The 224,957-nt window shown below is 41.7% G+C and overlaps 9 protein-coding genes and 1 non-coding gene across 13 annotated transcripts; 6 read left to right on the plus strand and 4 right to left on the minus strand.

Moving 5' to 3' along the window:
- Positions 1-68,888: 68,888 nt before the first annotated feature.
- On the plus strand, positions 68,889-79,132 carry LOC146373245 (rhomboid-related protein 4-like). 3 transcript variants are annotated; one of them, XM_084951813.1, is made up of 8 exons: positions 68,889-68,954; positions 70,722-70,889; positions 72,342-72,654; positions 75,185-75,317; positions 75,461-75,549; positions 75,780-75,836; positions 77,011-77,154; positions 77,283-79,132. In XM_084951813.1, exons 2-8 carry the CDS (start codon positions 70,746-70,748, stop codon positions 77,393-77,395), a joined length of 993 nt encoding a protein of 330 aa, XP_084807939.1. In that variant the 5' UTR covers positions 68,889-68,954; positions 70,722-70,745; the 3' UTR covers positions 77,396-79,132. The 3 variants fall into 3 exon arrangements, with proteins under 3 accessions (XP_084807939.1, XP_084807938.1, XP_084807937.1); XM_084951812.1 differs by lacking the exon at positions 68,889-68,954 and having other exon boundaries at positions 70,711-70,889; XM_084951811.1 differs by lacking the exons at positions 68,889-68,954; positions 70,722-70,889 and having other exon boundaries at positions 71,096-72,654.
- Positions 79,133-79,193: 61 nt separating this feature from the next.
- LOC146373246 (queuine/queuosine transporter SLC35F2-like) lies at positions 79,194-86,751 on the minus strand. Its single transcript, XM_084951652.1, has 8 exons — positions 86,654-86,751; positions 84,935-85,110; positions 84,319-84,446; positions 83,636-83,795; positions 82,456-82,612; positions 82,320-82,372; positions 81,260-81,414; positions 79,194-79,442 (listed from the first exon to the last, which is right to left on the minus strand). The coding sequence occupies exons 1-8, from the start codon at positions 86,716-86,718 to the stop codon at positions 79,194-79,196; spliced, it is 1,143 nt and encodes a 380-aa protein (XP_084807778.1). The 5' UTR covers positions 86,719-86,751.
- A 1,551-nt stretch (positions 86,752-88,302) lies between these two features.
- Positions 88,303-113,091, plus strand: LOC146373247 (cullin-5-like). Its single transcript, XM_084950788.1, has 19 exons — positions 88,303-88,402; positions 91,183-91,292; positions 94,697-94,796; positions 95,401-95,577; positions 96,120-96,261; positions 96,569-96,714; positions 96,896-96,976; positions 98,561-98,654; positions 99,065-99,195; positions 99,611-99,718; positions 100,371-100,435; positions 100,546-100,678; positions 100,771-100,902; positions 101,730-101,853; positions 102,063-102,238; positions 102,993-103,154; positions 104,073-104,191; positions 104,295-104,418; positions 105,384-113,091. Exons 1-19 carry the CDS (start codon positions 88,379-88,381, stop codon positions 105,576-105,578), a joined length of 2,343 nt encoding a protein of 780 aa, XP_084806914.1. The 5' UTR covers positions 88,303-88,378; the 3' UTR covers positions 105,579-113,091.
- Positions 113,092-114,586: 1,495 nt separating this feature from the next.
- On the plus strand, positions 114,587-122,569 carry dcun1d5 (DCN1, defective in cullin neddylation 1, domain containing 5 (S. cerevisiae)). The gene is made up of 10 exons (XM_084951425.1): positions 114,587-114,710; positions 117,416-117,473; positions 117,635-117,677; positions 118,264-118,360; positions 119,218-119,383; positions 119,613-119,704; positions 119,782-119,890; positions 120,445-120,549; positions 120,666-120,768; positions 121,323-122,569. Exons 4-10 carry the CDS (start codon positions 118,296-118,298, stop codon positions 121,376-121,378), a joined length of 696 nt encoding a protein of 231 aa, XP_084807551.1. The 5' UTR covers positions 114,587-114,710; positions 117,416-117,473; positions 117,635-117,677; positions 118,264-118,295; the 3' UTR covers positions 121,379-122,569.
- A 1,586-nt stretch (positions 122,570-124,155) lies between these two features.
- Positions 124,156-126,811, minus strand: LOC146373249 (uncharacterized). The gene is made up of 3 exons (XM_084950349.1): positions 126,649-126,811; positions 125,190-125,595; positions 124,156-124,981 (listed from the first exon to the last, which is right to left on the minus strand). Exons 1-3 carry the CDS (start codon positions 126,809-126,811, stop codon positions 124,156-124,158), a joined length of 1,395 nt encoding a protein of 464 aa, XP_084806475.1.
- A 3,117-nt stretch (positions 126,812-129,928) lies between these two features.
- capn5a (calpain 5a) lies at positions 129,929-171,428 on the plus strand. The gene is made up of 13 exons (XM_084951820.1): positions 129,929-130,149; positions 142,102-142,261; positions 156,484-156,615; positions 165,526-165,734; positions 166,763-166,955; positions 167,027-167,220; positions 167,315-167,392; positions 167,485-167,680; positions 167,764-167,886; positions 168,016-168,212; positions 168,532-168,653; positions 169,001-169,137; positions 169,228-171,428. The coding sequence occupies exons 2-13, from the start codon at positions 142,106-142,108 to the stop codon at positions 169,402-169,404; spliced, it is 1,914 nt and encodes a 637-aa protein (XP_084807946.1). The 5' UTR covers positions 129,929-130,149; positions 142,102-142,105; the 3' UTR covers positions 169,405-171,428.
- Positions 161,149-164,011, minus strand: ompa (olfactory marker protein a). The gene is made up of 2 exons (XM_084951823.1): positions 163,904-164,011; positions 161,149-162,831 (listed from the first exon to the last, which is right to left on the minus strand). Exons 1-2 carry the CDS (start codon positions 163,976-163,978, stop codon positions 162,400-162,402), a joined length of 507 nt encoding a protein of 168 aa, XP_084807949.1. The 5' UTR covers positions 163,979-164,011; the 3' UTR covers positions 161,149-162,399.
- Positions 171,429-172,214: 786 nt separating the features above from the next.
- Positions 172,215-190,058, minus strand: rsf1a (remodeling and spacing factor 1a). 2 transcript variants are annotated; one of them, XM_084951819.1, is made up of 18 exons: positions 189,818-190,058; positions 185,915-186,006; positions 185,706-185,798; positions 185,415-185,620; positions 185,203-185,327; positions 184,652-184,759; positions 183,002-184,325; positions 182,667-182,844; positions 182,361-182,573; positions 181,532-181,636; positions 180,444-180,523; positions 180,290-180,338; positions 179,835-179,941; positions 179,357-179,421; positions 178,794-178,968; positions 178,482-178,714; positions 177,620-177,817; positions 172,215-177,371 (listed from the first exon to the last, which is right to left on the minus strand). In XM_084951819.1, the coding sequence occupies exons 1-18, from the start codon at positions 189,969-189,971 to the stop codon at positions 176,608-176,610; spliced, it is 4,269 nt and encodes a 1,422-aa protein (XP_084807945.1). In that variant the 5' UTR covers positions 189,972-190,058; the 3' UTR covers positions 172,215-176,607. The 2 variants fall into 2 exon arrangements, with proteins under 2 accessions (XP_084807945.1, XP_084807944.1); XM_084951818.1 differs by having other exon boundaries at positions 182,667-182,868.
- Positions 190,059-192,229: 2,171 nt separating this feature from the next.
- Positions 192,230-210,959, plus strand: LOC146373253 (pannexin-1-like). The gene is made up of 8 exons (XM_084951821.1): positions 192,230-195,889; positions 200,645-200,844; positions 201,964-202,079; positions 203,679-203,866; positions 204,052-204,330; positions 204,712-204,934; positions 205,928-206,126; positions 206,667-210,959. Exons 2-8 carry the CDS (start codon positions 200,664-200,666, stop codon positions 206,744-206,746), a joined length of 1,266 nt encoding a protein of 421 aa, XP_084807947.1. The 5' UTR covers positions 192,230-195,889; positions 200,645-200,663; the 3' UTR covers positions 206,747-210,959.
- Positions 210,960-215,105: 4,146 nt separating this feature from the next.
- On the plus strand, positions 215,106-215,269 carry LOC146373254 (U1 spliceosomal RNA). Its single transcript, XR_014802343.1, has one exon. It is a non-coding gene; the product is annotated as a U1 spliceosomal RNA (small nuclear RNA).
- The last annotated feature ends 9,688 nt before the right edge of the window (positions 215,270-224,957 follow it).

Consider the following 224,957-nt stretch of genomic DNA (forward strand, 5'->3'; position numbering starts at 1 on the left):
TTTCTTGTGTATCAGTCCCCAAAAAGGTTCGCTCTTTGTTTAACTTCAGTTCAGTTCTCCCGTGTCCGCATTTGGGTCTGTGCCTTTAACACACTGGCTGCTCAGCCGTGACAACTGCATCTTTAATTATTTTTTTTAACAGTCTAATTATTTACATAGCACTTAAAAGTGGGAGAAATACATTTTAGTTATGAAGATAGCTGTTAGTTTCTTGAGTTTTTCAGCTTATCTGGAAGAAGTTTAAAACATCAATCTCTGTGTCTAAAAAAAGACTAATAACTGACTTTCCACAGCAGCTGTTTGGTCAGATACTATGAGAGATGTAATCTATTACTCTTCATGTGACTTCCTGAGAAAGCAAGTATCTCTGAGATGTACTAATAATGTACTGATGCTTTCTTTGTGGGTAAAAGATGAGGCGCATGAAACCGGTCCAAGTAGTTTCTGGTCCTGTTTCTCTTTTCATGTCACAAACTGGATGGTAGATTAGTGAATGTACTCTAGGACAGTTTGGTTCATGTGTTCAGTGTCAGACATCCCGATCCCTCGCAGCACAGACAGAGTCACAGTCTGTGACTCTGAAAATCAAATGGATTAGAAAGAAGATGGATGTTTTTTTTCCTCAGTTGATTATTTTCCATCAAGTCAAACCAACAAAAATATTTTTCTGTTTTCAGATTTTTTTTTGTTTGTCCTGTTGGTATTTTTGTCAAGTGAGAGAGACAAAAATATTACAAATCAGTTTGATCCTCACTATATCAGCTTCTTGAAAAATAGTTTGGAAACAGAATAAAGAAAGAGTTTGTAAGGACTGTAAGGTCCATAAGAACTGAGGCAGTTGGCATATAGGAGGAAAGCACAGCTGATCCTAATTCACAAGATGAAAGGGAAATACAAGCTGAACACAGTTAAGTCACACACAGATCTCCAAAGTAAAACAGGAAGTTCCCAGACAGAATACAAAATCAGAATAAAACTAGAACATGAGAAAATAATCAAAACAACAGCACTGAGTCCACAGACTCAAGACCATGACAATTATATAAGTTTACATGTATACATTATATACATCAAATGCATTAAGTATACAAATGTTTCATATAAATAGTCTATAACTTAAATATTTTCTTTAGCTTAGATAATTAAAGATTTCAGTTACATAAAAAATGAGAATTTTGATTTTATGTTTTCTATTCTTTATATAATAAATCAGTATGTAGCTCAATAAGTATAAAATCAAGAAAGCTACACAACATGGGGTGGTTCATTTACAAACACTAGTCTAACTTAACTTTCACTCTGTTTTTGTTAGTAATAATCAAATTGTTACCTGCTTTAATTTACACAAAATGCCAGAAATCTGCACTGTCATGAATACATTTTTACCAAAAATTTAAACCTAACTTCTCATGATTTATTGGATTAAGCCTCTGGGGTCCAGGGTATAATTGGCCATTTTTGGCTACTTTTGATTTTACCTTTGTATTTCATCACCTTTAAATTGTTTTTACATTTTTTATTCTTGCCTTGTTTGGTATCAACCTTTTCAGCACAATCTCACATGTCTGAATTTAAAGTTATTTATTTATTGACATACCATACTAACACAACTGATCTGAAATCACACAAAAACATAAAAAATGAGTAAGAAAAGGCTGTCTTTGTTTTTTTTTGTAATGTAAAAACCACAAACATATCTATAGAATTATTTTCACAGCTTGAAATGCAAAAATGAATTGTAAATTTAAAAAAAAAAAATCTAGGCACAAATGTTATAAACAATAAAGTTCATACAACTATTTACCTAAAAATGTTGTCAATGCCTCAGGTGTTTTTTGAACAACCACTTGAAACTACTAAAATTAAAATGAACGAACAAAGGAGTAATCTGATGGAAAAATATAAATCATATTTGGAGATGAAACAGAAGTCTGAACAAGTAACAACGAAGCAAACAGTAAACGAAACATGAAAGTTGTACAAATATCAGCTTTTACATTCACATCTGCTTGTGGGCTTAGAGTATGAGGACGTTTTTTTATCAATGGTTGTCTTTTTCCATTTATTTATTTAATTAATAATTTACTTTAATTAATAATTGGTTTAAATTAAAATGAAGGAATGTTTTCCAGAAATACTTTTAGTGCTGTGAAAAATGTCTGAAAAGTCAAGCTGAGTGTAAAGTTTGGTCTATTTGACATTTTCAGTTTTTGTGAAGGAAGCGCCACCTCTTGGTGCCACTCTGTAACTGAATGAAAGGGGAGTGTAGAAAGCCCAAACACCCCAGGAGGAGGAGGAACGGCCAACAGGTGGAAACTGGCTGGCAGTTCGCTGGTAGCTATCTGGGGGTGGTCATTCTATGTGGGTGTATCTGTACACTTAGACGCACAACCAGACGACTGGGGTAGTGCACAGGAACATCTGTGTCACATGTGGATTACAAGTCCTCAACTCCAGCTGTGCTTCACTGTTGGAGGTGGTAGAGAACAACTGGAATTAGATCCTGTGGGACACACATCAGCCCCCCAGGTGTGTGAGGGGAAGATAAATGTGACCGCAGCAACATCCAGGAGAGAACTAATCAGATTAACATTCGCTTTAGAGTAACAAGTTCTTTAGGGTCCTGAACCCAGATCGGTGACATCATGGAGCCATGATCCTCGCTGTTCTTGCTCTGGCGAGGATAAGAAAGGACAAAAGTGATGTTAAATCCATTGGCACAAGCCACACTTTAGTCTTATTTCGGTATTATCAGTGAAACTCTGAATGTTTTGCTGTTTGCCACTGTGTCAAAAACACCTTAGCAGTGTATATAAATGCACGTGGCTGTTATGATGTTATTGTTGGTGTGTGAAGCGACCAGTGCAGTGGGTGTAATGGTTCTCTTAGCCTGAACTGTTTTTGATGACTGGAGAAATTGGAGCTCCTTAAGAAAACATGCAAACCCCTCACAGAGTTCTGACCAGGTTTGATCCCAGGACCCTCTTAGTGTGAGACCACAGAGCTACCCACTAAGGACAATAACACCTGATTTACATAGCACTTACAAATTGGAGAAAATGTTTAAATTGTGAAAAAAAATTAGATTTCTTGAGTTTTTCTGAGTTTGAGAGAGTACAAAGATTAGTGTGACAGTTTTAATGAGACTATCTGGAACAAGTTTAAAACATTTCCTTCTAAATTCTCAGTATTCACTTATCAGCATTCAGTGTGCGCGATGCAATCTATTACTGTTCATGTGACTTTCTGAGAATGTATGAAAAGTGATCGGCTCTACCGCAATGCTCTTGTTTTGAACACCCACAGCAGGACTGAGGCCACGATTACAGTTTCACCTCAACTTTTATCCTAAAATCAGTCAGGCTCGTTCTTCAGTGTAAATGATTTTCACTGATTGATGTTGGTGATATTATGTGATCTACTGTGCATTTTATTTTCATGTCCTTCATCATTCTTTTATCTGCCATTGTGAGTTAAGTGCATGATTTACACTAAACTATCAGTGCACATTAAAGAAAAGCAGGACGACGTTCCTTAAAACCTTTTGTTTGATCATTTCTCAAAAATAAGGTGAAATGAACACAGTCAGACAGACATTTCTCTGTCAAACAATCACCACGTTAATAAATGATATAACAGCTCTGTAACATGTTTCACTCTACATCAGAGACATGTTAAAGTGTGTTGGCTGCATATTAACTCAAAATCCTGAAAACAAAGTTTGGGAGCTGTGATCCAGTTTACTAAATCCTGCACTGAAATATGGGGATTGTGTGTTTATTAAAATTAAAAATCATTATGGAGTCATTTACAGAAGAGCATCAACATTCAGCCTGTTAAATTAGATTTAGATATTTTTATTTCAGAAATGATTCCTAATAAAAATGGAGAATATAAAAACACAATCAAAGCAGTAAAGTCCATATTATGAAGTGTTTGCTGTATCAGACAATCATGTTTCCAGTCTGCTGCATCACAACAATTTCAAATGCAAATATAAATGATTCACAACAATGAAAACAATATAGTGCAGATAAACATGGTGCTGTAATGAATCTGCTCTTAAACACAATAACAAAATACATTTTCCAAGAGAGATGATAATGATTCACATCAGAGTGAAGAACGAATACATTTACAACTGGTTTCTGACATTTCTTATAGATCGAACTGATCACTGATAGAAACAGAAGAATATTCAAAATGATACTCTGAGAGATACATGAATGAGATATGGATAAACATCAAATTACATAAAACAAAAAAACACATAATCATTATAACTGAAATAAAAAATGAGTACAAAAAAATAAGAATTAAGTCGAAAGATAAAAAAGGCAAAATGTTTAAAATATATAATCATATAAGAGAGCGAACCGTCCAGTCAGGTCACAGATTCATATCTACAATAATATTTTTTGTTTGTTTTTGTTTTGATTCCATCAATCCTAGGTCCCTGTATTAATATTAACACTATTATTATTACTTATAATAATAATGTTGTTATTATTATTATCATTATTATTATCATTATTATTATTATTATAAGCATATTAAGTGTGTGTCTGAGCTGAAAGCCGCTCTCCTCTCCTGGTTTTCTGTATCACACAGACCACAACAACACAAAGCATCACCTGCAGACCACTGAGCAGTATCCACCTGACTCTGTAGAAGGTCGAGTAAACCCCAAAGGGCTCTCTGTGGATCAGAACAAATTTTTCTGCTGACACACACTTAGTCTCTGACTCTAAAACTGTACACCAATACTCTCCTGAATCTTCCAGCGAGACATTAGACATTATCAGGCTTTTATTGGAAAGAAGGATTCTGATTTGATTTTCAATAATCTCAGTAAATTCAATGATTTTTCCTTCTCTTTTGATCGAATTCATAAACCACCAGAGTTTCATACCCAGTTTTCTCTCAGCAGTACATGTGAGAGTGACTTCATCTCCCTCTGAGAAGACCTCTACTGCAGGTGGACCAAATTTGGGGCACACCAAAAGTTTGTACCATTGTTTTATGGTTTGACCTCCACAGGTGTACCAACCGGAATCATTTAACATTAGCAATGGAAGCACCAGCGAGTAGTTTTGACCGACTTCTTCATAAGTCTTCGAGCCCATTTCCCACTTCCTCCAAACCGGGTGTTGGTCATGAATGAAGGGACACTGCAGCACAGCTGTCTCTCCCACTGAGCCATGGACTATCTTTGCTGCTTTGGTCAAACGTACTGAGTGAGTGCTCACACACTGCTGTTGGTTCATCACCAGGCAGATGTACAATGTTTGTAATGTGTTGAAGACATGAAGAAATGACGTTTTTTTTGCCTCCAGGAAACTTTCTTTTAAACTGTTCACCTTCAAAGCTGTGCCATCATCTAAAACTGTTAGCTTTAAGTCTTTGTCATACGTAAAGTCATGTTTGATCCACTTCACCGTCAGATCCTCACCTGCGCCTTCACATCGTACGTCCACTATGGCTTTGTGTGTTACACTACGCGTTGTTTCCTTACTTACTGTCTTGCACACAGTCAGGCTGATGTTTCTCTCATATGTCACGCTGCCCTGAGTCCAGCACACATCTTGGTACAGTCCAGAGTCTGAGTGGGTCAGGTTGTTGAGAGTAAATGAAGGAGAACCATGAAATGTCTCAGGAAATGAGAGTCGTCCTGTCAGGTCTTCATGTACTGTGAAGTTTCTGTTCCAGGGGTCAGAGATGTTCCACAGGACCAGAGTATCTTCACCAACACGTCTGGAGGTGATGCAGGAGCTGTTTTGATCTGGGAGCTTGAATTCAAGAGAGCCTCCTTCTTCAATAGTGAGAATAAGTTCATCTGCATGAATGTTGCTGATGAGAGTGAACAGCAGGGAGAAGCAGAGCTGTGCGACTGCAGCCATCCTGCTCAGAGGTCTCCTGGTGAGTGTCGTACAAACACTGACACTGCTCGCTTCATGAGCTTCCTGTTTGTGGTTGGAGGAGGAACGCCACTTCTTTATCACATCATCAGATTTATGCATGAAACATTTGACTGGTTATCCAGTGGTCTGTCTGCTTAATGTTCACTTCACTATATGTCTATTTTTTCATCATCTCTTTCTCATTATTTCTCTCTCCTCCTTCATCACTGCTCCCGCTCCTTCCTCATTTCCACCTCATCCAAAACACAAAAACATGCATAAACACTCTTATTTATTCCTAATATCATCAAGTTATTTATTAGATTAGATAAACAAAACTCTCATCTCCCAACAACTGACAGGAGCAGACTAAACAACAACAGCTGGTTAAATGCTAATATTAAGCCAACATTTTGCCAGATACTTTTACGTCCGAGTGTCCTAAAAATCACATTTTCCGTCTAACTGAGAATCAGTTTCCCTCATTTTGACAGATTCAAGTGGAAATTCTAAGTGATTCTAAGTGTTGAACTCATTATTATTTGTATTAGAGGATCAGAGATGGAAATCAATACATTTTGAAGTTTGAAAAATGGACTCAGATGCCTCGGTGTGGTGTGATCCACTGCCTTCCATTACCTTTGTTTATGTTACTCAGAATGTAACGAAGAAGTACCTTATCAGCCAATCTCATGGAAGCACCAAATTTTTTGCAATGGTCTGAAAAAAGTTGAGTGCCAACAAACTACGCTTCACATTTGATAAACATTGTCATGAATTCCATCTTACCTTTGCTGCTTTGCTTCCACCACGATAAAAATCACACTTCATGCACAGCTCTCTCTCTCTCTCTCTCTGTACTTCAAGAACAGTTTTCCATCTCAAATCTCTGTTTTCTGCATTATTCATTCGATTATTACCCAACAGTCTGCCGTTGTTTACAGCGCTGTCGGCCGCTGGCTTTTGTTGTTTACTTAAATGACCTCGGACAAGAAAGCGTAATTTCTGCTGTTCAATACAGAAGAAATTTAGACAAATTATGTAAAATTGCAGAATATTGCAGAATGTTTTTAAGGTTATCTGCTATAAAAACTCAGGCCTGTTTTCTGTTTTGATCTATATATCTATAGATATAGATATATATATATATCTATATATATATATATCTATATATCTATATATATAGAGAGAGATATATAGATATATCTATAGATATATAGATATATCTATATAGATATATCTATATATCTATAGCATGGAGTCTCCTCTTCAATTTGCCAGTTTACTCACAATACAGTACTGTGCTTAGGTTTTGAGCCACCCTTCATTTCTTAATACTTTGGTACAAATACTTTGGAAATAGGAAATATGTACATTTGTAAAAAGCTTAAAATTCAGTATTTGGTGTTAACACCTTTAACCTGCAACACAGACCGAACTCTCACTGAACTCTACTTAAGGAAATTAGAAGAAAGGTGTCTTCAAGAACAGTTCTCTGGACTTTGGGGAGGCCAATCCCTGACTGTTTTTATATCTTGGTATGCTTTTACTGCATTGGCAGTATGTCATACTGAAAAATGAAGCCATGTCAAATGAGATGTCTTATTTAGTATAAATGGCTGTGTGATTATGTCACACACATTTCCCTTAGCCTGAAATGTATTTTTTGGCTGGAGAAATTTAAGCTCCTGAAGAAAACATGTTACTGTGAGGTCACAGAGCTAACCACTGAGGAAAATAACACTTTGCCATGAATTATTTACACATAGCATAAAAATAAGAGCAAAAAATGCAAATGATGAAAAAGAGTTGTTAGTTTCTTGTTTGCAGGGTTTCAAAAAAGTATAAAGATTAGTGTGACAGTTTTAATCAGATTCTCAGATGAAAACATTTCCTTCTAAATTCTCAGTATTCACCGATCAGCATTTAACCAAACATTTTTTATCTCTGTGCCTAAAGAGACTCAAAGCTGACTTTCCACGGCAGCTGGTTAACCAGATACTGTAGAGATGTAATCTATTACTCTTCCGAGAAAGAAGGTGTCTCTGAGATGTACTTACAGTGATCGTGTATCTAGCAATGATTTTTTTTTCACAGCTAGAATGAGACCGTGATTATAGCTCCTCCCAAATCATATTCAAAAACAGCCAGGCGTTTAATTTTTATTTTTTAAACGAAGCAGAAGCGAGCTTGCAGAGTTGGAGTTATGGTAAGACTACTGAGACAGCCTCACAAACCACCTACCTCCCAGCCTTTTCCTCACTAATACCAGATCCCTCCTTAACTAAATGCAGTCATGGAGCAGCTGAAGTTCACATCTAACTAGCGGAGAAGTTGAACTGCTTTTTTGCTTGTTGTCCTCAGAATTAAGAGTCACTATAAAGGCATCAGCCTCCTGCTTCAGTACAAACTGCTCTCCCTCCTGGCTGCAGCACAGTTCCTCCTCCTCCTCTTTACTCTGTGGAGGCTCTGGCTCCTCCTGGTCATCCAGACCCTCCTCTTGCATTAATGCACCAGAGAAATGGGCAGTGGTTTCTCAGAGTGACCCAAAAAATTTATTTTGTTTGAATGAAAATTATCTTACATTTTTAAGGAGGACCTGAACAATATTTTGTTCTAACCAGTTTCCAAATCCATGCTGCACTTTTTCAGAAAGCAACTTAAAGTCTCCAGAGCTCAGAAACCAAATTAAAGGTGCAATTTAATTACGCCATATTCTTCATTTTTACTTCTCAGAACATAAACAGCAAATTTATAAAGAAAAACTAAATGCCTGTTTTTTATTCCCTTATTTGGACTCTCAGTCCTCAAGAAGCGACTCATTCTCACCACTAGGAGGCGCCATCTCCCCATTCTCCTCCTCCTTTAGTGGCTGAAAGCGGCAGTGACGTGGATTATTTAACTCAGTGTGTTATTTTGCAAAAAGTAAAACCATAAAAAGTGTTTATTTCTGTATTTTGATTTCAGTTTTTTCTGTTTATATTTTTCGACAGTGTGAACAACAAGAGAGGAATAATAATATTAAGCAAGTTTGATCCCAAAAAGTTGATTCTGCTCATCTGGACGTAGCGTTTTCTGTGGGAGAAACGTTTCGTCACTCATCCAGGTGACTTCTTCAGTCTCAGCTGACTGCAGGTTTCCCCAATCTTATAAACAGTACATTTGCACAATGACTGAAACCAGCCCACTGAAGGAACAATGGGCTGGGAGGTCAGTTCCTTGATCATTTAAGGTTTGACTCTCATCATCAACTGGAGCACAAACTGGGTGTCATCAGGACGCTACAACACAGACCGAATAACATCCCCACAGACACAGCGGCCAGGGAAGCAGAAGAACATCGTATCAAGAAGGCCCTGAATAAATGTGGTTATCACAGCAGCAACATCCAGTTTGTTTTTTCTCATCTTACATTAGACGTTTTTCTTGAACCAGGAGCAAAATAACCAGATTAACAATCGCTTTAGAGTAACAATTTCTTTGGGGTCTTGGAAAGTTAGTTATTAGTCTATTTTTAGACACAGCATGAACGTTCACCTGAATCCTGATAAGTGAATACTGAGAATGTTGCAGGAAATGTTTTTAAGTTTTCCTCCATTAGTGCTGTCACACTTATCTTTATTCTTATTTTCACAGGTGTGCAGAGACATTCTTTGGGCATGTGGTCAAGCCAAAAAAGGGCAAATTATTTTTTTATAAATATTTCTAATAATATTTGGGTGGCATTCAGAGGCACTATCCATCCTCTTATCCTTGTCAGGATCACAGCTGGGCTGGAGTCTATCCCGGCTGTCATAGGGCCAGAAGCAGGATACACTCTGGACAGGTTCCTAGCATGTTACAGGGCTAACACATAGAGACAGACAACAATTCAAACTCACATTTACATCTATCGGCAATTTAGACAATCAATTACCCTAACCCCACTAACCGCATGTCTCAGACTGTGGGAGGAAGCCGAAGTACCCAGAGAGAACCCATGCAAACACGGGGAAAACATGCAAACTCCACACAGAAAGATCCCGGCTGAGTGGTGGAGTTGAACTCAGGAACTTCACCTTAGAAAGAGACTGAAGTCCCCCCAGCTGCGTTTACATCACAGCTAAGAGAGGATAAAAGGTCTTAATATCCAACCTTATGTGATTAAAAATGATCAAAGTGCTAAAACAGAGCTTTTCTCTAATGCCTATTAATAAATTAATAAATTAGAATGACACTGATTCTAATAACAAGCATCACTGTAGCCTGTACAGGGTCTGATCTTGGTGTGTAAATGTGTGGTGCAGGATGGAGCTGGGCTACTCATCGTCAGTTCGTTCAGTCACCCACTGGGGTAACGAGGCCTTGTCTGTGCTCCACTCTTCCTTCATGTTAAGCCGTGTGATTAACTCTGTTTCTTTGTGCTCCGGTCCGCATTCACTGCTCACTTTCACCATTGCCATTCCTCATTAAGGAAATCCTCTATCAGTCGCTTCGCCTGCCTAAAGGAACCATACCACCCCCCCCCCCAATTGATCATCAATCAGTGATCAATGGTTTTTGATAATTGGGATTTGATCAGTGGTTTTTGATTAATAGTCATGACAGTTTGCATATTAATGATCAAGGAACTGACCTCACAGCCCATTGTTCCTTCAGTGGGCTGTGAGGTCATTGTTTCTCCCACTGAAAATGCTACATCCAGATGACCAGAATCAATTTTTGGGGATATCAGATTTCAGTTTAAAAAGGGAAACTGTATGCTTAATTTAACTAAAAACACTAGTTTTGCAAGAAAACCTGATGAGATGGAATTTTAAAATAATTTTTCCCAGTTTCACTGAGTCAAAATCTATAAGAAACAGTAAAAAAAAAAAAAAAAAAATCCTATGCAGTTTTTTTGGTTACAAACCTATCTAATCCACATCAATGTTATTTTCAGCCATTAACTCTGGTTGTGTGCACCCCCACCCCCTCACTTTAGTGTTCCAGTCACAATTGACCAGTCTGTTTTAGCAGCTCTTAAATTAACATAAAAAATATTTTTCCCCACCAAATTCAGTTCAGTGGGCCATTCAGGTGGGCTGACGCCAAAGGGTGGGTGCTGGGTGGATTCCCATTCATTTCCTATGGCGGTCACTCTTGACCAGGAACACCACACAATGTTTTAACAACATTGATTAAAACACTCAAAATTTAAAGAAAAGGGTGCCCATCATTTTTATATGTTCAAGTGCATAGTGCAAAGGATGTAATAACGCCTTGAGGCAATCGGGTGTAAAACACAACATTTATTTATGAGTTTTTAATTTGTAAATCGGTCAGATTTGACCCGAAAGCAACAGAAAGAAGGCGAAAGGCAAAAGATGGCGCCATCTAGTGGTGAGGGTGAGTGGGCTGGTGAAGACTGTGGGTAAAATAAACGTTATTATATTGCAACCATTAAAGGAGGAAAGTTCCACCACAGCAGACCCTGTCATGAACTTTAGATTTAGAAACACAGAGCTGAAAGCAGACAGGAAAACAAGACCTTACCTTATATGATGTTGTAATCATCACTCTGTGTGCGTCTTATTTGTGTGATCAGTGTTTTCTGTTGTTGATACAGATATTAAACTGCAGCGAGGCAAAAAGAAATGAAACCAGAAACACACATCTCATCTTTTACCCATAAAGAAAGCACTCCACTGTTGGTACATCTCTGACACGCCTTCTTTCACATGAAGTCACAATGAGACTTTTTACTTAAAAAATAAATTCTGCAAAATTATCACCTCACACAGAGGTTGTTTCTTTTGCATTCACTATTTTTCCATAGGCTGTTTGAGGTCAGATATGAATAAACAGTGTTGAACATGATAATCAAAACCGACCACAGTAGGATGCAAAAGTTTGGGTAACCTTGTTAATAGTCATTATTCTCCTGTATAAATCGTTGGTTGTTACAATAACAAAAAGTCAGTTAAATATATCATATAAGAGACACACACAGTGATATTTGAGAAGTGAAATGAAGTTTATTGGATTTACAGAAAGTGTGCAATAATTGTTTAAACAAAATCAGGCAGGTGCATGAATTTGGGCACCACAAAAAAGAAATGAAATCAATATTTAGTAGATCCGCCTTTTGCAGAAATTACAGCCTCTAAACGCTTCCTGTAGGTTCCAATGAGAGTCTGGATTGTGGTTGAAGGCATTTTGGACCATTCCTCTTTACAAAACATCTCTCGTTCATTCAGGTTTGATGGCTTCCGAGCATGGACAGCTCTCTTTAACTCACACCACAGGTTTTCAATAATATTCAGGTCTGGGGACTGAGATGGCCGTTCCACAACGTTGTACTTGTTCCTCTGCATGAATGCCTTAGTGGATTTTGAGCAGTGTTTCGGGTCGTTGTCTTGTTGAAAGATCCAGCCCCGGCGCAGCTTCAGCTCTGTCACTGATTCCTGGACATCGGTCTCCAGAACCTGCTGATACTGAGTGGAATCCATGTGTCCCCCAACTTTGACAGGATTCCCAGTCCCTGCACTGGCCCCACAGCCCCACAGCATGATGGAACCACCACCATATTTTACTGTAGGTAGCAGGTGTTTTTCTTGGAATGCCGTGTTCTTTTTCCTCCGTGCATAACGCCCCTTGTTATGCCCAAATAACTCAATCTTAGTTTCATCAGTCCACAGCACCTTATTCCAGAATGAAGCTGGGTTGTCCAAATGTGCTTTAGCGGCTCTGTTTGTGCTGTGGGCGGAGAAAAGGCTTCCTCTGCATCACTCTCAAATACAGCATCTCCTTGTGTAAAATGCGCCAAATGGTTGAACGATGCACAGCGACTCCATCTGCTGCAAGATGATGTTGTAGGTCTTTGGTGCTGGTCTGTGGGTCGACTCTGACTGTTCTCACCATTCGTTGTTTCTGTCTATCCGAGATTTTTCTTGGTCTGACACTTCGAGCCTTAACTTGAACTGAGCCTGTGGTCTTCCATTTTCTCAATATGTTCCTAACTGTGGAAACAGACAGCTTAAATCTCTGAGACAGCTTTCTGTATCCTTCCCCTAAACCATGATGGTGAACAATCTTTGTCTTCAGGTCATTTGAGAGTTGTTTTGAGAGTTGCTACTCTTCAGAGAAAATTAAAAGAGGAGGGAAACTTACAGTTGACCCCCTTAAATACTCTTTCTCATTATTGGATTCACCTGTGCATGTAGGTCAGGGGTCACTGAGTTTACCAAGCCAATTTGAGTTCCAATAATAAAGTCTAAAGGTTTTGGAATCAATAAAATGACAACAGTGCCCAAATTTATGCACCTGCCTGATTTTGTTTAACAATTATTGCACACTTTCTGTAAATGCAATAAACTTCATTTCACTTCTCAAATATCACTGTGTGTGTCTCCTATATCATATATTTACTGACATTTTTTATTGTAACAACCAACGATTTATACAGGAAAATAATGACTATTAACAAGGCTGCCCAAACTTTTGCATCCCACTGTATCACATTTAAGCAAAAAATACCGAACATAACTAAGTGACAGGAACTGACTTCCAGAGCACTCTTGGGTTCTGGACTTGCATTTTTGCACCTGTCTCTGTGACTGTTTCTAATATTTCAGCCACGTGGTGAAAACCATTCCACACTAGTCAGGACATCATCATCTTTTACTGCTGCCTCATTCTTAATTATTTATTTATTTATTTATGTTGTCTGCATTGATCTCTAAACTTTTGGGAATAATTTATCATCTTAAACTGGGCCGGATTATCCAATGGGCATCCTGGGCACCTGGTCAGTGGTCCATGTGCAGTTGGAGGCCCATCCAAGAGGCAAATATTAGTTCTTGAAACTATATCAAAGCATATAGCTTTTTGTTTCTTTTTTTTTTCTTGGTATCATAACAGTGACATAATTGGTAATTTGCCCTTTCTTTCCTGCACTGCTGAGGCTAGTGGTCTCTCCCAAAGTCAGCTAGCTAGTAGATACGGTACTGCTACGGTACAAAATAAAGGAAACAGGCCTGATGGGAAAACTTAAAATCACTATTTGCTGTTTAACCAGTTCAGGATGGATCTTCATTCAGCAGATGTTGTGTGTTTAGTCTCGCCTCACAGAAGAGGCAGGAGAGCCATGTTTGTCTTCATGGTCAGCCAACATCGGGGAGATGAAAGCAGGAGGGAACTGAAGTGCACACGGATGCATTTCAACACTATTTTTCATAGTTAACTTCCTAACTAAAAGACGTGACCTGGAGAAATAGCGACCTTGCTGCCGTAAACAGAGCCGTTCCAATTCTTACCCTCGCCCTCTTAATAGTGTCTCTGTGTTTCATTTCCCTTACCCGTTCATGTGTGGCTCTCATTGTTTCTTCTCAGCTCTGCTATATGTTCATTGTTTTACTTGTTTATTCCCTGATGTTGTGTCAAGTCTGTGTGTCTTAGGTCTGCGTCTCTGTGCTCTGCACAATCATGATGGATTTATGTCCTCAAAGTCTGCCTGGATCTAAATGAAGGAGCCAGGCGGCCCTCACCAGTACAGGGCCTGCTGCAGCACACAAAGACATATGCATGCAGAAATATCCCTACTTTACCTGATTATTATTATTAGTAGTAGTAGTAAGATAGAAAAAAGTTGTATTTTTCCCTGTTGTCACATCCAAAAAGTTGTTTTCCTGATGAAAGCTCTCCAACCTACACTTCATTATTGATTCAACACTCATTCTGGAGCAGGACCGTGTTACTGTCAGGAGGTGCTGAAGGGAGGTGGTGGTTACTTCTCTCTCTATCCTCCTCTCTGTCTTCATGCTGTCACCCAAAAGATAAATGTAACAGTGAAATTTCTTACAACCCAATGAAGTTTATAACAACACTCTGACTGAATGTAAAAGACATTTCCATTAAGTCAGGCTGTGTGTCCTTACTTTAATTCACTTTCCATAAACGTCCCAAAAACTTGATTCTGTTCATCTGGACGTAGTGTTTTCATTAAAGTGACTTCTTCAGTCTCGGCTGACTGCAGGTTTCCCCTAACTTTCAAACAGTACATTTGCATAATGACTGAAACCAGCCCACTGAAGGAACAATGTTGCTGTGAGGTCAGTTTCTTGCAAGCAATTTGCACGTTTACTGCCTATTCTTTGAAGTAAAGTGTGTTTTAAATCTAAACCTCTGATTTGTTCCATGAAATTACCTCTTCATCTGCTTTCAGCTGCACAAACTCAAGTCTCAAATATCAGTGACAAACCACACTTGTGCTGTTGGAGCATCCACAGCCTCTGTGTGAGTGCACTGCATCATCATGAAGAACACTGGACACTTAAACCCGCTTTCAGTCTAAAATTTACTTTTTATCGCCAACAGACAAGTTGGCAAAATGTAACACTCAGAACATGGAGTCAGAAAATAATGCTAAAATGTATTATTATTACTACAATTACCTTTGACTAAAACTCTACTTTGCAAGCAGCATGTTGATCTTGATAAGGACGTGCTGCTTACTTGTGTAAAAACAGTGAAACATAAAAAGTGTTTACTAATTTGTACCAACGTGAGAGAAAAATGGATCTGAAACCACTGAAACCAGAGTGTTTGCAGACACACAGATAATGAAGAGATGCTGCTTGGAAATATTAGATACAGATTAACACGGAGTGTCTGTGTGTATCTGTGTTTGCGTGTGTGTACCGAGCCAAGATTACATGATTACATAACTGCCTCAGCACTTATAAGTCCTTACAAACTCTGTCTTTACTCGGTTTTCATTCACTTCTGTGAGGATCATACGTACATACATCACGACAAACTGCTGCAGTGGAGCTCACGTACAGCTTTGTGGTTCAGACTGTTTTCACACACACACAATCAGTGCAGGAGAAATGACATGTACATGAGGTGGCTGTGGTCATCACCACAGCGCTTCATGACTGTCTGGACTGATATATTGTAGGAAATGACTTAGAGTGCAGAGGGGTAACTGCAAACACGCTTGCACACATAGATTATGATTAGAATAAGTCTCTGGGTCAGAGGGTTCCGAATATGATATTCTAAACCAGGGGTGTCGAACTCCAGGCCTCGAGGGCCGGTGTTCTGCAGGTTTTAGATCTCACTCTGGGTCAACACACCTGAATCAAGTGATCAGTTCATTACCAGGCCTCTGGAGAACTTCAAGACATGTTGAGGAGGTAATTTAGCCATTTAAATCAGCTGTGATGGATCAAGGACACATCTAAAACCTGCAGGACACGGCCCTCGAGGCCTGGAGTTCGACACCTGTGTTCTAAACCAACTTTGAATCACTAGAAAATTGATGGATAATAGCATTAGATTATCAAGGCTAGGCAGGGAAGTGTTTTCCTTTTCTGTCTCTTACAGAGGGGGGAGCGGATACCAGACGGGGTCACGGAAATACGAGGATGCTTCGCAGCAGACACCAAGACTGCCATGTCCATGTGGGTGAAAGATAGCTGCTATAATCTCTGTTTTTGTCTCACTATATAATGTTGTACAGCCCATTTGAGGGTCATCCTTTTTGCGAAACATGCTGCTGGTTCACATAGAGGTCCGCAGCGCTGTGTAAACTTGTAATTTCAACGGCCAAAAGCAAAGTAAATCCTTTTTTAAAAAGACAAACTTTTCTCCTGAGATTCCTTCCAAAAATTGTGAACACAACAATAATTAATAAATCTGCTTGTTACAGATTTCTGACTTCATTTTAAAAGAGTGCTCACCTGTTTGCAGGAACACTTAAATATGCTTCAATCTGTTTGTTGTGTCCCAGTTCACTACTGATTTATTTTCATATGAAATCAACATGAAACAAAGATAACCATGAGGTAGGGAGGGGGGTGAAGCCCACTTTAAGGTCTGATGTGTTACGTACTTCCTGTCAGCTCAAAGCAGTCTGACCGTTCTCCTCTGACCTCTGACATCAACTAGGTGTTTTCACCCTAAGCAGTAATGCTCACTGGATGTTTTCTCTTTTTCAGGTCATTGATAAAATCAACTGTTCCAGATGTTTAACCAGCTAAATCTGTCAAAATGAGGGAACAAGCCTCACCTGGACTTGAAACTGATGCTGAGTCAGGTGTTCAGTTAATTCAGAGCCTCTGAAAATGAGAAACTGTATAAAGATGTCTGTAATTCCTGAACAGTTAACACAAACCTGTTAAACTCCTTGAATTAAAGTTTAAAATCCCCTGTGGTTGAGTGCAGTACACTACTTGTGTGTCTGTTTGTGTGATCAGTGCAAGAAGCACAGCCACATGAAGCTGACGTCACCTGTCTGACACTGAACACATGAACCAAACTGTCCTAGAGTACATTCACTAATCTACCATCCAGTTTGTGACATGAAAAGAGAAACAGGACCAGAAACTACTTGGACTGGTTTCATGCGCCTCACCTTTTACCCACAAAGAAAGCATCAGTACATTATTAGTACATCTCAGAGACAACTTCTTTCTCAGGAAGTCACAGGAAGAGTAATAGATTACATCTCTCACAGTATCTGACCAACCAGCTGCTGTGGAAAGTCTTTTTTTGACACAGAGATGAAAGATGTTTGACTGAATGCTGATAAGTGAATACTGAGAATTTAGAAGGAAATGTTTTCATCTGAGGTTCTGATTAAAACTGTCACACTAATCTTTATATTTTTATTTTTGGACACTCTCAAGCAAACGGATCAGATATTCTCTTAAATATGAAGATTTGCTGCTTTATTTTTAAATCTTTATTTTTTTTAATCTTTAGCAAAAAACAGGCACAAAGATGATGTTAAAAATCATCATGACATATGAGTATATTGGAAAATAATTCTGACCCTGAGTTTGAAGATGATCCTGGGATCCAAATGTAGGTTAAAATGAGTCCTTTCATAAACTATAACTAATACGACCCTTGAAAGTTTACTTAATGTTTTTTTTTAAAAAAATACACTACAGTAATTGCACACAAAGAAATCAGCTGTTTCTGAGGTGGGAACTTTGTTTTTATAGATTTCATTGAGTTTATATGGAATGACCCTCCCTGGTTTCTTGCTGGTTTGGGGTCCAAGGAAGTTCAGCTTTAGGATCAGTGTCTCTTTTTGAAGTTTTCTCCAGTAAATTATCAGAAAACAGATCAAAAATCCAAAGTACCAATGCTGGTTTCTGTTACTGTACGTCACAGACATGAACCTAGTGCAGCTGTGCTAAATATGAAAAATAATGCAAATTCAAAATTTGAAAAATTTAAACCAATATTCTTAGTATTAAGATGCGAATTTAGTGGCTTTTAAAAAAACACACACAATAGTTATTGCACAAAAAGAAATCAGCTGATTCTGAGGTGGGAACTTTGTTTTTTCAAATTTAAATCAGTTTATATGGAATGACCCTCCCTGGTTGGAGATTTAGAAGCTCTTAATAAAATTTCAGTTTTTCTTGTTTGAGATATAAATTTTTTTTGTAACATCCACACATTAAGCAGACAGAGCGCTTGATACTGAGCCAAATGGTTCAAAGTGTTCCTTGATGATGTGATAAAGAAGTGGCGTTCCTCCTCCAACCACAAACAGGAAGCTGATGAAGCGAGCAGAGTCAGTGTTTGTACGACACTCACCAGGAGACCTCTGAGCAGGATGGCTGCAGTCGCACAGCTCTGCTTCTCCCTGCTGTTCACTCTCATCAGCAACATTCATGCAGATGAATTTATCGCCATAAGAGAAGAAGGAGAGTCTTTTGAATTCAATCTCCCAGGTGAGGGTGAGTTCTGCATAACCTCCAAACTTATTGGTGAAGATACTCTGGTCCTGTGGAACATTTCTCACTTCAGGAAGAGAGTCCCCACATTACATGAAGATGTGACAGGACGAGTCTTATATTCAGCATTAAATGGTTCTTCTTCATTTATTCTCTATAAGCTGACCCACTCGGACTCTGGACTGTACCAAGATGTGTGCTGGACTGAGGGCAACGTGACATATGAGAGAAACATCAACTTGACTGTGTGCAGCACAGTAAGTAAACAAACAACGTATATTGAAAGTCTTGAGGCAACAGTGGACGTACGATGTGAGGGAGCAGGTGAGAATCTGGCCGTCCACTGGATCAAATATGAAAAGATGCTTGGGGAACGTTTACCGTTTGGAGGTTTCGCGTCACTTTTGGTGAAAGATGATGGAAGAGCACATTTCCTGAAGGAGACAAACATGTCAACACTTCATGTGTCGAACATAAAAATGAACACATTGTACATCTGCCTGGTGATGAACCAACAGCAGTGTGTCAGAGGTCATTCTGTACATTTGACCAAACAAACAAACACAAAGACAATCTATCACTCAGTGGGAGAGACAGCTGTGCTTCAGTGTCCCTTCAGTCATGACCAGCCCCCAGTTTGGAAGAAGGGGGACAAACTTTCCCAAGAAGTCAGTCAAAACTACTCGCTGGTGCTTCCATCCCTGATGTTAAATGATTCAGGTTTCTACAGCTGTGAAGGTCAAACCATAATACAAAGGTACGATCTGCTGGTGTGCCCCAAATTTGGGCCTCCTGCAGTAGAGGTCTTCTCAGAGGGAGATGATGTCACTGTCAGATGTTCAGCAAAAAGTCCATTATTGACAACGTGGATCATGAAGTCGATCCAAACACAAGGAATAATTATGTCTTTTGATATTTATTCTCATTGGTTTTTTAAACAACAAGTCAGGATAATTCCTTCTAAAGACAGACTGATCATCTCTAATGTCTCACTGGAAGATGCAGGAGAGTATGTGTGTGCAGGGTTTGAGTCAGAGACTAAGTGTGTGTCAGCAGAAACATTTGTTCTGATCCACAGAGAGCCCTTTGGGGTTTACTCGACCTTCTACACAGTCAGGTGGATACTGCTCAGCGGTCTGCAGGTGATGCTTTGTGTTGTTGTGGTCTGTGTGACACAGAAAACCAGGAGAGGAGAGCGGCTTTCAGCTCAGACACACACTTAATTTGCTTATCAGCATTTATAATGATAATAATACCATCATTATTATTATTATACATAAACGCAACAAGATGAAAACAAACAAAAACAAAAATATTATTGTAGATGTGAATCTGTACTCTGACCTGATTGGACGCCTCGGTCTCCTATGTGATTATGATTTTATCTTTTCAGTTATATCTTGATTATGTGCTTTTTTGTTTTATGTGATTTGATGTTTATCCATATCTCATTCATGTATCTCTCAGAGTATCATTTTGAATATTCTTCTGTTTCTATCAGTGATCAGTTCGATCTATAAGAAATGTTAGAAACCAGTTGTAAATGTATTCGTTCTCCACGCTGATATGAATCATTATCATCTCTCTTGGAAAATGTATTTTGTTATTGTGTTTAAGAGCAGATTCATTACAGCACCATGTTTATCTGCACTATATTGTTTTCAATGTTGTGAATCATTTATATTTGCATTTCAATTGTTGTGATGCAGCAGACTGGAAACATGATTGTCTGATACAGCAAACACTTCATAATATGGACTTTACTGCTTTGATTGTGTTTTTATATTCTCCATTTTTGTTAGGAATCATTTCTGAAATAAAAAATATCAAAATCTAATTTAACAGGCTGAATGTTGTGAATTGAGGTTGTGCTGCATCATGTTACAGAGAGCCAGGAGAGCCATGTTTGACTTCATGGTCAGCCAACATCAGGGAACTGAAGTGCACACGGGTGCGTTTCAACAGTTTATTTTTCATAGTCACGTTCCTAACTGAGCGACGTGACTCAGAGAAATAGCTACCTGGCGGCCATAAACAGAGCCGTTGAATTCTCTGAATACTGAGGAAAGGAGCTTCAGTGCTTCCTTTGTTGCCTCCTTTAGCACAGGAAACACTGGAGCATCCTTTATGAAAGGAGACGAGAAAATGCTGTTCCATAATTCACTGCAGCGGACCTCCATTCATAAAAATGATCAATACAATAAATAAAGTGGCACAGATCATGGAAATGTTCATTCTAACTGTATTTTCCTATTCATGCCAAAACCTGCTGTCATATTTGGAGTTTTAACAGTTTCTAAGCTCACTGTTGAACTCTGAACATCACACTGCTGGAATAAAAACTGCTTCTTGTTGAGTTGTTGCTTTACATGAAGAACACAGATCTATATAACAGCTAGCTAGTAGATACGGTACTACTACGGTTCCAAATGAAATAAAGAGGCATGAGAGGAAAACTTAAAATCATCATTTGCTGTTTAAGTCCAGCAGATGTCGCGTGTTTAGCCTCATGTTACAGAGAGGCAGGAGAGCCATGTTTGTCTTCATGTTCAGCCAACATCAGAGAGATGAAAGCAGGACAGAACTGAAGTGCACACATGTGCATTTCAACACTTTATTTTTCTTAGTTATGTTCCTAACTGAGTGACCTGGAGAAATAGCTACCTTGCTGCCATAAACAGAGCCGTGAGAAGAAAGAAAGAAAGAATATTCCTTATGGTTGGGGTGAAGGGAGCGCCATGCATCACAAAACCCAAAGTCGCTCATGTACCGTTTAATTATGCCAACTGCGCTGAGTTCCTGCTCTGTTTTATCTGTTATGACATCACATTGAATTAGCAAATTAATATAATGTATTGTTAATCAATTGCAAATCTTAGTAAGAGAGTGTGAAAGCGAGAGAGAGAAAAAGCAAAAAGAAAGTGAAGCGGATTCTTATCTGGAGTGAAGTCAATACAATAGTGGTGCCGGGGTCACGGTAAAGCTGTCCCTCCACGTAGAGCCGGTCCAGTACAGTTATTATTTAATTAAAATTTCATGTATTGCCGCTTACATACAGCTAATTTTGATTGTTTCAAATTAACCTTTTGATGATATGTTGTAGGGAACAAAGACCAAACGGCTCAATTTCTTTAAATGAGAGGAGAAAATGATCACCTCTTCACTGGGGTGAAGAATTCAGCCACTGTGGCACAGAGGTACAAGAATCAATTAATTTGCACATCATATTCATATGAGTATGGTTAATTTAACCCTCATGCTGTACACAACCTGTGATGTCCAGACGGTATTCCTCTTGTGTTCTGTTGTGAAAACGTTTGGATTTAGAGATTAACATAGTTGTCATGGTTTTCTCTCTTCTGTTATTTGTTGTGTGTGATCAGGACAGTTCTGGAGAAGATGGGCCTGCAGGGGAAAGTCACCCCCTTGCAAGCCAGAAAGAAATGGGATAACTTAAAAAAATACAAAGTATGTATGTGTATTATCAAGAAGATAATTCTTAAGAACACAAATTAATTAATGTATAATTACTAAGAGTTGTTGTGTTGTTTTTATTTGTCGACTGTCATTTTTGATTTCCTCTGCCTTTAGGATTGCAAGTATCCAGGATCAGGAGAGGGGGTCAGTGGGAAGCCCACTGCTACTACTTGGCCTACTTGATAGGACAGAGGCCTTCCATTAGGTCTCCTGTCCTAATTGTCTCTCTCCCTGAGGACACTCCAGGGCCAAGCGTAGCAGTAGGTGATCAAAACGAAAGCAGATCAGCCACCTGCAACAGGGAGAAAGGGATGATGAGCTGCTAGACCTCATCAGAGAGGACATGAGGCAGCAAAGAGAGGCTGAGGAGAGGAGAGCGCAGGAGAGCAAGGAAAGGCAAATTTTATCATCATCATCATCATCATCGTTTATTTATATAGCACTTTAAAAACACACAAGGCTGACCAAAGTGCTGAACAACAGAAACATAATAGATACCATATGAATAATAAATACCATAAAATAATAAACATAGCGAAAACAATAAAATACAAGTCAGTCAACCACTGAATCAAAAGCCAGTGAATAAAAATGCGTTTTCAATCTGGATTTAAAAACCATCACTGATGTCGTTTGCCTAATGTGAAGAGGAAGATTATTCCAAAGCTTAGGAGCCACAATAGAGAACGCTCGGTCTCCTCTCAGTTTCAACCGTGATTTGGGGACTGAGAGCAACAGCTGCTCAGCTGACCGGAGCGATCGAAATTTTATACACTTCATCTGTGTAACGAAGCTTTTTTGTGGTCTCACAAATAACCCTCTTTTCATCTTTCTGACATTTTGACAGCCCATCTAGGCACACAAATAAGTTACAGGATCAAATGACTAATAGAAAATAAATAGCAATAGAAAATGTTCTTCTATAACTTTCAAAGAGATTAAGTTTACATATTTTATATAATACTGTTATAGACAGTGTTGTTGTTAATGTATGTTTGGGGGCGTTGCACCCCGGAACCTTCACAGGTTTTTCAGGGTTCTCCCTGCCGGAATGTTATGTGTGGGACAGTTTCCTGTATGTGTGCGACTAGCTGTGGTTGTTTCAAAAAGTGGTCAGTAAACGTCCCAAAACTGGCACTTGAGTTTCCGAGCTTTTTTATCCTGAGGTTATAACACCTTTTCGGCAACGAGGATAAAAGCCGGATGCGGACAGTTTTGAGTTTTTGCTACGGATTTTGCAGTCGGACTACCACTTCGCATCTATGGCTACGATCGGATCGCTCATGGAGTTCGCCGAGGGAGACGGCGACTGGATTGAATATGTCGAGAGGCTAGAACACTTTTTCTTGGCAAACGACATTTCGGACGAAGGGAAAAAAAAGGTCAGTTCTTCTCAGTGCATGTGGAGCGAGGACCTACAAGTTGATACGTAACCTGACGACGCCTCGGAAACCCGGGGGCTTCAGTTTCAAAGAACTGGTGACGTTGGTGCAAAATCATCACTGCCCGAAACCCTCCGTGATTGTTCAGCGGTTCAAATTCCACACTCATTCACGCAAGCCGGGAGTTTCGGTGGCTGCGTACGTGACGGAGCTGAGACAGCTATCGGAGCACTGTGAGTTTGGAGGCGTGCTGGATGACATGCTCCGCGACAGGTTGGTGTGTGGTATAAATGATGATGGCATGCAGCGTCGGTTGTTAGGGGAGCCCACACTGGACTTTAAGAAAGCTTTGGAAATTGCTCAGGCAATAGAAACGGCAGCTAATAACACTAAAGACACTCGGAAAGCTAACAACAATATGCACTCAACCGAGGTGCATGATGTATCTCGGAGTGTGAGTGTGAGGAGCTTTGGGAGTGTTACCAGTGTGGGAGGGGCACACTTTGCCAAGGACTGTGTTTTCAAAGACAGTACCTGCCATAACTGCAAGAAAAAGGGGCACTTAGCCAAGAAATGCAGGGGCACTAAGGAGAAATCAAAGAAGGACTGGAAGACAAAACACAAACTAAACACGCATCACCTGCAGGGCCTGGCGCCTGAGGAGGATGAGGGTGTTTTCAATCTGGTTTAATCTGGTTGGCTTTAATAAGTGCCGTGCGGAGCCCATCTATGCCACTATCCAGGTAAATGGGAAGGAGCTACAAATGGAGTTGGATACAGGGGCTTCAGCTTCCGTGATCAGCCAAGCCACCTACCACAGCTTGTAGCACTCGGGCGGGGCACCAGTTCTCCAAGCGACTGAGATAAGCCTGAGACAGTACACGGGTGAATGCATTCCCCTGCTTGGTGCCATAGAGGTGCATGCAGCATATCAGGGTCAAGAAGCTGCAGCAACACTACTGGTGGTAAAAGGGGAGGGGCCTAGTCTGCTGGGTCGTGACCTTCTGCAGAAAATCCGCCTGAACTGGAGGGAAATCAGGTATGTAACTGTAATAGCAGAATTACTGGGAAAGTATGCAGATGTGTTCAAGAATGAATTGGGCACTCTCCGGGGCACCACTGTGAAGCTGTGTGTGGACCCTTTTGCCCGGCCACGCTTTTTCAAACCACGCACTGTACCATAAGCCATGAAGGCCAAGGTGGAAGCAGAGTTGGAGAGACTACAACAGATATGGGTCATTGAGCCAATAGAGTTCTCGGACTGGGCAGCCCCAATTGTACCAGTGTTGAAGGAGGATGGAGGGGTGCATATATGTGGTGATTACAAACTGACAGTAAACCAAGCCTCTCAGCTCGACGCCTACCCTCTGCCTCGAGTGGATGACCTGTTTGCCACACTGGCGGGTGGTCAGACATTCACAAAGTTGGATATGAGTCATGCTTACCAGCAGTTGCTGCTGGATGAGGAATCAAAAAAATATGTGACAATAAGCACACACAAGGGGCTGTTCAAGTACAACCGCCTGGTGTTTGGCGTTGCATCCAGTCCGGCTATCTTTCAGCGCACCATGGACAATCTTCTGCAAAACATTCCCGGTGTTCCTGTTTACTTGGATGACATTTTAGTTGCAGGTAAAACAGAAGAGGAGCATCTGCGTGACCTTGAGCAGGTGTTGAAGAAGCTCTCAGAAGCTGGGTTGCGTTTGAAGGGCAGTAAGTGTGTTTTCCAAGCCCCTAGCGTGACATACCTAGGTCATCGCATCTCTGCTCAGGGCCTGTCCCCGCTGGAAGAGAAAGTGAGGGCAGTAAAGGAAGCCCTGAGTCCAAAGAATGTAGCTGAACTAAGATCATTCTTGGGCTTAGTGAACTATTATGGGAAGTTTTTGCCTGACCTCTCCAGCATGCTTGTTCCCCTTTATGGGCTACTGCACAAAGACAGTCAGTGGAGGTGGTCCCGAGCACAGGAGAAGGCCTTCAGACAGGTAAAAGAACTGTTACAATCGGCACCGCTCCTGGTGCATTTTGATCCGGAGAAGGAGGTGGTCCTGTCCTGTGATGCCTCCCCGTATGGCATAGGAGCTGTTCTTTCCCATCGCATGGAAGAGGGGGAAGAGAAACCGGTCGGATATGCGTCACGCACGCTCACAGCAGCAGAAAAGGGCTATTCACAGCTTGAGAAGGAAGGCTTAGCAATAGTTTTTGCTGTGAAACGATTTCATCAGTACCTGTATGGCCGCCCATTTACTGTTGTTACAGACCATAAGCTCCTCCTGAGTCTCTTTAGTGAAACAAAAGGCATCCCACCCATGGCTTCAGCCCGGGTTCAGCTGTCGGCATACCAGTATCGCATTGTTTATAAGGCGGGACCTGAAAATGCGAATGCCGATGCTTTCAGCCGCCTCCCCCTCCCGGAGGTCCCCGACCAGTCGAACTTGCCCCCAGAAACTGTTTTTTTTTTTTGCTGGACAGGTTGGCGAACTCTCCGGTCTGTGCTAAAAACATCAAAGCATGGACTGAACGGGATCCAGAGTTATCTCAGGTTAAACAGTGGCTGTTGCAGGGCTGGCCAGCAACAGTGGAGCAGGATCAGCTCAAACCGTATGCCAAGCGTCAGCAGGAGCTCAGTGTTCAAGATGGCTGCATCCTGTGGGGTTCCCGAGTCATTGTTCCGCCTCCAGGTCGGTCACAGATCATTGAAGTGTTGCATGAGGCTCATCCAGGGATTTCTCGAATGAAAAGTCTGGGAAGGTCATGGACAGTGCCTTAGAAGACAAGGTAAAAGCCTGTTCTCAATGTCAGTCAAACCAAAAAATGCCACCACCTGCCCCACTCCACCCATGGGAGTGGCCTTGGCCGTCCATGGTCCAGGCTTCATCTAGATTTCGCCGGCCCCTTTTTGGGCCACATGTTCCTGGTGTTGGTGGATGCGCATTCAAAATGGCTGGATGCCCACATAATGCTGACCATCACAGCCCCGGTCGTCACAGACACACTCCGGAGAATCTTTGCAACACATGGATTACCTGAGGCAGTGGTCACGGACAATGGGCCCACATTCACAAGTGGGGTTTTCCAAGAATTTATGGAGAGAAATGGGATCCGACATATCCGCACAGCACCCTACCACCCTGCCTCCAATGGCTTAGCGGAGCGCGCCGTGGAGACACTGAAAGACCGTCTGAAAAAAATGCCAGGTCTTTCCATAGAAAAGAGGCTCTGCCGTTTCCTGTTTCAGTATCGCATCACGCCTCATACAACCACAGGCTTGTCCCCAGCGGAGTTGCTGATGGGGAGGAAGCCCAGATCTCATCTGGATCTTCTTCGCCCAGATGTGGGAGCCAGAGTCACCCAGTTACAAGGTGGGCAGAAGGTGAGACATGATCTACATGCCAGAGGCTGTGTTTTCAAGCAGGGAGACTGTGTGTATATCAAAAACTTTATGGGTGGCTCACAGTGGCTGCCTGGCGTCATTCACCACAGTTCGGGGCCAGTATCTTTTGTGGTGGAGCTGTTGGATGGCAGACGAGTTCGCAGGCACAAGGATCATGTGAAAGCCCGCACAGATGGAGCTGGGAAGAGGGCTCAGAGTGGTTCGCATGCACATGGTGGAGACAGGACTGTGGACATTGTGGGGCCTCAGAGTGGTTCACCCGAAGGGGAAGTCGTGTCAGCAGCCCCTGAGATCGGGATTGGTTCTTCAGTATCACCAGAAGGGCTGGTGGAGCGATCTAAGTCACCTGAGCCGAACCCGGCCACAGGAGCTCAGCAGGCTCCTGGCCTGGAGAACCCAGCAGCAGGACTGAGAAGGTCAAAGAGGCAGCACAAGACCCCTGATAGACTGAATTGTTAAAATAATGTGGTGTTGAATTCTCCCTCTCTTTTCGTACTTATGCATAATTGTTATGTTGTATGTTTTTGCTTAAGGGGGGGGAAGTGTTATAGGCAGTGTTGTTGTTAATATATGTTTGGGGGCGTTGCACCCCGGAACCTTCACAGGTTTTTCAGGGTTCTCCCTGCCGGAATGTTATGTGTGGGACAGTTTCCTGTCTGTGTTGCGACTAGCTGTGGTTGTTTCAAAAAGTGGTCAGTAAACGTCCCAAAACTGGCACTTGAGTTTCCAAGCATTTTTATCCTGACGTTATAACAAATACAGTAAATGTGTACAAATGACCGGCACAGCAATCATTCGGTCACTGAAATTATCCATGAAACTAGCTAGGTCATTCCTAAAATGCGTGTAGATTAAATAAAATTATTTTACCTGGATATGATTGTCTCTCATGAGCCTAAGGTACAATACATGCCGGCGACAATGATAACGTTTTTCTAGCTCCTCAAAAATTAAAAATGTACCAAAAAATGGAGCAACATTTCTGGGTCCATTTTAAAGTTTTTGCACTGTGGCGTTAGCGACCGGAAAAATGCAGAAGTAAGGGCGGACTTGAACGAAGGCTAGAAGACTGTCCGATTTCACAGCCGCTCCCTTCAGCCTGTCCGGCCTTGTTTAGTTTGGCCTAGGTTTGCCTTTACCATTTGTTTTGTACTTCTCCATCAGCCATAATAAACAGCTCGCTTTCTGTTAAAACTAAGATGTTCCACATTTCTGTTTGTCAGCTTTTGGGTCCACTGTCCTCACTCCACACAGTCTGGATCCACTGACTCTGGCATGTTCTTGACTTGTACCAGGGTAGCCGGCCGCTAGCGGTGTTGTGGGGCCTGCTTTCTTCTTCTGCTGGGATGCCATCACCGATGACACTGAAAGTGAAATAACACAAGTAGAAATGAATAAATGAACAGATTCACATGAACAAGTGGAGCCTACAGAGATTTTATACAGCTGTTCATGGAAAAGCATGTGTTTGGAACCACAGTGCATTCAGATCACAATTCTGACTGTAACAGCTACCACCTCTGTTGTTGAGACGTTCAGTGCAATGACATGCAAGCTAATCCAGAGGTTAGCAGCTCACAATCACGATGGATTTATGACCTCAAAGTCTGCCAGGCAGCCCTTACCAGTACAGGGCCTGCTGTACCACACAAACAAAGACACAAGCATGCAGAAATATCCCTGCTTTACCTGATTATTATTATTATTATCAAGAGAGAAAAAAAGTTTATTTTTCCATTTTGTCACATTAAAAACTGTTTTTCCTGATGAAAGCTGTCCGTGCTACACTTCATCATTATTTCATCAAACTTCCCGGAGTGGGACCGTGGTATTGTCAGGAGATGCTGAAGGGAGGAAAAAGGTGGTTACTTTTCTCTCTCTCTCTTTCTCTCCCTCTCCTCCTCTCTCAGTCTTTGTGCTGTCACCCAAAAGGTAAATGTAACAGTGAAACAAATTTCCAATAAATCAGGCTTTCTGTCTCTACTTTAATTCACTCGCCATAAACGTCCCAATAAGTTGATTCTGTTCATCTGGACGTAGCGTTTTCATTAAAGTGACTTCTTCAGTCTCAGACTGCAGGTTTCCCCAAACTTTAAACAGTACATTTGCATAATGACTGAAAGTAGCACCACTGGTGAACAACAGGCTGTGAGGTCAGTTTCTTGCAAGCATGTTACATTTTAACCTGCTAGTGTTTGAAGTAAAGTGTGTTTTAAATATACCTCTGCTTTGTGCCATGAAATTACCTCTTCATCTGCTTTCAGCTGCACAAACTCAAGTCTCACATATCAGTGACAAACCACACTGGTGCTGTTGGAGCATCCAACGAAAAAACCCTAAACTTCTGAGCAAGCACCGAGTAGGCTGCCGCTGGAATGTGAAATTCACAGAGAAACTCCCGGATCCTTCCACTGACCGCTGCGACACACCTGCCCCACTCCTGCTAAACAGGGGAAAATAGAGCAACAGGACAGCAACAGTCTTTGATTAATCAGTAATTAGATACTGATTACTTTTTTCAAGTAACTTGACCAACACTGCTTGTGTGTCTGTGTGAGTCTGTTTGTGTGATTAGTGTTTTCTGTTGTTGGTGCAGATACTAAACTGCAACAAGTAAAACAAGCTGACGTCACCTGTCTGACACTGAACACATGAATCAAACTGTCCTAGAGTACATTCACTAATCTACCATCCAGTTTGTGACATGAAAAGAGAAACAGGACCAGAAACTACTTGGACTGGTTTCATGTGCCTCACCTTTTACCCACAAAGAAAGCATCAGTACATTATTAGTACATCTCAGAGACAACTTCTTTCTCAGGAAGTCACATGAAGAGTAATAGATTACATCTCTCACAGTATCTGACCAACCAGCTGCTGTGGAAAGTCTTTTTTTGATACAGAGATGAAAGATGTTTGACTGAATGCTGATAAGTGAATACTGAGAATTTAGAAGGAAATGTTTTCATCTGAGGTTCTGATTAAAACTGTCACACTAATCTTTATATTTTTATTTTTGGACACTCTCAAGAAAAAGAATCAGATATTCTCTTAAATATGAAGATTTGCTGCTTTATTTTTAAATCTTTCATTTTTTTAATCTTTAGCAAAAAAACAGGCACAAAGATGATGTTAAAAGTCATCATGACATATGAGTATATTGGAAAATAATTCTGACCCTGAGGTTGAAGATGATCCTGGGATCCAAATGTAGGTTGAAATGAGACCTTTCATAAACTATAACTAATACGACCCTTGAAAGTTTACTTAAAATAATGTTGTTGTTTTTTTTAAAAAATACACTACAGTAATTGCACACAAAGAAATCAGCTGATTCTGAGGTGGGAACTTTGTTTTTATAGATTTCATTGAGTTTATATGGAATGACCCTCCCTGGTTTCTTGCTGGTTTGGGGTCCAAGGGAGTTCAGCTTTAGGATCAGTGTCTGTTTTTGAAGTTTTCTCCAGTAAATTATCAGAAAACAGATCAAAAATCCAAAGTACCAATGCTGGTTTCTGTTACTGTACGTCACAGACATGAACCTAGTGCAGCTGTGCTAAATATGAAAAATAATGCAAATTCAAAATTTGAAAAATTTAAACCAATATTCTTAATATTAAGATGCGAATTTAGTGGCTTTTAAAAAACACACACAATAGTTATTGCACAAAAAGAAATCAGCTGATTCTGAGGTGGGAACTTTGTTTTTTCAAATTTAAATCAGTTTATATGGAATGACCCTCCCTGGTTGGAGATTTAGAAGCTCTTAATAAAATTTCAGTTTTTCTTGTTTGAGATATAAATTTTTTTTGTAACATCCACACATTAAGCAGACAGAGCGCTTGATACTGAGCCAAATGGTTCAAAGTGTTCCTTGATGATGTGATAAAGAAGTGGCGTTCCTCCTCCAACCACAAACAGGAAGCTGATGAAGCGAGCAGAGTCAGTGTTTGTACGACACTCACCAGGAGACCTCTGAGCAGGATGGCTGCAGTCGCACAGCTCTGCTTCTCCCTGCTGTTCACTCTCATCAGCAACATTCATGCAGATGAATTTATCGCCATAAGAGAAGAAGGAGAGTCTTTTGAATTCAATCTCCCAGGTGAGGGTGAGTTCTGCATAACCTCCAAACTTATTGGTGAAGATACTCTGGTCCTGTGGAATATTTCTCACTTCAGGAAGAGAGTCCCCACATTACATGAAGATGTGATAGGACGAGTCTTATATTCAGTATTAAATGGTTCTTCTTCATTTACTCTCCATAAGCTGACCCACTCGGACTCTGGACTGTACCAAGATGTGTGCTGGACTGAGGGCAACGTGACATATGAGAGAAACATCAACTTGACTGTGTGCAGCACAGTAAGTAAACAAACAACGTATATTGAAAGTCTTGAGGCAACAGTGGACGTACGATGTGAGGGAGCAGGTGAGAATCTGGCCGTCCACTGGATCAAATATGAAGAGATGCTTGGGGAACGTTTACCGTTTGGAGTTTTCAGGTCACTTTTGGTGAAAGATGATGGAAGAGCACATTTCCTGAAGGAGACAAACATGTCAACACTTCATGTGTCGAACATAAAAATGAACACATTGTACATCTGCCTGGTGATGAACCAACAGCAGTGTGTCAGAGGTCATTCTGTACATTTGACCAAACAAACAAACACAAAGACAATCTATCACTCAGTGGGAGAGACAGCTGTGCTTCAGTGTCCCTTCAGTCATGACCAGCCCCCAGTTTGGAAGAAGGGGGACAAACTTTCCCAAGAAGTCAGTCAAAACTACTCGCTGGTGCTTCCATCACTGATGTTAAATGATTCAGGTTTGTACAGCTGTGAAGGTCAAACAATAAAGTACAGGCTTGTAGTGTGCCCCACATTTGGTCCACCTGCAGTAGAGGTCTTCTCAGAGGGAGATGATGTCACTGTCAGATGTTCAGCAAAAAGTCCATTATTCACAACGTGGATCATGAAGTCGATCCAAACACAAGGAATAATTGTACACTTTTATATGAATGTTCCTGGGTTTGTTAAACAACAAGGCAGGATAATTTATTCTAAAGACAGACTGATCATCTCTAATGTCTCACTGGAAGATGCTGGAGAATATTGGTGTGTAGGTTTGGAGTCAGGTTATAGTTGTGTTTCAGGACAAAAAACAGTTCTGATCCACAGAGAGCCCTTTGGGGTTTACTCGACCTTCTACACAGTCAGGTGGATACTGCTCAGCGGTCTGCAGGTGATGCTTTGTGTTGTTGTGGTCTGTGTGATACAGAAAACCAGGAGAGGAGAGCAGCTTTCAGCTCAGACACACTCTTAATATGCTTATCAGCATTTATTATGATAATAATAATGATAATAATACTACTACTAATAATAATACCATCATTATTATTATTATTATGAACATTATTGTAGATGTGAATCTGTACTCTGACCTGATTGGACGCCTCGGTCTCCTATGTGATTATGATTTTATCTTTTCAGTTATATCTTGATTATGTGCTTTTTTGTTTTATGTGATTTGATGTTTATCCATATCTCATTCATGTATCTCTCAGAGTATCATTTTGAATATTCTTCTGTTTCTATCAGTGATCAGTTCGATCTATAAGAAATGTTAGAAACCAGTTGTAAATGTATTCGTTCTTCACTCTGATGTGAATCATTATCATCTCTCTTGGAAAATGTATTTTGTTATTGTGTTTAAGAGCAGATTCATTACAGCACCATGTTTATCTGCACTATATTGTTTTCAATGTTGTGAATCATTTATATTTGCATTTCAATTGTTGTGATGCAGCAGACTGGAAACATGATTGTCTGATACAGCAAACACTTCATAATATGGACTTTACTGCTTTGATTGTGTTTTTATATTCTCCATTTTTGTTAGGAATCATTTCTGAAATAAAAAATATCAAAATCTAATTTAACAGGCTGAATGTTGTGAATTGAGGTTGTGCTGCATCATGTTACAGAGAGCCAGGAGAGCCATGTTTGACTTCATGGTCAGCCAACATCAGGGAACTGAAGTGCACACGGGTGCGTTTCAACAGTTTATTTTTCATAGTCACGTTCCTAACTGAGCGACGTGACTCAGAGAAATAGCTACCTGGCGGCCATAAACAGAGCCGTTGAATTCTCTGAATACTGAGGAAAGGAGCTTCAGTGCTTCCTTTGTTGCCTCCTTTAGCACAGGAAACACTGGAGCATCCTTTATGAAAGGAGACGAGAAAATGTTGTGAGAGTGTGAAAGCGAGAGAGAGAAAAAGCAAAAAGAAAGTGAAGCAGATTCTTATCTGGAGTGAAGTCAATACAATAGTGGTGCCGGGGTCACGGTAAAGCTGTCCCTCCACGTAGAGCCGGTCCAGTACAGTTATTATTTAATTAAAATTTCATGTATTGCCGCTTACATACAGCTAATTTTGATTGTTTCAAATTAACCTTTTGATGATATGTTGTAGGGAACAAAGACCAAACGGCTCAATTTCTTTAAATGAGAGGAGAAAATGATCACCTCTTCACTGGGGTGAAGAATTCAGCCACTGTGGCACGGAGGTACAAGAATCAATTAATTTGAACATCATATTCATATGAGTATGGTTAATTTAACCCTCATGCTGTACACAACCTGTGATGTCCAGACGGTATTCCTCTTGTGTTCTGTTGTGAAAACGTTTGGATTTAGAGATTAACATAGTTGTCATGGTTTTCTCTCTTCTGTTATTTGTTGTGTGTGATCAGGACAGTTCTGGAGAAGATGGGCCTGCAGGGGAAAGTCACCCCCTTGCAAGCCAGAAAGAAATGGGATAACTTAAAAAAATACAAAGTATGTATGTGTATTATCAAGAAGATAATTCTTAAGAACACAAATTAATTAATGTATAATTACTAAGAGTTGTTGTGTTGTTTTTATTTGTCGACTGTCATTTTTGATTTCCTCTGCCTTTAGGATTGCAAGTATCCAGGATCAGGAGAGGGGGTCAGTGGGAAGCCCACTGCTGCTACTTGGCCTACTTGATAGGACAGAGGCCTTCCATTAGGTCTCCTGTCCTAATTGTCTCTCTCCCTGAGGACACTCCAGGGCCAAGCGTAGCAGTAGGTGATCAAAACGAAAGCAGATCAGCCACCTGCAACAGGGAGAAAGGGATGATGAGCTGCTAGACCTCATCAGAGAGGACATGAGGCAGCAAAGAGAGGCTGAGGAGAGGAGAGCGCAGGAGAGCAAGGAAAGGCAAATTTTATCATCATCATCATCATCGTTTATTTATATAGCACTTTAAAAACACACAAGGCTGACCAAAGTGCTGAACAACAGAAACATAATAGATACCATATGAATAATAAATACCATAAAATAATAAACATAGCGAAAACAATAAAATACAAGTCAGTCAACCACTGAATCAAAAGCCAGTGAATAAAAATGCGTTTTCAATCTGGATTTAAAAACCATCACTGATGTCGTTTGCCTAATGTGAAGAGGAAGATTATTCCAAAGCTTAGGAGCCACAATAGAGAACGCTCGGTCTCCTCTCAGTTTCAACCGTGATTTGGGGACTGAGAGCAACAGCTGCTCAGCTGACCGGAGCGATCGAAATTTTATACACTTCATCTGTGTAACGAAGCTTTTTTGTGGTCTCACAAATAACCCTCTTTTCATCTTTCTGACATTTTGACAGCCCATCTAGGCACACAAATAAGTTACAGGATCAAATGACTAATAGAAAATAAATAGCAATAGAAAATGTTCTTCTATAACTTTCAAAGAGATTAAGTTTACATATTTTATATAATACTGTTATAGACAGTGTTGTTGTTAATGTATGTTTGGGGGCGTTGCACCCCGGAACCTTCACAGGTTTTTCAGGGTTCTCCCTGCCGGAATGTTATGTGTGGGACAGTTTCCTGTATGTGTGCGACTAGCTGTGGTTGTTTCAAAAAGTGGTCAGTAAACGTCCCAAAACTGGCACTTGAGTTTCCGAGCTTTTTTATCCTGAGGTTATAACACCTTTTCGGCGACGAGGATAAAAGCCGGATGCGGACAGTTTTGAGTTTTTGCTACGGATTTTGCAGTCAGACTACCACTTCGCATCTATGGCTACGATCGGATCGCTCACGGAGTTCGCCGAGGGAGACGGCGACTGGATTGAATATGTCGAGAGGCTAGAACACTTTTTCTTGGCAAACGACATTTCGGACGAAGGGAAAAAAAAGGTCAGTTCTTCTCAGTGCATGTGGAGCGAGGACCTACAAGTTGATACGTAACCTGACGACGCCTCGGAAACCCGGGGGCTTCAGTTTCAAAGAACTGGTGACGTTGGTGCAAAATCATCACTGCCCGAAACCCTCCGTGATTGTTCAGCGGTTCAAATTCCACACTCATTCACGCAAGCCGGGAGTTTCGGTGGCTGCGTACGTGACGGAGCTGAGACAGCTATCGGAGCACTGTGAGTTTGGAGGCGTGCTGGATGACATGCTCCGCGACAGGTTGGTGTGTGGTATAAATGATGATGGCATGCAGCGTCGGTTGTTAGGGGAGCCCACACTGGACTTTAAGAAAGCTTTGGAAATTGCTCAGGCAATAGAAACGGCAGCTAATAACACTAAAGACATTCGGAAAGCTAACAACAATATGCACTCAACCGAGGTGCATGATGTATCTCGGAGTGTGAGTGTGAGGAGCTTTGGGAGTGTTACCAGTGTGGGAGGGGCACACTTTGCCAAGGACTGTGTTTTCAAAGACAGTACCTGCCATAACTGCAAGAAAAAGGGGCACTTAGCCAAGAAATGCAGGGGCACTAAGGAGAAATCAAAGAAGGACTGGAAGACAAAACACAAACTAAACACGCATCACCTGCAGGGCCTGGCGCCTGAGGAGGATGAGGGTGTTTTCAATCTGGTTTAATCTGGTTGGCTTTAATAAGTGCCGTGCGGAGCCCATCTATGCCACTATCCAGGTAAATGGGAAGGAGCTACAAATGGAGTTGGATACAGGGGCTTCAGCTTCCGTGATCAGCCAAGCCACCTACCACAGCTTGTAGCACTCAGGCGGGGCACCAGTTCTCCAAGCGACTGAGATAAGCCTGAGACAGTACACGGGTGAATGCATTCCCCTGCTTGGTGCCATAGAGGTGCATGCAGCATATCAGGGTCAAGAAGCTGCAGCAACACTACTGGTGGTAAAAGGGGAAGGGCCTAGTCTGCTGGGTCGTGACCTTCTGCAGAAAATCCGCCTGAACTGGAGGGAAATCAGGTATGTAACTGTAATAGCAGAATTACTGGGAAAGTATGCAGATGTGTTCAAGAATGAATTGGGCACTCTCCGGGGCACCACTGTGAAGCTGTGTGTGGACCCTTTTGCCCGGCCACGCTTTTTCAAACCACGCACTGTACCATAAGCCATGAAGGCCAAGGTGGAAGCAGAGTTGGAGAGACTACAACAGATATGGGTCATTGAGCCAATAGAGTTCTCGGACTGGGCAGCCCCAATTGTACCAGTGTTGAAGGAGGATGGAGGGGTGCATATATGTGGTGATTACAAACTGACAGTAAACCAAGCCTCTCAGCTCGACGCCTACCCTCTGCCTCGAGTGGATGACCTGTTTGCCACACTGGCGGGTGGTCAGACATTCACAAAGTTGGATATGAGTCATGCTTACCAGCAGTTGCTGCTGGATGAGGAATCAAAAAAATATGTGACAATAAACACACACAAGGGGCTGTTCAAGTACAACCGCCTGGTGATTGGCGTTGCATCCAGTCCGGCTATCTTTCAGCGCACCATGGACAATCTTCTGCAAAACATTCCCGGTGTTCCTGTTTACTTGGATGACATTTTAGTTGCAGGTAAAACAGAAGAGGAGCATCTGCGTGACCTTGAGCAGGTGTTGAAGAAGCTCTCAGAAGCTGGGTTGCGTTTGAAGGGCAGTAAGTGTGTTTTCCAAGCCCCTAGCGTGACATACCTAGGTCATCGCATCTCTGCTCAGGGCCGGTCCCCGCTGGAAGAGAAAGTGAGGGCAGTAAAGGAAGCCCTGAGTCCAAAGAATGTAGCTGAACTAAGATCATTCTTGGGCTTAGTGAACTATTATTACCTCTCCAGCATGCTTGTTCCCCTTTATGGGCTACTGCACAAAGACAGTCAGTGGAGGTGGTCCCGAGCACAGGAGAAGGCCTTCAGACAGGTAAAAGAACTGTTACAATCGGCACCGCTCCTGGTGCATTTTGATCCGGAGAAGGAGGTGGTCCTGTCCTGTGATGCCTCCCCGTATGGCATAGGAGCTGTTCTTTCCCATCGCATGGAAGAGGGGGAAGAGAAACCGGTCGGATATGCGTCACGCACGCTCACAGCAGCAGAAAAGGGCTATTCACAGCTTGAGAAGGAAGGCTTAGCAATAGTTTTTGCTGTGAAACGATTTCATCAGTACCTGTATGGTCGCCCATTTACTGTTGTTACAGACCATAAGCTCCTCCTGAGTCTCTTTAGTGAAACAAAAGGCATCCCACCCATGGCTTCAGCCCGGGTTCAGCTGTCGGCATACCAGTATCGCATTGTTTATAAGGCGGGACCTGAAAATGCGAATGCCGATGCTTTCAGCCGCCTCCCCCTCCCGGAGGTCCCCGACCAGTCGAACTTGCCCCCAGAAACTGTTTTTTTTTTTTGCTGGACAGGTTGGCGAACTCTCCAGTCTGTGCTAAAAACATCAAAGCATGGACTGAACGGGATCCAGAGTTATCTCAGGTTAAACAGTGGCTGTTGCAGGGCTGGCCAGCAACAGTGGAGCAGGATCAGCTCAAACCGTATGCCAAGCGTCAGCAGGAGCTCAGTGTTCAAGATGGCTGCATCCTGTGGGGTTCCCGAGTCATTGTTCCGCCTCCAGGTCGGTCACAGATCATTGAAGTGTTGCATGAGGCTCATCCAGGGATTTCTCGAATGAAAAGTCTGGGAAGGTCATGGACAGTGCCTTAGAAGACAAGGTAAAAGCCTGTTCTCAATGTCAGTCAAACCAAAAAATGCCACCACCTGCCCCACTCCACCCATGGGAGTGGCCTTGGCCGTCCATGGTCCAGGCTTCATCTAGATTTCGCCGGCCCCTTTTTGGGCCACATGTTCCTGGTGTTGGTGGATGCGCATTCAAAATGGCTGGATGCCCACATAATGCTGACCATCACAGCCCCGGTCGTCACAGACACACTCCGGAGAATCTTTGCAACACATGGATTACCTGAGGCAGTGGTCACGGACAATGGGCCCACATTCACAAGTGGGGTTTTCCAAGAATTTATGGAGAGAAATGGGATCCGACATATCCGCACAGCACCCTACCACCCTGCCTCCAATGGCTTAGCGGAGCGCGCCGTGGAGACACTGAAAGACCGTCTGAAAAAAATGCCAGGTCTTTCCATAGAAAAGAGGCTCTGCCGTTTCCTGTTTCAGTATCGCATCACGCCTCATACAACCACAGGCTTGTCCCCAGCGGAGTTGCTGATGGGGAGGAAGCCCAGATCTCATCTGGATCTTCTTCGCCCAGATGTGGGAGCCAGAGTCACCCAGTTACAAGGTGGGCAGAAGGTGAGACATGATCTACATGCCAGAGGCTGTGTTTTCAAGCAGGGAGACTGTGTGTATATCAAAAACTTTATGGGTGGCTCACAGTGGCTGCCTGGCGTCATTCACCACAGTTCGGGGCCAGTATCTTTTGTGGTGGAGCTGTTGGATGGCAGACGAGTTCGCAGGCACAAGGATCATGTGAAAGCCCGCACAGATGGAGCTGGGAAGAGGGCTCAGAGTGGTTCGCATGCACATGGTGGAGACAGGACTGTGGACATTGTGGGGCCTCAGAGTGGTTCACCCGAAGGGGAAGTCGTGTCAGCAGCCCCTGAGATCGGGATTGGTTCTTCAGTATCACCAGAAGGGCTGGTGGAGCGATCTAAGTCACCTGAGCCGAACCCGGCCACAGGAGCTCAGCAGGCTCCTGGCCTGGAGAACCCAGCAGCAGGACTGAGAAGGTCAAAGAGGCAGCACAAGACCCCTGATAGACTGAATTGTTAAAATAATGTGGTGTTGAATTCTCCCTCTCTTTTCGTACTTATGCATAATTGTTATGTTGTATGTTTTTGCTTAAGGGGGGGAAGTGTTATAGGCAGTGTTGTTGTTAATGTATGTTTGGGGGCGTTGCACCCCGGAACCTTCACAGGTTTTTCAGGGTTCTCCCTGCTGGAATGTTATGTGTGGGACAGTTTCCTGTATGTGTTGCGACTAGCTGTGGTTGTTTCAAAAAGTGGTCAGTAAACGTCCCAAAACTGGCACTTGAGTTTCCGAGCTTTTTTATCCTGAGGTTATAACACCTTTTCGGCGACGAGGATAAAAGCCGGATGCGGACAGTTTTGAGTTTTTGCTACGGATTTTGCAGTCGGACTACCACTTCGCATCTATGGCTACGATCGGATCGCTCACGGAGTTCGCCGAGGGAGACGGCGACTGGATTGAATATGTCGAGAGGCTAGAACACTTTTTCTTGGCAAACGACATTTCGGACGAAGGGAAAAAAAAGGTCAGTTCTTCTCAGTGCATGTGGAGCGAGGACCTACAAGTTGATACGTAACCTGACGATGCCTCGGAAACCCGGGGGCTTCAGTTTCAAAGAACTGGTGACGTTGGTGCAAAATCATCACTGCCCGAAACCCTCCGTGATTGTTCAGCGGTTCAAATTCCACACTCATTCACGCAAGCCGGGAGTTTCGGTGGCTGCGTACGTGACGGAGCTGAGACAGCTATCGGAGCACTGTGAGTTTGGAGGCGTGCTGGATGACATGCTCCGCGACAGGTTGGTGTGTGGTATAAATGATGATGGCATGCAGCGTCGGTTGTTAGGGGAGCCCACACTGGACTTTAAGAAAGCTTTGGAAATTGCTCAGGCAATAGAAACGGCAGCTAATAACACTAAAGACATTCGGAAAGCTAACAACAATATGCACTCAACCGAGGTGCATGATGTGTCTCGGAGTGTGAGTGTGAGGAGCTTTGGGAGTGTTACCAGTGTGGGAGGGGCACACTTTGCCAAGGACTGTGTTTTCAAAGACAGTACCTGCCATAACTGCAAGAAAAAGGGGCACTTAGCCAAGAAATGCAGGGGCACTAAGGAGAAATCAAAGAAGGACTGGAAGACAAAACACAAACTAAACACGCATCACCTGCAGGGCCTGGCGCCTGAGGAGGATGAGGGTGTTTTCAATCTGGTTGGCTTTAATAAGTGCCGTGCGGAGCCCATCTATGCCACTATCCAGGTAAATGGGAAGGAGCTACAAATGGAGTTGGATACAGGGGCTTCAGCTTCCGTGATCAGCCAAGCCACCTACCACAGCTTGTAGCACTCGGGCGGGGCACCAGTTCTCCAAGCGACTGAGATAAGCCTGAGACAGTACACGGGTGAATGCATTCCCCTGCTTGGTGCCATAGAGGTGCATGCAGCATATCAGGGTCAAGAAGCTGCAGCAACACTACTGGTGGTAAAAGGGGAGGGGCCTAGTCTGCTGGGTCGTGACCTTCTGCAGAAAATCCGCCTGAACTGGAGGGAAATCAGGTATGTAACTGTAATAGCAGAATTACTGGGAAAGTATGCAGATGTGTTCAAGAATGAATTGGGCACTCTCCGGGGCACCACTGTGAAGCTGTGTGTGGACCCTTTTGCCCGGCCACGCTTTTTCAAACCACGCACTGTACCATAAGCCATGAAGGCCAAGGTGGAAGCAGAGTTGGAGAGACTACAACAGATATGGGTCATTGAGCCAATAGAGTTCTCGGACTGGGCAGCCCCAATTGTACCAGTGTTGAAGGAGGACGGAGGGGTGCATATATGTGGTGATTACAAACTGACAGTAAACCAAGCCTCTCAGCTCGACGCCTACCCTCTGCCTCGAGTGGATGACCTGTTTGCCACACTGGCGGGTGGTCAGACATTCACAAAGTTGGATATGAGTCATGCTTACCAGCAGTTGCTGCTGGATGAGGAATCAAAAAAATATGTGACAATAAACACACACAAGGGGCTGTTCAAGTACAACCGCCTGGTGATTGGCGTTGCATCCAGTCCGGCTATCTTTCAGCGCACCATGGACAATCTTCTGCAAAACATTCCCGGTGTTCCTGTTTACTTGGATGACATTTTAGTTGCAGGTAAAACAGAAGAGGAGCATCTGCGTGACCTTGAGCAGGTGTTGAAGAAGCTCTCAGAAGCTGGGTTGCGTTTGAAGGGCAGTAAGTGTGTTTTCCAAGCCCCTAGCGTGACATACCTAGGTCATCGCATCTCTGCTCAGGGCCGGTCCCCGCTGGAAGAGAAAGTGAGGGCAGTAAAGGAAGCCCTGAGTCCAAAGAATGTAGCTGAACTAAGATCATTCTTGGGCTTAGTGAACTATTATGGGAAGTTTTTGCCTGACCTCTCCAGCATGCTTGTTCCCCTTTATGGGCTACTGCACAAAGACAGTCAGTGGAGGTGGTCCCGAGCACAGGAGAAGGCCTTCAGACAGGTAAAAGAACTGTTACAATCGGCACCGCTCCTGGTGCATTTTGATCCGGAGAAGGAGGTGGTCCTGTCCTGTGATGCCTCCCCGTATGGCATAGGAGCTGTTCTTTCCCATCGCATGGAAGAGGGGGAAGAGAAACCGGCCGGATATGCGTCACGCACGCTCACAGCAGCAGAAAAGGGCTATTCACAGCTTGAGAAGGAAGGCTTAGCAATAGTTTTTGCTGTGAAACGATTTCATCAGTACCTGTATGGCCGCCCATTTACTGTTGTTACAGACCATAAGCTCCTCCTGAGTCTCTTTAGTGAAACAAAAGGCATCCCACCCATGGCTTCAGCCCGGGTTCAGCTGTCGGCATACCAGTATCGCATTGTTTATAAGGCGGGACCTGAAAATGCGAATGCCGATGCTTTCAGCCGCCTCCCCCTCCCGGAGGTCCCCGACCAGTCGAACTTGCCCCCAGAAACTGTTTTTTTTTTTGCTGGACAGGTTGGCGAACTCTCCAGTCTGTGCTAAAAACATCAAAGCATGGACTGAACGGGATCCAGAGTTATCTCAGGTTAAACAGTGGCTGTTGCAGGGCTGGCCAGCAACAGTGGAGCAGGATCAGCTCAAACCGTATGCCAAGCGTCAGCAGGAGCTCAGTGTTCAAGATGGCTGCATCCTGTGGGGTTCCCGAGTCATTGTTCCGCCTCCAGGTCGGTCACAGATCATTGAAGTGTTGCATGAGGCTCATCCAGGGATTTCTCGAATGAAAAGTCTGGGAAGGTCATGGACAGTGCCTTAGAAGACAAGGTAAAAGCCTGTTCTCAATGTCAGTCAAACCAAAAAATGCCACCACCTGCCCCACTCCACCCATGGGAGTGGCCTGGCCGTCCATGGTCCAGGCTTCATCTAGATTTCGCCGGCCCCTTTTTGGGCCAAATGTTCCTGGTGTTGGTGGATGCGCATTCAAAATGGCTGGATGCCCACATAATGCTGACCATCACAGCCCCGGTCGTCACAGACACACTCCGGAGAATCTTTGCAACACATGGATTACCTGAGGCAGTGGTCACGGACAATGGGCCCACATTCACAAGTGGGGTTTTCCAAGAATTTATGGAGAGAAATGGGATCCGACATATCCGCACAGCACCCTACCACCCTGCCTCCAATGGCTTAGCGGAGCGTGCCGTGGAGACACTGAAAGACCGTCTGAAAAAAATGCCAGGTCTTTCCATAGAAAAGAGGCTCTGCCGTTTCCTGTTTCAGTATCGCATCACGCCTCATACAACCACAGGCTTGTCCCCAGCGGAGTTGCTGATGGGGAGGAAGCCCAGATCTCATCTGGATCTTCTTCGCCCAGATGTGGGAGCCAGAGTCACCCAGTTACAAGGTGGGCAGAGGTGAGACATGATCTACATGCCAGAGGCTGTGTTTTCAAGCAGGGAGACTGTGTGTATATCAAAAACTTTATGGGTGGCTCACAGTGGCTGCCTGGCGTCATTCACCACAGTTCGGGGCCAGTATCTTTTGTGGTGGAGCTGTTGGATGGCAGACGAGTTCGCAGGCACAAGGATCATGTGAAAGCCCGCACAGATGGAGCTGGGAAGAGGGCTCAGAGTGGTTCGCATGCACATGGTGGAGACAGGGCTGTGGACATTGTGGGGCCTCAGAGTGGTTCACCCGAAGGGGAAGTCATGTCAGCAGCCCCTGAGATCGGGATTGGTTCTTCAGTATCACCAGAAGGGCTGGTGGAGCGATCTAAGTCACCTGAGCCGAACCCGGCCACAGGAGCTCAGCAGGCTCCTGGCCTGGAGAACCCAGCAGCAGGACTGAGAAGGTCAAAGAGGCAGCACAAGACCCCTGATAGACTGAATTGTTAAAATAATGTGGTGTTGAATTCTCCCTCTCTTTTCGTACTTATGCATAATTGTTATGTTGTATGTTTTTGCTTAAGGGGGGGGAAGTGTTATAGGCAGTGTTGTTGTTAATATATGTTTGGGGGCGTTGCACCCCGGAACCTTCAGAGGTTTTTCAGGGTTCTCCCTGCCAGAATGTTATGTGTGGGACAGTTTCCTGTATGTGTTGCGACTAGCTGTGGTTGTTTCAAAAAGTGGTCAGTAAACATCCCAAAACTGGCACTTGAGTTTCCAAGCATTTTTATCCTGACGTTATAACAAATACAGTAAATGTGTACAAATGACCGGCACAGCAATCATTCGGTCACTGAAATTATCCATGAAACTAGCTAGGTCATTCCTAAAATGCGTGTAGATTAAATAAAATTATTTTACCTGGATATGATTGTCTCTCATGAGCCTAAGGTACAATACATGCCGGCGACAATGATAACGTTTTTCTAGCTCCTCAAAAATTAAAAATGTACCAAAAAATGGAGCAACATTTCTGGGTCCATTTTAAAGTTTTTGCACTGTGGCGTTAGCGACCGGAAAAATGCAGAAGTAAGGGCGGACTTGAACGAAGGCTAGAAGACTGTCCGATTTCACAGCCGCTCCCTTCAGCCTGTCCGGCCTTGTTTAGTTTGGCCTAGGTTTGCCTTTACCATTTGTTTTGTACTTCTCCATCAGCCATAATAAACAGCTCGCTTTCTGTTAAAACTAAGATGTTCCACATTTCTGTTTGTCAGCTTTTGGGTCCACTGTCCTCACTCCACACAGTCTGGATCCACTGACTCTGGCATGTTCTTGACTTGTACCAGGGTAGCCGGCCGCTAGCGGTGTTGTGGGGCCTGCTTTCTTCTTCTGCTGGGATGCCATCACCGATGACACTGAAAGTGAAATAACACAAGTAGAAATGAATAAATGAACAGATTCACATGAACAAGTGGAGCCTACAGAGATTTTATACAGCTGTTCATGGAAAAGCATGTGTTTGGAACCACAGTGCATTCAGATCACAATTCTGACTGTAACAGCTACCACCTCTGTTGTTGAGACGTTCAGTGCAATGACATGCAAGCTAATCCAGAGGTTAGCAGCTCACAATCACGATGGATTTATGACCTCAAAGTCTGCCAGGCAGCCCTTACCAGTACAGGGCCTGCTGTACCACACAAACAAAGACACAAGCATGCAGAAATATCCCTGCTTTACCTGATTATTATTATTATTATCAAGAGAGAAAAAAAGTTTATTTTTCCATTTTGTCACATTAAAAACTGTTTTTCCTGATGAAAGCTGTCCGTGCTACACTTCATCATTATTTCATCAAACTTCCCGGAGTGGGACCGTGGTATTGTCAGGAGATGCTGAAGGGAGGAAAAAGGTGGTTACTTTTCTCTCTCTCTCTTTCTCTCCCTCTCCTCCTCTCTCAGTCTTTGTGCTGTCACCCAAAAGGTAAATGTAACAGTGAAACAAATTTCCAATAAATCAGGCTTTCTGTCTCTACTTTAATTCACTCGCCATAAACGTCCCAATAAGTTGATTCTGTTCATCTGGACGTAGCGTTTTCATTAAAGTGACTTCTTCAGTCTCAGACTGCAGGTTTCCCCAAACTTTAAACAGTACATTTGCATAATGACTGAAAGTAGCACCACTGGTGAACAACAGGCTGTGAGGTCAGTTTCTTGCAAGCATGTTACATTTTAACCTGCTAGTGTTTGAAGTAAAGTGTGTTTTAAATATACCTCTGCTTTGTGCCATGAAATTACCTCTTCATCTGCTTTCAGCTGCACAAACTCAAGTCTCACATATCAGTGACAAACCACACTGGTGCTGTTGGAGCATCCACAGCCTCTGTGTGAGTGCACTGCATCATCATGACATGAAGAACACTGGACACTTAAACCTGCTTTCAGTCTTAACTTTGTATCTCCAGTAGACATGTTGTCAAAATTTACCACTCAGAACATGGAGTCAGAAAATAATACTAAAACGTATTATTATTCCTACGATTACCTTTGACTAAAACTCTTGTTTGCAAGCAGCATGTTGAGCTTGATAAGGACGTGCTGCTTACTTGTGTGAAAACAGTGAAATATAAAAAGTGTTTACTAATTTGTACCAACGTGGAGCTAAAACCACTGAAACTAGCGTGTTAGCAGACACACAGATAATGAAGATAATGAAGGCTGCTCAGAAATATAAGATACAGATAAATATGGTGGAAGTACTGACCTTACTTTGAGTTTGATTCCGTAAAAAGTGACAAAAACATTAGCGTCCGCTGCTCACTGCATGGGAAGAAAACTTTTTACAGCGAAAAAAACCCTAAACTTCTGAGCAAGCACCGAGTAGGCTGCCGCTGGAATGTGAAATTCACAGAGAAACTCCCGGATCCTTCCACTGACCGCTGCGACACACCTGCCCCACTCCTGCTAAACAGGGGAAAATAGAGCAACAGGACAGCAACAGTCTTTGATTAATCAGTAATTAGATACTGATTACTTTTTTCAAGTAACTTGACCAACACTGCTTGTGTGTCTGTGTGAGTCTGTTTGTGTGATTAGTGTTTTCTGTTGTTGGTGCAGATACTAAACTGCAACAAGTAAAACAAGCTGACGTCACCTGTCTGACACTGAACACATGAATCAAACTGTCCTAGAGTACATTCACTAATCTACCATCCAGTTTGTGACATGAAAAGAGAAACAGGACCAGAAACTACTTGGACTGGTTTCATGTGCCTCACCTTTTACCCACAAAGAAAGCATCAGTACATTATTAGTACATCTCAGAGACAACTTCTTTCTCAGGAAGTCACATGAAGAGTAATAGATTACATCTCTCACAGTATCTGACCAACCAGCTGCTGTGGAAAGTCTTTTTTTGATACAGAGATGAAAGATGTTTGACTGAATGCTGATAAGTGAATACTGAGAATTTAGAAGGAAATGTTTTCATCTGAGGTTCTGATTAAAACTGTCACACTAATCTTTATATTTTTATTTTTGGACACTCTCAAGAAAAAGAATCAGATATTCTCTTAAATATGAAGATTTGCTGCTTTATTTTTAAATCTTTCATTTTTTTAATCTTTAGCAAAAAAACAGGCACAAAGATGATGTTAAAAGTCATCATGACATATGAGTATATTGGAAAATAATTCTGACCCTGAGGTTGAAGATGATCCTGGGATCCAAATGTAGGTTGAAATGAGACCTTTCATAAACTATAACTAATACGACCCTTGAAAGTTTACTTAAAATAATGTTGTTGTTTTTTTTAAAAAATACACTACAGTAATTGCACACAAAGAAATCAGCTGATTCTGAGGTGGGAACTTTGTTTTTATAGATTTCATTGAGTTTATATGGAATGACCCTCCCTGGTTTCTTGCTGGTTTGGGGTCCAAGGGAGTTCAGCTTTAGGATCAGTGTCTCTTTTTGAAGTTTTCTCCAGTAAATTATCAGAAAACAGATCAAAAATCCAAAGTACCAATGCTGGTTTCTGTTACTGTACGTCACAGACATGAACCTAGTGCAGCTGTGCTAAATATGAAAAATAATGCAAATTCAAAATTTGAAAAATTTAAACCAATATTCTTAATATTAAGATGCGAATTTAGTGGCTTTTAAAAAACACACACAATAGTTATTGCACAAAAAGAAATCAGCTGATTCTGAGGTGGGAACTTTATTTTTTCAAATTTAAATCAGTTTATATGGAATGACCCTCCCTGGTTGGAGATTTAGAAGCTCTTAATAAAATTTCAGTTTTTCTTGTTTGAGATATAAATTTTTTTTGTAACATCCACACATTAAGCAGACAGAGCGCTTGATACTGAGCCAAATGGTTCAAAGTGTTCCTTGATGATGTGATAAAGAAGTGGCGTTCCTCCTCCAACCACAAACAGGAAGCTGATGAAGCGAGCAGAGTCAGTGTTTGTACGACACTCACCAGGAGACCTCTGAGCAGGATGGCTGCAGTCGCACAGCTCTGCTTCTCCCTGCTGTTCACTCTCATCAGCAACATTCATGCAGATGAATTTATCGCCATAAGAGAAGAAGGAGAGTCTTTTGAATTCAATCTCCCAGGTGAGGGTGAGTTCTGCATAACCTCCAAACTTATTGGTGAAGATACTCTGGTCCTGTGGAATATTTCTCACTTCAGGAAGAGAGTCCCCACATTACATGAAGATGTGATAGGACGAGTCTTATATTCAGTATTAAATGGTTCTTCTTCATTTACTCTCCATAAGCTGACCCACTCGGACTCTGGACTGTACCAAGATGTGTGCTGGACTGAGGGCAACGTGACATATGAGAGAAACATCAACTTGACTGTGTGCAGCACAGTAAGTAAACAAACAACGTATATTGAAAGTCTTGAGGCAACAGTGGACGTACGATGTGAGGGAGCAGGTGAGAATCTGGCCGTCCACTGGATCAAATATGAAGAGATGCTTGGGGAACGTTTACCGTTTGGAGTTTTCAGGTCACTTTTGGTGAAAGATGATGGAAGAGCACATTTCCTGAAGGAGACAAACATGTCAACACTTCATGTGTCGAACATAAAAATGAACACATTGTACATCTGCCTGGTGATGAACCAACAGCAGTGTGTCAGAGGTCATTCTGTACATTTGACCAAACAAACAAACACAAAGACAATCTATCACTCAGTGGGAGAGACAGCTGTGCTTCAGTGTCCCTTCAGTCATGACCAGCCCCCAGTTTGGAAGAAGGGGGACAAACTTTCCCAAGAAGTCAGTCAAAACTACTCGCTGGTGCTTCCATCACTGATGTTAAATGATTCAGGTTTGTACAGCTGTGAAGGTCAAACAATAAAGTACAGGCTTGTAGTGTGCCCCACATTTGGTCCACCTGCAGTAGAGGTCTTCTCAGAGGGAGATGATGTCACTGTCAGATGTTCAGCAAAAAGTCCATTATTCACAACGTGGATCATGAAGTCGATCCAAACAAAAGGAATAATTGTACACTTTTATATGAATGTTCTTGGGTTTGTTAAACAACAAGGCAGGATAATTTATTCTAAAGACAGACTGATCATCTCTAATGTCTCACTGGAAGATGCTGGAGAATATTGGTGTGTAGGTTTGGAGTCAGGTTATAGTTGTGTTTCAGGACAAAAAACAGTTCTGATCCACAGAGAGCCCTTTGGGGTTTACTCGACCTTCTACACAGTCAGGTGGATACTGCTCAGCGGTCTGCAGGTGATGCTTTGTGTTGTTGTGGTCTGTGTGATACAGAAAACCAGGAGAGGAGAGCAGCTTTCAGCTCAGACACACTCTTAATATGCTTATCAGCATTTATTATGATAATAATAATGATAATAATACTACTACTAATAATAATACCATCATTATTATTATTATTATGAACATTATTGTAGATGTGAATCTGTACTCTGACCTGATTGGACGCCTCGGTCTCCTATGTGATTATGATTTTATCTTTTCAGTTATATCTTGATTATGTGCTTTTTTGTTTTATGTGATTTGATGTTTATCCATATCTCATTCATGTATCTCTCAGAGTATCATTTTGAATATTCTTCTGTTTCTATCAGTGATCAGTTCGATCTATAAGAAATGTTAGAAACCAGTTGTAAATGTATTCGTTCTTCACTCTGATGTGAATCATTATCATCTCTCTTGGAAAATGTATTTTGTTATTGTGTTTAAGAGCAGATTCATTACAGCACCATGTTTATCTGCACTATATTGTTTTCAATGTTGTGAATCATTTATATTTGCATTTCAATTGTTGTGATGCAGCAGACTGGAAACATGATTGTCTGATACAGCAAACACTTCATAATATGGACTTTACTGCTTTGATTGTGTTTTTATATTCTCCATTTTTGTTAGGAATCATTTCTGAAATAAAAAATATCAAAATCTAATTTAACAGGCTGAATGTTGTGAATTGAGGTTGTGCTGCATCATGTTACAGAGAGCCAGGAGAGCCATGTTTGACTTCATGGTCAGCCAACATCAGGGAACTGAAGTGCACACGGGTGCGTTTCAACAGTTTATTTTTCATAGTCACGTTCCTAACTGAGCGACGTGACTCAGAGAAATAGCTACCTGGCGGCCATAAACAGAGCCGTTGAATTCTCTGAATACTGAGGAAAGGAGCTTCAGTGCTTCCTTTGTTGCCTCCTTTAGCACAGGAAACACTGGAGCATCCTTTATGAAAGGAGACGAGAAAATGCTGTTCCATAATTCACTGCAGCGGACCTCCATTCATAAAAATGATCAATACAATAAATAAAGTGGCACAGATCATGGAAATGTTCATTCTAACTGTATTTTCCTATTCATGCCAAAACCTGCTGTCATATTTGGAGTTTTAACAGTTTCTAAGCTCACTGTTGAACTCTGAACATCACACTGCTGGAATAAAAACTGCTTCTTGTTGAGTTGTTGCTTTACATGAAGAACGCACATTTATATAAAGTCAGGTGTGTTTAAGGCTCGATATAATCAGTTTGCATTAATAATGCCCTTTTCTGAGGTCCAAACTTTAGGATTCATTTTTACTTCAGTACAGTTCAGCAGCTGGATTTAAGGAATTTTACTGCAGTCACATAAACTGTAAGAAGGGAGGAGGAAAGGAGCCTCACTGAATCACAGCAGGTAAATATAAGGAAATGTATTTAATGTTATATGCTTTGTGACAGTCTTATTAAGCATGACCTAACTATCAGGTATTTACATCTGGCTGCAGTCAGTTTACTTCAGTTCACTTAAGGGCGAATCAAACAGGCAAATATTAGTTCTTGAAACAGTATATTATCAAAACATATAGTTTTTTGTTTGTTTTGTTTCTTGTTATCATAACAGTGACATCATTGGTAACTGCCCCTTTCTAGCCTACACTGCTGAGGCTAGTGGTCTCTCCCATTGTCAGCTAGCTAGTAGATACGGTACTACTACGGTTCCAAATGAAATAAAGAGGCATGAGAGGAAAACTTAAAATCATCATTTGCTGTTTAAGCCCAGCAGATGTCACGTGTTTAGCCTCATGTTACAGAGAGGCAGGAGAGCCATGTTTGTCTTCATGTTCAGCCAACATCAGAGAGATGAAAGCAGGACAGAACTGAAGTGCACACATGTGCATTTCAACACTTTATTTTTCTTAGTTATGTTCCTAACTGAGTGACCTGGAGAAATAGCTACCTTGCTGCCATAAACAGAGCCGTGAGAAGAAAGAAAGAAAGAAAGAATATTCCTTATGGTTGGGGTGAAGGGAGCGCCATGCATCACAAAACCCAAAGAACTCTGAACATCACACTGCTGGAATAAAAACTGCTTCTTTGATGAGTTGTTGCTTTACATGAAGAACACAGATCTATATAAAGTCAGGTGTGTTTAAGGCTCGATATAATCAGTTTGCATTAATAATGCCCTTTTCTGAGTTCCAACCTTTAGGATTCATTTTTACTTCAGTAAAGTTCAGCAGCTGGATGGAAGGAATTTTACTGCAGTCACATAAACTGTAAGAAGGGAGGAGGAAAGGAGCCTCACTGAATCACAGCAGGTAAATATAAGGAAATAAGATGTATTTAATGTTATATGATGTGTGAAAGACTTATTAAGGGTGACCTAACGATCTTTTTTTACAGCCAGTTGCAGCCAGTTCACTTCAGCACAAATGAGAAACTCCAAAATCCCGAGGATGGAGCGTGAGGGAGAGCCTAACAGACCAAACCAAAATAATCTGAAAACAGTAAATGAAACTCAGAAAAATGAGGAGGCTGAAGAAAAATCAACATGCTGTTTATATCACAAATAACTCTTTGGGTAGAATTTGCTGAGCACTGTGCAAAGGGTCTGAGGATTAGGACTCAGGTGCAGATTCATCAAGAGGAGCGTGGCATTACTACAAACTGTTCCACCCTATAAACACTAAATGCATTTGAACAGCTGACCTGCACGATGAGCTGAAGAGCACAAAACATTATTTACCTTCAGATCACGAGCCGTCCCAGTCGAAATGTGCATAAAGGACATTTTTTTAAAAGCATATTGCAATACCCCGTTCATTTTATTTCTGCTCTGAGGAGCAACAAGTGGGACTGTAAATGGTCAGCATGAGGACTGAGTGAAGAGTTTTAGGACCAAGTTTTGACTCTGTACTCTGTGGGAATTAGATCATTTTTATATCATGTTTATTCTTCTATATCCTTTTTATTAAGCTTTGATTAGTGGCATTTGATGAGAACATTTATTCAATTCATTAAACATATAGTTTTAATTATGTTATTACACAAATTGCAAAATGTGCTCATAAAAGAGTTGGCATTCTGTCTTTTAAGGGGTTACAAGCTTCATCTGGCGAGGTGAAAGGTTATACAGAGTGCAGTAAGGCCAAGGCATGCACGCTTGCAGACACAGACATCATATAGACTCATTTCTAGGTTAGAGTTAAGACATATTTTGCTCGTAACTGCACCTTGTGGCTGCATAAGCAACAGTTTTTGCAGAATGTGCTCCTGATGTTCCAGAGATAAACGAGAAGAAGAAGATCAACAAGAAGCACCTGGCGTGGAGACGGTGAAAATGTCTCTTTGAGTGTGTTAAAGGTCGTCAACAAAAGAACTGTGGTGACTGTAATTTATGCATGTTATGTATCTGCTTGACGCAAGAGGGGGCGTAAAACCCTGACATATAAAAATCATTTGAAGTGTGCTTTTTAGCGGAGATTTATGCTGAGGATTGTGATGGTGTATTTCTCCCCACATGTGTCTTTAATAAAATTATTGTTTTGATGCACTTGGACCAGTGGTCGTTTGTCTCACACCTCAATCACAAATCGGGACAGTTTTTTGGTGCCGTTGACCCAGATTGAGGAAGGACGTTGTTTGGTGGATCGGACGAAGGAAGCCGAGGTCCAGTGGTGATCAAACGGACGGACAGGAGCCAGCAGGTCGACTGAGTGGCGGGCCCTTAATAGAAAGGTAAGGCACCGTCTGTTGATTAAAGTAAATATCTAAAAGGTGCTGAATTAGAAATCAAGCTAAATTAAATGTCCACTCAGTGGATTTTCTGGTGAAATGCCCGTGGTGATTTTGGGTCATTGGTGATAAAAGCAAAAGTTTGGGGAATATTTGATTGACAAAATTTATTGTGATTAATGCTGGGGTGAATTTCAAAAGTTGATGTGACGTGTGTTTGAAGTTGGTGTGTTATGTGTGTCGAGTGTGACGTCAGCCAAGAAAAGAGATTATATTAGGGCATTTGGTTACGGGATTTCATTCCCAAATTGATTAGCAGGGTTAGACTCGGGCACCAGATAATTAAACTGGCAGTTAGAGTCCATAGTGGTGCTTTTAAATGTATTTAAATTATCTAGGACAGGAGTTGGACTCCGAGGAGCGCAGTTGCTCAGCGGCCTGGCGACGTCCAGTTAGCCCGGGCAGTTCCCGCGGGATTTCGGGCACCCGAACCACTGGTTCACCACTGGTGAACAACAGGCTGTATGGTCAGTTTCTTACAAACACGTACTTCCTACAGTTTGTTTCACCACTGATTTGTGCTATGAAATTACATCTTCATTTTCTTTCAGCTGCAGAAATTGAAACCACACTGGTGCTGTTGGAGCATCCACAGCCTCTGTGTGAGTGCACGGCAACATCATGACATGAAGAACACTGGACACTTAACCACACTTAAACTTTTACTTTTTATCTCCAATAGACATGTTGTCAAAGTTTAACACTCAGAACATGGAGTCAGAAAATAATACTAAAATGTATTATTACTATGATTACCTTTGACTACAACTCTTGTTTGCAAGCAGCATATTGATCTTGAAGGACGTGCTGCTTACTTGTGTAAAAACAGGGAAATATAAAAAGTGTTTACTAATTTGTACCAACGTGAGAGAAAAATGGAGCTGAAACCAGAGTGTTTGCAGACACACAGATAATGAAGAGATTCTGCTTGGAAATATTAGATACAGACAAAAAATGGAGTGTGTGTGTGTGTGTGTGTGTGTGTGTGTGTGTGTGTGTGTGTGTGTGTGTGTGTGTACTAAGGCAAGATTAAAAGATTACATAACTGCCTCAGTACTTATGGACCTTATAAGTCCTTACAAACTCTGCCTTTACTCGGTTTTCACTCATTTCAGTAGTCATCATGCTTACATATGTCACAGCAGTATAATTAACTGTCTGTGGATGAATTGCTGCACTGGTGCTCACGAACAGCTTTGTTGTTCAGACTGTTATCACACACATGCAATCAGTGGAGGAGAAATACCATATGCATGAACCGCTGTGGTCATCGCCACAGCGGTTCATGCAGGTATGATGCAGAGTCTGCTGCAGAAAAAAAGATTTCTTTTTCTTTAAATTTCATTAAACACGACTTCATCTTGTTTATTCTTGGGCGTGCGGCTGGATGTTCTGGCTTCGACCTTTTCTTTGTCGGGGGTGGGGCTTCTGCCGGGTACCGGCTGGTTCTTGGGCACCTGGAGCACTGGGACCCTGATCTCAGGTGGGAACAATACAAAGCAAACACAGCCTATGTTTTACCTGATGGGGTACAATGTTGCTGTAGAGGGGTTGCTGCTGCTCCTGCTGCCGATAGTGCTGGAGGGCAGGGCTGTGTTGATCTGAGACTGCAGACATTAAAAAGTCCATAAGTCTGATTAAATTCTGACTAAACAAGTGGTATGAGATAACAATAAAATGCAAAGAAATGCAATGGTAGGCTAAGAATGTAACACAAAAATACATACACACACACACACACACACACACACATAAAGTGAGATACTTTCTCCAGAACACTGCAAATACAATGGCCACAAGTTTGGTTCATGGTGCTGATCCAGAATCCTTCCCTTATTATTTATTTCTAGTGCTATAATAATAAAGTAATAAGAATACAAAAATAAAGTCATAAATGTTTTTTTTTAAAAGTATTTATGATGATTTAAGGTGTTTGACTAATCACTCTGTGCAAAGAAAGATTATTAAATGTTTAAACTGTAGAAATATAATAATTTTGTTGCTTTAAAATCAGCACTTTGTCATATTTGAAATGTTGAATTTGAAATCTAGTATAATCTGTTTCTTAATGCATTTTCTTTAAAACACAGTGAATGTTTTTAATATAATAATTATAATAATCTATATTGAATGTGAATATGCATACAGTAGAGTTTTTAACTGTTTCTGGGGTTTTTTTTTCCTTTTTGTGTAATTTTAGATATTGTGTTGATGGTATTTTACCCTGCTGTCGTCTGTAAGGTTTCCTGGGAGCAGCTGGTGTGTTCACTGGGTGTAGTCAGGTTTTTGGTGGTACCTGGTGAGATTTTTGGCATATGATGGAGTTAGTGAGTTTAATGTAAGAGTGCTCCACACTGTGCTGCAACCTCTGTCTGTCCCATTGTCCACCTGAATTTTGGTTGGACCAATGTTTGTTTCATTTCTTTTTTGCTTGTTATGGTGCTTGAACAGGAGATTTCTGACTGCAGTGTTGTCTTCATTTTAAAAGAGTGGTCACGGGTTTGCAGGGACACTTAAATATGCTTTAACCTGTTTGTTGTGTCCCAGCTCACTACTGATTTATTTTCATATGAAATCAACATGAAACAAAGATAACCATGAGGTAGGGAGGGGGGTGAAGCCCACTTTAAGGTCTGATGTGTTGCGTATTTCCTGTCAGCTCAAAGCAGTCTGACCATTCTACTCTGACATCGACATTTTCACCCAAATAAGTAACACTGACTGGATGTTTTCTCTTTTACAGGTCATTGAAACAAACATTCCAGATGTTTTACCAGCTGAAATAAGGGAACAGGCCTCACCTGGACATGAAACTGATGCTCAGTCAGGTGATACTCACCCACGAGCCTCAACTCTTGCGGCCTGGTACCAAACGACTCACGGACTAGTACCGGTCCGTGGCCCGGGGGTTGGGGACCGCTGTCCTAGAGTACATTCAATAATCTTCCATCCAGTTTGTGACATGAAAAGAGAAACAGGACCAGAAACTACTTGGACTGGTTTCATGCGCCTCATCTTTTACCCACAAAGAAAGCATTAGTACACTATTAGTACATCTCAGAGACAACTTCTTTCTCAGGAAGTCACATGACGAGCAATAGATTACATCGCTCACAGTAGCTGACCAACCAGCTGCTGTGGAAAGTGAATGGGTTAAATGCAGAGAGGAATTTCCCCACGGGGATCAATAAAGTATACGTTATTACATTATTATTAATACCAAGAATTTAGAAGGAAATGTTTTAATCTGATTAAAACTGTCACACTAATCTTTGTATTTTTAAAATTTGGTCTCACTCAAGCAAACACATCAGATATTCTCTTAAACATGCAGATTTGTTTATTCCTTTTTTTTAAAAAAAAAATGTGTATGTTTGTCTGTAAAAACAGGCACAGAGATGATGTTACAAATCCTTTTTGAGACATTTTTTAAAATAATAAAATATGAGTACGTTTGAAATTAATTGAGAAAGAATCTCAGTTTGATGAGCCTCAGTTTAAAATGTAGCTCAAAAGGAGACCTTTCATATGCTATAACTTGTTTGGAGCAGCCATCTGTCGCACATCGTCATATGACCCTTAAAAGTTTACTGAAAATACACTTTTTGACAGATCATGATGTGAGTTCATGATGTGTTTGGGTTTTCAGAAAGGATTTATGTTTAGCTCTTTAGTTTTCTAATTAATCAGTTGTTCCTTTTTGGTTTTTCAGTTTTGTCATGGCTTAAGCTCTTGCCTAGCTCTTGTTTGTAGGTTTGTTAGTCGCTGTGGCATAGGAATAACAGACCTGACCACATACTTTTCTCCCAGTGAAAATGTTTCTTCCTGAATTTAAGGGGCCCGGGTGGAAGTACAAAGAGTCAGCATTGCAGGTAAAGGCGACATGGGAGGAGGGAGTCCAAGGGGTCCGGGTGAGAAGTGATCCAGAGAGTCCAGAATGTACTTGGTCCAACAGCTCTGGCAGGGAGGCAGGCAAGTGGAGCGCCACGATATGTAACCTGACAGCAGAAAACTTGCATCCAGACAGAGGTGAGTATTGTTCCGTCTGTGAAGCATGATGACCAGGCAGGTAAACGAGTTAGCTGAAGATCTGGCAGAGGTCTGTTGTGAGTGCTGGTGTTAAATGCTGGTGACTGCTTGATTGCTGTCAGGTGTGAAGGCTGATTGGAGTCTTCGCCCAAAAGTAGAACTCATCACAGTGTACTGTTATTTCTCAACAAATCAGCTGATCCTGAGGCTTCAGATTTCATGAGTTTATATGGAATGACCCTTCCTGGTTTATTGCCTTTTTGGGGTCCAAAGGAGTTCAGCTTTAGGATCAGTGTCCCTGAGATTTAGAAGCTTTTAATAAAATGTCAGTTTTTCTTGTTTGAGCTGTAAAAGGTTTTGTAACATCCACACATTAAGCAGACAGAGCGCTTGATACTGAGCCCAAATATTTCAGTGTTCCTTGATGATGTGATAAAGAAGTGGCGTTCCTCCTCCAACCACAAACAGGAAGCTGATGAAGCGAGCAGTGTCAGTGTTTGTACGACACTCACCACGAGACCTCTGAGCAGGATGGCTGCAGTCGCACAGCTCTGCTTCTCCCTGCTGTTCACTCTCATCAGCAACATTCATGCAGAAGAAATTATCGCCATAATCAAGGAAGGAAGCTTTTTTCAATCCAAGCTCCCAGATCACAACAGCTCCTGCAAAACCTCCAAACATGTTGGTGAAGATACTCTGGTCCTGTGGAACATTTCTCACTTTGGGAAGAGAGTCCCCACATTACATGAAGATGTGACAGGACGAGTCTTATATTCAGCATTAAATGGTTCTTCTTCATTTACTCTCCATAAGCTGACCCACTCGGACTCTGGACTGTACCAAGATGTGTGCTGGACTGAGGGCAACGTGACATATGAGAGAAACATCAGCCTGACTGTGTGTAAGACAGTAAGTAGAAAAATAAGTGATATTACAAGTCTTGAAGCAATACTGAATGAACAATGTAAGGGAGCAGGCAACAAACTAACGACCCAGTGGATCAATTATGAATTGACAAATTTGGATGACATATATACAGGAACATCCAGGATCAGTTTGACTTTGGGGAAGAATGCTGCAAGGCTACGTTTCCAGGAGCTGACCAACATGTCAACTCTTCATGTGTCAAACTTCATAGTCCACACATTTTACATCTGCCTGGTAATGAAGCAACAGCAGTGTGTGAGTGGTAACTCTGTACGAGTGACCACACAAACAAACACAATCTATCACTCGATGGGAGAGACAGTGGTGCTGCAGTGTCCCTTCATTCATGATCAGCCCCCGATTTGGCGGAAGTTTGACGTTCACACCAAAGCTTACAGAGAAATCAGTCGAAACTACTCGTTGGTGTTTCCATCACTGATGTTAAAGAATTCAGGGTGGTACACCTGTCGAACTCAAACCTTAAAAAAGCGGTACCAGCTTATAGTGTGCCCCAAATTTGGTCCACCTGCGGTAGGGGTCTTCTCAGAGGGAGATAATGTCACCATCAGATGTTCAGCGAAGAGTGGACAGTTTACGAATCTTTTGTGGTTTATGAAGTCGATCCAAACAGAAGGCAAAATTGTTCAAATTCCTCAAAACAGAATGAAACTGTCAGATAAAGGCATGATAATCTCTAATGTCTCACTGGAAGATGCAGGAGAGTATTGGTGTGCAGTTTTAGAGTCATGTGGTCCGTGTGTGTCAGCAGAAAAAACAGTTCTGATCCACAGAGAGCCCTTTGGGGTTTACTCGACCTTCTACAGAGTCAGGTGGATACTGCTCAGCGGTCTGCAGGTGATGCTTTGTGTTGTTGTGGTCTGTGTGACACAGAAAACCAGGAGAGGAGAGCAGCTTTCAGCTCAGACACACACTTAATATGCTTATTATTATTATTATTATTATTATTATTACATGTTATGTCTCTCACATGATTATATTTTTTTAAACATTTTGCCTTTTTTTAATCCTTTGACTTATAGCTAAGATAAATATTTTATTTGTGCTCATATTTCATTTAAAAGGTAATTCTAAAGTGTGGTTTTTTTGTTTGTTTTATATGATTTTAATTTATAATCTTATCCATTCTATCAGTCAGTGATCAGGTAGATCTAGGATAAATTTATTAGTTCTTCACTCTGATGTGAATCATTATCATATCTCCTGGAAAATGTATTTTGTTATTGTTTTGGTGCACGCTCAATCATCCAGTAAAGTACATCCCAAAAAGTTGATTCTGTTCATCTGTATGTAGCGTGTTCAGTGGGAGAAACGTTTCTTCACTCATCCAGGTGACTTCTTCAGTCTCAGCTAACTGCAGGTTTCCCCAAATCTTATAAACAGTACATTTGCACATGACTGAAACTAGCACCACTGAATGAACAATGGGCTATGAGGTCAGTTCCTTGATCATTAATATGCAAATTGTCATGATTATTGATTAACAACCACTAATTTGCTCAATGGCCATGAGTACCCTTCACAGAGTTGGGAAATTGCTGCAATTGTTGTGGATTTTATTATGATATATACATATACCTGTATACACTGGACATATAATCATAAATACTCACATATATACTTTGTATATAATATCTATATATACTCTGTAATATATCTATATTATTGCTAATATATATTTTGTAATATATCTATATTATGGCTAAAGCACTTCTGGATGGATGCAAACGCATTTCGTTGCCTTGTACTTGTGACATGTGCAATGACAATAAAGTTGAATTCTATTCTATTCTATTGTAATCATATATACTCATATACACTACATATACTTACACCACTTTATAAGTGTTTTAACCTACATGTTTAAATCACAAGATGCATATTTTTAGGTCCTATATTATCTACAATTATATTAATAAAGTCTGTGCCATTTGTTGCATGAGCTCCTGTTGATCCATAGTGTTTGAAATGTAATAATTGATTGATTGATTGATTGATTGATTGATTGAATCTTTATTTTGAACATGTTGAAAAAGTACAACAACATAGAATTAAAAGAGACAAATGAACAAAGCAAAACAAAAGGAAAACGAGCAACCACAACTCCAAATAACTTTCATGTTCAAAAAGGAGCAGGAAGAAGCATAAACTTATTTAATCCCACCCCTTTTCCACTATCTAGTAATCAATAGACTACAGAAATACCTCCTTGCAATTTCATTATATGTCATGTGTATTTTTTTTTAATTATTCTTTTTTTTTTTTTAATATATATACATATATGTTTCTATCTATCCATACATACGTATATACACATACGCACATATACATATTTTCAATAACCCCATTAACACCTCGAAGGATCAAATCTCTACCTCGTTTCTGTACCCTGTAAAAACCATATCCTTAAACCGCTTTTTAAACTGCGCCATGCTCGGACATTGCTTCATATCTTTACTTAGTCTGTTCCACAGCTTCACTCCACACACAGAGATGCAAAAACTTTTTAATGTTGTACGGATACGAGGATGTTTTAAATTTAATTCCCCCCTCAAATTGTATCCCCGTTCTCTTTTAGAAAACATTTTTAGAATATTGTCAGGAAGCAGGTTATTTATTGCTTTATATATAATTTGTGCAGTGAGAAAATGAACCAGATCTGTGAATTTTAGAATTTTTGATTTTAAGAATAGTGGATTTGTATGATCTCTGTAACCAGTTTTATGGATTATCCTTATGGCCCTTTTTTGTAATAGAAAGATTGATGATAGCGAACATTTGTAAGTATTGCCCCAAACCTCTGCACAGTAATTCAAATACGGTGCAATCAGGGAACAATAGAGAATGTGGAGTGATTTGTGGTCCAGAATGTGTTTTACTTTACTCAAGATTGAGACACTTCTTGAAATTTTGTTATGTATATGATTTATATGAGACTTCCAGTTTAATTTATCATCTATAATCACACCAAGAAACTTATGTTCAAGTACTCTTTCAATTTCCACACCATCTATATGAATCTGCACTTGTGCATTTCTAAGGGAATTCCCAAATAAGATTATTTTAGTTTTACTTAGATTTAGCGATAGTTTGTTCCTGTTAAACCATTTTTTAATTTTGCACATTTCTGAAGTAATTGTATCCAGCAGCTCCTTTAGATTCCCCCCAGAACAAAAAATATTTGTGTCATCTGCAAATAATACTAATTTTAATATATCAGATGCCTTACAAATATCATTTATATAAATAATAAATAATTTTGGACCCAGTACAGAGCCTTGTGGAACACCACAAGCAATGTCCAAGCATGATGAGGAATGGACATCCAGCTTCACAAATTGTTTCCTGTCACTTAAATAATTTTTCACCCATTGCAGTACAACCCCCCTGATCCCGTACCATTCCACCGTTGATTAGGATCAATGAGTAACCTTTGGTCATGTTATTGCCAACAGTGATAAGTCCAAACACAGGATTAAATAAACTTGGTCCTGCTAAAGATGAAACTGGGACTCTCTCATGTGTTGGTTTTGACATCATCCTCTTGTAAAAAGTTGCACATTTTCCAGCAAGTTTTTCTTGCTGGATTCTCTCCAAAAGAGGATTTAACATCATCTGTGTGCCTGTTTTTACTGACTAAATATAAAAAAAATAAAGGTTTGAAAAGAAAGCAGCAAGTCTTCATGTTTAAGAGAATATCTGATCTGTTTGTTTGAGAGTGTCCAAAAAACAAAAATATAAAGATTACTGTGACAGTTTTAATCAGATTCTCAGATGAAAACATTTCCTTCTAATTTCTCGGTATTCACTTATCAGCATTCAGTCAAACATCTTTCATCTCTGTGTCTAAAAAAGACTTTCCACAGCAGCTGGTTGGTCAGATACTGTGAGAGATGTAATCTATTACTCTTCATGTGACTTCCTGAGAAAGAAGTTGTCTCTGAGATGTACTAATAATGTACTGATGCTTTCTTTGTGGGTAAAAGATGAGGCGCATGAAACCAGTCCAAGTAGTTTCTGGTCCTGTTTCTCTTTTCATGTCACAAACTGGATGGTAGATTAGTGAATGTACTCTAGGACAGTTTGATTCATGTGTTCAGTGTCAGACAGGTGACGTCAGCTTGTTTTACTTGTTGCAGTTTAGTATCTGCACCAACAACAGAAAACACTAATCACACAAACAGACTCACACAGACACACAAGCAGTGTTGGTCAAGTTACTTGAAAAAAGTAATCAGTATCTAATTACTGATTAATCAAAGACTGTTGCTGTCCTGTTGCTCTATTTTCCCCTGTTTAGCAGGAGTGGGGCAGGTGTGTCGCAGCGGTCAGTGGAAGGATCCGGGAGTTTCTCTGTGAATTTCACATTCCAGCGGCAGCCTACTCGGTGCTTGCTCAGAAGTTTAGGGTTTTTTTCGCTGTAAAAAGTTTTCTTCCCATGCAGTGAGCAGCGGACGCTAATGTTTTTGTCACTTTTTACGGAATCAAACTCAAAGTAAGGTCAGTACTTCCACCATATTTATCTGTATCTTATATTTCTGAGCAGCCTTCATTATCTTCATTATCTGTGTGTCTGCTAACACGCTAGTTTCAGTGGTTTTAGCTCCACGTTGGTACAAATTAGTAAACACTTTTTATATTTCACTGTTTTCACACAAGTAAGCAGCACGTCCTTATCAAGCTCAACATGCTGCTTGCAAACAAGAGTTTTAGTCAAAGGTAATCGTAGGAATAATAATACGTTTTAGTATTATTTTCTGACTCCATGTTCTGAGTGGTAAATTTTGACAACATGTCTACTGGAGATACAAAGTTAAAGTTAGACTGAAAGCAGGTTTAAGTGTCCAGTGTTCTTCATGTCATGATGATGCAGTGCACTCACACAGAGGCTGTGGATGCTCCAACAGCACCAGTGTGGTTTGTCACTGATATGTGAGACTTGAGTTTGTGCAGCTGAAAGCAGATGAAGAGGTAATTTCATGGCACAAAGCAGAGGTATATTTAAAACACACTTTACTTCAAACACTAGCAGGTTAAAATGTAACATGCTTGCAAGAAACTGACCTCACAACCTGTTGTTCACCAGTGGTGCTACTTTCAGTCATTATGCAAATGTACTGTTTAAAGTTTGGGGAAACCTGCAGTCAGCTGAGACTGAAGAAGTCACTTTAATGAAAACGCTACGTCCAGATGAACAGAATCAACTTATTGGGACGTTTATGGCGAGTGAATTAAAGTAGAGACAGAAAGCCTGACGTCAGCTTCATGTGGTTCTTTTGCTTCTTGCAGTTTAGTATCTGCAGCAACAACAGAAAACACTAATCACACAAACAGACTCACACAGACACACAAGGACCGAGTCAGTCCAGTCATAGTGTTTTCAGATCGCTTCAGCCTTCATCTCCCTGATGTTCGCTGACCATGAACCCAAGCACGGCTCCCCTGCCGTGTAGCTCCTCCTGTCACGGTCCTGGATCTGTCACCCATCATTTTGAGTTTTTGAATTATTAATAATCTTTGATTTCATTGTTATTTAGTTTCCAGTCTCTTGATTTCTGTGTCTGTGCTTCCCCCATGTTCCTTACGTCACATTTAGTAAAGTTATGTTTTCATGTCTGTACTTCTCATTGTTTCAGTGTCAGGTTTGTGTCATGTTTCCTGTTTTACTTTGACAATCTCGTGTGCTATGTTTGTGTTTTCAGTTTTGCTTCCCCTGATTTTGTGTGATTTCTCCCAGCCCTCCTCCTGTGTCTCATCCCCTCATTATCCCTGTGTGTTTTAAGCCCTTTATCTGTGTGGATCATCTGTGTATCACCTGCTGCATTTCTCCGTGTTCCAGGTTTCATGGTTTGTGTTTCATGTCTCTGACTGTCAGGTTTTTAGTTCCTTTGTATTGCTTCTATAGTTGCTCCCAGTTTAGGTTTAGTTTAGTTCTTAGTCACTGTCTGCTTTTGTTTGCATTCTGTTCCTGCCACCATCAGAGATACACTTACTGTAAGTCCATTCATCAGTGTCTGCAGTTGGGTCCATACTCTCTGCTTTCCATGTGACACTTCCAGTCAAAGGCGGCACTAAAAACAACGACGGGTATCTGCTGGACTGAATGAAGATTTGAGCTTAAAGTGTTTCCTTTGAACAAGTTTCTATAAAATACAAAAGTATGTTTTTAATTAAATCACACTGCTCTGTTTTAATATTTGCATCATTGTTACACTTAGGGCTGTGCGATATGACCAAAATCTCATAAGACATCTATCGCCCGATAACAATATAAATCACAAAAACTTTACATTTTCCGTAAATTCTGTGAATCTCAGGCAGCTCCACTTGCGTGAAGTGTTTCCAGCTGGGCGTCGTGTACCTGGAGTCGAGTGTTTTAACCGATGCATGAAACTATACATTTTTAGACATAAGTTGTAATGGCCGCTGTTTTCTTTGTGAGTATTTATTACACGGTGTGCTGCGGGGAAAAGCCTGTTCTAACGTTTGAGACTAAGGTTTAATTTTTAGCAGTGTGGTTATATTAAATATAACAGAAAGAGAGAACTTTAACAAATTAATATAGCCACTACAGTGACCATCAAAACGGTGAAAAAATACTGCCGTAAACAGTTTATTTTGCGACACCACGAAACAAACAATAGCGTAAAATGAAACATCGACGTTTTTATATCGTCATCCGATATATATCGTTATATCTGTAGCGGTAGACTACTGTTCCCATAAGGCTGTGTGTGGGGGGAGCTTCCGGGTTACGAGTAAAGTTGGAAAACATCACCCGAACACGCTGCGTCCAGTGTCATCATTTATACGTGGTGTCAGAAGTGCGAACGGCGGTCTCCACTGTTTTTTTTTTTTTCCTTCTTTTTCAAGTACGGTGCAGTTAACTGCGAGAGAAGTTTTCGCATCGGTAACCCGAACAAGACCGGCATGCAGGTGAAGCGCGGCCGAGGCTGTGACCGGCGCTAGCAACAGGGCGCGTGCGCACGCGCGGTCGAGCACGAGCTTCACATGTCGGAAGGAGGAGACGAGGTCGGCGCACCGGAAAGCTTGGATTCTGAACGCGAGGAAGCCAGGGATCCACACGTCACGATGGCGACCACGGTACAAATAACACCCCCAGAAACATTTGACTTTTCTCATCGTGCCGAATGGCCAAAGTGGATCAGAAGGTTCGAAAGATTTCGCATTGCAACTGCTCTTGATAACAAATCAGACGAGTATCAAGTTAATGCACTCCTGTACGCTATGGGAGACGCTGCTGATGATGTTTTGGCAGTTTTACCACTGTGCGATGCAGATAAAAAGAAATATGCAACTGTCAAAGAGGCATTTGACAAACATTACGTAGGAAAACACAACGTAATTTTTGAAAGAGCACAGTTTAACTCCAGACGGCAACAGGAAGGGGAAAGTACAGAGTCGTTCATCACTGCTGTGCACAAACTTGCAGAAAATTGTGCATTTGGAGCACTCAAAGACGAACTCATAAGGGACAGAATTGTAGTTGGCATAAAAGACAAAAGACTGTCCGAGCTGCTGCAAATGGACTCAGAGTTGACTCTTGCTAAAGCCATTGAGAAAGTTAGGCAGAGCGAAACAGTAAAGAAACAACAATCAATACTTCACAGCAGCGCGGCAGTGGAGAAAACACTGAACATGGACACAATACGGACAAATACAACACGCGGGAAAACGCAGACGTGGCAGAAGAAAGAACAAAAGCCAATCAAGCAAAGCGGAATGTGGCCGCTGTGGTCGCAAGAACAAACACTCATGGAAAGAATTTCCAGCCAAAGAGGTACAGTGTCGAAAATGTCAGAAAAAAGGGCACTTTGCTGCGGTCTGTCGCAGTAGTGAAGCTTCAGCGCTACGCGAAGTGACAGAAAATCCGAAAGATACAGACAGCGAGGATTGTGTGTTCTTGGGTGAAGTAGAGACTGGGAGGTCACGGCCCTGGGTGCAAAAGGTCAAGTTAAATGGGGAAAATGTATATTTTAAACTTGACACAGGGGCGGATGTTACATCTATTCCAGAGGGTTTGTACAGTCCAGACAGGGATGGTAAGCTGCAGAGACCCAGAAAGAAGTTACTAGGGCCGGGCAGTAACCCACTCAATGTTAAAGGCTGCTTCGAGGCACAGCTAGCAGTGAAAGGGCGCAGTGTTTCTCAAGACGTCTACCTTGTGTCAGGTCTAGTACAGCCACTGCTAAGCAGGCCAGCGTGTGAGGCTCTGGGTCTTGTGTACAGAGTAAGCACAGTAACGGAATCGGTGACAGATTTCAGGGCAGCATACCCAGACGTTTTTAAAGCTTTAGGCGTGCTGAGGGAGCCTTATCACATTGAGATAGAGCAAGGAGCTGTACCAATAGCCCTATCTGCCCCAAGACGTGTTCCTCTTCCCCTCAGAGATGCAGTGAGAAATGAGCTGCACAGAATGGAAGAAATGGGTGTTATCCCCAAAGTCACTGAGCCTACAGAGTGGTGTTCTGGCATGGTAGTGGTCCCCAGACCAGCAGGAAAGCCCCCCAGAATATGTGTGGACCTCACACCCCTGAACACAGTAGTCAAAAGAGAAAGACACATCCTCCCAGCAGTAGATCAAACACTAGCGATGATGAAAGATGCTAAAGTGTTCACAAAGATCGACGCCCGGTCTGGATTCTGGCAAATTCCGCTCACGCCAGAGTCAAGGCCACTCACTACCTTCATCACGCCTTTTGGAAGGTTTCAGTTCAACCGCCTTCCTTTTGGCATTGCATCGGCGCCGGAACATTTCCAAAGGCGAATGTCACAGATGCTGGAAGATTTTGAAGGGGTGATTTGTCACGCCGATGATGTGCTTGTATATGGCAGAGACAGGCAGGAGCACGACCAGAGGTTGCACTGTGTGCTCCAAATGTTTCAGAAGGAGGGTCTCACTCTGAATGAGAAGTGTGAGTTTGCTAAAAGTCAAATAATCTTTGTGGGACACAAAGTGTCAGCAAAAGGCATTGAGGCTGATCCCAACAAGATAACAGCAATCCAGCAGCTGCCGCAGCCTCAGAGTGTGGAAGATGTGCGCCGTCTCATGGGCATGGCCAACTATCTTGCCAAGTTTATGCCACAACTAGCCACAATCACCACACCATTAAAGGAACTGCTAAAAGACAGAAACGAGTGGATATGGGCGGAGCCACAGGAAACAGCGTTTAGGAGACTAAAAGGGATATTAAGCTCTCCAGAAGTGCTCGCTCAGTACTCCAACTCAGCAGATACACGAGTCACTGCGGATGCATCGCCATACGGTATCGGGGCTGTTCTCACTCAGAAACAGTCTGACAACTCCTGGGGACCGATCACATATATCTCAAGAGGTCTCACAGACACAGAGAAACGCTACGCGCAGATAGAAAAGGAGGCGCTAGCTGTAACGTGGGCGTGTGAACGGCTGTCATCTTACCTCATGGGCCTACAGTTCACTCTGATCACAGATCACAAACCCCTGGTCCCTCTTCTGAGCACAAGAGGCCTGGACGACCTGCCTCCACGCATCCTGAGATTCCGCCTCAGGCTGCTGCGCTTTACTTTCACCATTGTCCATGTTCCAGGGAAGAACCTCGTCACTGCTGATGCTCTCTCACGAGCACCGCTGGCGGGGCCTCCTTCTGCTGGGGATCTTCAGCTGGAGAAAGAGGTGGAGGTTTTCGTGGACGGTGTAGTTTCCCATCTCCCAGCAACAGATAAAAGGCTGGAGGAGATTAAGTTGGCGCAGGAAATGGATGACCTGTGTAGAAAGGTGGTGTATCAATGTGGGACAGGCTGGCCAGAAAAAGGTAAACTAGATCCAGAGTTAAAGGGGTACTGGCAATACAGAATGGACTTCAATCTAGTCCATGGTCTTCTCATGAAAGGGGAGAGACTTGTGATACCACCTCAAATGAGAGCGGAGGTTTTGTCACGTTTGCATGAAGGCCACCAGGGCGTTTCAAAATGCAGGGCCAGAGCAAAAGAGTCGGTGTGGTGGCCGGGCATCTCAACCCAAATACGTCAAATGGTAGACAGGTGCGAAACATGTCAAAAACATAGGTTACAGTGCCGTGAACCAATGCTGGCAACTCCTGTTCCCAACCGCCCATGGCAAAAAGTCGGCATGGATCTGTTCGAGTGGTCAAAGAAACACTTCCTGCTGATTATTGATTTTTTCTCAAGGTACATTGAGATAGCTGAACTGAGACACACAACTGCAGAGGTCACTATTAATGCTGTAAAAGAAGCCTTTGCAAGACATGGTGTTGCCGAGACTGTGGTGTCGGATAACGGGCCGCAATTTTCATCAGAACAGTTCAAGCACTTTGCCAAAGAGTACCAGTTCACACATGAAACGAGCAGCCCTAGGTACCCCCAAGCCAACGGGGAGGCAGAACGCGCTGTTCGTACCATTAAAGACTTGTGGAAAAAGGACTGTGACTACACCAGAGCACTGCTAGCGTACAGGGCCACCCCACTGGAACATGGGCTCTCGCCGGCGCAGTTGCTTATGGGGAGACACCTGCGGACCACGCTGCCACAAGCTGTGGCAAAGCTGGTGCCAAAGTGGCCTGACCTACAGGCTTTTCGCAAAAAAGATGAGGAGGGGAGGCGTGAGCAGGCAAAACACTACAACCGCAGACATAGAGTCAGACCGCTTCCGGAACTATCGTCAGGACAGAAAGTGTGGATTACCACTGAAGGAACTACCGGAGCAGTAGTTGGACCTGCCAGTGCTCCCAGATCCTATGTGGTAGAAACAGACAGGGGTTTTCTGAGGAGAAATAGGAGCCACCTCAGACCAACAGGAACCATTACCAGATCTGGTCGAGTGGTGAGACCTCCTGAAAGACTGGATGTGTAATTCTCTGAAGTTATCCATTCATGCCCTATTCAAAGCTGGGTTAAGCTGTCAGAGATGTTTACAATAATGTGTTTTGTTTAAATGTAAGTGAACAAATGAGGGATGTGTATAATTTTCACGTTTCATGATGTTCCCCATTTCTGTTCTAGTGAGCTGTTTGAGACGTTATGAAGTATGTCTTTAGCTAAAAGGAGGAGGTGTAGCGGTAGACTACTGTTCCAATAAGGCTGTGTGTGGGGGGAGCTTCCGGGTTACGAGTAAAGTTGGAAAACATCACCCGAACACGCTGCGTCCAGTGTCATCATTTATACGATATCGAACAGCCCTAGTTACTCTATTGAGAAAACTGATATGAGACCAGGAAGTGAATTCCCATTTGGTCCTTTTAAATCCACGCATCTGCCAGATTGCTCTACATTAATGATATGACCTGATGTGATGTCCACAAGTCCACAAGGCTTGGCATGTTTGTTGGTATGGCCAAATTAAATTGATGAAATTGAGACTTGTCATCTATTTCCCCGAGTGCTGCCTGTGCCACATCGAGTCTGCAGCTCAGAGAGTAAAACGGCCTCCATTTAAAATGAATCCAGTTTAAAGCTTCAGAGCTGCAGTCACCTTAGAAATAAACAGAAGGGTGAAGTAAAGTGAAACGCCCACTTTAGATTGATCATGTGCCACAGTGCCACCCTTCCCCGTGAACGCGCAGGAGAAACCTGGGTTAACTTAGCAAGTTAACAACCAGCCTAGTGTGGTCGGTTATCCTGATCAGCGGTGTTAGGGTAAGTGAATCCACATCACAGAAACATAACCCGGGTGTGATTAACACACTTCGCCCTGGGCTCAGGGCGGTTAGTTATCACATGCTGCAGAGCTTTGTGTTTGTTAGCTGTTCTTTATAAACTCATATATTTTAATAGAAATGCAATTATGGAAGGATGGAATAGGATGTAAGCATCCACGGCGCAGGATTTACACGGATGCGTTTCAGATTGTCTCTAAAGCCCAGCTCCGTCCTCAGCCAATGAAATCTCGCTATGCAAACACACCGAGGGTGACGTGTTGCCCGCTGATGGATTTATTGCCCACCGGCAATCAAACTGTTTGTGCTGCTATTTGTTTATTAATTTATTGCGCGGGGTCGTTCCCCTCTGAAGTATCACTTTCGATTTTCGTCCCCCGGCGGGAGCGCGCAGACAGACGCGTGCCCACAGAAGAAGTGTGTGCCCGACCCAAAGTATGCATAAACAAACACATCGCCAGACGGCACTGAGTTGACCTGTAAGTTTGTTCAGATTCTGCTGATTCTTATTAAAAGAGAAATAATGAGGACGAGGAGCAGACACTGCTGAGTCTAAAGACTGCAGATTCATGTTTACATTATGTGAAAAAGTGAAGGTTTGGCTGTAACTGTGTGGGCACCGCTAATCTCGTGATGCACAGGTCTATACAAGCCTAGATGCTAAATATTTTTCTGTTTGTTTGTTTTTTTAGATATTATTAGATAGACCCCATCTTTGTCATTAATTCATGAAATAATGAAATAAAGTGACTCATTTGTGAAAAAGAAACATTAAAGGAGCAGTTCAACATTTAGGGAGCTAAAGGAGTGCAGATAAATGCTCAAGGGAATGTGTATTTGAGCGTTTTTCAGCACACAGTTATTATAATGTTATATCTGTTTGTTCCTGCACATCCACCTAAGGGTGCAGGGAGATCTTTGAGGCTGTGCGGGGCATGACCACTGGAGAGCTCTGCCTGCAGCACTGAGCTCTTTTAGAAGTCAGCTAAAGACATAAATAGTAATGTTATGGCGTGTATCATCCCCCAACTGAACCAACCCCACTCTGCATGTACGTGAGCGTGTGCATTTCCCCCAAGATATGGCTATGCTCACTCAGGTGATTTCATTGTTTAATGTTTAATTGCATTTAATTTTGTCAAACGCCAAAAGATGTTACTAGCATGTTTTCAATTAAAAAAAATTTGTCGATCTAAAAATGTCTCAGTGACAATAACAGCAAAAGAGTGGACATCTGTTAGGGGCATCTGTAATGGGATAAAATGTGTTTTTTCATCATAAAGACTGTGATGTGAATACATGAAATGGTCCCTTCAGTATTGCTGCTGTGAGAAAGAAGTTTTGACACATACTAGTTTTTAATAAAAGGTTTAAAACAAAAACTGTAATATTCTCTTTTGGCTGGATGGTTTTTGTTTGTTTGTGTTTATAAGTGTAAATTATATAGTCGGTGGTAATACAATCAATTTTACTTTTCATTGTCCATGTTTGTTTGATAGTCACACCTTCCGACAGAGTAGCCCTGTCATGGACCGCAGACACAGTGGCGCAGTGGTTAGTGCCACACAGTAAGGTTGAATCCACCGGCCTGCCGGTGCTGTCTGTGTAATCTCTGGCCTGTGTGGGTTCTCTCTGGGTACTCGGGCTTCCTCCCACAGTCCAAAGACATGCATGCATAGGTCTGGTTAATTGGTGATTCTAAATTGGCTGTGAATTGTTGTCTGTCTTTATCTGTCATGTCAAACAGTTCCTTTAAACCTCAGCTTTCAGCATGCAGAGGGGTTTCCAGGCAGGTCTCCTGCTCCTACTTGTCCAGCTGTTCCAGGAGGGTCCGGGAAACATCCCAGCCATCACCCTGGCTGTCCTGGGATTCATTGTGTACCTGTACGTGTTTCCTCCTGCTCCACCACTGAAGGTAACTCCCCACTGTAACATTATATGATATTATATAGATTTAATAAGAGTGGTATGATGAAATGATGGGATTTAAAGATGGGGTCGTATCTGTGTGTGCCTGATTGTTTGTGTCTATATGTCAGGTCGGGTATCAGACGCCACCTCTCTAGGGACATCTCAGGCCATTGGCGGCAATGTGAACCAAGCTCTTGCAACAGTTGTACAGGGATCTAATGGCCCGTAGCAATGGGCCAGACACCCCATACTCCCGTATCACCTCCCACAGGACACCCTGAGGGACACGGTTGAATGCCTTCTCCAAGTCCACAAAACACATGTAGACTGGTTGGGCAAACTCCCATGCACCCTCAAGTATCCTTGAGAGCATAAAGAGCTGGTCCAGTGTTCCACGACCAGGACGAAAACCACATTGTTCCTCCTGTATCTGAGGTTTGACTGGCGGACAAACTCTCCTTTCCAGCACCCTGGCATAGACTTATTGAGAATTTGATGTGTTTATTTACACACATCTCTCTAAAGGTCTCAGCCACAGCCTTTTATTTAGGATGAGGTCTAGACTTTGACTGGTTTATTGCAGCACCTTGATTCTTTTCTTTTGTTGCTTTGTTGTGTTGGGATCATTGTCCCGTTGCATGACCCAAAGCTTTAGACGTCTGACAGATGGCCTCACATATGACCCTAGAATACTTTAGTGTACAGAAAAGTTCATGGTCTCTAGTCAATGACTGTAAGGTGCCTGGGTCCTGTGGCTAAAACACAAGTCCAACTCTCACTTGCTGATGATCAGTTAACCAGTGACATTTGATAGCAGCACCTCTCTGCTACTTAAACTGTACCTGCTGGGACAGACATTAACCTGTAATTTTATATTTAGTTTATGAACAAAACGTTGAGTGCAGCGATTGCATCTTAGACTGACTTTCTTCAGAATCAGAAGTTGTTTTTATTTGTAATAAGCAGGAGAACCAGAAAATGGCAGACATTCGGATGACAGGCAAAAATACATAATTAAGTCATAAATATTGAAGATTATCTTCCCGGTTGAAGAGAATCATGTCTTTAATGATGACATAACGAGTCTGAGCAAAAAATGGAAAAACCCTGAGGTGAACCTTTAAACAGAGAGACAGGCGAGAATCTTGTTGAATAATTTAGCAACAGAAAGAGGAAACTGGGTTTTAAAAAAACAAACAGCCCACATGGCGGTGCTTCTGTGACAGCCAACACCTGCATGGCTGCAAACAGAACTGACGAACTGGTTTTTGTTCATGGTTTTTCTGCTGACGAATATAATAAAAGGTGTGCAGGAGCATTCTCCATAGTGAACCATCAGCTGAAACATCCTGCCTTCAAAGTCGCCTGTCAATGTTTTTGTATTCACATTATTGATGTATTAAAAAGAATCAAAAGCAGGTTTTGTCGCATACGACTGTTTTTACTTTGTGTCCAGGCTTGCATGAGCCTTGATCAGGTGTACCGAAATAAAGAGTGGCGACGCCTCTTCCTGTCCCCCCTGCATCACATCGATGATTGGCACCTTTACTTCAACATGGCGTCCTTCCTGTGGAAAGGCATCAGGCTGGAGCGACGTCTGGGTGGAAGCTGGTTCCTGTACCTGCTGTCAGTCTTCTTTCTGCTCACTGGATTGGTGTACCTGCTGCTGCAGGCGCTGATGATTAAGCTCATGGAGGCCCCGGATCCTTCTGATCCATTATTGGAATATGTGCAGGCTTTCAGCAGAGAGTGTGCTGTCGGCTTCTCAGGTACAAACTCCCAGCAGTAGTGGTGATTCAAAGGAAGAAAATTTAGATGTATGTAAAACAAGATAAAATAAAAAAAAAGTACTTTAAGTAACTGTTAAATAAAAAAAAGTGAAGGAGTGATCCATCAGCACCAAAATTATCAGCATTTATTTTTTTATACGTGATTAAATTGTAACTTTTGAAGTATTATGTAAAATTTGGTAGTTGAATGTGTTGATCTGTGGAACCAGCATCCCAATACAGGAAGTCTGGATCGGCTCTCTGTTCAAATAGACCAGTCACTGATCCTATGGGTTGTACCCAGTAGGCAGTGCAGAGCTTGGATGCAGCTGATGGGTGAGGGGACTAAATTCTGACTGCCCCTGTCCTCCAGATGTCCACCCTGCCCTGCAGCCCCGGGTAACCTTGCAGGCCCACTTTCAGGCCACCAACCACACCTGTTGGGGCAGCTCCCCTCTAGATCAGTGCTCTTGGAATATGACTGGGTTTAGTTTAGTGACCTTGTCCACAATAACATTTAAGTGGATACTGGTGAAACGTGAATAAACTCAAACACTAACAGAAACCAACTAAGACCAAGGATCCTAATGACCTCATACAAGTTAAAGATACAAAAACACAGATGAATAAAAGACAGCTAAAATACTTTAGAACAAAATGAATCAACTAGAAAAAAAAAACTAGAAACAAAAACAAAACGTAAATCTAAAAACAATAAAATATACAAAGGAGAAAAAAGGCCAAAGCCAAAAGAAAAACATTTTTTTTAAAAACTATAAGAAACTCATAGTACAGAAATAATAATATACTAAAATCCACTCACTAAGAATTCTAAACCAAAAAAACCCCCTGAAGAACCAGAATCTCCAAAAGTTCATATAGACCGACACATCAAATTCACCAGGGAGGATATGAAAAGTGGCAGGTTAGCCTTCTTAGACCATCAGTAATGGGGGACATCTAAAAGCTGACGTGTACCGTAAACCTACACATACGGCTCAGTATTTAAGGTTTGACTCTCATCATCCACTGGAGCACAAACTGGGTGTCATTAGGACGCTACAACACAGAGCGAACACCATCCCCACTGACACAGTGGCAAGGGAAGCAGAAGAACATCATATCAAGAAGGCCCTGAGTAAATGTGGTTATCCCAGCTGGACTTTTGTCAAAGCTGGGAAGGCACCTAAAGAAAGCTCCAGCCGATCCAGGAGAGAAGGACAACCGCTGCCCAAGTGAAAACCTGTAGTGATCCCGTACGTGTCAGGAGTATCGGAGCAGTTGAGACACATTTTTTCTAAACACCGGGTCTCTCTAGCTTTTAAACCCCAAAACACGCAGCGCCAAAAATTGGTCCACCCCAAGGATCGGGTCCCCCGACACAAACAGAGTAACATAGTGTTACTGTTAAGTGCAGGAGGATTGCCAGGATTTATAACCAAACAACCTCTGGCGAAGTGGATGGCACAACACAGAAGAGCTACCTCGTCAGGCCAGGACTCTGCAGTCTGTTTACACCTACAGGCCAGTGGACACTCTTTCAATGATGAGGATGTAACATCCTGGACAGGGAGGAACGCTGGTTTGAGGGCGGAGTCAAGGAGGCCATTCACGTGAAAAGGGAAAGACCATCTCTGAATCGAGGAGGGGGCCTAAGGCTACATCTGTCACCATCTTACAATGCTGCAGCCATTCCCCTGCTCTCTGTGAATGGGACTCATGGTCATTGATCGGTGGGTTTTGATCAGTGGTTGTTGATCAATAGTCATGAGAATTTGCATAATTAAGATTAAGGAACTGACCTCCCAGCCCATTGTTCCCTCAGTGGGCTGGTTTCAGTCATTATGCAAATGTACTGTTTATAAGATTGGGGAAACCTGCAGTCAGCTGAGACTGAAGAAGTCACCTGGATGAGTGACGAAACGTTTCTCCCACAAAACGCTGCATCCAGATGAACAGAATCAACTTTTGGAGATTTACTTTCCTGGATGATTGAGAATGCATCAAGACGTAAAGAACCTGAACTAAACATGAATTTAAAGTCCTGAACCCAGAACTATGACACCTGAGAAAATGACACTGAATTAATCAAAATCTAAACACAGCATAACTAAATGACTCTACATGAATATTTTGAAGTTGAATGTTTAAAATCCTGCAGCCACAATAAATCCAAGTTATAAAATCAAACAAATATATAAAATAAGTAAGTAAAAAATAGTCTATATTAAGCTAAATACACTAATTTAAACATAATAACTATAGTACGTTGCCAGAAGGTTAAACTTTCATCTTTTAAAATGAGAAGATTTGCTGTTTTTCTTCCTCTCACAGAAACTGAATTCTTTTCATTTTTGGACTAAATATATTTTTTTCACCTAAATGATTAATCAACTAATCATAATGAGATATTTATAACATTTTGTCAAAACCAAAAAACATGAAATGGAAAAGAACATAAGAATATAAGAATAGCTTCACACGGCCTCTTTGTTTCCTTCCTTAATTTTACAACCACATCTGTTTGCAGGGGTCTTGTTTGCGCTGAAGATCGTCAATAACCACTTCAACCCCGGTGGTGTGACGTACGTTATGAATATTCGGGTGTCCAATCACTTTGCTAGCTGGGTGGAGCTGGTGCTCATCTATCTAATCGCTCCTGGGTGAGAGACTGCTCCAGTCAAAGATGATCACTGAGAAAACAAAATCGATTTTGAAGCGTAGATTTGAAGGCAGCATCTTTTTTTATCTAAAACTGAGCAGATATTTTATCATCATGGTCTTTTTCCCTGCTGCTCTCCTTCAGGACCTCTCTGGTTGCCCACCTGGCAGGTGTCCTGGTGGGTCTGCTCTACACTGTGGGTCCACTGAAGACCATCATGGAGGCATGTGCAGGTCTGAATGCTGCTTTCTCTGTTTGTGTAGCGAATGAATTCTTCATTCTGCAAACAAATAAAACAAAATTGATAAAAATTATGGTTTTTACACAGTCATGATCAGTAAACATCACATTAGCAGTTACAGCATGTTGTATTTGTTAACTGTGTGAGGATGTGCCTGTGTGAAAGAAATCTTTAATACTTAAATATGAATCTGAAAATGCTTTTTTCTGTCTCTCCAATCAGATATGTTATCTTCTGATGGAGTTTCTTCACGCCAGCGTTCATACTACAGCTCTTCAGGTACAACAGCAATCTCCAAAAGTTGATTCTGTTCATCTGGACGAAACGTTTCTCCCACAAAACGCTACGTCCAGATGAACAGAATCAACTTTTGGAGATTTACTTTCCTGGATGATTGAGAATGCATCAAAATGTACAACAGCAATGTTATAGAAAACATAAAGGATCCACTGTTTTATAGAATATGCAATAATCCAGTGAGAAAAACTGTTTGTTCAGTTTTTTGGTACAGCTTTTAAAACCTGGGTGCCCACTTTCTGAAAGACGAACCACTTTAGGATCCATGATGAGGTTGCCTCAATTTATCTTCAACACTTTATTTATGGAGATAAATTATCTGAATTTCAGGAGTGGGACCATGCCTCCAAACACGCCCCTTCCAGGTCTTACCTATATATGACAAGCTGTTCGTTCTTGTTTTTGTACCCAACCTCCCCCTTTTTCAGTTCTTCTTTTCTGGTGAATTGATTGGTTAGTAGGCAGTGATTTCATACTTGTTGATCTCCAATCTGAATCTGCTCTGGAGCAGGTTAGGTTCACAGCATAAGTATCCATGGCAATTTATGGGGCAATTGGAATCGGAAGGTTGCCGGTTCGATTCCCGGCTCCGACAGTCTCGGTCGTTGTGTCCTTGGGCAAGACACTTCACCCGTTGCCTGCTGGTGGTGATCAGAGGGCCCGGTGGCGCCAGTGTCCGGCAGCCTCGCCTCTGTCAGTGCGCCCCAGGGTGGCTGTGGCTACAATGTAGCTGCCATCACCTGTGTGTGAATGGGTGGATGACTGGATGTGTAAAGCGCTTTGGGGTCCTTAGGGACTAGTAAAGCACTTTACAAATACAGGCCATTTTTTACCCCGGTAAGAAGTGAACCCTGAAGTTATCTGGATGAGCCAAAATCCTGCTTCATAGTGTTGGCCACTGGTGGGAAGGTAAATGAGAGAAATAATCAGGATGAGAGGATTTCTGACCGTTTGGTTTGTGAAAGTGCATTATGTAGGTTCCAACACTGCCACTGCAGCCTTGCTTTTGATTGAATCTGCTTTATAGACACTCGGTACTTTTATTTTTATTAACTTTCTGTGTTGTAACCTTTTCATTTTTACCCAGCGTTGCAAGATTTAAAAATTAAACTCAAGTTAGAAACTTTAATCTTGTAGTGCACATGTGTGCCTGCAGGCTACAGCGGGACCAGACGAGAATACTTTGAAGAGCCTCGACCTGCGGTGGATCACACGTCTGATTATTCTGAGAGCTACATCTCAGGACTGACGGAGGAGGAGCAGATAGAGCTGGCCATCAGAAACAGTCTGAAACATCGAGGCAAGAGGCAGAAGTGACAGTTTGCTTTCACTGCTAAAATTAATACTTAATTTTATAAAATAAATTAGATACATTTGAGCCAAATTATATTTAAAAATTAAACATTTAGCCACAACTTAATTTTTCAGAACAAACCAGGCGAAGAGAAACTGAACATCACCCAGGAGACTCTGAGGATCTCAGGAGGAGGCGGCTGAGGAGGTTTGAGCAGGAAGTTACCAACCAGAGAAGAAGATTGTAATGACGGATTTTTATTTTCCATTTTTGTTTTTTTCTCATTTTCACTGGTTTAACTGGGAAGATGCCTCCCATCACTCTCCCTTGTTGCTGCGGGTCACATAAGAGGATTGAGTCCAGTCTGATGTCTCATGAAGGTGCGGCCTGCAGCGGTCTTCGAACAAAGACCCCCTCCTAGTTTGGACTTCTTGTATTACTTGGTGACTTTGTTTTCTATTGCATGTCACCTTTGCTTTTACTTCCTGTCTTTATTTTCCTGCTGTCTGGTTTTCTGCCAGCATATCGGTTTTATCTGTGGTTAATTGTTTCCACTTGTGTCTCGTTATTCAGTCTCTTCTGTGTATATTTAGTGTTTTTGCTCCTTGTGTGCCACTGGTTTTCTCACCCTTACCTTTTTGAATTTCACTGTGGGTTTTGCCATTGGTGGTTTTTCATTACTCTGCCAGCTGCTGCAGCTTAGACCTGGGTCCTCTCCACCATGTTTAGGCTACTCAGCGTCATTCATGTAGACCTGCACATCTGAACCCAGTGAGCACAGCCCAGGTTCACCATCAGTTTAATATGTGCCTTAGATTCTGTGTATGTGGAACGCTCCTTTGTTGCCTTCGGTAAGCCATTCCAACATTTAGCTCCTGTATTGACTAAATGTTGTGCACCTATAGACTGCCCCACACTCCCCTCTAGCGGTGGCCCTTGTGCAACTTCACAATCTGACTTTTGATTAATAAATCCCTTTAAAGGATGTGGAGCAAGTCTATGTAGATCCTTATAAATAAAACAGGCATACTTATTTTTTTAAATTATGAAAACTCAGAAACATATTTTTCTAGAATTTTGCAGGTATAAAACAGCGATGAGTTTTTATCAAAAAGTTTATGTGTTTTTTTTTGTAATTTCAACTATTTATAACCACATAGTGAAACAATACTCAATATATGATAAAAGTCTTAAACTGTAGACACATCCTCTCTGCATTGATGGTCTGGAACAGTCTGATTTTCTTGAAACTCTGAAGGTTAAATTTTACAAGCTGGATAACTTTTTAGAATCATGTTTAGATGTTAAAGTCGGGTCCAAAGTGAGCACAGCATATTTATACTAATTTACAGCATCAAGCTCCTTCCCTTGAATCCTTGACTCCTCTCCTTGCCTCCTCCGATTTTGTATTAGTCCCTCCCACCAGAGATGAGGAGGAGGAGGCAAGGGGAAACATCCATCCAAAGGTGTCCTTTCTTAAACCGATGTCAGTAAAATTTGACATTTGATACACTGCATCATAGTTTTGTTAACGGTTTTACGATCTCAGGTGTGACACTGCAATGTGTTATATTTAGGAACCCTTTTAATTTAAGGATATCACACATTTTCTTGAATTACACACACAGAAATTGTGGAGGGTAAAAAATGTAATAATCTTAACTGAAACATCATCATAACAGATAAAAAGCACTCCCTGTGTGCAGGGCCTCTTTTATAAAAAAAAAAAAAAAAAAGAAGACATTTCCAGGAAAGACTCACCTGTGCACCTCTGATTATCACTCCTCCTGCAGCTTCACGATACATGTTAGGATTTGAGACAGCCTTCAGTATGGCTCAGTGAAACACAATGTGTTTAAAGAGGTAAATTCTGAAATTTAAATCACTCTTTTCTTTTGCATTTGCACTTTTATTTTCCTTTTTTACATGAACTTCTGTATTGTGCGTTTTTACATGTACCATATGTGTTATATAAGAAGCAAAACTCAATAAATAACTGGTTAAAAATACATATATGACATGTTTGGAGACTGTAAACCAGCTGATCACATTCTAGTGCCGAGCTCTGTGCTGCCGTAGCTCTGCTCTGGCCCTGAAGTGCTCCTCTTCCTCCTGTCTTCAGTCGGCTGCAGCTCTTGAGCATCCACAGGGTTTTCAGAGCAGCCTTCCTCGCAGGTAGCAGCAGGTGAAGACGAGGGGCTGGAGTCTGTGCCAGCGGTGGGAGTCGGAACAGCGTTGAAGGCGACAAAGCCAATGAGGATGACCACCAGCGAAACAATGTAGAGGCCGGAGAACTGAGCAGGAGCAGAAAGTGAATGGGGAATGTTCAAATTGCATGAAAAAAAATGAGTGCAGAAGGAAAACCAGTTCATTGGGTTCAAGTTATGAATGACATTTTACCTGAGCTGGGGTTTGTCCCAACTGCACACAGTATTCTTTTCCAATGACCAGCAGGGGGCGAGTCTGGATCCGAAACAACTTTTTATTTGACTTGGATTTCTGATCCTGAATGTGCAATATGATGTCCGTGTAAAGTCTGACACTGGACATCTGTGTTCACATTTTTTACATGTTTAACGTTTAATTGCAGGATTTAACTTCATGGTAAATAATAAGAACAGGTCTTTTTGGTAAATGAGACTTTAAGTCTCACCTGTATAAATAAAGGTTAAATTAAAGAAAAAACAATATGGGAGTTTAGATGTTGACACAAAGAATGTAATTATGCTTATTAATGAGAAAATATGAGTGTTTTATTAGGAGAATACTGTGCCACCTCTCATGTGGAACTGACTCATTTAAATTCACCGGCAGGTCAAAAGAGACAGATTCATATTCAGCAGATACACATGCACAAACTGCATACATGCATGGAGCTCTGCATGAGAACACACAGCACAGAGTTACATTTTAACTTTTATCATTATTATTCATTAACACTTATGAGCGTGCATAACACTCAGCAGGTCATTATGACCCAAAGACGGGGTGGGAAGAGACACTATCAGTGTTTATATGTGTGTGTGCTGGAAATAAGTCCTGTCATTAACTGACATTAAAGATTCTCATCTGACCCTGACTAGAAAACACATTAAAGCTCTGTTAAAAGGCAAATAAATCATTTTTGTATCTATTCAAAGTTTTACACTCTAAAGATTAAAAATCTAATGTGTGTTCAGTATTCTTATTGTCTGTGTGTTATTAACAATTTTGAGGACGTGCACATCCCCAGGCGTGTAACTTCACATCACTGTCAATGCAGCCTGCACAGGTATGAATGCTGGAAATGGCACTGACCACTTGTGTGTACAGTGTTCTAGACTCCTAATTGGATTCACTGCAGAAGCACAATTCAAGCATCATCTCAAAAGAGAATGTGGCAAACTAGCAACAAAGTAACAACTTGATGTTTCAGTGAGCCTTAAATGGCTGTGAGAGGAACTACAGTCGTTTCACTTTGTTTTGGCTTTATTTTTTTAGCCCCTGTTGGTTGCGTACCATTTCAGTGAAACATGTTGTTCAATCCAGAAACTACAGAAAATGTTGTTTTCTCATTTGAATGTTCTAAGCCTCTGTTCATACACCTACATACCTTACCCAGAGTTGACTGATTGCTGTTCATTGTGTTTTCTCAGTGTCTGTGCTGCTGACAAAGAAAGTATCCACGTCATGTGCAGTTAAGTCTTGTCAGAGCCTGTCTTCCATGGTAGGAAAAATGCATAACTTAGGGTAAAGGTAAAGATCATAATCAGTCCTCCTGTTGCATGATGCTGGTGCTGGATGTTCAGAGGGAAGACTTGAAGACTGATTAAACTGATAAAACTTCAGCTCCTGCTGATGGTGGGCTTTTCCCAATAACATAAATTGTGAAATTGTTCCCTCTAATGAGAAGGAATCACATACTGGAATACACTGGATAGATCCTGTAGTCATGACCTTGTAGGATCAACACATTGACAGAAGATGTGATGCTTTTTACTAAGATTAAAATTGTTTTTTACACTCCAACAGTGGGGAGGGTGTTAAAGTGCAGGTCAAGTTTCCTCTTGAGGCGGTTTGAAGGAAAGGACTGTCAGATATATAAAGTAAGAATAACCGAGTGTGCACTCACGTTGTAGTGGAAGAGGAAGATCCCACAGAAGAGGCCGAAGAGGTCAGCGGTGAGCAGGGAGAGGTTGACGGAGGTGGCGCTGCTTAGCTTTATCACTATAGGCATGAAGCTGTACAGAGCATACATACACAGTGCATAGGCAGCGAACAGCAGTCCTGAGAAGAGACATGACCACTGTTAGTTCATTTAAGTATTAAAGAAAACTCAAACATGAAAGAAAAAATCACTTTATTTCTCAGGTCGACTTCTCCAACATGGTGATCAAAAGTGTCTAATAAAACCTCTAAATTAGTCATCTTTATACACTCAAAGATAAGTTACTGAAATAAGGAATATGAGGGGTGATGCTGTGGCTTTGTGCCAGGTTTGTTAAAAACTGAATTTTGGCAAACAGGTTGTGTATTTTCTTTCCTCTGAAACAGACCGACTGTGATGCTCTGTTTTGGGTCTTTTAAAATTCACAGAAATTTTTAGAAAAGGTTTTTTCAAACTTTCACTGAGAAAATATGACAAACGAGACAAGAACTGTGTTTCTGTGAATTTGGGTTAGATTATTTCTGCCCCTTTGTCATGGTCCCTGCTGTAAACATCAGATTTTAGTTGCCTGTAGTTTCATTTTCTTCTCATTTCTTCTCTTTTTTTGTTACTTTTTGCTCTCCTTGAAGAATTATTGACCTTGTGTCTCCTGTTCTGTGCCTTTATGTTTTGAATTATTTTTTTAAGTTAGTTTTGTCGCATTAGTTGGTTGTGACACATTGGTTTTCCTACCAGCTTTGTTCTTTTCTTCTGGCTTTTATTAATAAAGTTTGTTATTTTTTTCACTGTGAAAATCTCAGTGTGCATAACCTTATGTTCTCATAGTTTAAAGCATTAGTTATTCTGACACATATTGTTTTTATTCAGGTCCCAAAGAGTATCCATTTAGGGGTATTTGTGTTGACTGTACCATAGCGCCTTTAAATATTTATAGTTTCATAATGTGTTAACATGCGTAACCATCTGGAGGCTTCGGCAGTCCTGTTTTGTCTTCAAAATGTTCCTGAGTCAGATCAGTACTCACCGACTTCCCAGCTCCACTGGATGGCAGGAATTTCATTACGCTCCAGGATCACCCTGAGTAAGAATAAAAACAGAAACACCAGATAAACCACAAAGTCCACTGAGTCCTAAAACTGATGCCAGTCACACACACTTACATCTGTATGGTGCTGATGATTGTGCCGAAAAGGCCGACCATGCCCAGGAACTCCACCCTGCTCAGGTTCTTCACGGTGTACTCCTGACACACGTTAGACACCGCATACAGCGAAGCACTGAGGAGCACCAGACCATCACCCAACAAGATGTTTGAGGCTGAGGAGAGAACAACAAGATCATTGCTAAGGTTCAACATCATCAGACGAACGCTAATGTTGCCACAGTGTTGGTTTCCCTGTATGTCATGCACAGGCTGGAAAACGCTTTTATCCCAGATTAGAGACCAAAAAGTCAGCAAAAGGTTGGAAAAGTGGTGGCGATGGGATGTATTGTTGGTTTTATAACCATAGAGAAAGTGGTTTTCTTTATTTCTTATATGTTTTGCATTGATTTTTTCCATCACTAAGTGTAAAACATGTATTTGGTTTATACTTTTTTGTCTATTACCTGGTTAGGTTTAGGCACTTACACTACTTGGTTTGTGTTACATGTTAGAAAACACTGTGGTTTGGATGAAAAACGCACCTTCACGACAGTATCTAAACTTTTTTCTGTAATAGAAGGTCTCAGGAGTTGAAAATATAAAACTGACACAGGTCTTTATACATAAAAATTACCTGATATGTGAAGGATTTTTTCTTTAGTCGTTCACTTAAATCCAAAACATCACATGTGTCATAATTTAGGATTCATACAAAGGTTAAGGTCACGTCCTGTTTTATTTTGCACTTCCTGGCCTCTTTACCATGTTTTCAGTTTTACTTCTTTTGTAATTATCACCTGTTTCCAATTAGCCACCTATGACCTGTGTAGCTCTTTCTATTTTCCAGATTGTCTTTGAACTCATCATAGTCAGTTTTCCAGCTTTCCAAGTGTTCCTTGTATTTTTCCATAAACAGAATAAAAGCTTATGATGAAGTCTCGAGTGTTTTCAGTGTAACCATCTTGGTGTTGTTCTGTGTCCTGTAGAGGTGGGTGGATTGATCCAAATAGTGATAGATACCAACACTGATAGTGATATCAGATCAATACTCACGTGTTAGGAATCATACTTTGTCTCTATTCTCTAAGTTAAGTTTTTTTTTCACTGGTGTCCTGCATTGACCTGATTTATTAAACAATTTATAGTCTTCCATCAGGGATTTAATTAGTGAGTAAACTCTTTGGAGAATTCCTTACTGGAGCCCTGGTCTCGTCCAGCCAGCAGGTCAGCTCCCACCATGGCCCCCACTCCGAGCAGACAGATGCAGACGGCGACGGAGTGGATCAGCCTGTAGCGAGCCTTCAGAATCCACCAGCTCAGACCCATCAGGACCGGGATCACGAAGCAGTCCAGCAGCTGGAGGCAGAAATGATAATTGTGCAATAACGTATGCGATGGATCGATTAATTTGTTTTGAACTAATTTTAATGACCACTAATTCACTCTGATTTTTTCTTTTACATAATAATTAGTTAAAATGACAAAACACCTTTCAGTTTCAACCTCAACGCAACTCATTTAACACAGTTTAGTGGGCTACATACTGAAGTGAACTGAACTCCAACACCAATACCGGCTGGTACTGATACGATCGATTCTTTGGATCAAACCCCACACTTCTAGTTTTTGTGGTGCCTTTTGGAGCAAATTGATGGAATTATTTGATTTGTATTATTTACCATGTGGAACGTCCAAAATGCAGCTGTGACTTTTGAGTTCAAATTTAGTGACATGTGTTTACGTTTCAGGAAAGATTGATAGTGATCGATTGATACGATTGAGCATATTATGTTACATTATGTACTGAAGGAGTGGTTGCACCCTTAGTAATCTTGGCACTTTCATAACACACTGAAATAAATTTTGAAAGTCTACTCACCTGTATGCTGGTGATGGTGGTGTATTGGTACGCTTTAACCACAGTGTAATTTGCTTCCACGTCCACCAGCCCGAGCAGCAAGTACTTCCACCCTCGTCTCTTCAAAATCTGTAAAAAATTGCCATCCCCTGCATTTTAAAGGGGAGCACCCCTGAACTTCAGTACTGATGTGTTTGTTTCAGCAACAAGCCTGAGGACACTCTGCCTCACTGCAAAGCAAAATATATTTGCATATTTACAAAAAAAATCCAAGACAAAATCTCACAAATTTCTGAAAAGGACAGTCCTAAACTTAGAAGAACAAATTAACAAATTTACAAAGAAAATTTTAGATTTTTAGTCAGAGAACCACATCGCTTTACTTTTCTAGTCCGTTTGCAAAGGGCAACACAAAACAATATTTCTATCATCACAATTACTTTACACATTCTGTTAATCACAATACAACACCCAGTTTGGAAAAACCTGCCTCTGAATATCCCAGTAAAGACTGATCAAGTGGTCTGTGTATTTATGTGTAATATGGCATATAAAGATTTAATTTTACTGCTATGAAGTGTTGCTATGCATGTCATAAATTTCAGCATTAATCTCAGGTGTTCAGCACGGGTGTCACCTGTTCTGCAGAGCAGCATGGTGGTGTAGGTGACAGTCAGCAGGAGGTAGTTCAGGAAACTCTGCAGCATGGGCGTGTTCACGTGAAAGTTTGAGGCCAGGAACTGGGAGGTGATAGCTGTGCCACAGATGAGGCCCGCCAGCCCCTGACCCATAGCCAACGTCTTGGCCAGCTGCCTGAGAGAGAGATGAGCAACAGTCACAACAGTCACAACAGGCAGCTTTGCTTTTTGAAGTCACTGTAAGCAGATTTAAGAGAAACCTCCTCCCTGCCTGGCAGATGATGCTGTTCAACATGTATATACAAAGTGTTTTTCACTTTTCTAAAGAGTTTGTGAGTAAAGCTTGCTTTACACAAGGTGTTTGGTTGATGATGTTTCTACATGGAGTTTTCCCAATATAACTAACACAACTCACTTTATGTTCCACATAAGCGTTTGGTATCAAACTACTTGTAAACTACCACATTATTCCTTTAAAGGCAAGTTTTTTTATGTTTTATAATTTGATGTTAAAAATGTATTTGACAAAAAAATGTAAGTACAAAAAAAAATTAGTTGTAGTCAACAATTTAACCTATGACTCTTTAAAATAAAACAGTAGAAATGTAAAGATGTGTGCTGAAACACTGGAAATAAAGTTTAAAATAGATGATATTTAAATATTCATAAATGCTGCGAATAACATTTTTAGAAGAGTCTTCATTATCCAGCCTGCAGCCCACTGCAACCATGGTGTCACAGGTTCACAAATATGGAGGCAAATGAAACACAACTTTAGCAAAAACACAAATTAAAATCAATAAATAAATAAAAAATGGCTGCTCTCTTAAGTTTTCCTGCTGCAGACCATCCATGCCACATTAGGGTTTGGGTTAACTCTGACATGGCACATACTAAATAAGTATAGAAATGTTATTTAAAAATAATCTGCTGTACTGAATGCTGCAGGATCTTAAAATATTTGTTTGTTTTTAAAATGTTGAGTTAAGACTTGTCATTTAGGTTCAGCATTTAGGTTTATGCCCCTCTGCAGAGGGGTACCGGCTTACAACAGTGACCTGGCTGTACACAGCAGTGGCCCAACCACAGACAATGGTTTGAAAACTGCTTGTGCATAACTAATGAAGTCGAGCTAAAGAATAACTTCTTTTTATCTTTCAGCCTCAATCTGTCATTTGCATTTAGTTTGAAAAAAATGTTGGACTTTGGTTTATTTTGCCATTTTGAAAATTGTTCAAGCATTGGCCCTTTGGTGAGGCTGTTGTTCACAGCTAATATTTACAGATGTTTCCTACATGAAGGCAAATCATAAAGTTGTCTGTTCAAAGCTTGACTGCAGCGATATCTGTGAAAACATTCACCTGATTTGGAATGTTTTAATTAATTTCATGTGAAATTTATATGTGAGACGCTGTAAATAAAATATCAGAAGCTGTGAGATCTGCATATGTTTAGGGACTACAAGCATCCATCAGTCTATGTAAACCGAGCTGCACACCTGAAGGACTTAGTTTCTAGATAATATGATCTTAAATGGCCCCTCAAAAAACTGCTAGAAAAATGTTTACTCGGCCTCCGTGCCATTCAGCAGCTTTTTAATTTAAAAAAAAAAAAAACCCAACTTGTGATTCACTTGAAAGCCTAAATAAAACACAAGTAACTGAACCACTTTGAATCAGACTGCTGATCTCCCCCTCTCGCCTCCTCTGTTCACTCACCAGGTGAAAACCTGTTTGGGGTTGAATTCTCGGATCCTCAGCAGGATTCTGCTCCTTTCGTTCATTTCGCTGGTGTTCCTGGACGAATCCTCGGACCGTTTAGCAACCGTGTCGTCTCACCAGTGATGGAGGAGTGAGTCCTCTCTTTAAGCTTTTAGCTCCTCCACCTTCACGCTATCAGAGCTGAATGATTAACAGCCTCAGAGGGCAAAGATTACTACTTCACTTATCTGTTTGTGTGTATGCGCCAAAGACTAAAAGATAAGAACCGATGATGAAGGATATATATTTTTAAAGTCATCACTGGGATTCTTTTCACCACTGATGAGATGAAAAAGTCCTTTATCCTTGTTTTTTGTATGCAAATGTCCATGGTGAAAAATATAGTTTAATCATGACATAGATTGTTACTTAAATCTAAGTTAATATTTCCCCACTTTAGACAATTGTGATTTACTGCTTTTAATATTAAGATAGAATTTTAAAAACGTATAAAACTGAAATTATTAAACACATTTAAAAATATATATATAAACCAGGACATCTTAACCTCCATGGTTAAAAGTCTTGGGGCACTTTTCAGTCAAATAAGGTTTGGGAACATAACATGATTATTTTATTTGTAAAATTTGACAGAGATATCCTGAAGTGCATGTGCAGGTTTAACACCTGCAATCCAGAACAGGCAGATAGCCCATGGCAAAACAAGCCTTCAGGGATATTTGGATAGTCTGTAGCCTTTTTACCCAAATACTCTCTCCATTGAACAGATTTGTGTGTGGATGAACAGTTGGTAGCTTTCAGGGGCAGGTGCAGTTTCAGCAACACATCCCTGCTAAACCGGCCAAGTGTGGCATAAAGATCTGTTGTAAATGTGATGCCAAAACTCCCTTTTTACACAAAAATGATTGAAAACTGTGAGCATGTGAATGTTTGTAATGAAAGCAAATCTCATAGTAAAACAAATGGTTTGCATATGAATCCAGATCATCCAGTAAAGCACTAGAAATTGTTTCTTTGTTCAGATACAGAAATCACTGCAATAAATAATATTTACTTTAAACCTCTCCACCCGTCAGCTGCAGGAAAAGCAAAAGAATCTCAACAGGGCTGAAAGACTATTTGTGAGTGAACATTCATCCCCACCATCCCAAATAACAGCAAATAAAAAAAAGAAACTCTACATCATACAACACATGTACAACATACCATCATATAAACAATACATAACAATTACATTTCAGATTAAGAATAAAACTCAATGTCAGTTTGGAACAAGATTTAAAATGAGATATAAAAAGCATTCTCCAATATTCAGCATGACACAAACAGTATAGCATATAAATATTTACCACCTCTAAACTATTTCAATAAAAGGTTATTAATACAATGTCACCCTAAAATAATAATCCTAATCCTTTTCAAAGTCTTTCCAAAAAGTTATACAGCAACCACAAAAGAGAAGAGTCAACATTATTATTAATGCTGTTGTTGTTGTTATAAGTCCATGTTATTACACAGTTTTATTGTTGCACTTGTTAGGACTAATTGTGACACGCGATCCACGAGAACAAGCCCTCCGCCCCTTCGTGTGTGTGTGAAATAAGGTTCCTGGGAAGATTTCACAGTAAAAACGCTCCTTTTGTGCCGGCTGACATTACCTAATGCTGAGCCGGCTCCAGCAGGAGTCTCGCGAGATTCTGCGAGGTGATAAGTTGAAGAAACATGGCGACGTCTAATTTGTTAAAGGTAAGAAGCTCTCGAATATATCGCATTTCCTATGCTTGTGCGCACATTCAGTCTCTCCGTTTCAGTGTGTGTTCACGCCTCTAACGGAGATATGTGCTGTCGGTGCCGTGTTTTGCATAAAAGCGCGCTAATTTTTAAATAAACGGATTAAATGTACAAATAGGTGCGCCTGAAGTCACAGTTGTCACCGCTGTCGTCTGTCCGGTGTTAATATCGGAGTCCGTTTGGGCCGGTATTCGTGTATGGCTCCAGCAGAGCAGAAGCAGAACTGAGCCCGTCTCCTGCGGTTCTTAACTCGAGCCAAACCGTAGCCGTTAGCCGGTCACCTCAAGCCGGCGACGACGAACCGACAGCCGGAGCCAGCTTGAAGCCAGGGAAACACGGTTCGGGGAGAAAATCAACCGACAGGGCATCGCGTCAACCCCGCAGCTCAACCGTAAATACGTTTCTTTTGGCCAGGTCTTTATTCTTAATTGGTTTTAGCGATCTAACAGCCGGTAAACCGACACCCTCCCTCTGCAACCGAAACCTGCTAAATCTACAAAAGCCTCCATTAAACATAATGTCTTCCAGCAGCAAACGTTAATAACACACCGGGCTACCTATGACAGAGGCGGTCAGGTCGGTGCTGAACATAATTATCGACAGGCGGCTCCCCTCCCATCTGACCCTTGACCCTAACTGCTGTCACACTGTTGGGAGACTTGATGAGCAAACACACGTGCTGTTTTTCAAGCAGACTTGATCTCTCCAGTGTGTCCCAGTGTGAAGGAGCAGGAGCTCTGCTTTGAGTGCCTCCTAAATCACAGAGCCCCTCACCTTATCCCTGTCCATAAGGCTGAGCTCATACACTCTTCAGGGGAAGCTCATTTCCGGCGTTTGTATCCACAATCTCATTCTTTCGTCACTACCCAGAGCTCATGGCTTTAGGTGGGGGTAGGAGCGTAAATTGGTCAGATCTGTGTCAGATTATGAGCTCCAGAGGATGAGCAGCATTCTCTCTGCACCACAATTCTCTGATTTTACGGTCCAGAGGTTGTTGAAAAGGCCAAGAGGAAAAATCTTGAGGTCGGGAGCTTTTCCCTCTTTCTAAAACAGCCTGACTTAAATACAGTGAGCATAGCCCTGCACATTTGAACAGAAATGTGACAAAGTGCTGAAATGTATCAAAGTCCATGAATGTCCTTAAACATTGCAGAGTGCTTAAAATCGAGTCATTGTTCCAAAAACCTTGCTTTGATTGCTTAAATGAAGTGTTAGATGGGCAGATATGAAGAAAGAGTATGAGAAGTGCTCCAGTACTCTAAATCTGTGGTTCCCAAATGATGTAAAACAACCAATATTTTATTATTACTGTGTAAGATTGCATATAAAGTAATGTAACAGTACACAGTCATTTCCCCTGGGGGGGGGGGAGATAAAACCTTTGTCATAGGTAGCTCGGTCTGTTTTCATAGTTACTGGATGATGGGGATTATGAGAGTGAGAGACAAACCAGGAAGTCAAAGTGGGTGTAACAGGATCATTTTGTTTTGGGGTTTGTTTTGCGTGTGGCTCAAACCACAGCTAACTACCAGCACCGATCACCCGTCAGCTAAAGAAAGAAAAAAAATGTTCACAGAGGGCTGGAAAACCATTTGATGGATGGTTTGAAACTGAGCAAAATGAAATAAATAAATTAGGTGATGACAACAGCCTGCATGCTAGTGGAGGTTCATGCTGTTTTCAAATGGCTAAATGTTACCTAATCTTACTAAGATCAAACTGCTGAAGGGAATTCAATTAAATTGATCACAACATACATGCATTAAGACATAATTATAGATCAGAATTTGTCTTTAAAACACACATTGAAGGTTTGTGTCCAAAATGAATGTTAAGTTTTTGGGGGGTTTTAACAAATAATTACTACTTTTGAAAAAAAAGCTTTTTTTTAATGTTATTAGATTAGAGTGGATCATCTGCTCCTAAAGAATAAGATGATGAAATTTATTAAAGGTTATAATTATTTATTCCGCTCAAATAAATGGAATGGTACATAGCTCTTTAAAAGAGAAGACAAAATGCAAGTACAGCTAAGTGGTTGTCTTTTCTCACACGCTTGGGTTGGTTTCCTCTTATCTGTGTACGTGTAAAAAGCGTAATCAGTGAAGCCTTTGTTTTCGTGATATTTAACACATATTTGTCCCCAAAGTCAGGACAGAGTTGGGGCTCAAAGCTTTTCAGTTTGTTAGAAATCCACACAAAGAGCTGAAAGAACTGGTGGCTGTGGTAGTCTTTAAGTTAAGAAATGAAACCGAACCTTTCTGTTTCAGTCAGTGGTTCTGTGTGGTTGTTGTTTTTGTGCCATTTTAAATCCCTCTCACCTGAATAAATAAAGGTTAAACCCTATATTGTTCTGATACAATAAGTCCTCCTTATAGTGTCTCTAAGTTTGCACAGATGTAAATACAAGTGTGTGTTCAAACACTGATTTGCACTTTGCTGTGACTTTATCACAAAAGTTTGAAAACCTCTGCTCTAAAGTCGTCTTTTCCTTCTTCCAGATCTTATATAAATGTGTGCAGCTGAACAGCAAATGTTACCACAGGTGTCACACGAGTGTTTAAAAGTCTTGCTTATGTAAAAATATTAAAAACTTCACTGCAGCCACTGGCCTGTGGTCGTTTGTCTGTATTTGTGTACGTCTGCCTAGTCTTGCTTTCTGTCTTCACGCCTCTGTTCTCATGGCTGTTTTTCTTCTTCCTCCCACTCCCACCCATCCCGTGTCTCTCCTGCAGAACAAGGGGTCCCTGCAGTTTGAGGACAAGTGGGATCTGATGCGGCCCATCGTCCTCAAGCTGCTCAGACAGGAAGCTGTCACCAAGCAACAGTGGTTCGACTTGTTCTCGTAAGTGATGCTGTTTTGCTTTGTCCGTTAGTTACACAGCAGCTGCTGACATTTCTGGAAACAGCTGCTTTATTAGTTCATTTTCATGCAGGTGTTCTTCAACAGGTGTTGTTATTGTTCTGCAATGCTTTCACAGGTCCTGCAGATCTTTCAAAACTCTCAAAGCTTCTGAGTCTATAGAGCACAACAGTGAGATTCTGGAAGTAAAAATCCAGTTCACGTCCTCCACAGGAATTTTGATAATGAGCCATAATGTTGTAACCACCTGAAGTGGACTGAAATATTGTGAAATGATGCTAGGCGCTCCTGTAGAAAGCACACGTTCATACGATATCAGCTGTGTTTTAACCAAAAAAAAGACATTTTATTTGCAATGTTATGAAGAAGAACTGTTTGACCCACAATTCTAAATTTAAATAACGACTGATTGGTGCAGGTTGCTGTTACCATGGAAATGTTTAAACCAGTGCACGTCGGGTCACTTAGTGAATGCAAAACTTCAGAAACTGCAAGAGCGGTGATTAGTCGGGAATGAAGCTCTGCAGCATATCGGTCCGACGCTATTTTTACTGCACACGCCACGATAATGAAAAGGAATAACCTCAAGAAGGGTGGAAGTCGTTCTCTGTGGAATCTGGGATTTGTAGTCCTTTATGTAATGAGTTGTTCCTTCACAGTTAAAAGTAATTATGCACATGGTTTTGTACAATTTTTTTTCCCCAAATCACAGCCTTAATGGTCATGATGCAAATCGGAGCAGGTTGGTTGGTTCAAACTTTAAAAATTTCTATTTAGGATTTTCCAAAAGGTCAGTGGAGAAAGTAAATGGGGAAATTCACTTCTACATACGGAGCCCTTGAGAAAGTGAGCAGTCATGTTGTTGCCCTCTGTTCACCTAAAACTAATGTATTAATATCAGTATTTTAAGATTCATTTATTAGAAATAGCTCAGTGGGTGGTAATCAGAAGGCCAGATCAATGTGGTATAAATGCCAGTCCCTTTAAATTCAGCCTTTCTGACATGCGTTAGCTCACCTTTTTTGTTATCTCTGTACACAAATCCTTGTGCTAGACTCCAGACTAACCAGTGTGTTGTGGAAACCTCAGAGAAAACTGTTATTCGTAGTTTAGTTACAGGTAACTCTGATATTTCCTCCCATAAAGCACGAGTGGACAGGCCCACGAACTCTGTCGGTTTCTTGAAGGAGGTACAAGTTCCTTTTGTGTAAACATGGGCATTATATGAATTTTTTTTCCTTTTGTGAATTAAACAGCTAATTGAGATCTTTACTTACTAATGTGTGCCTGTTTCATGTGTGCATGTGTGGTCATGTTGGTGTTACCCCCAATGGGAGGCAATAAAATAGACTTAACCCTATTTTTTGTTCTGCTAAGTCTGTTAGTCCAGAACATTTCTGACGAGACAGCAAGTTTGCAGCTGATGTAGCCCAAAACATCTCAGAGCAGTTTGTTGTTAGTAATAACAGGGACACCTAACAGCTCACAGACCTGAACATCTGGAGACTTGTTGTTGGTTTTTCTGTTTTGGTAACTATAAAACTGGTCCTGAATTTAATGCACAGTAGCATTAAACATGTCTTACAAAGGCTGAAGATGTGGGAATCCTCAAAGTAGTGTGGAGTTTGTGTTTCCATAACCGCTTCATAGAATAGAAAACAAGAAGCAGCTGCAAGTAAAACCCACAAGGGCATAAAGGCATATTTCCACCGGTGCTTTGACCTGTTTGCTCATGAAAATATGATGATTTTTGTCTTTAAAATTTGTGTTAAATCATAAAAGGATAAAAGGATTGTTGGAGAATTTCATTTATCTAGTCTTCAGTCTAATGTCAAAGATTGCAGAAGATCGTGTGATTCATAGGTTAAAAGCCCTGCAAGGCTTTTTTTTGTGATTTTTGCACTATTTAAACTTGAACTGTGTGGAGGCCAAAAGAGGTGAATAGGAAGTTGGTGACTTGTCATTTGGTATTGAGAAATATGATGAAAATAGCAGAACAGGAACGTGGAGAGTTTTACTGCGACTTCTTATCTTATCCAAAGATGTTTGAAGAGAGAGTGGTCCAACAGTTGATGGAAATTTTAGCAAGTTTATAACGTTTCATGTGGAGACAGGAGCTCACAGAGCATTCATATGTAAGGTTCTTAGTTATAGGTGAGAAGGATTAAATAAACGTGGCGAGCAGGAGAAAGTCCCCAAACTCAGTTATCCAAGAAAACAGCTCAACCCACCATTTGTTGGTGGATCAAACCAGCAAAATGTTGTTTGCTGGTTTGATCCACCAGCAAACAACATTTTCTCCACATCACGCTGGAGTTCCTGGATCCAGAATAATATCTGCATCTGGGCTTATTTGGACTATTCTCTTTTGAACATGAAGGAAACATCTCACAGTTGTTCTTATTTTAATGTGATATGTATTTGTAAAGATATGATGTCAAACCTCCAGATTTTCTTATCTAACCTCATTTCTTAGTGACACAGAGAGCAAAAAAAATCCTGGATCCAGATCAGGTTCAGGTTTATCACAGTGCAGCAAACTGGGAAGTGAGAAAAAAGAGAAAGCCGAAAAAATGGCCTGAACATTTCCAGAACAGCAGGTCCTGTGGTGTGGAGGTGGGGCTTCTTCTAATCAGTTATTATCATCAATGTTGTGATTGTAACGATTAAAGCCCAGCCTTGGGGGGGTGTCAGGGCAATCTAATGTACTCCTAGTGTCAGTCCAACGCTTGGACTGATGGGAGGGTTGCATCAGGAACAGAATCCAGTATAAAATCAGTGCCAAATGAAATATGCAGATCCATCTGCTGTGGTGACCTCGTGGGAAATAAGGGAACAGCCAGAAGTATTTTATTGAGATGTAACTCAATTAAGCACGTAAACAGATTTATTGAACTTAAAAATTATTTTGAAAGTGAATGTCTTTGTATTTTAATTATGATTTAATTGGAAAATAATTATTTGAGCTGAATACAAATGCAGTAGCATTGCAGGGAGTGAATGTTGCACTAAGTTTGAGTAATTTCACAGCCGTGAGCTGCAACACGAGCGTCCATGCACGGAGGAGCTTGGATGTTATTACAGAAAGTTATAATAGAAAGGTGTCTAAACACATGTGGACACAGATGTGGTTGCGAGGGTGGTTTTCCACTGTCATTAAGACCTGTGGGTATTTTGGGTTAAAGTTTTTAGACTCTTTTGGGGGGTTCGGTGTTTGTGTTAAGCACCTGTATTTGCTTTGTCTTTGCACTTTTTACTGTCAGGCAGCTGGTGACCTCTGACCTAGAAAGGAGCTTTATGAAGAAGCTTAGATTACTCTAAATTTAAGTTTACATTAAAAAATTTCAGGTCTAAAGCCTCACAGATGTGCTCTTTCTGTCCTCCAGAGATGTTCACGCTGTGTGTCTATGGGATGACAAAGGACCAGCCAAAATCCACCAAGCCCTCAAAGACGACATCCTCGACTTCATCAAACAAGCACAAGCTGTAAGCAGATAAACGCAGATCATGTCAGGAGGATTAGGCGGGGTCATTGTCCAAAGTTGCCCTTTTCCACATGTTGCATACTCGCTCCTGGCATCTTCTCAGAGCTACGAGTACTGTGATTGGTTTAGAGAAGGGACCTGCTTCAGTAGAGTGACCAGGAGCCTCTTTACACTCACTTGCTAACTGTGATTTCCCCACAACATGTCATGAAATCGGTGATGGGGAGCTGGAAGGTTAAATCCTGTTTCAATGTGACCTCATCAGACATTTGGCCTCTGACATCCAGGTCCATTATTTACAGTATAAAATGCCTCAAGATGACAGTTGTTGTGATTTAGTGCTATATAAATACATTTTGAGAGTTAGGTGGTTTGGTTAGCAAGCTGCATCCATATACTGTACAACTACAGACACCGATATCTGCTAATTAGTACAAAATAAGAGACTAATCAATTATTAGAAGCAAGCATGACCATAAAACGCATGAAAACCACCAGATGTGACCTTTAATTGTCATGCTTACTCTGGAAAGGGACAAACAGACATGTTGAGTGTGTTTGTTTGTTTGTTTTCTGGTTGATCCATATCACCTCCGTCTTCGCAGCGAGTGCTGAGCCACCAGGACGACACAGCTCTCCTCAAAGCCTACATTGTGGAGTGGAGGAAGTTCTTCACCCAGTGCGACATCCTGCCCAAACCCTTCTGTCAGCTGGAGATCACACTGATGGGAAAACAAGGCAGCAACAAGAAAACCAACATGGAGGACAGCATTGTACGCAAGGTGAGAGGTCAACGTATGAGCTGGGGAACCAGAAGCACAAAAGGAAGCAGAAGGGAAACACGGTGGCTGGTGTGGACGGCTGATTGTGAAGAAAAGCTAAAGAAGCAGGAGGGGATTAGATGAAAGAAGACAAAGCCTTTTATGAACTTTATAAAGTCATAAGTGGAAAAGGTTAGTAGGGAGGGCAGATATCAAAGTGGAAGAATAGTAAAAGGCAGAAAGGCTGCGAAAGAAGAGGCTCACGCAGAAGAAAACATTGAATTTTAACTGTTATATGTAGACGGTGGAGAGCAGTTAAGGGTCAGTTAGCCTCGAAATCTCGAATCAGTGAACAGCTTAAAACATGACTCATACGATATTTATTTGATCTCTGTGAGGTCTCTGTGGTCTCGGCAGTGAGGGGGATGTTGTGGGTGAGGGAGTGTGACTCAGCAAGCAGGAGGTTTTGTTAGAAGCGCTTCATAAATAAATTCGGCTTCACTATTCTCAGGTTGCAGGAAACTGATGGTATTATTGTTTAACTCCCTCCTTATTTTTCACAGCTGATGCTGGACACGTGGAACGAGTCGATCTTTTCAAACATTAAGAGTCGCCTGCAGGACAGCGCCATGAAGCTGGTGCACGCCGAGCGGCTGGGTGAGGCCTTTGACTCTCAGCTCGTGATAGGCGTACGAGAGTCATACGGTAAGACACGGGGGGGGCGCTCCATCACTGCTTATCCAATTTGTAAAACCCATGAATGGTGGATGTTCAAATCTGCCTCGGAAGAGAAGATAAAATAATGATAATAAGAGCCAAAAACAATATTTTTGAAATCAAAGTGATAAATTTAGGAAAGATAAAGGAAAAAAATGTAAAAAATATACAGTGAAAATGTCAAGTTATGAGGAAACAAACTGTGTTCAGCCTTCAGTAGCCCCAATATGTCATCATAGTTTATAAAAAATCTTGAAAAATATAAATAAACGCTTTCTTACTTCTCTCCCACCAGTCAACCTGTGCTCTAACCCGGAGGACAAGCTGCAGATCTACAGGGATAACTTTGAGAAAGCCTACCTGGACTCTACAGAGAGGTTCTACAGAACTCAGGCGCCATCCTACCTGCAGCAGAACGGTGTCCAGAACTACATGAAATATGTACGGCACAATAGTACTGATACATATAAATGATCGCACTAATGAATACGGAAGTCCACCTTAAAACATTCTGAGGACAGAGCGTAGAATAAAGTTGTGCTCCTGGCTTTGTGCATTAATAAAAGCTTTAGCTGTTTGAATCTAATCTTCATTTTCTGTGTTTCTGTGTGTTTCCTTACAGGCAGATGCGAAGCTGAGGGAGGAGGAGAAGAGAGCGCTTAGATATCTAGAAACACGTCGTGAATGTAACTCTGTTCAAGCAGTAAGTGTCCTTGAGAGGATCCGAAGTTCTTTTACTGTCCTGAACGTGTGTTTCCAAACTGTCCCATCATCTGCTCACGTTATATTCAGTGTACTGATGCAGAACATCATAACCGAGCCTGATTGTGCTGTACACATGACACCGAGGTAGGACAGATAAGATTATTGGCCTGTGGAGAAAGCTCATGTTAATTTCTTTGCCTTCATAATTTATGTATTTCTTGATGTATATAACCAACAAATTAGCAGATTTATATTTTTGATTCCATGATCTAATTCTGCACAATAATTAGTATCGATCCATCCAGCCATCCATTTTTCTAACAGCTTATCCATTTCACGGTCGAGGGAGGGCTTGAGCTCATCCCAGATGACTTTGGGCTAAAATTATTTCTACTAAGAGCTTCGCAAACTTTTGGGAGGCAGGGACTCCTCCTTAAAGGGGGTAAAAAGTTTTCCAAGGGCCGCCTTACGATCCTCATGGTGATAAAACTCTTTACGCTTTAGCTTGGCTGACTTCATTTGCTACCACTCGAAGACCCATTTTGGTCTTCCATCATCATTCTCGATAAAGCCAAACTCAAACATAACTGTCGTCATACTTTCTAATTTTAGCTGGTTTGGCTTGGACTTAAAAATGTGTCCATTGTGCTAATTAGCTCAGCCCCGGGTGATGCACATATATTTATGTGCCACGACATGTTTTCGCAGACCCCCAGTATATGGCTCGTGGAGCCCTTGGGGTCCAGGCACCCCAATTTGAGAGCCACTGTTATAATGAATAAATGAACATAGTGAATAAGCTAATTAAAGTTTATTCTGCTACCCGCCTGGATGCTGCAGGCATCGCTGCCAGAAAGAGAGACGGCTTTTTTATTTCTGGAGTTCACCTGAAATCAAACGGCTTTCATTTGATTTTAATTGAGTTGTGCTGTCGCTGTGTCGACACACCTGAAGGTAGAAGGAGATGCTTTTCTTCATGTTTAAGCTTGTTGAACAGGTGCTTTCATGAAGAAAGGGTTGCCATGGACCCTTTACCCCCTCAGGTTTAATTCTGACTGCAGTAAAAAGCACAGCTGGTGCTGACTCAGCTCCACCTGCTTTCACCATCTTGGTTGCCATGCTGGCTCTTTGCTTCAAACTTCTGTTTGTTGTCACATATTTTGTTGTGGAAAAATGGGGCCTGCTTGGGCTCCTAAATATGTTTTGCAGCCTGTGTATGCTTACTTTAACTCAAAACTTCTGACTGCAAGAAAAAAAACTTGTTATATCTTGTACACCTACGACTTCACCTGTGAAAGTAACAAGTAGTTGTAACAAGACGATGTAACAACAACTTCACCTGTGAAGTCGTGAGGAAACAACCTCAGGTCAGCAGCTCATCACTGAACTTTCTCTCAGTCATCCGTTGGTTGTGTTGAACCCTCCTGTGTGTGCTTTCCTTCATTTGGCCTTTCTTTTAGGGTCACTTCCTGTGTTGGTTTCAGTTTAAACTGAATTTCGGGAGTCTTGTTAAATGTACGTGCTGCCTGTTAATTTATATCTTGTCCTAACGGCAGTCTGTATGTTCTGTGTATCCTCACAGCTGATGGAGTGTTGCGTGAACGCTCTGGTGACCTCGTTCAAAGAGACAATCCTCGCCGAATGTCCAGGAATGATCAAACGCAACGAGACAGTCAGTGAGTACCTCAGCAACGTCACTGCTGAAGCTAACTCTGTTGATTCGCACTACAAAATATAACATCTGCTGAAAATAGTGGCTTTGAAATTCACTGCTGCATCAGTCAGGGTAGATTTAAAGGTAGAAACTGCTTCTGCTCTGGTTTCCTACATGTAGAGCTGTTTGTTCACCAACCACAGTCAGGGCTCGTGAGCATTTACGACACGAGTTTTTTTTTTTAGTAGAAGGATTTATAATTTCATGAACAAGTTCAGCTTACTCTTTAAGTTGGCAAAAATCATTTTGAGGACTTGGATTATGGCAGTCCTCAGCCATCTGGGCTTTCCATGAGCCAGAAAGAGCAGGAAGTTTTAGTTTCATCCCACGTGCTTCTTGTCCAGTGTGTGACGCTGCTTTTCTCTGGAGCAGAGCTGCACCTCATGTTTTCACTGATGGACAAGGTTCCCAACGGGATCGAGCCCATGCTGAAAGACCTGGAGGAGCATATCATCAGTGCTGGACTAGCGGACATGGTGGCTGCTGCAGAGACTATCACTACTGTACGTGCACAAACACACACTTCAGCAACCACGGTCACTCGAGGAAGAATCAGTCAGTTCCTGCAGCTGTTCCCCTCAAAGTCGGCTCAATGTTTTTTATTTAATGAAGCCATGCAAATACATTTAACATAGTTACAAGTGTACGGGTGAAATCTGGCACTTTTAAAGTTGCTCTTTTTCTTTAAGTGCAAGGTTTGGACTCCTTTGTTGTACTCGGGAAACATTCATAGTATGAATAAACCTTGCATGGCTTCATTTAAGTGGGAACCTTTTTGAGATTTGAAATCATTTTTTGTATTTTTTTATGGAATGAGCCGTTTGTTGGCATGTTTGAAAGATGAGAGGTGAAATTTAATATTCGAGGTCTGCTCTGACAGCATGCTCAGTCATTTTTAATGTGTGTGTGTTTGTCCAGGACTCTGAAAAGTATGTGGAGCAGTTGCTGACTTTGTTTAACCGCTTCAGTAAGCTGGTAAAGGAGGCTTTCCAGGACGACCCACGCTTCCTCACAGCAAGAGATAAGGTCTGTTTTATCTGACTTCCAAAGAAGTCACTCCTTTAAGTTTAAATATCCAGTGATATTTAAATGAGAATGTGCAGGCCTGTGTATTCCTCACAGGTCAGGGTCAGGTGCAGCGTTTGGGCTGGTATTTTGGTCAAAGTTCATATGAACAGGTTTCACTTTTACAGTGTCGGTGCTACAGCACAGCTTCAGAATAGCAGGAGGGTTCTACACGAATACTCCAGGTTCATAAGAACTTAACTGTAGCTTTATTTATCCAATGTAATCCACCGGGAAGAAAAGTGATCCGGTGTTCACACATGTGGATTCATCGTACTGTCACATCCTGATCTGTGCTGATTCGAGGAGGTTTCTGCTAAAATAAACAGAACGTCTTAACTCAGAACAGCATGGACTACTGGAGGTGGGGGCTGCTGGGATCTCTGTTAGGGTTACAGTAAAAAATCAAACATCATCACATGTTATTTTGTTCAGCTGTTAGCTGGTTTATCAAGGACTTCGGGAATCTTTAGTCTGCTGTGCTTTTGCTAAAACCACTAGTGAAAAAATCTAATTGTTTCAATTTATTGTCTGAAATTGAAAGGCTTTAGGGCTCTTTGGTATTTTAAGAATTGTTTTTCTCATTGCGGCGGTATTTTCTGTTACCTCGCAGGCTTACAAAGCGGTCGTCAATGATGCCACAATCTTCAAACTGGAGCTGCCGATGAAACAGAAAGGGTATGTTTGGCCACTGTGGGTCTTAAATCGCTCGTCGCTGGTTAAAACTGGTCACAGTGTGTGTGTGTGTGTGTGCATAAATGTGTGAATGCATTTCCTTGTTGAATCAGAGTGGGAATGAAGACTCAGCCGGAGTCGAAGTGTCCGGAGCTGCTGGCAAACTACTGTGACATGCTGCTAAGGAAAACCCCGCTCAGCAAGAAACTGACCTCAGAGGAAATTGAGCTCAAACTCAAAGAAGTGGTGAGTCTAATCTCAAAGCATATCAGTCCATTTATGACTTCCCCTTCTCTCGTTATCTCGCAGATTCATGCTTTTCTCTCCCATCCTTGCAGCTCTTGGTGCTGAAATACGTCCAGAACAAAGACGTGTTCATGCGTTACCACAAAGCTCATCTGACCAGGCGCCTGATCCTGGACATTTCGGCCGACAGCGAGATTGAAGAGAACATGGTGGAGTGGCTGAGAGTGAGTTCAGCTTTTCTTGAACTTTCAGCAGCAGAGTCATAAAATCACTACTGATTTCAGCGACATGTTAACATATGCATTAATATCGCATCAATATATTAATGCAGCAAAATTCAATTCAATTCAGTTTTATTTATACAGCACCAAATCACAACATTAGGCAGTTTATATTGTAAGATAGACCCTACAATAATACATACAGGCAAAACCCAACAATCACATGACCCCCTATGAGTGAGCACTTTGGCAACAGTGGGAAGGAAAAACTCCCTTTTAACAGGAAGAAACCTCAGACGGAACCAGGCTCAGGGAGGGGCGGGGCCATCTGCTGCGACCGGTTGGGGTGAGAGAAGGAAGACAGGATAAAGACATGCTGTGGAAGAGAGACAGAGATTAAAAACAAGTATGATTCAATGCAGAGAGGTCTATTAACACATAGTGAGTGAAAAGGGTGACTGAAGAAGAAATACTCAGAGCATCATGGGAATCTCCAGCAGCCTACACCTATTGCAGCATAACTAAGGAAGGATTCAGGGTCACCTGATCCAGCCCTAACTATATGCTTTAGTACAAATTAAAGTATCAAGCCAGTTTTAAGTGCTTTTATCATTTCTGGGTGTCCTGTAAGTGATTTATGTTTTTGTGCTTATGCAAAACATCTGCTCTTCCCGACGCAGAAAAACTGGTTACTTGATAGAGACGAAGACTTTGGTTCTTTTAAATATTTTATCACATCATGCCATGTGATGTAAATCTGATGTTTATCAATCAAATTACCCGTTTGTCTGATTTTATTGCTTCCTTTGTGTGTCTGTGTGTGGCTGTAGGAAGTCGGAATGCCTGCTGATTATGTGAACAAGCTTGCCAGGATGTTTCAGGACATCAAGGTGTCAGAGGACCTCAATCAGGTCTTCAAAGAGATGCACAAACACAACAAGCTGGCACTGCCAGGTAACACACACACGCACTGTAGCATACAGCGCAACTATTTTTATGCTAACGTGCGTTAGCTATGACATATGTCTGCGATATTATGTGTAGCATGGTGCCGCACATGTCTCAAGCAGTTAAAGCACAATTTGATTATGACGTGTCACGTATTAAACCGAGTGTAAACGGTTTCTCTTGGTTATTCACTTCATCTTTTCCTCTCCGTGCAGCGGACAGCGTGAACATTAAGATCCTGAACGCCGGCGCCTGGTCACGAAGCAGTGAGAAGGTTTTCGTCTCGCTGCCCACAGAGCTGGAGGACCTGATCCCCGAGGTAGAGGACTTCTACAAGAGGAATCACAGCGGTCGGAAGCTCCACTGGCATCACCTCATGTCCAACGGCATTGTGAGTGTGTGGAATAAAGCAGAGTTCCTGCTGCCATGAAGAGCGGAAAACACGAATCTCCTGGAAACTAAAATCTGAATACATTTTTCTGTTTTTCTCATCTCTTCTTTGTTTATCTGTCATCCATACAAATTTGTTCTAATTTTTTCTGCATGTGCAAAAAACAGGGCATCTTCCTGTCTATACATTTCAGAATAAAAGCCCTAGAAATATAGCAGTGTGGGAGATTCTGGGAATTTAAATTACATTGTATTTTTGATTTTTACAAATTAGGAAATAGAAGATTTTTGTTTCTTAACGCCTTCTGTTATGAAGAACGCCTGATATTTGGAGTTAAGGGAACTCTAAATCTTCAATTTTATTATCAAACAGGACTTTTATAAGAAACTTGGATGCAAGAATGTCCATAAACATAAATACATGAGAAAAGAACTGGATTAAATAAAAAGAACACAAGTTATTGACAATATCCTTTTTAAATGATACTCATGTGTGCACACCTGAGCATTTTCTCGCGCTCAGGTGATACTCTCTCAGTTTTACTCATATTTTCATGAACTTTTCTCCTTCAGACGTTTGTTATCTCTGTGATCTTTTTTCTGGTCACCTCTGTTTACACTTTCCAGTTTTCAAACAGGGATTCTTTGGGTCATGTGGAAAAGTTAGAAAAAGAGTTTAACTTGACAGTCTTTTGGAAGTGCTGGTTTAGACTACTCACCTTTCCTTCCTTGTCCTTTGGTTCTGCTCTGATCAGATCACCTTTAAAAATGAAGTGGGGCAGTACGACCTGGAGGTGACGACGTTCCAGCTCGCTGTGCTGTTTGCCTGGAATCAGAGACCCAGAGAGCGAATCAGCTTTGAGAACCTCAAACTGGCCACAGAGCTGCCCGACGCAGAGCTACGCCGAACACTCTGGGTCAGACCGAAATTCTCCACTTACAAGTTAGACCAGAAATACAGAGGATTTAAAAGTTACTGAGGTTACATCAATTCTTCGTAACTTGTAGTAGAGATAACGATGCCTGTATTGCAAAGCCATCCACCCAGTGGAGACGGTAGATGTTTAAACAACACTGTGATTTGGTTAAAACGTGAAAAGACTTCTAAAATAAAAGGGAAGATTGTGTCTAACTTTGTTTGAGAAGTGAAAGGACATCTATTCCTTCTCAACTTTTGGACAACAGGCAGGTTTGAACTCAGAATCAGCTGTGCTCAGCGCTGTTAGCACTGCCTGTACTACATTTTTATTTTAAGACTCTTAAGATTAAAAATGTCTTTTGCAGCAGTGCTCCGGCAAAGGCAGGCATCGGGTCAACCAGCAGCGGTTACATAGATTAATAATGCATGCAACAACGCGAAAGAAGTTTAAACATGTAAGATCATTAATGAAAATACTACATGACATAAAAACATAGTAACAGGTAACTGTCACAGTTATATCTGGCCACAAGGGGGCAGTAATGTTCCAGCAGCCATGAAGTAACTGTCTGCAGGTCAGTTAAAATGAGCTTAATGCTGTTTAACGTGAGCAGCTCTTTTAGGTTTGGTTTATTTTGCAGCTAATTCCACAGAGAAGGAGCCTGTGAACGCCGGTCTGTACGTCTGCAAGTAAGATGGGAACAGACCAAGAATGGACTTATTAAGCGTACACCAGTAACCGATTCTAGGGAAAGAAAAAAAACACCTAACATCCTGAAACTTAGCAACAGTTATGCCCACAGAAAATCAGTGGTGATTAAATAAGAGTCAAGCTGTCCTTTAACACGTGGTATTTGTGGCTGATAATGATGATAAAGTTTAACTTCAGGTCTCCTGCTCTCTCCTCACTGTGCAGTCTCTGGTCGCCTTCCCGAAGCTGAAGAGGCAGGTGTTGTCTTACGACCCCCCGGTGAGCTCACCCAAAGACTTCACAGACGGCACGCTCTTCTACGTCAACCAGGAGTTCTCTCTCATGTAGGTCTTGGCATTTATACAAATCTTAACCTCTGGAAATGATGTGGACATGTTCAAATGTTTCATTGTTATTATTGTGTCTAAATGTCGACATTTTTCTCAGTAAAAACTCCAAAGTTCAGAAGCGGGGAAAGATCAATTTGATTGGCCGTCTGCAGCTGACCACAGAGCGAATGAGAGAAGAGGAGAATGAAGGAATCGTTCAGCTCAGAATACTCAGAACTCAGGTACAGAAACACTCCACCCGCACAGACTGTGTGCAGCCTTGACGGCTGCAGGACAGAGATGCTTCAACTCTGCTGCTTCTGTTCAGCTCATCTGGGGCATGAGCAGGTTACGGCTCGACAACAGTGCTGAGTGTTGCCGTTATCACATCACATTTTTCATTAATGTAAAGCACAGTCAGGCTTTACTAAATTCACTAATTTCATTACAGTTATACTGACGTCATTACCTGCATTACAAAAGTTGTTCAGTTATCTGGAAGCTGGGCAAGAAAAAAATAAAACAATTTCTTTTTTTCTTCTTCATGTTTTTCACTTGCGCTACAATCAGCTGATTTCAGTTTGTATGTGGGAGGAAGAAAATTGTGACGTGGTACAGCTTTGAGGAGTGGAGATATAAACATTATTTTTATTGAACAAAACAAAAAAAAGACCACAACTTCAGCAAACATCTGCACAGCCAGCATACTAACGCCAAGCTAGCCAAGAACCCGTTAAGATGTCGTTAAGGTTGAGTGCACTCTGACCTCAGCACAGCAGCCACAGCCTCCGTTTCTACCTGTTTCTACCTACCTTTGTATTCACATGTAAATACTACAAGAAAGTTCGTATGTGTGTCCTCAGTAGTTATCTATGTGGGATTTGTGTTGGTTTATGTGACAGTGCGTTTCAGGACATTTTACAGAGTAATGATAAGGCAATGTAACGGTAAATGTAAATGACTTCATCAGACAGTTAGCACGAGGGTCCATGTGGACGTCTTCATGCCTGTGTGCAGACGCGTCCGTAGAGAATTTACGCCACAATTCACCAAATGCCCATGTGCCTAGGAGGCAGACTTCAAAGAGTTATAACAGGAACAGAGTATAATCCAGGCTTAAATCAGTACGACCCTCTAAATGAAATGTCGTCCATCCCTGGTCTACACAGCTGTAAAGTTCTAACATTTCCTTTTCTTTCCTCTCCAGGAGGCCATCATCCAAATCATGAAGATGAGGAAGCGGATCAGCAACGCCCAGCTGCAGACGGAGCTGGTGGAGATCCTGAAGAACATGTTTCTGCCTCAGAAAAAGATGATAAAAGAGCAGATCGAGTGGCTCATCGAGCACAAATACATAAAGAGGGACGAGGCGGACATCAACACCTTCATCTACATGGCCTAGGCAGCGAGGACGGAGTGTGTGTTTTGCTGTTTTTTACAACTGGCCTGCATCTGGCGCTTTAAAACCTACGAGATGAGACAAACAAGGACTTAAAGGATGTGTTTGAAGAAGGAGAAGAGGGCTGGGAGCGCGCTGAAGGACACGGAAAAGCCTTTTTAACAAAAGTGTGGCTATTGTTTGTGTTTGTGAGACACCAGTGTGTTACCGGAGTGTCATTTCAAGCCGTAGCGTTGAGTCATCTGGCCGTGTGTTTGTCCCTGCTGCCCTCTAGTGTCTGCTCAGAGGAGAGGAACGGCGGCGTGCGCCGTCCGCCAGCAGCTCAGAAGAAGAAAAAATAGTGATGTAATTGAATACTTCCTGCCTTACTTTCATCAGCAGTGGACTTCGGAGAAGGAGGTGGAGGAGGAGTGAGGGCAGAAAAGGAGAACAAAGCTGATATCAGTCCTTTGCTTTCACTTCATGCGACGGCTGCCATGTTAGCCGCAGCCATTTAGCATCCCTCCTGTCCTACTGATCTAATACTCGAAGAGGGAATGCAGAGTGAAAGCTGCCATCGAGGAGGAGAGAGACGAGTTCAAACTACCGAGGAGTATTTTGCCAAATCGTGTGTGTGTGTGTGTGTGTGTGTGTGTTTGAGTGCATGGTGTGTATCTGATCTTTTAGTTGTGCGTGTTTGTATGTGTGTGTGCACTTTCAACAGCATGCTGCTCTATGATTTTTTTTTCCCCCTTCAGTGGAGAATCTGTCACACTTTGGTTGTATCAGAAAGGGTTGGGAATTTAAATGCTGGTATTCATATTTTCTTTGTGATCCCCTGACCGGGCTGCAGGTGACGTCATCTTTGCAGAGCCTCAAGAACAAAACGAGAAAGTGTAACTGCCCCAGTGTGTGAGGTCTGGATTGTGCACGCACTCAGATGGAAGTTCAGTGTCTAAATTTTTACCTCATTCATTCTAAGAGTGTCTCTTTTTTTTTTTTTTTGCACAGTTAGAGAAAACCGCACAGCTGCTCGGTTGCTTTTACTTAAGGTTTGAATGAGCTGCTGGTGTTTGGACCTTTTTCCAAAGCAGAACACTGTCTGAGTTTGTGTGATGTGTGCGCACTGCCCTTTTGTTCTTCCTCTCTGCCTGAACTCTCAGAAACCTACAAATCACCTTCAGCCCATAAACCTTCATAGTGTTTGAAGCAAAGCAACAATTTAGTCCCTTTAAAGCAGCTCTCACGATTCTGCAGCCATAACTTTAGTTCCGTTATCACCGGGACATAAAAACTATTTAGAATTGTCAGTTTGTCTCTGAATCACAAAAGCCTTTAAAAGATTGGTGACTGCCTCAAAACAAGCTGAACTTATTCTACACACTTGGTCCAGAATAACAACACAATTGTTTCTCATCACACCAGAGCTCTGAATTTGCTCCATGCTAATGGAGTTGGAGTAAATGCTGAAAAAGTGAAAACTTTTCCCTTTTTATTACCATAATGAGGACCTAGAAACACCTGCCACCACACAGGTGAAGCTCCAAACGTTTAGGGGGAATTAAATAAAACAAAATCACAGGATGTGTCAGGGGGTCAAACCAAAACAATAATTTTTAGAGATGAAAGTTGTAAAATTACAAAGGAAAATATGCAGATGTGCTATACAGCACATCCATTACACTTTATATACTTGTCATAAATCTGGCACAGGACGACACCTTAAAGAAAAAAGACAACTATGAACTTCCTGTTCAGGCTAATGTGCTATTTCCCTATGTTAAAGAATTCAGAGACCTTTGGGAGGTGACCGCGCACTGCAGTAAACACCATGTTACATACAGTAAAGGCACAGAGGCTGTTTTATCATATTTAACCAAAATCTTAGCATTTTCCATACAATCTATAAACATTTGATAAGCTTATACTCACATAAGGCCAACTTAAATCGAGGAAATGTGTTGAGGATAAACAATAATCCAGTGTCTGATTGGTGCAGGGCACCAAAAATTCCACTAAACAGGAAACAACCTTCTAAAAGTAACGAGTTCTTCTTCTACTCTTTCTCACCTGATTGTAATTTGGTGCTGTAGCCTCTGCAACATCTTCAAAATGAGTGTGAAAATGTATTTTGTCAGCTGACCGGTCAGTGAATGCGAGATCAGCCACAGTGAATTATAGAGAATAAAAAGCTGCTGAGGTAAATATGGAGAACCAATCAGTGCCCCCCACCCCTCACAATCAGCAGATGTTGTTTCTGTAAAATTACTTTAGTGTATTTAATGAAGACATGTAAAACTTTACATCACACTATGTCTGCAACTCACTTAGGGGCGAGTTGCAGACCCTTAACGTACACAGGGTTGAGTGGAAGATTGAACTTTTTAATTTATTAATTTCCAGCATTTTCGAGCCCTCATAACTCCAGATTAACTTCACACCCACTCCATGTGTCATCATCTTAACAGAGTTTTAGTTTTTTCCATGGTTTTTGGACACGGCATAGTAATGCAATGTAAAAAATGTGTTAGTCCCCGCAGTGAAATTACTCCTCTGCATTTAACCCATTCACCCAGTGAAGCAGTGGGCAGCCACCAATGCAGCGCCCGGGGAGCAGTTTATAGGGACGGTACCTTCCTCAGGGGTACCTCAGGGTAGCTGTTCGGAGGAGTCGAAACCCCGACCTTCCGATCATGTGGCAACCACGCTACCTACTGAGCTATCCCTGTCCCATACTGTGTATCATACTTCCAGTGGTTACAAAACTATTTTTACTTTAATGTCTATAATTCCGAGTAACAGAACCAGGTTTTGGTATCCTGGAGAAAAAGTGCGTTTTGGGTAAACCTTCAGTAGTCATCTCACCATGAGGGATAGGTGGAGGATCAGACCATGTTATGGCATGAAAAGGTTTCATTTTTAGCTACGTTTTGATGCCAAGCTCACCTTCCGGAGGTGATCCCTTCATATTAAAAAAAACGTGGCTGATTTTTATCAGTTGCACTGGGAATCTTTTTGCTCTTGTTGAACTGAGAATCAAATCCTGTGAGCAGTGAGGAAAAAGAAAGACGACTGTGAATGTGTGGGGTTGTTTTTTGTTTGTTTGTTTTTTAATATTTATTCTGTATTTATGAGGAATGTTACTATTTTGTCCATTTTTTTTCTTGCCTTGTTTTTGCAAACACGTCTGTTGCCGTTGCAGTACTGACTTAAACAGTACTGACTTACTGACACTCTCTCCTCTGTTTCAGCCTGCAAAAAAAAAAAAACTGTTAGTCTAATTTATTTCACTTTCCACATAAAGATTTATCTGCAATTTTGTCAAAATGCTGAAGCCGCTTTAAGTTTGTTACTGCGACACATTGATGTTGAGAATAATCCATTTTACACACTGACGTGCAAAAAAAACCATTTTAAAAAACGCTGGAGTTTTCTGATTATTGTGAACTCTTCTGAATGCAGTGAGGCCGTCTGCCTCAGGTTTCACCTGAGATAAAACTAACTCCACATGTCAGTCGCATTATATGCAGTTTTATTCTCTATGCACAGGCCTGGCTCACTTAGTTTTTTTTTTGTTTGTTTGTTTGTTTTTTGTTTTTTGCAGATGATGCTCTGTTGTATTTTTAAACACATTTGAGGACACTGAGGGACTTTAATGAGTTCTTTCTTTGTGTGATCTGTGAGGAAAAACACTCATTTAATTATATTCAGTATCATCTGTCTCTGTGTTAGTCAGTAGGGGGTTTCTTCCTCTGGTTTTCTGAAGAGAAAAATCTATCCCAAAACTCTTAAGTCTCAGTGCTGGGCTGCTTTGTTCTTATTTTCTGTCAGAGTTGAGGAGTTAAACAGTTAAACCTGCAGTAATCTGTCACACAAAGCACAGAGACGTACAGCAGAACTGGCACAAAATCCCAAATATGGTGCACCATCTGACCTCTTATTCCGCTTGTTCCGGTGGTTTTAGAGGTTTGGTTTGCCTATAAAGATCTAAAAAAGAAGAATTGCTCCACGACTATCAGGTCAGCATGCATGATCCCCGTCTCTTAGGATAGTTAAAACCTCTGAGAATCTAATCTGTGTGTCTCGTACTGTGCATGTGTTAGGCTGCTTTACCCTGCTTACAGGTTATCTGCAACCTGCTTTGCAACCCACCAATACTCAATCTCCTTTTTTTGTTTTTAAACTGCTGTTTCAGATTTATTCAGTTTCAGATCCACAGTCATCGGTGACATCACTAGCTGGGTTTATTTATAGGCAGAAATCCTCAAATCCACATACAGCTAACTGGATGAAATGGATCAATAACTGGACCCAGCACACTAAATATTTTTGGGGTGGGTCCTTCTTTTGTTTATTGTTTCTGATAAGCATCTTTTTCTGGTTGAGTTTTAACTTCTGGCCTCAAGGTGTACTGTGTCGTTTTGATTGAAGAAGTTCCAAAAATCACAGAAACTTGGTCTGAAAATCATTTTTTTGATGGTGGGTACTCAGAAATGATAACTTGTGAAAAACTAAGAAATTCAAGTTTGTTAATCTGTAGTTGGAGGGGGGAAATGTCACCAGTGAGATTACAGAAGGGCATCAAGGTACAAAGCTGGATTTGTACTTACAAACCTCCAAAAATGTTTCAGGCACTGAAACAAAACGTTCAGCTTTGAATCTGCCATTTAATTATTGTTTTTCTCAGACTGTTGATAGAAATTATCCTACTGATGCTGAGCTCATAGCCGGGCTGGTGGTTGTCTTCAAAATTTAAGACTAAAATAACAACCATCCATCCATTTTCTTCTGTTTATCCTTGTCAGGGTCACAGGGTAGCGCACATAAGTGCTCTATCCTGTGACCCCAGCTTGATTCATTCATATAAGCACTTTTATTCTGTGCTTTCTTAAGCATAGTTTTCATTCATCATCCCATGGATGTGTTGGAGAGTAGCTTGGGGTTGGTATCCTGCCCAAGGATATTTGGTGTCTAGACTGGAGCAGCCAGGGAACCAACAACTTTACAATTATAAGATGACCTGCTCTACTTCCTGACATACAAATCTAAATCTTCTAAATTTAGCTCAGGCATTCATGAATCCAGATGATGTTTGTAATCTTCTCACTTGTTCTGAAGTTTATAAGTTTTAACTCATAATGAGAGGTATCTGCAACAACTTCATACCAATCCGTCAGATGTATTTGTGGCTTCCAGAGGGTGGGTTACTGTAACTGTGATGTCCTTTCTATTCAGCCCTCACAGAAAATTGTACAAATCCTTTTTGGTGTTTGTGGGTTTTTGTCTTGTTAATTTTTGGCATCAGCTTTATTTGTTAATGTTTGCAAGGTTTGCTGCTATAGTAACAACAACAGACGAGCTCAGTCTCACTCACTCTTTGCTTACTTGACAACTTTGGGTTTGAATTCAAAGAAAGTTAAGGCATCCTTCCCTGTGTGGCCACACTTTGAGAAATTTAGAATTCGTTTTCTAATCACTTTAATGTTTTTTGTTTAATATGTCAGTTATGTAGAACTGAACACCTCCAGTTTAACTGAATTTCCATCAGCTTCAGCTCTGCTTTGTATTAAGTGCTAGTTTTCAACTATTACCATGTAAACAGACTGAACTCAGAGGGTAAGCATACCTGTTGCCTGTCAGACTACGGGCTGAACCCGAGCCTCACTTGAATTGTTTATACAGGCTGACAAACTTGAATTTCTTCAGAGGTTTTTCAGTTTCACTGCATCATTTCACAAGCTGTCAGTCTTCAATAAAGGGAACCTTTTATTCTTCTCACTGTATGTCATATACATGTACTGTTAGAAGCTATTTTACTGGCTAAAATGACAGAGTAGTGTCATTTATGACCCCATTATTTAGCTTAAGGTTACTCTCCTGATCTTTTAGGAGACTATAAACTTTGCATCAGTACCAGATATTATAATAGAAACGCATGAAATGGACAGACTTGTTTTAAATGGCTCTATCTGTGTTTATCGTACCTATACTGTTTCCCTATCTATGACGTATTCTAAGATATGTCTTAGAACTGAAGAAGCTTCTCTGATGAGAGGTGGAACATCTTCAAGAAAATTAAAAAAAAAAAAATCCAAGCTCCTTAGAATACCATGACCTGGATGACTGGGAACCTACACAGACATTTTATAATATTCTTAGTCATTTGTTTATTCATTAGTTTTTGATCATTTTTGTGCAAAAAGGAGTCGACTGGACTCATTCCTACATCAGCTGAGCTGTCAGTTTGGGCATTAAATGTCTGTCTCAGGGCTTCTGCAGCAGTAAATCTTTGCATTATAGCTGTGTTAGCTGTGGTTCACTACAAAACATCACAATGATTCATTCCCACTTTTAAGCACAACACAGGGATTAGAAATGGGAATTTACCCGTAATGTCTAAAAACATAAATATATTTCCTCACAACTTTCCATGATCTTTACCACACACATGGGCAAATTATATTACAGAAAACTATGAAAGGTTTTCAAAGAAGGAAACTGACAAATTGTTGGGGAAACATTTTTAAGATTAAAAAAAACACAGCAGTAAATATAAGTATTTAGTTGAGGTCATAAAAATTGGATGAAAGCAGATTGTTTTGAGTATGAAGGGAAAGACTGAACAAAAAAAATAAGAATGATTTCGATCTTCGAGTCATGCAAAGCTACTCTATCAGAACCCAATCATCAAAATATGGAAATAAGCATAAGTGGACGCCTTTAAACTTCCGTAACTTCTTAAGCTAATTCACTCTCTCCAAAAACAAGCTGTTCAGAATGTGAAATTTAAATAAAGAGAATCCCATCATTTCAGTTTGTATCTTTATTTAAACGAAAACAATACAAAGACAACATATCAAATCGTTTTTTAATAAACCTTAGATTTTATTTCAGCAACATGTTCCACAAAAGTCAAACCCAACTGCAGAAACATCCCACAGCTCGTTAAATGTATTAATGACATGATTCCCAAAGAAAACGAGGGTTTAAAAAGTAAATATGAGGAAGCGTTCACCACTGTGAAAGGATGTGTGAGCAGAGTTTCAGAGTTTTTCTCAATGTAAAATTTCTTTTTCCAACTAAAAACAAGGGTGTCACCTCCTGTGTGATCTCATTTTATGCCCCTCCCCTTTTTTAAAGAGATATTGTCTGATTTTTGCATTTTACTCTGATTTGAAACATTTGGATTAACCACAGCTGAAGTTAAAAGACTGTGAGTGATTCTTTTCTTTTTCTTTTGGTTGTCTCATGTGAAAACCCGGCCTGCACTGCACAGAAGTCAGATTTTACTGTAGCCTTGTGTGATGACAACACTTGAACTAAACACAATCAGCCACAGCCTGAAAACCAGCTGAATGTTTGCTATGACATCAAGGAAGGACTTTAAAAGTGTGTGTTGGCAATAAAAGAAAAAAATCAAAGTGGGATGAGAGTGCTTCTTTTGAGTACTGCTTTGTTTTTGCTTGTTTTAAATATATTTTTTTTTAAGTTGAATAATTTATTTACTGGCAAAATAAAGACAAATGTTTTCTTCCTACTTCCAGTTGCTGTAAAATTTAATAAGTTGGATGCATTTAAAGAAATTACTTGAGCTTATTGCTTCAAAAAAAACAAATGACCTCAATTTAACACAAGTGGGTTATACTCGGGTGTTTATTTATCAAGAAGATAAATTACAAGGACTTGATGTAGTTTGCAGACTTATTCTGCAGTTCAATTTCCTGAATTTCCTGGAGGAACCCACCCGAGGGATTAATAAGGTTTCATCTAATCTAATCTTACTTCATATTAAGTTAATTAAGAAAATGGTAAATAAACAAATGCAATGTCACTGTGAATGACCTAGATTTTTTTATTTAAGTTTTTTTTTTTTTTTTTAAATAAATCTATGAGAATTTATGCTGAATATTTACATTTTAAGAGATGGTGTATGGGCCACAATCATGTGCTCCATACACCACACAGTTACAGGAACACTGGGTTTCTTAATGTTCCAACAACCCTCAGTATAAACACTAACTCTGAGTTAATAAACACTACACAAGTCTCAGGTCAAATGGTCTTTTGCTTACTAAACCTTTAAAAACAAAGACTAGAGACCAGCAGGGGGTCATATAATGACACCTGTTATATGCATATGTTTCTACTAAACTATATTTTGCATGTAGATTATACTTTTTATCCATAACATTTATTTTTAAACTTGTTATTTTGCAGATAAATTGTGTTATTAAAGGACAAGCTCTCACTGCAGGATTATCTGTGGATCAGCTGCCTCTATCCTGTCCATCCTGCTCACTCCCAACAAACATCATCTACTCCTCTGTCTTTGGCCTCACGTCCTGTCTCCAAACCATACATCACAGCAGGTTATGGAGAGCTTCTCTTTTACTCTCGCTATCACTACCTTTCTGTCATAAATCACGTCACCCCTGACACCCGTCTACACCCAGTGCATCTAGCCTGCATCTCCACTCCACCTCTCCTGTGCACTGTCCATGACAGAGATTTTTTTTTTTCCATTTTACTTTTTTATTTGTAATTTCACTAGAATTAACCTAACCTCAATGTTTCGTTTTAGTTAACTAGGATAACCTTGCTTGTCGTTAACTCAGAGTGATGGACGAGTTTTTGAACTGTGAACAGCTAAAATTAAATAAAAAGTTCAGAGGAAACTCTGTTTCAGAAAAATAGCTGACAGAGATTTTACAGTTTTGTATAAATGTTAAAAATATTTTAAACTTTATTACACCCTGCCTCTCGCCCTATGACAGCTGGGATGCATGGATGCATGGACATGAGTACATGTGAGCATGTGAGCCAAAAATAAGGGACTATTTCTTTAAGAACTAAAACGATATATTCGGCTCTTCGGGGTGTACATTACAACCATCAGATGTTGTCGTTTGGATAACTGTTGCCTAAGACCATATATCCTTCTTGTAAATGAGGTTAAATGTCGTGTTTTATAAACATCCATTCTTAAAAAAAGAGCGTTCGCGCACATTTCTCTGAAGAGGGAAACGCTAATTTTGTATTGCACCCCCACAAAGCGGTGGTATCGTCCACTCTCGCGGAAACGCCGGCTCCAGCCAAAACTCCGGCATAAGAGAAGCAGGTGGAACTGAGACAGTAGTGTGAGTGTGACTGAAAGTGGTAAGTGTTTAAAACAGTGCCCTATCAATTACCAGGTGTTGCCCCAGGCATCTGTCTTATATTTGCCTCTAATTATGATGCGAGTGATTTAAAGACTTTTGACGCGTGTTTGGACACATTAGCAGACGTTAGTAGAGCAGCTCTGAAACCCGCGGTGCGCCACTAATGTTAGCTAGCAAACAAAAGAGGTTCACTGTGAGTCAAGTCTGACTCTCTGAAGAAAATGAAGGAGATAAATGTGGAATTTGTAATACGAATCATGTTTTTGTAACATTTAAGTGGCGACAAAATGCGACATCCTGGCACGAAGTCTATTAGTCATTCTAGCCTGGTTAGCTAACGTTAGCATCAACGGCAGAGACCCGCAGCCGTTTGGATTTTAGCCCAAAGTTTAAAGTTTAACAGAGTCCAGACCCTTAACAGACTTTTTATTCAATATGTACCTGTGTCTTGTGCTTTAGGTGTGTGTGGTGGAGGAATGGTGACGTGTGTTTCCCACAGAGCTTTTTAAACTGCTTCTGCAGCAGTGCTGTCGTTACCATGTTTATTTTTAACAGTTCAAACGCTGGAAAAAGTTCGCGTTTAATGTCGCAGACACTGCAGCTGCGCGACAGTTACGTTTGGTGGTTTTTGTTGAAATGCAAACGTGACAACGCCTGTTTTCTTCCGAGCAGTGTCCTCGTTCTTCTGGTGAGCTTTTATATCAAGTTCAGACTTGATGAGGCAGTCCCTGTTTGCTCCTTCCTTTTAACCAGCTATGCAGGCCGAACCGAACAAAAACAGTGTTTCCGAACTGGCCCATTTCAATCTCCAACAATGGTGTCACCATTCATTTTAACAGTACTCAAGTGAATTTTGTGCATTTATGAATCGTACTTGTGACAGCTGCTGCGATGGCACACTCTGCCTCTCCACACATCATCTCCAGGAATCACTTGAATGATCCTAATGGGGAGTAAAGTCACAGAATTCATTGTTGTGTATGTGTCTGGGATCATGTCAACATGGGGTCATGTCTACATATGATCATAACTTCCAATGGGTCCTATACTTAAAGGCTGTGGTTCCCCAGTGCTGCCCTGAGGCAAGTCAAGGTGTCCCCTGAGATTTTTGCATCAACGAAACATTGTAACTGCACAAAGTACTAAATGTCATTTCAGTTGACCTCATTGGCCTGATTGATAGTGAGGAGATATAATTGAGCAGCTAGACTTGTGATGTCAGCAGCCTTCAGCCTGAGTTAATCTGTTAATGCTAATATAGTGAGCTAAAGAGGGCCTTGGAAACTAAACATCCTTTTATAGAGAGACTTCACCTGCTTTAAAAGGGTAGAAGAGAGCTGCGTCTGAACCAGAGGCAGCAGGAATCTACACTACATAAACAAAATTTCTAGGCTGCCCACATAATACACCCACAGGAGCTGCTCTGCCATAGAAACCCATGCCATGAAGCTCCCAGTGTACAGTTTACATGCTGATCTTAATGTCAGAGGTTTTGAGGTCTGCAGTTACTGAGTCAGGAGAGCATATGTGCTTTACACCTCAGCACGCAGCGATCGCACTCTAACTTTACATGATCTGCCACTTCGTGGATTAATGATTCCTGAACACGTCCACTTTACAATAATACAGCTGACTGTGGAATATCTAAAAGGGAAGAAATTTCACCCACTGACCTGTTGCAACAGTGGCATCCTGTTTCAGTGGTACTCAATTTCTGTTAATTCTTTAGAACGACCCATTCTTTCACAAGTCATTCTAAAGGCTGACTGCATGGCTGGGTGCTTGATTTTAGACACCTGTGGCTATGGAACTAAAAACACCTGAATTCAAAGACTAAGAGGTGTGTCCCCATATTTTTGACCATACAATGTATGTGTTCTTGTGTGATCAGAGGATGGATGCAAGTCATACTTTAGTGGTGCTCATTGTAGTTCTTAAAATCAGCTAACATTGCAATCAAAAGAAGTGATGATATTTGAAATGAGAGAGTATGACATGGCATTCTGCACATATGAAGACAGCCGAGTCTTAATTTTTGGTTTGCTGTTTGTTTTGCTTTGGCACGAAGGCTTAAAAATCACAGCTCTAAAGGCAGAAATCGGTTCTTTCCTTGAATTTCTGAACGTTCAGTTGACTGTAAGGCCAGGAGGGCAACTGCAATGAAACTTCAATTAACAACGACGCACAGATATGATCCAAATGCCTTTGCTTTGTAAATCTGCTGATACAAAGTACTCACCTCATACCAGTGTTAAATAAATTTTCTTCAATCTTCATTTAAATCTTGAAAGTAGTTGTAAAAAAATAATAATAATTCTAGTGTTGTTATTTTGATAATTTCATAAATATCTTGAAAATGACTCAAATTCATATTAGCAGAATGAGAGAACACCACACAAATCCAAATATTTTAGAGACTTCAAGCATCTATCATTCTGAATGAACCTGAGCTGCGCTCCTGAGACTCCACATTCATAGTCACAGTATCAGATATTTACCCTAAACCTTCCTGGTTTACAGAAACTATAAAAACATTTTGGATCTCATCTGAGGTCTTTGACCTATGATCAGATTTTTCCTCTTGGTTTCAAAGTGATGGTGGTGTTAGTAATGCCTCACATGTGTTTTGGCCGATGCCTTCGGTCTTCCTTGGCTGACGTTCCCTGAATGATGCTGAGTCAGTGCTTGTGTGCTTTCTCGTAGGAAAAGTCCTCACAGCCTGGCAAACATCAGCACGCTGTCAGAAACGCTGGACAAGCTTGTGAGTATTTGTGTTGATTTGTGTGTAGCAGACAACGCCGGTGTAGTCCGGCACATTTACAGTGATAATACTGCTGGACTTTAGCGTACAGCATCCATCAGCTTATCAGGTGCTGTGCAGAGACTTTTTTTTTTTTTAACCAGTTTTCTTTTTTATTCCAGCATTGCTTAGATTTGAATGGACAAGGCAGGCAGAAGTATACAGGTACAACCTCTCACACATCTTATATATATCTGTGTGCTGTTATTTTTTTTTTAATCGTAAAAATGTTTCACACCATGAATTTATCAGTTTACTTCTAATATTTTAACAGGGAAGGGTAATAGAAAGATGTGTAGAAATAGAAGTATGTTTTTAAAAAACACAGGCTTTGATTTTATTAAATTTTTTCACACCTGCCGCTGCAGAAGGCAGATGCTTAAAGCCCAAAGATGTACTGATTTGCTACTGACGTTAAACTAATAAAAGAACACAGAACTTAAAAGTCCAGATTTTTGACCCAAGATTAGATTAGCTGATTGTTACACTGCGTCAGCGCTCCTCCAATACTTGTTCCATAATTGGCCGTCTCATTTTGACAGTTACCCTTTCAGATAATCCAGTAATCAAAGTATTTTGAATGTTTTGAATGTTAGAATACCCATCATAGATGGAGGAAATGTTTTGGGTATGAAACATACAAAGTAAAGCATTTCTGTAAATGTACTTGAGTTGTTGTAGCTGCTAAGATGGCTCAGTCACTCCAGGGTCAAATGGATGTTTGACTGTTGTCTTTGCTCTGTAAATGTAGCCCAGCTAGTGAAGCCCAGTAAAGGTGCCGTGATGCCTGTGAAGAAGAGGAAGCTGCCTGATGCAGATGATCATGAGCAGAACTGTAAAATTACGAGGTAAACAGATATATCTGCTCACACTGAGGGTGTCCTGTGTCTGCACCGCTAACCTTTGTCTTCTATCCATCCTACGTGCTTCTTGAACCTTTATTGATTACCTTGTGAGTTCGATGCTCTCTCAGCCGGGTGTAGGCTTTCTGAGCCCTTCTCCTCTTCTTCTTCATTGTGTATTAAGAGTGTAGATGAATGCTCATGCTGCAGTCACAGTGAGGATGTAGCCAAAACGCATATCTTCACACATGTTGTGAGTTATGCTCCTTACTAATCGAGGCACTCAGCACATACTTGTCATCTTAATCAGCACTGCCTCAGTCTTCAGGACTGTAGGAGAGTATCTAAAGTGCCACTTTATTAGGTACCTTTGCTTTATTCTTGGATATAAATGAGGTGGATAATCCATCAGTGCCTCAGCACTGTACATCCTAAATGTCCGTGCAGACTTAATTTCAGGTTTTTAATGAAATATGGTGACAGTTTGAGTCTCATGTGAATAATCACCCGAGCCATTTGCATACAGCAGCATCTGATCTGACTTGGTAGTAGTTGATTCTAAACTGGCTGGCTGACTGGATACACCAATGTTCTTGGAGAACATCCAGCTGTGAGGCAGCTGTGGTAACCACTGAGCCACCGTGCTGCCATTAATCTGCAGGAAATACTGACAGGCTGTTTTCTGAGCCGCTTTACCCTGTTCAGAGTCAGGGGTGCTGGAGCCTATCCCAGCTCTCACAGGGTGAAATCCTTTGTTGTATTTTTGCTTTGACTGTAGTCCAGCTGTTGTATAGCTGCCATGTAACAACCTCCTGAAGTTATGACTGCACATTTATCTTTAAAATGTTTGGTCTGTGCCGAAGTTTTACCCGACCTCTGATCCGCGGTTCGAGGCCGATCAACACTGAGAAGCCTTTTTCCAGTAAGAAGTGCCTGGCCTGGTTCCACAAGTACGCTGCCCCCGACAAGGTGTTCGGCCCAGAGGCCATGGAGAAGTTCTGTGAGGACATCGGCGTGGAACCAGAGAATGTAAGTCAGCAGCTTGACTCCTAGTCACTCTGCATGTCCCTTACCTGATGAACTCCTGACCATCAGGAGTCATAGGGTAACACTCAGAAAAGAGACTGTGAGGCACTCATGATGTGAGAATGTTTTATGGAGCTTTATTTTAGCAACAAATAGTTTTTCTGTGAAAAATAAAGATGGTAGGAAACAAGCTTTCTTACACTTGTTTGAATCTCCTCTTTCTTTTCTGCAGATTATCATGTTAGTTTTAGCGTGGCATCTAGAAGCAGCAAACATGGGGTACTTCACAAAAGACGAGTGGCTCAGGGGAATGACGATATTACAGTAAGAAATCTTATTCTTTCAGTTTATTTGTGGTTGAGGTTACAAATACACTTAAATGTGTTTTCGTCTACATGCAGGTGTGACTGCACAGAGAGATTACAAAGTAAACTTGATTACCTGCGCAGTGAGCTCAATGATGCTGCAACCTTTAAAAATATCTACAGATACGCCTTTGACTTTGCCAGAGTGAGTCTATTTATTTTTTTATTGTTATTATTTGGAAGTTAAGCCTGTAAAAATCCTTGAACATCATTTTGTAATATGTCTGCAGTGTTTGTGCTCCTGACTTTGTGATTGTTATGAGGAAAAGTTGGAATAAAAATAATAATTTAAAAGCACCAAATTACCACAAAATGGTTCCCTATGGTTCCCTATGGGGTGACCATGTTTTAACCAGGAGGAGCAGATGCTACATTTAAACACTGAGCTTCTGAAAAGATTTGGTGTGGTGACCATAAATGAAGCTTAACTTCACCAACACAGGCTTTCAGATCAAGTCTCTGAATTCTGACTCTGAGCTTGATGCAGTGAATCTCCCTGCTGATGCAGCTGGATTTTTTTTAAAAAATAAATGAGGGAGTGTCTTTTCAATTTCAGTGCAGCGACCGTGCAGTTAGGTTTAACTGTTATGACTAATGGGATTGTGGGGAAACACTCATCAGCGCATTCATGGGATCATAAGAGATATGAACTGCTGCACTTATTACTGAGCTCACTCACTGAGTTGCTTCTGTCCTCAGGATAAGAACCAGAGGAGTTTGGACATGGACACGGCAAAATTAATGCTGGCTCTGCTGCTGGGAAGGTCATGGCCGCTCTTCCCAGTCTTCAGCCAGTTCCTGGAGGTAAATCTCATTGCTCTGATAAAGGAGATGTGAAATCAGCTCATCTTCAAACAGCTCTTCACTCCTCTCTCTGTGTTGTTTCCTCACTGTCTCCCTCCCATTAATGTCTCCCACAGCAGTCCAAGTACAAGGGATTGAATAAAGACCAGTGGTATAATGTTCTGGAGTTCAGCCGGACCATCAACCCAGACCTCAGTAACTACGATGAGGATGGAGCTTGTGAGTACCACTTGTACTAGGAAAATAGTGCAGGCCTCTTTCACAGAGCTGCTTCAAGGCGGGAATAGAAACCATAATGAAAGGTCCAAACGTGGAATAGGATGTGTTGGCCAGTTATCGCCCCACCTGGACCATCCAGGGCTTTGGTTTGGGAATGGCCGCTGTCACACAGTTTGTCATAATACACAAGAACACATCTGGATCGGTTCACGCTCTTAGGACAGAAGGATGAGCATGTTATAATTCCGGGGGGTCTTCCGTGATGGCTCACTCATTTCTGTGAAAGGAAATCTAACATCTGCCATCACTTGTAGTCCAAAATGCCACAGCAGTCCTGATGTTAATAAATTTACACCAGCTTCCCTCCATTTTTGTATTGATTTTAAGATTCTTTTATTTTCTAAGTTTTAAATGGCCAGCTGTTTAAGCAAACTTTTCAACATGTATAACTGCAAAAGAATGTTAAACAAGCATTTCAGTTTTAAACCTTAAAATGGCTTCACTGAACAGTAATAACCTTTGTCTATATTTACGGGTTTATTTGTTTTTTGCAGGGCCGGTGCTTCTAGACGAGTTCGTGGAATGGCGAAGAAGTTGGTCAGCTTCATAGCATTAACAACCACAAAAACAAAAGGATGAAGAGGGAGAAAACTGAGAACCCGGGAAGGAGTCTGGAAAAAGGTTTCATCCACACATACACAGAAACATGGAGTACAACCTCGTCCCTGTGGACCTTCGAATCCCGTTAGAGGCGTCTGTGCACCATCGTCCAAATGCTAAGAGGCCTTCCTCCTGCTGAGAAGACTTTTTTTTTTTTTTTTTTTTATAGTGTTAATTTCAAGAAAAGAAACTGTCAGAGGGAAAAAGGAACTGAGACGAGCTGTGGAATTTATGTTAAATGTTTTTTTTCCCCATTTTTGTGTCTTGTTTATAGAAGTTTTCACAGTAATAAAAAGGAAATGGAAATTCATCAAGCTGCAGAGCCCAGGTTTCATTTGCCACTCCTGCACCGTGTTTTCACACTAATGCATGCAGAAACTGGTCAGCCTGAAGAAATTTACCATTTCTTTTTTAGGTGTCAGTCCAGCAACCCCTGAGCAGATACTGCAGTTATCCCTTTATCTCCTAACACTTCTTATTAGGCCACATCCTGCCAGATAACCAGCACCTAACCTGCTAGAAGCAAGTCTCACCACTCTACAGCTGTCCTGAAACCCCTCTGGGCAGTTAATTTAGTGAATGTATTAAAAAAAAAAAAAACAAAAAAAAAACTTTAAAGGTACTTTCTAAAATTACCAGCTGCAAATGTCAACTAAAACTGTGACCAGCAGGGGGAGTTGTTTCCCCAGAGCTCATAATGTTTCACATTTCTTCTTGGACTTCTCCACATTTACTCACGAGACTCTTTCACCGCTGTAAATAAGAATATATTCTTGGCTGGTTAACCCTTACTGTTCATGTTGTATGCCTTGCACGGTATAATCTGGGCCCTACAACAAATTTTGAACTGCACGTCAATTTAGAATGTGTAAACCAGCGGTACCCAACCCCCGGGTCTGTGAGTCGTTTGGTACCGGGGTTGTTGAGGCTCGGGTGTGAAATTAATGGTTTTCAGGGTTTTTATTGTTAACTCTGTTTCCCTGGGTTTTTTCCCATGTTGTAGTTGTGTGTCTTATTTTGAAAGAAATATTTATGCGTTACCGTAGCGACCAGAGAGCATTAAGGGGAGGATGTTACTCTCAATGTTGTTGGCGCATTTTAGGAGGATGCTGCTAATAAAGTTGCAAAATTACACAGTTAATTTGCGTTTATTATTATTATTATATTTACAATATAACAGTTTTTGTCTTGATCGTATCATTTTATTTGTTGTATTTATCCGCGACACCTTAAAGGCCGGTCCGTGAAAAATATTGTCTGACATTTAACCGGTCTGTGGCGCTAAAAAGGTCGGGGACTGCTGGAGTAAACGGCCTGCCTTAATAAGTGGAAGATTAATCCTTAATTAAGAGAGCAGGGAGAGTCAATTTATTTCCCCCCCAAACACAAACTAAATTAACTATCTGACATGTCCTGTTTTATACGTGAAAGCATAATGATTTAATCATTACAAGTAGCGAGGACATTCTCAGAAGCGGCAAGTAATTTACTCACATTTCATCCATACACAAGTCACAGTTTAACTGCTCACACTTAAAGGACTTCATCTACCTCACATACATGACCAGTTAACCTAACATGGATGTCTTTAAACCAGGCCGTGCTCTGAGGTAACAGCCTTAACCTCCATTCACACCCATGCTGCCCTATTTCAGGTGTTGTGCCTGCACCTTGTGACCTCTGGTCCATATGATCAGTCTTATGCTGTTTTACTTTTTCATAGTTTAGAGATTTGCCCCTATTGTCCTTCAAAAACCATCAGGTGTCAGTCTCTGCAGAAACCTGGGTAAATGTGATGGGAACAAGCATTAGTGCAGGAAGGGTTCTCATTAGTTTCAGATGTCACCACAGTCCCAATAAAAATGCACACAGACATGGCACGTACCACTTGAGTTTCAAGATTCCTTAAAATGCCTATTTTCCTTGACTTGACCCAAGCTGGTGGATCTAAACTTCATCTGAACAGATACACCCGTATGACGGCGTACAAGTTAAAATCTTTGACCCGAGCCATATGTAAGATTAACTTACTTGTTGTGTCACCATGTGGTACAAAGTGGTATTACAAAAGTGAAGCTTAGTTCAGCTTCAGCTGTAATCTCATCAGCAGGATGCAAAGATGATTCAGGATGAAGTCATAGCATTACTTTGATGATGGCTTTAGCTTTTTTTAATTTATGCAAAAATTGATTTCCAGATATAAAAAGTGCGTGTGCAGATTCACCCGTCAGACCTATAAAAATACAGTGTCCAGTCTTAGGGTATGTATACATCGATTCCACACCCAACATATCAGGTACAGGTGTGCATCATTTCAGTTCAGCCACTGGGAGATGGCTGTTCTGCTTCGTTCAGGAGTGGAAATTATTATATATATAGTTATAATGCAAATATAACTTATGACAAATAATAATAATATGCACTGAACATCTGTGCCAAAGAAAGCATTTAACTTTTGAAGAATGGACTCCCCACTCATGCATTATATGGTATGCCCCCTAATTATTTTACTTTGGAAACTTGAAGAATGTGTGAGACTTTGTCCTTGATTGTCCTGAGGGGTAGCAGTAAAGCGTAACGCAGGCTCGGTTTGTGGCGCTAAATGTGGCGACCCTTCCAAACAAAGTTTGTAGAGCTGGACTCGACTTGAGCCATGGTGTTGTCATTATTTTGTCCACTCTCTGTAGCATCTATCAAATGTCCATGTGGAAGTTTGACGTCTGCTCACTATCCTTCTTCCTGTTGACTCTGGTCCAGCGGCCCTGTTGAGGCTGCAGCCATGATGGCGGACAGGCGCGTCAGAGAGACGGAGCGCTGTTTGAATCTGGGGGCGGGGAGAGGAGCGTCGGGGCCAGGGTCTGGAAGGTGGCCGTATCGCTGGCCGTCCTCGTCATACTGGTACAGGCGGATGACGCGGCTGCGGCGGGCTGGGCGTGGTGGGGAGGGCGGCAGCGCTCCTTGATCGGTCACCTCCTGGTTTTTGCCTCCTGTCTCCTCATCTTCACTTTCAAAAGATGACTTTTCAGAATCTCTGGAAATCTCCGTCTCACCATCTTTCTCCTCACCGGCCGCCGCCTCCTCTTCCTCCTGCACCATACTCATCTTCACCTCCCTGCTCTTGCTTCCATGTTTGTCCTCCTCATCCTCATCTGTTTCAGTTTGACTCTCTCCATCCTCTCCTATCAGATACAAGCAACCAAACCGGCTCTCTTTCTCCCCCTCTTCTAACTCCTTATCACTGCCTTTATTTCTGTTCTCTGCACATCTTCCCTGTTCTTCCTCCTCCTTGTAGTCACATCCTTCCAGATATGCAGTGGTCTCTGGTGGCTCGTCTTCCTCTCGTTTGTGCCGGAAGCTTCTCTGAGGTTTGGCAGGAGGAGACAGGTTAGGCGCAGAGTTGTTGTGCACCACCTGGACGTTTTCAGAGGCCGGGTTCTCGTTCGTGGGCGGCAGGGTTGTCATGCTGACCTCGGGGCCGTGGTCAGTTGTGTCGCTTTGGCGCTTTCGTCCTCGTTTTGGTGACCGCAGCTTTGCCCTGACTGTCCCTAAACACCTGAGAGGAAAAAACAGACCTTTAATGTAAAAAGGGTCAGTCCACAGGTGGTGTTCTCATTGGCTCACACTGAGATTATCTAGTGTTTGTGTCTTTCTCTATGCTTGTTTAAAAATACATTGATTCCAATGATTACAATGCTGGTGATTTAGCTTGGGTTAAAACTTCTTCAAGAGGCACCAATAATGACGTAAGTCCCTGAACTCACCTGAGAACATGAGTCCTGCTCAAAGCTCCAATGCTGAATCCCAACACAAAGGTCAGCAGCACTGATGCAGCCACAGCTCCTGCAAACAGCTCAGCTGAAACACCTGCCTGCTTCGCCTCCTCAGACCCAGCATCCCTCTTGAACCTGAACGCAGCACAGTGGCTGCTTCGCTCGTATTCTCCCAGTTCCTGAAGGTTTTGACCATCGTGACCGACGTGGAGCTCATACGGCCACAGTGTAGTTCCCTCTGTGTGCTGCAGGAGGCAGTAGTACAGGCCACTGTGGAGAGCACTGGTGTTGGGGACCAGCAGGCTCCCGTCATGGTGCATGACGACGGGGTCCAGTTTACCATGGGAACCAGGAGTGTGGAGGTCTCCAAAGGGGGTGTGCCAGTACTGGACCACACCTGCATATGAGAGAAGAAGCAGGTACAGGTGAGGAGTAATGATTTCATGAGTACCAAAAGAGAGAGAGTGTCACAAAAACCTTTCCTTTGTGTCTCACGTGGCAATGCTGCAGTTCCTCTTTCGTCCACTCGAGACTGGTTCCAAAATAAATAATAAATAGAATCCATCCATCTTTTATAAACAGTTATGGTTTATCAGTATTGAAATGGGCACAAAGCACAGAAGCTCCGCCCACCTGCTTTTCAAACCCTCTGTTTGTGAGGGGTAGCTAGTCAGAAGAAAGGTGCCTTAAAGGGGAGGAGCTAAACAGCTTCTTTTTTTTTTTTTAAGAAAAAAAAATTGAAATAAAGGCCTTTCTGTTTTAAAAATCATTGGTTACACTTCATAAACATGATAATCAACAGTCATAAGTGGGACACCACCAACGTTCAGTGCCGTAGTTCACTGAAAGTTTTCTCTCATGTCAGAGCTGCTGGTGTCAGAGACCCAGAGAGACACAAATTTTCTGATTTATCAACCAAAAGAGACAAAAAACAGAGTAAACATCTTCAGGTGTGTTAGTTTGTGTTAGCAGCTGGATGAGTGTTTGAATGTTGGGTGTGTGATGGAGACAGTCAGCTCTTATATGCTCCAGGGAGGCCGGCCAGGTGCACTAAATAACTCCACCTACTGAGAACCTGCAACACAACACAGAGGGACACACAGCAGGCACAGTGGGCAACCCCATCCACCTACTACACCTGATTTAAACACAGTGAACATCTGTAAGCATTATCTGTGTTTTATTGTGTAGTTGCGTCTGATTCACAAACCAGCTATTTAGCAGCTAGTATACTTGAATAATTAAAGTTTCAGTTGTTAGTTAAGTTGTTAGCCAAAATTATTATAAAGTGTTATCGCTTTAGATTCCTCAGAATGATTGGTTTCTATTAATGTACAATCTGAAATATTTACAGCAGGAACGTGACCGCTTTCTACATTTAACAGAAGTCAGTGTTTGCCTTCAGAGAGCAGAGAGTGAGATGGAGGCAGGGACGATTGTCTTCACTCACCTAAATCCTTTCCATCTCCACAGTGTAAAGTCAGCTCCACCTCTGGATGACCTTTGACCCGGCAGGTGGGTGCCACAGTCAGAGTGCCCTGGCCGGTAGCTCCTCTTCCTGGATTGGCTGGGACGGCGAGGAAGGCTGTGAAAGTTAACCACCTGGTTAACATTTTAAACCTGCAGAGGAAATAAAAGTCAGCTGGTTTTTACAGTTTGAGGGCAGTCAAATACACGAGTGTGTGATCGCACATGAAATTAAATGTATGCTTCTTTAGTGTCCAAATTCAGTCTAAAAACAGCAGCCAGTAAAAGTACCGTGATTCAAGTTAGGAAGAAAGTGGAGCTTGTAGATGCAGAACGGAGCTGAAAGAAAGTGACCTGCAAGTCAAAAGAAGAGCAGCTGAAAACATTCCCAGCTTGTGGTAAGGAGCTTTTAGTTTAGAAGGTAAATGCAAACAAGGGCGAAAAGCTAAAACAGCTTGTTACAGAAAACAGCCAGAATAAAATAAAGACTACTGTGAATCGTGTATCGTGCAAAGTTACTGTGGCAAGATCCAAAAAAAGAAGCAGTCCCATTACTTCCATCAAATTCCTGCTCTGGTGAGTAAAATACTTGAGTGAGCTGTAAATTTAATTACAACAAGCATCTTGGCCGCACCACATATAAGATGCATCAGGAGTTTATCAAATTGTGAGTTATGCAAAACCACTCTGTTCTGTTAAAGGTGTAACAGGAGTGCTTGTAAAGGACTTTACTGTCAATTCTATTCAAAGTTTCAAAGTCAGCTGTTTAAAGTGATGATTCAGGTTTTTTACTCACAATAAAAGAGCACCTGAACACATCACAGGACCCCTACAGCTTTAGGAGAAACAAGTCAGTGCGAATAAGTCAGATGACAAACCGTCCACAGTGAGACAGTATTTTAGAAAATACCTCAGTTCTGCTCTCAGCCTTTTTAAATTATTTTATGAGGTGAACTGTTGAGTGAGTTGGTTCACAGCAAACTAACTCAAACCAAAAAGAGTGAATCTATGAGTACAGTTTAAATAATAAAGCAGCTAAAGTAGAGCCCACATGTTTCATATTTACCTGATGTGGTTCCTTCCTAATGTGGTCGTGTTATCCCTTTAAGTCTGATCTCGTGGCTCTGATGCTCATGCTGCTGCTACAGTTTCCTCCAGCAAAGTGTAAAGTGCAGTTTCTCACATGACTCTGTGGATGTCTTCTGCTGTGATGGTGTTAAAGATTAATAACGTCACACTGACAGTGGCTTTGTTTTCACCTGCCTTCTGTACAACCTGCACTTCTCACACAACTTCAGAATAACAGTAAATGGACTGTGAGGTCAGTGAGTACCCTAACCCCTTTAACCCCATAGTGTTCTCTTTCTCTCGAATTCATGTTCCAAAGTAAGATAGTCCATTATGAGTTGGGCTTAAAGATATATAGATATAGAATGAAGATGCAGTTTTAAATTAATTTGTAAACATTTTACATCTGGTAAGGTGTTGAACAGAGCTGCTTTAAACTGTTTTACTTGCTATAAACAAACACAGGAAACAGGTAATTATCTGCTTGTGTTATTTCTCCCTGTGCAGACAGGTATCTGCCTGTGGTTGATTACACTAATACAGTACATGTACGCACCACCTCCTCGGATATACAGAGTCTTGATTCTTTGTACCACTGACCTCTATTTTATAAACACAAATGGACGGCTCCCCAGAAAGTACTAAAAGTAAGCTGGGAGTACACCTAAACCCATAACAGTTCATTCTGGCCTTAGCAAAAGTGTCTTCAATCACAGATTAATTGCTGGTTATTCACATTTGAGTGTGGAATACTGGACCATGCTAAATAAGATGTGCTAATCTGAACGAGCTGGGCTGAGGGTACCTATGAAACATGAAATAGGCCAAGCAAAGCCTAAAACTGTATAGAAGTAAATCTGAAGAAACTAATGGCAGCACAGAAGAGACTGTGATTTGAAATCACCTTTAAAATAAAAGGTTTACTGAAGATGAATGGCACAAGCTGTGGAAACAAAGAAAAGCAACACCTGGATATGAGTTTGTAACGAATCCAGTGCCTCAGTGTGTGTGAAGCTGCAAGAACAATGCAACAACTTCAGGCAACACGCATCAACTTTCTCTTTTGTAAAATCACTGAGGTGACAGTACTCACAGGTGTTGTGGAAGAGTGTAGCGATACATCTGAAACACAAAAGAGAGGTTTAAGTCTATGAAAACTTTATTGTTTTTCTTCTCTTGAATTAAAAGATAAAAAGAATGTGGTAAAGGACTCACTAATGTTTTTTATGAGGAAGAAACTTATGTATGGTCTTTGTAGGTCATATTACTTGCTAGTTCTTGCTTTATTTTATTTTATCTGTTTCTGCTGTGCTACCTCTTTCTGAAATAATTTGCTTAACCTTGCAGGGGTTTGTCTTTGTGGTCTCTATTCTTTTGATGAAGGCATTTTAATGACAGGGGATTTATTGATTAAACAAAACTTCAATTAATATTGCTAAAATGTTAATGTTTATTATTAGCAGTAGTAGTAGTAGTAGCAGTAGAAGTAGTAAGTATGATGCATGTGTATATGGTTCTCTAATGTCAATTACTGGAACAGACACCAGAGGTCAGTGTTGTTTAACAAAAAGCCCAGAAGGAAACCGTCTATGAATAACTTACAGTTTAAAACATAGTAAGACGTTTTTCTTGTTTAAAATTTTAATTGTAAATAATTCCGTGATAAAAATCATCTGTTCTTAATTAATTTATCACCTACTGTTACTGAATTTGTTTTAATTTGATTTCATTTTACAGTTTTTAATGGTTATTTCAGTGTTTTGTTTACTGCGTTAAGATTTTTTGTGTAAAGTTAACAGTTTTTTTTTGTTGTTGTTTGTTTGGTTAGTTATTAGAATTAGGGGGGTATTCCTTATAATTTTTTTTGTAAATTTTACAGGTTTTTTTATATATATATATATATATATATATATATATATATATATATGTACTTTTTTCTTAAAAATAAACATTTTTTCCAAAGTAAAGTTGACAAATTCTTTTTTTTTTCACTGTATTTTTTGTAAAATTGCTAGCTTTTTAAAAACGGTCTTTTTTTTCTTGTAACTTTGCTTGTAAAGTTTAATTTGTAAGTTTTTATGTCATAAATGTGCCATCCCTCCTCAACTTCTACTTCGATTTAGCGCTTTAATCCAAAAATGATTAAAGGAGAGAGGAATGGTTTGTCTGAGCGGTACGTGAACGCATCTCTTCCCTCGGCGAAGGCGGGCTGGTCGGTGTGACAGCAGCAGCGCAGAAGCTCCTCCCGCCTGTTTCTGTGTGGTTTTTATTTTTAGGGTCGCAAAGTAACCAAAAGAAACGTCCTCACATCACCGAGCTGACAGCAGGGAGAACACGCCAAAACCACCCGAGAAAAGAGCGAGAGACGCGGAGTGAAGCAGCCAGGGAGCCCGAAGCAAAACACAACCATTTCCAGGTGAATATAATTAGTTACAGCTAACTCGTTGCTGAAATGCAGTTACTTCTGCAGTCGTAAATCACTCTGGAACTCTTATTAAAGACTTTTTGGGTTGTTGTTTTTTTTTTCATGCAAATATATTTTGTTCAATTTGCTGCTTTTTTCCTTAGCAAACGGGACGCAGAAATGTTGGAGTCTTTGCGTTAAAATAAGAAAACGCTGGAAAAAGATGAATATTGTGCTACAGAGCTGCCCTGCAGCAAAGGGCTCTCTGCATTTGTTCACGCTTTCGATTTCCTCGCTTTCACTTAAGATCACAAGATTTAGGAATAATAAAAAAAACTTCGAGCAAAACTTCATCTTTTAAGCTAGCTAGCTTTCACTCACACATCCGGCGCGCCCTTCACAATAAAGGCAACGATTAAAAATTGTTGCAAGATTTTGAATGGGTTTAGTACTGTAGCTCGTGGAATAAGACTCGACTACAAACAAAATATAAAATAGAATAGAAGTGTTTGCGTTGTGTAGTTTCAAGAATAACGAAAGAAACGTTTAGGGATATTGTAAGTAATTTTGATTTTAACGTTTGAGTTTCCGGTTTGATTTTAATCTCTCTCTGGGTGTCTTTACAAAGCTGTAAACATCGAAAGTCTTCATTAATGTCATCTCATCTGAGGCAGAGTGAGGCAGGTGGACTGTGGTGCAGATTATTGTGAAAATTCTTCACCCCACACGCATTTTTGTGATGTCACATGATATCACACATCATGCGATGTTTCAACATCTGCTTTGGGCTGTTTGTGTCACACATCCGTTGTGTGTTCGTGCCCGCATAAAACCACACCCATGTCTGGCTGGTATTGGTCTTATTGCTCCATGGTTAAAGCTCTCTGTCTGTAGATACCAGGGGTTAATCCAGTCACGTCACAACACAGTAGCTTTACAGTGAGCTGCTGGAAGGAGGAAGACGAGCAACCTGCAGCTGTTATTAGCAGACTGATGTAAACAGATGTGTTCAAGTCTTTAAGGTGTTTGTCCTGAAACGGCTGCAGACGTTACACCTAATGAAATATGTTGTCTTTCCTTCACCTCTTGCATAAACCTGTCAACAAATTGACTTCTTAAGTCTGAGTTTAATAAATTGCATTGGTTAGCAGATTCCATTGGGTGACAAATTAAAGGAAAAACCCAAACCTCTGAACCAACTTTTTAATTTTTGGCTCTCCACTATAAAAGTCCTGAAAATGAGGGTTGATTTGTTAATAACTCACCTGTTTGAATTTCAATATATATAGTTAGGGGCGTGGCTGTTTTGACTGACAGGTGTCCGATCAGTGTCTGTTAGACCTCACCTGAGTGACTCAAAGGGTCCTGTCGACTGTGTGAGTGTGTTTGAGAGGGTGTAATTGGTGACTTAGGGAGCATTTGTAAAGCTTTCCTTGCCTCCTGCAGTTATCTGATAAATATTGGGTTTTGTTATGAGGTACAGCCCACATTTTTATTCTTGGGCTCTTTTACAGTAGCTTTGCACTATTCGTAGTTCAAATGAATGCTTGTATGTGTTGCACTCATTTTTTTTGCAGCCCTTCACTTCATCCTCTGTGTGAAACAAATTGTTTGACTCCTTCACCCGTTTATTACCACCTTTTTGTAAACAGGGTAGGTGATAAAGCCCAAGTCCTCTTTTAAATAGACGCCCTTATAGCAGTCTGAACAAAACAATAAAGGCACAAAGATAAAAGAGATGTAAAACCATATAAAATAAATCCATTCAGATAAAAATAAATCCAAACAGGGCAAGTTTTTTTTTTAAGATTTATTTTTAGCAATTTATCTTGAGGGGGAGTGACACTTGGGAAGTACTCTGGACCGGACTCCAGCTTTTGGTATATGGGTGCCAGCTCAACCAAGTGAGCAATAGTGGCACCTCTGGGCTTGAATGTCTGTGTGGGATTAGGGGGCCTGCACAAAGTTTAATCTGTGCACAGAGCCACAGTGATCTAATAAAACTCAGCCCGAAGTTGCACCGACTGGCCCAAAGTGGACGACCCCTCAAGCGTTATGAGCTCCATCTGCTGATTCTTAGTCTTATAGTCTTGCAATACTGGTTTTATTGGCGTGAACTAGGGCTGCCACAAACGATTATTTTGATAGTCGACTAGTCACCGATTATTTTTGCGATTAGTCGACTAATCAGATCATGCATTTTTTTAGTTTTAAGCAGTTTTTATTCATTATCAAGAAAAGCATAAAACATAACAAAGCAGACAAAAAAGAAAGAAAAGAAAAGGAAAAAAAACCCCAAAGGGAATATATTAAAGTCATTATATACCTGTACAAATACATATATAGAGTAAAGAGGAGAGAGGAAAAAAAACAAAAAAACCCAAACATATTTTCGTTCAAGTACCCACAGATTTAGAAAGAGAAAAAGATAAACTCCAAGAGTGAATTGTTGTCCTTCACGCTTACTTCCTATTTAACTGAGAACATCTTAATCGCAACCACCCCCCCTCAACAGTTGGGACAAATCATTTGGCAAATAAGAAAGCAAAGGGGACCAAACATTGAGAGAGAGACCCTCATTTCCTCCTAAAATAGCAGCAGTTCTTTCGTGAGGAATAACTTTAAATAATTCTCTGTACCACAAAGTCACAGAGGGAGGTTTATCCTTAACCCAATTAATGAGAATACATTTCCTAGCTACCAGCAATAGTTTGTCACATAATTTGCAAAATACAAGTGATTCAGTGTTACTTCTTTTGAGGGTAGGCCAAGAAGAAAGTACCCGGGGTCCCTTTGAATCAGATTGTTAAAATATTACTTAGTTCTTGAGATATGAAGCTCCAAAATCTTTTGATTAATTTACATTCCCAAAAGTAATGAAAAAAAGTGCCAGTTTCTTTTTGACATTTACTACAAAAATGGGAAATATGAGGTGCAATCTTATGCAAGACATAAGGAGCTATATAAAGTCGATGTATGATTTTGTATTGGGTTTCTCGCAAGCGGTTGCAAGTAAAAGTGGAACTACCCATGTTAATGGCTCCTTTCCACTCCTCTTTGGTATATTGATTATTAAGATCTCTCTCCCATTTATGAATAGCGCTCAATGTGTTGCTACTGAGAGTATATAGGAGAGTATAAAAAGCTGAGATAAAATGAGTTCTGTCTTTTCGCTTAATAAGAAATGTCTCAATATCATCATATATAACTATTTCTGAAGACTGTGGAATTTTAGAATGAACAAAGTTACAAACCTGGAGAAAGCCAAAAAAGTGGTCTCTAGGAATATTAAAATTTGACTGCAATTGCTCAAAGTTCATCAGTGTGTTGTTTTGATACAAATCGCCAATTACCCTTAATCCCTTTTTGTGCGAATGGCCTCAGCTAGAGGTTCAAGTGCTAATGCAAAGAGGAGAGGGGACAGGGAACAGCCTTGTCTCGTACCTCTTTGCAGTGGAAACGCTGATGATTGTACACCATTAGTTATGACACAAGCTTCTGGAAGTTTGTAGATAGTTTTAATCCATGCAATAAAACCCTCACCTAAGCCAAATCTTTCTAATACATTAAATAAATATGTCCACTCGATTCTGTCAAATGCCTTTTCGGCATCTAAAGACATAACATAGGCTTTATAATTTGTCTGATTCGAGTATTGTATAATATTTAATAGTCGTCTAATATTTGTAGATGAGAAATGATTTTGGATAAAGCCTGTTTGATCAGGGTTTATAAGCAGTGGGAGAATGCCCTCAAGCCTCCTTACTAATAGCTTGGAGCATAATTTAGCATCGACATTGATGAGGCTGATCGGTCTGTATGATTCACACCTATCTGGTGATTTATTTTTCTTTAAAATTAACAAAATATTAGCCTGTCTAAGTGTTGAGGGCAATTGTTCATTCTTAAAACAGTCTAAAAACGTATCAGTCAATTAGGGGTGGGCGATATAAACGATATACGATAGAAACGATATAAATTTGGCCAACGATAGAGATTTTGACTATACCGCTCTATCGCGATAGCGCATGTTGATGATGTCATCAAGCTGCGCCTGTTTTGGTCGAAAGCATCGCAGCGGCTACAACCGATCATCATCTGCAAATTATGCCGACAGTCATAGCAAAGAGATGAAGCACTTTTGAAATATGGGGAAAGCCAAAAACTGCGCTTCCTCCACTTCCGTAACATTGATTCATTAATGTTGAATTCTCTCGCAGCTGCTTTATTCCTATGTTGCAGTATATTAATAACTAACCTCGTATTGTGGATGAATAACCTCAGTTGTTCTCCTGACTGAAGTTTGGCCCGTGTATAGCATCCTGCTATGCGATTGCATTTGTTCCTGACCACCAGAATCCCTCACGTTAACTTTTATCGAGTGGAAGAAAAGTTGGCGTTCATCCTCCAGCTTCACTGTGCTAATGTTATGCTAACATAGCTGTGTCGCTAGCAATCACGTAGCATAACATTATATACCAGGCAGTCCAACTTCAGTAACCCTGCAAACGCCACTGCTGTTTAGTTTTCTGTCTTCATTTATGTTGGAAGTGACAGCAGAGCTGTACGTTTTAATTAGTTTCAAACATCTCTCAGTCAGAACATGGTATGTCATGTTTAGGTGGAAACTAGCGAGCTAACTTCCTGTTAAATTTAATAAATTCTGTTTTCATGGATGCCTGGATGTTAAACTTAATTGTTACACCTGGTAAAGCAGCAATGCTGATGATTTTATTAAAGATGAAAGAATTTAGACCGTTTTTAACTCTGTGTTCGTTTGACTTTGGGACCTGAAGCCGACGGAGTAATCTGGGTCCAAAACTCCGCGAAGCTCCTCACTACGGCAGCCGTAATGCTCTGACAATCCATCAAAACATTTTTTAACAGATTTCTGCACGCCCCAATCGGTTCGAGGTCAGTAAGCACAACCAGAATTCATACATAAGGCACACTCTCGATTTTTGAGAAAATTAAAGGATTTTAAGTGTGCATTATAGTGTGGAAAATACGTTATACAGAAGAAAAGAATATATCGCGATATATATCGTTACCGCACGTGCTTCAAATTATATCGCGATATGGATTTTAGGCCATATCGCCCAGCCCAACAGTTAATGGTCCTGCAAGAAGGTGTCTTAGTTTTTTATAAAACTCTGGGCAGAAACCATCAGGCCCTGGTGCTTTTCCTCCTTTAAGGGAGTTAATAGCAAGTCGCACTTCCTCCTCTGTCACAGGGTTATTTAACTCTTTCCTGTGACTTTCTGATAACGATACAACAGGCACCTTCTCTAGAAATTCCCGCATCTTCCCATCTGTATTACTACACTCTGATGAGTACAAGTGTATATAAAACTGCTTCATAATTCGATTGATATCCGTTGTTTTATAATGCTTGACATGTTTATTATCAAACAGTGATGGTATAACGTTTGTATCTGTCCTGCCTTTTGCTATTTTTGCTAAGAGACGGCCAGGTTTGTTCCCAGATTCATATAATTTATGCTTAGCAAAGAAAATTGCTGCCTTTGCCCTTCTTGTCAGTAATTGATTTAAAGCTGAGCGGGCTGCTTCTAACTTCTTAAGTATAGTTTTGGACCTGGCGATTTTAAACTGCACTTCTAGTTTTTGTATTATGTGCTTACAGCTTTAAGTGTTTAAGGTATGTGCTAACTAAAAACAAAGACAAGATGATAGTTGAAATTTGCAGGTTGGTCGGTGGAGTTTAATAAACTCAGCCGTCTGCTCCCTGCTATCTAAAATATAACGGGACACCAGAGTAAATTCTTGAGCATCTCACACTTCTGATAATCAGTTGTCTGCTTGACGACCGTGGCTCAGGGGGTTGGGAAGCGTATCTGTAACCAGAAGGTTGCCGGTTCGATCCCCGGGCTCTTTGTCCTGGTCGTTGTGTCCTTGGGCAAGACACTTTACCCTACCGCCTACTGGTGTCGGCCAGAGGGGCCGATGGCGCGATATGGCAGCCTCGCTTCTGTCAGTCTGCCCCAGGGCAGCTGTGGCTACAACCGTAGCTTGCCTCCACCAGTGTGTGAATGCGAGAGTGAATGAATAGTGGCATTGTAAAGCGCTTTGGGTGCCTTGAAAAGCGCTATATAAATCCAATCCATTGACGTTTATTCAGCTGTGTAAAAACTATAATTTTAATCTCAGCCAAACCGATTTACTCAGGAACAAATAAAATACTGAAAAAAGCAAAACAATAGCATTTTTAAGTTATCTAAGTGACTTATATATCATGTTTAACCTGAGTAGCGAAAGACGGCGGTGGGTTTGAAAACGGTGTTCTCACGGGCTCTAGTGAGCCTTGAACCCCGGCTCACTATCGAGCTGGTGGGTAACAGACGTCTCCGAAAACGTCGGAGCGCTTTTGAAAGTATGTGGTGTCTTGATAAACTGAGCAGATATTTGAGGTTTACACAGCTACATTCTCGCCTGAAAATATGTTAAATGTTTATTTTGTGACCCAGAAAGAATAATAAGAGTAATATTAAAACTAACTAGCTGCCGCCATTGTTGGAAACTGATGTCCTCTTTTGACATCAACATGATTTTAGAGGATTTATAAGCCAGCTTTCTTCTGATTGGATGCCACTTACAAAGGGTAAGTGAGAACAGCTGGTGGGTGGGGCTTCTCTAGGGGGGGAAAACGGTCTGAAACCGAGACTTTAAACTTTTGTTGCTCCTTCATGGCAGAAATCATAATAGGTTATTTCAAACAGTACTGAGATCATAGTTATTTATCTTACACATGAAAAATTGTTCTTTTAATTAAGAGGATTTCCATTAATTCAAATTCTGCTGGGTTGAGATTTTTATGGAGGGACTTAAGAGCAGGAAGAGGATGTGACGAAATGAGAGCATTACTACAATACCAAATGCAGCACGATAATTATTTATCTTTATTATCCTGTTTAATATAAATATTCAATGAAAGCCAAGGTTGTAAATCAAATTCACATTTAATTGCACAGCTGTACTGGTGTGTACTCTGCACTTCAGTGTGAATGTCTGCCACCGTAACAGGATATAAACGTACATCACATCTGCTTTATATCATCACACCTTACATTTTAATGTCCTTAGAAACAGCGTGCTGTCTCTTTAACACATTTACATTCATAAAATCTGAATAAACTTGATGAAGTCACGTAGGAAAACCACCTCAAAACAGGAACTTTACATATAACTACATTCATTTTGAGGAACAATGACAGACCCCCAGAAACAAAAGCAGTATTGAAACATTTTTTACTTTCATCTTCAAGTCAAATAACTGCAAATCAACTGTTCATGCAAATCAGTGGAGACGCCATCTTATTGGTGATCAATCTGTTATTGGTGCCACTAATTTGCCACGACTTATTAAAAATGGCTGTAAATACGAGACACAGAAAATCGCAGCGTCCCCCCCCTCCTCCCATCAGGCAGTGAGTCATTTCTCAGTAACGCTGCTGAAGAAGATCACAGTGGTTTCTTCCAAACAGACGCTTGCTCAGATCCTCTCAGGGTCTGCGTGCTTCCCTTCAGAAATGTTTACTGGATGTTCTTTTTTACTCTGTCGTACATTTGATGTTTATTCTTACTTTCTCTCAACCTTCAGATGTCTTACGAGCCGTTTTCTATAGAAGCGCTTTTGAAATTTAAAAGCTCTGCAGATAAAAACCAAGTAATAAAGGTTCATTTCAGCTGCATTTAAAAAGCAATAAATGAGTTCATGTTAGAGGATCTAAAAATGTAAAGTTAATATTTACATGATGTAAGTTCAGTATTTTTATATTTCTCAAACTTTATTCTTTTTGTGTTACTGGTCGTTTTACTGTTTGTTTGTTTTGGGTTTTTTTGGGGTTTTTTTTGTCACGCGTCATGCGAACTTGGCTTAACTGTAATTTTGTCCACATGAATATAAAGGTCTTCAGTTTAAATCTTGAAATATTTAAAGTGTTTTTCAGTTTTATCAAAGTCATTTTAGATCCATAAGTGTGTCACGTTTAGTTTGTAGTTAGTTAATGTTGGCAGGAGGACTCTGTGTGCTGATGACGGGAGGAAACAGGGACGTTTAACAAAAGCTCCTGAGACACGGGAATGAACTCCAGTGAAATAATAGTTCATTTAAAAAGAAACAAAAACGAGGGAGAGTAAAACGCCGGCCCTGACAGAGGCGCTAAAGTACAACAGAGTTTAGACTACATTTAGAAAAAAAAATTTAGATTGCTTTTGTAGAATAAAGTCAAAAAAACATTGAGAATGTATTCTGAGGAGAAAAAATCTAAATGTGAAGATTTCCGTTGTTTTAACTTTAATCCCGAGATTTCGACTTTAGTGTCAATAATATATTTTTTCTTAATCTGGCCCTAATACTCCATCGAGTGGGAAAAGCACAAAGGAGGAGCCAAGTTTCAAATAAAACAGGAAGTAAACTAAAAGGGAGGCCGTGTACTTGTTCAGTGTTTTCTGCATCATTCGGGAAATCCGTTCTGTGGCTGTGTTTATTGAACCAGACCACCAAGCAGGAATCTCATTTGTTGGGGAAAACACACGCTCATTATTCTGCTCTGTTCAGCATCATCTCCGTGTTTATTGGCCTTATTTGACAGTGATATAATTACAAATGGGCCTGATGATTCCAGTGAAGAGTCTGCATGGGAGCTCAGTCTGAGCAGAGGTAGATTCATGTCAGTCCAGTAATTTTCATACATGCATGACCAGAGATGGGCAGTAACGCGTTACTTGTACCGATTACTTTTTTCAAGTAACGAGTAAAGTAAGGGATTACTATTGCAAAAACGGTAATTAGATTACCGTTACTTTCACGTAGGAACGCTGCGTTACTGCGTTACTAAAACCGTGATTTTTTTTTTGCGAGAATGTCTCATGACAGTGACGTAAGCAAGTGCGACTTTCGTGAAAACAGCTGTGTGCAGATCAACAATGGATAATATATCGAGTGCGGGAGAGAGTATGAGCTTGCAGCGTTTAAAGCGTGGAAGTACTGACCTTACTTTAAGTTTGATTCCATAAAAAGTGACAAAAACATTAGCGTCCGTTGTGCGTGGGAAGAAAAAATTATTTTTACAGCGAAAAAAACCCCTAAACTTCCAAGCAAACACCGAGTGCGCTACGACGTAATGGGAAATTCATAGAGATACTCGCGGATTCTTCCACTGACCGCTGCGGCACACCTGCACCAGAGCACACCTCCGCCTACCCTACTCCTGCTTTACAGGTGAAAATAGAGCAAAAGGACCGCTAGTCTTTGATGTTATTTATTTTCTGCTGTGTTTTACTTGCATCTATTTGAAAGACTGAGTGTAAACACACACAAAAAAATATTCTATGTGCTGGAATGTGCAGAAAATAGGTTTAAATATTAAACAAATTTCTTCCAGTCAGAGAATGTTGCATATAATTAAATTTTTGCTTGATGCATAAAGTTAAAAGATTAAAACTAATAAAACAAGTTTTAAAAAGGGACTTTTCCATTTGATTACATTTTGTATGATGGATTATGTAGAAAAAGTAGAATTGGGCTGAAAGATCTATCGCTTCATCACCTATTCAGGTTGTAAATCGTGTTTTTAAAAAGTAACTAAGTAATTAATTACTTTTGAAAATAAGTAATCAGTAAAGTAACGGGATTACTTTTTTGGGGAAGTAATCAGTAATTGGTTACCGATTACTTTTTTCAAGTAACTTGACCAACACTGTGCATGACATACGCATGTCAGTTTTCATAACTGGCATTGTTTTGAAGGCTGATTGTCCTGCCTGTACGTGTTGTTTAGCTTCTGTTTCTTTTTCTGAGTCTTTTAATGCGACTCAGTTCTAATGACTTTATTTGTTGTTTTCAGTTTTATTGATTTTCTTATTGTATTCTTTTAGCTGTACAGCACAGTTGTTTCTGAGTGTCCTTATAAATAAGGTGACTGTCACAGTTTGATGCTTATCCCATGCCCCGGGTCGATGAGCTCCTGGGTTTCGGCACCACTGTGACACAAAAAGGACCCGAAGCACACAGCTGTGACCCTATGGAAATGGGGAAGGCATGACCAGGTGTTGAAGAGCACCTGTTTTGATCAGCCTGTCCTGACACCACACCCTGAACCCACTGATCCACCCCTCCCCTGCAACTGAGCCACAAACCACGCCCTGCCACCGTGACTTATTTTACCTGGTAGTCACTTTTTAAAAACAAAAATAAAAATCTGCCTTTAATGTATCCTGAATATCTGAACATCGCAGTACTAAGTGGCATCTGCAGCTCTCCTGCAATGAATGCAGTGTTAATTGAGGAATGCTTTTAGCTGAAGTCCTGTGGTCAGTCCTTCTCTGTAGATCAGTGTGAGAAAACATGCTCTAACCTCAGTGAGTCACTCTGAATCTGGATGCAATCCCGTTCCTGGAAAACAAAATAAAAATATTCCTTTAGTACTCAGCAGGCCTTTGGTTTCTCCACCTGGGAAACAAATCACAGCCCTTCCTCTTTTTGTCTCACTTTTTATTTATCTGACAGGAAGCTGAAGCTGCTGTTAGGACGTTTTTGGTCAGATCAGGCTTTAATGTCACTACACTTTCACACAGGCATGAAACTTTGATCGTGTATTTACTTTGCTGCCGATCCGTAGTCAAACATGACCGCCCGAGTTTCTGTTTGCTATCCTGTCACATGACTGGTGATGATCTGACTATCTTGTGTGTGTGTGTGTGTGTGTGTGTGTGTTTAAGGAGTTTTAAAGAAGTACTCCCTTGTTATTAATCCTCATCCACAGCTCTGTGTGCAGTTTGAGGCCTTGAACAGGATCAGGAGACACTGAGGCTTCTTAGAAATCTGTTTTCTGTTGTATTCTTTATTTCCTCTTTTACTTTGAAGTTCAGTTTTCCTTTGTGTTCTCTGTTAATTTAGCTTCCTGCTGGTTTCCTAATTATTTTTTCCTTCTGTATTGTTTCCTGTGTTTCACTTTGTCGGGTTTCCCTTCGCTCCTCTTGGTTGTTTGGATTTATTTTTTGACTATTTCTCAGTTCTCAGTTTATTTTGTCTGTGAGATTCTACATTTTATCCTTCTAATCCTTTCATGACACAATCAGTGTTTTTATCTTCTGTAACTCAAAGTTTTAATCAGAAATATAGAAGATTAATCAGTCGTTATGGCTTTTTATCATTAATAAGAGGTTTTTGTTTTATTGAGAATACAGCCCTTCCTGCACACTCACACACCTTCCTAAAACATGACTCATGATGCTAATCATGCTGCTGTTGGTTTAGGGTTGTATAGTGGCTAAATAGTTGGTTTTACCTCAGATGTTAAATATATTGTCCATGTAATTAGATTATGGTGAAGTCTCTTCCTTTAGACTGACCTCCAAATTCAGACAGACTCATTTGATGTGTTGTGGTTGAAATGAAATTCAACATAACCAGATATGTTTTTGATACTATCTGATTTCACTTACTGTAACATCAACAATCTGTCTGTGCAGTAAGTGAAGGCGGTTATTGATTGGATGTGTCAAGCTGCGATTCCCCATTCCATGGTCATATGGTGTGAACAGTCATTTCACATAAAACTGTAATATTAGAACAATATAAAGAGGTTCGGTACGCTACACAGACTGTGTGTGTGTGTGTGTGTGTGTGTGTGTGTGTGTGTGTGTGTGTGTGTGTGTGTGTGTGGAATAAGGGCAGTAAGACCAACGCCTGCAAGGGAAGGCAGCAAACCTGTGAGTCAATACGACATGGCATAATTACAAGTGAATGCAATGGTGATACTGTTTTCCAGTCTTTTCATGTTTTGCATATGCTGATAAACTTCACAACACTTCATAGAAGGCTAACTAATTAAACCCCTTATCCTTCCTCACAGCACAGCCCTCTGATAGTGAGGAGTCAGTAATTATATATTGTGTAAATGCTGTTTGTGCTTCATTGTAAAGCATTTTGTTTCTGTGCAGGAGGATGGCGGTGCCGTACGAGGGTCAGTCTTTCTCTGCTCTGAGGAGGCAGTGCCAGCATAAAGGAACTCTGTTTGAAGACCCTCTGTTCCCCACCTCCGACCAGTCTCTGTTCTACCAGCGAAATCAAATTGGGCGAGTCACCTGGAAAAGGCCAAATGTGAGTGAAAATAATGTTTTACCGAGAGGGGAAGTAGTAGTGCTGCACAATTATTCTGATACGTATTGTATACATGTGGAAAATAATAATAATAATGATGACAGATGATATTTTGCAAAGTAAAATCAGTCAGGTTAGCAGTATTTTAAAAAATATATTTTCTTTGATGGTTTTTATCACATAACAGGCCAGAAAACAAACACAGTTGTGAGGTCTGTTTCAGTGTCTTTAAATATCAGCTATAGCTGCTCATATAACCCCGAGATGAGGTATAAAAGAGAATAAGCCCTCACAGAGTCGTTATAAAAGGGGAAACTATCCATAGAGGCCAGCCCTGCTTTTAGTCACACACTTTAAACATGTTTATTTCTGCTGAAAAGGTGGTCATTTTAACATGGGAGCTATGGGGACTGAGTTTCTTATAAAGGCAGCCTCAAGTGGCCATTAGAGGAACTGCAGTTCTCAGTGTTTGCTGCTTGTTTCCATCTTTTACAGCTCAGTGGGATCAGCTGCATAATCATCCGTGCAGGCGATCTTTTGTAGAGCTCTTATTTTATGCCTGTGTGAAAGAAGAACACAGTGAACTCAAAGAAGGTGGAGAGTTAGTGATACATCAGAGACGAAGGGTCAGCTGTTTATTCACGGTGGAGACGGACAGAGGCAGTAGGCTGGGAATGGCGGTGGTGATCATGAGACAAGGCTCCATATAAAGAGAGGAGAGGTTAAAGGGGCTGAATGGGAGAGGAATTCATGGAATTTCAAGCCAACAGCAAGGAGTTGTGTGTGTGTGTGTGTGTGTGTGTGTGTGTGCGCGTGTGTGTGTGTGTGTTCATGTTGTAAGCAGTTTCTGGTAGTTACTGAACAAAAGGAACTTGAATTTACTTTTGTATTGTGACCTGTGTGAAGTGCTTTACAACTGGTCGTCTTCACACTCACCCTGAGCAAAAAGCACCTTCTGTGAAGCTTTTGACTGAGTTGTTCCTGTTAAATATAACAGTTAAATACAACTGACTAGGGCTGGGCCATATTATACCGTTCACAGTAATACCGGTACAATGTTAGGCAACGATAAGAAAATGAAATATCGAGATAGAATATGTTTAAAACGCCCATGCGCAGTGCCTTTGTTTTCAAAGGGGAAAAGTGGATTGTTGAGTGAAACGGATGAACCAGAATTGGTTTTTAAAAATGGTGCAACTTCACTGGTTTGGTGTTTGTCTGTCAGATACACAACAAAACACATTTTTTTGTAGAACAAAAGCGGGCCGTCGTTATTACCGTATTTGTCGGACTAAGGTGCTCGTAAATCTGGGAGTAATCTGGGTCCTAAACTCCGTCCGCTTCAGGTCCCAAAGTCAAACGAACACTGCAGCATCACTGAGAGTTAAAAACTGTCTAAATTCTTTCATCTTTAATAAAAATATCAGCATTGGTGCTTTACCAGGTGTAACTATGAAGTTTAACATCCAGGCATTCATGAAAACAGAATTTATTACATTTAACGGAGTTAGAAGTTAGCAGGAAGTTAGCTCGCTAGTTTTGCTAGTTACCTAAGCATGATATAGCATGTTCTGACTGAGAGATTTCTGAAAAAATTCATACATGCAGCTCTGCTGTCACTTCCAACATAAATGAAGACAGAAAACTAAACAGCAGTGACGTTTGTAGGGTTACTGAAGTATGTCTGTGAAGGTTCTCAGTCATCCAGGTCATTGTAGTCAAAGGAGCTTGCAAAGAAAAGCGTCTGGACTTCTTTAAGTTGCTTGAAGACGTTTCACCTCTCATCTGAGAAGCTTCTTCAGTTCTAAGGTCAAATGGTGGGGAGTCCCAGATTTAAACCTAGTGGGAGTATCCCCCCACAGAGGGACAAAAGGACCCCCTGATGATCCTCTAATCGCCTGAGGCAAGGTAGGCGATTAGAGGATCATCAGGGGGCGCCCACACAAACGCAAAGCAGGAGATGAAGCATCGCTGAATATGTTTCCAAACCAACTTCATTCTAAGCCAAAGACTAGAAAATATGGTGAAGCATATCTTCCCTTTGGCTTCACCTGCACAAGTGCCGAGGTAGGTCTCCCCTGCAGGATTGGTTTTCCCTTCGTCGGGAGCACCGCTGGGCTGTTTAAATCACAGACAAACAGTATCCCACATTCGTGATTTTTAGTTCACAAACACTTGTTGTAATGACTAACTACTCCTGACATTTTGGAGATGTTTGCTCTTTATACAGTAAAATTACAGCGGGATACAAATAATATCAGGCTGATCCTGCCACGATTTGTTCCCCCGGTTCAAATCATGGACAAACAGTATCCCACAGCTGTTTATGTTTTTAAACCTATTTTGCACAGAGAGGCATTTTTTGAAAAATGTATTGATAGCAATGTTGAATATTATTACACAGGAAAAAAAACCAACTACACGTAAAATAATTACACCGTGACGCCTCTGCCTTTCTAAATAGAGGGACAGTAACTGCGTGTGTACAGGGAGTGCAGAATTATTAGGCAAATGAGTATTTTGTCCATATCATCCTCTTCATGCATGTTGTCTTACTCCAAGCTGTATAGGCTCGAAAGCCTACTACCAATTAAGCATATTAGGTGATGTGCATCTCTGTAATGAGAAGGGTGTGGTCTAATGACATCAACACCCTATATCAGGTGTGCATAATTATTAGGCAACTTCCTTTCCTTTGGCAAAATGGGTCAAAAGAAGGACTTGACAGGCTCAGAAAAGTCAAAAATAGTGAGATATCTTGCAGAGGGATGCAGCAGTCTCAAAATTGCAAAGCTTCTTTTTTTTAAACTCAATTTTTATTATAATTTACAACATTGCAACTTGTACTTGTCAATGTTCACAAGTAGGACAGTTACAGAAACCGCAATGCAGAAATGTAGATCAAAATAAGAACTGCAATTAGGAAGCACAAAACAAAACTGGAAAGCAAAACAAAACCCAAGCAAGCAAACACACAGACAACAACAAAAAGAAAAGAAAAGAAAAACAAAAACTTTATGTAATATTAAATAACGTGACAAATCTAGCCATAAATGAACAAAACGAAACAGACCTATGCTAAATTATTGAAACAGTAAAGCATGTATGGGTCGCCAACGCTCTGTAAACAACTCTCTCTGAATCCGCAGAGCGTATGTTTTGCTAAAGCATATAGTTAGGGCTGGACCAGGTGACCCTGAATCCTCCCTTAGTTATGCTGCAATAGACGTAGGCTGCCGGGGGATTCCCAAGATGCATTGAGTTTTTCCTTTCCAGTCACCTTTCTCACCTTTCTCACTCACTATGTATTAATAGACCTCTCTGCATTGAATCATATCTGTTATTAACCTCTGTCTCTCTTCCACAGCATGTCTTTTATCCTGTCTTCCTTCTCTCACCCCAACCGGTCGCAGCAGATGGCCGCCCCTCCCTGAGCCTGGTTCTGCCGGAGGTTTCTTCCTGTTAAAAGGGAGTTTTTCCTTCCCACTGTCGCCAAAGTGCTTGCTCATAGGGGGTCATATGATTGTTGGGTTTTTCTCTGTATCTATGAAGCGCCTTGAGGCGACTTTTGTTGTGATTTGGCGCTATATAAATAAAATTGAATTGAATTGAATTGAATTGAATTGAATTGAATGTTATTTCCTCCATCTGGTAAATTTCTCTCACTTTATCAAGCCACATATTATATGAAGGTGGGTCAAGATTCAGCCATTTAATAGTAATACACTTTAGTGCTGCTGTAAGCAAGATTCTTAAGAGATACTTTTTATTGTTTCCCGCAAAACCATTTGGTAATACTCCTAAAATGGCTAGCTGTTGGTCTTTTGTTATTGGTTGTTGGAAAACTGTGTTGAGAACTTTAAATATGTCATTCCAAAATGAGCAGAGTTTTGGGCATGACCAGAATATATGTGAATGGGTTCCTAAATAAGTACCACAATTTCGCCAACAGGTGTCAGGATTTGTAGGCTTCATTTTGGCCATTATCTCTGGGGTTCTAAAATATCTCATGACCACCTTCCATTTAAATTCTCTCCACAGCCCAGAATTAGTCACAAGATGGGCTTCGCCGAACACCTCTTCCCGGGTGTCCTCTGAAATTTGAGTGCCAGTCTCAGCTTCCCACCTTGCCTTAATATCCAAAGTTGCATTTGTATTGAAACTCATAAATGCGTTATAAAAATTACTGATTAATTTTGGGGAGGAATTACTTTGAAATATTTTTAGAAATATTTCCTCAATGGGTGAGGGCTCCAAAACTTGCCTCCATTCTTTATGTTTTGTCAAAAAGCTTCTTAGCTGCAGAAACCTAAAAAAGTCAGAAGAAGGAAGCCGAAACTGACCTCTCAACTGTTCAAATGAGCTCAGGTGCCCATTCCTCACAACATGACATAGTTTACAAAGCCCGCTATTTGACCATGCTCTGAAGCCAGGGTCTTCCACAATAGGAGAAAAACCCTGCAGGGAGGAGAGGCTTGATAAAATTGAAATTTCTTTTGGAAGACCAAATGATTGTTTGATTCTACGCCAAATCTTTAGTGTGACCCTTGTCCATTCCCCCATATGCAAATTTTTAATTGAAATGTTAGAAAAAAGCAGGGATTCCAATGATCTTTCGCACATTGTCTTCTCGATGTTTAGCCACTGAGTTTCAGATAAATCCCGCACCCATACAGTCAGGGGTCTCATCTGAGCTGCCCAGAAATAATATTTCAGATTTGGAACAGCCAATCCCCCCTGCAGTTTTGACAGTTTTAATGTTTGGAACTTGATCCTTGGGCGTTTGCCTTGCCATATAAATTTGGAAAAAAGTTTATCTAAATTATCAAATGTAGAGTTGGGAATGTTAATAGGCAGCATTTGGAAAAGGTATAGAAGTCTTGGCAATACATTCATACGTATACTCTCGATCCGACCTAAGAAAGACAGAGGCAGGACTGTCCATCTCTCTAAATCTTTTTTTATTTTTGCAACTATAACTTCATAATTTACTTTAAACAAGTCTGATAATGAGTGAGGAATTTGAATTCCTAAATACTTGATACCTTCGTTTGGCCATTTAAAGCCACATCGCTCCTTAAATGTTTGTGAAATGTTTCCTCCTATATCCATTGCCAATGTTTTGTCAATATTAACTTTGTAACCAGAGAGGTGACCATATGTACTAATAATTTCTTTTAAATGAGGTACACTGACTGCAGGATTTGAAATGTATAAAAGTACATCGTCTGCATAGATGGACAATTTATGCTGTTCTCCATTAATTGAAAGGCCCTGAATTTCATGTTCATCTCTAATCAACTGCGCCAGAGGCTCAATACTTATATCGAACAGCAGGGGCGACAGTGGGCATCCTTGTCTACACCCACGTTCCAGCGGAAATCTGGTTGATATTGTTCCATTTACCTGTACAGCCGCCATTGGGTTGGAATAAAGAATCTGTATCCACTTAATTAAGTTTGGCCCAAATTTGAATCTTTCAAGTGTATGGCCCAAGTACTGCCAGGAAACCCTGTCGAATGCTTTTTGCGCATCAAGAGACAGAATCATTGTTTCTTCTTGTTTGGTCTTGTACAAGGACATTAAGTTCAACAATCTACGAACATTGTCCCCATAGTGCCTTCCTGCAATGAACCCCGTTTGATCTGGATTTAATTGCAAAGCTTCTGAAGCGTGATCATCGAACAATCAAGCGTTTCATTCAAAATAGTCAACAGGGTCGCAAGAAGCGTGTGGAAAAACCAAGGCGCAAAATAACTGCCCATGAACTGATGAAAGTCAAGCGTGCAGCTGCCAAGATGCCACTTGCCACCAGTTTGGCCATATTTCAGAGCTGCAACATCACTGGAGTGCCCAAAAGCACAAGGTGTGCAATACTCAGAGACATGGCCAAGGTAAGAAAGGCTGAAAGACGACCACCACTGAACAAGACACACAAGCTGAAACGTCAAGACTGGGCCAAGAAATATCTCAAGACTGATTTTTCTAAGGTTTTATGGACTGATGAAATGAGAGTGAGTCTTGATGGGCCAGATGGATGGGCCCGTGGCTGGATTGGTAAAGGGCAGAGAGCTCCAGTCCGACTCAGACGCCAGCAAGGTGGAGGTGGAGTACTGGTTTGGGCTGGTATCATCAAAGATGAGCTTGTGGGGCCTTTTCGGGTTGAGGATGGAGTCAAGCTCAACTCCCAGTCCTACTGCCAGTTTCTGGAAGACACCTTCTTCAAGCAGTGGTACAGGAAGAAGTCTGCATCCTTCAAGAAAAACATGATTTTCATGCAGGACAATGCTCCATCACACGCGTCCAAGTACTCCACAGCGTGGCTGGCAAGAAAGGGTATAAAAGAAGAAAAACTAATGACATGGCCTCCTTGTTCACCTGATCTGAACCCCATTGAGAACCTGTGGTCCATCATCAAATGTGAGATTTACAAGGAGGGAAAACAGTACACCTCTCTGAACAGTGTCTGGGAGGCTGTGGTTGCTGCTGCACGCAATGTTGATGGTGAACAGATCAAAACACTGACAGAATCCATGGATGGCAGGCTTTTGAGTGTCCTTGCAAAGAAAGGTGGCTATATTGGTCGCTGATTTGTTTTTGTTTTGTTTTTGAATGTCAGAAATGTATATTTGTGAATGTGGAGATGTTATATTGGTTTCACTGGTAAAAATAAATAATTGAAATGGGTATATATTTGTTTTTTGTTAAGTTGCCTAATAATTATGCACAGTAATAGTCACCTGCACACACAGATATCCCCCTAAAATAGCTCAAACTAAAAACAAACTAAAAACTACTTCCAAAAACATTCAGCTTTGATATTAATGAGTTTTTTGGGTTCATTGAGAACATGGTTGTTGTTCAATAATAAAATTATTCCTCAAAAATACAACTTACCTAATAATTCTGCACTCCCTGTATATGTAAGCGTGTAAAACCTGAAGATAGTCAGATTAACAGTATTTTGTCTCTATCTGCCATTCTGCAGTTCATCTCCTGTAAACAATAACGTGGCGCACAGCATGACATGGAAAAAGGCACATACCTTTAACGTTGCGTGACAAACTCTGTATTCCTCATCCACAGGCAGTTATTTGCAAACCTCCAACAACTTCTCTGCATGACTGAAGTCAGTCCAGGTCACACTGCGACTGTTTGCAGGAAGGTTGAGTCCGATCAGGCAACCTGTGGAATCACCATACGATCAGAAGTGACCGAGAGTGTTCAAAACACTCAAGCTCTCCAGAATGTGGAAAAAAATCAGTACAGCTTTCCTGTTTTTACTCGTGTGACTGAGACATTAGCTTGCTCTGATTTAGGAGGTAGTTTTATCAAGCTCAGTGTGCCAAGTGTCTGATGATTTTCTCTAGATCTCAGGGTGGTTGTCTGCACCTCATCATTGGACCACGGTGGTGATTTGTGCGCAGCCATTTTACTCGTTGCAGGTTTCTGCTAATGAAGAAAAGGCGTAACCTTTAGCTTCATACAGTTTTTACTTGTGAGAATTTATATTTCCCTATTTATGGTCATCTCACACATATGTGACTGAGCACAGAAGCTCCACCCACCCATTGTTAAAACCTTCTGTTTTCAAGAAGCAGCAAATCAGAAGACAGTTGGCTTAAAGGGAAGGAGTTAAAACAGCTTGTTTCAGATTAAATGAACTGAGGGGCTTCACCAAGACGGAGTATGAGATAATAAGGATCATTTAAAAATGAACAACAATGTTTTTATAGACCTATTATTACTTTTGTAATGTGGTGGATAAATGTCTAATGTTGCCTTAATTCCATGTTGGATTTGTTTAGGATCCTTAAACTGCAAAAGTGCCTCTTATCAGAGGCTTTGAGTCAGCCCCACTGAAGGAAAGCTTTATGCAGTGGAACAGCAGCTGTTTAAGTTCAGATGATGGCTGAACATCGTGCTCGTAATGGAATTGTTGCTTAACAGATTTCCAGCCTCACTCTGCTGCTGTGTACAGAATCTGTGCTCGGCGTTTCACGTTAATAATGCTGAGTCAAAAGATTAATTTCTTTCTTGTCTTGTGATTTTTTTTTTTTTCTTGACCTGCATAAAATCTAAATGCACTGCTCTTTAAGTGCTTCTCATTGAGTCTTATTTGATTAAATGTGTAATTTTCTGTCTTCCTCTAGGCTTGTAGTGCATATACACTATGAAAGAGTGATTTCTGTGTATTTCGTATGCTTTTACTGTTAATTATTCATGCTAAATTATTAAACAGAGCACTTAAAGCATTTGATCAATATTATTGATTTGTTCAGGGAGTGGAGAGATAAGGGAAATATTTCTTTGGTTACACCCTAAACTTAACCCTGACTTCTCTGTGGTGTCTCGTGAAACTTTAGCACTCAATATCAATGCTTCAGCTCCAGCACTCAAAAGACAGCTGTATATTAAAACCAGTGATCATGTCAAGAGCTTATTATTTCAAGCTCTATAAGGCAGCAACCTCGAGGGTTAAAAAAAGTGAAGTGCCCCAGCCTGCAGTTCCTCTAACGTCCACTTGAGGCTGTGTTCAACAGAATGGGTCAGTCCCATATTAAAATGTCTCACTTCAGAGACATTTCAGCTTCAGCTCTGGGAGGGCTGAGCTGTCTGTCAAATCATCTGCTGTGGCTGCTTTGATAAAGGGGCCGATGCTAACCAGGTATAACAAAGTGGATCTGTCGACTGAGTTTGTGCTGTTGGTGAAATTATTATTTTTGCTTCCTGTGTAAAACGTTTGTGCATCAGTTTTAAATGATAATGAGTATTTATTTATTTATTTATTTTTCGTTTGTTATTTATCACTAATCAACAGCTTTCTGTGTCTGTGCTTATGGGTTACGGATGCCACTCGTTAACCAAGCTAGCTAGTGCTTACGGCTCAGGTGTGGTCACATGGTGGTGACTAAATGTCGAGTTTGTGCCAAGTCATTTCCTGTTTACTGTTTTTGTCAGTCTGTTTGTTTCGGTCAGTTTTACTTGTTTCTTTTTGTAGTGTTATGTTCTCGCTGTTGTGTCCCCTCCCTGTTAGCTAACACCTGTTGACACCACCTCATCGTCATGTTTCCAGGCTTTGGTAAATGGATTGGTTCTTGTATAGTACTTTTCTACTTCTACTTCACTATAAACAACATGTCTCATTCACCTGTTCACACTCACATTTACACAAATGCTTTTTTTTCCGGCTTGTCGTTCTTTTTTATTTTAGTGTCCTGCCCAAGAATACTTTGGCACGCAGACTGGAACAGCCAGTGATCGAACCACCAACCGTCCAAAGCTGTCTTTACATCTTTTAGATACAGTCTGTGGATTTTACTGATCTTAGAGCACTATAATTTGCCAGCATTTTCTTTTTTCATAAACATTTCTGATGTGGATCTCTCCTACTGGTTTTATTCATTGTGAGTATGTTAATGTCTTTAAAATGCCACTGAGAGGCTTATTGACTGATACGTGCTTCACTTTCCAAATTTCTGTTTAACAATTTAGCTTTGAACTAAAGAAATGTTAATAATGAGATAATAAGTTAAATAAAAGAAATCAGTTTAAAATCAGAATAGTTCGCTTGTCCAGCATCCTGCATGTTACATGGTTGTAAGTTTTTTTTTTTTTTACCTCTAATTCTCCTGAATGCATGAAGTAAATGCACAAATACACAAGTTATGATGGAGAAGCAGCGTTTGGTGGCTAGAGGTGAAACACGAATCAGAAATGGCTCCTGCACTGCTAACTTCTATAAACAGATGATGCAGACGTAGGCAAGTGACCTGAAGGTTTCTGCTCACATTTCTAGTCCATGTTTGAACTCCACGTGGAGTAGAAAAGAAGCGCTGCAGCACTCAGGATTTAACAAGCAGTTTTTATTGAAAGCGTGTGGAAGTAAATTATTGTTCATGTAGGCGATGAGGTGTGTGGAATGATAAGGATGGCGAGGAGGTGGTTCATGGCATGTTGGAGCCTGTTAATATTATGTTGACATGCAGATAATGATGGTCGCGGTCGTTGTGTAAGGCAGTTAAGACGTACATATCAAAGGTTATTTAGTGATTGGTCCCATTGAGACAAAGTTCATCTTTGAATCGTAATTTAGAAATGTTTCCGTCTGCGTCAGTGATCGAATCGGGAGATACAGGTTTCTGATTAAGACGAGGAACACCGCCCAGATAATTTTGTACACGTTGATGATGTTTCGGGCAAATCAGTATGATGTCATAGATTTACAGCTTAATGGAAAAATGCTAAAGCACGGCTCGTGCTGCAGTGGAAGAGCAGCAGAGTTCGTATAAAGATGAAGCTGTGGTGCATTAAAGCGTCAAAGTGAGGACTTTGATCCCTGAGACATTTTTTGTCCTGACATTCACTCTTTGAATTTCTCACAGTGCTCTTACTTTTAGAGAAAAGTTCATATTTGAAATTAACCATTTAACAGTGTTAACTGTGTATTAAAAGCACTTTTAGATTCATCATTAAAGAAAACTTCTCCCATTTTTCTTTTTCTTTTTTCTCTTTTTTTTTTATTTCTGTGAAGGTTCTCAGTCATCCAGGTCATCGTAGTCAAAGGAGCTTGCAAAGAAAAGCGTCTGGACTTCTTTAAGTTGCTTGAAGACGTTTCACCTCTCATCCGAGAAGCTTCTTCAGTTCTAAGGTCAAATGGCGGAGAGTCCCAACCTCACAATACAAGAAAAGAAGGCCGTCGCTTCCCTGAGCAAAGACCACAACATCACTATATTACCAGCTGATAAGGGAAGATGCACCGTGGTCCTAAACACAACAGATTACCACACAAAGATCACTACTCTCCTCAGTGACAACAATACCTACGAAGCCTTAAAGCGAGACCCCACAAGCAGCTACAAAAAGAAAGTTATAGCTTGCCTTCAAGACCTTGAAAAGGACAAAATCATTGACCGCCTTACATATCACCGCCTTTATCCAGGGGATGCCATACCCTGCATTTACGGACTTCCTAAAATCTACAAGGAAGGGGTCCCACTCAGACCCATGAGCAGCATTAACTCAGCCACTTACAACATTTCGAAACACCTTGCTACCATCTTTGCACCTCTTGTGGGGAACACCCCACACCACATCAAGAACTCCACCGACTTCACCGACAAGGTCCAGAAACTTACCCTGGATCCAGATGAAACCATGATGTCCTTTGATGTAGTCTCTCTCTTCACTTGCATACCCACCACGGAGGCAGTGGAGACCTTTAGAAAACGACTACAAGAAGACAGCTCCTTGGAAGACAGGATCAACTTCACACCCGATCAGATCTGCACACTGTTAGACCTCTGCCTCACCACAACATACTTCAAATACAACGAGGGTTTCTACAGACAAAAACATGGCTGTGCCATGGGCTCCCCCGTGTCACCTATTGTAGCCAACCTTTACATGGAGGAAGTGGAAAGAAAGGCTCTTGGCTCTTTCAAAGGAAGAGTACCCAGCCACTGGTACAGATATGTAGACGACACCTGGGTCAAAATCAAGACACAAGAAGTGGAATCCTTCACTGCGCACATTAACGCTGTGGATGAAAACATCAAGTTCACCAGGGAAGACATAAAGGACGACTGTTTGCCTTTTCTGGACTGTGCTGTGCACATTGAAGAGAATGGCAACCTCAACATCGAAGTTTACCGGAAGCCCACACACACGGACCAGTACCTCCTCTTTGACTCCCATCACCCTCTGGAACACAAACTTGGAGTAATTAGGACCCTACACCACCGGGCAGAACATGTTCCCTCTAAGCCTGAAGGAAAAAAGAAGGAACACACACATGTAAAGGAAGCACTTAAAACATGCAGTTATCCTAATTGGGCGTTTATAAAGTCAGCAAAGATGCACAGAAAAGAAGATCAGACACCAGCGAGGGAGGATAAGAAGGACAGACGCAACAACATTGTCATCCCCTATGTAGCCGGTGTATCAGAGAAACTCAGGAGAGTTTTCTCGAAGCATGACATCCCAGTGCATTTCAGACCCAGCAACACGCTCAGACAAAAACTGGTTCACCCGAAAGACAAAACTCCAAAACACAGACTTAACAATGTGGTGTATGCTGTACAGTGCAGCGAGGAATGCCCAGACCGCTACATCGGAGAGACCAAACAGCCACTTCACAAGCGCATGGCACAACATAGAAGAGCCACCTCCACAGGACAAGACTCAGCAGTCCATCTGCATCTAAAGGTCAAAGGTCACTCTTTCGAGGATGCCAATGTTCACATTTTGGACAGAGAGGACAGATGGTTTGAAAGAGGAGTGAAAGAAGCCATCTATGTCCACTGTGAGCGACCATCTTTGAACAGAGGCGGTGGTTTACGACACCAACTGTCTGCCATCTATAATCCAGTTTTGAGATCCCTTCCCAGACGCCTTAACGCCCACTCACATCCTGGGCCATCTGACCTCAGGAAATCACATGATAAGGTGGGGCCAGGTTTCACAATGAGCTCACCCGAAATCCTGGCTGATTGGGACCCACACCCAGTTTCACACCTTGGCTCAGGCAATTAGAGGATCATCAGGGGGTCCTTTTGTCCCTCTGTGGGGGGAAACTCCCACTAGGTTTAAATCTGGGACTCTCCACCATTTGACCTTAGAACTGAAGAAGCTTCTCGGATGAGAGGTGAAACGTCTTCAAGCAACTTAAAGAAGTCCAGACGCTTTTCTTTCCAAGGTCCTTTGACTCTTTTTTTTATTGATATTATCTCTTTTGAGTTTGTATGGATGACTCACCTGCTGCAGGTTAAATCCACTTACGGGTACAAATAAAGGAACCTGATATCACACCGTGCCCTTTTATGAGAGTATGGAGCGTTTTCAGCATCGCTATCTTGGTGTTTGAAACCAGGCGTGACAGGGGAAGGCTAGCTCTGGCAGTGAATCCGAGGGACGTGCTCATTGGCTAACAAGCTATCAATCATAACTCTTGGTTTATAAACTCTGACTCTAATAATAATCATAATTAACTAAATGACCATCACGCTTTATTTAGTATGATCTCAAACTCCTCAGGATCGTGTTTACTGACGTCACAGAGAGAGAGGCAGCTGAGGCTCATTTCAATATCGACTTCAGCGCCACCAAAGTCTGTTGGGGACCAGAAGAGTCTCCCCCTGGTGGCCATTAAAAAGAATGCTGTTTTAAGGCACTTCTGCGCTGGCTTCACTTTTCAGACCTGGAGGGCGACATTCATCTTTTATACTGTCTGTTTCCGGGAGAGGATCTTACCTCTCTGTGACTGGATCTCTGCCCAGCACCTGCAGAAGGTGGAGAGTTGCATTCAACTATGCTGAGGCTGCAAAGCAGACCAAGGACCACCATCTGTAGTCAAACTGCAGTCAGCCCACAGGATGGAGAGCTGACTGGAAATGGAGCTGAATATTAGACCTGTTATCTCTTGTCCCAGAGAGCAAACGCATATACATCCTCCATCTTTCTCCTCTTCCATCATCTCAAACACAGTCTTAGGGAAACACTGGATCTTTACTGTCTGTGCATGTAAAGTAGCTATATGCACTAAAAATAGTGGCCTTTAATTTGGAGAATGCACACAGTGAAGCTTTCTTCCTGCTGTGGGCTAGCTCTGCTCAGATCTGCAGTACACAAACATACTGTTTTAAATCCATTCTACACCAGATATAAGACCCTGAGAGGCTAACTTTGTGGATCCATGTGTACATTTGTCTCTACATACAGTTAGTCTTCCTGGGCGTGTGCTCTGGTTTATCCCCCCTCTATCATTTGGCTGCCGTCCCGTTAGTCTGCCTCTGTGGTTTGTTTGGCTTTGAACCCTCATAAGAGACTTGTAGTTAATCGGGGAGTGATTTTACTCTGTATTTACCTTATGATGTTTGACCGAGTGCTCCGGGTAACGCCCTGCTTTACGTTCATCCACACCTGGCAGCTGTCCTGACCACATCCGCCTGCTGTTTTCCAGAGACACACTGCAATAAAATACACAATATAAAAAGATTCAAACCTGGATTAAATTATAATACGGTTAGAAGTGGATTAATTGTGCCTGTAAATAAGAAGATGAGGATAAGTATTAACTTTACAGGGGCCGTGATGGTTCCTGTACAGCTGCCTGTGGGTCAGATTTTATGAGTAATCAGTTACAGAGTTTTGAGTGTATGTAATGCCTCTAAGGAAGAAAATTAGTTTATCAACAATGATTTGTCTCATCTTTGATGTTCCAGGAGTTGACCAGCGACCCCCATCTGTTTGTGGACGGCATCAGCGCTCATGACCTGCACCAAGGTCAGCTGGGAAACTGCTGGTTCGTAGCCGCCTGCTCCAGTCTGGCCTCCAGAGAAGCTCTATGGCAGAAGGTGAGAAAAGGAAGAACAAAAGCTGCACTCATTCCTGAGATTTTTATAGACGTGGTGGGAAAGGCTTTATAGGAAAGAGAAGGCATTGGTCCCACACTCCTGTGGCATCCAACTCCCAGGATACAATGCAGCAATGGCTGTTGAGAGACACACGGGGGCTTTTCTAGAGGGCTCTTAAATAAAGGCCTAAACTGTTGCAACAACAAATAATAATAATCCAGAAGTCAGACATTTATTAATCAAAAGGGGAAATTTCATTTGTTAAAGGTGCTCAAGTGTGAGTGTGAAATATAGAAAAATATAAACTGCAGTATGTGCGAAACTAAACAGTGAGTGAGGATGATCCAGGTCTTACAGGTAGGAATGATTTGGTGCATCGTCGAGCACTGTGAAGACAGCATGCTCCTGTCTGACACCATCCTCAGTCATAAAATGATGTTTCAGCTCTTATTTCCAGTCAGGTTGATTTTAATGAAGTTTTTACAGCAAAACTCACAAAAAAGCAGCTGCAGAATATTAATATTTCTTTTAAACACGTTAGATACGAGGCCTGACATGGGATAAAAACATGCAGTTTTAAGTGTCCTGTATCATTAATGCACTTCTACAATTTGTAGCATATCAGAGTATTTTAAAATCGATTGAAAATTCAGCGAATTTTGAAGGAAAAAATGTGTTTGGTGATTAAGTAAATGCTATATATATATATAAAAAAATAAAGTAAAAGTAAATAAATAAACATTCATTATTGTAATGTATAATAAAAATAGAGGGAAAAGGGAGAAAATGAAAATAACTGAATTAAATTTATCTCGATAGTTTATAACTTAGATTATTTTTTTCATGTTATCTGAGCTGAACTGAGAGAAGGTGGCTCTACTGTGTGTGTGTGTTGGTAGGTGTGGACATGTGTGGAGAAGCTTGTGAGATTATTGTGAGTGGGTGTGTTGCCTTTAGTTGTGTTTAAGCAGCACTTTGTGTAATCTGAGTGATTTTTCTTATCGATTAGCTGCTAATGGAAGTTCTCTGAAACTGAAACCTCCACACCAGCCATGAACTGAGTCTTGAAGAGGAAAGAGCTGACAAGACTAGGGCTGTTCCTGCTGACTAACATGCTCATCATTTAAACTGGAGAAAATCATCTGGCGTAACGCAGGTCTATAAGTGAGACAACGTGAAACGGTCTAAGATGAGCGATTAAGTGCTGTCCGCATAAATGTTTATGAAATAAGGGACGAGGGAAGTGATGTTTCATGACTTAATCGATTAAAGATTACATCTCCAGATGAAACTGTACTCGTGAGATATCTTCAGTTCATAGTTTTATATCCTCGACCACACAAATATCCTCTGCTGTTGTGTTATCACCGGTTTACTGAGCACACGAACGGGACTGCACACGTCTCTCTGCTCCGGGATATACTGATAGTTTCTGATATTTTTGAGAACATCAAACTGATTTCTCCCTTTGGGCATTAAACTAATCGGATACTTTTCAAAGATTTGATCTAATACGCCCAATCTCGAACCATCTCGTGATAAAGGTTCCTTCCAAAAATATTCCAGGATGCAGATCTGGATCAAACCCCATCTTTGGTAATGCTCGCATGCAGGTCCATCCATAACTGTTGGAGCTTCCTGCTAATAAATGCCAAACAAATCAAACTGCATGCAGCCTTTGGTGTCAGAGGTCACCGATGGAAGTGACATCTGTTGTCCATAAGATGGCGGTATAAACTGATGAACAGATTTACTGTGGGTTGCAGACAAAATGACTTAGCCACATGCTTAAAATCCAAAATGTTGTCTTAAATATTGAGATATAAAGTGTGTTTACTTTCTGCTGCTTCGAGGGAAAGATCACCGCTGTTCTAAAAGTATTTAATTAGGCTGCTTTTATTCTTTTTACCATTCAGTCAGCACTTTGTTACACATGAAAAACCTGTGTAACAACACACACACACACACACACACACACACACACACACACACACACACACACACACTTGCTGCCTCCTCCTTCCTCTCTGCTCTCAAAGGGCCTCCTCTCAGCCTCCTAGTTTTCCATCAACTGGAGGGAAAGTGAAGTCTGTTTTAGGTGTAGTTGCCTCTGTGGAGCACCCAGTTGTCTTGACACCCTTCAAAGGTCCGAAAACAAACACAACCGCTTCTGTGGTGACGACAGCAAAGCACACGGACGCTTACACAAAAAGTTACTGTTGTATGAAATGATGTGTTTGTGTCGCACACAGAGCGTGGAAGTGTTTCAGTAACACTTAACATAAATAGCACATTTATAATTAATAAAGTTAAGGTCTTAGTTTGGGAACTGTTAAATATTGCCAAATCTAAGACTGCCGCTAGCTGTTTAAATCTGAAACAATGTTTCCTTCTTTGTGTTTGATTGAACTGATTTATTTTCACTTTCTGATGATTTGCCTGTTGAGACAGATTCTCTAATAACAGCTTTGCTTCCAGGAGCTAACAGCCACACTCCCTTTCAGTTCTTTCTCCTTAATGTTGAAATCCTGTAAGACACGTTAAGGATTTAAAAATAAATAAAGGAGGGGAGGGGCTGAAAATGAAGAGTAACTTTAACAGCTTAGCTTAATACTCCCGGAGATTCAAGTGGACAAAAGGCAAATAAACTTTTCCAGAGTTTTGCTGTAGTTTCAGCCACACGACCTGGATGGACTCCTGGCACCATTTACACAACTCTGTTCTCTTGCTGCAGAATTTACACAAAATAGTACATAAAGAAAAAGGATCATATTTATCAGCTGTGCTTCTGTTTTTTAAAAAGGAAATTTCTTCAATCTATTTACTGTGGTACAATTTTCCTGTGTTTTGATTATAAATTGCACTTTTTTAAAAGTAAAATAAGACAAAGAAGCTCTAAAGTTACTTAAAAGTTGTTCAACTTGATTTCTCTTTAATCAGAAACAGAAAATAAGAGCGAAACATTTTGAACCTAAATGCAGAGGTTGAAATCTTGAGGTAAAACTGTCATTTTTCTTAGCTGCAAATGTTCATCCTGGAAGATTGTGACAATTTGTTAAAAGTAGCTGCTGTTATTTTTCAAATGAGTGAATCCAGAGGGCAAAATGTTCAAGTTATCTGCTACAATGTCCAGTTAAAAGGGTGCTTTTTTTATCTTGTGATGCAAAGATTACAGTGGTTAGGAGGCATGAAAAGGAAATGTCAGAACTGTCAAAAGGAAAAACAACTCGACTCAACTTGCAAGCTTCTCCCAGCTCTTGTTGTTGGAGTTGTTGGAGAGAAAGCCCCCATCATTTTATTGCTAAGCCTGTTTCAGTAATGTGGAAAGTTTGAGTGGAACCACAGTGGGAACTATTGTAAGCCAAGACCAGATACTGTAGAGCAAACCAAGACACGCTGGAGTTTTTCCAATCTGTTTCCATTCATTCGCAACAGAGAAACACAGAGGAGGAAGCAGGATCACACAAGTTGCAACACAGAGACCTCTAACCTCAATTAAATATACTGTTATAATGGTGGATTTATAGACAAACAGGTGTTTTGTTTTGTTTTTTAAGAAATGAAAACTTGTAGGAAAACCAGCAGAACTGTAATAAAGATTATTTTTGATCATTTATAAGTAGGTTTAATTTACTTTTTTAGTAAACGTGGCAGAAGGTGACAGTCTAAAAGTCCAGAAATGTGTAGTGGTCACACATGGGAAGAAGATGGTGTGACAAACAATCTAAATGAGTTTCAGACGAACGAATACAAGAACACAAATTCCTGTGTTCCTAGAAAGCTCGACCAGTCCTGACAAGCAGCACAGCTCAATCTGGCAGCGAGCAAAGAGAAGCTAAACGCAGGGAGGAAGTAGAGCTGACAGGAACAGACAAGTACCCACAATAACAAAATAAAACAGGAAATGACCTGATAGAAATTTAAAAATAAAATAGTTTGTTTATCAAGCGGCTAAACAGGAAAATGTAGAGTGTAACATGTAAACAGTGGGTGTCTTAACTATGACCCATTGTGCTAACGTTAGTAGACTCCCTCAAGGGCCCATTTTGAGCAGGGAAAACACTGCTGACCATGGCCTGAGTTTCCAGTAATGCGGTCAGTGCACAATCCCTGTGAGTCCACACTGATCTAAAAGCTCTGTTTCATTTAGGTTTCTGATGCTGGATAAAGTGATGGGCGGAGTTTTACTTATCTAAAGCCTTACTTGTAGATATGTCAATGCTAGTTTTATTTTTTATCTCTCATCTACCTGACACTTTGAGTTTCTTTCTGATTTCTCAGACTTTTTATCTAATTTGGTGCTCAGCTCAGATAAAATAATTATTGTGAGCAATTTAATTTTAACATACACATAGATGCTGAAAATGACAGCCTCAACACGGCATTCAATCTATAATTAGACTCATTTGGCTTCTTTTAAAAAAACTAAAGAGCCCACCCACCACTTTGATCACACTCTGGAGCTTTATCTGAAGATCCAAAGAGTGTTTAAATTATAAACAACAACAACCCCTCCTTTGTCTGATCATTTGTTAAAAACATTTACATTTATAATAATGAATTGCAAAGCGCGGGGAATAAATTTCATTTCAGTAGATGTCTTTCTGAAGTGCTGTAACTACGTTTAAGTTCCTCCACTGTTGCCTCCTTACATCCTCACTGTGTACGACTGTCCTGCTCAGTAACACCAATAAAAACCAGCACCAATGAGAACACACACACGGCTTTCAGTGGTTATTTAATTGGCGTCACACCATTGATCTCTGTTTCTATCAGCAGGCATGCAGTGGAAATATTTGGTTATCTATAGAAACAATGAAAGGAATAAGAAACAACGAAACAACAACTGCAGCAAGTCAACAGTCACAAAACAAAGTAATCGACATGTTGTTAAAACAGTCAGCTGATCATAAGTTGTTTTTGTTTGTTTTGAGTGTTTTTATTCAAAGGTAAATAATTTCAGAAAACTTTAGAGGTTCTTAAAACTGTCAATATTTATTATATGAAACCCAATTAAATAATCTAGTAGATATTTGATAGTCACCTGCGAGCATCAGTAACATTGTATTTAGCATAGTTTCAATAGCAAAACTTCTCAGATGTGATACATTGTAACAGAAACCAGCATTGATACACTGAATGTTTCTGATTGTTTACTGGAGAATGTTTGGAGAGTTTTCAGTAACTTTGAAGGATCATATCACCATGTGGGCTTCAAACCAGTTAAAACATATGAAAAGTTTTCTTTGTACCTATAATTTGATACCAGGCTCTTCATCTTGCTTGGATATCTTCTATAATTTTCTAATGTAGTTGTTTTTTACACACTGACGAATGGATCTTATGTCTGTGAAATAGAGAAACCGGACTGCATCCATTGGGGTGAACTGTCCCTTTAATTAGCACCAACATATATAAAAGCATATTAAGTGTTAATTCAGAGCATTTGTTTTCTTTCTCTTGTCATTGTGTTCGTTTCAGGTTTTATTTTCACTAAAAATGTTGCTTTTGTGTTGAAATACTTGCTTTAAAGCCTGTTTTTGGTGTTTATGTAACTTTTGTTGTTAAAAAAAATCAAACGGGCGTCTTACTTACACTCAAAGATAGAAAGAGAGTTACTGTTTAACTAGTTTGAGGGAGAATATTTAAGCTCATCTATCTCTGATTGGTTGAAACAGAGTTGTCAGGTTTTTCTAATCAACAGTAAAACAATGGCTGATAGAATAGAAATTTTTAAAGGCTTCTTCTGGACTCTATCAGGATTCTACTGGCACTAAATAAAAGTCATTTCTCTGTCGTGAACTCGATCGAGCAGTTGAGATTCGCCGCTTCGGCCCCGTCCTTGAAAGCAAGCAGGAAGTACATGACCTTCCTGACTTTGGCGAGCTCTGCAATCCTTTCGCCGAATTCTTGCATATCCGCCTCCAGGCACTTGAGCTGCGAGTCCTCAGGGTCGCCGGCATTACGCCAAAATGTTCCAATGGGCTCCAGCAGCTGCCGGGTCATCAGGTTGGTGAGATCGGGGGTCCAGTGCTGGCAGATACCGGTGATGGTGATGCGGCCGTAGCCGGAGAGGGAGAAGTACCAGCGGGAGAAGTTCAGCTCCTGGATGGCGAAGTCCAGCCGATACACGGCCTCGTAGGGCAGAAGCAGACGCTCGCCGTCCTGACGCTTCTGCCCTGACCGCTGCAGGGAGGACACGCGAAGGCGCATCATCTGGACAGGAAAGAAGCACACAGGAAGTCAGTTCATGTTTGGTTTGGAGGGAACTTTCAGTCTGGGTGCCGGTATCAGTCTCTGAGTGACGCTGTTTTACGCTGTGCTCAGTATTACCTGTGCAGTGATAAAACTCATAATGACGGGAAGGTGATGGGGCTCAAAGGTTTGTGCATTTGTGTGAGAATAAGCAGTGTTTTTAAAAGAAAAGCAGATGAATGGCACAAACGGATGATGTGCTCTCTGGGCTATTTTATACAAAGTGCCGTTCACACCTATAAAATTAAAATTATGAGTCTGCAGTTTAATCAGCTATTATCAGTTTTTTAAAAATATTTTGTGCAACTCCACAGAAGAGATGATAGTTGAAGTGTCACAGGCACTGCTGCTCTATTTTTAAAATGTTTTAAAAAATGTTTAAAAAAAAGTTTTTTGACTGTAAAGTTAGTGTGGCTGCTTTGATTGGCAGGCTTGCCGACACAAACTGTTACAGCTGATTGTTACACATCTGCTAATGAACACACGCACTGAACTGGACCTCTCAGCTGTGCCTTTTGGAGCATATTTAATGGAATTAGCCAACAAAGGATATGTCCTGTTGTGCTGTTTGAGGAGTTTTAGCATGTGAAGTTCAGTCTGCAAACTATCCGTCAGCCTGTTCACTTCTCATCCCAGTGTTGTTAGTCTGTCACTTGGCACTAATGGGGCAGAATATTGGTCTGTGCAGTGCAGCGAGCCCACTCCTCTGTCTGTATGATACATTTGAACTCAGTCATAAAAGTTGATCACCTCCACTGTGACAGCCACACAGCTGAGTGATCACACGTCAGTCTGATGGGACTTTTGTGCATCTTTGTTACCATCACACTCTTGACCTTTTAAAATTTCCCCCGCCACATTATAATAATTAAAAAGAGCTAAAGTTACACAGAAAATGAAACTTTATATGAAATAAACATTAAAAAATGTACTTGCTCTGATCCAGTTGCACTTTATTCTGAAATTTGCATCCACACATTGTGCCAACAGACTTTTCTGTTTTGCATTTGAAGTTGAGAAGTAAAAGCCTCACCTCTGTCAGCGCGGTGTCTTCTTTGAACTCCAGCACAATCGTGTTGGAGGGAGATTTGGCCTCATCAGCGTCCATCTCTAAGGTTTTATTCCTGGGATAAGCAGAAAGGAAGAGCCTGCCTGTGTGGATGGATGCTGTGAGAGATGAAGCTCTGATGGAGTTTCTAGTCTCAGCCTCTTTTCTTCTCTCACTCTATTCTCATAGGCTCCTCTCCCCCTCCTCCCTTCCCAACAGTTTCCATCACATGTACCAGTTTCTCATTTTGTCCCATCCCCCCCTGGAGCCCACTGGGTAGTTTGGTTGGGACGTATTGATTAGCACGAGGGGGCAGGAGAGATGAGATCGATGCAAACATCTGATTATTGTGACAGTAACGGTCACATTCGTTAGTCGTCTGGTTGTGCAGCCAACCCTGCTCGGGTTATTTCAGTGGTCCAGCCTGAGTCAGACGTTCCTGCAGAAACTGAACATTTCTGCAGAATCACACACGTCAGGTGTTTGTAAAGCAGTTTATATTTGGCATGAACGCTGAAGCTAACACAGAACAGCTGAGAGCATTTTCTGTATATTCGTTTTTCTCTACAGACTGTACAAAATGTTTGAAAATACTTTTTGAGGTCTTTTTTTTTTTTTTTTTTTAAGGTGTTAAGCAGGCAGGTGATGTGTGAAGGTGCTAAGCAACAGGAAGCGCTGCTGACGTATGACAGGGAACAGTGGGAGTTTCCTGAGGGCTTCTGGGAGCCCGGCTCGTCTTAGCTCAATGGATCGCTTATTTATTTATATCACTCACTTCACGGGGGGGTGTGTGTGTGTGTGTGTGTGTGTGTGTGTGTGTGTGTGTGTGTGTGTGTGTGTGTGTGTGTGTGTGTGTGTTATGTCAACGTGTTGTCAGCTGGGGTTTCATCGCAGGATGTGGATGGATGACGTTCGCTCATTAAAAACTTTAATCCTGAGTTGTTCCTGTTAATCAGAGACGCTGAATGTCATTAATGGGAAACGAGTGGAAATCGTTCGTTTCAATCTTTATTTTTCTGTACGTGTTCGTAGTGTGGAGCTGTTGTGTTTATCTACATTGTTTTTTTTTTAATAGAAAGTAAAGATGAGAAAATATATTTTACATGAGTTAGAACCCACAATCGCTCCCTGTCTGCACCTGAACACCTTTTTAAACACTGTTATGTCCGCATACTGATTGTTTAATATGTGGCTTACATTTAAAACAGCCTTCAATGACATCACCTGTAAAATAAATAACGCTGTAAGCAGCGATGGTCAGTCGCACCTTTGTGCTGCGGCCCTGGTGTTTCCTTTGGGTGTGATTGAGGTCTGGCCCTGGATTCTAATTGGCTGTTGAACAAATGAGTTATAAAACTCCCAATGTCACAAGGTGGCGCTGAACCTCATTTAACGTTGACGTGCAGATGTTTCCAGGCCGTGTAAAAGGCCTGAAAATGACCAAAACGGCATCTGTGGGCGACTTCCTGTTGGATTCAGGGCGCAGATCCCCAGGAGGCTGCTCCCCAGATATGACACAGCTGAGCAGACCGCGGTTACGTCTGAGCTCGAGTGAGGTGATGACCATGGTTTTTATGTTTTTTGTGGGGTTTTTTTTTTTTTCAAAGGTGATTCCTGACTGGAAGGATCAGGAGTGGGACAAAGACAAACCGAACTCCTACACCGGGATCTTCCACTTCCGCTTCTGGCGGTTTGGAGAGTGGGTGGACGTAGTGATCGATGACCGGCTCCCCACGGTGAATGGACAGCTGGTGTACTGCCACTCCAATGACAGCAATGAGTTTTGGAGCGCGCTGGTGGAGAAGGCCTACGCCAAGTAAGCACGTCCTCAGATCAGTAACTGAAAACAGCAGGTAATAAAAACAGAGGATATGAAGAGGCAGGAAGAAATAAAATCGCTTAAATATTTTACAGCTGTGGAAAGAAAAAAAACACTCGAGGAAACTCATGTTGAAGAAATGACTCAGGAATACAGAAATTCATTAGAAACTGACCCAAGGCTCTCCAGTGACATAAAAACAGGAACCGAAATTAAAGTAATTTAGCTCAGAACCAATAACGCAATACATGGAGGAATTTTAAGAACTCTGATTGGATGATTTTTTTTTTTCTGAAACATAGAAACAGGTGAGTTTGTCCCAAAATAAGGACTGACACGTTAAACTCTGAAGGAAAGTGTTCCCACAAACTAACATAGGACAGGAAGTCTCTTTGCACAGCTGTCGCCATCTGGTGGACTTCAGATAGAACGCAGGTTTAAGCCACCTCCACAGTGGCTTCATTTTTCCCACTCGGAAGCTACGTCCATGTCTTACAAGTGCTGAAACCTTCTGATTACAAGGTGCAGCCAATCAGAAAATGGTTAGTTTAAAGGGGGAGGAGCTAAAACAGCCCTTTTCAGATGAAAATGGGCTGAGGAGCCTCACAAAGGCAGCATAAGATAAAGGAGGATTAATGTGAACTGAGTCTGTGAATGAGCAGAATGAGTCCAGTATAAAGTTTCATTCTGTGCTTTTAGAGATGAAATCTGAGGGGTCAGATTTTTAACTCTGACATTTTTCCCTTAAACTCAGTCTTTTTGAGTCCACAGCAGATCTGTTTTCTCATTTCAACAGTGAAATTCAAACAGGTGCTGATGTGATCCTAGTTTAACATTTCAAAATGTTAACATCAAATTGATTAAATATAAATTTTACTCCCTGTAATTATGTTTAATTAGCAATAAAAATGATGGCATGAATCCCTGACTCTGTGTTGTAAATCTTGACAGTTACTTGAAAAGCAGAATGAGACTCAAACATTTGTTTAGAGTAGAAAAAATAAATGTAAATGTTTGTTTTCCAGGATGTACGGGTGCTACGAAGCTCTGGATGGGGGCAACACGGCCGATGCTCTCGTGGATTTCACGGGAGGCGTGTCCGAGCCGATGGATTTGATCGAGAACGGGTACAAACAAGACGAAGAGAAGCAGCACGAGCTGTTCGAGAGAGTCCTGAAGGTTCACAACAGAGGAGGCCTCATCAGCTGCTCGATCCGGGTAAGGACACGTCAAACGCAAACCCACGCCAGCCAAACGAATTCATTCATCTTCTTGACGTGTCGTTCCAGGCGACCACTCAAGCGGACATGGAGGCCAGGCTGGACTGCGGCCTGGTCAAGGGCCACGCCTACGCCGTGACGGACGTCCGCAAGGTGAGGCTGGGCCACGGCCTGCTGGCCTACTTCAGGTCAGACAAACTCAACATGATCCGCATGAGGAACCCCTGGGGGAAGAGAGAGTGGAACGGGCCGTGGAGCGACAGGTGAGGAAGAGAGAAATCCTTCAAACAGGTTCTCTTGTTGAGATCTGTGGTGTGATACAGATGATACAGATGAAGCGTTTGTGCCTGTTTGCAGCTCTGAAGAGTGGCAGAAGGTCAGTAAGAGTGAGCGGGAGAAGATGGGCGTCACTGTGGAGGACGACGGAGAGTTCTGGTGAGTTTTAGTGCTGCGCTGCCACCTGGTGGCTCTTTTTCAACTTTATCTCACAGTAAATCATGCGAGTCCTTTCTCTCCTCCTCCTGCAGGATGACATTTGATGACTTCATCGCCAACTTCACAGACCTCATCCTGTGCCGTCTCATCAACACATCCTACCTGAGTTTACACAAGACCTGGGAGGAGGCGGTGATGCAGGGCTCCTGGCACCGCCACGATGACGCGCTGCTCAACCGAGCTGGGGGCTGCACCAACAACAAGCACTCCTTTCTCCAGAACCCGCAGGTGTCTCATTTGTTCAGAGTTTCAGGTTAAAATTCATCCTGTGCGTTTATGACGGTGTGCATGTTCGTTTCTGTGTGTCGCAGTACGTGTTTGACGTGAAGAAGCCGGAGGATGAGGTGCTGATCTGTCTGCAGCAGAAGGACCGTAGGGCCACTCTGAGAGGGGGGCGAGGAGAAAACCTGGCGATCGGCTTCGACATACACAAGGTCAGATATTCACGGGCGTTGTTATAAAATCTCCAGGTCGTTTGTATTTAAAGGACGGCTGTATTGGATTCAGTAATTTAAAGTGAAAAGCTCAAACTGGAGTGAAAACTTCTGCTGCTTCCTGTTCAGGTGGAGTTAAACAGGACGTACCGAATGCACGTGACCCAGCAGAAGGTTGGCGGCAGCATCTACATCAACTCGAGGTCTGTCTTCCTGCGCATCGACCTCAAAGAGGGCCACTACGTCATCATACCCACGACCTTCGACCCCGGCCTGGAGGGAGACTTCCTGCTCCGCGTCTTCACCGATGTCACCTCAGACTGCAAGTACGCAGCACACGTGGTTTAGCTCGCCATTTTAGGAAATTTTCTTCTGTTTCTATTAATGTAGGCGAACAGTAAAGACGGCGGACGGTCTCCAGTTTCAGGGGAAAATAAACTCTTGTTTTCCATTAAATCCATCAGAAATGCTGGGAACTGAGAGTGAGGGGAGATCTTTGGGCTTCCTCTCAGTTCAGACACGCAGCCAATAAAGACTTTATGAAAACAACAACACATGAAAGCATTGATTATCATTCTCTGTGTACTCAGCGTTGCACATTTAAACACTGAACCACAGAAACGGATCTTCCTGTCTGTCCCGCAGGGAGCTGACTCTGCACGAGCCCCAGAAGACCTGCTGGTCGGGGATGTGTGGTTATCCCTCTCTGGTCACTCAGGTCCACATACTGCAGGCCGACGGACTCGCTGCACAGGACTCAGACGGAGGTAAATGCTTCTGTTCTTCACAGGAAACCTGCCTTACACCTTAAAGACTGTATATAAAAGACGGACGTAACCACCGTGATCCACTCAGGCATGTTTGTTTGGCTTTGTGAGAACGATTTGGGGCATTAGACTTTTACCCCAGATCACGGCCTGATGATTAATCAGCTTTTGAATTCAGTGGCTTCCGATCATAAAACCGGAAAACTCAGAATAAAGCAGTTTAAAGTCCCGTTATAAATAAATGTTTGAAGTGTGGTGAGACCTGTATGCGATGCGTTTAGGGGACATCTGTAAATTGTAGCTCAGAAACATCATGAAGTGTTGATAACTCAACTGTGTCTCTCCAGCATCGGATCCTTACGTGATCATTCGCTGCGAAGGACAGAAGGTCTGCTCGCCGGTCTATAAAAACACGTGCAGTCCCGTCTTCGACACCAAGGGGCTCTTCTACAGGAAGAAAGCCAACCAGCCAATCAGCATCGAGGTTTGTGACACACAGAAGTGTGTGTGTGTGTGTGTGTGTGTGTGTGTGTACATTTAAAGCGCTGACCTTCTATCTCTCTGTGTCTCTCAGATCTACAACAACAACGTGCTGAAGGACTCCTTCCTGGGTCACGTGACGCTGCCCGCCGAACAGGGAGAAATAAAGAAAACGTTCCACCTGAAGGACAAGGGCGATCGCCGTGACAACGACCTCTCTGGTACCATCACTGTTGCGATATTGACGAGCTCGATACTCACCGGTATCTAAGATTTGGAGCCGGGAAACATTTCTGAGGTTCCACAACGCCCGGAAATGTCTCACAGAGCACCCACGCTGGGTGTATCCATAGACTGTAAGTAAAAGATGGATGCAGCTAACGAAATAATATTTCTCAGCAGCATGATCTCATCTACACAGCCTGAATTTTTGTAGTCCATTTTAAGGATGTTGTAGTCCTTGAAACAGGCAGCAGAGAAAAATCTAATTCCTTTGAATCCTCATGAATTCTCCACATCTTTCCTTCTTTTGCCTCCTTCATGTAAAAACCACAGGAGGGAATTTTTGGAATCTAACAGAGACCAAAAGTGTTTTTAAAAAGTCCAAATACCCACTTCAAAAAGTTTCAACTCGAGGCTTCAGAAACCGGACACAGCTGTGGCTGCTGCCATCTTTCATATACAGTCTATGGAATATCCTGAAAACGTCAGAGTTTGATTGTAAAAATTTGTTTACACTTTCACGTTTTCTTTTTTCCCCAGATTTAACTTTCTGTCAGCAGCTTCTCTATGTCAGTTTTTATTAGACAGTTTAATGTGTTTTATCTTTAATTTTCACGCGTTCATTCCTGACAGCCGAGGTGAACTCTGGTCGCGTGCTCTCGCTCGTTATGAAGCTAATACTGTTTACGTGTCATCCTCGCACAGGACTCTGTGTTTGTTATTCATGGCAGAAACATGCCAAAGATTTTTAAAATCTGCCACTTCATTATTTGTACCAGCAGTCTGTAAAATATCTGGACAGCAGACATGTTCAGACATGCATGAGATTATCTACCTGCGGCAGGTTTGTGCCGCCTGCTGTCGTCTCTTTGTAAAACTGTCCCAGAGTCACTTTAATCTTAGTTGAATATCATAATGATTTTTTTTGTCATGTTTCATTATAGATTCAATTTAATCTCAGTGCTTGCTTTGCACTTCATTATAACGCCTCCCTAGTTATTGGAGAGCAAGGTCTCAGCTCAGTATTTTTAGGGTTTCTTATTAAAGTGCTCAGAGAGTGTAGATCACTCGGTAACACTAAAATGACCACTTTGTCCGTCTTTGACTTGATGTGTGTAGACCTGTGGATGAGCTGTGTGCTCACAAACCCGCTGAGACCACTGAGTGAGGGGGGCAGCTGCATTCTTTCTAATGGCCAGCAGAGGGCAGCCACTCCTGTGAGAATGCAGCCCTGCTTGAGTTCATGGTGCCAGTTATTTGTTTATTTTGTGATTTACGGCCAGTATTAGGGGGGGAAAAGCAGAATAAACACGGTGTTCAGGTGTGCAGTAGGCTTTCTGATTACTGCAGAAGTCAGAATCACAATTATTTTAGCCTTTAATCTCAATTTTTGAACATGACTGAAGATCTGGGCTCCTTTCGTAAACTTTGACCCTGGTCTTTCTACATCATTTACTCTGGGTGTGGTCCATATAGTCAAACTTTCTATTACTTCTATTTATATTACTCCTTCTGGCCTACAGTCATTGTGTAGTGTCTGATACCAACATTGTCCTACAAGATGATTAGTTATCAACAAACGTGCACTTCTTCAGATCGAGATCGTCTTGTGTACTTTTACAGTTTTTTGCTTTCAACTTTAAATCAAATCCAGATGAACCCAAGTGAAATGAAAAGGGGTTAAGGGGGCACAGGGTCATTTGGCAGGGAATGACCTTGTTGACCGTTGGCCGTCATCTTGAAGTGAATTAAGTTAGTGTAAGCTTTTATGGAGCATACCACTTTAAAGGAAAGGGGTGTGTTCAATTTATAACAGGATAAAAGGAGAGCTTTGAGTAGGTGAACGGCTCGATTATTCTGGTTTCAAGACAGACAATGAAATTGAGTTGCATGTCTGATATCCTGTTTCTCACCTCCACAAACGGGGTTCTGTCCATCTTTGATTACAGTCGATCTGTTTCAGTGCTGTTCAGTCTGATGTAATCAGGCCTGTAAGAAGCTTTGTTTCTGTCTTATGTTCAACTCTTGCAGTGTCTGATGGTCGTTTAAATAAAGTTTACTTTTAAAAACTTTCCCTTTGTGTGGTTTGATGGAGGCACTGCACTAAAGTTATGCTTCATAAAAATCCCACAGCCTCGCATCAAACTCACTGATCATCACAAAAGCCAGTTTGCCGAGTCCTGCATATGTCCTCAAACTACATTTAAACTCTATATATGTATCTCTACGAAAAAAAGAAATTATCGTGTAAAAGAAGTTTAAAATAACTGATCAGCAGTGTTTATGTAGGATTTACTGTGAAATCTTCACGTGATGTTTTCAGTTTCAGCTGTTCAAAACCTGCAGCTCCAAATGAAGTTTAGAAATAAAACCCCGTTTTTGTCATGTGAGATATCACAGCCACACCTGCTTTCATTTAATGACCCATAATAACAGAAACAAGCATCAGTACTCGTGATGTGTGATCCCTTTCTAATATCTCACTGTAAAAATGTTAAAAGTACATTTTCAATACCATGTGGTTTGATCTGCTGATCAATAATGAACCTCTTTTTCCCCTTTAAATCCATTTGCTACCAGGCTCACCATGACCGTCTTGCATTCAGTTGCCTTAAAGTGTTTTCCAGCCCCGGATCTCAAAATGCTGGAAAAATAAAGTGAAATAAAAAGCAAAAAATTTGGACTTTGAAACTCATGAAATATTCAGAGTAAAAGTTTTCCTGGCTTGATTAAAATACACCAAACCAGCTGACTGTGAGGAGTTCAGTGTGGCTGTTTTCACTGGAATGAACACAAACAGGAAAACACGGAAAGCGGAACAGATCCAGGTGAAGGAATGATAATGAGACACGGAGACTGTTTTCGAGGAGATGCTGGGATGTCGGTTTTAATAACTTAGAAAACATTTATGTTACACCAGTACTACGGTAACAGTACAACAGAGAAATGGAAGGAGCCGCAGTCACATCCAGTTTGAACAGTTTAAACAGCTTCGGCGGCCAACACTCAGCACATCGCGTTCAGTGGAATGATTTCAGACTAGAGGCGTGAAAAGCACATTTTAACCTGCCCTTAATGCTAAACAGGTGAGTGGAGGGTCAGCAGAAGCTTTTACTGACACACGGGACTGAAAATTAATATAAACTCAGATCACTGCAGTTCAGCATGGAGGGGATTTTCCAAAACCCACTTTAAATCCAACACAACATGATAATGAGACAAACCGTCCCGCAACACCTGAACAAGCACGGAAAGTACCTGAAAGAATATTTACCAAGAGAGCTGGCGGTGAGCTTCGGCCATGAGTGAAGTATTAATGATGCCACTTTGGAGCTTTTAGGGAACAGAGGTTCTCCAGCAGGAAGCTAAGCCTTTTCTGAAGCTCAGGAACAACAATAACAGTAATATCAGCTTTAAAAAGGATTTTAAAAAAAGACTAAATAAACCATCTGCTCGCATGTGACAACCTCCCAGTTTGCATCTTTATTATCTTCACCTCAGATATTTTGGATTCTTTGACAGTTCATTTAAAAATAAAAATGTCTCAGGCATTTCCCGTCTGACGTATCGGCGTCTGTGCTGTTCAAGAGCATCACTGGACACTGATTATTCTGTGATGTGTTTAAAGCAGAAAAATCAGATCTTTCTTGAACGTCGAAAGCTTCAGACTTTAACCAAGTAAACTCTGTTCATAAAAAGAAGAACCAACAGGAAACTTTATTTTAAAAACATGAAATCTTTTTGTCTTTCTTTCCGTTTCTACTGCCAGGTTTCTGTAAAGGAACTTTTTGTAAATTCCTGTATTTAAAAATAGTTTCAAACTTTTTTGATTTAACCAAAGCTGAAAGAAAAGAGATGCTGTGACTTTGTCCATTAAAGAGTTTCAGTTCAAGGTGAACTGGGGCTGCACTTTCCTGTAATGCCACTTTTATGCCACAAGTGAGTAAGCGTAACCTTTATTTAACCAGGCAAGTCATTAAGAACAACTTATTTACAACGAAGGCCTGCGGGAGTCAAGTGGACACGGTGGTTTAAAAAAACAAAAACAAAAAAAACAACAAACAGAAGCACACGTCTGAAAACATCTCAACACAACTGCCAGTAAAACACTGCCCCCTGCTGGTGAAGTTTAGTTACATGTAGCAGAGGGTCATTACAAAAAGCACCTTTAAAAGGTGCCGTTTGTAAAACTGTCAGTTTAGAAATACTAATAAAAGTTAACAGCACAACGTAAAGATGTAACAGCTGCGACGTTAGCTTTGTTCTGAGCATGACCGCTCCTGCCTCTGAATGTAACGTCCAACCTGACAAGAAGTAGCTTTGCTCAGACAGCCGCCTTGTTTTCTGTGAGTCAGTATTAACGCTCAGGTTTGTGTTTATCATGATGGAAGCGGACTCAGTGGCTTGTGTAGTTTTTACACATCACACCTTAAAAAATATTTGATGCTGAAATCATCAAATCAGAACCGAATCATCAGGGCTGAATTTATCAAACCACTTAAAGAGAAATGGATAATCTGTATAATGTTACAGAGAGAGGATATCCCTAATATGGTCATCTGTGGCAGAGATGCCCCACCCACCTGCCATTCACGATGGGCAGCCAATCAGAAGAAACTTAAAGTGGGCGGGGCAAAGACAGCTCATTTCAGATACTGGAGCTGAACTGAGGCCCAGTGCCAGATGAATACGGATTATTATGAACTTTGAATCATGCAGAACAGGCCCGCTGTGAGCCATCAGCCATTTAGGTCTCAAAGCAGATTCATCGTGATGGCTGTGAGAAAACAATAACATACTAATGCATTTAAAAAAAAAAAAAAAAAAAAAAACATTGACTGGGTTTGTATTTTTCCATGTATTTCCTCCTGTTGATATAATTATGCATTATAACTATATTACACTGAATTATATTTAGTATTTGAGTAAAATTAAATGATTTTAAAGAATCCAAAAACAGCTGCTCTAAACGTTTTTACACCTCTAAGAGCATTTTGAGGTGAACTCTGAGTAGTTTGATAAACGCAGGCCTGAAGTTTAATCATCATCTGAACTCTAAAGAAAACTTTTCAGTGCCAAAAAAAAGTCTCGGTAAGGTCAGCGGAAATGTTTGAGTCCAACTTTTAAAGGTGAGCTTGGTGGAAATTTAAAGATAAATGGAGCCTCTTTTCATTAACAGCAGGTTAAAGCCCTGACAGTGATTCGACTGTGTGCGACGGTTAAACAGAAGCTGACGGAACAAAACTCTGATTAGTGATCGGTGTTCGTTTTCCTCCCCTGAGCCTCGGTCAGAAATAAAGATTTGTTCCTCCTTAAAACGAGGCGTTCAAACTGTTAAAACGCTCCGGAGACGCGGGGCGGGACTGAGCCGTGAGACGGGGTTTTACTGGTGAACGGGCTCCACGCGGCTCTGATGGAACTCAGCTGCGGAAACAAAAACCGCTGGACGCCGGTCGATCTGCAGGTCGCTCGCAGCAGCATCTCTCCTCCTCTCCTTCGTATAGAAAATATAACACTATATTTTACAAGAGGACTAAGAGAACAGAACGTCTATCTTACAAGGAACAGGCAGAGTATGTACAGCAAACGCGCCGGCACGAGGACGAGAGGAAGCCAGACACTTTGGATCCGAAGCGGTGACGTGGAGCCGGAGCTCGCTACAGATTCAGAGTCTATATTTACAACAACTTCTAAAAACTTTTCAGCGCCGGGACCTCCGTATAATTAAAAAAGTTCCAGGATCGGTTAAACCCGGTACAGAAATCTGATTTATTTGGTTCCTCAAAGCCTGGATTAGCACAGTCAGTGTTCACAGACAGCACAAACAGTTTAAGGTAACACAAAATGAAACGGCAGACGTTCCCTCTTCAGTCATAAACTCTCACATTAGGGCAAAAGTCAACTTTTTCTGTTGAGCTTTTAATAAACAGATCACAGAGCAGATGATGCTTTGTGACCTTTAACCCCTGGAGCTCTCCATCACCCTAAACTCAGGACTTTTTAAAAAAATCCTCCCAAATCGCAGCGGAGGACAAAATCATCACTCTCACTGCAAAAACTCAGTTTGTACTGAGAGATGTCTTTTTTGCTGGGTTAGAATGAGGCTCGTGACTGAGGCCTGGCAGGTAAAAGCAAAGAAGAGGAAGGAGGTGAAAATATGAATGAGCTGATTATAGAGGGCGATGAAGGCCGGCGGCCGGAGCAGCGGTGAAAAAACACAAAGCTCACGTCATTCATAGCTGTTTAAGGACCTTTTTCTTTCCTACAAATCTGTGCAAATTAATAACAATGTGAACTGACTGGAGTGAATGATTCAATCGGGAACGCTGAAGGATCGAGACAATCGACCAATCACAGCCGGACATCATGTATCGTCGGTTACACTGAATGTGTAGCCATGTAGACCTTAGAGCTGCTTTGAAGAACCAAATTATCTTTGTGGAGCACAAACTGTTTAGTCCGACTTTCAGTTTTATCTGAAAGTGTCAGTTTCATGGACCAGCTGCAGGCTCTGATTATTTTTATCTCAAATAATTACATTTTCTGGGGGCATAACAGGCAGTTTTTTTTTCAGTAGTGGTGTTTCATTTTTAAATGTTAATATTTAATTTCTAACTTAATTAGAAATTTGAAAAGTTACATTTATTTAGTGTAATTAACTTCACGTCGTCCACCTGCAGTTCCTTCGTAGCTCACTGCGGGTCTGCATCCCACACTGAGAATCACTGTTTTATAAAATATCATTAAATAATGATTAACCAGTTTTCTAAATCCTAATATTTATATATAAAAGTTTTGTCCAAGCGACACTTCAAACCCCCAAATATTCAGCCTCGAGAGAGTTTTCTCTGACCGTCACCTGATCCAAAGTGCTCGCTTTGATGCCGACGCCCTCCTCGGTGCCGGCTCATTAAGTGCTATGAGAATGATGAAGTGCTTTAAGATGAAATACACGACAGACGAACCGCCCCCCCCCAGCTGTGATGGTGTCACACGGACCTGTCGGGTGGACGGTGAGGTGGAGCCATCCTGCTGCCGGGAGGCGTCAGCTCCGCCCGCCCGCCCGTTATAAAAATGGGTAACCATGAGTTTCTGTTCCAGCATGTAACTGTGGACAATTGCGCTCTAACACAACACGACGGCGAAGAAGAAGAGTGAGGAACGTGAGTCAGAGTGAGATCCGGGCAGTGGGCGAGAGGCTTGAAAAGAAAAAGCAGAACAAAGAAGCGAGCGTTGTGCACGCACACAGCCATCATGACTGCAGACTGTTCTGGACAGAGTCTCGGGAGTCCCTCTGTTCCTCCTCCTCTCCCTCCCCCTCCTCCGCATGTGAGGGACCGTTGTGCCTGCCCTGCCTGCCCGACCCTGCAGCGTCTCTGGGCTCTGGGCCTCTGGAGGTCCGATGTCCGTTTGGCGGAGACAGGCTGCGGCCCCTCGCCTTTTCCTGAGCGTCGCTGTCAGCTCTCCTCTCCCCCGTTGAAGATCTTTTGGTCACCGTCTTCTGTCTCCCATCCTCGTCGTCCTCGTCCTCCTCATCCTCCTCTTCATCGTCATCTGAGTCGATGCGGTTCAGTCTTTTGCGGACCGGACGATCCTCCTCCGATGATGACTCGGAATACGAGTCGTCATCCTCCTCGCCCTCCTCCTCCTCGTCCGTCGAAGGCCGCCGTTTCTTCAGCATCTGGGCGAGCCGTTTGCGCCGCTGCTGCGACAGGATCTCTCTCCTCTTCCCCCTCCCCATCTTCTCCAGATCCTCCTCTTCCTCTCTGTGTGTTCTCTTTAACCTCCTCCGCTTGTCTCTCTCCTCCTCGGCCTCCTCTTCCTCCTGCAGTCTCCTCTTCAGCCGCCTCCTTCTCTCTCCCTCGTCCTCTTCGTACCTCCTCCTCCTCTTGTCTCTCGTCCTCCTTGTCCGGAAGTCTTCCTCGTGTCTCCTCCTCCTGTTCACTCTCCTCCTCTGGTCATCCTCCTCCTCGTCTTCATAATCGTCCTCCTCTGAATCTCTGGAAGAAGCCGACACTGAAGGAAAAAAAGACAGAAAAAGTCATTATGAACAAAAATCAATGAATCCTAAAATCAACAAAAGGTAAACATTTGCTTATTGATAGTTATGATGCTACCACCTGCTGACTTACTGATGGATAAAGTAAGATATATGACATTTTTTCACCATTATGGAGATAAATCTGGAAAATAACGAGCAGATTTCTCCTTAAGGTCGACTGAGCTGATTAAAACTCGTCCTTTACGCTCTGATGGTGACTGACCGTCGCTGTAGTCGCTGGAGAGACGCTCCTTGCGAGGCCTGCCGTGGCGCTTCACCTTGTCCTTGTTGGCAGAGGCTCGCGAGTCGTCCGACGACTCCGACGTTTCACGGTAGTTGACTTGTTGGCGCTGGCCCCGCCTCAGGCCCCGCCTTTTTTTGTCACTGTTGCTGTCCGTCATGTCGCTGAACTGATCCGAGTCTGAGAGACCAACAACCAACAAGTGAACTAGTTATCAGTCAGCACTGAGACACCTTTCCATCTGTCTCCCTCTCACTCACACACATGTATTCTGTTCCTATCTGAACCTCCACCTCCCCGCAGATCACAGTCCACAGAAACTCCTGCCTGACCTCATCTGTCAGCGAACTACTCAGAGCCGACCCCCGATGTAATCCCAGCTCCACCTTTAAACCATCCGTCGCTCCCACTGCACACCTGACCACTGCCTCTCTGTACTTGTGCATGTTCTGCATCACCCTCACTTCGCTCTTGGCTTCCTCGTGCAGCAGCACAGCTTCTCGCCATCATCTGTTTTCTCCAGATCCACAAATACACAGCGCAGCTGCTTCTGAGCTTCTCTAAACTTCTCCATCAACACCCTGAAAGCAAACATTACATCTGCAGAGCTCTTTCTCAGCATGAAGCCAAACTGCTGCTCACTGCCTGCCATCTGTCTCACATCTTCCCTGTTCTGGAAAGTCCAGGACTCCAGGATTGTGTTAAATGTGTCGTTATAATTAACTATATTTATAGTTTCCTGATAATTGTCTTAATATTTATTTAATCTACTGTTAAACTTCTTTATTCAACTAAATACACACAACTCAGTCTGTAATAAAATCAATCAATCTTGCCGTCTCACCCATCTCTTCCTCGCTTTCCTCCTCTTCCTCGTCGGAGGAGCGTCTCCGCCGCCGTCTCAGCCGCTTCCTGCCCCGCCCACGGCTCCTGTCGGGTCTGTGTTTAACCACTCCTCTCAGCGCCTGTCTGGGGCGAGTTCTGCTATCCCAGCTGCCGGCATCACTGCCCGCGTCTTCGTCTTCCTCCTCTTCATCGTCGTCTGCTCCGGATGCGCCGAAATCTTCGTCCTCTGAGCTGTTGAGAGGAAGAGGGGGATAAATAAGCCGGCAAACAAGATATGAGTGAGAAATCTGGAGAGAACCCGCTGTGTCACCTGTTGCTGAGCATGAACTCGTCTTCGCTCTCCGCCGCCGTGCTGTCGCTCTCCAGGTCGTTCAGTCTCCGCTTCTTCCTGTTCCGTGCAGCGTGAGTCTGGCTTCTAATTGGCCGCTGACTCTCCTTCCCGTCCTCTGACAGGCTGGTGGGGAGGTCTTTGCCCCGCCCCGCTCCTGAAGCGAGAATAATGCACGTGAGTGCTGAAAAATCGACTTTGGGTGAAAGTAAATGAAAGCAGACTGGATGTTCTCATTTATTTCATCTGTTCATCCTCAGTGCAGCCCCTCAGCTCTTCCTGTCTCAAACAAGCTCCTCCCTCTTTAAAACTGCTTTTTTATGATTGGCTGCCCCTCATAAACTACCAGACATGCAGTCTGAAGTATTTGTACATACAGTGATTAAAATAATCCAAAATTTGAAAGTCAAAAGAATAAAACTGTGCTAAGAATGTAAAAGAGAATAACATTCATATGAAGACACTTTGATATATAAACCATGTGAATGAGTATTTAACTGGGATCTAAAAGAAGGCCTTACTGGGCCTGTAGTTCCTCCACTCACCTCCACAGAGGTCCCTGAAGTCCTCCTCTATGGCCTCATCAATGGCATCATCAAAGTCATCAAACCTGGAACAAAACAGCTGATTGAAGCCTCTTTCTGTCATTTCACTTTTTTTCCCCCACGTGTGCAGGTCATTAAATCATCCTGCAGGCAGCGTTATAAGAGCCTGGTGGCTTGCAGAGGTCAGCAGCCAGAAGCATAACCCTTCCATCCATCACCAGAACTCACAGACACACACGAAGGTGTCGTCTTCGTGGCTTCTGCTCATTGGAACGATGCATAAATACAGCCACCATATTGCCTCCCAATTAATGTAAATCAATGACGGCAGAATTTTCAGCCGGTTTTTGTTGATAAACTGAACTAAAAGTAGTTCTAAGATGTTCTACGTTTTTTTTTTTTATATTATACTTCAACAACTGAGAGTCAACTGTAAAAACCTCCTCCAGCACCTTGAACACCCCCAGGCGACACCCACCTGTAGCTGATGTGCTTCCTGGTCCTGGTTGATCGCCTTCCGAGGTTTTTGCTCTTTTTGGAATCCTTCTTCTTCGCAGACTTCTCCTCTTCCTCCTCATCTCCCTCCTAGGACACCACACAACGTTCTTTTAAATGCTCCACAGTAAAATCTAAACTTCTACAGATTTAAGATGCAGAAGATGAAACGCTGTGTTTATGTGAAAGCAGGAGAAAACAGCGACACTGGGGCTAGACGCCGTGTTTGTTGCATGTTGATTGTGCCTTACATACCTTAGTAACAGCTTTGATTGTTACATTTTTTGGCACTTTTTGATTTTTTTTTTCAAACATTTCAGTGAGGAGAAAAATTCTAACAAATGCAGATATTTAAATTCCATAGTCTGAGGGAAAAGGAAGTGGGCGGAGCATCATTCCAATGAAGTGACGAAGAGGCCGTGCTCTTCGTGTACTCACAGGGATGATGTTCTCCACGCTGATTCCTACGTACACCAGCCGTTCCCTCCTGACAGATAAGAACAGAGAAGCTGTGTCAAATTTTTAAACCGGTATGCTGATCCCAGCATTTTCATCCAAACGTGTGTGTGTGTGTGCGTGTGTGTGTGTTTACCTTCTCTCTGCTCTCTCCTTTTTCTTCAGAGCGCTGTCCAGATTCTGCAGTTGTTCCTCCAGTTTCTCACACAGCAATTTCTGAACAGAGGAAAAACAAACCGCCGCAGCTCTGTCACTCTGTGATCTATAAATTATACACTGATGTCGACTCATCGTCTTCACCTCCCTTTTAAACTGTTTACACAGTAAGCCAAGCAGATGGGCTGGTCTAAGTGAAACTACTATGCTTTTACATATTTTCTGGCAAACATACACCATTACGACAGATACTCATAACAAACGTGGACCCAGTGTCAAATAAAAAGCTTCAGCCTGCTTTAAATGCTTTGTTCCAGACAATTTTTTCTACACTTGGATCTGTATGATGTCAGCAAACATGGATCCTCCTTATATGGTCATCTCAAGTTCACAGCTCAGGATGTGACCATAGAAGCTCTGTTTACGAGGGCCAGCCAATCGAAACAAAGTCTCAAAGTGGGTGGAGTTAAAAGGGCTTGTTTCATGGGGCCGTTACGATCGCCACATCTGCTGGTGCAAACTGACTGATGCCATTTTAGCCTCTTTATTTCTGTGATCTGCTGCGTTGTGCCGACGCCGGGTTGAAGACACGAGTGTTAATGACACAGAAGCTCAGCGAGTCTCAGGTTACAATGAGGGAGATTTCTTTTCCTCCAGTTTTAATTCTTCTCCTCTTTTACAAAAGCTGATCTGGAGCTTTTCTCTGAGTGGCGAACAACACAGTGAGTACTCGCACCCCAGCACTGGTAAACTGGTATGTAGCTGCCACAGTCAGCATACAGAGTGACCAGTGTGGCAGGCATACTGAGGCCCTCAGTGTGAGGATGAATTAAGGAGAATTATTTCAAACTGTGACTCATGCAAAGCTACACTGGAAGGATCCAGGCTTTTGTTAACTGGGAACTTGTTAATGTGGAGTTTATATTCACTCTTCGTGAGCAAGCATCAAGTATCAGTACAAAACTGCTTCCTCCTGTCAGTTATCTGAACCATAAACAGGACTTTGGGAGTTATATTCTCATCAGCAGACATGATGGAATCAGTCCATCCTCTCAGTGTCACACTTACATGTTGGCAGGGGGGACAGAACCACTCTCCATCAGGGATCAACATGAGAGGCGGCCGCAGACAGGCAGTGTGGTATCCACTGTCACAGGAGTCACACAGCAGGATCTAAGGACACACACACACATTAAACTCCACACAAACCAGCAGAGATGACAGCTTCTATCATTTATGGTTTTATTCAGAGAAAGTTATCAAACATCTGCTTTGCAGCCTCTGAGTTTCTGTTCGTGTCTCTGTGATTTAGGCATTATTACAGAATTTCTTCAGAGTGCAGCTGGAACTGGTGACAGTTTACAAACAACACAATAAAAAATGAAAAGGTTTCAGCAGCATTTTAGGTTCTGCACAAAACTATATACTCAAAGTAAAGAGACACAGACCCTCAAATTATTTTTAGAAATGACTTTAAGGAAACACAATGCATGATGGTGAAAATGCTCAAGTTGGAGTTTGATAACAGGGCGTCACAAACTAATGAGTGACATCATTCTGGCTACAACCATCTGGTCTGCTGACCACACCCCCATTGACCTGCTTCTAAAACTGCCTCCATCCTCCAAAAAAAACAAGACTTGCAGAAGATTTTGGGATGTTGGATTTCCTCCCACTCAGACTCCTGAGCATTAAGTCAGGATTCTACTCCCACACACGTGTGCACACAGACCGCAGACACCTTAAACAAGTGTCTTCTAGTGTCAGCACAGCCTGGTGGATGAGCTCTCATATTTATGTTCTCATGATGAGTTCAAGTCATGAGGACTAAAGCAGAACCGGGCGCAGCGTCCAGACATCTCTGTATCTGTAAGCACTCACGCGAGCGCACACTCACCAGTTCGGGGTGGTTGGGCAGGCCGCAGTGAGTGCAGGCGTCCTCGCTGGGAATCTCCTCGGATTTATACGATTCTTCCTCTGAGTCGCTCCCTCCTTCGCTCTCCTCCTCTCCCCGTTTCCTCCCCCTGTCCTCCACCTCCCCTCCCTCATTAAGTTTGCGCCTCTTTGTGCGTATGTTTGACCACCGGGGGCGCCGGTGCCTTCGTTTACCCTGGAAGTACAGAAAGCCAGAGGGAGAACGAGATGGTCACAGAGACGAAGAAAAAGAGCAACAAGGTAAAAATGACCTGACAGCAACTGTTACCCTTCGCTTCCTTATCTGCTCGACAGGTTCAGTTTTTTTGTCTTTCTTCGTAGCTGAGCTCTGCTCCTCTTCATCCTCTTCATACTCATCCTCCTCCTCTTCTTCCCTCGTTCTGGTGGGTAGTGCATGTTTTTTCTGTGGGTTCTTCTTCTGGCTCTCAGCCACCTTCGAGCTTGGCCTGCAGGTTGGCAAAGCAGATGATCTTCAAGAAAAGAGGTTTAGATGGGATGAATTTATCGTCACAATCAAACCGACTGCAGCTGAGAATAATGGACAAAAATAAACAAACATTACTGTGTAATACCCCAGCTTCGTGGATTTTACTGAACACATACCTGCAGATCCTCGCAGACCTCCTCAGCGGCCTCCCTTCCTCTTGCGTCTCCAGCTCCCTCCCTTTCTCCTCCTCCTTCATCGCCTTCCCCTTCAGCTTGTTTCTCCGGTGGGGAGGAATCTTGATCTTTAGCCTGATTCCTTCCTTCTGGAGCTCAGAGGAGGCTTCCTCCAGCAGTCCCTGCCGCTCCTCCGAGGCCTTTGCCTTTTTCTGCTCTGCTAACCCACCGTTGACGCCCTCCTCCTGGTCGTCCTTTTTATCCTGTTGGTCCAGTTTCGGAGGTGAAACAGAGCTTCCCGATTCTGCCTCCGCTTGTACTAAAGTTCTTTCATTCTTCACTCGGTCGTCTTTTTTTAATCCCTCTGCCACACTGAGCGCAGACACCTCCCTGCTCCTCTCCTCCCTCTCATCATCCTGCCCAGTTTTCCTCTCCTTGTCCAGCTGCTCCTCTGTGGTGTTTTTACCCTCATCTTCTGCTGTCTGCCTGTTGGGTTCCTCTGCATTCTGAGACAGCGAGGAGATGCCAACAGAGTCCATTTTTGTGGGTGTCGGAGCCTCCGTTAGTGCATGAGGAGGAAGAGGAGGAGGGGGAGGAGAAGAAGTGGCAGCTCCCGCTGGTGTCTCCCCTTCTGTAAGGCCCTTCCTCACCAACACTGACTGCCGGCTCCCTTCACGTTGTTCCTCCGCTGCTCTCAAGTCCCGGAGGTCTGAATTTGGCCCGTTTTGTTCCTGCTGCTCGGCGCCGGGCGCTCTGTGACGCTCAGATGGGCTGCGGATGACTCCTACGTGACCCACCACCTGACCTACTACCCCATTTTGCCCATCTTTGTGCGGCAGGAGCAAAGCTCTCCCATTGGTGAGTTCCAGCCTTGATGCGCTGACGACCAGATGCGGCTGCGAGGCAGCTGAACCACCAGGGGGCACTAATGAGTTAGACAGCTTGGCCTCCCTTCCGTGACCGTCCTTGGCGTGGATCACTGACGGGTTACAGACAATAATACTGCTGCTGTTGGTCTTGTTCAGGTGATTGCTGTGGAAGCTTTCTGCGAGCTTGAGCTCCCTCTTCTTCAGTGGTATCTTGGCCTGCTGGCTGCTCCTGACGACCGCTCGCTCCGCTTCCTCTTCCTGTTTAGCCACGGGCGCCATGACAACAGACACTGTGTTCCTGGGGGCGTCGGCGTCCCTCGATTCTGATTTGATGACTGTGGTGATGGTGCTCACGCGGTTATCAAAGACAGACGGTTTGAGGAGCGTCTTCTCCTCCTTCACCTCAGCATCAGCGTTTTCCTGCTTGATGGGCGGCGGTGTGAGCTCCTCCTTCACCTCTGCAGAAAGAAAAAAGATTTTAAAGATGCACGCAGTTAGGTTGGCTAGGTAAATTGGCGACTGGCGACCTGTCCAGGGTGCACCCTGTCTCTCGCCCTATGGTAGCTGGGATAAACTCCAGCCTCCCGGCAACCCTGACAAGGATAAGTGGAAGACGATGGATGGATGCAACTCATTTTGATTCTTCAGTCTCTTTCGGGTTGCTCGTATTTTGTTTTGGTCATTTTGTATGTCCTTGTTGGGCATTTACTGTGTCCTTTTAATGGTTTTGCTAGTTTTGGATAGTGGATGGAAACATGTGAGGCAGTTTCTTTCACCTACATACCTGGCCTGGTTTGTTTTTCTCTGTTTTGAGGGTCAACCTCCTTGCTGTCAGCGTAGTCCTCTGAAGTCTTTGAGGCCTCAGGGTTGGTGCTTCTGATCGTCTCATCCCCTGCATCAATATGAAAAAAATACAATAGTTTGAATCAAACGTTTGTTTATTATAAAGGACAGAAAAAATCTCAACAATTTTTGCCTGTTAAAATTGCTTCTGTAGGGTCGAATAATAATAATTTTTTTTATGTGGTGAGAGGCAGGATTTTATACATTTGTAGACTAAGATCAGCCGCTGTGGACTGAGATTATTTGTTTTGACCTGTGTTAGTTGGATTTGAGATTACTCAGTATAATTTTTGCCTCAATGGAAGTAATCGTTTCGCTGTGGTTAAATCAGGAATCTCTCAGGTTTTGGTTGCATGTTTTTTTAGACATAAAGTGTAACCTTCAAATGATTTTGTACTCCATTTAAACTATAAGGTTATTACTACCATGCATTTACAAATCCTCTGTGCACTGATGAGAACTCAACTATATAAACTCAATAATCCAGCGTACCAGCTTCTTTCTGTGCAGGGCTGGCACTCCTGGATCCAGCCTGGTTCTGGTCTCGTTCCTGATTGTGGTTTGGATCAACCTGAGCCTTCAGCAGCTCCAGAGCCTCTGCCAGGTCGTTGCGAGTCCTGAGAGGATGGGCGCACATAAGAGTGTAAGCAGAAAGACAAACATGAGACAACCTACATAACTTTAGCCTGAGACAAAAGTACAACCTAACGATGCACTTCCAGGTGGATCCGTCCAGATCGTCCTGCTCCTCCGTGTACAGCCGGATGTTCTGCTCCTGGTCCAGCTGAAGCCAGTACATCAGGCCCTGCCGGTCCCGACCTACAGGCTGCAGACGCATCTTCTCCGGGTCCTCGTCGTTGACCGCCGTCTTGAACTTCAGGTTTTCGTCAAACTGACACTCGCAGAGGTACTGAAGAGTGGAGAACATCAGTGTAGTTAGCGCTTTGTCAGGAGAAGTTTCAGCCTTTTATACAAAGTAAAGTAGGGTGTCATACTTTCAGGATGCTGGACTTGCACTCCATGGACATCTCCTGGTAGCCCTTCTGTTCCAGCTCCCATGCCCAGGTGCTATTCAACTCCTGGCAGACCTACAAGAAACGGTGATTCTGTTAGGATCAAGCTTTCAGTTTTAACTGCGTCCCTTACCCACTGACTGACACGTTACCCTTCCTTCCTGACTCCTGAGCTCATGTCAAACTCTCACCTTAGCCAGGTATTTTTCCCAGCGGTCAGCAGACACAGACCTCCCCAGTTTCCTGAGCAGCTTCACATGGAGCTCCACGAGGGGTTTAGGAACTGGAAAACACAGACAGGGCGATCAGAAACACAACACAGTTCATCGTAATGTTCCAGAACCAGTGTCAACAAACATTCACCCCACTGAAGTGGCCTCGCTGTGTTATTCTGGTATCTGAACCTGATCTCTCACTTCTCTGTGTGCCATTTCTGAGCTCAGTCACTCACAAACTGTCAGATAGTGCTTACATTCTTATGGCATGTTGACAAATTGTTAAATTATTTTATTTCTCAGCAGCCAAAGAAAGTGTTTAACACAAATGTTCCCATTTTTTTATTAAGAGGGTGAAATATGCACTAACCATATCTGCAGAAAAATCCTTTAGACAAATCAAAAGCAAGCAGATTTTTAGTTTATGCTAACAACCAACCACAGCTGAATATCAATCTAAACAGGACCACCTGTAAACTGTGAAAAGACAAAAACAGCTCCTTTGACTGGCATGTACCACTTCAGATTTAGGGGGGGCTTTTTAATTCATTTTTATCAAAAGCTGCGATAAAACCAGGCTCACCCGAACAAATACACTGCTCACTGGGCCGGTTATGATATATGGCAGCTTCATTTTTCTTATCACCTCTGCACAGAAACTCAGTCCAACTAATAAATATTTACTGTGTCACAGGTACAAAATAAATGAGCAAGGCAGCTCCTTAGTCGACTAAATGTTTGATTTTCAGGGAATATTTCAGCCAACTGTCAGCCATCACATCAGTGGGTTAAAAGCCATAAACTGAGATTCTAAATGAAACATTATTACAGTTTTATTTCATTAGTCTGAAGAGTGGCTTGGCTCGTTTCACTTCACGTCTTTGTCGTTTGAAACTGTTTAGTTTTTATTAATTTCATTCTTTTTTATTATTGCTGTCAGAGCCATGCTGTATGTTTGTGTCACAGATCCTGCCACCAGTAGGGGGCGCAAGAAAGTTGCAAATAAGGCAGAAGTATTTAATCAGCGAGTTTACCTGAGACAGGTGCTGCAGGACAGGAAGCACACTTTTTAATTGTGCTGTGCCGTTCTTTGAGGTATGCTGAATCACACATTTAAATAAAAAATAAAAGAATGAAGATCTGAGATTGATTGAAGAAGGTAAGAATTAAACTATATTTAAATTATATCTGGATTTAAACTGTGGAAATGCTTCATTCATTTTGGCCATTTCATTTTCATTGCATGCTTAAAAAGATGTCCTGCTGTCACAGTAGGGACCATTTACTTGGTCATTAAAAATATGGTAGAGTACTCTTCAGGGACTACATTTAACTGGTTTAATCATCATTACATTACAAATAAAAACACACTCTAAAGGCAGACAACTCACAGACATCCCAGACTCAATAAAACTACCAAGACTCAATCTAAGGATGTTTATTTTTCTTTTTTTTTAGCAATTAAATTTTAGTCAACAGTGATGTTGTTGCTCTATGTCAGCGGTACTAAGTTTAATTAGCACGATTTCTGTAGGGAAAATAAAGAGTTTGCTATTACTATCCTGTTGACCTTTATCTTACTCAAATTCAACTTGGATCCTTTTTTTAGTGTTAATGATTAATTTTTTTTAAATGTGTAATGTGAGTACAGTTACCAGGTTTTCCTCTTTCTGTGGAATTCCACACCATTTTTAATCCCCAAGCCCACTTATTACATTTTATTTAACTATACTAATACTTGCACTTATTCACTGACTTGGTTTTAATTTTCTTAGCTGCTGAAACTGAAGAGTTTTCCAGATCTCAAATAAGTAAAATAATCTTTGTATTATTATATTGAGACAATGACAGGCTCTAGTTTACAAAAGTCAGGTGAGTCTCAGGAGAAATGTTTGGCGTAAAAAGAGAAGCGCAGATCTGTGTGCATCTCAGCTGAAAAACAGAGATGATCAGCAAAAATAAGAGCACACTCACATCACACCATAACGACAAACTTTTGCTTCCATTCATGTCTACTGTGTTTGCTTAGCAAACACGATAAGCATGAATGTTCTTCACATTTCAATACTAAACCTGTAAAATCCATAGTTTTCTTATTTTCTATGTTATAAATACTTTATAGTTAAATATATATTTAAATATAGTTAACTGTGTGTGGCTCTAAACATGTTGCTATTAACAGTTTAATATGAATAAATGGTAGGGTAGGTGTAATAATTTCACCTTGTCTGTGAATAATTTGTATTTTTTTCCATTTAACTGAATTTGTGAACTTTTAAGAGTACAGTGTCTTTTTGACGTTCTAAGACTGCATTACAAAAATACAAATAACCATATTTTAGCTGCAGTTAAATACAGAATAACATACTATATTAAATTCTAAAACTACCTCTCAGCACTATTATGGTGTCCCACTTTGCCCCACAAAAAATATGCTTTGTCTCACATTTAGTTTGTTGGGTTCTGCTTCTGTTAACCGTTTGTGTAGACTAAATCTATTTATAACTTTATTATTATATTATTATCATTATTGTTATTATTATTTGGGAACTCAGAAAAGAATGGGGATTGGGTCAAATCCAGCGTTAAGCCATATTAAACTGGGCTTTATGGAAGTCCTTAAACGCCTGTGACTCGTTGTGTGGTCTAGTGTGACGCTTTTACGCAACTCCAAAATTTGGGGGAAATTCCAGTTTTCTCTGTTGGCACGGTAAACTGACAAAAAAAATCCCAGAATCACATTTAGAATTCAGATTAGTAATGGTTATTACTTATTTCAACAAAAATATCAGGGATACATTACTGATGACTACCATGGACATTTTAGTTCTTATGTTTATCTGAACGCTATGGGCTAATTATACGCTAGTAAGCACTAGATCTAACGGTCATTTAAAGTCACCAGCGAATAAGAAGCGATTTACAAAGCTACTCATTCGACAGATATAATCCTGAAACGGATGTTTATTAAATCCTAACGTGGTGTATTAAGTGTAGCGGTAAGTCTTCTACTTTTATTAAAAGTTGACGAAATAATTGAAGCTAACTAGTTAGCAATGGCTGGAATCTGCGCCTTCTGCGCATGCGCACATTTGACAGCCTTTCACTAACGGCCAAAAAAATAACATCCAGTGTTTTCAGCTAACGTCGCCGCTGTGCGGTGACAGCGGTCTGAAATAGCTACTAAAGCTGTAATACATACACACAAACAGCACCGATAACCTACTGGACACTGCTGTCAATTCAGCCCGCCTGCCAGTGAGGCAGCCGGTGAAAAATTACACCTGACAGCGCTCCGGAGCGAGCTGGTTGGCTGTGTGTGTGGTCACTGCTGCATCATGGCTCCCACATCAAGTTTAACGTGAGCGGATCAATAGCAACCTCGACACAATCATCGATAACCTGTCACCTGATATCAACTAAAACCCCGCGGGACCCCGGGCCAAATGTCGTGCCCCCGGTCTCTTTCACCTAACTTCAGCACAGAGTCCAAACTGTTAAATTCAGAGCGTCTGCTAGCTCTATGTTAGCACGCCAGTGTTTTCCAGCTGCCCGAACGTTTCCTCGGAAACTGGGGAGTCGGACTCGATTTCTGCGAGGAGAAAAGTGGCTCTAACCGGGACCCGAAAAAACGCCACAGCCGATCTGAGCTGCCTAAACTCTCGGTGTGATGCTGTCCTGCTGGGCCATAGACACACACACAGGCGCACACACTCCAGTTTTCGTCATCTTCATCGCGACCGTGACGACGATGGTGATGGCGGTTGTTGTGGTGGTGTTGGCCCCCTTCTTTGGCTTCAAGTGTCGCAGCTTTCCAGCACTTCTTCGCCCCACCGCCACCACCACCAACACCAACACTACCATCAACCGGGCTCTCACCTGTAGTCGTGTCCCGTAGATATCTCTCCATTTGCGGGAAAGTCATCTCGGGCAGATCCAGCGCCGCTCCGTACCGCTCCAGGAACGAGCAGACCTCCGCGAAGCTCGGGCAGAGCGGCGGGCCGGAGCTCCTCAACACCGCCGGAGCAGCCATCTTTCCAGGCGGAGAAAAACAGGAGGGGAGGGCTCGGCTCGCTGCTGGGATGCGACTGTGTGCGAATGAAATGAATGGAGGGAGCGAAGCGTCCACCGGCGTCAGGCTGCACGGAGGGAGAGCGCGGAGCTTCCGGTCCAGACTTTCACAATAAAACATCCAGGTTATGAAACAGAAAAAATATATACTTGTCTGAAAGGTTTGAACTTATTCTGTCCCAGGGCCAAAATATCAAACACAATTTATAATAAAACCACGTTGAGAATCTAAATAAAATGAAACATGGCACAGAGTTGCACTGTTACATTAAAAGACACAAAACGAGGAGTTCTGTTAAAAAGAAAATAGCAAAGAGGTGAAATAAAGAGATGGATGAATAAAATGTAAATATGATACAACAGGGCGTTTAATAATTAGAAATCTTAACAAATAGAAGCAGGTGTGGTATGAGGTGATAGAGATTTCTGCCCCCTGGCAGCAGAGCCAAAGTTTCTCCAGGAAGAGGATTATTCATTTATCATTTATAGCGGTTCATGATCTCAGTGTCTACAGTTTACTAAAACTAAAAAGCAGGAATGAAAAACATTTTTTTAACTTGCTGAATTTAAAAAGAAAAATGACTGCAGAGAAAGTGAAGTGAACCGTAACACCAACAAAAGTATATAAAAGAAAAGAAAATACACAGGAAATGTATTTTGTTTTAGTCTGTGTCAAATTTATCAAACAAAATTAAGCCAGAGAAGGGGGATACATGTGTGTTTGAGACAGATGTGGGTCTCTATTTACATCATCTGTTCCATTCACATCTGGCATCTGACTCATACGCCCCATGTTATGACTGAAGAAATAATAAAACGGAAGAGTGATGACGTCGCTCCAGAAAGTGATACTAAGCTGAGAAACAGAACAAAACAAATCTCCAAAAAGTTGATTCTGTTCATCTGGACGTAGCGTTTTGTGGGAGAAACGTTTCGTCACTCATCCAGGTGACTTCATCAGTCTCAGCTGACTGCAGGTTTCCCCAATCTTATAAACAGTACATTTGCATAATGACTGAAACCAGCCCACTGAAGGAACAATGGGCTGGGAGGTCAGTTCCTTAATCTTAATTATGTAAATTCTCATGACATTGATCAACAACCACCGACCAAAACCCACCGATCAAAGACCACTGATTTTCACTATCCTACCCTGGAACACCACCAAGCCATTGGTTCAGCTATGTGGATGACACCTGGGTGAAAATCAAATCTCAGGACGTACCACAATTCACGGATCACATTAACTCGGTGGACCGACACATCAAATTCACCAGGGAGGATATGAAAAGTGGCAGGTTAGCCTTCTTAGACTGTGAGATTTCCATCAGGAATGGGGGACATCTAAAAGCTGACGTGTACCGTAAACCTACACATACGGATCAGTATTTAAGGTTTGACTCTCATCATCCACTGGAGCACAAACTGGGTGTCATTAGGACGCTACAACACAGAGCGAACACCATCCCCACAGACACAGCGGCAAGGGAGGCAGAAGAACAGCACATCAAGAAGGCCCTGAGTAAATGTGGTTATCCCAGCTGGACTTTTGTCAAAGCTGGGAAGGCACCTAAAGAAAGCTCCAGCCGATCCAGGAGAGAAGGACAACCGCTGCCCAAGTGAAAACCTGTAGTGATCCCGTACGTGTCAGGAGTATCGGAGCAGTTGAGACACATTTTTTCTAAACACCGGGTCTTTGTGGCTTTTAACCCCCAAAACACGCAGCGCCAAAAATTGGTCCACCCCAAGGAACAGAATCAACTTTTTGGAGATTTACTTCCCTGGATGATTGAGAATGCATCAAGAAAAACAAAACAAAACAAAAAAATCTATTTAAAAAATACAAAAACAATAACTCATACCCATTTTGATGAACCAGCTTCTTATTTGCACACCTTGGGAACATATTGGCCACTTTATGATCTCAAAGCACCCACACAACCTCATGATTGCTGTGCTTATGTTTTAAAATCTTAATATGCTTTATTCTGTTTATTTTGCTTTGTTGAATTTCAGATTCCAATAAATTATAATCGTATTATTACTAAATATGTGTGTTTAAATTATTATTTTATTATTGTTTACCTTAGTAAGGTCAATGTCTTGATACGTTACATTGTATTGCACTAAGCTATTTAAAAAAAATCGGTTTCCTGTGTGGTTTTAGGACTTTTCCACCTTTTGGGATTAATAAAGTGTTAGTTATCAAAAACGTTATATCGATAGTCACTGAAAGAGAGCGGACAGTTGAGGGTTTCTTTTTCCCCCCAGCTTCTCGGTTATGTTTTCTAGTGTAACATCCTCCCATTTCCGGCGCATTTGTGCCCATTTCACTGCAACTTGACGCAGCTGGAGAAGTTTGGGAGGACCGCGGAGGGCAGAACGAGAATCCCCAGAATTCATAGCGATAGACCAACATCAATATGACTTCAAAATGGTTTTCGTTCTGACGCCCCAAATATTTCCAGAGCAGAACAGCTCATCTCAGATGGCCACACTTCAGAAGAGGCGCAGGCGCGAACCGGGAGCCTGACGCAGGCACAGGATCCCGGCCGCTCCTCATCACTCTTCTCCACACTTCAGCTTGAAGAGCTGCTTGTTGTTGCGTTTCTATGAATCAGTGTTTTTCCTCTTTGCCACAGAGCTGCTGCATGCTGCGCAGATCCACAGTCACGCCGCCCTGGAGGATGCTCCCTTTACGGGCTCCAATCTGAGCCGGAAATCCCAGCTCGCAGAAACAACAAATCGTGCCGGGGAGGAGGGAAACTCCAGGGTTGATTAAGACTTTTATAATATCATCATTTCTCTAAATGAATATCGTGACCAAAATAATTAACTTTGCTGACGCTACTGGATACCTAATATAGAAAATTTGTCGAGGAAAAGAAAAAGAAAGGACGACAGATGGCGGTACAGGTGATACTCAGTCACCTGTGTGTCTCTTTTGTTGGCAAATTAATCGCTCTGAAAGCTGAAGAGAGAGTTTGTGGCCACAGCTCTACAACAGATAGACAAAAAGAGCAATTACACGATTTTTAACACGATATTATAATTTTAACTAGTAAAATAGCAACAACCCAGCATTTAAACTGTGCCACAGCCTTCATCTGAAGGCTCCCTGAGTGCAAACATTTGGGACCAGTCACCATGTTTGAACACTAATTTTTAAAGTTATGTTCAAGCTACACATGAACCCATCACAAACACACTGAGTACTTCCATTCAAAGCGCAGACACAGATGAAGGCAATCATGACAGACTTTTTAAATAGAAAATGGGAAACAATAGGGAAGTCGAACTCTTTTATTAATATCTTTATATTCAAGAATCAAAGGGATTAAAATAAAACACCAAATTTACTGAATCAAAACACAAGCTGCAACGATTCAAGCAGAGAAAGTGTGTTTTAATTTAATTCTATTCAATTTTATTTATATAGCTCCAAATCACAACAGCAGTCACCTTAAAGTGCTTTATATTGTAAGGTAGTCCGTACAATAATACATACAGAGAAAAATCCAACAATCATATGACCCTCTATGAGCAAGCACTTTGGCGACAGTGGGAAGGAAAAACTCCCACCCAGGCTCAGGGAGGGGCGGGGCCATCTGCTGCGCCTGGTTGGGTGAGAAAAGGAAGACGGGATAAAGACATGCTGTGTTTTAATGACCGGGCTGCTCTGTGATTAGCTCCTGTGAGGGACCCAAGCAGTGAGGCTCAAGGACAAAGTGTGGAAGCTAATTAGATTTTAATCAGATAGAAGAGTTATGAGAAAAATTCCCCAAACTATGAAGAAAAGTAGTTGTTAAGTGAACAGGGTTAAAAATGAGGTCAACCAAACACAAAGGAGGGGAAGCTTACACAGCAACTGTATATAAACCTGAACAAATGGACATATTAAATTAACAGATAATAAAACATGTGTTCCTTTATATCATATTTATTACAACCAGAACATTTTTATTACAACTCGTTAACTGCAGATCCTCTGCAGGGTTTTCCTTCCCAGATCCTCTGCAGTTAACGAGTTTTTTGGAGCTCGGAGAAAACATACAAAGTAAATATGATTGTTTTAATTAAATGTGTGCACTCCTCCTAGAAAACTGAATATATTATATGAAAACCAAAAAATGCCTTTAGTTATATCAGTGTTCAAATAAAAAGTCATAATGGATTTTAAACTGTGTGCAGCAGTAAGTATAGTTTCCTAACATCACGTGTATATAAAGATGTGTGTATATGATTTTGTGTAACAGCAGCAGGAATAAGTTTGGTGCTGAAGTGTCTTCACTGTGCCGAGACTCTGTGCTGCCGTCCTGATGTCAGAGGAGAGGTGTTAGTCGCTGTTCTGAGAGCAGCAGCATCTCCCAGGTTTCCAGCGGTTTGTGAATGTCTCCTGTAAAGCTTTGTTTCTGGTTTGTGCGCAGCCATGGTTGTGAGCTGACATACTTACTGGGCCAAATCATCCAATGGGAGCCTTGCGCAGGGGCCCACCCAAGAGCTGAGAAACAAGCAAGCAAATAAATGAAGAACTAGAATATTATTTCCTGAAACCTTTAAGCTTGAAAGTGTATAAAAAAAATAGGTAGAGTGCAACAAAATAATTCATGTTTCCACTGCACTGCCAAGGCCGTTAGTCTCCACCAAACTGAACTTAGTGTGAAGCTACAGTCCTTCCAAAATGAGTCACAGAAGCAGGAGCTGTTTTAGCAAATGAAAGGAAACAAGAGGAGAGAAAGGCCGACTGACCCACTATTGAAGCAGCAGCTCACGATGCATCACACTTATGGAAAAAAGCTTAATTTTCCATCTGATATCAGCTACTTTAAAGCTTTTACTGAAGATATTTTTGTGCCCTAAATTTTTGTAGGTGAGGTGCTCTGATTTATGTACTCATACATTCTACGTGTAATTATTGATGAAGGGGTGGAAAAAAATGAATAAACTCGGTGAGGGCTCATCAAACTTTGTACATTTGTGTCATGTACATCAGTCCTGCTGGGTGTCCGTGTCTTAATCAGCAGCAGCAGGCCTGCAATTTAAAATGTAGTCTTTCACACTTCTTACTGAAGCAAACTGAAGCTCATTCTGCTCTCTTTTCATTAAAAACAACTTGACCTCTGACCTGGACCTTTGTAACAGCTCTGGTCTGTATGCCTGCTGAGCATGCAGGGACTGTCTACAAAGTCCAGCACTCAAATACATCACAGATGGCTGCCCCAGCCTACTTCTTGATCAGTGCTTGCTCATAAGGGGTCATTTGATTGTAGCGTGTTCTCTGTATTATTGTAGGGTCTTTACCTTCATTATAAAGCACCTTGAGGCGACTGTTGAATGAATATCTTAAGAATCAACCAATAAACACAGTTTTAGTCATTTGCATGACTTCTGGAAACAGACAGCAGACTACCCTCAGTTTCACGATCCCTCTGAGAGTGTATAAAAGTTAGTGCTGTATCCTCTGGATGAGCACCTAACTCTGATGTGTGTAGCCTGCAATAAATTTAAGATCAGTGACTATTTATATTTCAGATAAAATACATTTTTAAAAAAAGAGAAAGAAAGAAGATTTTTCAGCAGAGTTTGCTCGCCGTTTGACTCCCGAGCTACAAGTTACAAAATCCCGCGCTGCACTTGAAGGCAGCAAGAGATCGGAAAATTCTGAGCCAACCGTGAAGGCATCATGAAGACGAACGGAAGGAGTTTTGAGTCTTACAGGAAGAGGATTGATTTCGAAAGTTGTTTTGTTCTATCTGTTGAATGCCTGGCGGCCACACCGCCGAGCAGCTGCGCTGGAAAGCACCTGAAGTGATCCCCGCTGCACACAGCCTCCACCGCGGCCATGACGCTTTGATACACACCTGACGGAAGCAGCAGCAGGTAAGCGCGGGTTTATGATGTGTGCCAGCTTTGAGTAAATCACAGCTTCGTTAAAAGTCACTCTACCGTCTGTTTATGCTGCTTCATCGCTATTAGCCACCCCAGCCGTCGGGGGTGTCAAACTTGCGACCCGCCGGCCAGAACCGGCCTCTAAAGTATCGTTTTCGGTCCACCGGCGGTTTTTAAAGTGTGAAAGTGGAAGTACAATTATTAATAAGTCCATATTTTTCATTATGGTGATGCATTACAGAGGAGGGAACGTGTCTGGAAGGTTGCAAATATTGTTAGATGGAGACAAACAGGTCAAAAATCATAAAGAGATTTAAAAAAACAACAACAACAGCAACTTTGTTTAGATACAAAAACTCTACATTTAAAGGTTTTCTGTCCTTCCTCTGTGACATTAAATATCTATCTATAGCTTTATAAGGTACACTTTTCCATTTGTTAATTAATAGAAATGTCAGCCAATCACATGGCAGCAGCTCAGTGCATTTAGACATGTAGGACCAGCTGATTTTCAAACAGCATCAGAATGGGGACTTAAAAGTGACTTAAGTGACTTTGAACGTGGCATGGTTGTTGCTACCAGACAGGTGGGTCTGAGTGTTTCAGAGAGTGGTCAGAAAATGAGAAAATATCCAGTGAGCGGCAGTTTTTGGAGTAAAGTGGTGTCGCTGATGGCAGAGGAGAATGGTTGGATTGCTTTGAGCTGATATGGAGGTAACAGTAACTCAAACAACAGACACGTGCTACAGCCAAGATAACACAGAAGCACATCTCTGAATCCACGGCGCGTCAGAGCGCGCGGCAGATGGGCTGCAGGGCCAGTCCACAACCACTGAGTGTTTTCGGTGCATCGCTGTTGCTTCAGTTTCCTGTTCTCAGCTAAGACGACAGCTCACACGGGGAACCAATGTTAAACAACAGAAGCTTGGAAGAAGTGAGTGTCAGTTTCTGCTGTGGGTTTCAGATGGTCGGGTCAGAATTTGGCATAAAGAACAGTATGGATCCTGCCTTGTGTCAGCTGTTCAGGCTGCTGCTGGTGTGATGGTGTGGGGGATATTTTCTTGGCACCAACTGATCATCACCTAAACACTACAGCCTACCCGAGTGTTGCTGCTGACCACACCCACCCCTTCATGACCACAGTGTTACCTTCTTTTTTCAAGCTCTTAAGACACGAGGCAGGAAACAAACTACAACCTCATTTGTATTTTTTAAAAAGTGCCATGGAGATTGACATGAGGTTTTGTAACACTGTCATTAACGTCAGGTATATTTAGCCTGATAAAACTTACTTCCCAAGTACAACAATTCATGACAAATTGAAGAACTCTTCTTGTATTTTCTAATTCTGTTTCTTTAAGCTTTAAAACCTTTGGAGGGACGTGTGTTGTTATGCAGTCGTCTTTCCCACTTCAGATCAGGTCGGGTCTCCTGAACTAAAACATGTTTGACGCTCAGGAGTTGCGTAGTCAGCCCATCTTTGAGAATAATGAAGACTTTGCATTAAAAATGAAGGAAAAAAACAAGTAAAGCAAACAAAGCAGGCCGATGATGTCGTGGGAAGATGATCACGAGGGGTTTTGAAATCCTTCTTTATTAAAATCCGGCTTCACTTTACTCCACGAGTCTGAGGTTGCACAGCTGAGGAGCAGCGGCGCTGGTGGCTGAAGTGGCCGGTACCTCATGACTCATAGTGACTAATCTTAATCTTTGTTCATGACATGACGCTGTGGATAATAACCCGTGAGGCTCCAGGCTTTAACAGAAGGTGATTTTAAAGAGCTCTGTGCTGTTATGTTAATGACTACAGAGCAAATGTTCTCAGCTTAACCAGACTTTCAAGAAATGCTCATGATGAATATTTAGATCAGGAGGGAAACTGTGGATGTAAGAAGGACTGGCACACACGGTGAAGACAAAGAGGCTGTGTTGCTTTACTTAACAGAGGCCTGTGTGTTTTCCTGCTATTTTTGACCCTTTGACAAGTGAAATTGTGTGCGAGCTTCAGTTTATTAAGAGGAAATTGTTGAAATATTTGTTCAGTAGAGCAAAATGAAACCAATATCCCTGTAGAGCAGTTTGCTTTGCAGACAGAACTCGTACCAAACGCACTACAAGATCCAGAAAACGTCTGCTGTCACCGTGAATCGTGGAGGAAAACATCGACATGACTGTCGGTGTCTCTGAGTGCCGGCTTTAAGAGCTGAGCATGAAAACACTGCTGAGGGTCTGAAGTGATGCTCACAGCTGAGCCTCGTTCCATAAACATGTTGAATTTACGCCGAAGGTCACTCGGAGTGGCACAGCCCGACGGTTTCAGCCTGTTTAATGCTTTTCTACAGTTAATAAAATAAAAAATAAAGGTGCCCAAAGATGGAAGATTGAGTTCAGAGGGTCGGCCTCAATAAAGCCCTGTCCAGCAGTTTCTCACCCTGCACTGGATCCCCTCAGGGATCGATCGTCAGAGCCGTCATGGACCAGGAGTTGTCTTAAAGTATGCTGGCAGCTCGCTGATTATGAGTTTTCTGCAGGAAGTGGAGCAGGAACGTGGCCTGACCTTCACTAAGTGGTGTGAGCGGTTTTTCCTCCAAAGACCAAAGAAATGTCCAGTGAGGAGGCTCCTTCATCCTCTCCCTGCGCCCATTTCGGTTCATGTGAACCAGCAGCTCTAAATAATCAAGACAAGAAGTCAAAGTTTGATTTAAATACAGACACTTTAGATAAAACGGTAGATCAGCTGTGGTTTACCTTTCATTTTTAGCAGATATTCTCAGCACTGCAGATGGAGCGTGTCCTTTCTGTCTGTGATGATTTTCTTTTCCCATAGATTATCCCAACTTTAATCTCTGTGACTTCGAGTAATAATAGAATTTACACAAATTATCTGAAGGCATGAATCTGAATCTGCTACATGATTGGCTAATTTGCACGAATACACATGGAGCCGTGATCCTAATAAAGTGCTCACGGAGTGATCACTAACAAACAGGAGAAAGTGGAGTTAAAGAAAGCTGCTGTTGGTGAGCAAAACCTCATTATAGAATCTGGAATTTCTAATTAAAGACTAGGGCTGCCACAAACGATTATTTTGATAGTCGACTAGTCACCGATTAATTTTGCGATTAGTCGACTAATCAGATCATCATCCATTGGACGTAAAACTACAGCTTATTGCACCAGCAGCATCTGCTCTTATATAACTATCATTAGCTTACAGCTTTAAGTGTTTAAGGTGCTAACTAACTAAAAATAAAGACAAGATGATAGTTTATTAAATTTTAATGAAATTTGCAGATTGTTTCGGTGAAGTTTAATAAACTCAGCCGTCTGCTCCTTGATATCTAACATATAACGGGACACCGGAGTAAATTTCGGAGCATCTCACACTTCTGATAATCAGCTGTCTGCCTGACGTTTATTCAGCTGTGTAAAAACTATAACTTTGATCTCAGCCAAACCGATTTACTCAGGAACAAATAAAATACTAAAAAAAGCCAAACAATAAAATATTTAAGTTATCTAAGTGACTTATATATGTTTAACCTGAGTAGCGAAAGACGGAGGTGGGTTTGAAGCCGGGAGTCCGGTGTTCTCACGACTCTAGTGAGCCTTGCCCCGGCTAGCTATCGAGCTAGTGGGTAACAGAGTCGGAGCGCTTTTGAAAATATGTGGTGTCTTGATAAACTGAGCAGATATTTGAGGTTTACACAGCTACATTCTCGCCTGAAAATATGTTAAACGTTTATTTTGTGACCCAGAAAGAATAATAAGAGTAACATTAAAACTAACTAGCTGCCGCCATTGTTGGAAACTGAGCTGGGCTGCGCTATGAATTCTGGGACAGAGCTACTTCTTCTTCTTCGGGGTTTAACGGCAGCTGGCATCTTTGTACACGCAGTGCTGCCATCTTCTGTTTCAGTCCGTTATTACACTCTTAAATCCTACTACGTATTCCTGCGTCTTTTGTGATCTTACAAAGCTTCAAACGATGCGTCGACTATTAAATTAGTCGTCGACGATTTTGATAGTCGACGTAATCGTGACTAGTCGACTAATCGTGGCAGCCCTATTAAAGACTAATACAGGTTATTATGTTAGTGCATTATTTAATTATGGCTGCGTTAGAGCGATATTAGGCAGCGAGCTGGGAAATTAAGTAGCTGCTGTAACAGGACACGTTCACCTCGTGTGCTGCTTTGCATCGCTCACATTAAATTTGCCTGGCAAAAAGGCGACGGGAACTCGGGGAACATGTCAGAGCCGTGCAAACTCAGTTTAATATAATATATAAAGGCCATTTTCACAGTTACAGGCCCTCGAGGTGCACAGGTGTGGGTTGAAATTTGACAGTTTTTAATTCGTAGTTTCGAAGCATGTTTCACACCCTCGTAACTTCAGAAGTACAACAGATAGCCACATAAAAACAAGCCCACGCTCAGCGTCTCAGTGTAAAGCCAAAAATATTTTGTTTCGAGCATATTTTTCTGTAACCAACTTTGATCATTAATATCACAGGATATGTCAAAGTTTCTGAATATCTGCTGTATTTCTAAAGACATTAGTGCCCAAAAATACTGCAAAACATTTGTTAAAATGCATCAGATTTAAGCCAAACGTATTCATAGTATGAAGGTAACTTTGATCAGCTGGAAACTTTGATCAGATCTGATTGATTTTTAATGTGACGCATTCGTATTACCTCTGTGAGACGTGCTAACGGAGATGCTTGTTGATTTGTGTCAACAGGTAAGAGCAGAGCATAGACATGGCCATTGCACACGTGGCTACGGAGTACGTGTTCAGCGATTTTCTGCTGAAGGACCCGAACCAGGCTCGATACCGCAACGTTCGAACGGAGCTCGCCGTGGACAAGATCGTGACCTGCGTGGCCGTGGGCCTTCCCCTCCTCCTCATCTCTCTGGCCTTCGCTCAGGAGGTCTCAGTCGGTGAGTGAAGCCGGGGAACGAGCAAAGTTGGCTCCATGACGCAGGTGACTGTGTGATAGTTAAATGTTAGGTGGTAATCTCATGAAGAAGAGTTCATCAGAAGTCACAGAATCCAGCCTGAATAGCCTTTAAGAGACTCCAGCTGCACATCTGTACGCACCACTGTCATATTTCTAATCATAGAATCATTTTTGTCAGTTTTCTTCTCCTAAAGCTTTTCATTTATTGATTTTCTGTAATTTTCCGCTTCTAATCACTGCCCCGTGATGTTTTTCAGTGCGTGTCGGCTAACAGACGGTTCTACCCTTTTCATAAATATCTTCTCATTAAAACACTTCCATTTCCTCTGACGCTGCTTCTGCTTACATGTGGCCGTTTTTCTGTCCTCGCTTTTTGTTTTTACCTGCAGTTTTTCTTCCATGCTGCTCTTAAATTGTGTCTGTACTTTGGTGGCAGATGCAGAAATTCTGTTCATAGATAAAGGAAACGGCACAGGTGTGATAAACACAGACAGATTGGTTTATAAAAAGATTTCCTGTATAAAATATGAGATCAGTTGGGCTTTTTAGCCTCTCGGGTAGCTTAGTTCCTCGGATCTTGTCTGTGTGGGTCCAAAGTGGTCTAAAGATCTGAACTTGGAACCAGTCCACATGTCTACGTGTCCATCGGGAAGATGCTAAACTCCAGGTGTGTTTGAATTTGTCTTATAGCAGCATGAAAACACAAGTTTCAGACAAACAACAAATGAATGTTTAAAAAAGATGAAAGAACCTACAGAACGCCTTTTATTCATCGCCTGGCATTTCTGACAGAACGTCTCCTGAACCAACCAGCTGGCGTCTCTAACGCTGTGTGACTGATGTTTTCTTCAATTTTATTCACAGTCGTGTTTAAAAAGCCTTACAGTCTTAACTCGAACCTGTACGAGTCCAGTCTGGGTCACTTCATTCTGTGAGAAATCTTTCTAAGAAATCCACTCAACCACAGACAGATCTGGTCTTGCAAGAATCCTGATCTGTTTCCAGGAAGTAGACTGTGGACTGAAGGTTATGCCGTGTCACTCGTGTTGATTCTGACCCTGCTGCTGGGGCTTATTTCATGTCTCCATGTTTCTCTCAGGTACTCAGATCAGCTGCTTTGCTCCGACTAACTTCTCATGGAGGCAGGCAGCTTATGTGGACTCCTTCTGCTGGGCGGCCGTGCACACACAGACTCTACCTCTGTGGCTGCACAAGGTACACACACACACAGTGCTACAGTTACTGAAAAGGTGTAAGCCATCTTAATCTCACTGTGTTTGATTCAGAGTGAAGGGAAAGCTTTCTGGCGTTCACAGGCAGCCTCGGGTTTGAGATTTCAGGGTGTGGTTCGGATATTTTTAGTAGGGTGCATTCTGAGGACTGTAATGGGCGTGCATGTTTCCTTACATACCTACAACGATCTTTCTATAATGACACCGGATAAACCTGCACAAGAAATCTGACGATCAAACAGCTGATTGTGCACAAAAGCACAGTTAACCCTCAGAGCTTTGCTTTCTGCCTTTCAGCTCCTTCTGTCAGGTTTCAAACGTGAGTCTGCTCTACCAGTCCTCTTCATGGTTCAGGTTTTTGTCGTTAATGAGAAAGGGCATACCCATATCTTTCTTTTGTTATGATTCACCCCTTTTTTTTGGGGGGGGGGGGGGGGGGGGGTTGTGGTTCTTATGTCACTCAGTCTGTAGTTGGTTTCATTTCTAAGTACAATCCACTGGAGTCTGGAGCCTAATCACAGAGAGAAGCTTAGATTCAAATCAAACTATCGGTTCGCCTTCACAGTTTCAGTCTTGGCTCATTCCCGCTCTAAATCTGCTGATTTCTTTTTGTTTTTCATTTAACAATGTTTGTTTGTTTGTTTGTTTTTTAAAATAGAGAGTTGATATTAAGTGAGTGTGATCGCCGTGGGAAACTTTGTTTCCACCCTTTTTAATTCACCTTATTTTTGGAGACTACGTGGAGGCATCCACATAAAATTGTCACGTCTTTAAAAGGCCACATTTTACACCCAATCCAAGTGATCTGTCTGTGATCTGTCTGTCATAGTTTCAATAGCAAACTGGAACCGTATTAATATCTGTCACATAAAGAACAGAAACAAGCTGACACTCAATATAAGAGCATCAATAAACAAAAAGGCGAGTTTTGAGAAGTCTCTTAAATGTTTCATAAAAAGGTCGATGTGAAGCTCAGAGCCTTCAGCCCACAGTGAAGGCTCTGAGCCCAGAGGCGTGGAGGTTGGGCGAGGGATAGAAAGCAGACCCGTGGTTGGGTGCAGCAGGTCAGAGGGGTGCTGAGGGGTCAGTGGAGATTTATGAGGGTGGGGGTGATATGTGCCCAGATCTAAGAGCCTGTTAGAAGGTGAAGGTTTGGACAGAGTGGAGATCTTTCAGGGCTTTGGTGGAAATCCCACTGCAGTAATCGGGCCGGGTGGCCGAGGGTCTCTGCTACAGAGCCAGAGAGAAGAGATGTTCATTTAAGTTTATTCACTATCTGTTTAATTTCTTAAAGCACTTGTAAACTTTATGGTTTATGATGTGAGATACTACTCCACAGTAAGACGGAGAACTGAACACACACACACTCTCTCATTTCTCTATGAAAGTGAAACTGTTATCTCTGTCTGTTTCATCAGGCATTAGTTTATCAATGCAAACACCAGCATAACAGCAGCCTCGGTGTCAGCTGTCCACACCTTTCTTTTATCAGCAGTCATATTTGTGGAAACGTCACCGCTAATATGATTGTTTATGTCTTATTTAAAGCTCTGCTGCCTCCTCTCCTGTGTCCTCTCTCCAGTTCTTTCCTTACATCCTGCTGCTGGTGGCCGTGCTCATGTACGCCCCGGCGTTGTTCTGGAGATTTTGCGCTGCGCCGCTCCTGCAGTCTGACCTCGCCTTCATCATGGAGGAGCTGGACCGCTGTTATAACCGCGCCGTCACTCTGGCCAAACGGATGGCGACAGCGGAGCAGCCGTCCGCTGACAGGTACAGCGTTTTACAGCCAACAGGGTGGGAAGGATGCACTTCATTGTTTGGGAACATGGCAAAAAGCTTCCAATCAGTGGAATAACTGTTGCATCCACTGGTCTGTCTGTGTGTTTACCAGCAAATCCATAAAGAACCAGCACAACCTCACTTTAATCTGCTCTTTCTACCCTTTCTTCCCACAGCGATCCCACCGAGGGCTGCTTCCATTACCCAATGGTGGAGAAGTTTTTGATGACCAAGCGCTGCTCGCGGAAGCTGATCATTTACTACCTCCTGTGCCGCGTTCTGACTCTGCTCACCCTGCTCTGCGCCTGCGTCTGCCTGGGCTACTACCTCCGCCTGGCCTCCACTACAGATGACTTTGGCTGCAAGCTGCGTGTCGGCCTGCTCGAGTCAGACACCGGCGTCCCCGACAGGGTGCAGTGTAAGCTCATCGCCGTGGGAGTCTTCTCCTTGCTGAGGTATTTTCCTGAGCTTTGCATTGAAGAGTTGATGCATCAAAAATCTGAATAAGCTTCGATTTGTGCTTTACAAACAAGTTTACCTGTGGTGCAATGATTAGATCTGAACTCTTTGGCGTTCGAGAATAGTAAAAACTGAAATTCATTAAACTGGGAATGGCAGACTGCAGGTACCAGGCAGGGGGTTAAAAAAAAAAGTGGCATAAATTGCAGTTCCTCTAACGCCCACTAGAGGCTGGCTCCAAAAAGTGAGTCAGTCTCCAAAAGACACATTTTTGACACATTTCATTGGATAAAAAGAGGTTTTTTTGTTGCCATTATGCCAGTAGGTTGGTCTTTTGGGATACTTAAGGCCTCCATCTCTCTGATTACTCTTCTCAGCTTCGTAAACTTGATCGTCTTCGCCACGTTGATTCCAGTTGTGATCTACGCCAGTCTGCGTCCCCTCTACTGCTATGACCACGCCCACTTCCTGGAAACCTACCAATCACTGCCCACTGTGAGCGTCCTGCCCAAACCCGGTGGCCAATGTGACGATCTCTCGCTCTACCTGCTCCTACTGGAGGAGAACATCAGTGAACTGAAATCCTACAAATATATGAAGGTGTGTATTTTAAAGCATCAGAAATGACAAACGGCCGAACTTTGTCAGCATTGAAAACATTTTGGTCGGTGTTTAAGTGAAGTTGTTTGACCATAAAATCAAATCATTCATACATGAGAAACCAGATCCTTCTGTTGTGTTTGGAATAGTTACGTTGACCCGATTTCCCTCTTTATGTCCCATTCTCCCATTTCATGTGTTGTGATAAAATCCCACATTCTGATTGGCTTAAATAGATGTTGCACAAGAAACTCGGGGCTAAAAAAAGGCATCGTGGCTCTCTGAATATGTGAGCATATGAATGAGAGCATGAAACCAAACTTCATCCTTTTATGCCTGTTAGAAGAAAACAAAGTGCTTATGACTCCTTCACATGTTAAATGCCAAACCTCTCCCAGTCTACCCTTCATTGTCAGAAACTGTCCCACATAAGCAGTTTTTGTCCTTCATGTGGTTTGGTAACTCTAATACTGGGAAAAAATATCTCAGAAAGTTGTTTCAGTTCATCTCGATGGAACATTTTCAGTGTGAGAAGCGTTTTGATCACTGAGTCTCAGCAGACCTCATAAACAGTATTATAAGAGTGTGACTTTTATCATCCACAGTGCCGAGATCCATTCCCTGTGAATAGCCCACATGACCACTGACCATTTATGATGATGCTCTCGTGGTTCATTGTTATGTAATCGCACTGGTTTCTATGGTTACGCAACGTTAGTGTTTATAAGGTTGTGGAAACGTGCGGCCAGTTGAGGCGCGGATGAGTGAGGACACATTTCTCCCACTGAAAGCGTTGTGCAGGTCCAGAGAATCAACTTTGTGGTTATTGGACATGCATGAACACATAGAAAAGTACTGCAAACTGAATTGGAGGCACATTTTTGCCACTTGTGTTGTTTTGTTGTGGTGTTCCTGCAGCCCTGCCGGGTTTAAATAAAGCATGTCTTAGTATCCTACATGGTGCATTTCTTCCCTGACGATTTCTGGCCGTAGGTGTTGGAGATGTTGAGGAGACGAGGCGAGCACGCCGGAGAAAGCTTCGACCCCATGGGCCTGCTGCAAAATCTCTGCCTGGTGAAGATGGACAACGTAGATGGGTTGAAACCCACCGGTGCTTCAGCGATGCCTGATAACGACGAGGGTCCAAACTCGTCCAAAGAAAACGGCAACAAGACGGAAACGGAGATGAAAGGTGAGAAAAGAAACAGCTTTGAAATCTCACTGGAAGGAGTGGGTGCTCTCGTAAGGATGTGGATGATAAAGTATAATCTGACATCACAGTGGTGTTTATTTACCGGAGGGACAGACAAGCGACAGACTGCAGGTTTCTGAGGAGATGATGGTTCAACCAGCAGAACCAGTTCCCTGCGATTCCAGAATATGAATAACAGCTGCAGTTTCAAGGCTTCAGCCTCAGGTTTAATATTAAAGTTGTTACAAATCTGGAAGAATAAGTTCCCACTTGAGCCCTTCGGAATCTGGCAGAGAAATCTGATATTCTTCAATGACCCAGGCAGTGCCTGATCTTTTATTAAATACTAAATTGTAAGTTGTGAACAGTTGACGCAGCATTTTGATAGACTTTGAATTAAAAGACGTTCGGTGTCGATTTATATAAAACCCAAAGTGTTTTATATGTTGGGAAACACTGTGAACTCTGTTTTTACAAACCTCTACAGACAGGTTTGTAGGTCCATTTCAGTAACAGACGGGCTTATTTGTGTGTTTTTAGAGCTCAGACCTCTGCTGAAAGAGAACAGCGATGCAGCAGGAAGCGGCGACGGAGGCGTTCTCCGACAGAGACCGATGTGATGATTCAGCGTGGGATTAACAAACTCAGACTTTAAATCGTTTTCTTCCGAGGAGAGAGGATGGAGAGTTAGTTTTTTGTCTGTCCGGTACATCGTGGAATAATGGCAGGACGCTGGAGGATGATTGGCTAAAACTCCCGATGGTACTGATTTCGACTTCCTCTGAATTTTTTTTTAAGGACAATTTCAAACACTACAATCCTGAAAGCTTAACTTGGATTTTTACATTTTCTGACACACAATCACTGAATATGGAGCTCCTGAAAGGCTGCACTGGGAACATCTTTCCTCCTGACGATGCTTTTATATTCCCGCTGTCGTGTTTTGGTCCAGCCTTCGTGTATTATGTAATGTATGCATTGCTCATTTACACAGCCACTTCCCGAATGCAGAACTTTATAAAAACATCTGTTTATAAAAACACTGTGACCCGGTTCCACCTCTGCTGCCTCGGTCGCCCTTATCCACTCCCTGTGAGAATCTAGCTTCCTGCAGGGTCGTTCGTTAGGATTTTTATGCATAAACAAAGCAGGGAATCAGAGCAATGTAGGGTTGTTTTCTTTCTGTTTTACATTTACGGTTCTCGCTCTATCTGCTGAAAAATCTCCCAGGACTTCATCAATAAGCCAAAAAATAAGCCTGAACAACCTCAATGACAGATTCAGACTTAAAAATATATATGTGTGTGTGTGTGTGTGTGTGTGTGTGTGTGTGTATGTTCTTTTTTTGGCCTTTGCTGTGTCTCAGGGTGTTTACACAGGCTTACTGCATGGACATAGTGTCAGAGTCTGATAAACCTGCGCCTTGGGCCACAAAAACACTTCTAGTTGTCTGTGTGAAAACAGCCTTCAGTGACCTCGGTAAACACTCTCCTGATGACCTTGTGAGCTCAGCTTCAAGGTTCAGGCTATTTTTAATAAAACGTAAAGTTCTTTTTGTAAATTATGATCGTTTATCCTGTTGACTTGTCAGTCTCGAGTCGTGACACAGTCAGTTCTGGTCCTAACTGATCACGTCGTGTTTCAAAAACAGTCGTTTCAGGAGCTCCGTATGGTTCCATGAATATCAGACAAAAGTTTACCTTCCAGTCAGGGTCTCGTTCACGGGTGAGAGAAGAAGGGAGCGTCTGTGGAGACCTGAGCGTGGAATCTTTTCCACCCTCACCGTGACCGAAGTGATGAGCTTTCTCTTCCTTTAGAGACCAGACGAGGCGCTCAGAGGAGAGCCGCTCCTCCTCCTGCCACTAAAACTGCCTTTAAAGTCAATATTGTCAGACTGATTGTTCCTGCGAGCTGCCTTAGTGGGAGAACGAGTTTTTCATGCGATTGTCAATCACATTTCAAGTCAACGTTAGCGCTTTAAAGTAAAATAAAAATGAAAGTGGAATCATTAAAAGGTAGCTAACTCATGAACATGCAGTCCCTGTATTTGTTCAGGGTTTGGCTCCCCAGACTGATTTCCTGCTTAAGAACTGAACGTTTTTCTCATGTGTGGATGTGATTAAACTGTCCTTTGCATGTCAAGCTATAAGAAAAAGAGGTACGACTGCATGAAGCTTGGTTTTGTGTACATATTTTTAAGGTTACGAGGTTTTCTTTGTTTAACATAGACGTAAATAATCCAAAGTCAGGTTTTAGGTTTTATCGCTCTGAGAGAACTCGTGTAAATCTGTCAGATGTTCAAAAGTCTTGATCTGGAAATCAACTCGTCGTGTCTGCTGGGGGATCTCAGGGATAAAATCCTCTCACTGGACTCTGTGTGATCGTCGGTTTTTGTGTTTTTAAAGTGCCTGTGGATCTTTTTTGCATGCATTGATGAAACTTGTTCTCTTCACTCCACACCAGTGACTGTTTTCTGAACTTGTTTGTGTTTTGAATGTCATGGCTGAGTATTATTGGGATTCAGATTTGTGCAATGTGTAAAGAGAGACTTGATGTTGTTAACGTTTCCTGTGTTTCTGGATTTGAAGTGAAAGTTTGTTCATTCGTAAACACGACTGCAGTGGTTAAAACTGACCTCATAAACTGTGTGTGTGGGTCAGGGGCTTGAGCAGATCTATACAATGCTCAAACACATGGTGCTATTTACATCCTTAAACTCGTGCTGTTTGGTGGCCCAATCTGATCTCAGACCAGTAAAGGACAAATGCTGCTGCTGCTTCTTCTTCTTTTTCTTCTTCTTTTTTTTCTTCGTCTTCGTCGTCTTCGTCTTCTTCTTCTTCTTCGTCTTCTTCTTCTTCGTCTTCTTCCTCCCTTTTTAAGGTTAATCTGAGCTGCAGGCAAGATTGTTGAAAAGCTGCGCAGAAAAAGGGAATATTTACTGAGAGAAAGCACACATAAACAAATAATTTGTAATTATACAAAAACTCCTGACAAAAAAAAAAACTGAGGGGAAAGAAGACAAAAAGGAGGTCAGAGCAGGAGAAAAGACAAAGTACAGGGGAGAGCATCATGGAAGCCGTCAGCATCTTAGACCTGTTTCAGCATAACTATGGGAGGTTTCAGGGTCACCTGATCCGAACTGGGAACTGGTTCCACAGAAAGCTGAAGGTTCTGCCTCCTGAAACCACGAGTAAGGTCTGAGAGCAAAGTGCTCCGTTGGTTAATACAATACTACAAAGTCTTTAACATATGTCTGTCATGGCTGTGTGCAGGGAGAGAGGACCCAAAATGCAGGACTCACAAACGCAGAGACAAAAAGTTTAACAGCTTTATTGCTGTGCACAAACTGAACTGGGAATACAAAAAAAACTAGCAAACAGAACAAACAGGGGTGGTATGAAGGTACGATGCGACAGCGAGCAGAGGAAGACGCAGACACTAAATACAAGAGGTTTACAGAGCTAAGCGGAAACAGCTGGGAGACACGGCTGACGCTGATTACACTGACGAGACAGGGAGAGCACAGACCCACAAAGTAAAACAGGAAGTAAACAGACGAGACACAGAACTTAACAGACGCAGACTAATTAGCAGACGTAACATCATGGACAGACAGAGGGAACACAGAAAAGTGGGACCAGGGAAGGCACAGAACAGAAACCTACCAAATGGCAAATCTTAATGGAATAAACAATCAGAATAAACAAGAACGTAATAAAGAAACACAAAACACTGAGTCACCAGACTCAGGACCACGACAATGTCAGGCTGATTTTTCAGATTATTTCAAAGGACTGCAGCGTGAGGACCTCTTAGTATCTCATACTGAACTGGAGATTGTTATTCATGCATTCATTTCATCACGATTGGACTACTGTAATTCACTGTTTACATGTCTAAACAAAAACTCTCTGGAGCGTCTGCAGATTGTCCAAAATGCTGCAGCAAGGCTTCTGACAAAAACATCTGGTAAAGAACCAAAAGAACTGGTAGTTGACTTCAGAAGGACGAAGTCCGAGCTGCAGCCTGTCAGCATCAACGGGGAGTGCGTGGAAAGGGTCTCCAGTTTCAAGTTTCTGGGTGTGCACATAGACACAGACCTCCAATGGAGCTCTAACACCTCTGCGGTCTTAAAGAAGGCCCAACAGCGTCTCCACTTTCTGAGAATCCTCAGAAAAATGGACCCGAAGAAGGAGCTGCTGACCGTCTTCTACTGCTGCTCCATTGAAAGTGTGCTGACATATTGCATCGGTGTGTGGTTCTCCAGCTGCACCACAGCACACAGAAAGGCACTCCAGAGGGTCATCAACATGGCCCAAAAAATCATTGGACATCCTCTTCCCTCCCTGAAGGACCTGTACAGCACTCGCTGTCTCAAGAGGGCACGCAGCATCCTACGGGACTGCACACACCCAGGACACCGGGTGTTTAAGCTGCTGCCGTCTGGCAGGAGGTTCAGGCTGCTGAGGTCCCGAACAAATAGACTCAAGGACAGCTTTTACAACAGGGCAATAGCCCTGATCAATGTAAATAGCTGACCTGACTGGATACCTCCCTGGACTTTTTTAGGGGGGAGGTAACAATGTTTAAAACAATAACAATAATATTTATATTTATAACAAGGTGCAATAATAATTAATGTGCAATAATAACAGTGTGCATAACACATACACTTCTTCTTCTTTTTTATACTAAGTTAAAAACTATACTGTGTTGTGTTGTTTGTTGCGTTGTGATGTGTCGTAGTGCCGACGTAGGACAGTTTTTCCAATTTCATTGTACTACTGTACTATGTATGACTGTGCAATGACAATAAAGAGTTATCTTATCTTATCTTATCGAAATACTCTCATGTAACACCATTGCTTATACAGCTGCACTGGCTCCCCGTTGAATTCAGAGTCCATTTTAAGATTCTGGTTCTGACATTTAAGGCTCTTCAAGAACAAGCACCAGCGTACATCATTGAACTTTTACAGCCCTATGCCCCTAGTAGGTCCCTGAGGTCTTGTGATCAGGGCCTACTTGTTATTCAGTATACAAGACTGAAAACCAAGGGTGATAGAGCTTTTGCTACTGTGGCCGCCAGACTGTGGAATTCTCTTCCTCAGAACTTAAGATCTGCAGACTCAGTGATTACTTTTAAAAAACAGCTAAAAACACATCTTTTTAAAATTGCATTTTGTTAACTTTTGACTGTTTTTGTTTTATACCTTGTGAAGCACTTTGTGATCTTTTATCTAGAAATGTGCTATATAAATAAAATTTTACTTACTTACTTACTTACTTACTTACTTACTTACTGTGGGACAGGATCTGTGGGAATTCCAGTAATCCAACATGTCCAACCTTCATGTTTCAACAATATGAGATAAACATGATTCCCATGAATGTGTGTCGTGCTTTTGATATGAGCACCTCTGCTCCATTAACCTCCAGCTTACTCACCAGAACAGATTCAAACTTTTACTAAAAATGGATGTTTTCTTTTATTATTGAAGAGAATAAAATTCAAGAATTAAATAATCTACATTAATATTATATTAATGTGTTATAAGAATAATAATTCAATTCACATCATCTTTAGTTAGCAAGGTGAGGAGCAATATCTCTCCTTCTGTGTACCTCTTGTCTGCTCCAAACTCTTTTAGTCCTGTTACTTTAGAAATGTTTTTACAAGTGTCCTTACCTGAGCTGCTCAAATTAGTCGATTCAATGAAATTGTCCTCCTGCGCTCTCGATGTTTTATCTGGACCTTTGTTTAAAAACGTCTTTCAGTCCATTGGTCCTAGTGTGCTTACAGTTATCAATGCCTCTCTGCTTTCTGGTCAGGTCCCTGTTTTTTGTAAAAGTGCTGTTATTCACCCACCGTTAAAAAAAGCCCAAACTTGATGCTTCTCTGCGTATCAACTATAGACCTATAGATCTCAAAATTACCATTTATTGCCAAGATTTTAGAGAAGGTTGTGGCCAAGCAACTCACAGCAGTTCTTGATGAACATAACATTCTTGATAATTTCCAATCTGGTTTTCGTAGAGCTCGTTCCACCGAAACTGCACTTCTTAGAGTGTCCAGTGATATATTGATGAATTATGATGCTGGCGAGTGCACTGTTTTACTGTGGTTGGACCTGCCTTTGATACTGTCGACCATCATATTCTGTTAGATAGACTAAAACACTGGGTGGGTATATCAGGAACTGCTTTGGAGTGGTTTAAATCCTATCTGTGTGACGATCCTTCTCTGTGGCTACCTCCAAGTTCAGGTCCTCTCTCGCTTCTCTTGCCTATGGTGTACCACAAGGTTCTGTCTTAGGACCCGTACTGTTTTTTTGTTGTATTTACTCCCTCTTTAGGAGATTCTCAGCACTTTTAAGGACATTTCGTATCATTGTTATGCAGATGATATTCAGCTATATATCTCCTTTAGGCCACATGATGTTTCTAAACTTCAAAACTTGCAGAGATGCTTGGATTATATCAGAGGTTGGATGGCTGATAATTATCTTCGATTTAATGCTGAGAAAACAGAAGTCCTTGTCTTTGCTTCTGATAAATGTGTACCTTTTAGTAGTAAAAGATTTAGGCCCCCTCGCTTCTTTTGTTAAATCTTCTGTTAGGAATCTTGGTGTTACATTTGACTCAGCTCTGTCCTTGGAGATTCATGTTAAATCTCTGGTCTGCTCCTGTTTCTACCACTTAAGAAATATTGCTAAGCTGAGTCCTATTGTGTCACGTTCTGAACTTGAAATCATTATAAATGCTTTTTCATGTTTCGTGTTGTTTAGATCATTGTAACTCGTTGTGTATCTGTCTAAGTAATGCTTCCTTGGAACGTCTGCAGGGTGTTTAAAATGCTGCTGCAAGGCTTTTGACCAAGGCTTCCAGGTACTCCCATGTCACTCCTCTGCTGATCCAGCTGCATTGGCTCCCCATTAAATTCAGGGTCCATTTTGAGATTATAATTCTGACCTTCAGGGCTCAGCACGGACTACCTCCAATTTACATCAGTGATCTTCTTCATCCTTAAATTCCCAGCAGGTCCCTGAGGTCTTGTGACCAGGGCTTGCTGGTTGTCCAGCACACTACATTAAAAGAAAAGGTGACAGAGCTTACTTTACTTTAACCATTTTATAGATTTTTGTACATAAATAATTTCCAGCCTAAATGATGCAGAAAAAAGGTACATATTCACATCTGAGCTTAATTTCAGATTGATCTGCTGAAATGTTCATTTGACATTTCTTTAAAAAAAACTGTTCACACTATGAAATTATATTAATAACAGGAAAAATTCTAAAATAATAGTTTTGATTCAAATAAAACTGCAAACTTTTATTCAACGAATTAAAACCATTTTTTTCATTAATTGAGTTGCTATTACTCAAATGGTACTGCGCTCTCTGATTGGCTTACTGGTGACCGCGTGTGGCGCTTCGAAGAATGGCACTTTTCCCCGGAGTTTTCCAGAGGTTTTCTTTGGGATTGTGTAGCACGTTTTAACCTTGAAGTGCCCCACCCCTTCCGTCCCTTGTGTATCTTATCTTATCTGTGCTGTTTGCCACGTTTATTACCTGCCTATGAAGCTGACCTGCTTTGACTTTTACATTTTAAGGTAAGTGGTTTAGAAGCTCATTTACACAACTCACATGTTTTTCTTCCGAGCATGACGGGAAAATGCGCAGTGACATAAATTATTCAACAGGGGGCGCTGATATTTGGTTACATTAGAATGACCATTATGTATATTTTTTTAATGCGTTTGGAGTTTATGTGTTGAGGAATTGAGGAAAAATATGTATATTATGTATATTGATAAAATAATAACTAAACTAAACTAAAACTACAAAAAGTTCTTGTGTCCGGATTAATGAGTACTTTTGGTTCATTTGCATTTTCCTCTTGTGGTCATTAGTTGAGGGGGGTGATTGTAATTTTCAAATGGCGTGTATTTGTGTAGCGCTTTACTAGTCCCTAAGGACCCCAAAGCGCTTTACACATCCAGTCATCCACCCATTCACACACACATTCACACACTGGTGATGGTAAGCTACATTGTAGCCACAGCCGCCCTGGGGCGCACTGACAGAGGCGAGGCTGCCGGACACTGGCGCCACCGGGCCCTCTGACCACCACCAGTAGGCAACGGGTGAAGTGTCTTGCCCAAGGACACAACGACCGAGACTGTCCGAGCCGGGGCTCGAACTGGCAACCTTCCAATTACAAGACGACCTACCAACTCTTATATAAAAATATTCTGGTATATTAAACTAAACTATAATTTATAGTATATTTATACTCTATAGCACGTGTACTAACACGTGTATGTGCGCCGGACCCGTGATTTGAGACGTCCTGCCATCTTTAGCAGGTAATAAACTCCCGCCAAAGCAAAAATTTGCTCTGAGTGAATGCAGTCGTTGTTAATGAGTAAATTTTTAGAGTGTTTTTATTTGGATTGTTTTCTGGTTGTTTGTTGCACTCAGACATGTTCACAGACGTGTTTTCGTGAGCAACGCTGTTCATACTCCGAGACCGTAGCGGGAAACTGTTGGTTGCCTAGCAGCAGTTAACAAAAAGACCGGAAGTGACTGTGCTTCAACTCGAAAACGTTTGCGTTTTTCCTCTTTTCCCCGAGTATCAGACAAACTCGTTTAGCAGCGTGCTTGACCTTTGAGTTAGCTGAACTTCCTGGTGGTCTGTTGGTGGATTTAAGGAGGTTAAATGGATGAAAAAAGTTATCTTTCAGCTAGCTGTTGTTGCGCAGATGCAGCAATGCATGATGGGAAATACTGCCGGTATTTGTAAAGCTAAATAACCTTATGGGATTCTGTTGGAAACTGCTTCATGTGTATATATAAATAGTGTGTAGTCCCAGCTTCCTGCAGGCTGTGTTTGTGTTGATTTTGAGATTGTGAGCACCGTGAGTGTGCAGGGTTTGTGTGTGAAAGACTGCCCCATGCGTGAGTTGAAAAAGTCATACTTACCTGGTAGGAAAGATACCATGATCAAGAAGGTGATTCTTTCAGGCCGAGGCTCAGCCATTGCACTCTGACTCTGCTGATAGCCTGCGAATTCCCCAAATGTGGGAATCTCGACTACATAATTTCTGGTAGTGGGGACTGCGTTCGCGCTTTCCCCTCTTTATATGTTTAAGAAAAACTGTGGAAACATTTGCGCTTACTTTGAAGAACGAGGTCGTTTAACGTATGTATATGAAGATGATATGACTGCTGAGTGATGTTAAGTAGCGTGCAGTTTCCTCGTTTCTCCGCTAGAGGCCGATAGAGCTCTGTAAATGTTCAGAGACGTCACAGATAAGATTAAGAACAACTTTATTTATCCCGAGGGAAATTATTTTGTCATACACATGCTCAACGCAGCAAGAGAGACAGAGGAACAATATATACAATAAGAATACTAGTATACAGTAATCTAAGGAGCTTGGAAAGAAAAGCGTCTGGACTTCTTTGAGTTGCTTGAAGATATTTCACCTCTCATCCGAGAAGCTTCTTCAGTTCTAAGGGCCAAATGGTGGAGAGTGCCAGATTTAAACCCAGTGGGAGTTTTCCCCCCAAAGAGGGACAAAGGACCCCCTGATGATCCTCTACCTAATTATGATTAGGTAGAGGATTATGATTAGGACTCTCCACCATTTGACCCTAGAACTGAAGAAGCTTCTCGGATAAGAGGTGAAACGTCTTCAAGCAACTCAAAGAAGTCCAGACGCTTTTCTTTCCAAGCTCCTTAGACTACGATGACCTGGATGACTGAGAACCTTCACAGACAGTATACAGTAATATACAGTAGGAAGAATTGGATTAACTAATTGTTAGTAACATATAACTAAATGTTAAGGATTTACAGCTTCATCATCTAGACGAGTGTCACTTTTAACTTTGCAGACATTGTTCTCTGCTCTGTGGTCTCGCTTTAACAGGAATAACTGTGGATTTTAATGGAAACTTCACAGCAGTTTTCACACTTTCCAGATTCACGGGCAGAACTGGACTCCAGGTGGCCCGTCTGGTGGATTTAAATCAGGGTCGTGTGTGTTTGTTATCTTTTAAATGCAGTGCCTGGCCACATTCAGTATTTAAAGTTAGTATTTCTGTAGGAGTGCTCACTGGATTCAGATTCTTATTGTTCAAAGTGCTCTTTGGAAGTGAAACATGTATATAAGTTTAAAAACAAAGAGCTCTGAGGCAGTCACCTCAAAGTTGAGGTGGATGTGACAAAGCTGCAGATTTCCTGTTTCGTAGCTATGCTGCTGTTTGCTGCTCTGTGTTGTTTTTTACTGTTAAAAATAAATGTTAGCTATTGAGGTTTTGCTGTCATGTGACTCATCATGGCACGTCACTTTGGGTGTGTGAAGTTGTAGGGTCAAAAATTAAGACCTTAGTCACACAGGTCTGGAGACCCCCCTCCAGTCTGAGTGGTCGCTGAAAGACCTACGATTGGGTAAATGTGTATTCCCTGGTTGGCAGGTAGATAGAAACCTCCTTGTGTTAGCTTTGGTTGCACATTGTTGCGGTTCTGAGTAGTTTGCATGCAGGACGCCAACTTGTCTGCAAACACTTGCCAACTTCTCCGTGAGCAGTAGTGAAACTGAAAAGTGAGTGTTTGCCTTCACAGTAAAACCTTTTTAACGTGCAAGTGTTTGCAGACAAGTTGTTCGGGTCGAGAAAATGTTGCATACCTTTGTTTAGTGTCCTTACATGATTTGCTGATTGCTAAAATCAGTATTTTTTGACATGTCAGGGTGATGATATGACGACACTCCCACCTGCAGCCAGCTGAAACGTAGCCACGCCACCTTTATCTGGAGCTCTGATGATGTATCCGATGATGTCATTTGCAAATGGCTGTCTATGTTAGCAGATGAGCTACAGGTGTTTGTTATTTGGTACATGTAGTTCACCCATGTTAGCAGGGACCATACAAATGTAGCAGGCATGCTGTATAAAGTGTATAAAGAACCAGCCCATGTACCATAATAGTTATTTGTTACGTTGTTAAAGAAGTTCAGACATTCAGTGGTGTGTTGTGCTGTCAGCCTTCTTCATCTAATCATTGGATCTCTGGCATATGCCTTTCACGCCACCTCTGTCACCCTAAGGTGTTAAAAACTCAAATGTCCCCTGTGCACTTTACGTTGCCTGACTTTTGACCACAATGAAAAACAGTCGATTTCTCCTCTGTATATCTCAGCATGGAGGTCAGAAGCCAGAACCTGCTGGAGGAGGCGAAGCTCCAGGTGGGTGAATCACAGCTGGGGAAAAGTGGCTAAAATGCATGTGAATACAGTACAGAGTGGGATTTCTGTAGCACATGTAAACATGAATACAACAGAACAGCCAGTTAATCACACATGAACGTTTTTGGACTGTGGAAGGAAACCAGAGGGCACAGGAGGAAACAGACCTCAGACAACCAACGTGTTAAAAGTCAGAAATGTTCTTGCTGTGAGGCGATCGTGGTAACCGCTGCAGCGATGGCCTGTCTAAAGCTGAAAGATGGCATAGATAAAATATAAATATAAGCCAGAGTGAGACTGCAAAGACAAAAACACGAGTGCATATCTTTCAGCCTCAACCTCACAAATGAAGCCGACACAGAAGTGCCAAAAACTGCAGTTCCTCTAACAGCCACCAGAGGATGTCTCCAAAGTGAGCCGGACGCCGCAGACTCACAGACACAGATTCCACCCAGACAGCAGAAATAAACACGCTGGTGTAAGAGTATTTTTGGCCCGTGGTTCACCGAGTTTCAATCTTCCCATTTTTAGAAGGTTTCCGATCTGCATTCAATTTTTATGGTCCAAAGGGACACTTGAGCTCCATAAATACATTATTTTAAAGTTCTGTCCACCCACTTTTAGTTGATTCCTTCCAACAGTGCTATTATAGAAATTTGATGTATGGAGCTATTAGGACAAATCAGCCGATATGTGCATCTAACAAAGCTTGCTATTATTAGTTGATAGGTTGAAGCTCCACTCTCTCATATAAATATATTCACTGGTGGGTCTAAAAAACCCAGCAAACAGCAGCTAAGACACTAATGTCGACGCTTTACAATGTGGACACCACAGACCCTCAGATATATATTTATATAGTCTATGGTTTATAAAAAATAAATGCAGAAATGGAAATTTAAAAAAAGTTGAAACTTGTAAAAGCCCACAGAGAGACAGACTTGCTAATTAACCATAGAGCGAGAAGAACAGCAAGGTTCAAAGTTTGCTTTTGAATCGCTGCTCCTCCCACAGCGCCGGCCAGGTTCTCGTGTAAGATGCACACTAACCTGCTCAAGGCCACCGCATCCTTTATCTGTTTAACTCTTTGCACAAAGCAACCAAGTGTCACTTTCTTTCTGCACTTCCCACATTACGCTAACCTGTGAGCTGTGATGAAGCACGAGCCGGATGAGCTGCTGACGTTCATTATTAAACTTGTGTCAGATCATTAGGAACATTTTTGACTCAGTCATGCAATGAGACATTGCAAGATTCAAACCTTCTTGAGATGAAGCTATAAACTAGCTTTTTAGCATCAGTATGAGAGTGAGCTGTGCACAAACATTTAATTGTTGAGCGTTATTGGATGTTTTGGTTTGGTTTTTAATGCATATATATAAACCAGTTTGTGATGCTTCAATTTTGCGCTTTCATTGCTACGCTCAACCACTTCTTATATTCTTTTTATACAGAAAAACATCTGCGGACAGAGTTCCTGCTGCTTCAGATGACATCTGTGTCTCTCTGTGTTCCCTGGGTGAGGCAGCAGCAAGTATTCAGAGAGCAATGCTGCACAACATGAGAGGAAAATGTAAAAAAAAGTCTTTTGCTTCCAGCTTTCTCTCCGAGCAGAGAAATTTAAGTTGAATCACGGCTTAGCCACGCTCTTTAACTCTTGCACAGTGATTTTTCATGCACGTTGTCGTCCTCCCCCACCATCTTCTGTCTCTGCTGTGTTCACTGCGTGAGTGAGCAGCTCCCCAAACCTCCCACCCACCCACATGCTCACTGTTTCAGAGAAGACGAGGCTCAACTTAAGTAGATGTTCCGCCTTTTGGTTTTTGGACCGTCAAAAATAATCCGTCTGGTCCCTGTTTACGCCGTGATGTCAGGTCCTGTTAAGAATTTGAGGTTTTTGTTTTTTTTTCATGTCTGTGTGCTTTGTGTCTGTGTTACTCACTTCCTGTTTTATTTTGGTTAGTTAAGTTGTCCTGTGTTTTCCCTCCTTTGTGATTGTTGGACCCGCCCTCATTAGCTGCACCTTGTGCTTCACCGTATTTCTGTTTTCTTTAAGCTCTCATTGGTTGTCATTCAAACTTATTTTCATTTTCAAAGATCAAACTGGTTTGTTGGTCATTATACTGGTCAAACAGCCTCCACAGTCACCACAGTCTGCACTGAGTGATCTCAGTCCAGTGGGGCACTGCTGGCATGTTTTAACAGGAGGTTTGCATCATTGTGCAGCTGATGATGAAGTTTCCAGCACTTTGTAAAATTAAGGAAAGAATTAAGGGACAAAAAGGGCCCAACGTGGTATTACCCAGGCATACCTAATATAGTGGCAGGTGAGTGTATATACTGAGAGTCTAATTGGAAACAGGAGTGACAAAAAAACAAGTGGACCTGAATAGTTTTAAGTACTAAAGGAAAAATACAACGAAAGACAGGAAATAAACCTGAGATTAAAGTGACTAATAATACAAAATAAAACAGGAAATGATTCAATAGAAACTCAGAAATGTGACAAAAGAAACTTTCAGGTTATTTTCATCCCCAACACCTAAGCTGTTAATCGTTCATTTACAGAAACGATGCAAATACAGAAACAGATCATTGTTACTCTTTAGTGTGCTCAACTTTCAGCAACATTTGAAATAACAGCCGCGCAGCTCTGCAAGCTGAGGAATGATTCTTTTTTAGCTCCTCCGTACCGTTTGGTTGAGCAGCACCACGAGTCCATCCAGGAGTAGGATAAACAAGTAGTGCGAACAGCTGAGAAGATCATTGGAGCCTCTCTTGCCTCCATCACAGACACTTATCGCACCGGCTGCATCCACAAAGCCACCAGCGTTGGCGAGGACCCCACACACCCCTCACACACTCCTCAACCTGCTGCCTTCTGGCAGTGAGGTACCGGAGCATCAGGGCCCTCTCCTGAACACTCAGTGACTGGACTGAAACACACACACATCGATTCATACACATCACTAGCAAGCATTTATCTGCAGAATCTCTCTCTCTCTCACGCACACACACACCGAGTTAGTTTTTGCACAGTCTTTTGCACATTTCTGTTGCACTGTATCGTTCTGTTCTGTCGGCTGTTGCACTGTCTTTGGTTTTTCTTGTTGCAATTCTTGCACACTTGCACTTTGTGTAGCCCTGTGTTGATCGTCTGTCACATGTAGCACCATGATCTTGGAGGAACGTTGTTTTGTTTCACTGTGTACTGGACCACTGCGCATGGTTGAAATGGCAGTAAAGCCGCTTGACTTGACTTGAGATCTCAACAAACCGTGTGTTAGTCTGAGGAATCGCTCGGCTCGTCACTAACTCTGAAGTTTTCAACATCAAAATGAAATGAAGTCATGGTTTCAGCACTGATCGCTGGGATGACCTTACGTGGGCGTTTCCTTAACTTATTTACGCCGTTCGCCGTCTCAGTAACTGCAGAAACATGGCTGTTATTTCAGCTGCTCTTTGGCTTTCAACAGCGACGCATTAACACGTCTGGTTCTGAGCAACATGTTTCATGTCAGACTCGCGCCTGTTGACTTCTCTAAACACGAGCTGATCTCCACGTGGGACAAGCGATGAAAACGTTGTACAGTCGCACGTAAAGCGTAGCAGCTGCTCACCCTCTGAAACAAACGTTCTGCCTCTGCTGCTACACAAGTACCTAAGAAACATGCGTGCATGGTGCAAAGACGCTTCACAGTGATTTCAGACTCTTCAGGTTCACGACTGCTCGCTCAGACGTGTGGGATTTGACATTAAGATTCACCAAACGTTACGATCACATGCAATACTGTGCAAAAGTCATGAGCCACCCCTCATTTCCTTTTTCTCAACGCCACACTTTAAACTGGTTCTACAAGGCTTTCCGAAGGTCTTTCAAAATGTTAGTTTGACAGACATAAAATAGTAAATTTGCACAATAAGGTGATTCCCAAAGAGCTAAGAGCCCAAAATATTTGCACAGTGTGGGGTCGGTCCAAAAAAATGAGGAAAGTGTTTCCACTTTCCTCATTTCCTCATTTGTGGAAGGCAAAAGAAGAAGTGCTAGGTCTAACAAACTATCTAGAGCAGATGAACAGTATCTCAAAGTCATGTTCTTAAGAAATAGGGAAAAAAGTCCAACAAAGACCTGAGAGATGCATCTGGACCTCCAGCTGATCCACATAATCCACATTTGAAACTTTTATTTCAAATCAAAATCTGTATCTACGCTCAGTAGTTTATATCTTAAAAATTACGTGCCAGAGTCCGACTGGGTCTTGAATTGTCAAATGGCTAATGAGATTTATCTAAAGTGTAATAATAAGTTAATGTGTCAGGTTTGGCTTCTCATAGCCACCTGGGAAAGTTTTTCCTTGGATTTGAAGATATCTGCTGAACTAATCAGAGAAAATCAAAGTGTGGAGCTGAGCGAAATCAGCAGGTAAATGTCAGGATATGTTGATGTGTCTTTGTGATGAAGCCCAGTGATAGTCTGTGTTTATGCTAGTACACCTGGAACTTTGTTGAAATTACATAACATTTTGAAACATAGCATATTAAATAGATTTTCTAATTAATAAGCATGAGGCAGCACATTCAACAAATCTAAGAATATCTAAAAATAATTTGAAGAACGGTCAGAGGACGTGAAGAACATGCGGGGTTTGATGAAGGCGTCCTAACAGGAGCAAACCAGATGATGCAGCAATGACAAAGAGGAGAGAGGAGCCATAAATACACACATACTGACTCAAAAAAACAACAACCAGAAGTCACAAGTTCTGGGGTTTATTGCACATGTTTGGATTTTGGACCTTATTATTAAACTGTTCAGACATTTGAAGTAAAACTGAGAATGTGACATTTTTGATCACTTGAGCGCCTGAACTCTTAAAGGAGTCTAATATTCTTATTTTGATCAGTAACCTCAGCTTTATCAGTAATCCCGTCAGTCCTGCTCCTAAGGCTCAGTTGAGGTTGAGGCAGTTAGTTGAGGTTAACTGGCCTCTGCTGAGTCTGTCACATGTGGGTGCTGAAACGAGAGTGTGGGCAGGCCGCTGGTTCGTCTGCTGAGCTGAGGAAGGAGGGGGAATAAATGTCAAAAGATGAAGATGGTATCGTTATACGATGGCAAGACAGATGTTGTCTGTCTTTCAGATTTGCTGTTTTGATTAACCTTTTAACGACTAAAACGTGCTAAGCTGCTTTGTTTTCTTTTAAATCTAAATAGTAGCTTCTGATGATGGCGGCTCGCTTTAGATCGGTGCTTCTCCAAGCAGGGTCCTGCATGAGGGGTGTTGCATCTGTGCGCAGGTCTCTTGAGTTAAAAGAAGGCGATGAAACTTTAAATATCCTGCAACAACAACCGTTTGCAGCAAATGCAGAAAAAAATAGTGTGAAATAGGAAGCAATGGATAAAATCTAATTAGCATGTTTCCTGTTTTCATGACTGCAAGATATTTTTGTGTGTTTACCGTGTAACGAGTCAGTACAGAGAGGAGGACACAAATGCAAGAAGCTGTGGTGAAATAAAAAAAAATCCCCCCACAGCTTTATGTGTTCATGCACATAAAAACTAAAGGGAAGGCACACAGGGGACAAGGAGCGGGTACAATCAGGCTAAAAAATCTGGTAAGATTACACACACGTGCACGCGTGCACACAGATAACCCCTGAACTATCCAAAAACTCAGAGGTCAAGTTGGGCTAGAAATTGAGCTGACTGAGAACTAAACTGAGGGTAACTGGGAAGTATGAGGGTAAGGGCACAATAAAAAAATATGTGATATCATTAGGAAGACGGAGCTAACAAGTTCCAGGAAACGAAAACGATAGCAGAGAACGTGAAGCTCTCGCTCTGTGGACTTCCAGATCCTTAGGGGGCGCTCATGAGGCAGTCCAGGGATGAATGAGGCCCCAAAGAGCCCAAGATAGTAAATTTCGTGGGGTAGACTTACGTTTGGCAACTTCAGTTATCTTCTTGACAAAATGGGTTGAAACATTAAATAAAATTCAATTTGAAGAGTAAGAGGAATTAGCAGAAGGCTGAAGTTTTATGAGCAAAATGTAAGGCTAACCACTTTTTCACCCAATGGCTGCGTTAAAAACACTCAGCTCGAAGCTTGAAAAGCAGCACTTCACAAACCAGTGGGTGACATCGTGATGCTACATCCATCTTTTATATACAGCCTGCGATGTAAACAAAGAGGTGTTTCTGTCATACAGCATCATTTCTCTTCAGCTTTTACCAGAAAAACGATTTTGTCACAATGTTGCGAAACTGTTGGAAGATTCAGTAATCAGCCGACATTCACAATGGCAGGCGGCGTGATAATGCGGCGGTTAGCACTGACGCCTCACAGCAAGAAGATCCTGGGTTTGAATCCAGTTTGGGGCCTTTCTATGGCGTTTGCTTCAGGTATCTCCGAGCACTCCAGCTTCCTCCCACAAACAAGCATGAGGTTAGGTTAACTGGTGACGTTAGATGTTAATGTGAGCGTTACTACGTATTTGTCTCTATGTCTCAGCCCTCCAACAGCAAGTCAACAGGGGTTGACTTCAGGTTCCCCCCACTTGTGACCCTGAACTGGATAAGTGGATGGGTGGATGTGATGGAGGTAAATGGGTTAAGACCTTCATGGTACCAAATAGATGACTCGTCCCCGTTTCCTCGATTTCCTGACTTTTTAATTGGCAGCTGTTTAAAAAAAAAGGTGCAGTTGTTTAACGAGGCATGTGTGGCTAAGTCGACTGGATGATTAAACGGCGCTGCTCTCACTAGTCTTCACCAGGTCTGCTGTTTCGGAGATGTTACAACTGGCCCTCTCTGTCACTCCGTGGCAGGAAGATGTAAACTGGTAAAGTTTACCGCCTCAGCTCTGGAGGACTGTGACCTACAAAAAAGACCATGGTGGTTAAACATTTAAACATGTAACCACTCATCCACGCAAAGCTACACTGTGCTGCTCATGATTGTCAATGCTAACCTGCTGCTAGCACCGCTAAAGTTAGCCACACTCAGTGTCAGCCACATTTAAAATAAGACCTGCCCATGGAAGCATGCGATTACTGGTTTCCATTAGACTGTGCCCAGTTTTTACTGTTTCTTAATTTTTGAATACTGGATTAATTAGTTTTTTTTTCACTAGTCAGAAATCTGCCTCACATTTAAACAAACAGTAAAGTAGCTGTTTAATGCCCTCCTTCTCTCTCAGGTTCATTTTGTGCCATTGCTGCGGTGCGTTAAGGTGCTGCAGATAAGCACCAGCAACCATGATGAAACCACATCATTCATTCCAATTATGTCTCTTACACCTCTCACTAAAAATGCTCTAATGGTTAAAAAAAAAAGACGAATTTGAATCCCGTGGATTCTGGTGATTGTAAAAAATTAAGAATTAAAATGATTTTTTTAGTTGTTAACAGGATGTTGTACCCCTTTATTTGAACAGGATATGAACAGGAAGCTGACAGGGAGCTCCTAGCAAGAGTGACTTTTCTTGCAGAGCAACACACACACACACACACACACACACACACTTCAGTAGGCGTGAACCTGAGACTGAAACTCGCTCTGAAAACCCCAACCAACT

The sequence above is a fragment of the Perissodus microlepis genome, chromosome 14, assembly GCF_051167445.1.
Source record: "Perissodus microlepis isolate ML-2025 ecotype Zambia chromosome 14, ASM5116744v1, whole genome shotgun sequence".
NCBI classification, from domain to species: Eukaryota; Metazoa; Chordata; class Actinopteri; order Cichliformes; family Cichlidae; genus Perissodus; species Perissodus microlepis.

Excerpts from the sequence above, each read along its gene's own strand:
- LOC146373245 (XM_084951811.1), top strand. The coding sequence starts at position 72,123 with ATGGCTGCAAACAGAACTGACGAACTGGTTTTTGTTCATGGTTTTTCT. Across the intron at positions 75,550-75,779 it reads CATCATGGAGGCATGTGCAG|ATATGTTATCTTCTGATGGA; the intron begins GTCTGAATGCTG and ends CTCTCCAATCAG. Across the intron at positions 75,837-77,010 it reads TTCATACTACAGCTCTTCAG|GCTACAGCGGGACCAGACGA; the intron begins GTACAACAGCAA and ends GTGTGCCTGCAG.
- LOC146373246 (XM_084951652.1), bottom strand. The coding sequence starts at position 86,718 with ATGAACGAAAGGAGCAGAATCCTGCTGAGGATCCGAGAATTCAACCCC. Across the intron at positions 82,373-82,455 it reads ATCATCAGCACCATACAGAT|GGTGATCCTGGAGCGTAATG; the intron begins GTAAGTGTGTGT and ends ATTCTTACTCAG. Across the intron at positions 79,443-81,259 it reads TCTTCCTCTTCCACTACAAC|TTCTCCGGCCTCTACATTGT; the intron begins GTGAGTGCACAC and ends GCTCCTGCTCAG.
- LOC146373247 (XM_084950788.1), top strand. The coding sequence starts at position 88,379 with ATGGCGACGTCTAATTTGTTAAAG. Across the intron at positions 88,403-91,182 it reads CGACGTCTAATTTGTTAAAG|AACAAGGGGTCCCTGCAGTT; the intron begins GTAAGAAGCTCT and ends TCTCTCCTGCAG. Across the intron at positions 104,192-104,294 it reads AACCAGGAGTTCTCTCTCAT|TAAAAACTCCAAAGTTCAGA; the intron begins GTAGGTCTTGGC and ends CATTTTTCTCAG.
- dcun1d5 (XM_084951425.1), top strand. The coding sequence starts at position 118,296 with ATGCCTGTGAAGAAGAGGAAGCTGCCTGATGCAGATGATCATGAGCAG. Across the intron at positions 120,550-120,665 it reads TCTTCAGCCAGTTCCTGGAG|CAGTCCAAGTACAAGGGATT; the intron begins GTAAATCTCATT and ends TGTCTCCCACAG. Across the intron at positions 120,769-121,322 it reads CTACGATGAGGATGGAGCTT|GGCCGGTGCTTCTAGACGAG; the intron begins GTGAGTACCACT and ends TGTTTTTTGCAG.
- LOC146373249 (XM_084950349.1), bottom strand. The coding sequence starts at position 126,811 with ATGTTAACCAGGTGGTTAACTTTCACAGCCTTCCTCGCCGTCCCAGCC. Across the intron at positions 125,596-126,648 it reads TGGAGATGGAAAGGATTTAG|GTGTGGTCCAGTACTGGCAC; the intron begins GTGAGTGAAGAC and ends TCTCATATGCAG. Across the intron at positions 124,982-125,189 it reads AGCAGGACTCATGTTCTCAG|GTGTTTAGGGACAGTCAGGG; the intron begins GTGAGTTCAGGG and ends TTTTCCTCTCAG.
- capn5a (XM_084951820.1), top strand. The coding sequence starts at position 142,106 with ATGGCGGTGCCGTACGAGGGTCAGTCTTTCTCTGCTCTGAGGAGGCAG. Across the intron at positions 142,262-156,483 it reads TCACCTGGAAAAGGCCAAAT|GAGTTGACCAGCGACCCCCA; the intron begins GTGAGTGAAAAT and ends TTGATGTTCCAG. Across the intron at positions 167,681-167,763 it reads CCTTTCTCCAGAACCCGCAG|TACGTGTTTGACGTGAAGAA; the intron begins GTGTCTCATTTG and ends TGTGTGTCGCAG.
- ompa (XM_084951823.1), bottom strand. The coding sequence starts at position 163,978 with ATGGACGCTGATGAGGCCAAATCTCCCTCCAACACGATTGTGCTGGAG. Across the intron at positions 162,832-163,903 it reads AAGACACCGCGCTGACAGAG|ATGATGCGCCTTCGCGTGTC; the intron begins GTGAGGCTTTTA and ends TTTCCTGTCCAG.
- rsf1a (XM_084951818.1), bottom strand. The coding sequence starts at position 189,971 with ATGGCTGCTCCGGCGGTGTTGAGGAGCTCCGGCCCGCCGCTCTGCCCG. Across the intron at positions 185,621-185,705 it reads GCAAGTCCAGCATCCTGAAA|TACCTCTGCGAGTGTCAGTT; the intron begins GTATGACACCCT and ends TCCACTCTTCAG. Across the intron at positions 178,715-178,793 it reads GAGTTCATGCTCAGCAACAG|CTCAGAGGACGAAGATTTCG; the intron begins GTGACACAGCGG and ends TCCTCTCAACAG.
- LOC146373253 (XM_084951821.1), top strand. The coding sequence starts at position 200,664 with ATGGCCATTGCACACGTGGCTACGGAGTACGTGTTCAGCGATTTTCTG. Across the intron at positions 204,331-204,711 it reads GGAGTCTTCTCCTTGCTGAG|CTTCGTAAACTTGATCGTCT; the intron begins GTATTTTCCTGA and ends TACTCTTCTCAG. Across the intron at positions 206,127-206,666 it reads GACGGAAACGGAGATGAAAG|AGCTCAGACCTCTGCTGAAA; the intron begins GTGAGAAAAGAA and ends GTGTGTTTTTAG.